This window comes from Rattus rattus, chromosome 6 (assembly GCF_011064425.1).
Source record: "Rattus rattus isolate New Zealand chromosome 6, Rrattus_CSIRO_v1, whole genome shotgun sequence".
Classification (NCBI taxonomy): Eukaryota; Metazoa; Chordata; class Mammalia; order Rodentia; family Muridae; genus Rattus; species Rattus rattus.
In genome coordinates, this window is record NC_046159.1 from 136,227,025 (window position 1) to 136,515,382 (window position 288,358).

The 288,358-nt window shown below is 41.8% G+C and overlaps 2 protein-coding genes, 1 long non-coding RNA gene and 3 pseudogenes across 3 annotated transcripts; 3 read left to right on the top strand and 3 right to left on the bottom strand.

Annotated features, from left to right (window-relative positions):
* Positions 1-8,403: 8,403 nt before the first annotated feature.
* Akap9 (A-kinase anchoring protein 9) lies at positions 8,404-142,984 on the top strand. Its single transcript, XM_032907010.1, has 49 exons — positions 8,404-8,586; positions 27,256-27,474; positions 29,266-29,310; positions 32,291-32,461; positions 33,311-33,466; positions 35,235-35,411; positions 37,568-39,913; positions 42,091-42,304; positions 44,282-44,355; positions 45,533-45,668; positions 46,235-46,320; positions 49,140-49,251; positions 49,690-49,861; positions 54,118-54,214; positions 56,971-57,063; positions 65,241-65,594; positions 66,516-66,737; positions 67,772-67,912; positions 68,400-68,503; positions 71,556-71,761; positions 77,905-78,134; positions 89,179-89,341; positions 90,463-90,675; positions 93,119-93,351; positions 94,570-94,689; positions 98,989-99,165; positions 99,725-99,829; positions 107,386-107,538; positions 108,318-108,497; positions 109,921-110,961; positions 112,204-112,338; positions 112,806-113,291; positions 113,694-113,757; positions 113,869-113,966; positions 115,068-115,259; positions 115,502-115,690; positions 119,541-119,685; positions 121,378-121,597; positions 122,246-122,396; positions 127,136-127,804; positions 128,264-128,466; positions 128,901-129,006; positions 130,381-130,563; positions 131,373-131,573; positions 132,725-132,957; positions 134,891-134,976; positions 139,919-140,048; positions 140,624-140,760; positions 142,444-142,984. Exons 1-49 carry the CDS (start codon positions 8,539-8,541, stop codon positions 142,479-142,481), a joined length of 11,454 nt encoding a protein of 3,817 aa, XP_032762901.1. The 5' UTR covers positions 8,404-8,538; the 3' UTR covers positions 142,482-142,984.
* A 1,216-nt stretch (positions 142,985-144,200) lies between these two features.
* On the bottom strand, positions 144,201-162,359 carry LOC116904123 (lanosterol 14-alpha demethylase). Its single transcript, XM_032907008.1, has 10 exons — positions 161,764-162,359; positions 160,108-160,206; positions 157,946-158,122; positions 156,881-157,007; positions 155,701-155,875; positions 153,604-153,723; positions 153,059-153,254; positions 149,284-149,379; positions 147,769-147,937; positions 144,201-145,813 (listed from the first exon to the last, which is right to left on the bottom strand). The coding sequence occupies exons 1-10, from the start codon at positions 161,935-161,937 to the stop codon at positions 145,635-145,637; spliced, it is 1,512 nt and encodes a 503-aa protein (XP_032762899.1). The 5' UTR covers positions 161,938-162,359; the 3' UTR covers positions 144,201-145,634.
* Positions 162,360-191,461: 29,102 nt separating this feature from the next.
* LOC116904469 lies at positions 191,462-198,396 on the bottom strand (annotated as a pseudogene).
* A 56,659-nt stretch (positions 198,397-255,055) lies between these two features.
* On the top strand, positions 255,056-256,122 carry LOC116904470 (annotated as a pseudogene).
* A 1,918-nt stretch (positions 256,123-258,040) lies between these two features.
* LOC116902988 lies at positions 258,041-261,579 on the bottom strand. The gene is made up of 3 exons (XR_004388246.1): positions 261,475-261,579; positions 259,416-259,510; positions 258,041-258,157 (listed from the first exon to the last, which is right to left on the bottom strand). It is a non-coding gene; the product is annotated as an uncharacterized LOC116902988 (long non-coding RNA).
* A 13,471-nt stretch (positions 261,580-275,050) lies between these two features.
* On the top strand, positions 275,051-276,248 carry LOC116904471 (annotated as a pseudogene).
* Positions 276,249-288,358: the final 12,110 nt, after the last annotated feature.

A 288,358-nucleotide genomic window follows, 5' to 3' on the forward strand; every position in this document is an offset into this window, starting at 1 on the left:
TTGCAATCTTGTGAATCATATCTGATCACAGGCCGCTCTGTGGAAAGGGATGCTGGAAGGTATTTGTCCGTCTGGCTTCTCCTGTAGTGGGAACAGGGAGCATTCTGTTGACAGTGGCTTCTGTTCAGCTAAGCTACAGTGGCCAAAACTCACTTCACACTTTTGAATTTTATAAAGAAATGTAGGTGTCATTCTTTCTATAAGGAAATGATTATCTTATTATATATACCGATTTGAAATAGACAAATGGATATTTCAAGGAAATAAACATTTAAATTTTAAATAAAGCAATGGAATAGTTAAAATGAGAATCATGAAGTTGTTGGAGTCAATCTTAGATTACAATAAAAAGTAAAGGAAATATAAATATGGCATTACAAAATATATAATTGGAATACAAACACTATTATTTTTTAAAACTGCAATTTGGTTGCCACTAGACATATTTTACTAAATTAAACATAATATTGTCAAGTCCTTATTTTCACTAGCTAAATCTGAAATAAACAATAGTCATGTGGTTTATAATGATCATATTAATGAGTATAAATATAGAATTTTTTTAATTTTTCAAGAGTTTTATAGACTAGCACTCCTCAAAAATAAGGAGGAAGAGAAAAAAAAGTAATTTTCCAACATTTAGATACAGTCCTCATTGATTCTTAATGGATGGTCTCACTAGTTTATTAAGTTATTAATTAAATTACTAATTAAATTATTTATTAAATGCACTGATGAGTATTAAAAGAAAAGGTAGAAAGGAGAAATAAATGTCACTTTCAATAAATATTTACTGAGCTTGTATCATGTGTCTAATTTCTATAATCCAGGGAGCAAAGTCGTTGTCTGCAGAGACATGCTCACAGAGATGGAAGAGGGGCATAAGCAGCAAGTGATGACAATAGTGGGAAAGCTTGTGGAAAGGGAAGCTGTGAAGATTGAGGGCCGCCCTATATATAGTATAGGTATGGTATAATTAAGACACGGCTGGAGTGAACAGAAGTGTTCATCTGTTAGACATTTGGTGTCCAGTGTGAGAAGAGTTGAAATATTGGGAGGCAGAATCTAGAATGAGGTAGGTAGGTGTTTGGGAGGTGTCGCCCTCGGAAGAAACTGAGGTAGTTCTTGTGGGATACTCAGTTTCCTCAAGAAGGGTTTGGTAGCCTGGGGGTATAGCTCAGTGATAGAGGACTTGTCTAGAATGTTCAAAGCTCAGTGTTTTATGCCTCATATTAGATGAAAAAAGATGTGGTTTTTATGGAAGAGAGAATTGGTCTCCTGGCATTGTTTGTTGTTGTGTTTTGATGATGTATTTACCAAGGCAAGTGGGGTATTGCAGTCATTCACTATTGTATCCACATATATTTGCCTATTCCTGTCAAGCAGTGTTTATTTTATGAAATTAAATGCAGACATCCATTGCACGCACAATTATTAGAGCTTCGTATTGAATTATTTGCACAGTTAATTACCACACAGTACATGTAGTCACACACACACACACACACACACACACACACACACACACACACACACACACACTGGGACTCAAACCAGGTCCTGTGGTCTTGTGAAAGCCAGGCAAGTTGTCCACCATTGAGCTACATCTGCAGCACATGCTGTGACCTTCTTTTATCTCTTCCGATTAACCTTGGCTTGAAATCTAGTTTTTCCAGACACAAGTAAGGTTACTGCCACTTTCTCTCAGGTTCCATTTGATTGAAACAACATTTTCTATTTTTTTTTACTTTTAGTGAATTTAGTGTGTTTGTCAGTGAACTGAGTTTCTTGTAGACAATATACAGTTGGGCTTTCTTTCTTCCTCCCTTTCTTTCTTTCTTTCTTTCTTTCTTTCTTTCTTTCTTTCTTTTTCTTTCTTTCTTTTTATCCAATTAGTTAATATTGCTCTTAAAAAGAAAAACAACACATTGTGTTTTGAGAGGACTACTCTCTAGCCCTCACTCTCAATATATCTTTACATTTTTTACTTAATTGTTATTCATTATTATCTGTATATGCATGATACAGGGATGGGTGCATGCCATAGTGTTTATGTAAAGATCAGAACATGGCTGTCTTAGTCAGGGCTCTTATTCCTGCACAAACATTATGACCAAGAAGCAAGTTGGGGAGGAAAGGGTCTCTTCAGGGTGCCAAACCTTAACTCCTTTGCATGACCCTTTCAGTCCTGTGCCATCAGTTGCAACTGGGGGTGCACCTTCACCAATGGCCTTCCATGGCTTCTCACAGTGCCCAGCCTCAGCTGTTCTTCATGACCCCTTCATGCCTTCAAAACCAGTACCACCTGGGTGACTCTTACACAGTATCAAGTCCAGCCACAGCACAAGGTACAACCTTGGTATCTCTGGAACACAGCTCTCAAAAAACACTTCCCAGAAGATTTCACCTCAATGATGCTGGTCTCTTTTTAATCACCACTAATTTCTTAGCTCCAGCTGACCAGCATCAATAGTCCCAGTGATGCAAAGGTTTCACTTTAGTAGTTCTTGTATCTTGTTAATCACAGCTGATTCTTCAACCCCAGCTATCCAAAACCACAGAATCTTCACAAACAAAACAACATGGCACTGATAAGTGTCTTTAATCTTCCCTCTGAAATTTCACAAGCTAGGCCTCCATCTTCTGCACTGTTCTCAACATTATCTTCCAAGCTCTTAACATCCCAATGGTTCTTCTAGCTCAAAGTTCCAAAGTCCTTCCACAGTTCTCCCCAAAACATGGTCAGGTTGTCACAGGAATACCCAACTATGCTGGTACCAATTTGTCTTAGTCAGGGTTCTTATTCCTGCACAAACATCATGACCAAGAAGCAAGTTGGGGAGGAAAGGATTTATTCAGCTTACACTTTTGCTGTTCATCACCAAAGGAAGTCAGGACTTGAACTCAAGCAGAGGGGTTGGGGATTTAGCTCAGTGGTAGAGCGCTTGCCTAGCATGCACAAGGCCCTGGGTTTGGTCCCCAGTTCCAGGGGAAAAAAAAAAAAAGAGTAGAACTCAAGCAGGTCAGGAAGCAGGAGCTGATGCAGAGCCCAGGGAGGGATGTTTCTTACTGGCTTGCTTCCCCTGGCTTGTTCAGCTTGTTCCCTTATAGAACCCAAGACTACCAACCCAGGGATGGCACCACCCAATGGGCTGGGTCCTCCCCCATTGATCACTAGTTGAGAAAATGCCTTACAGCTGGGTCTCATAGAGGCATTTCCTCAACTGAGGAGCCTTTCTCTGTGATAACTTCAGCTTGTGTCAAGTTAATACACAAAAACAGCCAGAACAATGACCTTGTAGAGTAAAACTCGGGTTAGCAACTTAGAGTGGCAAGTGTTTTTACCTTGAACCATGATACCCATTCCCTTAAAATAGCTCTTTTATTTTGTTTAAAATAAAACATTTTTAATCTAGGCAATTACTGACTATGAAGAGAAGGAGAACCAGCCCTCCAGAGAAATGAGTTCCCTAACTGGTTATTCAGTGACATGTCATCAGCCCTAAAGGATATATATAAAGAGTATATGTTTAAAGCGTTTAGACTTTATATTTAGGGCAACTGTTGAAAACCTCTTATAATCATTTTGTTATTGTTGTTTTCTGTTTTTGTTTGCTTGCTTGTTTGTTTAAATCCTTTGTTTTTTTAGTCTTTTCTCTTATTCATCCTTGTGGTTTAGTAATTTGATGAGTTAATAGTGTTTGATATTTTTTCTTTCTTGACTTTAATTTGCTTTTATTTTTTTCTAGTCAACTTTAGTTTTTTTCCACGATTTCCCGTGACTGCATGCTGTTTCTTGTGTGTACAAGGTCCCTTTAAGTATATTCTGTAAAGGTGTCTTAGTGTTCATCAACTCTCCAGTGGTTATGTTTGTCTTGCAAAGTCTTTGTTAGTCTTTTGATTTTGTTTTTAAAGGACAACATTGCTGGACATGGTCATATTAAGCTGCAATCATTTTCTTTCTTCATATTTTAAGTATGATATGATGTAGAGACTTCTTTTCTGGTCGTGTCTATATAGGATGCTAAGTGCCTTTTGCACATGGATATGTGTATCTTTATAATTTTCTGTTACTACTAGGTTTTCTATGTTTCTAGTATGTACTTTAGCTGTCTCCTCTATAGTAGTATTTGTAAGTATGATGATGATGATGATGATGATGATGATGCTTCTGAGTTCTTGGATGTGTGATTATAAATTTTTCCTTTAATGCTACCAGAATGCAATAATTATTACCCTGTCTTCAAGCCCAAATAATCTAGTTAAGCTATTTTTTTTTAAAAAAATTGAATTACTGGTCAACTAAATTTTGTGTTTTATGAATACGTAAACCTGTTTTTCTTACCATATAACAATGCAACATTAATTAGACATATTAGAAACAAGAACAAATTTTATGAAACTATTACTTATATATACCATGCATGTCCTTATAAGTAATGCCAACGGCAAAAATTGGTTTATAACATACCCAACTAATGGTTTTAAACTATTAGCTACCATGTTTTAATGTCTTTTATATATAAAGTTTAGAACTGATGATGTTTCATGTTGGTCTCCAACAGTCAAAATTAAATTCCTTCCAACAAAGACCACTTCTGTTTTATGAGATTAAAATTAATAATAATTCTTTAATATCTAACAATATATTACATGTTCAAAGAATTGGCATTGTTCCAAAACTGTATTTTTTTTTTGAGAATTTTATCATTCTCAGCTATAGCAGTCTGGTTTTATCCTTTTCCACTTCCCTCTTCCATCTAACCCCCCTTCCCGTGTTGCCCCTCTCAAATCCATGGCCTCTTTTTCTTTAATAATTTTTATTACATGTATACATGCATATAAATCTATGGATACAACCTGCTGTGTCAATGTAGTAACTTGTATGTATGTATATCCTTTAGGGCTGATGACATGTCACTGAATAACCAGTTAGGGAACTCATTTCTCTACAGGGCTGGTTCTCCTCTTCGTAGTCAGTAATTACCTAGATTAAAAATATGTTTTTTTTAAAATTGCTTGTTAGGAAACAATTTAAATTGTACCCACACACACACACACACACACACACACACACACACACACACACACACACACACACACGAATGAATGAAAGGACACTTAATCTTTTCCTCTAGAGAAAAGGGTCATGAATAATAACCATGTAGTATAGACAGTCTTAAAATCTGAATTTGCATTATTGTGATCTTATGGAATTCTTTTTTTCTTTTTTTAATTTATTGTTTTCATGTATGTTATGTTCATGATGTATGTATATATGACTTGTGTGTACACAATGTGTGTGTTTCTTTTTAAAAAGAGATTGTTTCCCACTTTTGATTTTTGGATTTTGAAAACAAAAATGTTTTATGGTTCTTCACAATGGAGTTACGTTTCTAGTTTCTTAGATGAAACTATATAGGGATAAATATTTCATATTTTAAAGTTTAAAAAATTAAATATCATACAGTATATGAAAATCCATTAGACTCCTTAAAAACAGAAAGAAAACGCATACCCCAGTCACCCTCGGCAATGGAAGATTTGTGCAAGTATGTGGTGTTATGTAAGCCATCCCAGGATGTTATCTTTTGAGCTATAGAGTTACTCCAGGTACTTCTAAGAAGGAAGAAAACACAGCAGGACAGGTCTCATGGAAAAGTCTAATGACCTGAATTCTCTTAACACATAAGACATGATGGTGGCAAGAAGAAGATAGGATTAGGCTTGCACAGTCCTCTTCCAATCAGAGCTGGTTTAGATGTGTGCTGGTCTAACTTGAGAGAGCGACATTTTCTTTATCTATCCAGTCTCAACAGTGACGTGAGCACTTGTAGCTCAGCAAGACTGAGTCACTCAACCACCAGGAGCCATATTACCTTCCAGCAGCTTTCCTAGCAAGAGTAATACAGAACTCATTCTATCTTGAATAAATGTATTTTATCCTGAATATAAAGACTACACAGGCCTCTCTCACACTATTGGGAGCTCACAGTTTACGTGTTGCAACTACTTGGTGATGTAAAAACCCTTGCAGATCTGAAGTTTGTGTTCATATATTCTATTAGTCAGTAATTAATTGCATTCTCTTGGATTATTGGCTTATAATTACATCCTTTGCAAGAGTAATATCTTAAATCTCTCTGATTTCATTTAGATTATAGACCACTTTAACTGATTATAGGTTTGTTTTATGTTATTATTTCAAAGGACTTTTCATTTCGAAACTTACTTTATTGAACACATTTTATACATATATACTTAGTCCTTTAAAACCCCACTGTTGGGGCTGCAGGGATGGCTCAGTAGGGAGAGGGATTGCCCCACACGTGTGAGGAACAGAGTTTGCATCCTGGGCACGCTAATGCTGAACAGGCACAGCAACGTGTGCCCGCAAGCTCAAGAGACAGAGATGGGTAGGACCTGTGAAGCAGGCTAGCTAGCTAGATTAGCTAATTTGTCAAGTCTTAGTTCCAGCAAGGGACCCCTACCTCAATATACGTATGAAAAGTGACCAAGGAAGACTTCACCCTCCACCCTCCAGAAGCACATGAATGCATGACTTCCACATGTGTTAACATACATGGACATTTGCAGTCAAACCACACACAAAAGAGCCCGTGTAAATCCTGATGCTAATTTTGTTGTTCGGAGACATAGCCCAGCTAAAGGAAAAAGACTCAAATTTGAGGGCTTGACATCAGCACCTTTCCTTACCCATCCATGGAAATTTGTCAAGTGCTTTAACCACTCAAGCCTTGTTTCTTACTCTATAAAAGGAGGTATACAAATCAATATACTTTTCCTTTTGTTTGAATTTGTGAATAAATGACATGGAGACACGATTGAACAGGTATCAAATGTCCACGTATGTTTACACATGTGGAAGTCATGCATTCATGTGCTTCTGGAGGGTGAAGGGTGGCATGAAGCCTTCCAAGACTTTTATGATTAAATTAATATCTTGAGTTCTTGTTTTGTATCTTGTACGCCATCTTTTTTTCTTCCATCTTTATTAAATTGGGTATTTCTTATTTACATTTCAAATGTTATTCCCTTTCCTGGGTTCCTGTCCATAAGCCCCCTAATTCCCTCCCCTTCCCCATAAGGGTGTCTCCCCCCATGCACCTCCCTTATCGCTCCCCCACAACCTTCCCCTGCACTGGGGGTCCAGCCTTGGCAGGACCAAGGGCTTCCCCTTCCACTGGTGCCCCAACAAGGCTATCATCGCTACCTATGAATTTGGAGCCCAGGGTCCGTCCGTGTACAGTTGGAGGAATTAGAGAAAGGACTGAATATCTTTAGTTCTTACCTGCTAATTTTTCAGTCCAATCTGTTAAAGAAGAAAGGATGAATCTGAGGAGACACTAGCATGGTTCACTCCAGGAATGGATTTGAGGGGTAGGAGAGGGGAAATAGGGGGTGGGGGAGAGGAAATAAAGGATTGCCAGAGCCGATGGGGGAGGGAAGATGGTAATAATCAAACTATAAGCACAGCCCAATTAAATGCAACAAAGTTTATTGAGCATAGTCTTTCACACTAGCCATTTCAAGTAAAGAAATAGAAAGGACAAAGGTTCGGGCGTTTTCACACACCAGAACAGTCATAAATACTAAACAGCTCGTCCAAAAACTCCAGGTCAAGTCAGAGAAGCATATCTATTTTAAGGTCATTAACGTTACAAAGTTAGCGTAGCCCCTTTTGCTTGAAAACCCTTTTTCTAGCTCTTTACTCTGAGGCAATGTCTACCTCAGAGGTGAAGGGGAGAGGGGTAAACCTGGAGGGGTCATGGTGAAGGGGGGCTGGGAGGAGAGGGGGGTTGAGGTCAGGATGTAAAGTGAATAATGAATGAATGGGAGGTGCGGGAGGGGGGTTTGAAAGTTGGGGTAGACTGGCTTTGTTCCCAACTTAGATTCCAAATTCGAGTTCCTTAGGAACACAATTGCCAAGGAGAAGCCCCTAGGAGTGTCTCAGCTTCACTCCAAAGAACAAAGAGTTGGGAGAAGGCTTTGGCAATAGACTGTTCTTCCAGCGCGCCGCGAAGGATGAAGACTATGGGTTGAGAGGGAACAAGAGGGGGAAGTGAGGGCGGGATTTGGGGTTAGGGAAAGAGCAGGGGGCCCTCCGGCTTCCCCGAGTTGGGGGTCCCGCCCTCGCCCCTTCCACTGCGGCTTCTCGTTATGAGGCCGCTGTTGCTTTTGCATCTGGAAATGCAGTATGGCGTGTTACGCGAACTGAATCCCGGGAGGAGTGGGTGTCAGGCCGCCGGACCCTGAGCCCTCCGACCCGGTCCAGCCGGGCGGGCACAAGCACCTGCCGGGCCACGCTCGCGGCTGCGCCGACCGCCCGCTCCGCCCCGCCGGCCGCCGTGTGTTTACGTGGAGACGAAGATGGCGGCGGTGACCGCGGGGCCCGTGCAGCCTGGCGCGAGTCGCCGGTGAGCGCCTAGCGTGTCCCGAGTGGCCGCCGAGCTCTGTCCGCCTTTTTCTAAACAGATCTTTCCTCTCCACTGCGTCCCAGCCTACCCTGCAGACGCCATGGAGGACGAGGAGAGGCAAAGGAAGCTGGCAGCTGGCAAGGCGAAGGTAGGAGCGCAGCGGACGCGGGCCGCGTCGGGAGGCGGTGACCCGGGGCGGGGGTTGGGGGAGAGGCCCGGCAGCGGGGCTGGGGCTGGGGCTGGGGCTGGGGCTGGGGCTGGGGCTGGGGCTGGGGCTGGGGCTGGGGCTGGGACTGGGGCTGGGGCTGAAGAGCCGCCCCCTCTTGCTGCTGGTGGAGACCTGATGACTGCACCGCCCGGCTCCCTTCTCCCGGGTGCCACACAAACCCCTCTCTTACCCCGGGTATAAACTGCTAAGGAATTGCTTTGCAGCATCCACCCTTTCACTTTCTAAAGGGAGTTTGGGGAGTCGGTCAGGCATTGTGCTTTCCGGAGCGAGTGTTTAGGGTTTTCTTTATTCCGGGAACACCCCTGCGCTGACCATCAGCCTGCCTCCTTGAGGTGTCACGCTGGCACTCTTGGGTGTGTGTGATTGGCCTGTGACAGCTGCCTCGGCAGTGTCTTGAGTGTGCCACAAGTGCCATCTGCGAACTTGGCTGTAGGGGCGTTTTTTAAGAAGCGGTTCTTTGTATATTCGTGTTGGAGGTCTTTGTCATGGCACGCGCTTTTGTAGTGCGTGGAATGGAACTTCGGAGCATCTAAGGTTCCATAAACTAAACAACACCTATAGAATTGGTGTTTTTAAATAATGCACTTGTTATTATGTATTTGGTAAGTTTGATTTTTGTGTGGGCATGCGTGTATGGCAAGTCATGTAAACAATCTAGGCTAATATGTAGGTGTCTTTCAGTGGGCTTACTAAATAATTTGACACCGTTATGAATGGAATAGAATGATTTCTTTCTAAAATTACCTGGTTGAGCTTACCTTTGACCTCCTTGCTCCCTAAAATGAAGTTACCTTTAAGATATTATATTGTATTTTTTAGAATTGTTATATATATATATATATATATATATATATATATATGGATAATTAAGTTATATTTTAAACTGTTTTTCCTATTGTACTTGCTGGTTCTCTGTCAACTTGACACAAGCTAGAGTCCTCAGAGAAGAGGGAACCTTAATTGAGAAAATGCCTTTTTAAGATCAGGCTGTAGACAAGCCCTTGGGGCATTTCCTTACTGATTGATAGGGGAGGGCCCAGCCCATTGTGGGTATTGCCAGTCTGGGCTGGCGGTCCTGAATTCTATAAGAAAGCAGGCTGAGCAAGTCAGTAAGCAGCACCTCTCCATGCATCAGCTTCTCCGTTCAGGTTCCTGTCCCGTTTGAGTTCTTTTCTTGACTTCCTTTAATGATGAACCTTGATATGGAAGCGCAATAAGCCAAATGAACCCCTTTCCTCTCCAGATTGCTTTGGTCATGATTTCTCACCATAGCAATAGGAACCCTAACCAAGACACCTACCTTCCTTTTTTCTTCTTTCACATCATTAACAAAGGAAGCAAGCCAGTAATGAATGAAGGGCCCTACTGGAGAGATACAGTGGAACATGCTTAACATTACTTTGTTAAAGGAGTATGCAAATCGCTAACCTTGTATTTCTAGAGTATAGTTAGTTGACTTTCCCATAAACACCCTCTGTGTGAGGTCAAGATTTAAGTGTGTCTGTGTAGCACTCTAAATGGAGGGAAAAAGCCCAGGTTTGCTTCCTGTTGTGCACCCTGAGGAACTGACTGGGCCCAGCGCATTGAAGGAATTGGAGGTGTGCATTCCTTTCCAAACATTGAGGCTCTGAGGAGAGAGCAGTCTCCCCTGCCCCCACCTTTTTTTTTTTTTTAGCAGAATCTTAGACTATAGTCCAGCTGAGCCTAGAGTTCAATGTGTAGTCCAGACTGGCTGACTTCAGACTCAGTGGCAATCCTGTGTTAGCCTCCAAAGTGCTAGAATTATGTGTGTGAGCTTCTGTGTCTAGGTAAGATATATGTCTTATTGACTACTTCATGATTTCTACTGCCTTTCCTAAAAACATTCTGTACTAAGTATGTGTGGGGCCCACCTTCACTAGACCTGTTTTTATGATTAAATTGCTGTCAATAAATACCTGATTGATCTTTAAAAGAGGATTTGAATTTGGCTCCTATGCATGTTTCTTTGTCTTCCAACGTTCTGTCTCTGTGGGGTGGGGGAGACGATTGATTCACTGTGTGAACTTCTTGCTGTACATGCATGAGTACCAGGGTTCAAATTTCCAGCACCCACATAGAGCCGGACGTGGTGGCATGCATCTGTAACCCAGTGCCTGGGAGACAGTGACAGACAGACCCCTGGGACTTCCTGTCCGGTCTTCTAGCCAAAATACCAAGCTTGAGTTCATTTGGACCCTGTCTCCAAAATATATGTATGGTAGAAAGTAATAAAGGACACCAGGCTCTGACTTCTACAAGCACAGGCATCTGCTCCCACACATGATACACCTCTAGGGACACAGTCTCTCTCTCAAAATTAATTTTATCTAAAATACTACTTTGTTCTAGAATCGAGCCTACTCTTCCCAGTGAGGGTTACATCCACGTGGCCTATAAGCAGTTGTAGCTGTATATCACACCGACATTGAGATAGCCTATGAAGACAACATGAAGAAAATGATTTTCCTAGTCACCCGAGGGAATAGTATACAGCCATTATGTTTGTTGAGCCTGAAAGGAACATGGGTACTAAAGTCCAGCTCGTGTCTTCCAAAGCATTGCATGAGTCTCTCAACTCTGCAAACCTGCTGCCTTTAATGAGGAATGAAGAAATCCTGTGGTAAATATGACCAGTGACTGGGGGCTGTAGCTCCGTGGTGCAGCGCAAAGCCCCGGATTCAGTCTGTACCATAAACTTGTAAAAACTCGTTATTTGGCAGACCTATATGGGAGTCCCACTTTATGGCCAGAACTGAGGACACAGGTGTGGTATTGCCCCTGCTCTCTCTGGGTGGAAAGGCAGGTACGGGGTGATAAATCGGGTGAGGGTGCTCTGCACTGGGGCCTGTGGTGAGTTCTCCTTCCTATTTTGGTAAAACGTTTCAAATGCTGTTCGTTTCCTGGAACATTATACAAAGACACTCTATTATTATGTTAGTGCAGCTTATAATTATCTATCGGATGATAATTATTCAATAAAATACTTGCTTGTTGAATGAGCAGAATGGGTGCTTCTTTGTAAGTACGGCTGTTACCTAGTAGTTCAGAATTCTTAGTCCGAGTTGTTCACTGTTGCCATAAGAAAAGAACATATAAAACCATTTTCCAAAACCTATTTAGAAGCTTGGTTCCCCACATTTCCTCCTTATTGGGCTTAATAAGTGTCTTTGACGATTTGTTTTCTTCAATCACAATCCTTAAATCTTCCTCTTGGTAGCTGATTGTAGTTCGTTTCATTGAAAATTTTCATTTATCTAGAACACCTAAATGCTCGCTTTGAAAATAGCTTGTCATGTATACATTATAGTATATCTTATGAAATGTTTTATACCGATCTAAGTCCAGTACAGGAGAGTAAATTATGGTGTATATATATATAGTGCAAATCATTCTACAAAGACTTCAAGCTGGGAAAATAACCACCAGCACTGCTCGGTTAAAGGCTGGCGGGTCGACCAACTCAGCCACCACCTAGTCCCAGATCCAGGGCTTTGAGCCGGCCCACCCCAGTATCTGTCTCATCTGTGAGCTGCTGGAATGAGTGAAATGGGTAGTCCTGCAGATCCATCGGTCAGGACCTCTAATGTCATAGGACAACAGGATATCCCAGAGGAGTCTAGGTCAGGCTAACGGTCCAGTATGGATGGTGTCATAGAAGTCAGAGGCCTTGAATCAGACTAGCGACTTGCAATGAACATTTGCCAGTAAAGATGTGTGGACAAAGGGGTGTACTGTGGGGCACACTGTGGCACACTATAGCTTCCAGGATTAGATGTTTTCTATGCTTTGCTTTGTTTATTTTTTCTTTCCTTGACCGGGGAGGTTGCAAGGTCAAAGGGTGGATGCAAAGGGGATTTGGGTGCCTGATGTGAAAATCACAAAGAATCAATAAAAAGTTAAAAAATGTTATTTCCCCAAAAGTTATGTGTACAAACTGATTCGTGGAGATTCAATGACTATGTTTGTGAGACACACCTTTTGTCTCTGTGTGAGGGTATTCTCTGAGAGCTTTAACCAGGTCGGAAAGGCCCATCCTGACCAAGAGCAGCAGCATCCCACAGACTGGGTTTTTACCTGGATAAAAGAGAGAGAGGGTAGAAGGCCAGGGAGTAATGACTTCCCCCCTTCCTCTGCTTCCTGTTTGAAGCCATGGGCCAGCCATTCTGGCTACTGTGCCCTCCTACCATGGAGGATGGAGCCCTCTGAACTGGGAGAGAGCGTAAACCCTTCCTTCCTCCCTTAAGTTGCCCCCTTTTCAGGTATTTGGTCTCAGTAACAAGAAAAGTAACTAACATGAAAGATGTCTGGCAGAAAGCACCAAAGGCTAGCGTAGCTCCTCTTTTTATGGTCCCGAGATGAGACATTTCCCCATCCCCAAAATATTTCTGTTATGATTAGGAAAAAAATTTCAAATACCATTTTTAAAAATAATAAAACCGTATGGATACGGTATGATAATGTGTGTGCTGTCTGACGTGACTGTCCCACAGAAGAGCGTGGCAGTGTAACTAGGGCCCTGACTGCAGCATGGTCCTCGACATGTACTGCGTCACTCCGTCACTCCGACATCGCTTGTATTATGTAGCTGGCGCTCTGTAGTAGTAGGTATTTGTGGATGTCCTTTTGTTTTGTTTTTTGTTTTTCTAAGGCAAAGTGTCGTGTAGCCCAGGCTGGCCTTGAACTCCTGCTCCTCCTGGCCGCTGCCTCCAGCACTGCAGATGGGTGTTCCAGGTCCCCCACTCCCTCGAGCTTCTCTCTTATCCTTTCGGCTTGCTCTCAGTTCTCACTGCCGTGGGCGGCTCATCTGACCTTACAACTTTCCTTACTCTGCTGCTCTGGATATGCAGCAACTGAAGAACCCAGAATCCCAGGTTCATAGACCAGTTTGTGAAAATTCCAAGAACAGAGCCACGCAGAGCAGACTTCTTTACCAGCTTAGTGTTTTTGCTTCTTGGTTGTCTTTGAGTTGTCTGTAGGATCCTCAGTATTAACGTTGTAAAACGCCATTCCCTGGAGGGAGAAGACATCACCAGATTATTAAGTATTTTCAGATCCAGGCAAACCCCGTTTCCTATGGAATGGTCAGGAATGGCACCACAAAGCATGCCCTGTGTTGAACCAAACATTTCAGCTCCAATTTAAATGACTTACTTTTTCCACGTAAAACTACTTGGAAATTTACTGTTGTATAAAGAGCATTATAGTGCAATTATGTCTTCAAATTATATTAGGAAAGTTTTAAAAGCCTGGTACGTACAAGCACAATTTTTAAAATGGAAGTTTCGTGCCAGCGAGTCAGTGCTTTATATAACAGACACTGTTTAGTGAAGTAATGAAGTTATTCATTCAGTAACCAGCGGTTATGCTTTTTACAGTGTGAGGAGTAGTACCAGGCATATGCAAGAAGAAAAAGGTTTTCTTGGAGTCGTTGGCTACCAGGGTTTTCACCTTCTGTACAGTCGTTCCTGTGTTCCCATGTCTTCCTGTTTTCTCTAGCAGTCTCTAGGTGTGACAACGTAGCATGCGTAGTCTAGCATCTCAGCAGTGCATGGGTTTGATGCCTTCAACTTTCACAGCATGCAGACCAGGAATCTAAGAGTCATTCGTTATCTGCAGGTTTCACTGAAACGAGAGACTCCCTGTGTGGAAGAGTGGGCAGGACAAGCTTCTTCAAAGGCAAGGTCTCTGGAGTAAACCCCCAGTGGCAAAACACAGAGGAGAAAAAGACCCTAGGGAAAGACGCGCCTGTTTGAGGGTTTTGTCCACCCCTTCGTCACAGTCCTCCTTCCGCTGCCCTGCTTCTTTTCTACTCAGCCATGGCAGTGCTGTCCGTCCAGCTGAAGGCGTCAGGTGACCCTCATTTCCGGGTTATCCTGTGACAAGAGTGGAACAGAGATCTTTTAAAACAGTGTCCTATTTCAAGACTCGTTTACTTGATTATATGTGTGCGAATGTTTCCCCTGAATGTATGCTTGTGCACTAGTGCCCTTGCAGCTCCATGTGGGTGCTGGGAACCAAACCAAGGTTTCTGTAAAGTGAGAGCTCCTAACTGCTGAGCTATTGCTCCAGCCCCAGATGTCTTATTGTATAAAAGAAAATAGTTATAGCAAGAGCAAAACTGCACCACACTCAGGAATTGTGCTTTAGTGAAACTGAAGTTAGCCTCGCAGCAATGTTCTTCTAAAATTAAAATTTGGAATTATTCTTCTTAATTGATCAGCATTCCCTTGAACACCCCCGACCCCCAAGTACAGCTATGGACTTTTACTCAGCAAGCATTTATTTAAATTCTTGCAAACTGTGCCTTGCTGTCTACAAGAAGAATCCCGTGACAGCACATGGATCACAGACCTATGCTTCGAAGGCATTAATAAAACACTGGATGTGAAGAAGCTCATGTTGGATTATTATTTTTTAAATTCAGGTGAGCCTCGCCTAAGCACAAACCATTCTGAGACGAGCTTTTCCGTGGTGTAACTTTACATCGTAGCAGTCTGTGGTGGTGCATGCTGCAGTGACAGGGTGTACAAATACTGGAGTAACTGCCCGTCTCTTCGCTGTGACCCCCAGGAGTGAGACTCTGGTCATGTGCGGATCGCGTTGATGGTTTTGCAGGCTTCTCAAGTCACTTTGGACAGTAGCTGTACTGTTGTCCGTTCCTGCCTACAGTGTCTAAGAACTCAGCTTCTCCTGCCGCACGAACACGGGTGTCTTCTGAGTTATCCACGCAACCTGAGTAGATGCAGAGTGGGGTTTAGTTGTGCGTTTCCCAGTTACTAGTGAGGAAGAACAGCTTTGCATGTGCTCTTTTGGCCACTAGTGAATCTTTAGAAAAATATTTAAAGTCTTTTGTCCACAAACGCTTTTACCACCTTATTCTAAATATTATATAATTCTGTACATACGTGTACACACACACACACACACACACACAGTGCATATATATTTATGTGCCAGGAATGGATAAACAGAAACACAGTCTCAGTGGGGTTACCTTCCTGGGCTTATACAATTTAAACTTTTGCTATGCACAAATAAGGCTTTTGGTGAGTAGGTTGGAGCATGATGTTAACCTTGATGTCTCTGTGGGCCAGTGACTGTTGGTTCCACTGTCAGCTGTCTCACAAGTGCACACAGTTTAGTGAAGTGGACACCTGTTGGCCTTTGGCTTAGTCATTGCTGCCCATATCTACAATGGGAACACATTTGGTCTTGAGTCACAAAAAGGTCTTTTAAAAATATATGAACACAAAAGACCTTTATGTAATCTTCTTCACCAATGAAAGATATTTGTGTTATAATATTGTATCCTCTTAAAAGATTCCCACAGTAGTTGTCCCTGAAATATAACTGAAAGCACCTGATGCCTGTCTAGGCACGATACATAGACTGTCTGGTTTATACATGAATTAATAGATTCAAAGGTGCTAAGTGTTCAGACTATCCAGAAATTAGCATTGTTCCAGGAGTGGTCTTGCGAGGTTATTTAATTCTGTAGTCTGTTTTGTGCCCGGTAGTATTTTTTTCTCCCTTTAGCTCAGGAGCAATGTAAAATTTGTTTCCAGTTCATGGCTGTGATTCCTTCTGTGCACTGCTATTTACTGGGACTTTTATGTTGTCCGATGTTATGTTGTTTTATGTTGTCTGTACGTCTAGGGTTGTTCTGTCCTCCTTTCAAGAAGAGGTTATCTTTTAAAGTCTTAAGTTTATTTGAACTACCCGGAACTACATTAAAATTGTCAAAACCTTAAATTCTTTAATGTCTAAATGAAACTGAATAGGTTTATAGTTTACACACATCTCAAAATGCAGCAGAGTAAAAGCTAGGACCACTTTCCTCATTTCTTGACACTAGCACAAAGTGGAAGTCTTTGTGGCTTGTCTGTTGAGGGCCCTGAGGTTAGGTCCTGTGTATTCCTCCGTAGCCACACTTTCTGTTCATTGCTTTATTAGCGGTTTCCCTGGGAAGGGTGTTGTGCTGCCGAGTAGTATGTGAAAGACAGGAGTTTGCCGTACACGGACTTCACCTGCTTTGTCAGTCACTTTCTCTTGCTGCTGCACAACACCACGACCAAACACAAGTAGCAGGACCAGGCTTTATTTTGCCTCAATATCCCAGAGGCAGTCCATAGTGGTGGGGGATACACAGCAGCGGCAGCTGGGGCAAAAAGCTGAGGTCCTCCACCACTGCAGTCCCAAAGCAAAGAGATCGTAAATAGGGAATGGTGCAATGCTGCAAACTCTCAAAGCTGACCCCTAGTGATGCGCTTTCTCCAGCAAGATGCCACCTCTCACAGGTTGTGTAACCTTGGAAACAGCATTGCCAGCTGGGGACCAGACGCTCACACCTGTGAGCTCGAGGGGGCCATTTCTCATTCACAGCTCTACACATAGTTACTAGGGGTCTATAAAGAAAAGACAGGGGACTATCTAATGCCACTTTGGCAGTTTGAGAAGGGTTTCTTGGATAAAACCAAGCCCGATGGACCTGAGTTTCATCCCCGTGGCCCACGTAGTTGAAGAAGAGCTAATTCCTATAAGTTGTCCTCTGGGCTCAACGTAGATGCCATTGCACTGCCGTCCCTTAAATAAACAGACAGAAGATAGCTGTAAATATCTTTCTTAAAAAATACAGACGAGGGGTTGGGATTTAGCTCAGTGGTAGAGCACTTGCCTAGCAAGCGCAAGGCCCTGGGTTCAGTCCCCAGCTCCGAAAAAAAAAAAATACAGACGAACAGCCCCAGTTGTTGACTTTAGGCAAGACTGTAAGATCAGTTTGTGATACATACACCAGAGGTTCTTTTTGAGACTTCTGAGTGGAATCTCATGAGAAATTTTGTTGTGAAATCAGGGTAATTATAGGTAGTAAGGTTGGACTAAACCAGGCAAATTGCGTTTGTGTTTTTTTACTTGTGAGTAGGAGACAACCTCTCCTTGCCTTCCTTTGCATCTGTAAAATCAGGAGCTCTTACAGAACCTGCCTTGGAATTAGCTAATACAATTAAAACTCTTAAAACACTGTCAGGTGGCAGGAGATACAGCCGTGGATCAGAAGGACAGGATAGTTGGGCTCCATGGGACCTGGAAGCCACTCCACTGCTGCTATTTTCTGTCACTTGTCTCACTTTCTTAGTATCCTTTATTTCTTCCTTTTCAGATCTGCTTTCTTTGACTATACATGACTATGCCTGAACAAAAACAAGGGGGCGAATTCCTAGATCTGTCCTATCCAATGGAGCCCCCCAAATAAGTTTTAAAACTAAAAGAGGGGGCAGATACCTGGTGGTACAATTCCTCTGGTCCTAGCAAAAGCAGAGGGATCAGGAGGTCAAGGCGAGCCGGTTCTATATGAGACCCTTTCTCAAAGAAAGGCAGTGCAGTGGGAATGGGAGGACACAAAGAAAAACTGCGTAACACAGGAGGCCTGTCTACTTAGACAGTAAGTGTATAGCCACGTCTTACTATGTCAGAAGCACGTGTTTAAAATTTTTGATGTCTAGGTCACGTGGCTTACCAAAATAAAAATTTAAGGTAGGAACCAAGCAAGCTTTGGTATTTTGGAAACCAGTGAGCAGCAAGGGTTGGGTACCACTTGCAAAACCTGCTTTCCTGACTCTGCTCCACTAAGTGATTGTGTATTTTTATTTATTTATTATACAGCATTTACACACACACACACACACACACACACACACACACACAACACACACACACACGTATCTGAGGAAGTAGGGATCATCTAATGCTAAAACATAAGCAACAGCGGCAGCAATAAACCCTGGCTCTGCTGGGTAAGGAGAAAAGTGTTCGTGCCTGCATATTGTTGAGTAGGATGCAGAGTGCACTTCAGAGGTTGTCTGAGCAGAACAGCTACGATTCCAGTGAGTAAAATGTCACACACTGCTCTTAGATTCCTTCACTGGGATGGTTCTCTTGTCTTTCTAGATAGTTTACTACCTCTGTTAGCTACTAATCTGCTACTGTGACAAGATGCTAGGACTACTGCAGCTTATGTAAGAGTTTCTTTTGGTGAATGGTACCAATGTTAATGCCGTAACAGTGAGGTTATCATGGCAGTGGGCTGTCGTTTTGGTGGCTGGAGCGCTAAGGTAGAGAGCTCACATCTTCAGCTGTAGACATGACTCACTCATTAGAGCGAGTGAACTAAATAGTGAGTCTTTGAACTCTCAGTGCTCCCCTCTAGGGACATACTGCCTCCAACAAGGCCACACCTCCTACATGTCCCCAAACAGCACTACTGACTAGAGACCGAGTGTTCAGATACACAAGCCTCTGGGGGAACATTCTCTTTCAAGCCTCCACAGCCTCTCAGCTCCCTAATTTCAAGAGAAGAATCTAATGGATTCGTGTTTTCTCATCACAGTGAGGTAGGTGGAGAGTCAGGGTTGCTGTGGATGGATAATAGAGGCTGTGCTTACTGCCACTTTCCTACAAAGTTAGTTCTGCATACTTTAGACAGACGTTTTCCTTTATAGTAGAATACAGTCAGTGTGCCCGTAATGTGAAGATGAACGATAGAAGAACACTTCTGTTCTTAGCATCAGTTAGGGCAATGCTGCTTTAGTAAAGTGCAGCTGCAGGTTCCTCTCCAAGGTTTCACTAGTCCTGGGCCGTTAGCTACCTTTCCAGTGTCAGTCATGACTTCTCTCTTGTTTGGTGAGCTTAAGTCCAATTAGAGAGCTGTTGATTACCACCAAGGTATGCCCTTGGGTTATCTGCCATGCAGGTCATTGTTGTGGTCCGTAGCTGGTAGTAGTGTTGGTAGCTTCCCTCCTTTGAAGCGTCCCTGGTACTTTCTGGTACCATAAAAACTAGTTCTCAGAGACAGGGCTACCTACAACATTTATATATTGAAAAATACACATTCACATTCTCATATTCTTTCCTTCCCTCCCTCCCTCCGCCCCCCCGTTCTTACTATGTAGCCTGGCTGGCCTAGAACTCACTATGTGTAGAAAAAGTTATTCTCAAACAGAAGAGAGATCTGCCTGTCTCTGCCTTGTGAGTGCTGGGATTAAAGGTCTGGCTGCTGACCTACTTTTGCCAACTAGGCTACACCTCCTAAAGGTTCCATACCCTCTCACAATAGCAGTGCCAGCTGAGACCAGTATCCCAAGCGCCAGTCTGTTGGAGGGCAATAGGGACCCAAGCTGCACCACCACTGACCTGCTCTTAGGCTGTCGATTGGCTCATCCTTGTACACTGACTTCCAGTATCCTTTCCTTGGTGTTAGCTGATCTCTCCCCATGTCCTCATTCAAATCAAACCCTGATGTTTCAGGCTTTCAAAACCTACATTTAAAAAAAAAAAAAATCTAAAACCATGTTTTATTGCTTAAATAAAATTTAATTTTCTGGTAATGATTATGATTCTGTATTTGTGTGTTTATTTTTCTAACTGCATTGCAGCTCACCAGACCAGGTTTTTATTTTTCACGTGTGTTCTGTGTCACGGTGTATTCTCTGGCTTAGCGTAAGAGTGGCTACATGATAGCCAACACATTTATTAAAAAATGAACTTTGCCCTGGGTTTAGTCCCCAGCTCCGAAAAAAAGAACCAAAAAAAAAAAAAAATGAACTTTGTATTAACTACCTGAGACATGCCAAGTTTTAGCCTTCATATGTTTAATACTCAGCAGCCTTATCTCTTGTGGAAAGCCTTTGAGAAAATCAGGGTCAGAGAAATCCCTATACTACTTCCTTCTGTATAGAACTCTTATGTTTAAGAAATCATGCGCAAACTTTTATCTCATTTAATTTTTACAGTTTGATGAAGTAACAGTCTGGCCTGGATTAAAAGGTCTCAATGTTAGGAAATATATTTTGACTAGTGTCTAGTAAAGCTTGGTAAAACTAATCAGATTTTAAGTAGTCTTTTTTTTTTTAAAATGACACTATAGAAGTTAGCATATTTTCATATGTCAGGATGTTCTGAAAATTTTTTTTCTAGTAATGATTATTTATGATATTATAATTCTTGAGTTTAGGAATGCATGACTGTTTAGTCTTTTCTTCTTGTTCTAGTTAGAGTAATATTTGCTTGGAATCTGAACCAGTTTCGAAAGACAAATGTATATGGACACAGTATCTTTCCAGAAAATCTTGCAACTATTTCTGTGACTACATATGTTAACATTTTTATAATTGGCTTCCAAATGGCAAACACAGATGGCTGGTGTCTGAGTTTCCAGCATGTTTTAGAATAAATGTTTTCTCAGTAAGTTAAAGTGTATCACTTCAGTCAGGTGGTTACCCAATTGAGTAGGTTTTTTTTTTTTTCTGTCAACTTACCATTTTCAGGTTTAAAATTAAAATACCTTAAATAGCCAAAAGACATTGAATATATAAGATGATCTTGTTTTTTTTAATTTTTGAAGTTTGATTAATTAAATTATTTACTTTTACTTATTCACTTTCAATCCTGCTCACTGCCCCTCTCCTAATCGACCGTTCCTACAATCCTTCCTCCATCTCCCATTCCCCTTCTCTGAATAGGTGGGTGGGAGCCTGGGTATCCCCTCACCCTGGCACATCAAGTCTCTGTCAGGCTAGGCACATCCTCCCCCTACTGAGGGGGATGAGGCAGCCCAGCTAGAAGAAGATATCCCACATACATGTAACAGCTTTTGGGATAGCCCCCATTCCAATTGTTTGTAACCCACATGAAAACCAAGCTGCACATCAGTTAGATATGTGCTGGCCTAAGGTCCAGCCTGTGTATGTTCTTTGGTTGGTGGTTCAGATTCTGAGAGCCCCAAGGGTCCACTTAATTGACTCTGTTTGTCTTCCTGTGGAGTTCCTTTCCTCTTCCTCCTATTCTTCCATAAGAGTCCCCAAGCTCCATCTACTGTTTGGCTGTGGGTGTCTGCATCTGTCCTGAGTCAGCTGCTGGATGGAGCCTTTCAGAGGACAGCCATGCTAGGCTTCTGTCTGCAAGCATAACAGAGTGTCATTAATAGTGTCAAGGATTGGTGCTTGCCCATGAGATGGGTCTCAAGTTGGATCTGTCATTGGTTGGCTATTTCCCCAATCTCTGCTCCGTTCCCTGTGCCAGCATTTTTTGTAGACAGGATAAATTTGAGGTCAAAAGTCTTTGGGTGGGTTGGTTCCCCTGTTGCTCCACTGGAGTTCCTGCCTTGCTACAGGAGGTGGCCTCATGGGTTCCATATCCTCAGTGCTATGAGCCACAGCTGAGGTTACCCCCATTGATTTTTTGGCACTTCCCTTATCCCAGGTCTCTGTCTCATCTTGGAGATGTCCCCCACCTCCCCACTTCCGTCTATTGCAGATTTCCATTCATTCTCATGGCCATATGGCCATCTCTCCTGTCCCTCCCCACAGCTGCCCCTGAATCCTCCATTCTTCTCTTCATCTCCTCTCCCTCCCAGTTCCCTCCCCCCATCTGCCCCCTATGATTATTTTATTCCACCTTCTAAGTGAGATTTAAGCATCCTTGCTGTGCCTTCCTTTTTGTTTAGCTTCTTTGGGTCTATGGAGTATAACACGGTACCTGTATCTTATGGCTGATATCTACTTATAAGTGAGTACATTACCATGCCTGTTCTTTTGGGACACTTTTACCTCACTCTGGATGATATTCTCAAGTTCCCTTCATTTGCTTGCAAAATTCATGATGTCTTTGTTTTTAATAGCTAAGTCATATTCCAGTGTATAGACGCACATTTTCTGTATCCATTCTTCAGTTGAGGGACATCTAGGTTGTTTCCAGTTTCTAGCTATTGTGAGTGAAACTGCTGTGCACACAGCTCAGCAAGTGACTTTGTGGGATGTGGGATCATCTTTTGGGTGTACGCCCAGGAGTGGTATAGCTGTGTCTTGAGTTAGAACCATTTCCAGTTTTCTGAGAAAACACCAAATTGATCTCCAAAGCGGTAGTACAAGTTTGCCCTCCTACCAGCAATGGAGGAGTATTCCCTTTGCTACAAATCCATGCCTACACGCTCTATTTCTTGAGTTTTTGATCTTAACCATTCTCATAGGTGTATGTGGAATCTCAGAGTTGTTTTGATTTACATTTCTCTGATGACTAAAAACTTTGAATATTTCTTTAATAGTTTTTCAGCCATTTGAGATTCCTCTGTTAAAAATTCTCTTTAGCTCTTCACCCCATTTTTAAATTGGGTTATTTGGGTTTCTGATGTCTAACTTCTTGAATTCTTTATAAATTTGGGATATTAGCTCTCTGTTAGATATGTCTTTTTGTTCTATTGACAGCATCCTTTGCCTTACAGAAAGTTTGAGTTTCATGAGGTATCCCATTTATCAACTGTTGATCTTAGAGTCTGGGCCATTGGTGTTCTGTTCAGGAAATTGTCTCCTGTACCAGTGCATTCAAAGCTGTTTCATACTGTCTCTCCTATGAGATTCAGTGTACCTGGTTTTATGTTGAGGTCTTTGATCCATTTGGACTTGAGTTTTATTCAGGGTGATGAATATACATTTATTTGTATTCTTCCACATGTAGACATCCAGTTAGACTAGCACCATTTTAGAAGATGCCTTCTTTTTCTGTTTTATGGTTTTGGCTTCTTTATCAAAATCAAGTGTCCATAGATAGGTGTGTGGGTTTAATTTTGGTACTTTGATCTATTCCACTGATCAACCTGTGTGCTTCTATATCCATACCTTGCACTTTTCAATCACTATTACTCTGTAGTACAACTTGAAGTCAAAGATGGTGATTCCTCCTGAAGTTCTTTTATTGTTCAGGATCATTTGGCTATCCTGGGTTTTTTGTTTTTTTATGTGAAGTTGAGAATTGCTCTTTCAAGGTCTATAATTTTTTAAATAATACAATTCTTGCCATGAGAAAGCTGTTGCATATATTGTTTTCTCAAATTTGATTTTTTTTCTTAAAAGTAGAAGATTATAGTTGAAGGGTAGTTTTATGTTTTTCATTAGCTTATTGAATAATTAGAATATTTAATTGCAATTCTGAAGCCCTGGGACTTGTAGAGTTGGACGTGCTTTGTGTTATGTAATTTAAGCTATCAAGAGGTTAGAATTAGTGCTTAGCAGTGTCTTCCCTAAGTGACGTCTTCCTTCTTTTATTCAACATATACTTAGTGCTCAGTGTTGTAGGTGTTGCACGTAAAGCACTGGAACTAAAGTCCTTGCCCTCAGGAGTCTTCTATGTAGGTAATCAAAGGGAATTATGACCTTATAGAATCAAGTAAAAACAGACCAAAAACAATGTCTCTGTAATTTTATGTCTTTCCATTCTCCTTGCGCATGTCCATGTGTGTCTCGTCCATTGGATTTAGTAGTGCATGCTGTTGCCTCTGCTTTTCAGTCAGCCTTTCTGTAATTCTGTGGTCAGTGTTTCAGTTCTCCGTGTACGTACACATCTGAGTAAATGCTAGATATAAGTGATTTGTATGCAGTAAATACTTGAAGCTTGAAACAAAATGGTATTATGGCAGCTTCTGAGGTGTACTTTTAAGATTGCCATTCCCAATATTTTTGGCATTGCATTCTCTCCGAGGGATCCTTTCATTCTAAAGGATGAATCTGAACTCTTGATTCTATATATGGACAGTGTCTGAATAATAATCCAGTCAGTTTATTTTTGAGAGCAAGTCTGCCCTACAGAGTACTTTATATGCATTTCAGCAGCTTAATAATGGACAAAGAGGCAGCTGAGTGGGCCCGCACCTGTTCTTCAGGCAGACGTGAATCAGAATAACTGAAGAGTCGCTAAATGACTCGGGAAAACCCTTACTGTGGTGTATCTTTATGTTATATAGCATTAGCAGCTGCTCTGTGTGATTGCTGGATTAATTTCTTCAAAAAATAGAGCATCCCTATATATATTATTTTACAGTTGATAAAGTTTTAAAATGCTTGATAGATATTGATATTAGCATCATGAGTAACAATGCCTTAGCATATTATATAGTAACTTTTAAGGTATCTTTTTAATTAATGTGGTTAATAGTTACAGTAATGGTATTAGTATAATTTTTTTTCAAAAGCTCTAGGCTTTACTTTTGGTTTTCCTTAGAATGATTAAACAGCTCAAATTTAAGAAGTGTTGGTTAGTATCTTTTTCATATGAAAGAAATTTTATTAAAAAAAATTTAGGCTGGGAGATGGCTCAGGATGTAAAGTACTTGCTTATGTAAGCAAAGTTTGGGTCCCCAGCATCTATGTAAAAAGCCAGCTATGGTGGTGAGAATGTATAATTTCAGCACAGTGGGGTATGGTGGGGAGACACAGGTAAAGACAGGAGGATGCTGGGAACTTGCTGGCCAGTCTACTGCAATCAGTAACTACGAGTGACTGCTTCAGTGCAGAGTGATAGGCATGGCACCTGAAGTGGACCTCTGATTCCTGTGTACATACTCATTCAGCACATACACGTGCACGTGCACATGCATGTGCACACAGACACAGACACACACACAGATACACAGACACACAGACACAGGCACCACACACACACACACACAGAGACACACACAGGCACCACACACACACACACACACACACACACACAGACACACACAAACACACACAGACAAGGCACCACACACACAGACACACACACACAGACACAGACACAGGCACCATACACACACAGAGACACAGACACACAAAGACACACACACACATGCACATACACAGACACAGGCACACACACACACACAGACACACACAAACACACACAGACACAGGCACCACACACACACAGACTCACATACACACACAGACACAGGCACACACACACACACAGGCACACACATACACAGAGGAACACACACACACAGACACACACATACAGACACACACACACAGAGATATACAGACACAGGCACACACACACACACACACACACACACACACACACACACAGACACACGCACACACGCACACACACACACACACACACAGACACACACACACACAGACACACACACACACACACACACACACACACACACACACACACACACACACACACACACACACACACACACACACACACACACACACACAGACACACACACACACACACAGACACACACACACACACACACACAGACACAGACACACACACACACAGACACACACACACACACAGACACACACACAGACACAGAACCCCCCCACAGACACACACACACACACACAGACACACACACACAGACACAGACACACACACACAGACACACCAACACAGACACACAGACCCCCCCCCACAGACACACACACAAACACACACACAGATACACACCCACCCACACACAGACACACAGACAGACACAGGCACTACATACACAAACAGACACACGCGCGCGCACACACACACACACACACACACACACTACTTACAAGTACACATAAAAAGAAATTAAATTTAGGAAAAAACATCTGTAGTTTAAGTTGTGGTTAAATTGATGTACATTTTTTGTTTTTCAAAATTTACCTATGGCTGTGAGTATCCTGTTAGTAAAATTCGAGCTGCATATGACTGTTCATGGTGGAAGCCTGAGCCCTGCTTCATCTCTAGTAAGAAGAGGTGTAGATGGCTTTCTTTTTTTTTTTTTTTTTTTTTTGGAGCTGGGATCGAACAGGGCCTTGCGCTTCTAGGCAAGCGCTCTACCACTGAGCTAAATCCCCAACCCCGATGGCTTTCTTTTTATAATGACTATATGGTGATACTGTTTTATACCCTCTACTGTGTGATAAGTATCACCATTAGCAATAACGGTTCGCAGTAATAATTTTAATAAGCATTAACCATAGTTTACCCAGCATCGTGTATGTATGGAATGATAATTCTGACTAGGTGATGATATCTCACGTATGTCTGACCAGGTGCTAAATGCATTGTATAATAATAAAGAAAACTTTTACCTTTCTTCCCATGATGGCTGAAAGTGTTTGTTGCTCTTGAATTACATGTTTTGATTCGTGTCCTTTTCTCTTGTAACTTTCATCAGTGTCTTAACATTTTAATGATAGATACATCTTTGTTTTAATTTTTGTTGACTACTTAAGAAGAAAAAAGAAATCACAGTGGCACCTTTAGTTTATAGCAAGATGTGCCCAGGATTAAACATGTCTTTTAAAAATAAATTTAGGTAAGAACGGTGCAGCGATGTGGTGTCTGTAGTCTAACCATGGCGGGCTAGGAGGCTTCCCTCTGGCCTGTACATTGTTCCCATTCCTCCTCTATACATGAGGCTAGAACCGCAGTGAGCTAGTCATCTTCAGAAAGTCCACGAAGGGTGCGTTTGAGCTCTGCGTGTGTTGTGCTTTCAGATGTTTGAAACCTGCAGATCACGCTCAGAGCAGGCAGCAGGGCGTCTCGCCCACCAGCTCCTGACTCTGAGCTGATGTTCTCTTGCAGACATCTTCCTCTCTTACACCAGGATCTTTGCAGTGTGGCAGGATAGGCTGCCTGCCCTCAGTTTGTCATTCGTTCTTAGTGATAGTTTGAGGTTTTAGTAAAGTGATTCAGCTTTAATAATGCTCAAAAACCCTTAGATGAGGATGACGCCACTTTGTTTTCCCCCTGTAGCTTGCTCGGTTTCGACAAAGAAAAGCCCAGTGTGATGGGGACATTCCAAAGAAGCAGAAGAAGAAAAGAACTCCGAGTTCTAGACAAGATCCAAGCTTACATACCCATCAGCAGAGTGGTGAGATCTGCTCAGAAAGCTCTCAAAGGGTCGAGTCAGCTGGGAGTCCTGATTCCTCCAGTGCAGAAAAAGCAAAGCACGGCCAGGTCTTCGCAGCTGATGTAAGCACTTCAGTTTCAGCATGACCTAGCGTGGAGCATCACGTGACACTGCTCATGAGCACATGAGCACGCTGCAGCTTAATGATGCTTTGTTCCTTCTCACAAGTCTCAGTCGTGTGGTAACACTAGACCTAGATTTGAGTGAGCCCTGTGAGCTTCATTCAGCAAACCTTTGTGGAGCACTCACAGTGCAGAGATGAGGGACAGGAGTTACTCTATGATTACAGCTCTGTCTGTTCCACCATTTCCACAAGGGCAGGTTCTGCCTGTCCCACCAGTGCAGGTTCCTCCTGTCCCACCATTATTGCAGGTTCCACCTGTCCCACCATTGCAGGTTCCTCCTGTCCCACCATTGCAGGTTCCGTCTGTCCCACCATTGCAGGTTCCTCCTGTCCCACCAGTGCAGGTTCCTCCTGTCCCACCAGTGCAGGTTCCGTCTGTCCCACCATTGCAGGTTCCTCCTGTCCCACCAGTGCAGGTTCTGCCTGTCCCACCAGTGCAGGTTCCGTCTGTTCCACCATTGCAGGTTCTGCCTGTTCCACCATTGTAGGTTCTGTCTGTCCCACCATTGCAGGTTCTGTCTAGTCCAGACTAGGCCAGCCTGGTTTGCAAAGTATTTCCAGGACAGGCTGAGCTATATAGTGAGACCCTGTCTTGAAAGAAGAAGAAGAAGAAGAAGAAACAAAACCAAAAGAATAAAAACAGGGAATAAATAAATAGAAAGTCACTTGCTTGTCAAACCTGATGACCTGAGTTCTATTCCCAGGACCCATGTGGTTAACTTTGTCATGTGACCTCCATGCTATGTAGTGCACATTAAGTAAATAAACGTAGTACAGTTTTCATGTTGAGAACAGCAGCACTGTGCTGTTTGGAGGGGAACACTCTGTTTCCTCCCAGTATTTTGCTTGGCTGGCATGTGTCGTATTGTATATTTTGGGCTTTTTGTAGATGTACTTTATCAGATAACGGAGGTTCCTTTCCACTCTGGAATCATTGAGTGGTTTTATGTGTTTAATCATGTATTTTGCAATGCTGCGGTTCAAATCCAGGGCCTTGTGAATGCTCAACCAACACTTTGCCGTGGAAGTATGTTCCTAGCACTCAGCTAATATTTTTGTCATGAGTCCTCTACGTGTGTGCACACATGTACATAGTCACACATGTGCACACATACATGCACACAGTTACACATGCATATACAATCACATATGCATGTACAGTAACACATCAGTTGGTCAAGCAAGCAATCAGAGCCTTTTGAATTAGGAACCACTGTTGCAGAATTGAAGAGTAGAGACAAATTATTTCTTTTTCTGAGTACTTATTTCTACTTAGGAAGGCCATTGCCGAATGCAATCTTAAATGTTAAATAGTTATTTGTTTTCAAGAAATTACTTTTAGCATCAAGATCTTATATATTTTTGAAGAAATGAGACTCCTAATGGTAGCATTTAGAACTGCTTTATTTATGAGTTATAAAGTTTAGAGAAATTAAACCTTGGTACTTTTGGCTTACAAAGAGTAGGTACTATGCATAAGAACATGTCCTCTTGATTTTTTTTTTTTATAGAGAAGTTACTATCCAGGCACTAATTCATAAGTGAAAATTTAAAGATCTGAATAATTTCTATTACGTTTTGCTAGCATCCTACATGGTTTTAGTAGCATTTTATGTAGTAGTTTTCATTATGTTACCAAAAGTAGTTGCTTAGTATAAGTAAAATATAGGAAAGATTGTTTTTTGCAAAATATGGTAAAAATTGCAAATTGTTTCTCCTTTTATTTTAGCCTGAAAGTGAAATTTCTACCACTGCCGATGAATGTAGCTCTGAGGTAAGATTAATGTCAATAGTTTTATCTTTCAATACATAGGGACTCTGGGTGGTTTTTGGGAAAGGGAAGACCACTGTGAAGTAGTCTTATTTAGCACAGCAAAATGTTCTAATGTTTTCTTTTGGGTAAAGCTTTTCACAAATGTGTAGATTTATGTTAACTATATGGACACGTTTATTGGCTCTATTGCTGTGGTAGTGACTTTAGGTAAGAAACTTTTAGGTGGATATGACCTTTCTATGACGTGTCTTCCTTATGTGCTGTGGTAAGTGTACATCACTTATGTGCTGTGGTAAGTGTGTGTCCTTTTGTCCTAGTCTTTTAGATTCTATCACCGTTTCTTTACTCCAGAGCTAGAGACAACCATTTTTTTTTTGCTGTAAATGTGTCAGCAAATTAGTATATTTCATAAGTTTCAATGTGTTGAGATTGCTAATAGTAAAGAGAACCATTAATGCTTAAGCTAACAAAGCAAATTTTATAATAGTAATATGGGTAGCACTTAACAAGTTTATTGTATTTTAGAGCTAAGAATATCATTACTTGTAGACTGACCAGGAAAATAACCAATAATGAGTAACTAAATGTGTATCTGAATCACACTGTGTGAGATTTCCTCTGTGGTAAGTATGGATTTAAAAGCACATATTCTAAAAATTACCATTCAAAAATACTGTACCAGAAAGTTATCTTTTAGAATAGGAGAAATGGAAGCTTTTTAAGATAAGTACAGAGTAAAGCTAGTCCTGTCAACCAAACTAGTGATGTAAAATGCCGCATGTAGACGGCGAAAGAGAACCTCACAGGATCTCAGGCGAGAAGCACAGGAAGAGCGGATGGACTGAGGAAAAGTAGGTAAAAGCCACTTACACGTCTCTCTCTGTAAATAAGCAAACCCTTAATGTGTGTGAGGGCAAAACCAAAAGAAAATGTGAAACAACCAGAAATCAGTGAGCACAGCTACAAGAAGCAGCAGGGTGTTCTCAATAATAGCACTAGGTGTCGATTTTCCAACTAAAAGACACAATGGGTAGCTGAGAAAACAAACAAGGTACAATTCTTTGTTGTCTGTGAGAATACATCTCAGTGGCAGAGACATTAGACTGAGTCCCTATGCCAGGCAAGAGGAAGCTTAAAAAAACAATACAGGCATATGCATAGCTTATAAAGTGCACTTTACACCAAAGTTGTCAGGAAGGATGTAGACGTTGCTGCACCTTAGTAAAGCAAGGCCAACCCTGCTTTCTAGTATTTACAGCCCTTTTGGGCTAGAGCAAGTGTTCCATAGAAGGAGATGGAGACCTTTATGTAATGCCAGTTTCTGTGTTTGAGCATCATTAGTGTCTGATCCCAACTGGGAACTTTCCTTCTCTAGTTGTTCTCCAGTGCTTCTGATGCCTTGGTCAGGATTTGCTATCAGACACTAGCAGGCTTTTCCTATTTGACTCTGGTGGAGACAGGCAGTGCCATGGCTAAGACTGACGTCCTAAACAGTTTGGGAACCACTGCTAAGTGGGGTGCTAAAGCCTTCATGGAAACTCTTTAGGCTGGTGCAAACATCTCTATGATTGAACACTTGGGTTTTGGCTTTCAGCATGCTTGTCTGGTGCAGACAAAGCAACTGTGGTCTTAAAACATGATAACAGTGGACCTGGGAGCCTTCTACTGGGGGCTGCTTCATTGCGCTTGTCCACTGTAGTAGCCTGTTGGCTGGGCTGTCAAAGCAGCCTTTGATCTTATAGAATGCTGGACAAAGAAGTAATGGAAACTCCTTCGTAGGGGCTGGGGAGATGATCAGTCTGCGGAACTCGCAGCACAAGTGTGAGTTCCAGAGTTTGGTGTGGTTGTTAGTGCGTGCAGTCACAGCACTGGGGAGACCACGACAGCAGGGTTCCCGGGCTTTGGGGCTAGCTAGTCTAGCTGACTCAGTGGATTTAAGGTCAGTGAGACTCCCTATCTTAAAAAGTAAGGTGGCGAGTGCCTGAGAAAGTCATCTGACGTTGAACTCTGACTACACCTACCTAACTCAAGAGCTATAGCCGTCCTTAGCCCACCGGTTATCTACCCTTCTTACGGAGAAGCAGCGTTGAGAGAGTCGGGTGATTGGGAGAGGAAGAAGGGGCATTGTGAGCACTCAGGTGTTTGAGCGATGAATCCATTTGAAGTTGTTATATGTCTTCTAGGTGCTTGAACTAAATTTAAGTTTTTCACTAAATATGGTTTTGCCAGTAAGGCAGTTTTTTTTTTTTTTTTTTTTAAGTCATAAAAAGACTGGAGTAGAGGGATGACTCAGTAGAGTGGTTGCCACACAAGCGTGAGCTTGGATTCCTACCACCCGCCTAAAACCTTTGAAAATGTGTATCTGTAGTCCCTGCACTGGGGAGGCAGGGACAGGAGGATCCAGGCTAGCAGGACAGTAAGTGTAGCCTAATTTGTGGTCCTCATGCTCAGTGAGAAACCTTGCCTCAAACAGCAACAGTACCCACTCCACCAGCTCATCCCACACACATCCCACAAAGCACAAAAATGCTGTTATCAGGTATGAATTACATTTAGTTTAAGATCATAATGTATCAAGAAATTGTTTTTATACAGATTAATGGCTGCAATTCTGTGACGAAACCAGGAAATCCTACAGATACCTTAAGGGTACAGTATTTAAACTGTTCATGATACTAATGTGTTACACTGTGTAAAGACTGGCAGCTTACTAACAGCGTTCTCTGCATGCACTTCTTCCTGTGTGCCACTTACATCTATAAAACCACTTATGCCCTTCTTCTTGTAACGTTATAACAAAGTGCAGAAATCCTGTTTATGTTGTTAGGTGTTTATCTCATCAATAACAGAGCAGCTTCTAATGAACTTGCAGGCGGTCGGAGTGTTTTAAAATGGACTTTGCTGTGGAATTTTAAATTTTGTCCGTGTCCTTCAAGAATGCCATTAGTGCTTAATTATTAAAAATCTTGGATTGATTCAGGAAGAAGATTTTTCCATTGACGATTCTTATTCTGAACAAGGAGCTCAGTCCAGTCAGACCTGTCTTCAGATGGGGGAAAACGAGTTGGCTGAGAAGCAGCATGACGTCGAAGAGTTGACTCAGGAGTTGGAAGAAATGAGGGCCAGCTTTGGGACGGAAGGGCTGAAGCAGGTGCGCTCTCCGTGGCTTTGTTCTGTTACAGACCCAACTAGGAGACAGGAATGGGGGTGTATGTGTACTCTTTAAATATGGGGCACTGGAATGGCGACTTAGGTCACTTTGTAACTTTTGTTCTTGTATATAGATAGCATAAATAGTGCTTATTTAAAATGAGGATTGCAGAAACACAGCTGAAATATGTGGACTTTTACAATTCAACCATGCGAAGCCACTAGAGTGAAATCATTCCCTTAAGACGTTTTTTTCTGTAATCTGTTTGAGAGAAAATAGGTATGGGCTGGAGAGATGGCTCAGCGGTTAAGAGCACCTGACTACTCTTCCAGAGGTCCTGAGTTCAATTCCCAGCAACCACATGGTGGCTCACAACCATCTGTAAAGAGATCCGATTCCCTCTTCTGGTGTATGTGAAGACAGCTACAGTGTACTTATATATAATAAATGAATAAATCTTTAAACATAAAAAAAAAAAAGTGTGACTTGAGCCCATTAAGAGTGTCAGCCAAGTCATTGTGAGCCAAATTTCTGGTGACAGTGACATCTGCTAGGCAGGGAAGTAAAGATGACGTCAAGGTGGAGAGAGACAATACACTTCCGTCCTCTTCAGAAACAAGCTGGGCTTAAACGTTTCTGTGGTGTTACCTAGAAATTCACTGGGCATTCCCAAGTGTAGAGAAGCTTCCTCTACAATAAAATATGAAAAAGCCGAACCAAATGTATTCTCTTCTTTAATTTTGAAATAAGTCTAATTTGGACAGGCAGTATAGCTTTTATGGAATAGTTTATTTTGAAAAAAAAAAAAAAGGATGAAAAGCTAATTCAGTCTTCACTGGTTTCTCTTAGTTACAAGAATTTGAAGCCGCCATTAAACAGAGAGATGGCATCATCACTCAGCTCACTGCTAACTTGCAGCAAGCCAGAAAAGAAAAGGATGACACAACGATAGAATTTTTAGAGTTGACAGAACAGAGTCAAAAGCTGCAGATTCAGTTCCAGCACGTAAGTATTGCTGGCCCAACAACGCCTGTTGGTATTTGTACTGAATTATGTCCCTTTCACCTTCCGGAACAAACCAAAGCTTACTCTGAAGCCGTTTGCTTCTTAAAAAAAAAAAGTGGTAAATTTGGTTGTTATATTAACCAAGAATTTTAATTCATATCTTGAGTGGTTTCCTGCTGTTCTACAAAGTCTTACCAAGACGGACTGAATGGATTTTGTAGGAATTACTCTGGAATTGCACTGCATCTGTGCAGTCCTGGCACGGTTTCAGTTAGGTCCTGACTGGACCTACACCTACCATTTACTTTATGTTTACCTTGGGATGCATCTTGGCTACTTTGATATCAACTTGACCCAATGTAGAGTTATCACAAAGGAGGGAATCAACTGAGAAAATGCCTTCATCAGATTGGCTGTAAGGACTTTTCTTAATTAGTGATTGATGGGGGGAGGTTCCAGCTTGTAGTGGGTGGTGCCATCCCTGTGGAGGTCATCCTGGTTCTGTAGGAAAGCAGACTGAGCAAGCTATGAGGAGCAAGCCAGCAGGCAGCACCCCTCATGGCCTCTGTCTCACCTCCTGTCTCCAGGTTTCTGCCCTGCTTGAGTTCCAATTCTGACATCCTTTGATGATGAACTATGATGTGGAAGTGTAAGGCAAAGAAACCCTTTCCTCATGGCCATTCAGAGCCTGCCCCACATGTGGCCCATATATATACAGCCACAAAAACTAGACAAGATTGATGAAGCTAAAACATTCATGCTGAAATGGACCGGATATAGATCTCTCCTGAGAGACACATCCAGAGCATGTCCAATACAGAGGTCAATGCTAGCAGCAAACCACTGACCTGAGAACAGGATCCCCTTGGGGGGAATTAGAGGAAGGATTGAAAGAGTTGAAGGAACTTGCAATCCCATAAAAACAATAATGCCAACCAATCAGAGCTTCCAGGGACTAAACCACTATCCAAAGGGTACACATGGACTGACCCAGGGCTCCAACTGCATATGTAGCAGAGAATAGCCTTGTTGGGGCACCAGTGGAAGGGGAAGCCCTTGGTCCTGCCAAGGTTGGACCCCCAGTGCATGGGAATGTCGGGGGAGGGTGGTAAGGAGGGCGGATAGGAGGAGCAATCGTAGGGGGGAGGGGGAGGGGGAGGGGGGAGGGGGATGGGGATGGGGGCTCATGAACAGGAAACCTGGAAAGGGAATAACATTTGAAGTGTAAGTAAAGAAATATATCTAATAAAAATTTTAAAAAAAGAAGACAAGAAACCCTCTCCTCCCCAACTTGTTTGGGCATTGTGTTTCATCATTTAGATCTAGTAACTCTGACTAAGACAGAATCTAATTGCATTGATTAGAGTTTGACAGCAAGTGATACAAAACAAGTTGAAATATCTTAAGCCAAAGAATTTAATGTAAGTTGATAGAAATCTGACAGAATTTAGTGGCAGAAATACAGTCAGGCCTCTGAACAGGATTGGAGGTAGATTCTAAAAAGTTACCGGACTCCAGAAGTATGTTTCTGTGCCACTTCCCCTGGCGTTTTACCCTCAGTCTTGTTTCTCTCACTTGATTTGCCTTCTCAGAATTATCGTAGGGAAGATAATTTGTTGGCTCAGTCAGTCCAGGCATAATAACGGCACGTTTGCTAAGATTTCAAACCTCTGTAGTGAACAGAGGTCAGCAGAGTAATACTCCAGACGTCTGTTCACAAACAGTTACTTCAGAATTTAATACGGTGATGCTTCTTTCTGTTTTCAAGTTACAGGCTAATGAAACCCTGCAAAACAGCACTCTTAGTCGAACTGCAACAGATTTACTGCAGGCTAAACGACAGATCTTTACTCTGCAGCAACAGCTGCAAGATTATCAGAAAAAGGAGGAGGACGTCCAAGCACAAATTTCTTTTTTACAAGAGAAAATTAGAATGTTGGAAATGGTAAGAAGTCAGCTAATGTGTAGCAACTTTCTAATTAGTCATTTTTCTGTCTCTCTTATGCATATGAATTATACAATTTTATAATTAAGGCCAACTCTTTGAATATATAAAATAATTGATTTCAGAAGCAGTTGAGAATCTCACACTGATAAAGTTGTTAAGAGAACAAGGCCCACTATTGTGCTTCTTAAAGTGAGCTGCATACGTTAACTGGAGGCTCAGGGGAGCCGAGTTTATAACTCAAATATCTTTCTTTTTCCATCTGACGCACTCCTGGTTTTGCTATGATAGTAAAACTCTGAAAATATCTTTGTAACAAGATAAAATTTTGTAATTTAGTTAGGAAAAATAAGTGCAACTGGTTATATACATTATGTTCTATTTTTTGGAATCATATTTAGGAAAGCAGTGCTCTTCGTGGCAAGAGATGGCAATATGAGTCACATAGTTTATAATCTTAAATTCTAAGAACAGCCCATTCTGAAAGGTTTGATTTTATTGACTTTTCAGATGAGAAATAAAAATTCAAAAGTGGTTTGGTCTCTGCTTAGACCAGCATTTGGATTCACACCGCCCATGTGGCCTGGCAGGGTAGAGCTCTTATACCACACTGCCTGTGTTTATATGTAACAAATAATGTTCCATAACATAGCAAGTCAAAAGCACAATCCGTTTTGATTTGTAGCTCAGAAAACCTATTTCTGGTATCATCTGAGTCCTAAGCTAGAGTAGATGTAAACTCAGATTGTTCCAAGTTCAAGAGGCTGCTTAAAAATTCAAATATAAGGTTATTAATTTACAATGATAAGTAATTATCATGGGGAGCTATATATTTCATGTCCATTGGATTTTATTTTCTTTCCATGAACAAATGAAGTTAAAAAGACAAGTAGTAGTTAGAGGGTTCATCACTGAGCAGACGGAAGGTGTTAGGCACTCATGATATGGCCTCAGACTGAGATGAACTGGTGTATGCATCTCATTGTAGTGAAGCTTGTATCTGTGGGCTGAATCTTATTCTGGGTACCACATGCTTACACACACACACACACACACACACACACACACACACACACACACACACACACACACAGAGGGCTCAGGTCCATAGTTCTCAAAGGTCTTGGTCTTCTTCTTGAGCTGTACTGAGAGGAACATTCCAGTATTTTGTCTGATGGCTTTCCTCTGCTGTGCTTTGTCATTTTTTGACTTTGGAAGTGTTATACATTCATTCAGAGTGCCTTTGAGTTATGTTTGCCAAGGACATTTGTAATGTAAGTCACCTGCTTATAATAGCCCTGACCAGTTCTGTAGATTTTATTTCATGCTCAGTGTCTGAGTGTGAAGCCCTTCCTCACAGAGATCAGTAAACCACAGATCCAGAACTCTGCCCGGGCTTCTCCTCACCTCGTTGCTTTGCTGTGACTGCAGTAATGACTGTGCTTGCTGTCGTTGTCTGGGCTTAGTTGTTGTCCAGAGTTACATAATTGACCCCAAATGGCAACTGGGGAGAAATTTCTGTTTTCAAGTTTCTGTTTGAATTGAAATTGTAATCTTGCACAGTATGTCGTAGCTATAGTTGATGTAGATGTCACGTAAATGCCCAGCATTGAAATTAAGGCAGACTCATAGGAGCAGACTTACAGGAGATTTCCTTCTCCTATTGCATGGAGCTCCCTGGTCACTGGAACTCCTTCGGATCACTACAGTTAGTGGGAGTCACCTGAACTCATTTGTAATTTTTTTCTTAGCATATTGAGAAAGTGTACAGCATTGCTATTAGCTATCAAAATATTAAACAATTGGGATATTATTCAGCTAACTTTAAAAAGTGAGGATATAATGGCTTAGCAAAGATTTAGTAGGTTTTTAAATCTATTAGGGTTATCACTTATTTGTCTGGAGGTTGACCCAGGTGACCAGAGCCTTCTTGTTAGCCTAACAGGAGGTTTTTCTTTTCATTCTGTTTTGGCAGTGCTGGGAAAACCCAGTACTCATGTCTGCTAAGTACATCAGCTTTCCTGAGAGGGTCATCAGTATCCACACGGGAACGCTGCGGGAGTGGGCACAGCAGTTCCTCTTTGTGGAATGATGCAGCCTGACTTCAGTTCCCAGAAGGTTTTATGCTGTCTCCCTTTCTTTTTCTCCCTCTGAAGGAAAAAGACAGAAAAGTGGAAAACTTAAATACAAAAGAAATAGAGGAAAAGCAGGCAATCATTGAGGAGTTGAATACAAGAGTAATAGAAGAAGAGAGAAAAACTGCTGAGCTAGAGAATAAAGTGACAACTGCTGATGAATTACTAGGGCAGCTCCAAGGACAGGTTACAGAAAAGGATCAGGAGATCAAAAGCCTGAAACTAGAACTGGTCAACTCTCAGCAGAACGAGCGGAAGTGTTCAGAGGAAATCAAAGAGCTAATGAGGACAGTTGAAGAACTCCAGAAGAGAAATCTCAAGGACAGCCGGCTGGGAACCAGCACCGTGCAAAGGATGGAACAAGAGACCCAACGGAAACTAACCCTTCTCCAGGCAGAGCTGGATGAGATGTATGGGAAGCAGATAGTGCAAATGAAACAAGAACTAATGAAGCAGCACATGTCTCAGATAGAGGAGCTCAAATCCCAGCACAAGAGGGACTTGGAGAACACCTTGAAGTCAGACGCAAGCTCTACAGTCAGTAAAGAGCAAGTAAACTTGATGAGTGCGGCCATAAGCGAACTCAATGTAAGACTGCAGGATACTCATGCTCAAAAGGAAAAACTCAAGGGAGAGCTCGGGGCAGCTCTGGGAGAAAAATCAGCTCTCCAGAGTCAGTTTGAAGACCTGTTAGAAGAGGTCAGGTTTTTACGAGAGCAAGTGCAGAAGGCTAGACAGACAATAGCAGAGCAGGAAAACAGACTGAGCGATGCGCGCAAGTCCCTGAGCACGGTGGAAGACTTAAAAGCAGAGATCATTGCTGCCTCCGAGTCCAGAAAGGAGCTCGAGGTCAAGCACGAGGCTGAGATTACAAACTACAAAATAAAACTCGAAATGCTAGAAAAAGAAAAAAATGCTGTGCTAGACAGAATGGCGGAATCCCAAGAAGCAGAGTTGGAGAGGCTGAGGACACAGCTCCTCTTCAGCCACGAGGAAGAACTGTCCAAACTGAAAGAAGACTTAGAGGTCGAGCATCGAATAAACGTTGAGAAGCTTAAAGATAATTTGGGCATCCACTACAAGCAGCAGATAGACGGCTTGCAAAATGAAATGAACAGGAAGATGGAGACTATGCAGTGCGAAACAGACGACCTGATAACTCGGCAGAATCAGCTAATTCTGGAAAACTCAAAGCTAAGAGATTTACAGGAACACCTCGTTAACTCAAAATCAGAAGAAATGAATCTTCAGATCAACGAGCTGCAAAAAGAGATTGAAATCCTCAGACGAGAAGAGAAGGAAAAAGGTAGCCTTGAACAGGAAGTCCAGGGGCTACAGCTTAAAACTGAACAACTGGAGAGACAACTGAAGGAGAAGGGAGATGACCTTCAGGAAAAATGTGCACAGCTGGACGCAGAGAACAGCGTTCTTAAAGACGAGAAGAAAGCCCTTGAAGACAGGTTGAAAATGTACACTCCTCTGGACCAAGAGGATCCCAGCACACGCAAGTCAGAAGACCCGAGGTGGCAGAAGGAAGTAGAGATGCTGAGGAAGGAGAACGAGGACCTTCAGCAGCAATGCCTTCATCTAAGCGAAGAGATCGAGAAGCAGACGAATACCTTTGCGTTTGCTGAGAAGAACTTTGAAGTTAACTATCAGGAGTTACAGAGGGAGTATACTTGTCTTCTCAAGATAAGAGACGACTTAGAAGACACACTAGCTAAGCAGGCCTTGCAGTTTGAAAGTAAGCTGAGCGCGCTGGAGGAAGAGCTCCATTCGCAAAGAGGAAGTCCGGCCGCGCCACCGAAGGGGGAGAGTTCTGGGTTTGCTGCCAACAGAACTTTCCCATCGGAGCCGCTGGAAGTCGGCGAAGTTGTAGAAAAAGATACAACAGAGCTTATGGAGAAGCTGGAAGTAACCAGGCGAGAGAAGTTGGAGCTCTCAGAGAAAGTCTCTGGTCTTTCTGAACAACTAAAGCAGACACATGGTACGATTGATTCTCTAAGTGAAGAGGTCAGAGCCTTAAAGCAGGAGAAGGAGCAGCTTTTATTGAGATGTGGAGAGCTAGAACTCCTCACTAATGCTAATGGGACAGAAAATACATCTGTCTGCCCTGTGCAGAGGAGTCCTTACCAAGCTGGGCCTGTGATGGGGACAGTCAGGGATTCTCAGGGACCTATTTCTAAAGTCAGCGAAGATTTGGCTGAAGAATCAAAACCAATGACAGAAGATAAAATTCCCTTTAAAGAAAGTGGGAGAGAACCGTTGCTTTTGCCAACAAGAACAAAAAAACCATCTCGCGTGACAGTTGAACCATGTGAAAGTGAAAAACTCCAGCAAGAGCTTTATGCCCTCAAAGCCGAGCAGGTATGTCCATGTGCTCTCAGAATCACAGGGAAACACAGATTCACACGCAAGCAGCCCACTTCCAGGAAGCAGATCCACGCCCTCACCGGGAGGGAAGGTGAACCCTGGCACGGGGCTCTCAGTTTCTGTCAGTCAGGTGTCAGTTTACCTAAACATTGTTGCCTCTCTTTCAATTAATCTCTTATATATGCTGATCAGAAAATAAGCTAGGGTAATCCTTTTTACATCCTTTTCTCCTTCTTAAAGAGAGAAGTTACTGTTGGGAGACTTGGTCTCATTTTATATCATAATCACTTTGTTTTGGTATCTATTATTTAGAGCATTTCATACTGATGTCCTCTAGTATGAAATTTCAAGTTTTCAGTTAGAATCCCACAATTGTAAAGCAAAGCAAAACAAAAATCCTAAGTTTTCTGCTGCTCTGAATTACACAGTGCTCATGGAATCGTATTTCTGGGCGCTGAGGCTTAAGGCCTAGAGTTTTTGAGTCTTGATACCTGAGTGAGGAAAAAAATACCGTTAACTCTTCAATATAAGTCAAGGTCTTAAAAATGCATATAATAAATATTCTAGATTCATTCTGCTGCTGTGGTAAAGCTGACCAGAAGCTGTTGTTGTAAAATTATATAAAAAATACTGCCTTTTACCCCGCACTAGGTCCGGCACTGTAGTGCCCCAAGATATCTGGTAGAAATCTTCATCTCAGTCAGCAAAGCCTCTCACCGGCTCTGCTCCATCCCATGTCAATGGCCTGTCTCTGAGCCTGGCCTCAATCCCTCTACACATTCAGTTCCTGAGGCGGGCTGCCACCATGCAGAAGTATACATCCCAATTCCGTGGTGGCTCGGTGTCCCAGCTGCCGCATACGCTCTTAAACTTAGTTCATCACAAGAAAGAACACACAATAGCCTTTGATCTAATCAATAAGATATAATTGCCCACTTAACATACAAAGCCCTGTACACATCCATCCCTCAAGAACATTCATAACGACCTGTAGAAGTGCAGAGTGGAGCCTTGGGAGAGGAAAGGGTTACGGTTGGCTCACACCTCCAGGTCACAGTCCGGAAGTGAGGTCCGAAGCTCAGTCATAAAACCACACAGGAACGACCCGCAAAATAGCTTTTTATCGCCATCCCATTGGCAAATAACTGACTTACTGATGCGGGTCTAAGGATGTGAGCATCCACACTTATCTTAGTTCAATTATATAAGATATTATTTGGCTACTAAAGCTGGGCCTGTGCGTCAGCTCTGACCAGCAGTTACATTCCGGAACTGACTGACTGTGGAAGGCTGCGACACTTGGAAACAGGCAGAACGAGTATTTCTTAAGCTTCCTGAACCAGGTCAGAGGGCAGACACCATGGACTCGTGTCAGCAGGAACTGCACATGAGTCTGATGCATCCTGGGCGCTCACTCGCCAAGCATTCACCCACTTGTCGTAGGTGCTTCTCTGTAATAATTAACCACCTTTGGGTTAAAGGACCCAAGCTTGCGAAAGTCTAGTTGGTCTCCACCAAGGGAAGTGCTCCAGCTGTTGATTGTTCATTTATGCTGCCCTACAGTCAAAATGAATGGGCCTGTCGCATTGATGTCAGAAGCATTTTTATTGATATTTTTATATTCGATACAAAAAATGCAAAGGAATTTACAAAATGAATGCCTTTGCGTCAGTACACAGAAATACACACTATAATGTGCTGTTTACATGTAGTGGGGAAATGATAGTAGACACATTTCAGATTTTTTTGGTAACAGTTCCTTGTGAGCAAGAAATAATCAAACATTATGAATTTAATTTTGTCTCTAATGTTTTCTTTCTTATTTTAAGGAGCTTTAGATAGAATAGGGATTTATTAATTTGAGTTTTGAGTACATTGGCGTTTATTTACATTATTTTCATTTTGTAGCTGTGAAACATTATTAAGAGATTCTTGCTAGCTATACCAACTATCCCTCTTACCGTCACACTGAGTTAATCAATAGGAACATGATACTGCCTTTCTTGAGCAAGACAAGTGGTTTGTGCATCTGGAAGAGGACTCTAAAGCAACTCTTCACAAGAGTTTGAAAACTATGACATGTTTTCTCTTTGAAGTTCAGTCCATGTAAGGAAATGGAATCCGAGCTGTTACTTCAGCTTTTCCTCACGCTTACGCCTGTTCACTTTAAGGATGATCTGAGGCTGCAGATGGAGGCCCAGCGCCTGTGCCTTTTTGTGGTTTATTCAACTCATGCGGATCAGGTTCGCGCGTATATGGAGAAGGAGAGAGAGGAAGCTCTTTGCAGCCTTAAAGACGAGCTCGTTTCCGCTCAACAGAAAAAGATCGACGAGCTTCATAAGATACACCAGTGCCAGCTGCAGCATGTTACAGTACAGGAGACAGGTAACCGCCTCTAACTAATGTCCATGAAACACACGAGCGTCCCTTAAGAGTGTCATTTGGTAATCCTGGCCTTGTCTCCGGCCCCGTGGGGTAAGGGGCTCTACGTCTGATTCCCGGATTTGTTTATTCATGTCACTGAGGTGCCCGGGAGAGCAAAGCTCACTGCTTCATTTTCTCATGCAAGTAAGGCCATTCAGTAAGTGCCCGGAAACGGATTGAGAACTGAGCCGTGCTAAACCGTACGTGCGGAAGCACCAGTGGAGAGAGATTGGCCGTCTGTCTAGGGCATGCGTTTATCATTGGCTGTACTATTTCCTGAAGTATCCCAGACTGACAAATAGCCCAGATCACTCCAGGGTGAATACACAGGATGGGAGGAAGAGGGAGGGGTGATGAGTGTTCTGGTGGAGCAGAGCAGCTGGGTTGGGAACTGAGGGGTGTTTCTGAAATGTCAAGTATAGACCTGCAGAGAGAGACCCATTTTGGAGAACTGAAAGTTCATGTTGTTTAAGAAAGCAGTGAGGGATAAGCTGAAGTGAGTGGCCAGTGCCTCATTAGAAGACCCATATACCTCGGAGGAGGAGGCTTAAACTTCCTGCTACGGATAAGACCGTCCTACTGCACGGCTTTTAAGTAGAGGAAGCAACAGTGATATTTTTATTTACGAGGACACCCATGTGCTTAATTGGGAAAAATTAAGTAATTGATGGGCAGATCAGTTAAACAACCTTAGCTATAACCAATAAATGTTGAGACCGGAAACAAAATGACAGTGAAACTTAACAGTTGGAGCTAAATGCTGTCACTGGCAATTTATAGCAGCAGCAAAGGTGGGAGGAGTTGAGAATAATTCTGACGTCTCTTGCCTATGTGGTTTCAGTCACAAAGAGGAGCAGACCATAGTCAGTTTAGAATACTCCGAGTATATATGTTAACTTGGAAAAGAAAGAGTCACTAATCACTAATCAGCTAAAAGGAGTGGTCCAAAACCCAGGGGAGACTTTTAGGCTAAAAAAAAAAAAAAAAAAAAAAAATACAGTTTTTGTGGAGCTGAAAGACCAAAGTCCCTAAGGCCAGAAGTAGAGTGAGATGCCCTGGAGATTGGAGGGTAAGCAGAAAGCCTTGGTGGCACCGTGGGAAGGACACTGAAGAGACCACAGTGGAAGGCAGAACCTGTTAGGGGGCAGCTGTTGTTGAGGATTTGTAATTTTCTACTCTGGCTTCCTGTCCTTTAGCCACCGTTGGCTCCCATATTTACCATTAGGAATGAGGTCCTTAAGTCTCCGGTGGAATTGCGCTGTTGAACAAAGTTAAGATTTCAAGAGTCACTTAAAGAAGGATGGCAGTTTTTCGTTTCCAGAGTTTTCTTTTTGTTTTTGTTTTTTAATGCAGTAAGATTTTGCACGCATTGTTTGTATGTTTGTATTGATACCTCTTCAGATAGCCTGTCTAGTGTTTTCTGTTGACAGTCGAGTGTTCTATTACTAGGTGATAAAGCACTTTAGTGAGTGGTGATTAGTGTTTCTGAAAAGAGAAGAGAGCAGAAAATATATATATTTAATAATTAATTAATGAATTTAATTTTGCAGTGCTAGGGCTGAGACCCAGGGCTTGCACATACTAGTCAGAGTACCCACTACCCTCCCACTGAACTCTGCTCCTGTACAAAAAGGTAGCAGCTCGTTTGTGAGAGCTGTGAGGTTTGCAAGGATGCATTTAACGGATAAGTATACAGATGTATTTCTTGGGTTGGAATGTAGAATCCTGAATGTATAAACCCTTTTATAGAATAGAAATTGCAAATCTTAGAAATTTATCTGAGACAGTTACATTGCACATTTGGAAGAAATTGAAATGTGTCTTATTTTAGGGAAGCTTCTAGTCTTATTCTAGGGACGCTTCGGTGATAGCATTAAAATATGACAGCATTACTCACATATGTGCAGCAAATGGCTCACGTGTGGTGTTTTCTGCTAGGTAACGAGCCTTTACAGGTGCTCATTGAACGGCTTCAAAAGGCAGTGTCTGAGAAATGCTTTCACATCTCAAAGGTAAGATGTTACTTTAAAAGAGGCTTTGGATGAGAGTTACCAAAATCAACATTGCTACTGATTTAATGAACAGAATAATCTACTCATGTTTGCCCAAATCTCTTGCGTCTAGAACTGTACTTACCAAGTATTCCTGAGTTTTGAGCTTAAAGGAGCATTTGACTTTTTTCTGATAGCCAGTTTGGAACAATAGGACATTAGAGCTACGGATGTGACTCGGACCCAGCGCTTGCCTGTTGTGTTTGAGGTCTTGAATTCGGTTTCTGGCACCACAAAAAAGAACAAAGAAATTGAGATGAGTTGTGTCTCCAATAGTGCAGACTCTATAATCATTGTTCTTGTCAGAGAGTTACTATTTAACCTTCCAAGCAAACAGTTTGTTCATTAAGGTCGCTGATGTGGTAAAACTTTACCTTTGTGGCTGTGCTGAAATAGCTGTATGCCAATTATTGACTGCGTGCTTAACTTAGAAACATGTAAGAAATGGCAGCAGCTTTAAAAGTTGGCTTTTAAGTCTTTTAAATCTTTGGTGGTTATTTCCAGTTGAGTAAGAAACAAAGGTAAAACTAAATCGGACAGCTTGTCAGGTCATAGAACATGAAATGTAACATGAAATGGCGTCTTACATGATGGAATTTTCAGTTTCTCTGGGGAACATGGTGCTGGATACTTTTAACTTTGTGTGTGTGTGTGCAGACCACAGAAAATACTCTGGCGTATTATTGAAAGGACATTAGTATAACCTCCTCCTTGATGGATTTTCATTTTGGTAGGTTTGACAGACCTCTCAAATCGTCATCTTTGAACTTTCTCTTCTTGCGATGTTCAAGATAGTTGACATAGTAATGAGGTATTTTTAAGGCAGAGCAATCACATCAGAGTGGGAACTATGTGAGGGAGTGATGGCTTACTCTTCATTGTATATTTCAACATTAAAAGAGAACAGAAAAATCCATAATATTTTGTATAATTAAGATTATCCATATTTTCCTGATAAAAGAATAATTTCATGCCAAAGAGAATGTTTCTCCTGTAGATTGATTTCATATATGGAGGGAGAGGGAATTCAGAATCCATTCATACAATTTCGAACTTCTTTTGCATTTAGGTTAATGTTTTCTAATACTTAGGAGAAGAAATTAAAATTTTAATTTAAAATATTCAATTTTGTTAACAGACCCTAAACAATGTTTTCGATGAATGTTATACTCCTTTAAAATGTGAAATGAATATAGAAGAGAAAGAGAATTCTGGTGTTTACACTTCTCAAAATCAAAGTCCAGAATTACGAGAGTATAGATACGAAGTCCAAGGTAAAAGCTTACTGTGCTGTAAACAGTATTTACTTTGCTTAAGTCAACTGCTTATAAACTTAACTTTAATCACAACTTAATTAAGACAACTTTTCTTAGCATCATATTTTTAGCTATGAAATTCATATTTAGTGTATTCTTTTCATCTTTATAGTACTATACAGATAAATACTTGTTTTTCTTGTTTCTTTATTCTCGAATTTTTTCATTCCAGTCTAATTCTTAGTGTTAACTGTTATGACTGTAGATCCTAATCTTTAAAAATTAGAGTTTACTAAGTTTCAATTAATGGTTTATAATTTTAAAAGTGGATACAAAATTGAGAATTGAGATACATTAAGAGATAACCCTTGCCTGGTATGGTGGTGCACAAAAACTTAAGATAAAGTTTTCAAGTTAATGTCATACCAATTACTTCATAGTAATGATTCTTAAACTTGTTTTACTAGATGTATGGTTTTATTACCTCCTGATATGTTTCTAAAGTTAGAAGTAGATATATCATGTTTTTAAAAAGAGGTAAACTTGTACTGTGAAATGAAATTATTTTAATTGCTTGTTCTCAGACTTTCAAGAAAACATGCAAATCCTTCTCGGTAAAGTAACGGAAGAGTGCAGCAAGCTCTTGGTACTGCAGACACGCTTAAACAAGGTCTGTGGGATAGAGAATGTGATATTTGCTTTTCTTCCTGCTGTTCTGTCAATCAAGAAGTTCTGAAATAAGTGAACATGGGGAAGGATGCTAGAAACACTAAGTCATTTGTATGTTTGTATTGGAGCATTTATATCCTGAGCTGAAGAAACTTCCAGAATTTGAATGATATGTAACTTCCTGAGACAGTTTTTAAGCCATAATGAAGTGTAAATGGATACCAAATGTTAACATATAGAACCATCGTATCTGCTTTCTGGAGTTTAAACAAAGGCACATAGTAGAACAGTAGAATATCACTAAACTACGTGTAGTATTCTTTAAGGCAATGGGTTTGTCTTTATGTGTTAAAGAAGATCAATAGTTGTTTTGTGCATAGCTGATATCACCTTTAACATTATTTAACACCGTCTTTGTGTCCTTTTGTCGGTGTCCCCTCTGGTGGGCCAGCTTTCTGTGTCCCACTGCTTTCTGTGCTGGTTCAGTTAGCACCTGGCTGCTGACTGCTGGCTCTGCCCCAGCCTTCAGACCAATACTGACTACAGCATTGTGTCTGCTTTTAGTAGAGTCACTTAACACACTGCCATTTTTCCTGTGTGAGTGTAAGATCATGCTTAGATTGTGTGCTAACAGCACTGACGTGAGCTTAGGAGTCCACAGGTTTCTGTCAAGTAGCAGATAGGCAACCTCCACAAGTGTTCACACAGACCATAGTGCTTTCTGTAGCAATGGTAACCCACAATTAGCATTCAGGCTGGTCCATAGTAGCACAGAGAACTGTTTATCAGTTAGGTTTTCTAATTACTGCCAAGAGAAAAAACTTGGAAGCAGCCTGTCTAAAGACCGATATCTCAAAACTGTTCTCTTGACTGTTCTGCGTACATTGGATAGTGAGTGGATTTGACACAGCAAGTTAGCCATAATTGCCCAAGCATCGCACAGTCCATCAGCATCAGGTCAAGACCACAGCGATCACTCCACAGCTTTAGTACTTGTTTCAGCCAAATGAACCCCAACTCTCGCTCCTGGGCTCTGTTGCATGCCCTTCCTTCTGCTAGGGTCCCCATCCTCTTCCGTACTTCTTTGCGTGTTCCTATTTCTTGTTACAATTAGTTTAAGTATTGCTTTGTTGTATGGTCTCTGGCTGCCGTCCTTGGCTTAGACATCTCTTTCTGTTTCTCGGAGCCTTCTCTTAAACCTAGATGCTTGGTTACCCATCTTTCTGTTTCAATGCTCTGTCTTAAGTGTTTTTTTATTTTTTTATCACATTACTTTTTATTTTAATTGTTTGCTCATCTGCCTCGTCCACAAGATTCCAAACTTTCAACTGAGAACCCTGCATTTATTCCCTCTAGTTAGCACAGCACAGGGACTGTACATAATAAAGGCTTAGTCGGTGTTCGTGAGTTGAGTAAATATTATACTGTAAAGTTATATTATCTGGGGCTTTTATTTTTTCCCAGGGAAGTAGTAGGTAAGATTCGTCTGTCTAGACGTACTCAGGGGGTTGGAGAATGGCTCAGCTAAGTCCTTCCTCTGCAAGAAGAGGACCTGAGTTTAATCCCTCCAAGCCCATGTACAGGAGGATGTTCTGTAATCCCTGTTTTGGGGAGGTAGAAGCAGAAGGATCCCTGGGTTTGCTGGCCAAAAAGTCTAGCCTAATTGGCAAGTTTCAAATGCATGGAGAAACTGTCTAAAAAAGCAAGATAGACACTGACAGAGGAAAGTACCTGATCCCGACTTCTGACTTCTATGTACATGCACACCCCATATACATGTACATGCACAAAACGCTCATATATACACGTAATCTCTCTCTCTTTCTCTCTCTCTCTCTCTCTCACACACACACACACACACACACACACACACACACACACACACAAAGCAAGGGGTTAGGGAACATCCAGGATCCAGGAGGTAGGAGTGTGGTAGAGGACTCCTTATGTGGACAGTAGAGAGCAACTGAAATAGCCTATAGGAACATAGTTTTTCCTGTAACTGGCTGCTTTTCATCATATGCTATATTTGTCTATTCTGGCAAGTCAAGACTCTTTCCCCCTTGCTATTAAAGCTCCTTGTAATTTAGATATTGTTTATTTAACTAGCTTTTTTTTTGCCCTTTTATCCAACTTAAGCCTCTGACAGCAAGGTCATTGACTTTGCTCGTTAAAGCGTAGGTCCTCTCACAGGGCTTTCCCAGAAAGCCATTGCTGTAAATGGTTAAGGCCAAGATCAAGTCTTGGTTCTTCCTCATTACTCAGATTCACTTGAGTCTTCTGAGTCCCTGTCATTACATTTAGACTTCACAATGTTGCTTTCTCCACTAGGCTTCACTCCCTCAGCAAGTTAATAAATTCTGTGAGGTCCAATAGACTCTGTGTGTGTCTGCGTATGCACACTCTTAAGCTGCTTTTGTAATCTTCCTCTGCCTTGTCTCAAAGTTGGACATGTAGATTCTTAAATGTTTGAAGAGTGCATTGTCATGAGCAGCATAAACCCAACATCCAGAGGTAAATAGAAATTTTGTTGTCAACTACTGATAATAAAAATTTGATGTGGTGAAAATTTTAAAGGACTTTCAGTTCAGATTTCTGTGAAACATTTGTTTTTTTGGAAGTGAATGTTCCTCTGGATATAAAAGAACATAGCTAATACAGTTTCATTCCCATGGGTATGACAGGAAACAAAATGTTTGATTCAGAGCAGCACAGGTTTAGGAGATAAAAGAACGAACCTGATGCAAACTTCTTTGATTGTTTTCAAGATTTCCAAGTACAGGATCGTATCCTCACGCCATTGTTCTTCTGTTTTTACAGATTAATGAACAACAAGTAGACGGTGTGACACTCGCGTTTGCTGAAGAAAATGTAGCAGAAGTGGAAGCAGGCCTGCTGTCAGGCCGTTCTCAGAGTGGCTTACAGGGTGCAGGTAAATCCCAAGCATACAGCACAGTGCTGTACTTTTACACCGAAGGGTTATACATTTGCTTTTTTTTTTTAAGTTGATAATTTGATGACTTGAGCATTTCATAGTCGTCTTCTTGTTCAGTTTTCTCATCTGAAGTGAAAAGCTAAGACTTCTCATCTCTGGGCTTTTCTCACGACTTATAGTCCGTGTTTCTAAGTTGTTTTAAACATAAAGATGTGTAAAACTGTTAGATTTAATAGTGCTACAGCCACGAGGATAGCGTGATCTTGACTCAGCTGGTTTTCTTGTTTTCCTCAATGAGAATGAGCGAAACCGTAATCACTAAAAGCATAACTTTAAAGAAATGTGAGTACTTTCTGTACACACAGTTAAGTAAGTTTGCTTTGTCACCAAGAAACTTGTACCAAAGTGTGCTTTGATTCTGCTCCTGTGACACAGATGTCAGTCATGAGAGCAAGGTGTCTGAGTATGAGAGGCAAGTCCAGGAGCTACAGAGCCTCGTGGCCGCCGGACAGCTGCAGCTGAAGGAAACCGAAGCAAACTACAGAGCAGAAATCCAGTGTTTGCAGGAAAGACTTCAGGCTGTCAGTGAGGCCACAGTTCAGCCGAGGTATGCGTGTGCTGTCTCATTCAGCATGTCCAGAGAAGCTATTTTAAGACCAAAATGTAACCTGACCAGAGAGATAAGAATTTCAGCGGATCCTTCAGTGCCTTTGAGACATGCGAAATAAATGTGGACATTTTACTATTGGAATTTTACTTACATTGTCATAAAGCTGTTATTTTGCAGGATTAAATCATAGAGTGGGCGTCTCTTTCTTGTGTATTCTGTACCTACTTTGACCTGGCCCGCCCCTCAGCAGTGTAAGGTAGAACCATTCCACTGAGCGTCCTTCACTTTGTTGCAGTATGCTGACACTCTCAGTGTCTAACTTCAGAGCACTCCTCTCTTAGTTTTCTCCTTCTGCCTGCACTCCTGCCCCCCACCCCCATATCTGTCTTCTAATCTATGACAAGTTCCTATTTTTCTCTGCCTTCAGAGTACAGGGACCTGTACCACGCACTAGGCCCTGCGCTTTTTCCTTCTAGTCTTTCTATAGAGTCAACTCAGCACCAGCACTTTGCTCCTTACCGTTTAAGACAGACCCTATTACTCGCTGCTCCTCTGGCCTGCACAGTAAGTGCCCTCACCTAGGTCCTGTGACCTCCCCAAGTCTTCTCATATACTTGGCTGTCACTGCTCCCAGACTTAGCTTCCTCCTTGAGGTCAGTAAATATATCAGGCTGTTTCTGCTTAAGGAGTTCTTGCTGGCACTGCCTTACCCCTGGCATGGCTTCTCCACTTGCTGACATGTCCAGCCCCTCACTGCCATCGGATCCTTAACGAAGAGCAGACTGTCATGAGTTCTTTGGTCACCTTAAGTGAATTAGGATTGCCTCTGTTACAGAGCTGTAAACCTTTGGGAGGAAAGGGGGATCCAGATCATTAAGTAACTGATTTTCTCTAAGGCCTTGCAGCTTCCTGCACACAGTAGGTGCTCAGCTGATACTTGATGAATGTTTTATAATTGGAAGTGTGCTTGAACCTGTAACTGGTGCTCTAACATTTCAGGTTTGTTCTGACCTGACTTACTCTGCTGTTGTTGAACTTTAGTCTTCATAGGCCTTTGTCAATAGGACAGCCGTACAGTTCTTTTTAATTAGTGGTGGAGACCAGACACCGATTCTTACATTTTTGAGAGCAGTCTTACTCTTTATCTAAGACCTCCATGTAGGCTTTGGCAGTCCTGTAACGCCCCAGGTTCTTTGAGACAATACTTGCCAAACATTCCCTTACATCAGAAACATTAGAGATTTTTAGAGTTTAATTTATTGTTTTTAGATATGTATAATAATAAATTACTTAATTGTACATTTGGAGTCAGGTCACAAGATAAATAATATATCCGGCCTATGGTTTAACATTTAGAAACCACTGCTGCAGTCTCAGTCTGTATTTCGAACAATCTGTTATTAGTGGTTAGTTAGAGACATCTTTATCAGTGATGCTTTCTCTAATGTGAAGAAAGGTGGTATGGTCTGGGGAGCATTCCTGAGAATGTAGGCTGCTTTGTTTTTTTCCATTTCAGCTCATACCAGATACTGCCCTTCTTACATTTTTAATTAATAATTTACTATTCTTAAAAATAAAAGTAAAAAGAATTTACTATTCCTTGTCATTAAGATTCAAAATAGTTAAGAAGAACAGAATCTTCACCTTCTAAGTGACCTCCCACCAGAACCTTCTTAGACAAATATTTGGGATTGAATATCTATGAATTTTAGAGCCATTTGTCCTCTGCAGTAATCTTTGCTGACTGTGTGATCAGGAACAGATTACACCACCTCTAAATAGTAACAGATAATAATAGTTTTCTTTAGTATCCTGAGGCGTAGATGAAACAAGTTGTGAAGAGCGTTGAGTAGATACTGTGCAAAGGGTCAGTTGTACAAAGAAGTTCAAAAGTTTCTGCACAGAAAAGAAATTATCAGCAGAGCAAATATCTAGCCAGCAGAGCGAGAGAAACCTTTACCATTGGGGTAATATCTAGAATCAACAAAGAACTGCAAAAATGTAACCAAAACTGCCAAGTAACAAATGGGTTAATGAAATGAGCAGATGATTCTCAGGAGGAGAAACACAAATGGCCAGTGAGTATTTCTGCAAGCACTCCACATCCTTATCTGTTAGGAAAATGCAAATTAATGACATTCTACCTTACCTTAGTCAAAATGGTTACTATCAAGAAGTTAAATGACGGGGTTGGGGATTTAGCTCAGTGGTAGAGTGCTCCTCAGCTGGGGTGGGGGGGTGGGGAGTGGGGGGGAGAAGTTGAATGACAATTCCACGATGGCCAGGATGTAAGGACAGAGGAGTCCTTCTGCATGATTGGTGGGAGAGCAAACCAGTACAGCCATTGTGGAACTTGGTGTGGCATTCTCTCAGGAAATTAAAAATGGAGCTGCTGTATGACGCAGCTGTAATCCTGGTCCTACACCAGAGGCTCCATATGCTATCCCAGAGATACCTCCACATCCATGTTTATTGCTACCCTAATCATAACAAATGGTAGAACCAGCCTAGATGTCCATCAGCAGGTGAATGGATAATCAGAATACTCAGCATATTTAACAATAGAATTTTATTCAGTTGTAGAAAAAAAGTGAAATTATAAAATTTGCAAGAAACTTAATGAATCTGTAAAGCATAATATTAAGTAAACTCAGAAAGAAAAATATTCTTCCTCATATGCTGCCAAACTTGTAATGACTGTCTGTCTGTCTGTCTGTCTGTCTGTCTGTCTCTCTCTCTCTCTGTGTGTGTGTGTGTGTGTGTGTGTGTGTGTGTGTGTGTGTGTGTGTGTGTAAGTAAGTAAATGTAAGGCTTAAAAAATTAGAAAGGAAAGCCCAGCAGTTTTGGCATACAACTTAATCCAAACACTTAAGATGTAGAGTCAAATGGATCTCTGTGAGTTTGAGGCCAGCCTGGTCTACAGAGTGGGTTCCAGGACAGCCAGGGATACACAGAGGAAACCCTATGTAGAAAACAAAACCAAACAAAAATATCAGGAGACCTAAAGAGTAAAAAGAGTTAGTTACATTTCTGTAGTATTGTCTAGTAGAATACCAGGAAAATAGACTAAGGGATGGTTACTGATATATGTGATAGACATGTTTACCAAGGCATACTGTGAGAAAAATACTACGGTCCTGTGTTGCTTGGCAGAGAATATGGAACATGATTGCATTTATATAAAGGGTGAAATCACAGAACAAGGGACTGGTGGACGCATCCCTTTTAGAGGGTAGCTGTGAATTCAATGTTAATTAAACTGGTCTTTTCCAAATTGGAATACATACCAATAAAGCTTACAGAATGAAGTGATTGTCAATGAAACGCCAGGATTTCAAGTATTACACTTAACAGCTATGACTTTTACTTTAGAAAAATATAGATGGACTCATCAAAGACATATTTATAATATCTGATACTGTAGCATTGTTTATACTACTAAGTATTTGACTGAGAAGTTAAGTTATGTGAGACAGACAGTGACATCATGTTTATATGGTCAGCTTTAGAGCAAAATGTGAGAGAGAAAAGGAGAAAGAAGAGTAGAACAAAATAGAAAAAGAAATTAGAAAACAAAATTAGAATGGAATGAAGAAGGCAGTATGGATCTACTTGAATGGGGATTGCATAATTGTATTTCCTAAGACTGAAAATTATAATTTTTCTCCCTTTGTCTTTTTCTGTGTTCCTAAATGTTCATGTTGCTTTACTTTTATTACTCAACCTAAACATTTTAGGAAAAAAAATCAATTAGTGAATGCCTTTAGGACAGCATAGAATAGAGACATAAAGGTGAAGAATACACAAATACATTACAAACAGCCAAGTCTAGTGTTACTTGTAAAGAAGCAGCTTCCTCTCCTGCCGCTGCACCGAGGCCCACTGCAGGCACAGGGGCTCGTTCGACTTCCGGTGTGTCCTCTTCCAGGCCTCAAGGCGGGGACAGGGAGATGCTTTATAAAACAGATTTTATTTTTGACTAAATTTATCTTCAATAACTTTATAAAATTAATGCCTATAGATGTATACTTTATAAAGTGATATAAAGTGTATTTGTTGATCTGTAAAAGTACTCTTCTTACATTATATTCCCTTCAAATATAAAAGTTAGACGGAACGGACTCAGGTTAATCGTGTCTGTAAGCCTGGGCTTGCTGGTTTTTGTTTCCCAGTCCGTGTGTGTATGCTATAAACTTTGGATTAATAATGACTGAAAACTCTTAATACCTCCACCCTCTTTTATTTATATTTAGCTTATCCATGGACTCAGTGGTGTTTAAAGGATCTGGTGCCCAGAAACCAGTGTACTGTGGGAGCTGTCTAAGAGAGCAGGTGGATGGCACAGCAGAGGTATTCCATTTCTTATCTTTATTTTTAAATCAGTAAATAACCTGATTTTTCTTACTGCCATTTTTATGAATGTGATTTGTTAAATAATTAAACACAAAAGATTTAAAATATTTGAAGAAACTTGCATTATTTTCTTAGCGCAGGCAAAACACAGAGAAAGAAAAAATAAATGTGAAGGTTTTTTTTTTTTTTGTTATCCAAATATATTATCAATTTAAATTTTACCCTGATTTTTTTCATTTTGACAAAAGCGTGGTTCCATCATTTCCCTTGTTCCTTTTCCATACTCAGGTCTCCACGATGTGCCCCTCTTACACACACACACACACACACACACACACACACACACACACACACACACACTATGTGTAGGAGTTCAGCTTCAGCCCTGATTTTCAGTGTTCTGAAATCCCCAAGATCCAAGGTGCTGGTGCTGCGGGGATGAATGTGTCCTTGTCTAGCAGAGGCCATGCCTTCTGTAACAGCTCTCTGAATAGCATATGCTACACAGGAAAACACCTTGCTCCACTCTTCAGAACTCTCAGCATCATTTGCATTTAGAGAAGATGAAAATCATTGCTCTTTCTCATCCTATGCATCAGGCCAATTTCTGTATCTCCTGTACTCATAAGGATCATTTGTGCGGATGAAATTCACATTTTGTTCTATGTGAAATGTACTTAGCCCCCAGGCCCAGCAGGGGTATCACATGCAAGAAAGACAAACATCCGGCCAGGAGGAAGAAATTGAGGAGGTGTTGGAAGGAAGAGACCTCTTTGCCGACTGCCAGTCCTTCTCAGGTGTCATCTCTGAAGAAGAGGACCGGGGAGCTCATACCTAGACATCAGAAGCACTGACAGTTCCAAGAAGTCCCAGGTTCTAAAGAAGGCCTCATAACAGACAAGCCTGAGCAAAGCTTTTATGGGACCCAGGACCCATTTCAGGCTGCCCCGCTGCCCCAGTGGAGATGGCCTGGACTTCAGTCATAGTGACAGATCTCAGAAGCTTCCACATATGAAGTCTAAGACTCAAAGCAAAGGTGAGGTTCCTGAAACTAAGGCAGAAAAGGCAAGTGTAAGTCTGTGCCTTCCGTTCTGAGGAGCCCAGGTTTGTGGAAGGAGAGGTGGGGCAGACATCGAGATGCTGTGGACTGACACTGGGGGCTGTGGACACTACAAGCCCTGCGAAGCACACTGGCTTGAGCATGTTGTGGCAGTTCGGACCCTCTCCACTGTAGGCTCTCACAACTGGGAGACACTTGGCATTAGAAGAACGTCTGCATTGGTAGCTGCCTGGAACTGAGTGGCAGAAAACCTCATGTGCAAGATCAGCATCATGGAAACACTGCTCACTGGGACCCCCAGCCACTGACTTTTCATCTGTGACAGACAATCAGGGCGTTGTGTCCACTGTGACCATGCAACACTTTGTAAATCCCTCCACTTCCTCCTGGCTGCAGCTTCAGAGACCGTTTTCTGACTTGTGTGAATGAGTCAGCAGGGAAGACGAAGGGACTGCTTAGTCATGATTCAGAGTCTTACAACGACGTCATCTGTCTCGGGCACACTAATCACATCGTCTCTCTGGAGATGGAGGAGCTCATGAGCCTAACCGACAGCCTGGAGAATAAGCTGTACAGACTTGTCTGGAGCAGCACCAGGACTGGGTGTAGAAGGCACTGAGGGACTGAACCTGCAGAGCTCATGTGTCTGAGCCCCCGAGCCATGGTAGATACAATCATTTTGGAGCAGCAGCAGAATGTGTGGATAGATGCACCCTGATGCTAATAGGGCTGTGTTCCAACTCAAGCCAAAACAGAAGGACTGAAACGTCACAACGAGCCTGGGGAAGAGGAAGAAGGAGTCTGGGACCAAGAGGACAAGGACTAATTCAGGTAGAGCCTGCAGCAGCAGCAGCAGCAGCAGCAGCAGCAGCAGCAGCAGCAGCAGCAGCAGCAGCAGCAGCAGCAGCGGCAAAGCCCACTGGACTATGACCATCCGCACGGGGTAGATTTGTACCTTAGCCAGAGATGCCTGAGATGACTCATAAGGAACAGGAGATGGCTTAGCAGCCAAGGTACTTCAAGGCTGAAGACCTGAACTTGTTGATCTCCAGAAAAAACATAGTTGAAGGACAAAACTCACTCCCCTGGGTTGAATTTTTTGACTTTTACATGCACACAGTGGCACATACATGTACACACAGACTCAGAAGATAAACACATTAAAAACAAAAATGACCCATTAAAAAAAGAAATTCACTTGTGTTAAATACTTTGATGCTAAAAATGTGTTTATGTTTTTAGAAAATGCTTATGTTTGTTATACTGGCAGAAATGTATTCATGTTTGTGGAAAATTGGACCATATAAGTAAATACCAAAAAGAGAAAAAAATTTGACGAAGAAATGCACTTACAGCTTGAACATTTAGCTTAGGAAATACACACACACACACACACACACACACACACACACACACACACACACACACACACACACACACAATCTTGTTTTAAGTTCTTTTAACCTGTTTTAGAATTGTTTAAGTATATAAATATCTTTCTCTCTTTTATAGCAGTAAGTATAATTTAGTAGAATTATTAGAATTAATGTTTTCAATTAAAATAATAGAAATTTACTCTCCAGAAATTTGCTAAGAAATGCTGTTTTAGAAACATTTTGAGATTAAGAGATTAAAGATAGGTGATAATACATTCTGTATACATAATCTGTCATTTTTTTGCTTTCTCATGTAGTTTTCTGATGCCTTTGAAGTGAGGCAAGAAACAAATATGGTTAAATTGATGGAAAAGCAGTATCAAGAGCGCTTGGAAGAAGAAATAGCTAAGGTGGGTGGATAGTAGATGTGCAGGGTGGTCTCTGCTCCCTTAGAGCTTTGAACATTGTTACATTTTATATCATAAGTTTCCTGTTATAATTTACTTTTAAAATGTCAGATAATAGTATCATCTATAAATATTTTGCTTTGTTTCCTTTTCTTTTTCTTTTCCTTTTCTAGACAAGGACTTGCTCTTTAACCCAGACTAGCCTCAAACTCATCATCTTTCTGCTTCTACTTCTCAAATTTGGCACCACCACACCTGGCATTATAATTGGCTATAAGTGGAATATTCTGTGGATATTTTTGGTTTTAACATTCTTTATGAATAAGTTTGGCCTTCCTTAAAATTGGTTGCCGTTAGGACAGAAAGGCAGTTGGCCTGGTCCTCTGAATGTCTGTCACCTGTGTGCAGTGGCAGCTTTCCACGGGAAGAGAGGAGAGCATGAGCTTAGCGCCTCGCTGTGTGACCGAGGCCGGTCAGTGTAGCTCTTGCTTGGCTCAGAGCCCGTCATTCAGACTCTTGCGGTCAACCATACCATAGTTTGCCGTTGTTGTTCCATTCATTTTGTCTTGGTATTTCCTTCCAGAGTATATGTATTCGTTTTCATTTTACGGTCGGAACCATTGAATTAGGAGTTATTTGCTCCTTTTTAAAAGTAAAGAACTGTGGAGGGTATATATTTTTAAAAGGAAGACAGAGAGAATGTAGAGAAAAATGCGTGAGTTGTTAATGTTAGATGAAGGCCCAGGAGATCTCTGGGCTGTGCGGACTTTCTCATTTAGTGTGCGAGCAGAATAAATAGATCTTGGTAATCGAGATGAAAATGAGTCACGGCTTGTGTGTGAATCATTGTCTGATTCTTCCAGAAGTTTAAGTCTTATACTTTATACTTGCAAAGATTCTCAGCTAGAATGTTATATCAGGGTCTCAAGGTTAACATGAGATTTGCTATTGGACATGTTATGCTTTAAATTTGCGAGGTTTGGGAATGTTCTTTAACTTACTAATGTCGGTTTTCTTGGTGTAAAAAGAGATACTAGTAATTCTCGTGAGGATCAAATGAGCCGATGCGTACAAAGCACAGGTAGACCAGTTGGTGCAGAACATTCTCAGCCGTCAGCGGAAGGACGGGAAGATGCAGAGAGCCCCGTGGGGATGTGGCCCCAAAGGGATCACAAGTCTGTGTCAGGAGTTGTGCCACACTGTAGATGCTGCGATTGCTTCATTGCATCAGCATTTATGTTTATCTTCATTGTCAGGTTGATTAGGTTTAGAGTCACCTAGGCGGTTGGTGAGGATGGAGGTGTTTGAGGGAATTTCCAGAGAGGGGTAACTGCAGCGACTCTGGATGTAATCTTACAGGCTGGAAGCCTAGACAGGTGGGAAAGGACAAAGCCAGTCCAGTGCACAGCAGTTTTTAAGCTAATGCACTTGTAAATTATTTTCTTTTCTGGGTTGTATTTTTAATGTGGATAGACAAAGATGGAGGCCAGATTCAACTTCGGGAATTCAAGCAAAAGGACTTGACCATTAGTTTAAAAAATGCTGGCAGTGTTTTGCTAAATTGTATAATTTAACGGATTCTTTTCTCTTTTCACATCTTGTTACAATGGTATACATTCCAGGTGACAGCCTAGAGCGTTACCATATCTATTCTTTCTGGGTTAGCATAGCCACCTAAGAGGTCTAATTCTGTAGGTAAGGTGTAGGCATGAGATTTTTGGGGCAGAAGCAAGTGTTTAAAGGGCTGGAGTTTTGGCTATAATTAAACATAATTTGGTTAAAATCTGATTTAATATTGATTAGATATGGCCTTTGATATGGTTTCTAATTGTTTTAGACTAAAACTACAGTTATTCTTGAAGTTAATAATAGAGTTCTAGTTCTAGCAGGTCCATTCAGTTATAGTTTGATGTAAGAAGAGGAATTGAAGAATGCAGACCTCAAACCCACCTTCTGTCATCTATTGGCTTTGTGTTTTAGGGTCACATCATGTACTCTGGTTTAGCATTTTGTTTCTTAGTTTCCTCTTTCCTTGTATTGGGCCATTAATACGATCCACCTTATAGCTTATAATGAATATTGAATGAAATAATACAAATTTTAAGAACTGATTGAATGTGTTTTATTGTTCTTGGTGTAGCTATTATCAGCATTATTTCTATTAAAGCAAACTAACATCTGGAGAACTAAGCATCTGGAAAGAAGTAGGCTAGTCACCACCATGTTCAAGACAGGTTAAATCAGAGCTCAGTTATTTTGCCTAGGTCACAATTTTTGAGAACAGAAAGCCAGGCAGAAAAGATTCTGGCCAGGCATGATTTCCTCCCGAGTTGATGACAGCCAGCTGTAATAAGTACAGATGTAGTTGTAGAACTTGATAGACTGCTATGGAAGCATTTGGTTCTCAGGCTCAAGCTCTTGCCAGAGTTCTGAGGTACCCATGCTAGGGGAAAGCTAACAGTGATCCAGGATCGCAATTGTAGTGGAAAGCCAGAAATATGTAATTCTCTTTATCAGTTGGCCAAACCTAGTGCCTGCTTTAGGAAACTTCTCGTGGGGTAAGAAAGGATGTGCATGATGATATAATTACAAAGACTCCATCATAGCACTGCTTAGAATAGAATAATGGAACCACGCCAGGTGCAGTGGTGTTCTTCTGTAATTCTAGCCACGGAAGACTGAGTCAGGAGGAATATGTGTTCATGGCCAGCTTGGGCTGCATAACTGAGGTCTGCCTGAACTTCATAGCATCATTCCAAGAACCAGACAACAACAAAGTGAAACCCAATTTTACATATTTACCAATAGAGAATTGAATAAAAGAACACACACACACACACACAGACACACACACACACACACACACACACACACACATATAATCTGTGTGACCAAATTCATTGGATATTTTAATGAAATATATTTCTTGACTCAGATATATTTACTATAGATAAGCTATGACCAAGCCATAATATGATCACATTTTTGTGGTATTTTACCTGTATCTGTTCAAATCTATATGCAAAGAGAAAGAAAAGAGCTTAGAAAGTATTTACTAAAAGCTTATAGCAAATTTTCTTCGAAGGAAATATTAAAACTTCATTATCTAGACTTTTACCGAACTCTTTTTGCTTTTAGAAAAATTTTTATTTTTTTAATTTAGGAAGACTGTATACCATAAATATGTGGACAGTCCACTGTAGAGAGTTTATCCATGACTTTACTGTGGAATATTTTTTTTTCCACTTAAAACCATGAGGCCAGGCTTTTTTCTTTTTTATTGCAAATAGATTTTGTTCCTTGCATAATATATCTTGATTATAGTTTGCCGTGTCTCTACTCCTCCCCGTTCCTCACACCTCCCTCCCCATCCAGATCCCTCTTTTTTTTTTTTTTTTCATTAGAAAACAAACAGGCCTCTAAAGGATAATAATAAGATAAGATATTCTAAAATATGATAAGGTAAAAACAAAAACTAATCGGTTGAAATTGGACAAAACAAACAAACAGGAGGAAAGGAGCCTAAGGGAAAGCACAGTTGTCAGCGAGACCAACTCGTTCCCATACTCACAAATCCCATATACACACCGAACTGGAGGCCATAATGCATATGCACAGGACCTGCTTCCGTCACTGTGAGTTCATGACTTAGAAGGGTTTTACTTTCCTGCTGTACTCCATCCCCTCGGGCTCTTACACTCCTATCTATTTATTTATTCATTCATTTATTTTTCACTTTACATCCCACTCACTGCCCCCCTCCCAGTTGCCCCCTCCCACAGTCCTCTCCCATCCCCCTCCCCTTCTCCTCTGGGCAGGTGGGTGCCTCCTTGGGTATCTTCCTCCTCCCCTGGCACTGCAAGGCTAGGTGCTTCCTCTCCCAGTGAGGCCGGACAAGGCAGCCCAGCTAGAGCATATCCCACAGACAGGCAACAGCTTTTGGGATGGCCCCCGCTCCAGTTGTTTGGGACCACATGAAGGTCAAGCTGCACATCTGCTACATATGAGTGGGGAGGCCTAGGTCCAGCTCATGCATGTTCTTTGGTTGGTGGTTCAGTCAATGAGAGACCCCAGGGTCCAGGCTAGTTGACCCTGTTGGTCTTCCTGTGTTGTTCCAATCCCCTTCAGGGCCAACAATCTTCCTTCCTATTCTTCCGTAAGAGTCCTCAAATTCTTTCCATTGTTTGACTGTGGGTGTCTGCATCTGTCTGAATCAGCTGCTGGGTGGAGCCTCTCAGAGGACAGCTTGCTCCTGTCTGTAAGCAAACAGAGCATCATCACTAGTGTTAGGGATTGGTGCTTACCTATGGGATGGCTCTCAAGTGAGGGTGGTTATTGGTTGGCCGTTCCTCTGTCTCAGCTCCATCCCTCATGCCTGCATTTCTTGTAGACAGAATAAATTTTGGGTTGAAAGCTTTGTGGGTCTGGTGATGTCTCTATTGCTCCATTGAGGTTTCTGCCTTGCTACAGGATATGGCCTCTTCAGGTTCTACATCCCCAGTGTAGTTGAGTCACAGCTGAGGATACCTCCATTGATTCTTGGGCACTTCCCTTATCCTAGGTCTCTGTTTCTTCCTGAAGTTGCCCCCGCCCCCAACCTCCTCACCCTGTCAGTTGCAGATTTCCATTCATTCTCATAGTCATCTCTTCCTGTCCCTCTCCCACCTGATCTCTTCACCCCCCTCCCTCTCAGTTCCCTCTCTCCATCTGCCTCATGACTATTTTATTACCCTTTCTAAGTGAGATTCAAACTTTTTTGCTTGTGCCTTCTTGTTTAGTTTCTTTGGGAGTGTAACACGGGTGTTCTGTATACTATGGCTAGTATGTACTTCTAAGTGAGTATATACCATGTTCTTATGGGACTGGGTTACCTCACTCAGGATGATGTTCTCAAGTTTCCTTCATTTGCCCGTAAAACTCATTATGTCTTTGTTTTTAATAGCTGAATAGTATTCCATTGTGTAGTTGCACCACATTTTCTTTACCCATTCTTCAGTGGAGGGATAGGTTGTTTCCAGTTTCTGGCTATTATGAATAAGTCTGCTATGAACATAGTTGAGCAAGTGTCTTTGCGAGTTGTTGGAACATCTTTTGAGTATACGCCCAGGATTGGTAGAGCTGGGTCTTCAATGAAAATGAAGGCTCAACAGACTCAAATTTATGGGACACAATGAAAGCAGTCCTAAGAGGAAAGTTCCTAGCACTAAGTGCCTCCTTAAAGAAATTAGAAGTTTCTTATATCAGCAATTTAAAAGTACACCTGATAGCTCTAGAAAAAAGAAGCCAGCACACCAGACAGGAGTACAAGACAGGAAATAATCAAAATCAGAGCTGAAACCAATCAGAAATAAAGAAAACATTAAAAGAGTCAATGAAACCAAGAGCTGGTTCTTTGAGCAAATCAACAAGATCCACAAACCCCAAACTAACCAAGAGACAGAGAGACGGTATCCAAATAAACAAAATCAGAAAAGGAAGACAACTAACACCGAGGAAGTTCAAAGGATCGTTAGGTCTTACTCCAAAAATCTCTACTCCACAAAATTGAAAAATCTTTAAAAAATGGATGATTTTCTAGACAGATACTGCTTACCAAAGTTAAATTAAGATTAGGTAAACTATTTAAATAGTTCCATAACCCCTAAAGAAAAAGAAGCACTCATTGTATGTTGCCCAATCAAAAAAACTCAGGGCCAGATGTTATTGGTACAGAATTCTCCCAGACTTTTAAAGAATAGCTAATTCCAATACTCCTTAAACTATTGCACAAAGCAGAAACAGAAGAACATTACCAAATTCATTCTATAAGACCACAATCATCCAGATACATAAACCACACAAAGAAGCAACAAAGAGAACTTCAGGCTAACTTTATTTATGAACATTGAAATAAAAATACTCTTACACCAAATATACTCAAACCAAACCTAGGAACATATCAAAGACAACATCCATCAAGATTAAGTAGGCTCATCTCAGGATTGCAAGGATGGTTCAATATACGAAAATCCGTCAAAGTAACCCACTGTACAAACTGAAAGAAAAAAAATCACATGATTATCTTATTAGATGCTGAAAAAGCCTTTGATAAAGTCCAATACCCCTTCATGTTAAAGGTATTAGAGACATCAGGGATACAGACCACATACCTAAACAAGATCAAAGCAATATACAGCAAGCCAATGGCCAACATCAAACTAAATGGAGAGAAGTTTAAAGCATTTCTACTAAAATCAGGGACAAGACAAGAATGCCCAGTCTCTCCGTATCTATTCAACACAGTACTTGAACTGCTAGCCAAAGCAATAAGACAACTAAAGGAGATCAAGTAGATACAAATTGGAAAGGAAGAAGTCAAAGTATCGCTATATGCAGATGATATGATAGTATATATAAGCGACCCTAAAGTTCTACCAGAGAACTTCTATAGCTGATAAACAGCAAAGTGGCTGGATACAAAATTAACTCAGATAAATCAGTAGCCCTTCTATATAAGAATGATAAACAGATGGTGAAAGAAATTAGGGAAATAACACCTTTTACAATAGCTACATAATATAACTCTTACCAAGCAAGTGAAAGATCTGTATGACAAGAACTTCAAGTCCCCAAAGAAAGAAATTGTAGAAGATATCAGAAGATGGAAAGATCTCTCATGCTCAAGGATCGGTGGATTAACATAGTAAAAATAGCCATCTTACCAAAAGCAATCTATAGATCCAATGCAATTCCAATCCAAATTCCAACACAACTTTTTATAGACCTTTACAGAGCAGTTCTCAACTTCATGTGAAAAAACAAAAAACCCAGGATAGCAAAACAATCCTGAGCAGTGAAAGAACTTGGGTTGAATCACTTTCCCTGACTCCAAGTGGTACTACAGAGCAGTAGTGATAAAAACTGCATGATATTGATACAGAAACAGACAGGCTGATAAACAGAATTGAGTTAAAGACCTAGAAATAAACACACACACACACACCTATGGACAAAAGATTTTTGATAATGGAGTCAAAACTATCCAGTGGAGAAATGAAAGCATCGTTAACAAATGGTGTTGCACTAACTGGATGTCTATATGTAGAAGAGTGAAAATAGATCCATATTTATTACCCTGCACAAAATTCATGTCCAAGTGGATTAAGAACCTCAACATGAAACTTACTGCTCTAAATCTCAAAGAAGAGAAAGTGGGAAATAACCTTGAATGCATTGGAATTGGAGACAAGTTCCTGAATAGAACACCAATGGCTCAGGACCTAAGACCAACAGTTGATCAGTGGGACCTCATGAAACTGCAAAGGTTTTGTAAGGCAAAGGAGCGTTTGATAGGCCACACATTTGGAAAGGCTCCTCACCAGCCCTACATCTGACGGAGTTAATATACAGAATTTCCAAAGAACTCAAAGTTAGACTCCCACAGCCCAAATAACCCAATTAAAAAGTGGCGTACAGATCTAGACAGTTCTCAGCAGAGGGGTCTCTTAGTGGTCAGGAGGCACTGAAATGTCCAAAGTCCTTAGTCATCAGGGAAATGCAAATCAGAATAATTCTGAGGTGCCTTCTTACACCTGTCAGAATGGCTAAGATCAAACACTCAAGAGGTAGCACATGTAGTCAAGGATGTGTAGCAGGGAAACACTCCTTTATTGCTGGTGGGAGTACAAACTTACACGACCACTTTGGAAATCAATTTGGCTGTTTCTCAGAAAGTGGAGTAGTTGTACCTCTTATACTCGCTCTGCCTTCTTGGGTAGAGTTCCTTGAGCTCTGAGGGGAGCTGATGGAGACATCCTGTCTAGGGCCGAGTGTTCCAAAGTTTGTTGTTCTTGATGTAAAGCCCACCTGGGGGCCTCTGTATTTGTTCCCATCTGCTGCAGGAGGAAGCTTCTCTGGTGATGGCTGAGTAAAGGCACTGATTATAAGCATAGCAGAGTGTCTGGGAGTCATTTATTGGTATCGTTTATGTGTAGGTTGTTGCTGTTGGGTTTTTGTTGTTTTTAGAACAGTAGTAGTTGGTTTTACCCAAATCTCTAGGCTATGCAGGTTCTTGGTCACCTGAGCAGTGTTGGGAATGAATTGACACCTGGCTTTTTAAAATGTATATATCCTTAAGTAACTATTTCCTTTTTCAATTCCAGCTGCTGGTTAAGAATTGTTTGTTTGTTTTATTCATTTAGGTCATCGTATCAATGAGTATAGCATTTGCTCAACAGACTGAACTCTCTAGATTATCTGAGGAGAAAGAAAATGTGATACAATCCGAACAAGCACATGCTCTATGTTCTCAAAATGAACACCATTTAAATGACATCACATCACAAAGTCAAGTTGGTCTTCAGACTGTTGAGGCAACTGGCAAGAATTTAAAAGAAGAATTTAAACCACTTAGCAAAGAGTTAGGAGAATTTAGAAAAGCAGTTCCTTTGTCTAATCATGATGATCTTGATGATGTACTAAAGTCAGAAGAACATGGACTGACTATTTCAGAAGAAATATTTTCCAAAGATGAAACATTTTTAGTGAGAAATTCTGTAAGTATGACTCCTTGGGTATTTTTAAAAAGCAAAAAATTATCAAAACAAAAAATGGCTTCTTCACTATGAATATATTATCAAAAGTGTCACTTAAGAAGAAGACAATATCAGGTCAACTCGTTTTTGTATGACTCACGAAGTTTATTAATGATATAGCACATAGTTAAATGACAGTAATGCCGATTAAATAAAACAAGTCTGTTTGCCCTTTAGACATTGTACATACGTGTTAGGTGGCTAGTGGGTTAGACTCCTGTCCCCAAGCCTGGTACCCAGAGTTCAATCTGAGACTAAAGAGATGAATGGAGGGAACTGACTTCTCTAGTTGTCCTCTGACATGTGTACACACACACACACACACACACACACACACACACACACACACACACACACGAGACATACACTTGTATACCCAGAGAGAGACGAGTGTCCCCACATACAGACATTAACTCATTAAATAACGATGTAATCAAAGCATTGTATTGAATGTTTAAGCAATAAAATCCTTTAAGTTACAACTGTCTGAACTTTGTTTCAATTAGATTATCCTATAATTTGGCAAAATCTATGATTGAAAGATTTGTTCAGTTAAATACGAGAACATACAGGAAATTACAACTTATTTAAAAGAATAATTTAAGGTATTATTCAATATCTTTATTTTTCTCCTTTACTGATGGATACTTACCTCCTAAATACTTAACTCCTAAAAAACAACACATTGTCTTTAATACTGTTTTGCAATTGTGCTTAAAAGAAATACCTCTGTTTTAAAAATTTAGGATTTATTTAATAATGATAAAAATTCAGGGGACCTATGGGTGTAATAGAATTGCTTTCATATTCAATGAAAATATCAGTAGTAGCAAGTTTTCACAATTCACATGTGGTTGAACTTTTTTTTTTTTACTCATAAAGAGTCCTGATGAGGTGCTGGTGTCAAATATGGATACTTCTAGACAGCTCATCCTAAATGAACAGCTGGAAGATATGCGGCAAGAGCTTGTACGACAATATGAAGAACATCAGCAGGCAACAGAACTGTTGCGGCAGGCCCACATGCAACAAATGGAGAGACAACGAGAAGACCAGGAGCAGCTACAAGAGGAGATCAAGAGGCTCAACCAGCAGTTAACCCAGGTTGGCATGGAGAAACTGTTCTCTCCCCAACTAAAGTAACAGTATTCTTTGTGTAACTTTGTAACCTTTTTTAAAACTTAAAATTTATTTCGCTGGATCTATAAATGGTTACAGATATTACCATTAGAGACACGCCATCTGCAGTTTTAGAACCTGAGGGCACACTGGACCCAGATTCATAGTGTTCATCGTCATGACGTCAAGTATGTAGCTTTCCTTCTGGATTGGAGAGTAAAATGGGAATCACTGCACTGACATATGCAGTAGCAGAGAATGCTCTGCAGAGGCACTCCTCAGCATAGAGCGCCCTGTGCTCCTGTGCTGCAGTGCCGGCACGTACAGTTCTCTCAGCCTTTAGGCAGGTTCACCTCTATTAGTCCATCAACTCGCAGCTCACAGGTTCACTCCCACTCTCTTTAATCACCTTGTGAATCACAGTTGGAAATCTGGGATGGCATGTTTCTTTTCATTGATTTGAAAAATGCAAATTTATATAACATTCTTAAACCTTTCTCAACTAAATTTATTTTTCCTTTGGTATTTGGGAGCTATAGTCTTACCGGTTGCTATATAATATATACCCACAAAATCATTGCAGAAAAGCTCACATGAAAACTCTAAATTTTGAAAACTAAAAGGAAAAATAGAGAATTCTTGACTTGGATTCCTTCAGATATAAAATAATGGCAAATTTGGGGTTGGAGCATAAAATAGGGATCATTGCAGAATTCAATTTTGCTTTTCTTCATTGTATTTTGTGAATTCAGACTTCTGAATTTTCAATGCAAATTTGACATAAAAGTACTAATTAAACTGTACAAATCGCTGAATTTTATACATTTAATTAACTTTTTCTAAAGTTTCAAATTTTGCATTGAATTTTATATATGCCTTTTAACCCCTTGTAATGGGATCTGAATCACAGTTTGAAAACCGGCTCATGGCCTCAAGGGGTTAAAAGAAATCTGCGGAATGTTTCTGATTTCTTCTCCTATCGCCAACAGTATTCTCTCATGACCTTTCTTCTTATTTAGAGATCCTCCATAGATACTGAGCACGTGGTCTCAGAGAGAGAAAGGGTTCTGTTAGAGGAGCTGGAAGCACTAAAGCGGCTGTCTCTAGCTGGAAGAAAGGAGCTGTGTTGTGAGCTGCAGCACAGCAGTACGCAAACACAGGTAGTGTGGACTTTGGCTCACCCAGGAGCAGTGGCTCAGCAATGCAGTAGATCTGTTTGTCTTTCTTGTCGGTGTGTGATAACGTTTTCATAGGCACTGCGCGGAATGTGTTTGGGATTGCTCCCATGGACGGTAGGCGGAGGAGAAATGCCATGTGTTCTGCTGGTAATTTGATTCTGGCGTTGCAGTAACAACAACTGTTGCTCCACCGTGCAACAGCCTAACAGACTTTACTGTCACCGTATTCAGCATGCATTCCTTTGAACCCATTCCACGTTTTTCAACCGTGCATCAGAATGTTTTATCTTTTCTTGATAATGCTAATCTCTCGATAACAGGGAGTTAAACATTATTTCAAGCAGTGTCTACACCATGCTCAGAGGTTTCTGTTTCATCCCTTACCACTATAGCCGTGTGACTTGCCGTTTCTAAGATGACGGGTTTTCTCTTTGTCTTGTCCTCCCTGCCTTTGCACCAACTTACACAGGATGGAAGTGACAATCAAGAAGTTGAGGAGCAGACATTAAAAGACAAGACACTGGAGAGAAAACCTGAAGACATACCTCTCGATATAAACCTGTCCAATGAAAGGTATAAAGTGTCTACCTGTTCAGCACAGGGTTAAAATGCTGCTTTCAATTCAGTGAATGTTGTCAGAGCCTTATCTTGTACATTTGTACTTTGTCTTAAAAGTTGTACTATGTATAAAATCTGTCCGTATAGGTCACAGTATAGGAAGGATTGACAATTTTTTTTATCATTAATTAGACTAATTTTTAAAAATCTTTAGCATGCATTTCAGTTATATTAGATATTGATCTTAACTCTTTAGTTGTTATTGAATATTGGACTTTTCTTAATTAACTTTACTTTTCATAATGCTATTTTTATATTCTAAAATCATTTCTATAGTGAGTTTTGTCTTTATGTCTTGTTTTGTCATTAACTTTAGGGCATTCATTTAGTATTAGATGTTTTGAGAAAACAATATGATACTATCGTTATTTTACATTTAGGTTTTCTTTTGCATTTGCTGTATAACACGTAAGAATTTTTAATCCATGTTCAAGTTTATAGAGGAGTAAATTAAACACCCAATGGCAACAGTACTATTCCTTACTTTGATATCACAATGATTAATATGAAAATGTTTAACATTATGAGAGTGATAGCCTACGTTAACTTAAAGGCCATTTAGAAAGGCACAGAGTTTTAAATTTTATTTTGTTCAAATGAAAATAATTTCTTTGATTTAAAATTAGAACTAGTATCTACTAAGGGTGACTGTGACTGTCACCCCTCTGTGTCCTCCTAATCTCCTTCCTCAGCTTGCAAGAAGGAATTTGGCCCCTAAGATTTTCACTTCTTTCGTGGATCATCAGTGTGAAACACAGTCAGTATGGAACTCCATCAAGAAAGTCAGTGTATGAACATTAGACCTATCATGGCAATAGAAAATAAACCAGTTCATTTTTTAAATTCATTTGTTTGTTTATATAAAATAAACATTATAAGCTAAAAATTTCACTATTTGGTATATTTTATAAATCATGTATTTAGTTTTTAGAATTTTTTTATGGTGAAGTTTTTATAGTTGATAAAATTTATCCTTGTTTTAAGCCATTATATGAGTTTAATCAGTTTTTTAAAGTAAAAATAATTTAATATTATTTTAATTACGGGATTTTACACTTGAACAAATCTTAAGAAAATAAAGCCCTTTACTTCTGTTATTTGGTCTTATTTTTAATATGTAAGTTGATAACTTGATCTGGATACAAAAATAGAAGCCTGTCTCTGCTTGGCAGCTACTAAAGGAAAACAACTCCATTTATTACCTCATCCTAAAATAGGTAGGTCACGTGCCTGGGAAGCAGACAGCTGTTATCTTGGGTTTTGGAAATATCCTTCTCCAGTGTAAGGTTGAGAGATAAAGCTCTCCTGAGCCAAGGAACCTCCAGCACAGAAGTCTGCCCTTTGTCTATGTTTATCAAGTATAAAGTTTGCTGACATACTTCATCTGGTGAATTAAGCAATTAAGATTAATGAAAGAATCTTAATCACCATTTATGAAAATATATTTTTGATGCAGTTTTAAAGGGTGCCTGTTACAGTAAAAATAAACATGAAAACACTTGATCTGGGACAATCCTCATTTTTTTCTTGTTTTAAAAATGTGTATATTTACAAGTAAGCTAGAAGGTCGAAGGAAATCTAGGCAATGACAGCTTTAATGACTGGGCCGGCAGAGATGACTCAGTGGTCAAGAGTACACAATACTGTTGCAAAGGACCTGGGTTCAGTTCCCAGAACCCGCCATTAGAAAACCATTGCAGCCTGTAACTGTGGTCCCACGGGGTCCACTGCCATCTTCCGGAGAGCTCCTGCACATATGTGGCACACACAAACTCACGGGCACATAGCTATGCACATAGATAAAAATAAACTTATAAATCTATCCTAATTCCAATGATAATGTCTGAATGCCAAGACATTTCAGAGGCGAGTTAACCGATCACCTCATTTAGAGTAAATCAATAAGCAAGTGAGGAAAAAGACTCTTATCTTTTAAAAAAGACTCTCATCTTTTTAAAAAGACATAATTTATTTCTGTTGAATTGAAAATTTTCTTTCTGTAATTGAGATGAGATGAGTGTAATATATGAAACTGGGTCTAGTTTTGTCTCTAAGGTAAATAAAAAAAATAGTAAAGGCCCGTGACACTGGCTTTGGTGTTTTGGACTGAAATGTCACCGTTGGTCTTTGAAGACAGAACTGTGCCTATGTCATCTGTTTAAATTTCAGTATTGCAGTAGTTGTTAGAAGTCGTAAAATAGTACCACATTTTTATTGTGCGCTTTTAGAATCATACTTTAAAGTAAGTTGTTTGACACATGAAAGGATAAAATACAGAGTATGTGTATGAGTAACTGTAAAAATATCACCAACTTAGTACTTACATATGCTTGGATCTTATCACACTAAAACATTGTTTTTAATATAATTTTTTTCTTTTTTTTTTTTTTTTTTTTTTTCTGAGCTTGGGACCGAACTCTGGGCCTTGTGCTTGTTAAGCAAGCGCTCTACCACTGAGCTAAATCCCCAACCCCATTAATATAAATTTTTAATTTAATCATTAACTAGAACCTTAGTGACTTGATTTCTTTTGGGTCAATAAAATGCATGCTTAAAAAATTGTAAGCTATATGTGTAGAGCTGTTAGAAGAGCACAAGTGCTTTATTATAATAGAGTTTAAAATTAGGAAAAACCTAGAGGCACTTCATTGTGGTATGATTATAGATTATTTTAATAGGATCAATTTTTTTCCCGTTATAAAGCATTCTTTTTCTTTTTTCTTCCTCCCCTTCCCCTTCTCCTTCCCTTTCTCCTCCTCCTCCTCCTCTTCTTCATTTTGGCTTTTTGAGACAGGTTTCTCTGTGTAGCCTTGGCTGTTCTGGAACTCGCTCTGAAGACCAAGCTGGCTTCCAACTTTGCCTGCCTCCCCCCCTGCCTGCCTCTGCCTCCTGAATGCTGGGATTAGAAGTGCACCACCTGGGTCCATAAAGCAGAATGACATAATGGCAGTGTGCTTTGTTTAGTTTTTAATTAGACATTTTAACAAATGATTCTTTCTCTGTACAGGTACGCTCTCAAGAAAGCTAATAATAGACTTCTGAAGGTCCTGTTAGATGTTGTCAAGACAACGTCAGCTGCTGAAGAAACAATTGGCCGTCATGTTCTTGGGATTCTGGACCGATCTAGTAAAAGTCAGCCAGCTACCAGCCTGCTTTGGAGATCAGAAACAGAGGCCTCCGCCACAGTTTGTGTACAAGAGGAGTGTGCAAGAGGTAACAGTTCTGTATGCTTTGAAATCATGCACATCTTCAACATAGGCTCAGCTCGAGGCACTCAGGATAACCCACATCTTCAACATAGGCTCAGCTCGAGGCACCCCCAAGATACAGAAATGTACACAAGGGAAAATACTGAATGTTTTTGGACTGCCATACACAGTGTCACACATATCAATGGACTGTCACATACAAAGATCTTAAACCTGCTTTTCTCAACCACCATTATTGTATAGCATTTGCAAATAGTTGTGCCTCAGGGCTGTCCTCATATCTGCCCAGGGTTACTGCCTGCCCTGCCTCTTTTCCTTGTCCTCTGATAAAGAATAATTCCAAGTCCCTACTCAGGACTCACATCCACGTGTAAACTAAAGAAAGGTTAAAATGAAGAGATTTTAGGGCTCTAGCACCACTCGGAAAGGTTAAAACGAGTCTCTGTAAAACTGGGTTGTTTTATCTTTGGGATACTCTTTGGTAGGTCCTTTTTGCTTTTTGAAAAGTGTGAACTCTAGCAGAATATGTCTTGTCTGCACTTTGGACTAAGTTTTGGCTTTCCTTCGCTTCTTCTTTGGGCTTCTTGCCATCACCTTGCTGCTGGGGTCTGAAATCGTGGACTAGAAGGTTACATCTAGTTTCCTTGCGTCCTCACTGACTAGTCATCCTAGTCACCCTCGCTCTGACTAGAGGCAGTTCTTCCAGTGTGCTGCTTCGTAACTTTGGAGAGCACTGAGTTTGCTAAGCTCCCTGTGGAGAAATGAGAAGAAAGCAGCCAATCACAGATGGTTTGCTTCATTGCAGGTTGGCTAGCAGTGTATTCTCACCTCAAAAGAAAACTTGGTTTAAAATTTTAAATAAAATTGACTTAAAAATACCTCAATTGAGTTTAAAGATAATTGCTTTTAGTAAAATAGAAGTGAAATAATAACGATTTTTAAGCTTTCTTTCAAATTTAGTCTTCACACTTGGTTGACTGACTCAGATCAGTTCTCTTCCTGCACAAGCTGTAGACAGAGGATATTTACTGAGTGCGGCTCCTAATGTGTAGAGAGGAACATCATATGTAAAGCCTGTGAAAATGTTTGATCAACAAAAATAAAAACAACGAACTGGATTTATTTAACCATGTAGGCAGGAGTTTTACTGCTCTTCTAGTAAAGCTGATAATGTGTTGACTTTGACAGTCAGAAGCACCCTGAAGAAACAGCTTGTAAACTACAAACTCTCCATGTCCATGTTGTCATAGATACTACAGTACTCAGTTGTCATAGAGACTCCAGTACACAGTTGTCATAGAGACTCCAGTACGCAGTTGTCATAGAGACTCCAGTACGCAGTTGTCATAGAGACTCCAGTACACAGTTGTCATAGAGACTCCAGTACGCAGTTGTCATAGAGACTCCAGTACACAGTTGTCATAGAGACTCCAGTACGCAGTTGTCATAGAGACTCCAGTACGCAGTTGTCATAGAGACTCCAGTACGCAGTTGTCATAGAGACTACAGTGCTCAGCGAGCAGCAGCAAGCTCACTTCCCAAGCAGTGTGTTGGAAGTTACAGAGAGAAAAATTGACAGTTTCACTCAGCACAGAAGACTGTGCTGGTGTTGATTGACTTTGAGGATGTGGACCTGAAAGGACATCTGATCCATAAGCTTCTTTCTTCTCTTTTAAATTACGTTTAAATTTGTTGGTGTAGGAGGAGTGTGTTTGTATCTGTTTTAAAAACACCCAGCAGTCATTTCTTTATTGCCAAGTGTCGTGGCTGAGTTGTGCAGCACATCTGGAGTGTCCAGAAACTTACTGAACTTTGCCTGTGCTGCTGCTCTGTGCTAATTCAGCTTACTGACAACAGGAAGCACAGCGTTCCCTTTAAGCAAGATCAAAACATAACCGACATTTTGCTTTAACAAATGTCTTAAATAAGTCCTTACAATATTATTTAACTGGTAGCCAGTTCTAAAAGAATAATCCTACAGTATGAGAGGGAAGTCAGGTCCACAGACCAGTATGGTGTTTCAGAGATCATTTTACTAGCATTAGCGTCACTGTGTGTGCTCTCAGTTAACATTTTATGTTTTTATGATTAGCAGTGTTGTTCCTCTTGCTGATATTTTCATATGACCATCAGTATTACTAAGGAACACTCACATCCAGTTGTCACTTTAAGTATATATTGAATTAAAACAATTTATGACTCCAAAATGTTGAATTTGTCATAAGCCCCAATAACATTCTTGCTTTACATTACTAGTATTAGAATTATCATTAGTATTATTAGAATTCAGCCTGGCATTTCTTCATATCTCTGGATGGAAGCATTGATGTCTCGTTTGATATGACAACCATTAAGTCTGATCACAGAGCGACTTTTACTCTTCAGTTTTATAGATGGCTTTTCTGTAGCCACACATGGGGCCTGTTTTTAGTCTTCAAGTCTGAACTTGTTTAGCTTTTAAACAGGCATGGACTTGCTAACACTTGAAGCAATAAGTAATTGGTTTATTAATATTTGCTTCCTTGTGAGAATAATCTGGTTATGAAGCCAAAAGCCAGGAGTAAGCTAGTATGGACTCATTTGAGTCTGAGGGAGTGGTCTATCACCTGACAAAATGGCTTCCAGGACTGTGTTATAAGCTTCCTTTGGCCCTGAGATGTCTTAGAGCAAGGCCCCCTCTCTGCGGGAAGCCAGGGATGACCGCCTGCCTGCCACAGCTTCCTTCCGGTACAGCACCGTGCTCTAGATCAGTCGTAGCTCACTGATACTGAGGAGGCACCGGCTCTTTCCAGATACTCCTTGGCGTTGAGGACATTCAATGACTCACACATCCATCTCCCTCCTTCCTTCTTTGTTTGTTTGGAGATGGTTTTGCTTTTTGTACCAGACCAGCCTTGAACTCAGTATGTGGCCCAGACACGAGAATTTAGGCAAGGTCTCCCTTATGCCTGGACTGTTACAGAGAGGAGACCCTGCCTAAAACTAAAACCAAACCAAGGAGCAGAAGCTCTCAGGCGTGTTGCAGATACTTTGGTACCTGCTGTTCTGACTTGCAGAAGCACTGGCATGCCGTGACTTTTGTACTGGGCTTTGTTCTACCTGTCCTCTCAACCCGTGCCTGGGCTTTGCTCCCATGTGTGTCCAGTGTCCTCAGTCATCTTCTCATCATTGCCCCTCTGGACACAGTCATGCTGCAGTCTTCATACTGATTAAGGTTTTGTTCTGGTTTTTTTTTTAAGTGTTGGTTGTTCGCAGCTTTGCTCTCCAGAGTAAAGGTCAGCACACTGGAAGAGAGTTGACTAATTCAGGTATTCTTACCAGCCTTGGTTCTGTTCCCACAGTAACGTTACTGTGCTCAGAGAACACTAAGCTGTTAATCCACGCTGTGTTCTCAGAGGTGGCCCATTCATCCAGGGAAAAACTGAAGTTTATCCTTTTAAAACACTTTGTTTATGCCTTTTTAAAATGAATTTTTTTGTTAGCATATGATATATATATATATGTATGAGAGACTCCCTTTCCTTTGCATTAAATGCTGTCTTTACAACAAATGTATACACTTCAAGTATTTCAACTCTCACATTAATAAATAAAAAGACTTAAAAGTTACAAACCCAAACTTAATAACATGGTCTACGGGTGTACACATCCTGTTTGTACTCGAGTAATTTCTGTGCCCACACTGTGTCCTGGTCTGGTGGCCTTTTTCCTTCATGAGTGCTCTCAGTAAGAATCACCTGACGCCCAGCCTGGTCGCACAGTTCTCTGCCTGCCTTGCCCTTTTACCTTTGCATTTAGTTGTGTCCAACTTGTGTCCTTTCCCCTCATCTTTCGTTTCTTCGTCCTTGCCACGTAACAGTTCATCACGCCTCACTGCGTAATTGTTCAGACTTCTAACCAGTCTGTTCGTTTTTATGTATTCTTAAAATTTGCCTCTGGTGCATAGATTTGCTATTATCTTTGTCTTTAAAATATGATTAACCTTTTCCAATCTTTAGCAAAACCCCCAAAGTTCCAACAAAATCTAGGACAGTTAACAATTTAGATCCAGTGTGCGTTCCGGTTACCTCTTTTTAAAGTCTCCCTGCTTCCCCTGTATTTCTCCGTACAGTTTTGCTAGTGTTTCCACCCTATCGGACTGATCTCTTTACCTCAGATTTATCATATTCTTCAAACCCACGAAAAACAAATTTGCCGCTAGAATGAGTTCAGTTCCTCAGATAAAGATACCACAGAGAGTGTTTTTGTTTCCTAAACAACAAGTAATAGCTCTTCCTCCCAAAGCTTCTGCAAAACTCTCATCTGTTTCCTAGACTGCATCATTTGATTTAGCAAATGCTCCAATACGTATTATGCTATACCATTTGGAATGCTTTATACAGTGGTTTGAATCCCAAGATCATCTTGAATTATAACACTTTTGAAGTACTAAGTGTCACACTGTCATGGCATTTGCTTTTAAATACATGGTATAATATAAAGAAAGACCGGTAGAGTAGTTATGCTTTTTTTCAAATGTGAAGAATAAAATGCAAATTAAAAATTGTATTAGGTGCTATGCCAATGACTGGAATTATATAAGGTTATGGAAACTAACAAATATTTGAGGCCTGGAGAGATCGTGTGGCGGTTAGAGCTCATGCTGTTCCTACAGAGGACCCAGCTTTGGTTCCTAGCATCTACACAATGCTCAACTTTATATAGGCACACACATGGTACATATACATAAAATGCAAGCAAACAGTCATATATATGCACAGTCATTTAAAGAAAACTGCAGATGTTTAAAGTAGTGCCCTAGAACACACTTTCATATTCTGCCAGCAATAATCTTGTTCAGTCGGGGTTATGAGTAGGGATGGTTAGAAAAGCTGCATCTGAATTTACGACTCTAGCATGCTGTCCTGGGCGAGTGTGGTATTAGGTGTCATGCTAAGTACTCTTGCCTTAGCTTTAGAGCAGCGGTTCTTAACCTGTGGGTTATAACGCCTTTGGGAGAACCTTTCACAGGGGTCACATACCAGATATTCTGCATATCAGATATGTACAGTATGAGTAGTAATAGTGGCAAAATTACAGCTATGGAGAAGCAATGAAAATAATCTTATGGTTGGGGGTCACCATAACATGGGAACTAATAACGGTCTGTAGTATTATGAAGGTCGAGAACCACTGCTTTATGGGGAGTGAGGTTGATCTGCCTGGGTAAGCGTACTGATCTTTACATAAAAGTAAGGAGAATATTATATATGTGAAGAATAGAATAGTCTACACTTTTCCCCCGGCATACCACTGCAAACTTAGCACATAACGAAATCATCTTAGTGCATGTCGATGTGCCACGAAATCCAGTGAAATCAGTCACTTCTGAATGGGCCCAAGAGCCTAAGTATAAACTCGAGCCCTCCTCTCCAGTGCACCCGGAGTACTCCACTGCAGGAACGCCGGGATGTGGGGCGATGGTGGGGGAAGATGTGTGCTCAGTAATGCATGTGCCTACGGAAGCCAGGAATCCAAATCAAGAGTCTTCCTCAGCCACTCTCCACCTTATTCCTGGAGACGAGGTCTCTCACTGGACCTGTAGCTTCACCATTCCGACTAGCCTGGCCGTCCAGCACGCCCCCAGGCCCTCCTGTCTCTAACCTCTCCCTACCACACATGAGTATGGTGACACTCATGTGTTCCTGAGGCAAGACTTGATCTCCTCAGTTCCCCTACACCCTTGTCATCGTTGTTTCCATGTTCGCCTTATTACACTGGGAACGTCCTCATCGTGTTCTGAACACTGCCTGACACTATTTGTGGTCTTGTGTTCCATTAGACCATGAGTGTGGCTCAGTACAGGGTATGCACAATAAAGCTCAGAGTTGATTTCCTGCCCCCCAAAATAACATTTCCATCAATGAAAAGATTCGGAGTAACCCAAGTGTTAGTTTCTGCACTCTTATTAGCAAGCACCACCCTTTAGTAGTCTGTCTGTCTTTCTGTTGAATACTCTTGCATTGCATATTCTCTCTGTTAAGAAGCTGTTATTTAAAGACCTTGAAATTGTAATGATTCAAGTTTTAGTTTGACTTGAAGTCTCCAGTTGCTCAATGTTGGGACTTTAAATGATTGATTTATGCCTTTCACCTGCTGCTGTTCTAGCTATGGATGAGTCCGTACCCTCTTACCCTGGAAGTGCCATAGCAACACATGACAGCGTTTGGTCGAAAGTCACCGAGGAAGGGGCAGAGCTGTCACAGCGGCTCGTGAGGAGTGGCTTTGCTGGGCCTGTAATAGATCCTGAAAATGAAGAACTTATGCTGAACATCAGCTCTCGACTACAAGCAGCCGTTGAAAAACTCCTTGAAGCCATAAGTGAGACCAGCAGTCAGGTAACCTCTCATCTTGTAGTAGTGTCTGCAGAGGTTAATGCAGACTTTCTGCTCCGTCATGGATGACTTAATGATTCTCTCTACTCCCACGGAAATTTGCCATGCTTCCTTCTAATAATTGACTGTGTTCAAGTTGGGCCTAGCAAAGCAGGCCAGCGGTTCCTTCTGAGTGGCAGGCCTGGGCAGCCTAATGAGACCCTACCTTTAAAAAGAGCTGTGAACAAAGGTCTAGGAAGCTATCTCAGAGGTCAAGCGCTTACATGCTTGTGAGAGTGCAGTCCTGAGACATAAGTGTACGAGCACACAAGTAAGTGCCGGTCATCTGTTAACCAGACACTCACCAGTGTGCTTTTCAGTTGATAAAGGGTGATGTGTTCTGTTAATGGAGTCTTTCAGTTCTAAAACTCATGGTCACTTTAGTAGTCAGTTATCTAGACTATTGTATGTTAGGTTTTTACATCCAAGACACTTTAACTCTACCACTATATGAAATGTTCTGTAAATTCTGTACATTCATACTCATCGGATTCTAGAAAGCCTTTGATTCTTATTTTCTCCTTGGCTTCCATGGCCATTCAGCAGAGAGTTGTTTAGTCTTCATGAGTTTGTAGGCTTTAGTCACTGAAGTCTAGCTTTAATCCATGTGCTCTGTTAGGATGCAGGGGGTTATTTCAATCTTGAATTTGTTGAGACTAGCTTTACGAATGAGTATGTGGTAATTTTGGAGAAAGTTCTGGAGGTGCTGTGAAGAAGATACGTTCTTTTCTGTTTGGGTGAAAGGTTCTGGAGATGTCTGTTCTGTACATTTGGGTCATAAAATCTGTTAGCTCTATTATTTCTGTTTATTTTTTTTCCTAAATGACTTGTCCATTGTTTATAGTGGGGTATTCAAGTCCCCCACTATTAATGTATGTGTTTCAATGTGTCATTTAAGCTTTAATAATGTTTCTTTTACAAATATGGGTGCCTTTGTATTTGGGTATAGATGTTTAGAGTGTACATGGCATCTTGCTGGTTTTTCCTTTGACGTGTATGAAGTGTCTTTCCTCGTCTCTTTTAATTAATTTAGGGTGAGTCTATTTTGTTAGATACTAGAGTGGCTACACCAGCTTGCTTCTTGCCTCCCTCTGTTTGGAAAACTTTTTTCCAACCCTTTACTCTGAGGAAATTTGTCTTTGATGTTGGAGTGTGTTTGTTGTATATAGCAGAATGATGGCTCCTATTTTCACCTCCATCCTGTTAGCCTGTCTTTTTACTGGGGAATTGAGGCTACTGATACTGTGAGATATCAATGACCGACGATTATTAATTCCTATCATATGGTTGTTATTATGTTGTTGTTGATGGTGGTGGTGTGTATCTTAAATAGTTCTATTCATTTCCTTTACTTGTTTGTTTTTTTCCCTGGCTTTCTTGGGGATTTATTCATTTCCTTCCATTGTTTATTTGTGTTTTTCTGGGGCTTCTTTAACAGATTTATTCATTTCCTCTGTAAGGACCTCTACCATCTTCCTAGCATTGGCTGTAATATCATTTTCTTGTGCTTCAGCTATGTTGGAACATCCAGGGGTCACTGTAGTAGGATAGCTAGGCTCTGGTGGTGCAATGGCCCCTAAATATTTATATGTTTCCAGTTGCAGGACAATGGTACAAATCACATTGGTGATCCCATGTTACATTGAAACCCAGAGTGATATTTTTTTATCACCATCCAAACAGCTAGAGGGAGATGGCACCAATAAAAGCCAGCTTTATTTGTATTACTCATTTAACAAGGCATTAAATTATACTTGGGATCAAAGAATTTGATCTTTAGTCAAAGTTCAGGAGACTTTTAACTTAAGAATTGACATCCTAAATGCTGTGTCATGTGAAATTCTGTAGTTAAGAAAATAAACTTTTTCTACACATACATTTTTAATGTTTTCACTCTTCAAGTGAGCTAAAGTCCTGTTTTGGGTTTCCCTTTAGAGGGCTCATGCGTGTGTCACTTCACGGCCTCCCCTGGGTCACCAGAACTAATCCATAAGTTAAAGTGGTTGCTTTTCAGCACTCTCAAAGCTTGGTGCATATGATGATAATCATCTTGTATTCAGTGGGCATCGTGCATGTGATTTTACCCTGAATTGCCATGTCGTCTTGCTGCTTCAGTTTGCTCATTGCTGCCATGTTAATGTTTAAATTTAATAGTGGTATTTTCATACTAATTTGGTTTTGGTTAAGCTTCCCCTTCTCTTCTCTTCCCTATCTTTGCTTAGACACAGCTCTGGTGTCCTGCTCACCTGTCATTCCAAGAGCATAACTCTTAATACATTTTTTACTTGACCATTCTTAAATATTTTGACTTGAATCTTTTGACTGACACTCCTATTGTAGATTTTGCATGAGATTAATGTAAAGTATAGTCTGTCTGGTTAGTGTAATATATATTTGTCTTTTGACAAGCACTGTAGAAAGCAGTAGACAATTCACAAGTGGTAAGTAGTACTCACAGGCTACTGACCTTAATAGACAGCTACAGCCAAGCTTCTCATAATTGTGTGCCGTCATCAGCCAAGTGTGTGACTCTACCTGAAGCATTCAACTCCCTAGGCCAAGTCCACAGCTCAGAGCAGTCATGTTTAATAGATGGGGTTGTGAGGTAAAGCAGAACCTAGGCACAGCACAGTCTGGATTATCCTCAGCTTGTTAAATGCTAGGGTGGAGCTACGTTGCTTCGCTGTGGCTGCACTGTCTTATCTTAAATACCCCTGCAGAGATCAGCCTTGTGAGTCCAGCCCTCACTCTGTGGCAGAGACACCAGGGCAGCAGCACTGTAGCCCTAGTGATCGGGCTGCACAAGCTCAGGTTGCTCCAGGCCTCCAAGCTCGAAGGCAGCCTGGGTGTTAGTGCCGTCTGGGTGATGTCGCCCACTGACCTAGACACTGTTGGTCTAGTGCCACCGTGTGCTGCTTCATTCCCAGGTACTCTACCAATGTCTGTCACATAACATTTTGAAGTAAGGCCTTCATTTAGAACTGAGGTCTTTCTTAGGTGAATTCTACTTTTAAAGCAGTGAGAAGACAGGCTTTCTGCAGCTTTCTTTTCAACTGAACTTAGTTCGACTGCACTAACTGTGGGTGATACTTGAAACCTCCAACTTGAGAATGTCATCAGTAGTAACGGAACTTACTTGGAACCTGGCAGATGTCTTCAACAGTCATTTGAAGTGGCACAAAGTGAGCTCTGCAGAGTATGTGGAGCTGCTGTCCCTTCTCTGTCCCATCGCCTTTCCTCTCCATTGTAGAGTAGGTCCCCTTGATCTTGTTGTCTTGCACTTGTTAAAACAAACTCTGAAATAGAACAGACCAACACTGGTGTGGTGTCTTTCTGCTTGCACTGAAAGGGAAATGCAGGCCACTGGTTCTGTTTATGACGTCTGAACCTGGCGGAGGGAGCAGCACCGACCCGGGTGGCTGGGTGCTCGGCGCCGCAGACGAGTCACTTCCGTACATTGAGCACCTACTTCATAAGTTACTCTTCTGAGTTTTGGATATGCAATACAAACAAAATGGAAAACTTCCCACTTTCACAGGCTTATTACTGGCTTTATTAACACCAGTAATAAATCAAAAGGCGTTATGTCAGATACTGCTGAGACGTCATATGAAGTAGAACATGAAGGAAGGACTTTGGTGCTGAGGAAGTAGGGCTGCAGGGTGGTCAGCAGCATGGGCTGCTCTTGCACAGTACTCTCTGCTGGGAACCTGCGACACTAGTGGTGCAGAAATGCATGGAGGCAAACGTGTGTATCAAGTAATAAAATGAGCGAGGGTATCAGACAAGTACATGGAAGGAATGTTCCACAGAGGAGCAGGTATGAGGGCCATGTGGTATGACCGACAAAGAGACCAATATATCTGGGGCAAAGTGGGAAGGAAGTGTGGGAAAGGGTTGGAGTGGTGCAGAAACTAGGTCATAGAGAATGCTGTTAATTGTTTACGAGGTGTGGAGTCACTAAGGCTGCAAAAGTACTGCTGTTGTTCTATACTACTTGCTCATGCACTCTGTGTACTACACACACACACACACACACACACACAGACATAGACACACAGACACACACACAGACACACACACACACACACACACACACACACGCTCGAATAAACAATTCAGTTAGTGCTGTTCATATGCACATGGGTGTGGGTCTATCTACTGGAACATGGTCATCTTACCAGAGGCCACACCCTTAAAGAAAACTGACTTTCCCTCCTAGCAGCCATAAACTGTGAGTAGGTCCTCAGCTAAGGGTGTCATCTCATATGCCCTCCCCCATCCCTGTTAGACTAATTTGTGAATGTATTTTTCATTTTGTATCTTCCTACGGTGATTACGTTCTTTAAGTGTGAGAAGATTAACTGTGTGGACAGCTCTTCCAGTCGAGAGTTGCATGTGCCCACACTGAAGTCTCAGAACGACTTGACCCCACTGTGCCCCGTTCTGTCCTTTGCAGTCAGCCGCCTCCCGCTCCCTGCCTTTTGCAAACACTGGTTTCTGCTCCTTACTTATGGTGCCATGTTTGTAAGCGAGTCATAAATGAAATCATATTTATGTACCATTTCAAGTCTACCTCCAGTTGCCTTGAACTGTGCCTGTGACTTGATTCCTCTGTGTTGTATGCAACGATAGGGTTTTTGTTGTTGATATTGTTCCTTTTTGTGAAAAATTGCATCATGTAGATATAACAGTTTGCATATTCATTGCTTAAGGACATAGAGACTGTTTTTATCTTTGGATATTGAGATTCTCAGTTTTTAAAACCAGCACTTTGGCCCTTTGCCAAAGGTAGATTGGAGTAATGGGGTGTGGTGGGTACCTAGCTTGCAGTCAGTGGTAGGGTTATACGCAAGCAGTTTACCCTGAGTGGCAATGTACCACATGCTTGCTGGTTCCCACAGAGTCTGGGAGAGGCTATCATGGCAACTGGGGTTACATATGGTTGTGAGCTTCCATTTTAGTGCTAGGAATCAAATTGGAGAGTCCTCTGGAAGAGCAACAGGTGCTCTTAACTATGGAGCCATCTCTCTGGCTTCTGTGTGTGGCTTCTTCCTTAATCAGTACCCTAGGTTATTAAAAAAATAGTTTGTACAGACTTTTTTTTTAATATAAGAAAGAAACAAGGTGTGCCTGCTTCTAAAAATGGACAAAAGCAATAGAGCATGTTTTAAACCGTTTTCACTGAGGGTCTTCTTACTGAAGCAGGACTGGTAGAGTAAATCATCATGTGCACACTATTGTCTTAGTCACTGTTCTGTTGCTATGAAGCGACACCATGATCATGGCAACCTGCAAAGAGAGCCTTTGATGGGGGGCTCACAGCTTCAGAGGCTTAGTCCTTTATGATCATGTTAGGGAGTGTGGCATCAGGAACTGTGGTGCTGGACGAGTAGCTGAGAGCTATATTCTGATCTACAAGCAAAGAGTGGGAGAGAGAGCCTGAGACTGACATAGACTTCTGAAACCTCAGAGTCCAATTCCAGTGACACACTTCCTGCAAAAAGGCTACACCTCTCAGTCTTTGTAATTCTCCCAAACAGTTCACTCCATGCTGACTTAACATTCAAGTATATGAGATGAGGGCCACCACAGTTATCAAGAATCTTTCCCCATGCTAAATCATTTTAAACTATTATATATTCTTCCTCTTCTCTCTTACCTGTGTGCTGATTTCTATCCTGACTATACTATGTATGAAGAATATTTTTTACCTTCATGGTTTTGTTCCTTCTTCAAATAAGAGAAACAGAATACTGGATTATCAGAATAAATAAACTAATATAGAGAGAAAATAAGGAAAGAATATTTTAAGGAAGAATTTTTACACTGGGCACATTTATATCTTATGAACCTTCATTAAAGATCCAGTAGAGAGGGGAATGGCTCAGTAAATGAGAGTGCTCTCGGGCCCAAGCAGGAAAGCCTGAGTTGGATCTCGTGATTATGTGAAAAGCCAGGCATGGCCTCAGTCTCCTGTACTCACAGTTCTTGGGGAGAGTGGGGGAGACAGAGATTTGGGGCTTACTGACTTCATTCCAGCCAGGTTCAGTGAGAGGCCCTCTCAGGAAATGCGGCAGAGAACAAAGCCCTCTCTGGTTTCAGACTTTTCAAATGCAAAGTAAATGCAGGGTCAGGGAGGTGGCTCAGTGGTTAAAGCACTCCCCATACAAGTATGAGGGTCACAGTTGAGATCCTGAGGACTCACAGAAGTGCAGGGTGGGTCTGGTGGCTCATCTGGAACTGCAGTCCCAGAACACAGAGATAGGGGACCTGTCCGAGCAAGCCGGCTACCCACACAAGCTACATTGACAAGCTCTGAGTTGGATGGCGAGACCCTGCCTCTAAATAGAGTGGAAGAGTAATTCAGGATGATTCCTGACTTGCGCCTCTGGTCTACACACGCACACACAAACCCGATAAAAGTGAAATTACATTAACTACAGCAGTAATGGGACTACTCCGCCATCTTGCATAGGTAATAAGACATCTTCTCTGACTAGCTTGATGGTATAAGCATTTATAATAACCAATAGCCAGCGTATAAAGACCTCTCATCACTATTCCCTAACCGCAGGCGTCACCATTAGGTTTCTGGGCTTCCTATGGAAAATGAATCTCTCTATCCCTCCTTGTCACTCTGTCTCTCTCTTTCCCTCCCTCTTCCCTTCTCCTGCCTTGCTTCCTGGTTTATTAGGAAGAATTTGAAAACCAGCACAGACTATGACTATAAAACAAAATTTTGATGGTATTACCTGCTTGCTTTAGTGTAAGTTTTCCTATTTGCCTCATTCAAAGCAACTTTCATAATTGAGAATCTAATTATCAAGAATATTTTTAAGTTAATTATCTTTTAAAATTCTGAGTGGCTGTTTTACTTACTGTTGCTTAAGTTTCAGGAGTTACCAGAGGCTGGGCTGTTATTTACAACTTAACGTCTTAGTCAGGGTTCACAGGCTGCTATAGTGTAACACTCAGTATTATATATAATACAAAGAAAAAAATTCCTTAACATACATTCTAGGAACTGTAGATATGGGTTATAACCAAACACTTATAGGCCAGTGACTTCTTAAATGTCTTATTTATAAGGTAATACCAACCAGGTTTTTTTTTTTTCCAGAAATAGTGATTTTTGATAGACTTGAATTAACAATGTGAGCATGAGCATACTTTCTGTTTTATATTCTTAAAGTAACTTTTTAATGGGTTGGAAAAACACTCGCTTATCTTCCGTAGCATTATAAACTTGTCTAAATACCCCTTTTCAAAGCTCTCATGTGGAACTTGGATCCTGTTAGGCAGGCTTTTGTGTGGGCGTACTCACAATCCACCTGTCAGCTTACCTATAGGCACAGACATTTAGCCACACCCTGTGCCTTTTCCTCAGGGACAGGGACTGAGACCTTGGGCTCAGCACGGAGGTTATTTGAATAGCTCAGTTGAGAGTTGCTTTTCCTTTTGAATAGTGAGGCTTGAAGAGCAAGGGAAAGTCTCAGCGGCGTTGCTCAAGAGTGCTGCCATGGAGATTTACAAGCTGACCTTGCCTGCCAAGATCTGCGTAGAAGGCTTATTTATTACCACAGATACATTGGATCCTGAGAGCAGTTGTATTGCTAGGCTAATTGGATCTTTATAATTTTGTTCTTTCATTCGACAAGGATTTAATTATTCTAACTGGGACTGTTTTTTGCTTGTTGCATTTATTATTTATTTATTTATTTGTTGCTTTTGTGTTTTTTGACTTGATGAACTTTTTGGAAATCTGAGGGTTTTGTTTTTAAGCTGAACTTTTGTATCTTTTGTTGTTCAGTTTATATGAGTTCATTTTACTCGCGAGTACTAAAAAGAAAACTTTGTGCCAGTGTAGGATCTCTGAATAAGTTAAAAGGAACTCTGTGATGTAGTTAAGAGAAGAGCTGATGGGACAGCCGGAGAACCCTGGCAGCTTTATCGAGAATGGATTCTTACAGGACCTACTTGGCCACTAGCCAGCTCAGTGGCCCGTGGCTGGAAGCCCAGAAGGAAGACGTCTGTGAAGTTGAATCTCGAGTGCCTCTGCCGTATCCCTATCCTCTCTCTGAACGTTTGGATGACAGTAACTCAGTGATCATCAACACTTCTGTTTTTCATTTCATTCACAAAAGAAACGGACATATAGTAAAGCTTATTTCTAAAGTCTCACTGCCTACCCCTCCTTACTCAGTAAGTATACAATTGGACCTCAGAACTGTAGTGAGCTGAGGTGAGAAGAGAGCGCGGGTGTCTGTACAGAGGTGATGGGACGGCCCTTGCTTTGCTATTGTGAAGTGCTACTGCTCATACCCTGAGGTGTGGTGGGGCTCAACGTGCTCCTAAAACTCCAGCTTAGCTGCTTTTGATGTCAACTGGTGGAATCAGCTTAGTACTCCATCCTTCTGTCTGTGAGGTCTTGTGTCTGTGTGTAAGACTGATCCAAAATTAAAAGTGAAGTGAATGGATTTGAGAGGGTAGGTATCGTGCTCTTCAGAACTGTCTGGTGAAGTGTGGAACCAGTTAGAACATGTTTGTAATCAGATGCCCTATTGGCTGGAGCGCTAGACAAGGGAAGGGGAGCTTGTATTCTAAAATAAGTGTTTTACAGCCGTGGGGACTTACATTCTGTTTTAATGAGCCCAATAATTCTACAGGGAGATAACCTTTTCAGCTCTTAAGGTGAAGTGTATTCTGTAAACACTGCTCAGGTTAAATGTTCCCTATTTCCGGTTCACAGGATCCTTAAATGAGTTATGAACATTCTCTACATCCTATTCAGCATTCTTTTTATGACTTGCATGGCTCCAACTATAAATCCTAGCTAATATTTAACATGCCAGGTGGCTTTCAGAATAGTTTTGCTGCCTCACCAACAATTTTTGAAGTGACAGAATCTTTACTAGTGGTTTACCCACACTTGAGCGCTGTTTGCTGAGAAGTGGAAGCTCTGAATTTGATTTGTTCATATAGTGTATGTTGTTGCACATAGGAATCAATCATGCCCTACCCGGATGGGAGAAATTTAAGTATAAATTATTTAGGCAAAGATTTGAAGAGGATCCCTTCTCACGGGGGGGGGGGGCTGGAAGCTTTATTGTTTGATTGGATGAACTTTTTGTTTTGCTGCTGTTTTTTTTTTGTGTGTGTGTCCCCTCCCCATCCTCCCCCATTGCCGCCCTCCCCCAACAATCACGTTCACTGGGGGTTCAGTCTTAGCAGGACCCAGGGCTTCCCCCTTCCACTGGTGCTCTTACTAGGATATTCATTGCTACCTATGAGGTCAGAGTCCAGGGTCAGTCCATGTATAGTCTTTAGGTAGTGGCTTAGTCCTGGAAGCTCTGGTTGCTTGGCATTGTTGTACATGTGGGGTCTCGAGCCCCTTCAAGCTCTTCCAGTTCTTTCTCTGATTCCTTCAACGGGGGTCCTGTTCTCAGTTCAGTGGTTTGCTGCTGGCATACGCCTCTGTATTTGCTGTATTCTTGCTGTTGTTGTTTTAATTGCAAATCTTTAAACACACTGTCAGACGAGCTAGCTCGAGTCTTGTGAAGTGAGAGATAAAAGCAGAGGTTTGGCAACTCACTCATGCAAAGCCGGGTTTTATTATCTTGTTTTAAATCCTCTGCTGAATTTCTGTAATGAAATGAAATGTGGAAAGTAATACAGTTCTTTTGGTTATGGTCACATTTTTAGTTTACTGGCGGGATTTGCATGCGCATATGCAGAAATGCTCAGTACTTTCGGGAATAGGGGTTGAACTAAATTAAAAAGGTATCTGTGTATTTACTTTATGATTCATAGCAGTGGATTACAGTTACAAAGTAGTCTCAAAAACAATTTTGTGGTTGGGGTCAGCACCACATGAGGAACTAAAGGGTTGCAGCATTGACACTTCAGTTGAGAGCCACTGATTCAGAGCGGCTGTAAGCTTGGGTGAATGGGAAGTCTCCATCCTACATAACTACTGCTCACATGAAGCACTGCAGTAATAGCAAGGATTGTTCTTTGACTGTTATATCGATATATTAATTATATGATTATACTTCTGATTATGTATTTATATTATATTTGTAACTATACATTTAGAATTATATCAATGTATATAATTACATGTTAAGGTATTTCATGATACTGATGTCTATGCTAGAAACCAGTATATTGCTTATATTTGAAGTTTAAAGCTTGGTAGTTGTATCTTTGAGATGCACACAGTACATGTAAACTTAACAGATTTCCAGGACTTGCTGTGCCCCTGTCGCTGACACGTGCAGCTACTTGTGTTTGAAGGCTGTAGACTCATGCTGACAGGACAGATACTGAGGAGGTGACAGAAGACTGACTGGTCGTGCCTCTGTGACTTCACACAGCTCACTCAGTAGCACTGCCCTGTCCACCCCCTGCTTGGAAGCTGTGGCCCAAGTCTGTTTTGCTGGCATTTCAAGGCTACTAGATTTTTAATGTTTCTGTAGTCCAAAGGTTTTCAGTAAGTGAAATACCTTCAGAAGCTTTAGAGTTTTTACAAATTCTTTCAGAAATTCAAAGCTTTGAGTTTAAGAAGCACATATGTTATAATTTTATTTATTGCATCTCTGTGATTTTGCTTTTGATGTCATATATTAGTGCACCACACAGTACTGTCAGTCAAAATGCTGAAGGTTTGTCCTAGTGACAGTTACCTGAGTCTGTAGCGAATACAGTAAGGGCTTTCCTTCAGCACCTCTGTACCCTACCTTTGTAGGATAGAATGTACGTCCACTGGTTTAAAGTAAGAAGCATGGTCTATAACTTATGAAACTAGCCTTTATCCTTTATCCTGTATCCAGCAAGTGAGCGTTATCTGCTGTGACTTATCCTACCTTAATACACTGCAAGTTCGTCTGAAACTTAAAAGATTCTTTACATGGGATCCTTTCTTGGTTTTTCGCTTGTTTATGAGAAATGGCACTGAATTCTCATCACTTATCTTCCTTTTTGTCCTCTTGTCCTCCTGGTTTAGCTTGAACATGCGAAAGTTACACAGACAGAGTTGATGCGTGAGTCATTTAGACAAAAACAAGAGGCAACAGAATCGCTTCATTGCCTGGAAGAACTGCGGGAGCGCCTTCAGGAGGAGTCCAGGGCCAGAGAGCAGCTGGCTGTCGAGCTAAATAAAGCGGAGAGTAAGCATCGTGCCTGTGGCGCTGAGACAGGAGATGTTTCAGTCTTAAAATAGAGATGTCGGTGCACAACCAGTCAGTAAAAACCAGTGTGGTTTAAAGTGACCATTGAAGAGTTATAGCTTGTCCTCAGAGCTTCCCTGGGTGACTTTTTAAAAACTTAAGAGTGCATGCATACGGCGTGCACGTGCATGTACACACACTCTCTACACACACTAAAAAGACTTTTATAAAGATTTTATTTATTTATAATATATGAGTACATTGTAGCTGTCTTCAGACACACCAGAAGAGGGCATCAGATCTCATTACAGATGGTTGTGAGCCACCATGTGGTTGCTGGGAATTGAACTCAGGACCTCTGGAAGAGCAGTCAGTGCTCTTAACCGCTGAGCCATCTCTCCAGCTCCTAAAAAGACTTTTATAGAATTAGAGATAACATTAAAAATTCTACATGATTCAAAAGTAGATGATGGTGAGCCTCAGAAAATTCCTTTAAAATGAGAAAACTGATACTTAAGCTGTAATCTGAATGGTTTAAGGTCATAATTAAATGGTTATTGTAGGCTTGAAGCCTCTGAAGCCCTCTTCTACTCTTGTGGTGTTAAGGGTGTTGGCCTTCTAGAATTGCTTAAATATTAGCCTTCTCTCATAGAGTTAAAATATGATTCAGTTCACACGCGTTTGAATCCCAGGAGCCTATCTATTTATATCTGCTTGAAAAACCAAGTTACACGTGTGATGTGGTACTTTAGTGTAGAGGGAAGTACTGGACAGTTTAAGGAAAATTTCATGTTTATGCACAAGGTAACTAAGAAACGACTACATTGTACAAATGACAGAAGGTTCAGCTTCAGGTTTTTAAAGTTCATTCAAAGCTTTTAAAGGATGACGTGATTTAAAGTTTTGCTTACAGGATGTTTTTCTTGTTATTATTAAAATCTAATTATAAGCTTGGCTTAGTTGTACATATCTCCTATCTGAACACTGAGAGGCTGAGGCAGGAGGATTGTAATATTCAAGGCTAACTTATGGTGTAATAGTAAGACCTTTCCTCAAAACCTAAAACCTGATAGTGAATTTAAATTAGAAATAACTCCATTTCCTTGCATTGTGTCTTCTAGGTGTCATTGATGGGTACTCAGATGAAAAAACTCTCTTTGAAAGGCAAATTCAAGAAAAAACCGATATAATAGAGCATCTTGAACAAGAGTTATTATGTACAAACAACAGACTCCAAGAGCTGGAGTCAGACCAGCGCCGGATGGAAGAGGAGCGAGAGTTGCTGTCCAGGCAGAGGGAGGCGATGAGGGCAGATGCTGGCCCCGTGGAGCAGCGTACGTACTGAAACTTTGTATCTTCCAGTTCCTGCTCTGTTTACAGCTGTCAGATGCTCCCTGACAGGTTATCCTCTTCAGTGCCATTATTTACATATTTTATATATGAATCTGAAAAATCTTAAGAATAAAGGCAAGTTGTTAGTAGCCATTTTTATAAAATCATATTTTCTATTTTGCCTTTTAAGGATATTAACTGTTAACAGGAAAAGAAGATTACTTATGCTGGAACATCTGTATCAAAAAAAAAAAAAGCTACAAGTAATGAGGCTATGTGTTTTTGGAAATGGGTAGGACAGAGTTCTTTGTGGGAGAGAGGTCATGCAAATGCCATAAACACTGATCTGATGCTGGTCATGAGCAGGGTTGGGCAGTGTGGCCGTGCCCGCTGAATAGACCCAGAGGACGTCTGACATCCTGGTCAGGAGGATTCAAAGAACATTTAACTTTATAATGACTAATTTTTACATCTTGAAGTTAAAGTTTGAACAGTAAAATTCTATTTTTGTGAGCATAAACTTTGAATGCCGCTTACCGCACCCTCTGATTTCAAGAGGACTATACTTGGACTCTATAAATTTGGTTGTTTTTCCAGTTTTACCCACTTAGAAATATGACCTATATTGTCTCCCCTGAGAGAGTACTCATATTCGATTGGCACAGACTGAGGGCTAGAATTTTTAAGATTAAGAGATCTCATGTTATACATACAAACTATGCAAGAGACATAGAACTGTGGGTATCAGTGATACCCAGTGACATCAGCTTTTTAGTGTATGCACATGCGTGTTACCGTATTTGAGGACATAGACGCCATAACTCTGTTCCTGTTTTCTCCTCCTGTCTTGTCTCTCCTCTCATAGGGCCGATAGCTGCTGCAGCTGGTGCAGCACCTGGAGCAGGTGTGTGCAGAGTTGCATGCCCTGTTGTTGTTGGGAGACTCACAACTAAAATGTGGTGATCCTTGATTATCGACTAACATCTCTAATTTTGCAGTTTCTCTGTTGTGTTTCTTTCATACTTACAATTTTTCTTCAACAGTAACACAGCTCAACTTACAATAGAAACGAGTTTTGATTTGCTATTAACAACTGAAGTTCGGAGTCACCATCATCTTATTTCATCTGTTTTAGCACAGCCCAAACCCACTTTGAAGTTTCAGAGAGAATACTAAGTGTTTCTAAGGAACACCTTTTGTTTTATGAATCCCTCAAGCTCTCTGGTCTCTAATTTTTTGGAGTGTTCTTTCAAAACAAAACAGCTCATGAGATGATGGTAGCGAAGGATCAGTGTCCTAAGAGTCTTTGTGGTGGGAGACGTTGATGTTAACATCTAATAATGGTATAGTTTAGAAGGAAAATTTTCTGTACATCCCAGATCTGAATACAGCGTCGGTATATGGCTAGTATAAGTAAATCTAGAAGGTTTGGGGTGGGGTTTTTGTTGTTGCTGTTGTTGTTGTTTTTGCTGTCTGTACTTTATCACTACAATAATTACAGCCCATCTTCACACAGTCCTTTCTGTATCTACCAGACACTGCTCTTTACTTGTCTTAATTCCCTTCATCTCCAATTGCACACAACAAAACTGAAGCCCATCTTCTCAGACGTCACAGTCAGCTCCTGCTGACCTGAGCACACTGCCCCCATGCATGTTCCTGTTCCCTGACTGCACAGCATGACACCGTGGAAAGGTAGCTCCTGGTGTGGCTAACATAATGAGGGCTAAGACTCACCAGGAGTCCTGGTTGTGCTCCCCCCCGCCCCTGCTCTCCTTCTTGGTTAACGATTTACAGTATTTGCTTATGATGCTGTGTCCATTGTATGCACATAAGGGCGACTTTATGGCTTGGGAATGGACTCAGTTTGCCTGTGGTTAAACCTGTGGTCAGCATTTTGTTTTAATTCAGTTGAACTTTGTCCTTTTCCTAATCATGAAAGTGCATTAATTATTTTTTTATTTACTATGTTGTTTTCACAAAAATACCTTTTGGTAGTAGGAATTCTCGTTTTTGTTAATTCATTGTAATTTCAATAGTCATTTGTTTTCTGGTATAGGAGTAAGATATGTTGATATTTCCAGAAGAAAATATTTACTTTTGTGTTTCAAGCACTGGTTAACTTTTAAAAATGTATTAACAAACCATAAGTTATTTTAATGTAAATGTCATTAGGAGATTATAGCTTTTATACTTCACTGAAGTCAATCTCCATTCTTTTCTAAGAGATTCAAGCATATCTCAGCGTTCAGGAGGCAGTGGCAAGTGGACCTCTGTGAGTTTGAGATTAGCCTGGTCTATAGAATATTTATGTTTTAATGTATTCCAAGTAATTCTCTGCCATTATTTCATGAAGATAAAGTTTAAAGAGAGTTGTCAGTGACTTCATTATCATGACATCATGAATCATAATTTAACGAAATGCACTGTCACATTTGTAAACAGAATTTCTACAGGAGACTGAAAAACTAATGAAGGAAAAGCTGGAAGTGCAGTGTCAAGCTGAGAAAGTCCGCGGCGACCTACAGAAGCAAGTGAAAGCTCTAGAAATAGATGTTGAAGAACAGGTCAGCAGGTTTATAGAACTGGAGCAAGAGAAAAACGCCGAGCTCATAGATCTAAGGCAGCAAAGCCAAGCACTGGAAAAGCAACTAGAAAAAATGAGGAAATTCTTAGACGTAAGTGCCTGCAGCTTTGGCAACGTTTGGAAACCCTGTCTTGCATGTTCAGATGGATAGATATGAATGAGTGGGTAGGTGGGTAGATGAATAGATCGGTGAATGGATGAGTGGACAGACACATAGGTAGGTAGATGGGTGGGTGGACAGATGGAAGGACCCGGGTAGGTAGCTGGTTAAATAGAAGGACGGGTAACCACTAGGCCCGAGGACTTAGCTCAGTGATGCAACCCAAGTGTGCTTAGTAGTCAGAGTCTCTGAGTTAATTCCTAGCTACAACAAACAAAACTTAAGGATATAATGCATGACTATATATTTAAGACAAATCAAAAGCACACCCAGTTTCTGAATAACCCTGAGCAGCTAGGTTTTCCAAATTCAAAGTTAAGCTTTTTCTAGTTTTTCATTAACTAGTAGCCAAAACAGATGAGGACTCCTCTCACACAAGAGCTCTCACACGTCTGTGCCCAGCCTTGTGCGCAGGAGCGCAGCTCCCAGGTGGCCCTTGGCCATGGGCTGGCACAGCGGCCCTGCTTCCTTCCATTGCTCTCACCTAAGACGGCGCTGGGTTTTACTTTTCCCACGGGACATCTCTCTTTAGGGTTTCAGAAGATGATGACCGTCTCTTGCCCAGGGAATCTATTGCTGACATTTTATGGTTTTAGATATAAGTCTATAATAGGATAAAACAAACCGAGTTATGTATTGCTCATTTGTTCTGTGCCTTGAATTAGCAGTAGAGTTGTCCTGTGCACAAATTCATCCTCTCTTATTCTGCATTTAACATAAACAAAAAGGATGGTACTGTAAATGATTTTTAAATATTCAGATTTCTGGTGAAGAGCCCAAATAGCAATTATAAACCCCAAAAATGTGTTTTCCTCTTAAGCCTTTATGGCTTGGGGTGTTTGTGTATTGGCCCATTATCTTTAAGCCTCTGGCTAAAGGGATATAAGAAATAATAGGGACAATAAATATTAAATAAATAATGCTGTTTCATAAGCCTAACAGTGTTTATTTTTGTCTGTTTTGAGACCGGGTGTCACTATGAAGCGCTGATCGGTGTAGAACCTGCTATGTAGACTACACTGATCTTGAACTCATAAAATCCACCTACCTTTGCCTCACAAGCACTAGCATCAGAGGCATGTGCCACCACGCCCTGCCATTATCATCCTCATCATTGCTGTTGACATTGTCATTATCTTTACATTTCAGGAGCAGGCAATCGACAGAGAGCATGAGAGAGATGTTTTTCAGCAGGAAATACAGAAGCTAGAGCATCAACTTAAGGCTGTACCTAGACTCCAGCCTGTGAGTGAGCACCAAACCAGAGAGGTAAGGACTCATTGATACGCTGTCTATAATAGGATTTGAGTGTAAAATAAGGTGTCTTCAAAAACTCAAACGTGGATTCTTTCTGTAGTATGTAAATCTTAAAATAAGTAAGGTGTTATCTGAATATAAGGCACTTGCTAACCATAAGATGTATTGGTTTGGGAATACAGTCAGTATGCTTACCTGGCAAGTTTGAAGCCCGTTGTACTGGGTGTGTGTGTGTGAAATTTGGAGTTACACCCCTCTGTATATTACACAACTAAATAAACTTCCTTGTTCACTTCTCTATTCTCACTTCAAATAGAAGTGATTTAAGGTATTTGCAGGCCAGCAGGATGACTCAGTGCAGTGTGCTGGCTAATTTTATGTCACCTTGATACAGGCTGGAGTTATCTGAAAGGAGGGCAACCTCAAACGCGAAAGTGCCTTCATGGGGTTGGGGATTGAGCTCAGTGGTAGAGCGCTTGCCTAGAAAGCGGAAGGCCCTGGGTTCGGTCCCACTCAAAAAAAAAACCAAAAAAAAAAAAAAAAAAAGTGCCTTCATGATCTAGCTGTAGGGAATTCTCTTAACTAGTGATTGATAGGGGAGGGTCAGGCCCATTGTGGGTGGGGGTCATCCCAGGGCTGGTGGTCCTGGGTTATATAAGAAAGTAGGCCTGGCAAGCAGGTCAGAAGCACCATCTGTGGCCTCTGCATCGGCTTAAGCAGGCCTCCAGGTTCCTGCCCTGTTTGGGTTCCTGTGCTGACTTTCTTCAGTGATGGCCTACACTGTGGAAGTGGATGTACAAGGAAAGTAAACCCTTTCCTTTGAACTTGCTTCTGGGCCTGGGATTTCACTGCAGCAGTAGTAATCCGAAGACACTGAGAGTCTCAGGTAGGGTTCTACTGCTGTGAGCAGACAGCATAACCGAGACAACTCTTATAAGGACAATATTTAATTGGGGTTGGCTTACAGGGTCAGAGGTTCAGTCAATTATCATCAAGGTGTGAGCATGGCAGCATCCAGGCAGGCATGGTGCAAGAGGAACAGAGAGAACAACATCATATTCTGAAGGCAAACAGAAAACTGGCATCTTCAGGCAGCTAGAAGGAAGCTCTCAAAGCCCACATCCAACAGGGCCTCACCACCTCCAGCAAGGCCACACCTCCTAATAGCACCACTCCCAGGGCCCAGCTTATTCAAACTACAACACTGAGTAAGGCACTTGCTGCCAGGGTAAACAGCCTGCTCCTGGGAAGTAGAAGTAGAGAACCTTCTCCAGCTGGTTCTCTGACATCCACATGTGCTCTGTGACACACTCATACACACAAGCACACACACTCTCACACACACACACACACACACACACACACACACACACACACACACACATACACACACACATACACACATACACACACACACACACACACACACACACACTCACACACACACACATACACACACATACACACACACACACACACACACACACACACACACACACACACACACACACACACACACACACACACACACATACACACACACACACACACATACACACATACACACACACACACACACATATACACACACACACACACACACATACATACACACACACACACACATACACACACACACACACACACACACACACACACACACACACACACACACACACACACACATACACACACACACACACACACACACACACACACACACACACACACACACACACACATACACACACACACACATACACACACACACACACACACACACACACACACACACACATACATACACACACACACACACACACACACACACACATACACACACACTCACACACAGATACACACACACACACACACACACACACACACACACACACACACACACACACACATACACACACACACACACACACACACACACACACACACACACACACACACACTCACACACACATATACACAAACACATACTCTCACACACACTCATACACACATATACACACATACACACATACACACACTCACACACACACACACATACACACATACACACACATACACACACACACACACACACACACATACACAAGCATACACACATACACACACACACATATACACACACACACACGAGTGAATACAATAAAAATTTTTAACGAAATGTTAGCAAATGCATTTATAGTCATTGATTTATTACATCTGCCTGCACCTTCCCTTTCTGTCTCTCAGTTCCCCTCTCTCATCTCCTCTACCTCAACCTCCTGTCCTCCTTTCTTCTCATAAAGAACATTGGCTTTCAGATTTCATTTGCTGTATTTGGCTTTGTAAAAAAACATTTAAATTTTCAACTATCACAAACAAATAATACATTTATGGGGTGTACTTTAATGTATACACAGGAGGTATTATGTCTAATACATCATTCATTTATCATTTGTGTTGGGAATATGGTGGTAGAAACATTAAATATTCTTTACTGTCAAACACTGTAAAAATTTTTTAAGATAATGAATTTGAATCTGTTTATCTCCAACACACTGTAAAACTGTTATGAAAAAAAAAAAAAGCCAAAACCCAAAATAGAAGCCACTGGGTTCATGCTTTACTACTTCATCTCTCATTCTCTTCTGCTCCAGGGAGATTTCCCACTCCTCCACTCCACTTTACCCTCTGCTCACATTTCTGGGAGGTAACGAGCACCTTTGGGCTCTTTAGGATTCATTCCTGCCTTCACCCACTCAGCTACTCGGAGGCAATCCAGAAAGCTGTATGGAACCACTGAGTTTATGGAACACTTACTCGCTCACTCACGCGCTCACTCATTCACTCACTCACTCAATTGTACTCATACACTCACTCACTTATACTCATTCACTCACTTGCTCACTCACTCAGTCCCTCAGTCATTCATTTATACTCACTTCCTCCCTCCCTCTCTCCTTCCTCCTCCCTCCCTCCCTCCCTCCTTCCCTCCTCCTCCTTCCCTCCCTCCCTCCCTCCTCCCTCCCTGCCTCCCTCCCTCTCTGTATTGGTGTTTTGCCTAGATGTATGTCTGTGTGAGTGCATCAGCTCTTCTGAAGGTAGAGTTAACAGACAGCTGTCAGCCTCCAAGTGGTTGCTGGGAATTGAACCCATGTCCTCTGGACACAGCCGACACTCTTAACGCTGAGCCGTCTCCAGCACCTCAGTAGCTTTATCACCGTCATCCAAGAGCCTGCAGTCAGATTACACTTGCAGTTTTTAATGTTCTGAGAGCAATATTTTTCATTTTGGTAATTTCTTCAAAGTGTCTCACTGAAATTTAGTATTCATATAATTTCTGAAAATTATATTTTTACGACTTTCTCCTTGATAAGTATGTCCATAAGCCATCTTATTAATCCTTCCTGTATTCTTCCATTACTGATACACAGTACTTGGGGGATGCGTATCAGTCCTAGAAGATAAATCTTGGAATACTTACAGTTTATTTTGTGCACTGTAGGAGCCAAGAATAGTGGCACTTAAAGGAATTCAGCTTGAGATTGGGGATTTAGCTCAGTGGTAGAGCACTTGCCTAGCAAGCTCAAGGCCCTGGGTTCGATCCCCAGCTCCGAAAAAAAGAAAAGAAAAAAAAAAAAAGGAATTCAGCTTTTTTCATTGTTCCTCTCCTCATCTTTCCTAGCCTGCAGAATATAGGCTAAGCCTTTGCCAAATAACTTACCAACTTACAACACATGGAGGACTTAAAGGCCTTGTTTTTCACCTGCGAGCAAGTCAGGAAGCTGCAAGTCTCTGTGCTTTATTATGTCACTAGGTCTTAGTGGGCTGTACTTCAGATACTTCATGCTATTAAAATGCATTTCCCTCTTTCTGCCAGGGTAAAGCCAGGGTGCTCTTTAAAACAAACAAACAAACTCTGGGTGGGGGGAAGGATTGTAGGACGGGTCAGTGAGCAGGATGTAAAGTGAATAAGAAAAAATAAAAGTAAAAATAATTTTTAAAAAACTTTAAAAATAAGCTCTGTGAAAGCAATAGTATTTCTCTTTTAACTAGTATGCCCAGTTTTATCAGTATGTACAGTGTCGCCTTTGCTAGAGATGACCATTGCTATCCTAATTTTAAAATAAAATTAGCATGTTTTTAAAATACATGATTTTCGTGGGGTACACTTAGGTTCAATCTGAGGACTTGGATGCAATTAAGAAAGCAACACTGTACCACTGAGGTACAAGCCCCAGGAAGCAGCTTTAAAATGTATGTTTCACAGCTACGAACACCGCATTCTGAAGCATGTTTTCATCCTACTTTCAGGTTGAGCAGCTAACTAATCACCTGAAAGAGAAAACAGACAAATGCAGTGAGCTGCTGCTGTCTAAGGAGCAACTGCAGCGAGACGTGCAGGAGAGGAATGAAGAGATCGAGAAGCTGGAGTGCCGAGTGCGAGAGCTGGAGCAAGCCCTGCTGGCTACTGCAGACCCCTTCCCAAAGGTTCGAGGGCGAAGGGAGGGCACTGCTCTGTCCTGCTCCAGTGGCAGCCGCTTGCTGACGCAGCGTTGTGGTCCCTTGCCGACATTAGGGCACAGTGCACCTTCATTGCTACTTTTGTTTGCTTTCCTTTCAGATGTTGTTTGCATCCCTTACTTCTGATACAGGAAGAGTAGCTGAGCCAGAAGAGTTAATCACAGTCGTAACTGTCAGTTATGGCCATGAGCTTTCAGACACTTTCCTGACTCCAGATTAGATGCAGTGAAGCCCGTTCCTATTCTCCAGAAAGCCAGAGTGGATAGAAGACAGCAGAGGGACAGAGCTTGGAGGCAGGCAGATGGGAAAGGAGTTCTGTTTATCTCAGGGATGAGTTTTAAATGTCAGCAGTGTGTGTGGTAATGAGAAGTGCATGCAAGAGAGAGTACCTGTGACTTGTTGAATATTCTAAATAGAGAGTTTCCCATTTTAAATTGGAGAAATAGACTTACTGCCAAATACAAAACCTCGATGAATTATCATGGTATAATGTCTGAGGCTTTAAAAAGTTCTTATGTGTTTTTAGGTAGAGGAACAGAAAAGGTCTGAAGCTGTAGAAGTGGACCCGGAATTATCTCTAGAAGTTCAACTGCAGGCTGAGAGGGATGCTACAGATAGAAAACAGAAAGAGGTAAGAAGTTTCTTTTTCAGTCACAGATGCAGTTTAAAATCAACTACCTAGAAAATATCATTTGAACAGAAAGACACTGTTGGACAGTGAAGTTAAGTGTTCTCAGTTCACTGCCTTGAAGGTCAGACACTGAACTAACAAGCTGGTGAAGGTCAGTGCAGGAAGGTGGTGTGGACTGGATGGAGAGGAGAGTAGGGAGAGTAGTGTGGGACCGTGGTAAGCTTGTTTCTCTCTCAGCACTGCCACTCCACCACATGTCTGCTGGCTGCTGCTGCTGCTGTTTTGCTTATTTAAAATATTCCCCGAGAGAGAACTGTGTAATTATTTCACGCGTGAGGCATGTTATTAAACAATGGATCGGAGTGCCCTGGGGCCGGGTTTGTAGCTCATTATTGAGCACTTGCCTCGCGCGGACTTGCACCTAGGATGCCCCGCACTGCCCATAACAACAGGACAACAGCATCAGTAGTGACAGCTCTCCCACTTTTCCGTACTCCTCCCCTGAAAAGTATTCCACCCACCTGGGAATAGGGGTTCACCCCAATTGCCCCTGAGGCTGAGGTTGGGGAAGGGATTGGGGCTAGTTCAGTCAGACTGAACAACATAGCAGGGCCCTATTTTAAAAGCGAAAATTCAGTATAATTACAAAAGTAAATTCAACTTTCTACTTTGTAATATATTTAAACCTTTTTTTCCCGTTAAATACACCTTGATGCTGTGGATATGACTTTTAAAGTATTTAGGGATACAAGCCCTCATGTACCTGTGTGTAGGTACAGGTCCGTCACTGAGATCACTCTTCAGACTTCTCTACCTCACTTTATATTTTCAAAGATTAATTGATAGCTATGTGGATATGTGCATATGAGTGCATTAGTGTCCACCCACCAGAGTCCAGAGACGGTGCCCCTGGAACTGGAGTGATGTCATTGGGTTACCTAACATGAGTACTGGGAACCAACAAGGGTCGTCTATAAGAGCTGTGTGTACTTCTAACCACAGAGCCATATCTCTAGAGCACCCACCCCTACTCCTACCTCTGTGCATTTGAAACAGAGCCTCTCTCTGGTCTAGCACTCACCAGTTAGGCTAGACTGGCTGGCCAGTGAGCCCCATTTCTGCCTACCCAGAGCTAGGATTCCCAGAATGTGCTGCTATGACTGTCTTCCTTACTGGACTCAAGTGGATCTCACCCTTGCACAAGTGCTTTATACAATGAGCCATTCTCTAGCCCTAAAATTGTTCACATTACACTTTTGTCTTCATACAATTTTTCAAGACATTAAATATATTTCAACAGATATTTGTTGGATTTAAATAATATAGAAGTGACAACACAAGATATGAATGATGTAGACTTAATTTAGACATCAGCTAAAACAATGTTCAGAGAACTCGGAGAAGCAAGCACCTATACAAATGACTGTAGTGGAAATGATACTAAGACAAGACATGTTTTCTTCCTGGCACCTAATACTGACAGATTATTTATCTGGGAAGTTCTTTTTTATTTTGTTTTTGATATTTTGTGAAAGCAAGGAGCTTGCCTTTTTATGTGTAACCACGCCTCCTTATTTCAAGAAGATATGGAAAGACTTATCTTACATTAACTAGGAAGGGAAGTGACGTAGCTCAGTGGGAGAAGATTGGTCTGCAGTGCACAAGACTCAGGTGTGGTTCCTGGCACCACAGAAAACTGAATGACGAATTCATTTCTCTAAAACAGGAACCTTTAAGCAGCTCTGCAAGGCCGCCCTTCTCCATCCCATCCCCTTTCGTCTCCTCAGACACACAGCTTAACTTGTATGATTTTTATTTCCTTACTTATTCTATATGTATAGTGACTTTTCCTTCATTTACGTCTCCTGCACCACATTGCCAGCTTCCCAGGGAGGCCGGGAGAGGGTGTTGGATTTCCCAGACCTGGAGTTACATATGGTTCAGAGCCTCCGTGTGGATGTTGGGAGTAGATCCTGAGTCCTCAGGAAGAACAGCCAGTGCTCTTAATGCTGAGCCACCTCTAGTTTTGTTTTGTTTTCTTTTTTCATAGTGCTGGAGGTCAAAGCCAGGGCACCTTAAAACTCTTCCATTGACATTGTATTTTCTTAGATTTTGTTTGTGCATGTATGTGTGATGTGTATGCATATACACCTCAGTGTGAGTGCACATGTCAGTATTGGAGTATCAGAGGTTGATATCAGAGGTCGTTTGTGATCACTCCCTGCTTTATTTACTGAGACAGGCCCTCTCAGTGAACTAACCAGATTGCCTTGAGAGCCTGTGTCTACCTCCTGAATGCTAACTGTCATGTCCACCTGGCTTTTGTTTGTGACTGAGTGGGTGTGAACTCCAGTTTTCATGCTTTTACAGCAAGCATTTACCCACCAAGCCATTTCCCCAACTTACCTTATGTGATGGTTTGTATATACTCAGCCATGGAGTGGCTTTATTAGAAGGTATGGCCTTGATGTAGATATGTCACTGTGAATGTGGGCTTTAAAGACCCTCATTCTAGCTTCCTGGATTCTGCTAGCATCCTTCACATGAAGATGTAGAAATCTCAGCTCCTTCTGCGCTATGCTTGACTGGGTGCTGACATGTTCCCTCCTTGATGATAATGGACTGAACCTCTGAACCTGTAAGCCAGCCCCAATTAAATGTTGTCTTTTATAAGACTTGCCTTGGTCATGGTGTCTATTCACAGTAGTAAAACCCTAAGAAAGATAAAAGTCAATACCAGGAGTGGGGTATTGCTGTGGTAGGTCTGAGCATGCTTTTCTGTGGAAGAATGTTGAATTTGGGACTTTGGATTTGGAAAGCAGTACTTAAAATGGGGCTTAATGGGCTATCTTAGTAGGAATATGGAAGACTTTGTTACTGAGAGTGATCTGAATTGTGCAGACCAAGCCCAAGAGGTTTCAGTCTAAAATTTCAATATGTGGCCTAGAGAATGTTTTTGTGGTATTTTGGTGAAGAATGTGGCTACCTTTTGCCCTCATCTGAAGTGTCTGCTGAGGCTAAGGTGAAGAGACTCAGATTAATTGCATTGACAAAGGAAGTCTCAGACATGCTCATCATAGACTTTGTTCTCTGGTTAAGTCTCATGAAGAGCATTTTAAACAAGCACAGCAAGCTCAGAAAGAAAAAAATGTAAACTGTATGGTTTGGTATTAAAGGGGTACCAGGAAGCAAAATGGAACTGAATCCTGTGTTCAAGGAAATAACAAATTAAGGGAGTGGGACTTTGGGGCAAAATCCTACCCAGCTAAGTTTAGATTAAGGCATGGTGGTACACACCTTTAATCCCCAGAGACAGGCATGTGGATCTCGGAGTTCAAGTCAGTCTACAGAGCAAAATACAAGACAGTCAAGCTTAGGCAGTGATGGAGTTGGAAAAGAGGAAGCTACTGATAATGTAATAGAACAAGGAGGCGTATTCCAGCTCCAGTAAGCAGCTGATCTTTGGCAGCTTTGGCCATGTGTTGCTGGCTGTATAGTCCAGAGGAGGAGACTACTGGGACAATTGATGCTGGTTAGCTGAAGCTAAGAAATGAGTGGTGATTAAGAAGAGACCAGCGTCACTGAGGTGAAATCTTCTGGGAAGTGTTTTCTGAGAGCACAGAGAAGCTGTGCTCCAGAGATAGCCAAGGTTGTACCTCATGCTGCAGCTGGACTTGGTAATGTGTAAGAGTCACCCAGGTGGTATTGATTTTGAAGGCATGAAGGGCTCATACAAAGGATTTGGGGCTTGGCACCATGAAGAGATGCTATGAGAGAGTATTGGGGAAGCCTAGTTGCAGTGGAAGAGCCCAGAGTATTGGAGATGCCAGTACCATGAGATGAGCACCAAAAGCAGCAACAATGGAGTGGATCATCCTGAGCTTAGAGTGCTACAGAGGGCAGAGCTGGAAAAATGACGCTAGCCCTTTGGAGGAGCCCAGAAGATCATGTGTGGATCCCAGACATTGAAACAATAAACTGTAACGTTGAAGTTGCCTTGGAGATACCAAGATGGTCGAGATGCTAGAGCCATGGGCTATCTGCTGAGGAAAGCTGATAACAGAGAGTGCAACCAGCCCAGGAGAAAGAAATTGGTCAACAAAGATGAAAACGGAGTTGAAGATGTGAAGACTGCCTTGAAATAAGACATGGAGATGCAGAGTTTGGAGTTTGCCCAGCTGCTTTCCTGTCTTGATTTGGGGATTACAGCTAAGTGAGTGGATGAAACTCAGAAAAGACTTTGAACTTTGGACTTTTAACATTGTTGAGAAGCGCACTATAGACTATGGTGACCTTTGAAGTTGCACTTAATTTATTTTGTATAATGTTACATTTAGGTATGGCCCCTATAGACTCATGTTTGAACAAGCCTATGGGGGCCAGGCAGTGGAATGTGATGGCGTGTATATACTTGAGCCACTGTTAGAAGCTGTGGTCCTGTTGGAGTAGGTGTGTCACGTGCGTGTGGGCTTTAATACCCTGGTCCTAGCTGCCTGGAATTGAGTATTTTGTTAGTAGCTTTCAGATGTAGATGTAGAACTCTCAGTTCCTCCTGTCCCATGCTTGCCTAGATGCTGCCATGTCCCCACCTTGATGATAATGGACTAAATCTCTGAACCTGAGGTTCAATTAAATGTTGTCCTTATAAGAGTTGCCTTGGTCATGTGTCTGTTCACACAGTAAAACTCTAACCAAGACACCTTGTCTTTACTTTTTAGATGATGACTCACTACGTTGCCTAGGCTGAGCCCAAACTCCACAGACTAGGGGACTGCAGGCATATACCACTATGACCACCTGTTTTTAGTACTACTAAGACCTTAGTTTCTTGAATTGAGTGTTTAATAGATGTCTACTTTTCTACCCAGAATTAGTTGTCATCTGGGACTGCTAGAAGAGACAGAGAGAGCGAGAGAGAGAGAGAGAGAGAGAGAGAGAGAGCTGATGTCAGCTAGCTTGTTTTTTTCCCGACAAAGGCATAGAGCAATGGACACTGACTGAGTTAACAAACTGAGTGTTACTAACACTGACAGGTGTCCTGCAGTGCTACTCATTGTTGTGAAAAAGGACAGCATCATAGCATGTATTATAAAAAAACAAAAGAACAAAAACAAAACAACAGCACAAACCTTTAATCATTTGCTCTGAAAACTAGGCAGATATTTTCAGGTAACTGATATAAATCTAAGGTATATTAAATATGTATCAGATTTAAAATGGATTCACTCTCAGTACTTGAGTTTGGACAGACACATCTTTAAAAGCCTGTTAGACTAAGGAAACAGAAAATTTCAAGAATTTTTTTAAAGTAAGGAAATTATTTGTATAGAAATGAGGTTTCTAGCTGGGCATAGATCGAGACCATCTTGATCTATATAGTGAGTTCCAGGGCAGCAAGGACTGGGAAGTGAGAGCCTGTCTCCAGAAATGGAGGAAGAGGAAGAGGAGGAAGTGGTGGAGGAGGAGGGGGAGGAGGAGGAGGAGGAGTAGTTTAAACACTCTTTCCTTGGGGTCTTCATCTCACCTGTGTGTAAGCTGAGCCTTAAGAGAAGTTAACACTTAGCAGAGCCAGAATTTTCACAGATTTCACCGATTTTAACACCGTTGTGATACAGTGCTGACAGCCTTGGGAATGGATTTGTGATGTTGTTGAGAAGCATAACAACCGTAGTGTGACATCGGTACAGTAGAGCATTGTTCTGGGTTCTCATGTGCAGGGACCTGGTGAAGGCCTTCTGTGCAGCACGAGCATCCACATCCATGTACTACATACATCCAGTGCACAGCCAAGTACTGCCAATTCTCTGCCTTCTCTGCTCCCAGCCCACACTGAGTTCCACAGATCACAGAGATAAGACTTTGCCTATAAAGTGACACATCAAAAGAATGGGCATGTCATGTAGGCTGCAATTTTACAGTGAAATAACTATGTGTGTATCTTTTATAATACCTTATTCTAAAAGTAGTTGTAGAAGATAGATGTAGTTGTGGAAGCTATGAATAAGTGTGCATAACCAGTGTATACCATTAATAAATGTGATCATCAGTGTTCTCAGCAATAAACTGGTAAGCATATGTGCAGAATCACTAAATATATTTAAGTACCTACAGAGTTAAATACCAATGTTACAGATGATAGGTAGGTAGACAGACAGACAGACAGAGTCTTTGACAATAGTTATAAGACTAATGTAAAACAGGATAAATGAGTCTGGAGAGATGACTCATTGGTTAAGAGCACTGGCTGCTGAGTTCAGTTCCCAGCAAGCACATGGTGGCTCACAACCATCTGTAATGGGATCTGATGCCCTCTTCTGGCCTGCAGGTGTGCATGCAGATAGAGTACTCAAATACATGAAATAAGTAAGTCTTAAAAGTCTTAAAAGAAAGAGGGAAAGAGAAGAAGCAGGGTAAACAGTGGTTTGGAATGGAAGACTGCAGTAGTCATCCCTGTAAATTCAGAGATGGCTTTACCCTGACTGTGTGAGCTGAGGACTCACTGCTTCTCTTTGTGACTTTTCGTTCTTCTATATAATGGGAATAATAATTATGGAACAGTCTAGTGTGTGTGTGTGTGTGTGTGTGTGTGTGTGTGTGTGTGTGTGTGTGTGTGTGTGTGCGACTGTACACATAGTGGGGCCTCGTATGTGAAGGCCAATGTCCACCTCAGGTGTCATTCCTCAGGAAGCATCAACCATCTATTCTGAGACCATTGGGACCTGTAGGGACAGGTAGAGGAGCCTGATCTCAGCAGGCCCCAGGGATAATCCTGTCTCCAACTCCTCAGTGCTACGATTCCAAGCTCACACCACCACACTTAGCTTTTTACACAGAGTGATGGGGATAAATCAGGCCCTCATATGTGGTCATCTGAGCTATCATCCCAGCTGCAAATTTGACTATTATTGCTAGTATTATACTATTTTTATTGGACTTGCTAGGCCGACCTCAAAGCCTTGCTTGTGAGTACTGGGATGCTAATTCTATGATGCCATGCGTAAACAACAGATTACCCTGTAGGTTGTAAGGCAGTAAACAACCCAGCTGCCACCAGTGCTGCTCCCGCATCTTAAATTGTTTGCATTGTAGTGGTTTTGATTATCAAACAGGCTTTTGCATATCCACTCATTAAACGCCTGTTAAGTAGTTGTGAAGTAGTTGGTTAAATGGTTATTACTATCCTCGGTCAACCCATATACATATAATCAGAATAATAAAAAGAAATCTTTTCTGTAGTTTGAAGCCAGGTATGGTGACATAGGTCTTTATTTCTAAAACTGAGGGAGGCAGAGGCAGGCTAGCCTCAAACATAGCAAGTTCCTGGACGGCTGGGGCTACATAGAGAAACCTTATCTCTCAAAAAGACCAGAAACCAGAGACATTCAGCTTGAGGATGTTTAGGCACGAAGCAGTAAACATGACTTGAATGTGTAAGCACATGTAAATGCCAGTGCATGCTTTGTAAAATAGAGCTCCTTTCTGTTTGACAGTGACATCTGTATGAACTGGTTTTGTTTTTTGTTTTTGTTCCCCCTCGGATAACTTTGGTTTTAAAGATCACCAACCTAGAAGAACAATTAGAGCAGTTTCGGGAAGAACTGGAAAATAAGAATGAAGAGGTTCAGGAGCTTCTCATGCAGCTAGAAATTCAGAAAAAGGAGTCCACTACCCGCCTGCAAGAGCTCCAGCAAGAAAACAGATTATTTAAGGTAATTGGTTTAGAACAATAATTCACATTTTGATACTTTGTATTTTTGTCAGTTATTTGTGTAATGGGTTATCCTGGCAGCCTGCAGTAGGCACAGAAGCCTGGTATCTCTTTTCCAGGCTTCAATCCTAGATTGCACAGGGTTTATGCTACTCTCACATCTCAGCCCGACGCCCCTTGTCGCTTGCTGTCTGAGTCTCAACAGGGCTGTTCTGCGTCATCAGTCTGTCCCCAGGTGCACTTGTCGTGTGCGAATGCTCCTGTTACCCTGTGTAACAGTGACCTCCTGCCCTTATTCACCCTCTTTCTACTCATGGTCTTTCTCGAGATCCCCTACTGCATTCTCAGGCCTACCTTCCTATCCTTTCTGCCAGTCATAAGCCCCAACCATTTATTGGCTAGTCAGGAATTAAACTGGGGATCAAGGGTTACACAACAAAGGCCAGTGTACATGAGAATTCACTCATCCAGACAGCAATCAGATCTTGGGGTGTCAGACTTCAGCATTTGTACACATAGCACCAGACCAACCCCCAACATATTTGCTACCAACAGTATTAGTAGGCAAATGAATTTGCATGGGAGTTATTTGCTGTCTAACCTAGATACTTGAATTCATCATAATGAAAATATTTGAGATCATTTATCAATATATTTTAAATATTGAAGTATCTTATTTTAATTTATTATGTGCATGCCATCTGTTTTATAAGACGTAATTCAAGGTATGTTTTGAAACATGTAATGTCATACAATTATGAGAATTATTTTCGTCCCTAGGAGGAAATAGAAAAACTCGGGTTCACCATGAAGGAATCTGATTCTGTGTCAACTCAGGATCAGCCCATGCTGTTTGGCAAATTTGCGCAGCTAATACAAGAAAAGGAGATTGAAATTGACCGATTAAATGAGCAGTTTATAAAACTCCAGCAGCAGCTTAAACTCACAACAGATAACAAGGTGTGTCTACTTTAAATTTATTTGTCAAAATTAATAGGAGTTATAGTTTTTCAATTTTTGTTACACTTACCTATTTTGGAGAAGGGAGTGAGTTTGCACTCACCCTGCAATGTTTGAGAGGTAGTGAACAGCTTGTGGGTGTAATTTCTCCTTAAACCAGGTGAGCCCCAGAAGTGAGACTCAGCTCGCCTGTTTGACAGGCAGCATCCTGACCTGTCAACGTCTAGTGCATTGGAGGCCCTGGGTACAGTCACACACAACCAGGACACGGGGTGCAGAGCAAAGGCAGAAGCAACTGCACGCAGTTGCAAGCTTTATTAATCCTTATATAGATATGAATATGTGTTACTATAATTTTTATTTTGGCAAGGTACCATAAAATCATTATTCCCACGATACCAGGAACAACTGAGGCAAGACTAAACAAAGAAATACGACTAAACAAAGGTTTCTTCTCAAAATATTCACATAACAAATCACCCCTCTTATTATCAAAGTATACTCACCATTACCAAGAGAGCGTGAGAACCGCTTCCACAGAAAGAGGACACAGCAGACATAGTTTAAGGCCAAGTGAGAAAAACATTTTCTTCTCAAGGGCGGCGTTCCAGCCCCCACTTGCTCTGTCACCAGTCCTTACTGACCCTGCCTGGGAGCTGCATGTCTATGTCCTAACACTGACCCACTACGTCAGAGGCTGGAACTAAAATGTAAAACACGAAACAGTGATAATTCTCACTTCCCTCTTGAATTTCCCTCGGGACAGGGTGTGTGCACCTGAGTGTGCAGACACGTGTGCCCGTGCCTGTGCACACAGTGGCCAGAGCAGGGCATCAGGCATGTTTTGTTGCTTCTCTCTGCCTCATTGCCGCGACACGGGCTCTCCATTTAGTCTGGTTGACCAGTGAGCTCTCGACATCTGCCTGTCTCCGGTTCTCAGAGCCAGCTTACAGGCCCACACAGTCCTGCCCAGCTTTTTATGTGTATGCTGGGGGTTTGAATTCACTTCTCATGCTTACGGAATAAGCACACCTAGTCACTGAGCCTTCTCACTCATTCGCCCTCTCCCATCCAATTTTAAAAACATACCATGGCTCAGCTGGGGAAGGCGCTTGCTAACTAAGTTCAAGTAAAGTCGTCGGTTGTGTGTCCTCTTTCATTGTGTTCAAGAGGACGCACTGATACTATTTTCCAAACGGGAAATGAACTGCTCAGGTTTGAGCTCAAGTTTAACAGAACTCCCAGAATGAAGTTCTAAATAGGAGGAGGTATCTTGCTGGTCTGTATTGGAAATAGCACTCTGTGTCAGAGACAGTATGTTGGTTTAGGAACTACTCATTTCTGCTAGGTCACTTCTTAAAATAGAATTTCCAGAATACAATATACATTTATTTTGTATGCATCCTTTTTCATTAAATAATAGGTCATTGAAGAACAAAAGGACCAGATTCGAGATTTAGAAACCCAGATTGAATGTTTGATGAGTGAACAAGAACTTATGAAGAAACAGAGAGCAGAGGAAGCAGAGCAACTCAATGGCGTGATTGAGAAATTGCAGCAGGAGTTGGTCCTCACTGAGCAGAAGAGAGAGGGTGCCAGGGCCCTCCCAGAAGACGAGGAGAGCTTTAAACACCAGTTGGACAGGGTGACTGTTGAAAAGCTGGGCTTAGAAAAGCAAGTAGAAACCACCAACCAGGAACTGACAGACTTGAAAAATGTACTTAAAGAAATCAACTTCAAAATGGATCACTTGACACAAGCACTGTGCAACTTGAATAAAGAACTTCCCAGTGTCCCCAAGGAAAGTGTCCACGTGACTGTGCATGAACTTGGCCGTGACAAACTGCAGCCAGAAGGTGCCTCTGCCCAGGATGCTTCCCAGCCCCTAGAAAGTCAGACCTCCCTTATGTGTCTTCAAGAGAGCACTAAAGCTTCTCCAATACTAGAAATAAAGTCACTACCACTGCAGGGGTCTGGTAGCACCGAGGACTTCGAGCTTGCCCAGTGTCATAAACAAATAGACACCATACAAGAGCAAGACCAGTCTGAAATAGGAATGCTTCAGAAGAAGATCACAAACCTGCAGAAGATCCTGGAGAAGTTCTCGGCTGCATTGGTCAGTCGGGTCCAAATGGAGGCAGCTCAGGACCGTGTGCAGCTCTACCAGGAAAAGCAAACGCAGACGGTCTCGTCAGCACCTGAAAGGACAGATACACAGAATGTAAATTGTCTGACAGAAAACAATTTGGAGTCACATGTCCCCACACTGGCCGTTGTGAGACCAGCAGAGTTGGAGAGCCGTGTAGCTGAAGTGCTTAGTGGTATAAAGTCGGAAAAACACATGGAAACTGTGGGGAAGAATGCCTCAGAGACAGAAAAGGAAGTCGTGGCGCTACAGAAGCTATTAGAAGAGGCCAAGAAAAGGCTGAAAGAAGAAAGAGAACAAAGCCCTCGGGATAGAGAGGTTAGTTTTCAGTGTGATGGTTTATTTTCACTCAAATGCTCTAGGTAATTCTTTTCCTTTGTTCAGTGATAGTTTACTGATAAATCTGGAGTTTGGTTTACATCAAACGACTTATATATAATGAGATTTCATGAAAATATACTGTTCTTAAAGAAGAGGCATTACTTTATTTGAATAGTGGTTGGTGAATCGTTTAGCACTGACTCAGAGACTTCCTATCTGTATATAGGGTTATATACAGACAGAACTCCCAAGTGAAGTACAGTGCTACCTTGAGTGATTATGGCTAAGGCTTTGGGGATGATCTTTGGTTGATGGTCTATAGTTTCCTGAAGCACAGCTGCTCAGAGTTGGCCTGGAGACTTTGCTGTTAGGCTTAGCTATGGTAGGTTTTTAATTTGCTTACATACTGTATTCAATGCAGTTTCCTTAAACTAGGGCAAAAAGCTGTAGACACTGTTAAAGTTAACACTAATTTTTATCACCAGAGTAACAAGTGCAAACTATATTCTGTAGTCTTCCAATATGACATCTGTTCCATTAAAGTCATTTATTGAAATAAGAAATATAAAATTATTTATTTTTAGCTCTGTTCTCCCAGACTAATGTGGATTTTCTCCCTTAATTTCTTCCTAAACATGTGCTCTGACATCATGCCTTTTAAGAAGTGAAAATTTTCACATTATTAATATACTGATTTAATGTGGAAAAAGTCATTAGCTCTCACAAATTCTATACCTGTTGAGATTTTGTTGTTCATGGGGGAAAAACTTGTATTAGAGATCTGTAAGTCTTCTTAGGCAACGATCTGAAACTGTGTTTATTTATTATTGTACAGAAGACAATACAAGGACTGTTAGTTTATATTGCAAAGGGTAATAATTTCAGTAACAAGACTGGGAACTACTTTACTGTGAGTAATAAATAAGATGGGTAAGACCTGCTGCCTGTGACATGTAAGGAGTGTCTTGGTCATGTCTGGAACAAATTAGAAAGTTTTGGATGGCAACCAAGTGTTTTAATACATATACTAATGACATTATTCACCTTCATTCTCAGAAAATTGCTCTGATTATCTTCATGTAGAGTGATGGCTCTGAACAAATGTCCGTGCTGATTTTACCAAGCTCCAGCCATTTTGTCCTCTGATTGTAGGCAGCCATTCTTAGTAAAGCAGTGTAGGTGTGCTTTGGACATCACTGTGGTTCCTCAGTGCTAATATTCTCCTCAACTCTCACTCAGAGAACTGCTCAGCTAACTCATGCTGGTGGAGACGGTGGATTTTTGGGTGGCCTTGAAACTTTTGAAGCTGAGTCAGCCACTTTAGAACTCGACAGTTACAAAGAAAGGACAGAAAAACTTGAAGAAGATCTTTTGGTAAGATGAGCAACATGGCTCCCAATTCATTCATTTTTACCTCATTTCCTCTCAGTGCATTCCCTAGGTCTAGATTTTCAACTTCAGTGCTAGGGAAAGCCTTTTCTAGATTTAAAGAAAATTCCATGGTTACATTTCTTTACCAGCAACTTCTCGTTTTGTTTTTCTGGAAGTAATGGTTGGGAAGATGCTTCTTACCTGTACTAGGTGATGGAGGAGTAAGGCTTTTGTTAAACAATACTAAAAGTCGCCATGAGAACAGAGGCTGATGACGTAATTTACTTCTCTGTAACCTGGCCGCAGTGTGTACAAAGGGTGCAGTAACTATGAGGCATCGAGTGTGATTTTCCTTTCCCGCTGCAAATCAGCACTGACGATGAACTGTGCTCTCTGTGTCCACCCTGAGGCCTGCTCTAACCACGCAAGACTTAACCGATTTCTCTGCTCTTCTGTTCACCATGTTTTAGGTAAAAGAGAGCTACATAACATCACTTCAGAAAGACCTAGGCCAAGTTAAAGATCAACTCACAGAGGCCAAGGAGAAATTATCCCACTACTTAGAAAAAGAGAATGGGACTGGGGAACAGGAAAGCAGAAGGGTCCCCATACCAGAGTCACCTTCTGTTGAGGGAGGTGGTGGCTCTGGGACCATGGAGAGGACGGGCAAGGTCAGCAGCAGCAATCAGACCCCGCAGATCCTTGTTAGACATGCTGGGGTTCAGATCGACTTAGAGAGCGAGCGCTCCCAAGAAGAACTCAGAGACACCATCAACCAGTTTACTGAAAAGATGGAGCGCATACAAGAGCTCCATGCTGCTGAGATTTTGGATATGGAATCCAGGCACATCTTAGAAACCGAGTCTTTGAAGAAAGAACATTCTGTTGCGATCCAGTTACTGACTAAGGAGTGCGAGACCCTGAAGGAGATGACCCAGTGCCTGAGATGCAAAGAGGTGTGTGGGCTTTATAGAATATACTCTTTATGTCCTGCCATTTGCCTTCCAACAGCATAAGCTTTTAAGAGAAACGTTTCAAAAGGATCCAAGGAATAATACCTCTTTTCATAATATAATCACAATGTTGCCACATCTTTCTGTATAGTTAGATAAGGAATTTCCGTATGGTTTGGAGCCTATTGTGATTTTGTAACTCATGAGTGTTCCTTCCTATGGCAACATCTGTGAGGAGGAAATTAGACTTGTTATTTGTGCATCATTTCAGTATGACAGATTAAATTGATGTCTTTATTTCTCCCTTAACCATATCAGAAACTAGATGAATTATTCATTAGGTCCAATATTTTAGTAAATAAATTTTAAAGTCTTGTATGTTCTGATTTTGTCTTCTTTAATTAGGGATCCTCCATTTCTGATTTGGCAGATTCTGTTGCTTATCAAAGTAGAGAAGTATACTCCAGTGGTAAGTCGAATAAAATTCTGGAATGTTTAAACAAATGAAACAGTGTTTATTTAAAAAGCGTTATTTTGTATGTAAACATGTAATTACAGGTGGTCATTTTCTTAATTTTAGATTCAGAATCTGACTGGGGTCAAAGCCAGGGATTTGATACAGCAACAGAAGGCCGAGAAGAAGGCGAAACTTCAGATTTATTTCCAAAGAAAATAAAGGTATGGGAGACAAAGCCCCTTCGTTAACTCAGGCAGTGTTGTCTCTGTCCCAACAGGGCAGTTGATTTGAAGTCCCTGTAGAAAGAACCCCACAGTTAGAAGAATTCTTGGGCATCTGTTTCTAAGCCTCATAGATATTACGGTGCAATATGGTAGAGATTGTAACTTGCCTTCCATCAGATTTTTGTCTAACCAAATCAGCTGGATGCTTTGAGATCATTTAAAACTATGCACCGTGTACTCAGCTTTTTAAAATTGAACTCACCTTTAAGAAAAGCAATGTAATCACCACTCCTATACCTTAGTTTCCTCCATGTAATCAAATTTTACAAGCGAAGCTGAATGTGTGAACTGTGTTCCCTACTTCTCCCTCGTAACCCCACTATGACCCTGACTCAAACTGTGTTATATGTAATGTGTGGTGATAAAGTCTCCAGTCTCTGCTGGAGGCGACAATGTCGAAAGCAATGAATGACCCACAAAAGTAACGTGAGCTTAGGTCAGTGTGTCTGTCTGTGCCTTTGCTTGTCGTGGAGGTCAGTGTGTCTGTCTGTGCCTTTGCTTGTCGTTTGGGGCCCATGAAGTTAGAAAACCAGTTTCTTCCCTTGTAAAAGGTTTACGACAAAGTTCCTTGTTTATATACCACACATGATGTTCATTAATAGAATAGAATGACATCAAGAGTCATTCTCTTTCATGCAGCGGTGTCCCACAATTTATATGTTTAAAATTGTATGTATGGAGACTTTTCATACCCATGTTATTGACCTTTTTTTTGTTTGACAAAGTTATGAAAACAGTCTTAAGGTGCAAGGTATATTTCACAGGTTTTCTTTTGGTCAAGTCAGTGACTGATCACTAACTCTAGAACTATGTTAGCTAAATGGAGGAAGGGACTTAGACATGCCATTGACACTTAGACATTGACAGCAGTAGGACTCACCACTCCACAGGAAGCAGACATCTGGAAATGTTGGAATCCAGTTGTCTACAGTGGCTTTTTAAAATCGGTTGGGGTTGATGAAGCTGCTTGTTTAACTTTGTATGTCTTAATCTTCGGTCTTTGAAGTCATAATTTTGCCTTCGATGCTTTATTTCCAGGGGTTAGTGAAAGCTGTCCACAGTGAGGGCATGCAGGTGCTTTCTCTCTCGAATCCCCTCTGTGACGATGGAGAGGACCGTTCCGTTCAGCAGCTTTCAGAATCTTGGCTGAAAGAGAGACAGACTTACCTCAATACCATCTCGTCCCTTAAAGATTTAATTTCTAAAATGCAAGTGCAAAGAGAAGCTGAGGTATTCAAAGAATATTTATCTTGTAGATAGCTGTACATTTGTTTAATGCCAGTAATACATTTTAAAGGGTAAATTATCTTTTTACATATGCTTCATGTGAATTATTTTTATCTTTTCTCACCTGAAAAAAATACATTCTCTTGAACTTTTGAAAATATATCTTTGTTAGTAGACTAGTATTTTTGGGATGTATGTAAAGCGTCCTTTTTGGAAGACTGACTTTTGCTGCTTGCATTTCACAGGTCTATGACAGCTGTCAGTCTCATGACAGCTTCTCAGACTGGCGAGGTGAACTTCTGCTTGCCTGTCAGCGTGTTTTCATAAAGGAACGTAGTGTTTTACTAGCTACATTCCAAACTGAGCTGACGTCTCTCAGCACTAGAGATGCAGACGGATTATTAAACTCTCTGGAACAAAGAATACAAGAGCAGGTATCAAAACAAAATTGTTTTAAAGAACCTCTTTTGAACAGTAAGAAGTAGTGAATTATTGATTTTCTTTGGCGTCTTGATTTAAATATGAAGGTTAGCATTTAACAAAAACCACTAAGAAAATATAGAAGAAAACTATTACTTCAGATGTTTTACCTTACATTACCGAGCAAGAAACACTGAAAATTAGTGAATGTAGGAAGTTAAAAAAAAAAAGGACAAAGCCAAAGAAACTAGAAAGATAAAGTTGCCGTGCTCTGTTGGCCCCAGGGACAATCCTTGACCACATTATCATTGGCTGGTTAGGTGTGATCTTGTTTTCTGTGTGACTGCATTCATCAGACTTTCCATTGCTGAATAGAGCATATGATGTGAACAGCTTACATACAGAAGTGTTACATACACAACGGTTTACACACACCCTGGTTCAGAGGTTTTGGTTTGTAGTCTTTGTCCTCATGAACTCTGGGTTATGTCATGGTACTAGAAGCAAGTGGCAGAGGCAGAGAAAGAATAAGGGGTAAGGGACCAAGTAAAACCTACAGAGACACATCCAAGGGGCCTGCTTCCTCCAGTGAAGCCCCGCATTCCTAAGATTTCCAGAACCTTCCCAGGTAGGATCTGCTCCATTAGGAAACAACGTGCTTAACATGTGAGCTCATGAGGATTATTTCACGTTCAGACCACAGCAGCAGGTTTATTTGAAGTTGCCTGATTATCTATATGTTACTGTTTCATCACTGTTGAACATGGCCTACAACAGTGTAAATTAAGCATGGATGTGAGCCCATGTGCATACACATACCACACACCCATAAAAATTGAAAAATATAATACTTTAAGTGTCTGTCATTCCATTTTAAAAACAGAGTTAATGATTTTTCTTTTTAAAAAGGGTATCAAATTCATTCAAAACTGGTTCACACCTTTAATTCTAGCATGTGGGAGGCAGAGGCAGGCAGATCTGAGTCTGAGGCCAGCATGGCCTCCAGGGCAAGTTCCAGGACACAGAGAACCCTGCCTTGAAAAGCCAAAAGGGAAAAAGGACCTTATTTAAGACCAGCTGCCATCATGGCTCACAGCTGTGACTCCTGCCTCTCGGGCTGTTGACTGGGGGGTCACAAGTTTGTAGTAGAGTTGCATCTCTTAACCTAAGGGGTCTTAAGGCTGGGGTGTGGCTAAACGGTAGACCTCTTGCCTAGCATGTGTAAAGTCTGCTTCAGTTCCCCAGTGTTTGGGAGAAAACCAGGGAGAAACAGAGTTTGAGACGACCTCTACAGTGAAGCAGTAATTTAAAATGTCATAGCGTTAGCGTGCCCCGGTCTCGGCTTTTGACAAGTTCTCCCTTTAAAGGAGCTGTGGGTCCTTGGAGACTCAGGGTTCTGGGACTGGAGCATGGCAGGTATGAGGTAAAGCATAGACTCTCCTGGACTCTCTTTCTTCACTGAATAGCAAAAAATTGATCACAGAATAAAGAGAATGTGTCAAAAACTCAAAGAAGCCAACCTGAAGCTTTTACACTGGCCAAAATTTTAGAAAATGTAAATATCAAACTTGCTGAATGAGATGGCATATGCCCTTAATTCCAACACTCAGGAGGCTGGCAGGTCTCTGAATTCAAGGCCAGGTGTTGTGTGAAAAAACTTTTCCAGGAAGACACGATATACATACATTCCTCCCCGTCCTCCCCTAATACCTAAACTAAATGATAGTAAAAGATTATGAAGCAGAGTGAAAAAGAATTCATGAGGTCATATTCATGAACAAAATAAAACAATAGAGTGTCTCCTAGTGAATGTTCTCCCAGGGCAATTTCATTAAGGAATCATCTTTTATTAAACATGATTTATTTTATCAAGTAATAATCAGTGGTAGATGCTAAAGTTCATATGGAAAGATGTTAACTTTGTAATGTAATTGTGAACTAATGCCCCTGAAGATACTTTCATTGATAGTAACTCTCAGTGGCGAATCCTTGCAGACAGCTCAAGTAGTCGGTCAGCGTAGCAGTGATGTCAGCTAAATGCTGACCTTAAAGGACACATCACTTTTTCGTGCTACCATTAGATGCATGACAGGAAGAGGTGGATCAGACCATCATGCATCACTAGAAGAGGAGACAGAAAAGCAGAGACAGTGACAATTCAGGTAGAGATTCAGAGCAACTGCATTGTGACCCACAGTGTCACACTGCAGGACGAGTGCCACAGGAAAGCAATTCTGGCGCAAGTTAGACAGGAATGAAAACCTTAATCGTGTTGAGAACCTAGGGCTAGAGAGACAGCTCAGCAGTTATGGGCCCTTGTTGCTCTTGCAGAGGACACTGATTCCCAGCACCTCTATGGTGGTTCACCACCTATCCGTAATTCCAGTTCAAGGGGATCCGTGTCCTCTTCCACCAACTTTGGTGGGCACCAAACACACACATGCACTTACATACATGCAGACAAAACAATGCATAAAAGCAAATAAGATCTGTATAATAAGATCTGTATATGAATATCTGTGTGTTTTATTTATAATTGCTCCCAAACTAGAAACAACCCATTTGTTCTCCAATGGGAAATGAACCAACTGTGGTATCACCGTACAGTGAATTACAACTCAGTGGAGGCTAGAAAGACAGTTCAGGAGCTAAGAGTTCAGAGTCCTGGCTGTTCTTCCAGAGGACCTGGTTTCAATTTCCAACATGGCATTTCACATGTTTGTAACTCCAGTTTTGGGGACCCAGTGCTCTCTCTGGCTTTCCAAGATTGTGGACACATAAGCTCAATCACACATATACACATAAAAGTATATATATATATAGATAGAGAGAGAGAGAGAGAGAGAGAGAGAGAGAGAGAGAGAGAGAGGAGGGAGAGAGAGAGATAGTAAAACAGCTCAGTAGCTAAAATGGAACAAGCTGTTGATGTCCTCTATTCTGTCTGCTATAGAAACTCTTAAAATGGTAAAGTTATCCTGATCAACACCAAGTGAGTTCTTTCCAGGAATTGAGGCTGGGAAGAAGCTGTGACTTCAAAAGAATCTGCTGAAGTGGTTCTGTATCCTGACTATGGCACATGAAATGAACCCCAGTATAGGTGGTGGAATGTCATACTGCTAGATACCAAGAAAGCAACGTGCATATACAAATGAATGACTTTTAAAATTTAAATAAGCCTATAGTTCAGATAACACTATCAGCTTCCTTTTACCAGTGTGCTGTTTCCACTTGTGTAGGACATTATTGTGGGAGGAAGCTAGCTGAGAGGATACAAGAGCTTTGGCTCAAATTAATACAAAGTAAGGATTGGGAGTGTGTGTTTTGTTTTAATTGACTGTAGGACAAATTTGCCTGTGCTCTGCAGAAGTTTCAAGGTCCCAAAAGACTTATTAGTACTACCTTCAATTTCCTATAGGGGACAGTGGGCGAAATTTAAATTCACGTTAGATAATGTTAACTGCTGTTAATGATAATCCTGTGCCTGTGTAGTCTGTCCTGCGCCAGAGACGGCCCAGCAGGCGATGCACCTCAGCTCCATCACGTGGACCTCCATCGTGGGAGCAGAGAACCGTCTCACAGATGGTCCTTTGCCACACGCCCACTGTGGAGCACATGCACGCACACAGACACACATAGCAAGTAAAGAAACAATAAAACAAGAACCTTCCTATTTCTAGCAAATGCACAGCAATATTTAGAAATAAAAGTCCATCTGTCTGCAACAAACCTTCACAGACTTTTTTGGACAAGAAAAATTGTGAAAAAATTTTAATGAAAAATGTAGCATGTGTGCTCCATTCTTTGTCATTCAGACTTCCTGGTCATTAATTCCATTATTTAATTTTTCATTGACCGTTATGACAGGGCATTGAATATCAAACAGCAATGGACTGTCTCCAAAAAGCAGATAGGAGGAGCTTACTGACTGAAATAGAAGATCTGCGTGCTCAAATTAATGGCAGGAAAATAACTCTGGAAAGAGAACAAGAAATTGAGAAACCCAGCCAAGGTGTGTGCATTCCAGGCTCTCTTGATCCCGTAGCTGGAAGTGTTGGCTGTGTTGCATTTCCGCTCAGGCCCCTTCCCGTCTCATTCTCACCACACGAAAGAGATTGTTACTATTAGGGTTAGTGGTTGTCAAGTTGGTTTTAAATAGCTATATTTAATTTAAGGCAGGTATTCCATCGATATGGTTCAGTTCATTGGGTTTATTTTCTTCATTGAGAAAAGTCCTTGGCCCTCCTAAGATGTCTGTCTAAAATAAAAGGGAATCCACAATAAAAGGAGCTGTTTATTTTTAATCTTTTGTTTACAAAATTGTAATGTGTAGCATCCATACAGTGACTTACAAACTTCAGATACACACTATACCAAATTATAAAATGAGTATCAATCTGTGTGTATCTTGTGCCTTGTTTCCTCACCTCATATGATATTCTTGCAAGTTTCTGCAGATATCTCCATGTTAGCTTTTGTTGCTGTGGAGATTTCTCTCAGCTGTGAGCTGTTGGAGTTGGAGCAGCTAAGACACTTCCTCTAGAGAATCTGATACACATGGACATCAGTGTTTCCAGCTTCCAAGGAAGGGAATCCCTGGGTCATGGGATGTGTAACTTCAAGTTTATTGGAGAGAGCCAAACAGACTTATTTTTGAGAGGGTGTCATATATCCCAGCTGGACTCGAGCTTTATGTAGCCAAGGATGATCGTCAGCTCCTGGTCCTCCTGTCCACCTTTCCAAGAGCGAGGGTGGCCGGTGTGCACTGCCATGCCGGGCCCAAACTATTTGGGAAAGTGATCATACCAGTGTGGTATTCACTAATGGGGTTCAGTGTTCTGTTGCTTACGTTTTGCCAACAGCTGCTCTTGTCAGACATGCTGCCCTTCTGTGTGTACTGTGCATGTGGGAGTGTTTTAATTAAACGTAGATGGGATGATTTATCCCCCTTTCTCATCACCAGCTGCATTTTACATCTGTGTGTCTTTAGGGGTACTTTTCCTACATTCCAGTAGGGTGTGTTTTAATTGAGCTACTCACAGAGGAGTGTTCATCATGTGTGCTGAGGACACGTGTTCATCATGTGTGCTGAGGACACTTGCTACGTCTTTGGTAATTGAGTTTCAGCACTAGTTTGAAGTCACCACATAGGTTCTGATTTGTAATCGAAAAAGCTGAATCAGAGCTGGGTGTGCTGACTCGCATCTGTGGTCCCGGGATTTAGGACACCAAAGCAGGAGGGTTGCTGAGAATTTCAGACTAGTCTGTCAGGGTTACAGGGAAAAACCCCGTCTGAAAGAAAACAGTAATAATTGGATCTTATAGTCATTGTCCCATGGGTGACTCCTTTAAGTCTTGAGTGTGGCTATCAGAAATTATTGGGAATTTTCAGTGTGAATGGTTGTCATTCCACATATACAAATATGCAAGCTCCTGTCTACAATATCTTATGCACATCTAAAGTTGCTGCATCTATTAATACATTGTTACATTTTTGTCCCTCCCTTGTGTTTTTAGTTCTGAAGCATTTGCCCCTAGCACACTGAGACAAGCAGCACTATACAGAGTATCCGTCTGGGGACCTGGGAGCATGGGATGATGTCTTTGTAGTAATCACCTGAATTATAAATGAGTTCTTAGGATAAAATGCTAATTACAAGCGAGCTGCCAAGCTATCTTTAACTCCAGTCTGGCTTCCTTGCAGAGCTCCTGGACTGTAATCTGCAGCAGAAGCAGTCCCACGTGCTGGAAATGCAACTGGAACTCGGCAGCCTGAGAGACAGAGCAGCCGAGCTGCAGGAACAGCTGAGTTCGGAAAAGATGGTGGTTGCGGAACTAAAAAACGAACTTGCACAGGCAAAACTGGAATTGGGAACAACACTCAAGGCCCAGCATAAGCGCTTAAAGGAGTTGGAAGCATTCAGGTGTGCGGAGCTGCTTTAGGTTAGGGTCAGCGGGGGACGTGTTCTGCTTTGTCATAACCGCCATGCAGATAGCACAGGAAGTTAAATAGCAGAAGGATGGCTGCAGCGGAAACCTGATGTTCCCACATTTAAAATGTGATCGTTTCAGCTGACCCTCTGCTTTGATAACCCTGTGCTATGACTTCTATTCCAGTCTACACTTATTAGATATAATTTTGGCCTCTATCTTACCACCGACTAGTTTAACTGATGCTTAATCTCGGGCTTTAGTGGACTAGTGTCTGCCAAGTATGGGAATCAAGAATGCGTAAGAATAAGGATAGATTTCTGATGTGAATACTGAGGTACTCTGCCTCCCAGAGGCATGCTGCAAGTACACACATTTTTATTGTGGGCATTGGTTTCACACACACAAATTCACCTGATTTCTCTGTACAATAAAAGACAAAAAAATAGTTAATTAGTATTCTCTTTCTGGGATAGAATTATACTGTTAGAGACAGTAGTTCGTCTGAAGTAGACCAGTCTAGAAGCCTTGGCGACATACAATAGCTAGTTTATCAGATACCTCTGCGTTGGAAAACAAGTTCCTTTTTATGACAACCTCGTTCATCAAGATAATGTCACATTCATGTCTCTCCCACTTAGGTCAGAAATTAAAGAGAAGACCGATGAAATTCATTTCCTTAGTGATACATTAGCAAGGGAACAGAAGAAGTCACTAGAGCTGCAGTGGGCTTTGGAAAAAGAAAAGGCCAAGTCAGGACACCACGAGGAATGGGAAAAAGAAGAACTTGAGGTACTGTCCCTATGTGTTCTGAGAATCCTGTTGTAAGGCTTTCTCTACCTTGTTGTCAGCCCACTCTCCTCTAAAATGTGTGCACTGTTGGCTCTGTGTTGAATACTGTCTGAAAATTATCTAGGCCATAGTAGATGGAAGAGTTCACGCTGAAATACTGTGTTCCTTCCCTAAAATTATTCCCTCCGTGGCACCAGGATTGCAAGGCCCCCTCCTCAGCAGCTGCGTGCTTTGCAATACACAGATCTTCTCTCTGCCTTTACCTTCTCCTTGTGAGCCTGTGAGGTTTCCACAGGCTTGCCGTTGTCTGCGTGCAGTCCCCTGGGACATGCTCCTCTTTACCTGCTGTTCTGATTGATACCTTGTGTGAGGGTACTTTTAAAATCTGAGGGTCACTGTGTCTGGATTTGACCTGTTCTCTGTAGTTTGTTGTCTTCTTTTCCCTTTCCACCTCCTCAGATCCCCCCGCCCCCATTCTGCCTACAGCCACAGGTATTTATGGAGACACTGACCAGTGCTGGGTTTCTCCAAGCAGTCTGGACCGTCTGGACCTTGTCTTGTTTCCACGGTGTCCGTGTTAAACTCAGGACGTCTCATAGGCTAGGCAGGCACTGTACCACCTGAGTATAGCTCCAGGCTACCTTTTCCCACAGTCTCACCGGAAACAGGTTCCTGATTCTCCCGCCTCAACCTCCGTAGCGGTCGAGATTACACACATACGCCACCAAGCCAACACTTTTTTGTTTTGTTTTTTTATTTTTTAAGTTTCATTTATTTTTATTTTAGTATTTCACCTGCTGTGTATCTGTACACCTCATGTGTGCATGAATCAAAAGAGGAGGCAGGGCGTGGCACTGGATGCCCTGGAACGGGACTTACAGCCATTGGTGAATGCTGCACTCGAACCCAGGCTGCCTGGGAGAGCAGCCGGTATTCCTAACCAGTGAGACATCTCTCCAGCCAGCCTAGCAATGGTTTTAATAATTGTATGCATAGAGCAAAGTTTGCTCCTTGTGCACATCTGGCCATCTTGTATCAGGGTCCTTCTTTTGAAAAAACTGAGACAGGACGTATCACCTCCAACCAGGAGTCTGTCACATCACACTGCAGAAGCAAGGATTGTCATAAATTTGCAGCCAAATCTTGCTATTGTTTGTACACTTCTTCAACCCTTATTTTTTAAATAAGAGATTTCATTATGATATCTCATACATGTATCATTCTTTTTCTTCTTTTTATGTTAATTTATTTACTTTCCATCTTGATCACAGCTTCCTCTCCCTCCTCTCCCATTCCTTCCCTCTCACCTCAGAAGAAGGGAGGCCTCTCATGGATATCAGCCAGCCTTGCCATATCAAGTTGCAGTGAGACTAGGTGCATCTCCTCCCATTGAGGTTAGGCAAGGCAGCCCAGTTAGGGATCCAAAGGTAGGGAACATAGTTGGAGACAGCCCCTCTTCCTATTAGGAGTCCCACAAGAGGATCAGGCTGCACATGGGTCCCAGATCCTTCCATGCATGCTCTCTGGTTGGTAGTTTATTCTCTGTGAGCCCCTCCAGGCCCAGGTTAGTTGATTCCTTAGGTTTTCTTATGATGTCCTTGACCCCTCTGGCTCCTTCCTCCTCCTCTTCCGCAGGATTCCCCAAGCTCCACTTAATGTTTGGCTGTGGGTCTCTGTATCTGTTTCAGGCTGCTGGGCAAAGCCTCTCAGATGAGTTATGCTAGGCTCCTGTCTGCTAGATTACAGCTGAAGACCATTACTGTGTCAGGGGTGCCCTCCCACTCATGGCCTGGGTCTCAAGCTGGGACACTCATTGGTTGACCCTTCCCTAAATTTCTGTCCCATCGTTACCCCTGCATATCTTGTAGGCAGGGTAAACTGTGGGTGGAATATTTTGTGGTTGGGTTGGTGTCACAGTCCCTCATTGGATGTCTTGCCTGGTTCCAGGAGATGGCTGTTTCAAGTTCCATATCTCCCATTTCTAGAAGTCTTAGCTAGGGTCACCCTCACAGATCCCTGGGAGTTTCCATTGCCCTAGGTTTCTCGCTTTTCCTACTGATGCCCCTCTGACTCTCACTGACTACAGTTCTCTCCCTGTACTCTCCCCCTCTGTCCTCCTACTTGATCCCTCCTGCTCCACTCCTTACCCCCTCCCCACCCAGTTCTCTTCCTTCAAACACTGATAATGTCTATTCTATTTCACCCTTCTTAGTGAGATTCAAACATCCCTCCTTATTACTTAGCTTTCTTGAGTCTATGGATTATAGCATGGTTATTCTGTACTTGTGGCTAATGTCCGCTTACATACCATGCATGTCCTTTGGGGTTTGGGTTAACTCACCTGGGATCATATTTTCTAGTTCCATCCATTGCCTACAAATTTCGTGATGCCATTGTTTTTGAGAGCTAAGTAATATTCCATTGTGTAAATGAATGACATTTTCTTTACTCTTCAGTTTGAAGGACATCTAGGTTGTTCCCAATATCTCACTCTTATGAGTAAAGCTGTTATAAACATAATTTAGCAAGGCTCCTTGTAGTATGGGGGAGCATCTTTTGGGTGTATGCCCAGGAGTGAGTATAGCTGAGTCTTGGGGTAGAACTATTCTCAATTTTCTGAGGAACCTCCAGACTGATTTCCAGAGTAGTTGTACCAGCTTGCACTCCCCCTAGCAATGGGGGAGTGTTCCTCTTTCTCCACATCTGCTCTCACTTTCCTTTTTGTTCTTAGCTATTCTAACGAGTGTGAGGTGGAACCTCAGAGTCTTTTGATTTGCATTTCCCTGATGACTAAGGATGTTGAGCATTTCTTTAGCTGCTTCTCTTACATTAGAGATTCCTCTGTTGAGAATTCTCTGTTTAGATTTGTACCCATTTTTTTCAACTGGATTATTTGGTCTGTTGATGTCTAGTTTCTTGTTTTCTTTATATATTTTGGATATTAACCTTCTGTCAGATGTAGGGTTAGTGAAGATCTTTTTCCCAATCTGTAAGCTGCTGTTTTGTCCCTTTGATGGTGTCTTTTCCTTTACAGAAGCTTTTCAGTTTTATAAGATCCTATTTATCAATTGTTGATCTGAGCCATTGGTATACTGTTAAGAAGATTGTCTCCTGTGCCAATGTGTTTGAAGCTATTCCCTCTTGAGATTTAGATTTATCTCTTCTATGAGATTTAGTGTCCAATTTTATGTTGAGGTCTTAGATTCACTTGGACTTGAGCTTTGTGCAGATGATAGATATGGATCTATTTGCATTCTTAAAGTCTTGGAGCAATCAGGTACATGAGACATATACCTAAACACAATAAAGGCAGGATACAGAAAGCTGATGGCCAACTTCAAATTAAATGGAGAGAAACTTAAAGCAACAAGACAAGCCTGTTCACTCTCTCCATATCTGTTCAATACAGTACTTGATGTTTTAGCTAGAGCCATAAGACAACTAAAGGAGATCACGGTGATACAAATTGGAAAGGAAAAAGTCAAAGTATCCCTATATTATATGTGTAAATGACCCCAAAAATTCTACTAGGGAACTCCTACAGCTGATAAATACCTTCAGTGATGTCGCTGGATAACAAATGAACTGAAAAAGAAAATCAGTAGCTGTCCTATATACAAATGATAAACAGGCTGAAAAAAAATAGGGAAATGACACCCTTCACAATAGCCACAAATAATATAAAATATCTTGGTATAACTCTAACCAAGCAAGTGAAAGCCCCGTGTGACAAGAACTTCACGTCTCTGAAGAAAGAGATCGAGGGAGTTTCAGAAGATGGAAAGATCTCCCATGCTCAATGATCAGTAGGATTACCATAATAAAAATGGCCATCTTACAAAAAGTAGTCTACAGATTCAGTGCAATTCCCATCAAAATTCCAGCGCAATTCTTTACAGACCTTGAAAGAGCAATTCTCAATTTAATATAGAAAAACCCAGGATAGCTAAAACAATCCTGTACGATAAAAGAACTTCTGGAGGTATCACCAGGCCTGATTTAAAGCTCTACTACAGAGCTATAGTAATAAAACCCGCATGGAATTGGTATAAAACAGACAGCTTGATCAGTGGAATTGCAGACCCAGAGGTAAACCCATACACCTATGGACACCTGAGCTCTGGCAAAGAAGTCAAAACTGTGCAGTGGACAAAGGGAAGCATCTCCAGCAGGTGTCGGTGTAAGGCGTGTGTAAGGCGTGTGTAAGGCGTGTCCTTCTCTGCTCTGCTTCATTCCCCATCCTCATTGGCTGCTCATGCTCCCAGGCCATCCTGCAGCCATTCCTTTCCTCCCCACGAGTGCCCTTGTGCTTTAAGTTCATGGTCACTCCATGACCTCTTCCCTCTCTAAAGATGGCTTCCTCCCCTAGGCCGTGATTCTTCTTTGCTTATCGTGACACTGTGGAACATTACTTTCTTGTGTCTTTGTATATAAGTTCTTACATTTTTTAAATATATTCCATTAACATATTGAAAAGGTAGCATAAGAACACTTATATTTTGAAGATTGTCATTTGGAGAAACGTTCTCTGCTTTATATTTAGCCAGAGAAGATTGTGTCTATATCCTTGATGCAAGCAAGCCATCTGGCTATCTAAATAATTGCCACTTTCTACTGAGTAACAATTCCATCTTCAGTTACCAATGCTTCCATGCTGCTGTTACCACAGTTGTGCTCCTACTCTTTAATGGTATTTTTAATATTAATGTGTTCATCTTAAATTACATTTTCACTTTAAGGATCTGAAATTTTCACTCGAAGATCAAAAACAGAAAAATACACAGTTAAACCTCCTTTTGGAACAACAGAAGCAGCTACTAAATGAATCTCAACAGAAAATGGAGTCACAGAAAATGTTGCACGATGCCCAGTTATCAGAAGAGCAAGGCCGCAACTTAGGGCTTCAGGCTCTACTGGAGTCAGAGCAAGTCAGGATCCAGGAGATGAAGAGCACCCTGGACAAGGAGCGGGAGCTGTATGCCCAGCTGCAGAACCGTGATGATGGCGGGCAGCCCCCGCCAGCCCTGCCTTCTGAGGACCTACTTAAAGAGCTACAGAAACAACTGGAGGAAAAACACAGCCGCATAGTAGAACTCTTAAGTGAAACAGAAAAATACAAACTAGATTCCTTGCAAACAAGGCAACAGATGGAAAAGGACAGACAGGTTCACCAGAAGACACTGCAGACAGAACAGGAGGCAAACACCCAGGGCCAAAAGAAAATGCAGGAGCTGCAGTCCAAAGTGGAGGAGCTGCAGCGCCAGCTGCAGGAGAAAAGACAGCAGGTATATAAGCTAGACCTGGAGGGGAAGCGACTGCAGGGGATCATGCAGGAATTCCAAAAGCAGGAGCTGGAACCCGAGGAAAAACGGGGAAGCAGAGGACTTGTGTATCAGAATCTTAATGAGGTAATTTCTTGTTTCCTTTACAATGTTTATGAGGTGGTATTAAATTTTGTTTCCTTTACAGTATTTCTGAGGCAGCGGGTTAGATCTGCAGGCCTGGTTTAGTCTTAAACCCATGTCGAGGAGAGAACCAATTCCACAAAGCTGTCCTCTGCCACCCAGGTGCACCCTGTGGCACAGCTGCACCGCTCGCTGCACTCACATATTTATGCACACAGACAATAAGTTTTTTTTTTTTAAGTTATGAGTAGTTTTAATATTTTTAAACACCCTTAATATTTTAAAATATTTTTAAACTTCAAATACTGTTATTGAGTTACTTAAATAATTATGTTCAAATCATCCCAAAATGGTGTCTGTAGAACTTTATCTGGAGTGTGGGTGGTCGTTTTGTTCCCTAGAGAAAGAAAACGAAATGCTGCTCACTCGGGAGTGTTTTCTTTCTCTGTTTGAAATTATCAGCCCGCCAGCTGGACCTTCACTGACGACCGGACTAGAAATTGGGTTCTTCAACAGAAGATGGGAGAGACCAAGGACACGAACTTCACGAAGTTGATTGAAATAAATGGAGAACTTGACCATAGTCATGACCTGGAAGTGATCAGACAGACACTTCAGCATGTGGCTTCAAAGCTGCAGCATGTGGCACAGAAAGCCTGCAACAGGTTAGACCTCCTCCTGTGCGGTACAGTGACACACATGACAGTGACCAAGAGCGACAGAACGTTGATTTTGGTTTTGTTTTGTTGAGTCGAGGTCTTACTGTGTAGTCCTGAGTGGCCTAGAGTTCACTCTGTAGACCAGGATGGCCTCAGACATGCAGAGAAATCTGCCTGACTCTGCTTCCCAGGAGTAAAAACCGCACATGCGTACTGAAGAAGAGATGTTTTAAAGATACTGTGCGCCCACATTAGATGGTATTCTGTAGCAGAAATTACCTATGTGAAAACAGCTAAACTAACATCGGAACCAGGAAAGTCAGGTGAAGGGGACCTCTAGCTGCTAGTGTGTGTTAGTCAGCAAGATCAGTCCCAAGCCTAAGCGTGCGTTAGGAAGTGTCGTTGAGAGGTCTGTTTTCAATTTTGTCTTTTCCTTAAAGGCTACAGTTTGAAACAGCAAGTGATGATGCATTTATCTGGATTCAGGAGAATATCGATGGAATTATTTTGCAACTACAGAAACTGACTGGCCAGCCAGGCGATGAGGTAAGACTTTTAAACATTCCTTGTAGAGAGAACAAAGATCAAATACATTACGAACTGTTTGAAGATTAGCAGACTGTTTTGTAAGAGTTTTGATTGCTTTTGTTTGTTTTTTATTTGAAATACAGTGCTTCGCTACCCCAAGCAGGTGTTGAGAGTTGAGGGGAGGCACATTCATTATTGTTGCTGTATACTTAGCCTCTTAGTCACAGTCACGGCTCCCTGAGAGCGTAACCTGGCTTCCCTGTCCGACCTCCCATGAGCTTACAGTCCTGCCCTTGTCTTCCCTCACAGGTGACTGCTCTGTGGAGCTTTTCACTCCCTCTTCGTGACTTTGCACATTTGACACTTTTTTTTTTTTTTTTGGCTTTTTTATCTTTTTGACTACTTGAGACAGGGTCTCTCTGTGTGGCCCTGGATGTCCTAGAACTGGCTGTGTAGACCAGGTTGCCTTCAGCCTGGCTGTGTGGCCTCTGCCTCCTGAGAGTTGGGAGTAAAAGCGTGCTTCACTTTCTTAAGTCCTGTTTTCCTTGCCTTCTGTGTTTCTGCTCTCACACAACCTGCTGTCAGTCAGGCCTGCCCATCCTTCCTCTTGCTTCTGTAGTCTTGCTTCTCTCCTAACTCCAACTGTGAAACCTGTTTCTTGGCCTTGGTGAGCACCTGCTGTGTCCCAGGTGCTGCCTGAGGTCCTGGGGATTCCGTGAACAAAGCCACCAGAGTCTTGCCCTTGTGTAGTTGCTGTCCACTGTAGCCCCATGACCAGCATCCTTGGAGGAAACTCTCCCACATACATCGAGTCTGAACATTGTCTTTTCTTCCCTCTTCCTCCCTCTCTCATTCCCTTTTTGGTTGCGATGTCACCTGAGCTTGGGAAGCTGGCCGTCACCACAGACCGTGTTCCTTTCCCCTTCCTGTGTATGAGCAGCCACACACTGTGTGGATGTCCATTCGTGTGCCATTTACTCTGTCCCAGCCTCAGTATTCCCTGTGTAAACCGTTACAACTTTCTGACCGACCTGCTAGGTGCAGTGGTCAAGTCTCTGTCCTTAAGCTGCTCTCCCTCACGCACTGCTGCCAGAGGAATGTTTGTAAACATGTCACTTTTGTTTGTGGTGGCACCTCCTAAAGTCCCCTTGGCTCTCCGTTGCTGTGCTTAGGTCTGACATTATGACACGCAGCAACGTTTAGCCTGACGAAGTGCTGCTACTTCTTCAGCACTCTCCTGCCTGAGCCTCTGTCTGCTTCCTGTGCCCTCCCCAGCCGCTCTCTGTTACCAAGCACCAGTTCTTGAATCTGTGTCAGCACCTGCTAGCTTTTACGGGAGCTACTCATGTCCATGTGTGTCTGTCTATATAACTTGTGTCATTGTTTTTCCAGCACAGCTTAGCACCCCCCAGTTCTTCTTGCGGCTCCTTAACGGAAAGCCTAATGAGACAAAATACTGAGCTAACAAGACTTATCAACCAACTGACGGAAGAAAAGAACACCTTAAGGAGCATAGTGGTGAAGCTGGAGGAGCTCAACAGGTGTCACTGGCACACGGGAGCCGGCAGAGACTGTGTACGTCTGCGTGTAGAAGTAATTCAGAGTCAGGGGCGTCTCTCCAGTTTTACTTTTAACCATAGTCTAAAGATATCATATATGAATCTTATTGGGATGCGTAGGAAATATATATGATGACAATAATAGTAAAAATACCAGTGATTGGGGGAGGTCTCTCTACCACACTCAATCAAGTCTAAAATATAAACGTGTGTGTTGCCTGAATGCAGATACATTGAAGAAATGGTCAAAAGATAGTGATTATTGTTCTCTTTAGATTCTAGTTACTAAGTTTATGACCAAGTGAAAGATGATGTCAGTCTGAGCATGGCGATACATACCTTTAATCCCAGCACTAGGTGCAAAGGTAGACGATCTCTGAATTCAAAGCTAATCTGGTCTGCGTTACCAAGTCTCTAACTAGCAAGGGTATAGTGTTCCTTCACCTGTGAGAGCCTGCCTTTTTTTTTTTTTTTTTTTTTTTTAAAAAAGGACTTATATATTTCAAACTAATAAGGTAGTCTCTGAATTTAAATTTGTTTTTAAAGCTACAAAGAAAAGAGCTATTCTCTGTATTTACCCTTATATTTTAAGGTAGAAAAGATTGGCAAAACAACTTCATAGTTAAGTAAGTAGCTTATTCATGTGGCCACCCTGAGAGCCACCCCCTCTCGTCCATCCAGTCTCAGTGGTGTGTAAGATTGAGCACTTAGACCCAGACGGCGTGATTGTAGCTGTGAGCTTGCTTCCCTGTGGGGTTGGGTAATCCATCGTGCTTTAATTCAGTCATCTTCTTGAAAATGATCTGAGATGCCATGTCTCCGCAGTGTTCTAGGTTTTCATTTATTGATCCCGCTGACATCGAAGCCATAATTGCTTCAGAAAAGGAAGTCTGGAACAGAGAAAAGCTATCTCTTCAGAAAGCGTTGAAAAGGGCAGAGGCGAAGGTGTATAAACTGAAAGCTGAATTGCGCAATGACGCTTTGCTGCGCAGCCTGAGCCCTGACTCTGAGCATGCCGCCCTGCAGGTAGGCAGCGTCTTCATGCTCACGAGTCCTTCCTGCTGACCAAAGGGGACAGACCACGGATCGTAGGTCCTCGCTTAGGCTGTCCCTGGGCACCTTTTTCAGTCTGCCATAATTACAGTGTCGCTGCCTGTAGAGAGCCATTCCCAGAACTGGAGCACGCTCAGCCCTGCTTTTCTGGCTGTCAGCAGTGTGGCCCTACCTCCTGGACTCTCATCCTCAATAGACAACCCAAAGTCTTCTCTTTTAACTCCTAAGCAAAGCACCCTGACCGTCCATGGAAGGGCTTCGTGCCCTGTGCGAGGCCTGTAATGCTGAGAATGAATGCCATAGTAAAGCTGCCTCGACCAGTTAACCTAAGCCACAGTGGAGAGGAAGACAAGGCCCTGGAGTAGTCAGTCCAACTACAGGGTGGACACAGAGACAGAAAACAACTATGGGGTGGACACAGAGGGACAGACAGACAACTATGGGGTGGACACAGGGACAGACAGACAACTGTGGGGTGAACACAGAGGGACAGACAGACAACTATGGGGTGGACACAGAGGGACAGACAGACAACTATGGGGTGGACACAGAGGGACAGACAGACAACTATGGGGTGGACACAGAGGGACAGACAGACAGCTATGGGATGGCACAGAGGGACAGACAACTGTGGGGTAGATACAGAGGGACAGACAAACACTATGTAGTGGACACAGAGGGACAGACAAACACTATGTAGTGGATACAGAGGGACAGACAAACACTATGGGGTAGACACAGCAGGACAGACAACCATGGGGTGGACACGGAGGGACAGACAACAACTATGGAGTGGACACAGAGGGACAGAGAAAATTTTATTTAACAAGTTAAATGGATGAGTGACTAATGAAAAAAAATAAAGTTGATATTTTAAAAACATATATGACAAAAGTATTTGCCACAAATGTGATTAAAAGGGCTAACTCCCACATCAGTACAAACACAGCTCTGATTCACAAGTGTGCTTCAAGGCTGCTTCTCTCTCTGTCAGCGTGTCTGTCACAGAAGACCCCAGCCTGGCACGCGGACTGACACTTTCTTTTTACCTCTAGGTAGTCTTCCTCTGTAGAGCAACTCGAATAATTTCTCACTGATGTCTTTGTTCTTCTCTTTAAATACAGAAAATTTATAACAAATACCTGAGAGCTTCAAGTTTCCGGAAGGCTCTCATATATCAGAAAAAATACCTCCTGCTGCTCCTGGGGGGCTTCCAGGAGTGTGAGGACGCCACCCTGGGGGTTCTGGCCCGAATGGGGGGACACCCAGCCTTGAAAGATCCCAAGACAATCAGCAGCCACCCGAAGGGGTTCACCCGGTTCCGCTCTGCCGTCAGAGTGTCTATTGCCATCTCAAGGTAAAGTCTTGAAGAAAACCATTTTGATCATAAGCCCGCAAGGAAGATAAGTGTGATGCAGACACTTTAGAACTGTACACTGGTGGTTTCTCTCCAGGTATTCACCCTGTCGGCACAATCTCTGCTCTGTGTAAACCCAGTCCCAGTCCACATTGTCCTTCCAAAAAAAAAAAAAAAAAAAAATCCAAATAAACTTAGCTTTGAACGCATAGGCTATGCAGGAGAAAGGGTCAGGGATGGGACGCTCCAGTGTTCCCATCTCCTCCCTAGCAGTTCAGCCGGGCACTTAGCATTGGTCCTGCTGCTGACTGCAGAGTGAGGACCCAGCGGTGCCCCTCCTGCCTGCTTGGGCTGTGTTTCTCCATCCCCTTTGTCTCCACACAACCTGAGTGTAAAAGAAAGTTTGATTTTTAAGAAGTCGTGCCAGTCGGCTAACATTTGGTCCCTCTTCAGAGTTTGGCTGTTTCTCCTCCTCTTTCCCTTCTTTTTTAAACTTTTACTTTGCATGGACTGTGCTGTGCCCGGGTGTATGTCTGTGTACATGGGTGCCTGGAGCCTGTGGAGGCCAGGAGAGGGTGTCAGGTCTCCCAGGTCCACAGCTGCAGGTTGTCATGAGCTACCAAGTAGGTTCTGAGACTCAAACGAGGCTCACCCGGGAGAGCAGCCACTGCTTTCACCTCTGCACCCTCTCCAGCCCCTACTTGGTAATAGGTGCACAGCTTCTGGTCAAATACCTGTGCCGTACTTACCAAAGAAAACTAAACGGAAAGCTACTGTCAAGAAATTCAGTTCCCAGATGAGGCAGGTGGAGGTGACAAGCTGAGGCAGCTAGGCAGGAGATCATCCTCCCTTCATCCGTCCGTCCATCTGTCTGTCTGTCCGTCCATCATGGCAGCTCTACATTGGAGCCAGGGTTTATTTCACTGCTGGCCTCTGACCTGCCTCCCTCCTCCGGCCCTCACGTTAGCCTCACCGGCTCCACTGCTCCCTCCCCGCCTCGTGTGGGGTGAGGTAGGGCCGTCCCAGTGGGTGCATTAATAAACAGCGCCTGCCTTGGGCCATCTCCCTCTCCATGAGGAGAGAGCAGAGTGCACAGACCTCAGAGACACTGAGTGTCCTCAGAGGGACAGGGGTCAGCCTGGACAGCTGAGAGGTTCGGAAGGCTCCCTGCAGGAGAAAAGCTACTATCAAGCCCTCACCCCCTTCCCTCTAGGGATGGTTTGAGATGGACTCTCGTTCTGCCACTCTGGCTGTCCTGGAACTATGTAGACCAGGCTGGCCTTAAACTCACAGAGATCCGCCTGCCTCTGTCTCCTGAGTACTGGAAGTGAAAGGGGTCCCCACCATGCCTGGCTCGTCCCTCTCATGTGTGCGCTGCTATAGGCTCATGGTATTTTAACCCTCCTTAAATTGGACTCTGAAATTGCAACTGGTACTCCAAAAAGTTCCATAGCCCAGGGCAGAATGGGCAGTCAGCAAGGAGTTCAGCGCTGGTGACACACCTTCAATCTTTTTGGAACCATCACTGTTTTTGTCCCTGATCACAGGGTCTACCACTCCCCCAGTTTCCCTGGCCTCCTGTCACTGCCTGTTGAAATTTGTTCTCATATCCTCTGCCTGACCTCCTTTCTTTCCTCCTCTTTCCATTACCTTCATCCTCTCTTTGACCACTGTTTTTCTGTCCATTTTTCCCTTCATCCCATTCTGTGCCACTAATTGGAGGCATTAGCATTGGCCTCTTGGGGAGAGAAGGGAGGCCATGGCCTTGCTGTACCTGGAGAATGAACCATGAACCAGTGGAGTATGTCGTTTAGCTGAGGTGGTCCCGTGGCTGTGCTGACACGTTTGTGGTCATAATTAAATGGCATGGTTCTGTGGGGTGTACATGTTTGTATTTATGACTTTGCTTTGAGATTTCGTTTGGCTCTTTTAGAATGAAATTTTTGGTGCGGCGGTGGCAGCAAGTGACAAGTACTAGCTCCATCAATATTAACAGGGATGGCTTTGGCCTGAGTCCAGGTAAGGTTAAAAAAGGCATAATCTCTGTATATGACTCTGAGACTCATGAGCAATTGCTGTCAGATAACTAGTTAATGCTGTTGTTGTCCGAAGACAGTGAGTACAAAAACTGTAACTGTTTTGCTCTTACTCTTTGGATTTATAATCTCGTATAGCTGCTTGCGAGTTCCTCTGTCTCCTCACAGTATCTTCTCAGGCTCAGTCTGCCAGCCCAACTCACTTTCAACTGTCTCAGTTTTACCCCGCTCAATCTATTCTCTTTTCCCCTCCCCTCCCTTCCTTCACCTCCCCTCCCCTCCCCTTCCCCTCCCCTCCCTCTCCTTTCCTCTTCCTCTCCTGTCCCTCCCTCTCCTTCCCTCCACCATCCACCTCCCCTCTTCTCCCCTCCTTGTCTCTTCGGTCTCCTGGACCCTACTTCTGCCTCCTCCTCCTCCTCTCTCCAACTCCCTTCTCACTCTCTTTCTCAGTCTCTGCTAGCTTTTATATCCACCCCTGTTCTCAGAAGCCAACTGCCGCTGAAGAGCATAGGGTCACTCAAGGGCCAGGCACATAAAATATTTCATACTACATTCGCCCCCATTTATTTTAGTTGCTAATTATACAGTTTTGAAGCTGCTTCTCGGTTCTTCCCAGTTTCTTTTCCAGGGTTCTCAGGTGTATGGTGTGATCCGTCTGTAGCTCTCTCAGGAGCACATCCACAAATGAGTTAACCTAATGGGGTGCTTCTCTCTCCTGTAATTGAGCACTGCTTCGTTTACTCCTAGACTGTTCCATCTTCTACCCTCTTGTATTTTGGAGTTCCTCACTGAAGTCTTAAGCTCCGTCCCCGGCTCTGTGAACCTTTGCTTGTAGTCCTGATTGAGCTTGCAGGATGTGGTATTGAGCATGGTCTGTCTTAAAGTCCTGCTCATGGGCCTGTGCTTGCTCTGCACTGAGGACGGCCCTGTATAGCAGGAGATCAAAGTCTTGCTCGTGGGCCTGTCAGTTGCTAGGTGCTGAACGTTTCTTGTCCAGGCTTTTCTGGCTTGCCGGGGAAGGTCTGGCCCTCTTCTTTGCTCTGTCTGGTCAATGTCCACAGTTTTCAGAAGACCTCCCCTGCCCCACTCTGAGCCTTATGGGTTTGGCGGTATCCACTGCTTTTCACTTCCTAAAGTGTTTTCTATAATCCAGTGTCAGCCACTATCCTTCCTTTCACACTAATGTTCAGAAAATTTAAAGTTATCACACAGATGTTTAGTCTATTCCTGTGGGTCTTTATTCATTTTTGTTTTATAAGCATTTATTTTAATGTGCGATTAGATCTTTAAGCAATTGCTTGTCCTGCAGGATTGTGTAGTATACCTCTAATGTGCTTTATATTACAGTATACAAAGAATTGCATCCCACTGGAGACATATGCAAGGGTACTGTCAGTCTTAGTTTGTACAGGCGTCCCCATAATAGCCACTGCTTCCAGAATCAGCCTTTTCAGAAATCAGAGCAGCTGCCCCTTGAACCCTGAATATGTATCAATAGTATGGTGTACACAGTTGCCCATTGAACCCTGAATGTGTATCGATAGTATGGTGTACACAGTTGCCCACTGAACCCTGGATGTGTATCAATAGTATGGTGTACACAGTTGCCCATTGAACCCTGAATGTGTATCGATAGTATGGTGTACACAGTTGCCCACTGAACCCTGGATGTGTATCAATAGTATGGTGTACACAGTTGCCCACTGAACCCTGAATGTGTATCGATAGTATGGTGTACACAGTTGCCCATTGAACCCTGAATGTGTATCAATAGTATGGTGTACACAGTTGCCCATTGAACCCTGAATGTGTATCAATAGTATGGTGTACACAGTTGCCCATTGAACCCTGAATGTGTATCAATAGTATGGTGTACACAGTTGCCCATTGAACCCTGAATGTGTATCAATAGTATGGTGTACACAGTTGCCCATTGAACCCTGAATGTGTATCGATAGTGTGGTGTACACAGTTGCCCATTGAACCCTGAATGTGTATCGATAGTATGGTGTACAAAATTTAGTTTTCCAAATTCTGCAAAGAGAAACACATCCATCTGCCAGACTTCATTTCCTTTGGTGCCCTAGGGTGTGTGCAGTGGGTAGTGGGGTTGGTTACGCATGTCAAGTAGGACATCTCCTTATCATTTCCTTGGCTTGTCGCCGGGTGATAGGAACTTTTCTTCTTTAAACCTTTACTGCTCACTTTTTTTTTTCATGTAATTTTGACACTTCTAACACATTTCCTATTAATAATTGGTCAATTTCTTCATTTCCTTGGGCTAATGGACCTAGCAAGACTGTATGAGACTTAATATGGATGATATATAATGGATAGTTTATATGTCTGATTGCCTGTTGCAGTTGTATAAATAATAATGTTAATTCTTAATGATCAGGAATAAATTTAGCAGTTTCAATATGCAAAACAACTCTGCATATTGAGAGTCAGTAATTATATTAAGTTGTTCAGGAAAATCTAGTAGAGCCATACATAGAGTTGCACAGGACTCTGATTTTTGAACTGAAGTATATGGGCTTTGAATTACTTTGCTTATTTTTTTTTCTGACTAAAAACAAGCCATTCCTAATTTATTTGCATCAGTATAAAATGTAGGTGCTCCAGGAATGGGCATTCCTTTTATAATACATGGGAGAATCTAATTAGTTCTTTTTTATAAACCGAAGCCGCTTGCTTTTAGGATATTTGCTATTAATTTCTCTCAAATAGTTGTTATAAGCTCTTTACCATCAATTACCCATAGTGACATAATCTAAGCATTAGTATAAGGCACTATGGCTTCTGCTGGGTCTATTTCTGACAATTGACACAGTCTTATTCTTCCATTTATAATTAAATCAGAAACCTTTTCTACATAAGTCTTTACATATTTACTTTGTGTGCTAAGAAGATCCATTTTAAAATACTATCTTTCCGTTGCATTAGGAGCCCAGTAGGAGAATGACTTGAAGCAGAATAACAAAAGTGCAGTCCTATTTGGGATCTGTGTGATCCATGAACGCATCCTGCAGTCTTTTATACTGAAATTAACTCTTTTTTGTATCCTTTGTTAGCTGTATTGGACTGTCTAAGTCTGAGTCTCCTTGTAATGTTTGAAACAAAGTTCTTAACTCAGGAGTAGTTAATCCAATGGTGGGTCATATCCAGTTAATATTATCCATTAATTTTTGAAAATCATTAAGGGTTTGCAACTGGTCTCTTCTTATCTGTACCTGTTGTGGTTGAATTTTTTGTTCACTTATTTTATAATCTAAGATAGTGGATAAAGTTTCCTATCTGTATTTTATCAGATGCAGTCTGTAAACTCCAACAGTGCAAAATTATTTTTGTTTTCTAGCAGTTGTTGCACAAAATATTGATATAAAGTTGGACTATTTAACATTCCTTGTAGAACTTTCCACTGATACCTTTTTACAGGTTGAGCATTTTTATATGTAGGCACTGTGAAGGCAAATTTTCCTTTATCCTGCTCTCATATCATAGGTCATGCCTTAGGTAGTAAAGGCAAAGGAATCCAGGCTGTAATGGACCCTTTGGTTGGATTACTCGATTCACAACTCTCAAACAGGTTAAGATTGTCCATTTCCCCTGATTTCTTTTTTCTAACAACTACGTGGGAATTCCATGGGCAGGTAGACTCTTGTTGAGCAGTCAGCGACTCTAATACCAACTGCTCAAGTGCCTGTAATTTTTCTTTAATTAAGGGCCATTGCTTTACCACATTGACTTGTCCCTGTTGTGTCCTGTTGCTAGACAACCTGCATAGTCTGGGGTTGTTCGGGATGCCATTTTTAATTATTTTTTTGGTGAAGCATTTTTCATTTCACTCCTTCTTTTAGGGATTGTCTCTGTCTGATAATAAGGGAATATTTTTCTGAATTCCCCACCACTATAATAAATCTTTTCCCTATCCATTTATGGCTGTCAGCCACGTAAGGCCTTAACTTTCTTTTTTGATCTTCTGTTCCCATACATTTAAGCTGTTGCACACCATTTTATAACTTTGCAATTCTTAGAAATAGGGTCCAATCCTTTTGAAGTAGCTATTCTGAATTCCAGGATTTTTGTGAAACGATACTTACATCGGCTCCTGTTTAACATTATAGTGTTTCTGGGATAACGTGGCTATTATAATAATGGTAACTTGCAATTCCTTCTCTCTATAGCTAGAAATCAGTAGGAAAAACATTAGGGCTGAAACAATTTGAGGTATACGGGGAGGTCCAGAGTTAGAGGGCACAGAATTAAAGGACACACACCATGGTGTGAGTACTGAGCCATGTTCAGGGGTCCTGATAGCAGGCAGCAAAGAAAGCCTGTGTAGACCCCTGAAAATGTTAGGGTAGCCTGTTAGACTGAGATGAGATTTTCACCATAATGAGTTGTGTTAGCACAAAAAGTTAGCAAGTCTTGATTTCACAATTTTTTTGGTTTTGTTTCCAGTAAAGGTAGACTAGAGTAGATAAGATTTGGTTACTAAGTGCAGTATTTTTATCTATATCACTTTTCCTCCAAAGCACACACACTTAGAAGCACTTACACCTTTGATCCGGTAGCAACTAGGTATTTACAAGGGGAATATTCCAATGAGTTTATTTTCTTAGAAGCATAGTTCTTCATACCAGAAATAGTTATGTTCAGAGGTAGACAGAAAACCACTGAAAGGCTCTTTGGTTTGTATCGTTCTCTTTTGGCCAGAATTGGAAGTAGCTGTAAGTAGTACGAAGTAGACGGTTAGAGCTTATGACTTTTGTGCATTATGAGAGCAAAACATTTTTAGTTGTGTGTAGTTTCTATAAAGTTTAGAGCCTGAGCTACCGTATACCATTCTTTTAAACCCTTACTGGTTTATAGGCCTCTTCTGAGACTTTTTTCATTATGGTGATATATTTGGATTTATTTAGGCATTGAAAAGACTGACCCATTCTATCATTCGTCTGGTGGGCTGGAGCTGTATGGAGAACCAAGACACACAACATACCGCTCAAGATTTGATCTGGACTACCCTAGGTCTCCCTTGCCATTGCAGAATAGGTAAGAATTTATCAGGTCTGGGTGGAGTAAACAGTAACATGTCAGCAAGAAGTAGACTGTTAGAGCTTATAACTTCTTTGCATTGTGAGAGCTAAGAATCTTTAGTTATATGCAGTTTCTGTGGAGTTTAGAGCCAGAGCGACTTTTTATTTGTAAATGGTTTCTAAAGGCATAGAAAACAATTTATAAATGGTTTATAGATGTATACTGCAGTTGGACATTGGAAAAGTATTGATCACCATCCATTACAAAAAAAGAAAATAATACTGTAGATCTGTGAAAAGTTGCTTAACACAAATCCTGCATATTCTGATCACCTCTGAAGGGCTTGTGCTGGGCCTTCTCATAATGGCATCTTTAAATTTATTGGCGATTTACTTCTTTGTTATCCTATATTTAGAAGTCTGCTCAGGCAGTGTATAGAGTGGGAGGGGGTGGGGGTGGGGTGGGGGGAGGGGCATGAGGTGGAAGTGGGGATGGGGGGAGAGGGGTGGGGTGGGGGTGGAGAGGCAGGCTGTCAGTTTTTCTACATTGTTTCTAGCAAACTGGATTCCTGAATATAATTTAATCCATAGGTACCCGGGTGCTCCAGACTTAAATTCTACTTCAATGGCTTCTTCTCAACTTCACCAGTACAATCCTGATAAATCTCTGACAGACTATGTCACTCGGCTAGAGGCACTGAAAAGGCGACTTGGAGCTATACAGTCAGGTGCTGGATCTTAACCACTTCTCTGTAGCGGCAGTACACTTGTGCCTTTCTCTACCTCCTCAACTTGCTTCTGCAGGTTAATCAAACCTTTTAGCTCAGTGAAGAAATTCCACAGTGTCCCAGCTTAAACTCTGACTAGCAGAGAACTATCTCTCCTGTGTTCCAACAGCACCCCTGACAGTGATTTTGTAGTCTTCACTTGGATTAGACAAAATGCATGATGGGTACCGTCTGAGGCCCAGCCCAGAACCTGTTCCTAAGTAGAGTATGGTAGAAAGCAGCAAGGTGTAGAAGGTAGAGCAAGCCCTGCCCTAAGCAGGTAATGTAGCGATTGTCTTCACTCATTGTCCTTCCACATGGTATCCCAACAAGCTTTGCCTTGCAAAACACTAAGTATCATCATACCTCCCTCCCCATATGAAGTGTGTAACGTAAAGATGGAATAATGACTCAGCAGTTAAAGGCCCTGCCTCCAAGCCTGAGTATCTGAGTTCAATCCCCACAACCCACAAGGTAGGAGAAGACCAACTCCTACAGGTTGCTCTCTGCCCTGCACTGTGGGATATCACCTACACACATAGATAAAAATGTAATTTTTAAGATTTTGTAAGAATAATTCTACTCAGAACTATACACAAATTGTCATACTTTATGTAGAGGAAGATTTCATTCATCATAGGAATGCTTCCCTGATTTCATTCACTCACTACTGGTCTAAAGACTGGGTCGATTTAGTTTAAGCTATTGTGCTAGCCCTGCTCTGATGGATTCGTTTTTGTTTGCTTGTTTGTTTTTAGTTATTCTGTATGTATGAGTGTTTTGTCTCCATGTGGTCTGTGTACCACATACATGCCTGATGCCTGCAAGGGCCACAAGAGGACGTCAGACCTCCTCGGACTGGAGTTATAGATGACTGTGAGCTACTGTGTGGTTGCTGGGACTCAGACTCAGGTCCTCTAGGAGTGCTTCTAACAGCTAAACCGTCTATTCTTCAGCCCCTGGTCATTTTTTAAGGGCTCTTTTTCTATTGATACCACATACTGTGGACCACAGTTACTTAAAGGTAGTTCAGTTCTTCATTCAAGAAGTCGGGTATTTAACCCAAGTAACCTTCCTGTGCTCATGAAACTCATCAGCACTCACTCTCTCTTCTACTGCTATAGGGTAGTCAAGGTGACCTCTAATTATAGTCAGCCTCTTGGAGCTCAATTTAAGCTGAGGGCAGATGGCTTTGTGTGAAGAACACTGTTGTTTAGAGACGGACTTGTCGTTCCCAGCACCAGTAACTGCCAGTAACTGCAGCTCCAGGGAACCCAGTGACTTAGGGCACTCTGTGCTGCATTCACACACACACACACACACACACACACACACACACACACACACACACACACACACACACACACGGCATACATTGTTAAAAAAACGTTTTAAGTTCAGGTCTGAAAACATTGAGTTTGTGGTTGTGTATGTGTACACACGTCTGGCTGCATATTGGTTCTCTTCGCACTATGTGGCTCCAGGACTCAAGCTCAGATTGTTAGATTTGCCAGCACCACAACCCCTGGAACACCTCACCGGCCCCTGGCGTTTTGAGATGGTTTTAAACAGACCCATCTGTCCATGTTGTCTGGCTGCCCTCAAACAGGTACGAGTCTAATTGTTTTGTATTTTATTTTACAGGGTCGACTACTCAATTTCATTTTGGCATGAGGAGATAATCCTTTGAAATACTTATTGAATATTAAATGGATTCCCTTTTGTAAATCAATGGCTCTTTTGTGCTTTTGTATTGTGAATATTCAACGGGACCAATACATACACAGCTTATGATTGTATACAAATCCTCAGCAGCACATGAAGACAAACTGGAGTTTGTGTATATAAGCATTGTGTGTGTTCATGCACAGTAATCATTAAATTACATGTATATTGTGGAATGCTAATTTAAACGATTAAATTATAAACTTTGTGTATTTATCGGATGGGTGAAAAGATTAAACTTTTTCAAATGGCAATGCTGCCGGATGCGTAGCGTGCGGTGTCCTGCGCTTTTCTTACAAAGCTACTGAAGTTACAAGTTTCTGCTTCATAGATTTGCTACTGGTGATGAAGACAACATGTCACTTGTAGAGACCTATTTTTGTATAACGGTCTAAGTTTTGAACTTTATGGGTATTTTGTCAAGTACTGAAATAAAAATGACCTCACCATTTTCACCGTACTGTAGTGGAACCTTCTTGATTTTTCACCAAGCCACAACTTGTGGTCCCTGTCATCTTGTTACTTGTCTCAGCTCAGGTTCCAAAAAGTGGTTTCTCTCTCCCTCCATTAAAGGACATTTTTAATGCCACACTAATGTGGCATTAGTGTTTATGATTAGTCCATGTTTTATTCTATTTAGTGTTCTTGAGTCCAAAGACACAAATCTAGACACAGAAATCAGCTCTCAAAGAGCATCAAATTGTATCCGTGAGAGTGTAGCAAAATTCAGGAATCCTCCTGCTACGCCAGCCAAATCCTAAATGGAAAAGTCTCAGAGAGAACACAGTTCTCTAGAGGCCTCCCTACAACACTGACTAAAATGGCAGTGGTATTGCTCACATCTGGAAAAGTGTTTCCCTACTAATGGTCTGAGCTCTATGAAGACGATCACAAAGCTCTACATTAGTGGGAATCTTCTTTTCCATATTTCAACTAAGCTTCCTAGAAATAGCAAAGCTATTCTAAAGCAACTATTGAACAGGAAATGGTGTATAAAAACCTCTTAAAAATTAATATGGTTGCCCAGTCAAGATGGTTCTGTAGGGACAAAGCAGATAGACAAACGCTTGTCAGCTGAGTTCACCCCACTGCTGGATGGACTGTCAACCATCCTATGGCCGTAGGCCTCTGCGGTGTTGTTCACAATGACTCATAAGTGGTCTGCGGTCAATATCTCAGCCTGTGGAATTCTAGTGCTTGAGCCCTTTTACTTCTCAGCACTGAACATATGTTCAAGTCTAAAACTGGTCAGTAAACAGCCTTACTCAAGCCACGACTCTGCCAGGAATCTACCAGTCATCCGATCAAAGTCTAGAACCCTTCTCAGAATAATAAAGACAAAATACCTGCTCTGGCAAAGGAATCTGTTACATAGAAACAATCTTCAAACTGTAATCAAGGCTATAATCTAACACATCAAATGTAACATCTATGGCCTAAAAGTCTAGTAACCACACAGTAAAAGGAGAGACAAACATACTTTGAGAGGTGAGCAACATTTGTAATTTGTTGTGAAATGGGGCATTGATCACGAGAGTGACTTACCTAAATAACTAAAGGTAATACTGAAGGGAGCCGATTTCAGGCAAATAGGATCTAAGTTTCTGAATTCCCAGACCTCTTGAGCTGTACTTACTGAAGCACAGCTTCAAATCCATGAATACAGACCAGCAAAACTTTTCTCATAGAGAATTTTAATCCGAAACCTTTAGCAGCAGAGATTTGGGCCTTCATTTGAAGAGTCTTCAAAAGCCTCTTACAGCTGTAACAGTTAGGGTTTCTATTGCTACAAAACACCATGACCAAAAAGCACGTTGGGAGGGTGGGGGTGGGTTATTGGGCTTACACTTCCGTACTACTGTTCATTATCAAAGAAAGTCAGGACGGGAACTCGAGCGGGTCAGGAACCTAAGGCAGGAGCTGATGCAGAGGCCATGAAGGACGCTGCTTACTGTCTTGCTCCTGGTGTCTTAGCCTGCTTTCTTAGGACCCAAGATGACCAGCCTAGGGGTGGAACCACCCACAGTGGGCTGGGCCCTCTCTCACTGATCACTAAGCATCCTTACAGCATTTCCTCAACTGAGGTTCCCTTTTCTCTGATGACCCTAGCGTGTGTCAAGTTGTCACCTAAGACCAGCCAGTACACATACTTTAGAGAAAAAAGGTTTTATTTTGGGGAGGGTGTAAGTCTTGCTATGTAGCCTAGGTTGGCCTCAAAATCTGAATCCTCCTGCCTCAGCCCGAGCACTAGTATTACAGGTGTGCAGCACCACACCCAGCAACAGAGTTCTCTTGATTCCTAATACAAATTATGGGCAGGTCAGAATTAGGCCCATGGTTACAATCTGTTAGGTTGGCTCCTGAGCACAGCCTCCACAGAACACGGGCAAGGATACCATGTCCCATTCCTCAATCTCAAGGCCAGAATTCACTAAGCTCAAAATCATACACTTTTAAAAGCATGGTACTTGTTTTTTTTAAAAAATTAAAATTAAAAATTCCACAAGGATTTGATTTTAGATTTTTCTGGAACCAGCAACATAAGTACTCTTTAGTATTTATTATTTTTAGGAAATAAGGTTATCAAGGTAAGGTCCAAGATCGCTGCCATCTTGCTGGAGTGGTGCTCTCAGTTAACACTGCAAAGGGCACGTCACACCATCTAAAGCTTCGCAGAGAACTTATCCTTCACCCTCTCACATCCTTACGCACAGAAGTGGCCCAACCACACAAATGACCCATTGCCTCTGTAGCATCTGACTTAAAACTTCCCAGTCTAGTTCCAAGCCGGAATCTCCCTATGGCAATGTGTGCTTCTGAAGTTAGTTACCTGGATGCTATATTCTGTATTATCTCTGAATACCGAGGATCCCCTAAACAATTTCTAACATAAACTTGGCTTCCCTGAAATCCTATCAGAACTATTATAACTGTTTCAAATGCCATTAGGTCTGACAAAAATCACCGAGTTAATAAAACATTAAAATCAAACTGGCTCTCAGAACCACACACTTAAAAAACAGCACAGTCTGAAAGCTGTGTCAAAGCTTCATTCTCTGCCAAGCTGCAGCTTGCAGTCCCGTCTCCACACTGGCTCCTTCTTCCTTTCTTCATTTTGATCTTCGTTTGTAACGGATTACTGGGTTTTCTGGGGTATGAATCATTGTTGTATAATTCACACTGGGAAAATATCCATTGATGAGGTCAAATTCATATAAACGAAGCATAGTGGACCAAATTGTCTTAATTTGAACATAGGCAAAATTTTCTCCAATACAACGATGGCGCCCTGTTTAAAAAGAAAAATTTTCATCAGAGTAAGTTTTAAAATCGTCACTACTTTTCAGCCTGGAGTGGTTCTCGTCTTAGATGGAGGAAATGTGTAACAGTATAAAAGGAGACACTCTGCACATACAGTGAGAATGAAAATCATTCTGAAGTCCAGGTATTTCCAGTGTCAGAGGATAACATGGGTGACTAGAATGCTCTCTTTAGAAGGTTCAAATCGTAAGATATTATTCTAGCTTGGGAATGTGTGAGATATAGGTCCCAAGAGCACTCTCATCATCATGAACCCATCAGTCAAAATTCTAGAAGCCCATTAGCGATAGTGGAATGGGATTCAATAAACCCCAAATAACACTTACACTAAAATCAAAATCTACAAACGCAGAAGCTGACAAAATCTAAGATGCACAGGGAAGCAAGGCCAGAGCAACCTTAAGCATGAATTATACTGAAGGATTTAAATTGGATTCAAACTTGATTAACTTGATTACATGACTAAAGAACCAGGAACCAACAAATAGATCAAAGAGATAGAACACAGAGCCCAGAAGCTATCTGATAGCTATCTGGGTAATAAAACAAAAACGCAACAGTCCAATGACTATCTGGTTCTCAGCAAAGGTACCTAGAGGAGGAAGGTGCTGGGATAACGACATTCAAATGTAGGAGAATCTGAAAACCACAAAGTTCATCTCTCTCATAATCAAGAATTCAAAAGAAGCCCAGCTTGCTAGTGTTAAAGTCACTAATATTTAGTAAAGAACAGGAAGCCATATGACACGAGGGTAGGCAAAGGAGCATCGGCTGAACCCAGTGTGGTGGGTGGTGCATGCCTTCAATGTCCGCTCTCCGGAAGCAGAGGCAGGCTGATCCCCATAAATCAGAAGCCAGCATGGGTTGCTTACTGAGCTCCAAGCCATCTAATATTACACAGTGAGACCCTGTCTCAAAACAAAAAAGCGAATGAAGGAGAGAGGAAAAAGAAAAGACTGGGGCATTTTGTTGCATTTCTTGATTAAAAAACAAAACTGAACATGGCCTATCACTATGCTTGAATAGCCAGCCCATTGAGCATTTATTTGTGGGAGACACATTTACAGGAGCCATTTACATTGGTCCATATTCAAGAGAAGTCTGGCCTAAAGAAAAAAACGTTAGAGTTAACAGTTACAAACTAGTACCTGACTGAATCAAAAGAACTAATAAATTCTGATGACTTACAACATGTAAAGTAAGAATTATTTATACATAGATAAGTAACAAGGGGAGACAGAGCAGTGGCTGAAGTGAGAAGCAGCCATAAGTCAAGGACTGCCAGGAACTTCAACAACTAGGGAAAGGCAAGAAGTCTGGACCTTGAGAAAGAGCATGGCCCTCCCTATACCTTGGTTTCGGACAAGCAAGGTAAGGCTTGTCTTAGGCACCCAGCTTATGGTGGCTACGGGACCTCGAAAGTACTCCCTTGGGGATGGAGATGAAGAAAAGGCAACATTGATCAGGACCATTTCTGATTGATACTCAAAGCTGTCCAGAAACGGAAAGAGCTGCTGTGTAAGACACAGGCAGCAGTTACCGGTTCAGCTGTGACTACTCCTCTGGTTGTCACAGAATCTTGCCTGCTGAGCTAGGCCCTTCTATATCCACCTACAATCCTTTGTGTGTTCTAAGCGTATTAAACCGTGATAGAAAGTTCAAGGCCTTCCTGTGTTTACAGCTAATAAAATGGTGTGGGTGTTGAGCGATGGAGCATTATACAAAAATTTACCCTGATTCTTAGGAAATATTCTTTTCCATTGCACAAAGATTGAATTCCCAAAAAATGTGCAAGCACGTTCCTTAGAGAAGGACAAAGATTCTCTCTTCTCTTACGTTCTCTCCTGTATAACTGAACTCCAGGGCGGTTTACTGAAGGACAGAGGCAAACACTTCAACGTAAAATGTAACCAGCCATCTCACCGGCTCCAAACGGCACATAGGCAAACTTCTCTCCCGACGCTGGGTTGTCCTGTAGGTAGCGGTCAGGATTGAAGTCCAAGCGTTCTACCCAGGAGTCTTTCAGTCTTTGATTGACAGTTGGAGAAACACACACCTGATGTCCTGGAGGAATGGTGTACCCAGCCACAGTCTGCAAATAAGAGAGGAGACATTTCATTACAGAATCCGTCACGGTGTTACCAAAGAAGAAGCCACCAGTGTCGGTGTGAACTATACATAGGTTTCAAAACTGTCTTGATGGGGGGTTGGGGATTTAGCTCAGTGGTAGAGTGCTTGCCTAGCAAGCACAAGGCCCTGGGTTCGGGCCCCAGCTCCGGAAAAAAAAAACTGTCTTGATGGTAAACCAAATAAAATTGTCTTTACAAGGGATTTACAAGAGGGCCAACTGTGCACTAGAAGGCTATACATAAACCCTGCTCAGGGCAAACTAAAATTAAACCTTTCATAATCTGACTTATAATACATATATATAAGTATATATAATTCATGTACTTTTTATTGACTACCACATTGTGTTTAAAGCCAGGAAATAAACCTCTAATTTTTTTTTTAACAAAGAAGCGAAGATTTTGAAGCCACTTTGTACAAACCCGCGCAGGCCAGGTTGTACATGCTCCTCTCTCACACACACTATGGGGGAGACTTCAAGAAGACAAGTGGGCAGGCACTTTGCGTGGAAGCAATGCTTGGGGGTGATGCCATTAATGTAGGAGATGAGGGGCTTTGTGTATCTTTTTCTTACTCACTTTACATCCCACTCACTGCACCCTTCCTGGTCCCCTTCCACAATCTTTCCCCAATTTCTCTCCTTCTCCTCTGAGTGGGTGGGCCCCCCTGGATATATATCCCTCCACCCTAGCACTTCAAATCTCTTACAGGCTAGGTGCAGCCTTTCCCTGAGGCTCAGCTCGAAGAACAAATGCCACGTAGAGGCAACAGCTATTGGGAGAGCCCCTGTCCCAGGCTTTCAGGGCCCACATAAAGACCAAGCTGACATCTGCTGCCATGTGCGGGGAGGCCTAGGTCCAGCCCATGTATGTATGCTCTTTGGTTGGTGGTTCAGTCTCTGAGAGCCCCAAGGGTCCAGGTTAGTTGACTCCATTGGTCTTCCTATTAACGACTCTGTTATGCTTGTGGAGAAGCCAACCATGGCTGTCCTCTGAGAGGCTCCACCCAGCAGCGGACTCAGACAGATGCAGACACCCACAGCCAAACAGTGGGTGGAGCTTGGGACTCTTATGGAAGAATAGGAGGAAGGATTGCAGGCCCTGAAGGGGGTAGGAACCTCTAACTTTTAAACACTACAGTTGTTAAATGAAAATGGAAGACATAATTAGCATTAGATTTTCATGTCTAATATCTATAATTCTATAATAATTGTATATATTTACAATGACGATGGTTTTTACTTTTATAACTTAAAACATTCTCTCTAAAACTGGGCCCCAGAAGGGGAAATCTTGCCTAGAGACTCACCTGAGGGGTCTTGGCCATTCTCATCATGGTCATTATAGGGGGCCTCAGTCTTAGTGTTTCTTTTATGCATCTATCAAGTAAATTCAGATCCTTCAACTAAAACCAAAAAAAGAAAAAGAAAAAAAAATAAAGATTATTTCTGGTTTTGACCCCCAACAAATACTCATCAGACCTCAACAGTAGGAGGCAGCCTAGGCTGCACTGAGACATTGTGTCAGAACAACAACAATAACAAAAAGAAAAATATTCGCCAGAAGAGTGTTTAACATACACTTAGGAGATCATACAGAATACTTAAAGAGCAAGCACCTGGGAAATAAAAATGAGATGTCTACAGGAGACTCTGAAGGGTCCTAACAAAGCCTCAGGCATGTGCAGGAAAGCTACAACATGCAACGCAAGATATAACAAGACCCAATCTCTCCCTGTGACTGACCAACACACAGGAGAAAAAGGCTATGGCAGGGTGGTAGCCGCCTGAAGGACTGCTGGTAACATGCCCTGAACATGCAGAGCTCCTCAGCGAAGGCTAAGAGTTGAAGGAAGTTTAAGAAACCTCTATTGATATGCATGGCCGCATCTCTAACCCAAGAGGTAGGCAGATCTCCATGAGTTCAAAGCCCTACTGGTCTATACGGTGAGTTCTAGGTCAGCCAGAGCAGCATACTGAGACGGTGTCTTAAAACCAGACAAACGACTTAAGATGTCTCGAGTTCAGTGATTACAGGAGAATGTGGACTCCATACAATCCTGCTTATGAAAGCCTCTGAACATAAAGTGGCACACACATGCGCGAACACCTGAACATACAAAGTAGCACACACATGCGCAAGCACCTGCAGCCGCAACAAAGCCCAGGGGCGACAGATCTCGTTTCCAGTTGCCACTGCTTTCCAACGAAGCAAGTTCAACAAAAATACTAGAAAATTTACAGAAAGGAAAATAAATACAGCTCGAACATGGAGCAAAGGAGGCTTAATGGAACTTTCCCTGAATTGGACCTTTTTTTTTTTTAAGCTAAAGCAACTGGTTCCTCACAGGGCATTTACATTTAGTAATAAAAGGAGAGAACCGAAGTCGACAGTGGCACAGCGGTCAGAGGCCCTTGACCGTGCAGGACATGACCATTTTCCTTGCAGGCCACCTTCCCGTCAACCTTCTTCCTCTCCTACAATCTCAGCAGCTATCCAGTGACCTCAGGGGCCAGACACGCAGCTCTAGGGTTTGTAAAGCGGACATAATGGAACCTACAGAAGGGAACGGATGGCCATGATCTCGCCCTCCCCTGAGGACAGATGCTGAACTTTGAACTTACTAGGTCAACTTAAACAGTGTAAAGGCCTTCAAAGAACAAAAAGAAAACGAGGCCTAAAGAATTAAAGGATGAAACAATACACAGTGCCTAACCAGACAGAGAATAGATTACTAAAAATACAGAAATCCTGGCACCGGAAGATATGAATATAGCTTTCGCTGGAGAAAATCAATAGCAGACTTGAATTGATGTGAGAATCAATGAGAAAAGAATACGTAAGGGCTGGCAGGATGGCTCAGCAGGAAATGGCACTTGCTGCCAAGCTTGGTGACCTGCGTTCAATCCCCAGGACCCACATGGTGGAGAGAACCACCTTCTCCATGCTGTCTAATTATTACCTGTGTACCATGGCATATGCATGCACATGCTGCACACAACATATAAAAAACAAAGCATAAGAAATCCTTAACAAAAAAGTATTAAGTAAAGCAATCTATTAATCAATCAATCAATCAATCAATCAATCAAAGTGTTGGAAGAAATTCAAAGGGCAAAGGGAGAGAAAGGCGACACCCTGATGCCCTGGTCAGGGTGTATGGCTGAAGAATGTCAATACTCCAAACCCATCTGCACACAGCGCCATCAGTCACATTTCAGCAGCAGAAAGGGACAAGCTGGCCCCAAAATGTTTATGAAAATTGAAGAAATACTTAAAACAGCCTTAAAAAGAGCCACAATCTGACATTCAAAACTTATTGTGGGCTGGAGAGATAGCTCAGTGGTTAAGAGCACCGACTGCTCTTCCAGAGGTCCTGAGTTCAATTCCCAGCAACCACATGGTGGCTCACAACCATCTGTAATGGGATCTGGTGCCCTCTTCTGGTGTGCATGAAGACAGCTACAGTGTACTTATATATAATAAATGAATAAATCTTTAAAAACAACTTATTGGACCAATGGCCAATGGATGTCTGAGAAGACCATTCAGTGAGAAAACTATTCTTAATGGTCTTTTCAACAGTACTGGGGTAAATGGATCTCTACATGCAAGACAGGTACAGTGGTCCCTCACCTCGAATTACATTCAAAATTAATTCAAAGCAGATCAAACACCCAAAAGGAAACTAAGAAGAGAGGGGTAAGTCTTCCCTGCTTTTGAGCACACACACGAGTAAAAGGCATTCTGCACTATGAAGGGGCAGGACTAGAAGACACTCCTCTAAGAGGACATCCTGAGACGCTCAGCCACCAGGGAGCTGCCACGCCTGCTCAAAGGACCCCTTCACATGCACTACAGCCAGAGGAGATAACAAGCAGGCAGACCTCAGAGCGCAGCCTATCCTGTGGGTGAGGGGAAGAGGGAGCGAACGTTTAGCAGTTTGATACTCCAGCCATGAAAGCTGCCGGATGAAGCGGCAATCCCACTCCCAGGTACGTAATCCACAACACTGAAAACAATGCCACAAAATCGGGACAAATATCTAGAGTGGGATCTTTATAAGATCCAAAACATGGAGTTAATTCAAATGCAAGGACAAATGGGAAGAATGAATGGGCAATATGTAGTATGTCCACGCTGTAGAATGTTATCGGTGACAGATGGAAACGCCCTGACCCATGCTCCAACATGGATGAACCTTAACCTGCTGTTCTGATATGGGTATCATCAAATATATTCCCCAGCCACTAGCACTCAGGGACGCCAAAACAGGGAGCACATGACTTTGAGACCGGCCTGGTCTATCTACTAAGTTCTGTGCCAGCTCAGAGCTACACAGTAAAACTGTCTAAAAAAAAGCTGTCTCCCAAAGTTTCATATGGTGATGGTAAGAAGTAGTGGGACACTTTTCAGAGACTGACAATGGGGGGTCACTAATGGCATGGCCCTCTGAAGGGGCTAAGGTGGGGAGGGAGGTCTGACTTAATTCTTGAGACAATTGGCATATTACCACTCAAAGATGCCACAATGACAGCATAGATACATGTCCTTTATTGCATGTTTATATATGTATGTATGATTAGCAAACAACACTGAGACACACACACACACACACACACACACACACACACAGTTATCCCAGGGATATAAGGATATCTGAATGTAACGTACCATTTTAATAAAATACCAAAACAAAGTATAATGGGAAAAGGCTAAGACCAGGTTATGCTTTAGAAGTAGTAGCCTGGCTATACAGCAGGAGTCCTCTCTCACTCTCTGCCCAGCAAGCTGTGTGGAGCGTACAGGAATCTACCACTCGAGGACACAGGACTCAGAGTGACATGTTACAGAGGCTCCGGCACCTCACATAACACAGCACTCAGGAGATACTCTGCGTGTACTTACAGGCAAGCCCCAAAACAACAAGGGCCATGGGCTGTAAGGCCTCAGTCCAAACCACCTGACCAAGCAGAGAAGCCGAAGCCTTTGGCTGTTCCTTTAACCTAAGCTTGTAGAAAATTCCCACAAACCCAGTGGAAGCTAGAGTAACACAAGCCTCACATTGTGCCCGAGCAACAAACCTGCTCATAAGTTAAGGGAGGCAGATCTTCGCCGCACACCGTTTTCTGTTCTAAGTAGCATTTGTCCTGAAGTGGTTTATCTCTGGCCAGGAAGAAGCCCATCCAGGCACTGGTGGTGGAGGATGTGTGCTGTCCGGCCAGCAGCAGTCCGATGAGCATCCCTGCGATCTCGTCGTCCGTCAGAGGATGCCCATCCCTGGGGATGAACCACACGCTTAATATCTGGGTAGACATAGTTAATATGGATACAGTTTCCAGACGTAATTGTCGCTTCTCTTAAACAATACCAATCAGTGCCCGGCTCTCCTCCCAAGAGACACACCAGCCAGGGGAAATCCTAACTGATTACAACAGACTCCCTTTCAGTTTATTTGCGAACAATTCCCTATGCCAGCCGCTGACGTCACAGCAGAGCATCAGGACCCAGTGCTTTAGGCTGCAACAATTTACGAGTACCAATTTATTGTACTTCATGTTTTAACTGGAAACGTCAGCGATCTTTTAATGTGCGATGTCAGCTTAGCATGCGATCTGACGGTTCTTACTTGTATGTAGAATCCAGTAAAGTTTGAAGAATGTCCTCGGCTGGTTCTTTTGACAGCCTACGTTTCTGGATGGCCTTGTAGAAAATATTCTTGATCTCTCGATGGGCTCTGTCCCTGCGCCTAGAATTCCAAACCAGAGAAGTCTCAATAGGGTAGCATTTTATAGGCTCATGTTCAAAACCAACACCAACAGAAAACAGCAGTAACCTCAATGAGGTGACGAAAACTCACAACCAGGAGAGAAGTCATGACCTCAGACAATCCTTAGGGCGGGGGTAGCGTCCTGTCACACACAGCTCACACTGTTAACACAACAACTATCTACTAAGCATGACACTCCCCTACAAGCATGTTCTATCTAGTTCAACAGAATACGCGTCTAAGTTAGCCTAAGATTCCAGCTGCTTCCTCACAGCTCATGAGTTGCTCTGGCTCTGTCTCTGGACCGTTCTCCTTCTCTCTCACTTCCTGCAACTGCACAGGCTTGGCAGAGAGAAAATTCCTGGAGGGTCAAAACACAGGCTCCAGCTCCCACAACTTTTACTTTGATCAGGGTACTCACTACTTATAAGAACTTTGAGCGGCCCTTTACCTTCCATTCATAAGCAGCTTCGCACGATCCGCACAGAGAGCGAGCAACCTTGAGGCTGAGAAGATGGCTCGGTAGTTCAGAACTCACACTGCTCTTACAGGGAGTGAGAGCTGGATTTCCAGAGCCCACATCTGGCAGCTCAAACAGCCCCAGGAGTGATGCCTCTGCAAACACTTACACATGAGTACTTACACACACACATACACACACACACACACACACACACACACACACACACACACACATACACGTAGATAGACAAGAGACTTAAAAATCAAATTAAGCTTTATTTAAAAAAAAGAATATTCACTTCTAAAAGCCTATTCTATAATCACACTACTAAAAACTGACCTACTTCATTTACAACTACCACCGAAAACACGAGAGACAATATACACAGAAAGGGGGGCTGTTCCAAGAGTCACAGTGTAAGCAGAAGATAGGGAGGAGAAGGCAAGGCCTGCTGAAGCGAGTGGATAGTCGGGGTACAGCTCAGTGGTAGAACACGTGTTTTGTGTGCCCAATGCCCTGGCAACAGAAAATAAAAAGTACACGGGATAACTTCAGCAAATCAGTTGGTCTGAGTAAAACAGGCAAAGACTGACGTACAGCAGCAAGCTCCAGAATTCTGAGGTAAACCAGGGAGCAGAGAAGGCAGAAGATGGACGGATGTACGTGAATGGAAACCTAACCGCGAGGAGCAGTGCGGGGGAAGCCCGCACAATCCACATGGCAGCATTTGTTTTTTAGACTTCCTCTGTGGGCTTGCCCCGTCCCTGTCATAGCTTTTATTTGGCAGCTCAACAGAAGGGACACCTAAAGGACAAAGATCAATAGTTTAATCCCCACCTCTCACCTAAACAGACATTCCAGCAAGGGTAGAGACAGCCTGCAGTTACCAGGGCCTGACCTGCACACCAAGGCCTAACGGCTGCAGTTCTTTGCATGAGAGACAGTCCTTGTCCTTATGGGAACTACGGTGCAGTCGGTAAGGAGACAAACTCAAATAAAAGTGAAGATGAAGATGTGTAAGAGAACGGTCACAGCACAGGTACTAAAAAAGCCACAGGGACAAACACGTGCTTTGAAAACCTAAGCACAGATTAGAGCCTTCTCGGGATACCAAGACTGTATGAGGCAGGCAAAATATTACAACACCACTGGAGCCTGACTTATATCTCCTCTGAAAAGTCCCCAGAGTTCCAAGCGTCACACATTTGCTGAAACTACCTGCGGCTGTCAAAACCACGCCCCTTCTAGAGCACCGGGCAAACCAGCTGCTGCGAAATGGCCTCACCTCCCACACCTGGGATTAAAACGAAAACGTTCCAGTATTTCCTTCTCACTCAGAGCACAAACTACCTTATCGATATAATTAACCTTATTTTAAAAGAGCTCACTAAGGCCTGAATACTTGTAAAACGGAAGCTCCTGGTGTGTCCAAATTAGGAAGCACGCAAACGGTACAGTGACGACTGTGCAGTGTGGTCCTTATGTAGACATACCTGAAACTCGGCAGAGGCAGCCAGCCTGGCAACAGCCAGGCGGCGTGGCTAAAGCCTCCATCCAGGTCTGCGTACAGCTGAGCCACCTTCTCGTTGAGCTGACTTCTAATTTCCTTTCCGTGTAAGCAATGGCTAGCTGTTAAAATTATGAGCTCAGACAGCGCTTCAAACACATCTAAGGGGAAGAGAAGATCAGTCTCAATATGATCTCCAAAAAGCCTTTAAATTTTTTTTTCTTGACCCTATAAGAAAATTGTGATGAGAAATTGGGAATATAGCAGGGCTCCAAAACCAGAGGCATAAACACAGCGGTCTTGTCTGTGTGGGTTACAAGCACCATTATCAACCCAGCACTGGAGACAAGCACTGGGTGGGCCCACTGGACGGTACTTAAAGTGGCAAGGAGCATGTGATGCTGATCTTCAGCTCTACTGTCCCCTCTGGCTTCCCACTTGGAAAGCTCTTGGTGCTCTTAACACGCCTCACGCTTGACTTTCAGAGTTCTGTCTCAAGACTTTTGGTTTGACATGGGTTGTGCCACGTAGCACAGGCCGTGCTCCAACTTGTCATCCTTCTGCCTCCGTTTCCCAAGGGTTAGAATTCCATGTGCCACAATGGTTTGCCATTCTGGGTGAAATCGCACCTGTAACCCCAGAGTTCGGGGTGCAGGCGCAGGAAGACCCCTGACTATACAGTAAGGCCCTTTACACGTAAGTTAATCAACAGGCATTCTCCTGTATATATCAGCTTCTTCTGTGACCAGAAAACATCACATCAGCTTCAGGTATTCTAAAAATAAAGTGTCTACCCCTTTTACGGGAGCTGATGGTCAGTCTCGGAAGGTCCTACTGGCCTAGAAGCAGATATTGCTTCTGACATGGGTGTGCCAATTGGCTCTCTGCAGACAGCGCTTAGAAGTGCTCTCTAGGGTTGGGGATTTAGCTCAGGGGTAGAGCACTTGCCTAGCAAAAGCAAGGACCTGGGTTCGGTCCCCAGCTCCGAAAAAAAAAAAAAAAAAAGAAAAAAAAAAAAAAAGTGCTCTCTAAAGGCTGGGTTTGCCTTAACAACTGCACAGGACCCAGCAGCTCCTTCCCGGTGGATGCCGCAGTTCAGCGCATACTGTACTTCGTTCTGTACCCAGAGAAGAACGAGCCGGACGAACGTAATGCATTTTGCTTACTTCTTTCTCCGCTTTCTCCCCAACTTTTAAAGTACTCCTTCGCTTCTTTCTCAATGATAGAAACATACTGCTTGAAGTGGGCTATGTTAAGGCCGCTTTTTAGTATTTTCTTCTGTTCCAGGAAAACCTCAAAAGAAAAAGAAATTAAGAGTATACAACATTAAAAGGCACATTTACTTTATTCTGAGATCCATCGTGTTTTCCTAACTACCTAACAGAGGAAACGACGTTCTTAAATTTGAAAATAAAAACAGTAACAGGATTTTTAGGAACCAACCATAATATAAGGCATCTGTGCCATGTATTTGAAAGAACACATTTTAAGAAGGGTCCTCCGCTTGGGTTCTAAAGAGTAAGTCAGGAATTCCACCTCTCACCTTCTAGTACCCCACCACTCTTTACCCAGAGACCCGCCTTCCTCTCCTGTTACCCTCCAACCCTCCGACCCAAACAGTCAACACACGCTTCCCAAAGCCCACTATCCTCCACTATCATTTTATCCTCCTCCGTCTACGTTCTCATTCTGTCTCTAAATACCATTCCTTGCTGGCACTACGTCTAGAACAGCCTGGTTAAAAACTTGTCTGTTAAAGTAACTAGCAGCCCTTTGAGACGTTGACATTTTAGGTCTACTAAAACATGTTTAAGTAATGGAGATGAACCTGAGCAAAAATTTTTGATAACTATTGCTTTTGAATGGAAAGGGAGACATATTCATCTCCCCGACTAACCAGAAACATTACTACTGACCCTTAACAGCCATACTCGCGTGGGCTGTGCCTATTACGGCCCTCACCGGAGCTCAGCAGGCACCCAAGTCTGTTATCTAATCTATGTTCTATTCATAACCCTTGAATAAGACATGAATAAGCCTGGCCAACCAGCATAAAACAAACACCCGTCCTTTAAACAGCTACCCATGGTTTCTTTGTAAGTGTCACTAATTGTCCAATTTCTTAAGCTAGGGAATAAATTAGTTCTTCATTATCCATGAGTAGCATCACACTACTAGCTCTAACTACTGCAGTTCAGATGTCTTTTATCCAGGACAGAAGCGCCACCTACTGCATTTGGCACATCGTATGCAACTCCCTTCCCAAACACGGGCGTTGTCAGCCGACCATAGACCTCTTCCGCATTCAGGTCTTCGTTCTTACTGTTGAAGAGCAGGGCGGCTGCGTCGCTCCCCAAAAGGTAAGTGAAGGTCTTGCCCACCATGGTAAAGCTAAACACAGGTCCGTACTAAAGAGAAAAGACCGTGTTACAGAGACATCTCTCACATCACGGAATAACACTTTGCTGAAAAGTTGCAGGTATGCATCAGCTTTGAAGCAACCGTTTTCGTCTGGCCATACTCCCCCTCCTGTCTTCACCACAAAAGCAGTACACATACGACGACTTCTCCTTTTTCCAACTGCTTATCCTGAAAATATTTTCTACCATGCAAATCACAGTAGCGCTCTTGATGGATCCTGTCATTAAATGTCACTGTTAGCTTCAGTCCACTGCTCTCAGTAGTAGATATATGTTTTTAGGTATTGTTTTGTTCTATACTGGCTGTATAGAATTCTTTAATCAACCTTTATAAGAATATGCTTTTTTTCCCCGTTCGTTAAAAACTAATTTAAGGCTGGAGAGATGGCTCAGAGGTTAAGAGTCTGCTTGTCCAGAGGTCCAGAGTTCAATTCCCAGCAACCACATGGTTGGTGGCTCACAACCATCTGTAGTGGGAAGTGGTACTCTCTTCTGGACTGCAGGCATGCATGCAGGTAGAACGCTAAATAAATCTAACAAAACAAAACAAAACAAAAAACTAATTTAATGGGGCTAGTGGATGGCCTGGTAGGTAAAATCACTTGCCATCAAGGGTCGTGATCTGAAGTATTTGCACATGAATCAGGAAAGGTGAGGCATAACAACTAGTGTATGCGACTGGGGAGCTGGCTCCCTGTACCGTTCTCACAGAGGATCTGAGTTCGGTTCCCAGAGCCCACACTGGTCAGCTCACACCTGGCTGCAGCTTTATCTCTAGGGGACCCAATGCCCTCTCTGGCCTTGACAAGCAACTGCATATGGGTGCACATACTATCAGAGACACAAAGGCTTACAGATTTAAAACTACATATTAAAAAAAAAAGGGTCAAGAGCAGACTTAGGAGGCAGGAGGTGCACACAGGACCCAACAACCTCTAGATGAGGAGCTGAAGACAGACCATGGCTGATAAAGGATGGGCAGTCAGTTTCTTTAAGGATGTGGTCCCAGGTGGGTTGACCATGCGTACATAGACACCATCTAATGGCCATGCATATAGACACCATCTAATGACGGTGCATATATAGACAGCATCTAATGACCATGCATATATAAACACCATCTAATGGCCATGCATATATAGACACCATCTAATGGCCATGCATATACAGACACCATCTAATCACTGTGCATATATAGACACCATCTAAAGATCATGCATATATAGACACCATCTAATGGCCATGCATATATAAATACCATCTAATGGCCATGCATATATAGACACCATCTAATGGATAGCCCCACACCCATGCATATAAAGGCGACACTGATTGGACTCAGTGTGCTGTTGGTAGAAAATGGTACAAAGTTGAGAGGGAGACACTGGGGAAGGACCAAGGAGAAACTGGAAGAGGGAAGTGGGTGGTGACTGCGACTGAAATATACCGTGTACATTACAAAATTCTCCAGGAACATTTTAAACGATATTAATACAAAAAATGGAGTTCAGCTAAATAGTATTGAGAAGCAAAAAATTTCTTCCAAAGCCAGCCCTTGGAAGAAATGGCTGACCTGATGCCAGAGAGCTGTTTTTACAGGGAAGAAACAAAGGCTCGAGCACCCACACCATCCGAGTAGGGACTGAAATCCCACCGGATGGGCAGAACCAGAGACGCAAGACACAACATTCCAAAGATACATGATTAAGAAAAGTGGATGTCAACTTTTGACTATAACGAGTGAGAATAAAATGTAAGACTGTTTTTAAAAAAGTAATTGTTCTAACTGCAGGTTTCCCAGGTCAGAGACATCCCAGGACAGACACTCTGGGAAGCTGAGTCAACAAGGTCTTTTCATTTTGTTTTCAATACTGCCAGCAAGCAGGGAGGATACAATCTTTATAAATGGCCTATTTAAAGAAAAGCACTCCTCTACGCTAGATTCTCTGCCTCTGGTTATTTAGAAGACTTACCTTCTCATATGCATTTTCCAGGAACTCAATTGGACTTTTCCCAAATGCTATCGCATGGCCAAGGAACGGAATTGGAGAGTAAATATATGGCGGACTTTTCTGCAAAAGAAAAACGAAAATGTTAGTTTTCGTTCTATTAAAAGGCAAGCTTCATTTGGTAGCCGCCTTGAGAGCGATGCTTTTTAAAAAAGAATCACAGAGCACATTTAGAGAAGTTATAGCCCAAAAGAACAAACTCAGAATAGAAATGACTAGACATGAAGAAAAGTACTGCAATTTTCAACACTGGGAAACCACTGACAATCCAACAGTGTTGGAGGCTTCAGGCAACTTTTCTAGTCATTAGAGGAGCAAACAAAAAGGAGAGTTGATGACTAGTTCTGTGGCTTCTGCAGTCTACTCCGGTTCCCTTCAATCCCAGAGTCTTGCCTATTATTTTCTGGAACAGAAAAACAGTAACTCACAAAAAAAAAAAAAATGTTTCTTGAATTTACACGGGAAAGCCAGTATGTCATGCTCCTCTGATGCTATACCAGTATTAATGGGAATGAACCCCCTCCCCCCACCCTTCGGCAGGAATTCTGTAGCAGTCTTAAAGGGACTTTGGAAGCCACAAAATGAGACCTGCACGTTGCAAGACTGTGAAGATAAACCTTCAACGATGAAAATGGATGAGGCTCCTCTAATCTTTAGTAATCTTGAAACACCAAAACCACACGGCACTTATCTTCCTAGTTTCAAACACTACCTCCTCAAAGATCCAAGGAAGTTGGGTATGAAATGCACACCCAAGGGGTGAAGGCTGGAAGAAGAGCCAAGGTGAGCCTTGGCAACATAAGCTTTTAAAATATTGTCTCTAATAAAAGAAACAGTAACTGCCTAGCGATGGCTTGGGTTCAAAGATTACTTTTAAAGCAACTTGGTTGGGACCTAAAGCTGGAGACAGTGCAGTTAAGTTTTTACATGCCACTGTCAGTTTCCAAGGGATGTTTTTCAAAGCGACTGAGCGTTGATTACAAGGGTATTCATCAAATATATTTGGGAGGCTTGAAACGACTGGTTTGGTGTAGCGTTAAACTAGAGAAACTGGTATGTTAACAGTACCCCAGAAAGCGCTTACCACACTCTTAAGTCACTTACCTGTCTGCAATCTCCCTGACACTGATATTAATCATCATTATGCCCAATAGCCCACGGTACACTAAACACACAAAGTAGTATCGAGAGTGATGGCCACCGGGGATGCAGCTGTCCCTTAACTTGCCACCAAGGTACTCACAAGGAGCCCAAACACCTCTGACAACCTACAGCAAAAATCAGTACAGTGCTCTGCACTTATAGCTATGAGCAAGGCAATCTAAGTAGGCAAATCCACCCACCGCCAGTCTGCACTTCCATCACTGAAAAGCACAAACGCTGCAAAGCACGATCCTAACCAGAAGTTAAAAGCCGCTGCCACAGCAGAAACTGCAACGGCCAGCACAGCCTCCGAGTTCGGGTTCCAGCGACCGGACCAGAAAGACCATCGCGACAGCCGAAATCAGGACTGGCATCTGCAGCCGCCACCCCAGCTCACCGCGCGCCCGCCACGGCGAGCGCTCCCGAGCCCGTCCGCTTAGCCCGGGTACGGACCGAGGGCCCCTGGGGTGCACTTACCGCTCCAGCGGGCAGCTGGACCATGTGGCCCACTGCGAGGCGGAACAGGTAGACAAGGCTGAGCGTGAAGGCGCAGGCGATGAGCAGCGTGGAAAGCAGGTTGCCTCCTGTCACCTGCTCCATCGCCTGCCCGAGCACCGAGCCGCCTGACTGCAGCAAGCCCAGCAGTACCATCCCGACCGCTGCTTCGATCCGCCCGGTAAGCTGGAGGCCGAGGTCGCTGCCGCTTCTCGGGAAAGATGGAGCTGGAGAAGCTAGTAGGTGGGCGTCGGGAGGCGGCCCCGGCCTCGGGGTGTCGACTGGCCCGGGCCCTTCCCACACCCACAGCCGGCCCGCGCGCCACCAGGACGTCACAGACGGGGCGGGGCTTTCTGTGGTCACGCCTCCAGCTAGGTACTTGGGGGGGGGGGTCCTTGAGCAACAAAGGGACCTGAGGAAGCGGGCTCTACCGTGGCCCTGGGACACGGGGAAGAAAGTGAGGGCTCCAGAAATGACCACGCCTTGAGAGCCGCAGACTAGAAAGGACCGCGTGCCTGACGAGCACGGCCCCAGGGGGCGGGCACAAACGAGCCTGGCGGAGGGATCTCTGGACCAGCGCGGTGGCCGACAGCGGCAGAGGCGAGGGCGCTCTGTGATTGCACCGCGCGCTGCTGAGGTGATCTCGGCCTATGTGGCGTCAGCAGAGCTGGCGGTCCGGGCACCGCCCCCTCTGTGGGGCGCCGGCCTCTGCAGCTATTCAGTGGGGGTGTCGCCTCCCAGCAATCCGTGAGACCTTCCCTCCGTGAGCCGTGTGACGAGAATCAAATCGTGGAGAAAATACAATCCGGCCGATGCAAACTGGAGGGTGAGACCGTTGGTTCAGCGGTACTGCCCAGTTACAATCTGTTTGACATGTTGTTCGTGTAGGGCCATATTGTTACCAAGTGATAGTTGTTTAATGAGATGTTGTACCAAAACAAGTCTTCCAAAATATATACAGGCCATAAAACTGAGGCAGAGGTCTCCAAACCCCTGTTCTGATAGCCTGTTTGCTGGATCTGAAGCAGGGGTTACCCTGATCTCATGTGACTTCAAATAAAGCATTTCTGGTGATAATGCTTCCAAATTAACTCTCCTTCCAGATCTATAACCTGAGGTCCTGACGAGCTACATTTATTTATTCAACCAGTGATAAGAGCTAGGTTTTTGGCTAAGCTTGGAGATGATAGTGCAGTGACTGGTAAAACTGCAAGGACCTCCAGGAACTGTAAGACCGTTCAGCTGCCTTCTAGATAATTCTACCTGGAGAACTCACATTTTATCGTAGCCTGTCAGTAAAGCCCACTACTAAACTCATTGCCTTTTCTCGCGGATGGCTCTGCCACCCACCTGTTGAGGAAGTGCCTAGTAGGAAGTCTACGTAGTGCCTATGTAGGACGGACACCACTCTATACCAGTATTCTGCCTCTTATCAGTCACTAAATCTTGTAACACTCCATTTTTATTGCTACTGCTGTAGGTAAGAGCCTCATTACTTCTGGTAGGAGTAATAACAACATGAACTTGGGTCATTCATTTTTAAGCCTGTTTTCTGTGCTACTTCTTGATTTACTGGAGTGACTTCAGGCTGTTGTTAAACCTGAAAATCACTAGGAGAGAGACCAGTTCCACAATTATCCAATTTAAGAAAGCTTTATTCAATACTGGCCAGGAAGATGGACACTCCAAGTCCATATCTGTAATTCCCAGAGAATGGCCTCAAGCTACTTTGGACTGGTGTCTGTAAAGACCAAACCCACAAAGCTATGGTATTTCCCGCCTGAATCCAGTGGGGACGCGAATACATCCTGACTACTTCCAGCCTTGTACCTCTTTCATGTGTATCATCAAGTACATTCTGTGAAGCTGATATATATATATATACACACACACATACACACACACACACACACACACACACACACACACACACACACATACCTGGAACTCTCTGTACGCCAGTCTGACCTCATATTCAGAGTTCCACCAGCCTCTGCAGCTGGAGTGATGGGTGGGATTAAAGTTGTATGCCATCACACCCAGAATTCTAAAACTTACCTGTTAAGGAAGATTTACTTGAATATTGTGTAAAAGTGTGGCAGTATTTCACATACCATCTTATGCAATCAGATAGTAGTTACATTTTTGCAATCTCAGTTGTTCAGGTATACTGGTGACAACTGCACTAAGGAATGGTCAGTCAAAAAGTGAACTACAGTGTATAATCCCAAACACTGGGAGGCAAAGGCAGGTGGATATTAGTGAGTTTGAGGCTACCCTGGTCTACATGGTGAGTTCAAGAACAGCCGAGTCTACATAGTAATACTCTATGTCAAATACCCTGTCAAAAATGAATTTATATGAATGTATATCACTGTGATTGGTAATTATCTGTAGCTAGCTTTATAACCACAACCTGAACTACCATGACAACCCAAGTTAACGAGACTTAACAAAACTGCTATGAATTACCAATTACCACTTGGTCCGAAGAGCCAAGATCTCAATATTTTTGTATGTACTGACAAAGTTTCAATACACATAACAATACTCACACACAAAGGCCAACTCAGAGTTGGAAAACAAAAAAAATATGTAAAGCAAGCCCATCTAAAAGTCTTTATACGATTTACATCACTAGCACTGGCTATAATGTAAAGAAATCACAGCGAGTTGTCAAAAATAATGGTAATCATCAAAAAAAAAAAAAAAAAAAAACCAACCAACCAAGCAAACAAACAAAAATAAACCCTGCTGGCTGCAGCATTTCATAACTAAGGATACTGCAACAGGAAGGTTACCAGGAGGTTGCGGCCAGTCTGGTTTATGAAGAGAGTCTAGACCAGCCTGTTTGAGAAAGTAAGATTGTATCTCACACAAAGAGATAATCTGAAAAATCAGACTGTATCAGAAGGATTAGAAGGAGAGACAATTTCAAACAAACATTTACAATTTCTTAACTTGAAATTTTTTCTGAGGATTTTTTTTCCATTATGCCCAACTGCCAAAATTTCATCAGTTGCCACTTTTTGAGAGAGAAACAAGGTTTTCTTAGAAGAAACGCATGTTGAGTGCAGGAATCTCATGATAGCCAGATCTATGAAGGAGTGGGTGGACTAAGGGTATGACCCTCCTATGAAGACAAAACCAAAACCCACATATCATCAGCCATAATGCAAGCTACTCACACAGAAATTACATTTTCAGAATTGTAGTTCTTGACATTTGTTGTCTCTAAATATCCCCCCCTCGCACCCTTCGGAGTCGCATGAACTGGACCCGGGCAGCTTAGTAGAAAGGTCAGAAGACATCTTCATGCTTGCTTGTGTCTGAATTACTCAAAGAGCTCACAAAAAAGCATGTGATGCACATTTACATGTTTCTTTCAAAGTGCTGGAAACAAAGAGGCCTGTTGAATGGATGAACTTCAAAGACCTGGGAAGCACTCATGAAAACAGGGCTGCAGTAACATGAGTCAGAGCGGAAGTGAAGTGGGGTCAAATGTTGTCTTTCAAACATGGCAGTACTGTTTCACTCTTGACCTCACACTTGTTGAGATTACTGGTGCAAGACCTGTGCAAGATTGAGTCTGCCAAGATCCTGACAGGTGGGAAAGAAGGGACTCTCTACTGACCCTTTACTCTAGACAGATAATAGTAGTTGGAGATAGAAAGGGTCAAAAGTGTCCCTTTCCTGGAGGTTCCTCAGAAAATTGGACATTGAACTGCCTGAGGATCCAGCTATACCTCTCCTGGGCATATACCCAAAAGATGCCCCAACATATAAAAAAGACACGTGCTCCACTATGTTCATCGCAGCCTTATTTATAATAGCCAGAAGCTGGAAAGAACCCAGATGCCCTTCAACAGAGGAATGGATACAGAAAATGTGGTACATCTACACAATGGAATATTACTCAGCTATCAAAAACAACGACTATGAAATTAAGTAGGCAAATGGTTGGAACTGGAAAATATCATCCTGAGTGAGCTAACCTAATCACAGAAAGACATACATGGTATGTACTCATTGATAAGTGGCTATTAGCCCAAATGCTTGAATTACCCTAGATGCCTAGAACAAATGAAACTCAAGACGGATGATCAAAATGTGAATGCAGATCGCTCCTGAGACACAGCCAGAATACAGCAAATACAGAGGCGTATGCCAGCAGGAAACCACTGAACTGAGAACAGGACCCCCGTTGAAGGAATCAGAGAAAAAGAACTGGAAGAGCTTGAAGGAGCTCGAGACCCCATATGTACAACAATGCCAACCAACCAGAGCTTCCAGGGACTAAGCCACTACCCAAAGACTATACATGGACTGACCCTGGACTCTGACCTCATAGGTAGCAATGAATATCCTAGTAAGAGCACCAGTGGAAGGGAAGCCCTGGGTCCTGCTAAGACTGAACCCCAGTGAACTAGACTGTTGGGGAGAGGGCAGCAATGGGGAGGGTTGGGAGGGGAACACCCATAAGGAAGGGGAGGGGGGGGGGGATGTTTGCCCAGAAACCGGGAAAGGGAATAACACTCGAAATGTATATAAGAAATACTCAAGTTAATAATAATAATAATAATAATAAAAGTGTCCCTTTCCTGAGGGCCTGAGGGTCTATAGGCACTTAATGGTCATCATTAATTCCAGAGAGAGAGAGAGAGAGAGTGAGAGAGAGAGAGAGAGAGAGAGAGAGAGAAAGTGAGTCTCTTCAGTGGTATAGACACTACAAAGGGGGCTCATGCTCCTGAAATAACCCCTCATCCTGGACTCTGTAAGCAATCATGATGAAACCTGCCAGGTAATCAAAAAAATCAATCAAGACATGAAAATAAAAGAGTGACTGGGTTGACTAGGTAGGAAGATGACATGGAACAGCGAGGGGGGAACAGAGTCGGGTGACAGAAGGTGAGTATGATAAAAATGCATGTATGTATGAAGAAGCCCAAGTGGAATCCATTGTTATGTATAATATAATAAAAATATAACATAATATAATATAATAAAAAAGCTCAAAAGGTCAAAAAGAATATGATGCATAACAGACATTGAAACTCAAAACCAGGAAAATGTTTGGATTTCAAATCTATACATTTTCTTGACTTACTGCTTACGGTTTATCTTAGCCATTAACTTCCATTCAATTCGAATTGGTTTGTGGAAATTTCAGCTATGAGACTTGAAGGATACCCCTCCCCCTCACATGGGGGGGCACGTCCTTTTCAGACCCAGGATTAGGTGCAAACCTCACCCAAACACCTGATTTTCACAGGGAGATCATTCCTCATTATCAAACTGGTCGGTGAGGAGGAGTGACTGCTTTCTGACTCAGCCAGAAAACCAGCAGCAGCAACTTTTTTTTTTGTCTTTTTTTTTTTTTTTTTTTCCGGAGCTGGGGGCCGAACCCAGGGCCTTTTGCTTGCTTGGCAAGCGCTCTACCACTGAGCTAAATCCCCAACCCCTTTAAAAATGTGTAGCCCAGGCTGGCCTCGTGATCCTACCTCTGCCTCCTTCAGAAAATCCTACCGGCGTGTGCCACCACCGGCGCAATTGCAACTCTTAAGAAGGGAAAAAGGGAAAGTCTGCGTTAGAATGGGCTAGGATACTTTGGAATATTTTGATTGGGCATGTTAGTTAGGTGAACCAAAAGGGACTTTTGATTGTTGGACTTCAGCACTTTGATAGCTGGACGGTGGTAGCCAGCCTCTGGAGGAGCAAGTGGCCAAATACGGGAACAGACATTGCTGCCTAGCTTTAGGAATGTAGGCTAGTGGTTCTTAGCAAGGAAGAGACCAGACCCATGCTCTCTGCTCTCACACTGGCCAGAATCTCTTCAATCCTTACTCAAGGTTGCTGGATCTCTTCTTCCCAATAGTCTCCATGGTAACTTCCCTAGTGCCCTGTGTTCTCTGAAGGCTCTAAAGTGTTTGTAACAATCAACAGGATGCCAGAAGGTCTGTGACTAGAGAGACAAAAAAACAAGATAAACAACAAACAAAGGGTCCTCAGTGAGCCTGAATTTTGACTCAGTTTTACCCGGAGGCAAGCACAGTCTTCCCAACATGGCACAGGGGGTGGCACTAATGCCAAGTTTTTGCTCCTTTGAGATACTGATCAAAAGGTTTGACTGGGAAGCATTAGGCTGTAATGCTCCCTGACCTTTCAATTCCTCTGTGAGCAAACTGAAGCCCTCGATATTAATAGTAAAACAAAAATAGAGAATTTATCAATGAGAAAACAGCAAATACCTTGAATGGGCACTACGCTGTGTGTGTTTATTTTTATTATGTATCTATCATATATGTCCCCTGTTACTGTATTGACCAGAATAAATCCTGAGAGCTCCCAGATTTGAGTCATTCTTTGTTCAAATAAACTCTAAAATTTAATAGGATCTAACTTCTATGACCTGCCCCCCCACCTCTGCAACCCCACCCTGTGCCTTTTTCTCATTTTCTTCCTTCCTTTCTTTCTTTCTTTTTCTTCCTTCCTTCCTTCCTTTCTTTCTTTCTTCCTTCCTTCCTTCCTTTCTTTCTTTCTTTCTTTCTTTCTTTCTTTCTTTCTTTCTTTTTCACAGTTTGGAATAGAGTTTATTTCAGGCATGAGGGGAGTTGAGGGAGTAGAGACAGAAAGGCAGAGAGAGGGAGGGGGGATGGGGCAAGAAGACATGGAGGGAAAGAGTAAGAGGGTAAGCAAATAAGAGCTGTCTCATTTTCTTGAGACATAGTTTCATGTAGTCCAGTCTGGCCTTGAACTTGAGGGATGACTTAGAACTCCTGATCCTCTAGTCTCACCATTATTTTGACAACTTGCCCTGATTTCTTTACATTATATTTAATATTAGTGATATAAATCATGTGGATTTTCAGATATGCATAGCTTATTGTAGAGAATACACACACAAACACAAGTTGGATATGGTGCTGGGGTTACAAGCATGGATTTGTTGTTGCTTCTCTGTCTCTCTGTCTCTTTCTCTTTCTGTCTCTGTCTCTCTGTCTCTGTTTCCCTCCCACCCTCCCTCTCCCCCCTGGTGTGTGTGTGTGTGTGTGTGTGTGTGTGTGTGTGTGTGTGTGTGTGTGTGTGTGAAAAGCAGAAAAGATTTACTCAATGAAGCAACTATAAATAGAAAGACAAAGAGATACAGTGATTCCCTGAGTCCATCTTGCAGATTCTGGCATGGGTTTCATTTTAAACCTATGGCAAGAAAAGCCATAAATGAGCATTCTTTCCCTTCGTTATCTCAGCTGCAGTGTCTGGGCCTGGTCTGTCTGACAAGTGGTAAATCTTCACCAGCAGACCACCTTCTCATCCACTGCCTCTGCCACCCGTGCCTCAGCTTTTCCTTCTCTCAGCATGAGATCCCTGGGGGAAATTTACTGGGATCCATTGATTCAGAAATCTAAAAGAAGAGACACAAGTATATTTAGAATCTACTAATTCTGGCCATGCATGCTGGTTATATTTCTCCCCTCTTGTTTCAACATCTCAGTCTTGAAAGAAAAATGCCTGTACCTAAAGCAAATATCATAAAAAGAAGGTGAATAGAAATGTTAATTCTGTAGATGGAAGAAGAAAGACCACAGACCCAAACTATGGCCAAATCAGTTAAAGCAAACGTGTGTGTGTGTGTGTGTGTGTGTGTGTGTGTGTGTGTGTGTGTTTACAATCTGTCTTCCACTATGGCAGGGTTCAAGAGATCAGCACTGGATAAGGGGAAGGTAAGTTTTTCATAGCTCAGAAGTAGGGGTTTTCCAAATGGGAGATGTGATGTGGCAGCCAGATAAGCAAGTGTCACAGAAGAACATAAGCATAGCAAGTTGTTCATAGCAACCTCCTCAAACAAAGGCATGGCAGCCAAGTGCTCGGAATAGCATCTTGAAACAAAGGCTTGACTGCTGCTTCCTGGATTAGGCAGTGTTAGGAAAGATAATTCGGGCAGTTAGTAGGAGGTCCATGCCAAAGTGCACTCTTGAGAAATTATGCTATGTAATAGACCTGGTGTAAAATGGGTTTATTGGGGGAGGGGAGAGGAAGGAGGACCTGGGGAATGGATAGAGGAAGGCAAGTAGACATGTAGACAGACAGATGGGGCAGAGGGGAGAAAGAAGGGGACATGTGTATAAAACAGAGTGGGAGCGCCAAGAACACAGAGAGCATTTTAGCACCAGCACACCTAGCAAACCTGCCTGTGGCAGCAGGTGAAAGAGGCAGGAAGTGGTAGTAGGTGATGACATAAGCAGTTCTAGGATGGGGGCGAGCAGATTTATCAAGAACCAAAGCGTCTCTGGGGAAATCTGGATCTCCTTCCGAGGGACAGGTGTCTTAGTTTCGTTAGTAAAAGAATTCAGTGGCAATTTTGTTAGAGGTTCGAAGAAAAATACAGGGGCAGGCAACCTGTAAATCTTGGTTGCTGCCCAGCAGAGGAGGAGCAGGGAAAGAAAGGGGGAAAAACAACAACAATCACAAAAACAACCCACACCATTTGAGTTAAACCAGGCGTGGAGGTCAGCCATGCAAGCCTATAAGCAGTCTTGTGGCAGGGAGTTGACCTTAGGAAAACAGTGAGAAAATACCAAGCATTAGGGGAAACATGTTTAGAACAGAGAGACGTTCCTCAGAAGAGCAGGCCGACTGAAGCTGCACGGCTTCCGGGGTCCGAATAAGCGAGTAAGCTGCTGCCCTGGGGGGTGGGACTTCTGGGAAGGAAAAGTACTTTAGCTCATTAAGGTGGCATTATTCCTCTTCGTGTTTTAACACAGAACTACTTGTCTTGTGAGGGCTGGTCCCTCAGCTGGATGATAAGATCTGCCCTACTGGCTGAGCACTTGAGACACAAGTCTCCACCTAGAGGCAGATCCCATTCTTCACTGAAACATTCCTCCTCCTGAAAAGGGAACCCTAAAGTCATTTAGGAGATGGGCTCAAATTGACAGCTGGCTAGAACCCACTTTGAAATGGAAATGTAGAGATGCAGTTTCAGTGTTCTCCACCAGAAGGGATTACTGTCTGCACAGGTGTTTGGGTTCCCACTGGGACATACAGCTTCCAGGCAGGGGTGAGGGTGGGGGTGTGGAGGTGGGTGGGTGCTCGCTTAGGAGGAGAAATCAGAGCTCCTTTCTGGCAGAGAACTGAGGACACTGTGTGGAACTGATGCTGTTTTCAGGGGTCCCTTTCTCTGCTGCCTATCAAATTTGCAACCCCCCTCCAGCCTCTGAGGTGGTGGGATTACAGGGAGTTCTTACCATGGTCAATATGACTACATTTCCATTCTGGTCATTTCTTCTCTTGTCTCTGAAAACATTTTCTGACGACGCTGTTGATTAACATTAACTTCTGTTTTTAAAGAAGACATTCTTTGTACATTTTGCCAAAGATAAGGACTTTCCCACCATTTCTTTTCAATATTTAATGGAATAGTTCCTTGTGGCATTGCTACACAAAACCACATTGGCATTGTCAGCGTTTTGTCCATGCTCCGCCCCACAGTTACCTGGCAACAGCCAGGTATGCCTGACTCACTATAAAAGGTGCTGCTTGCTTCCTCCACTCTCTTGCTCTTCCCCTCTTGCTCCAGCTCTGTTCCTTGGCCCTTCCCCCTTCTCTCCCCATTGCTCATGGCCAGCCTCTACTGCTCTACTATCTCTCTCTCTCTCTCTCTCTCTCTCTCTCTCTCTCTCTCTCTCTCTGCCTTTCTCTGCCTCTATTACCCTCTCAACTCCCCATGCACTGAATAAACTCTATTCTATACTATACCTTCTTGTGGCTGGTCCCTCACGGGAAGGGATGTCTCAGCGTGGGCCTGTGGAGGCACTTCCTTCCCCCATACCTGGTGACCTCTCTACCCAAACCCCCTCTCTTTATCTTTTTATAAACACGCAGTCATAACTATTTTGTACTTATTCTGAATGCTCTGTGTGGTTTCAGCATCCAGCCCACTCTGATAGGGAGTGGCCATGAGACTAGTATCTTCCTTGTCTTTCTTCTAAACCCCTGCTTTGGCAAGGTTGTTGTTTTTAAGCCAATCCCAAAGCATTCCTACTGGTTCTCAGTTATGTGTCCCAAAGGTTTCAGGACATGCAAAGCAATAAAGTCATGTTCAGACCATTGCAAAATTAGTTAACCTCTACCCTTTCCCTTCTTGGCAACATCTGTTACTTCCTGGATCTTGGCATCTTTGTATCTGATGACACCTGACATAGTGATCAGAATTGTGACCCCAGAGGTGTATCTGATGACACCTGACATAGTGATCAGAATTGTGACCCCAGAGGCTGCCGACTCCACCAGGATTCTCAGAAATGTTCACAAATCAACAGACGGAAGACTCACAACCTAATCTGAGCATTGACTGTGTTGACCAGATTGAGACCTACCTCTGCTCGGTTTTGTTTGACAGACTTGAGTTATGTAATCTTTATTTATATGCCCTTTCTCTTGACATCTAATTTTAATCAAATGCACACCCAATTACTCATAGGCATAAGACACGGAATACATTTCCCCTTCTACGTGTTCACTCAGAAGTGTAGCAAGCTGAGCTATAAGCAGCCCTGTGTATAAAGCTGGGGGGTACAATGTCATTCGTCATGAATCAAATCTGAAGCTACAATACGAAGTCATGATTATGTGTACAGTTGTGGTGTTTAGAGTGAGAAATGGCCCCCACAGTGCTTGCCAACCAGTGGCACTGTTAGGGGAGGTTTAGGTGATGTTGGAGAAAGTAACTGGCTAGGGAAATGGCTGTAACTACTTCCAGTTTGCTCTCTCCACTTCATTCAGAGAAGTGATCTCAGGTTTCTGGGGCTGCAGTCAGCCCATGATGGACTCATTTATCTGCAGCTGTAAGCCAAAGTAAAGTCTTTCTTCCGTACGTCACATGGTATTTTATCATGACGGAAAGGTTAACTAGTGCAACAGTCATTAGAAAGGAAAGTATAACCAATAGCAGGGCGATCAGCACAGAGATGAAAATTCCCAGTGCTGGTGAGACACAAAGTCTCACTGTGGGAAACAAGTTGATGGATCTTTAAAAAGTTAAACAGAGTTGCCACATGACTCAAGTATTCAAGTTTATGATGCATTTCAAAGACATTTTGTAAGGTGTTTAAGCAGAAATGTATACACCAATGTTCGTAGCCAATGAAAGATAGAAGCAACTCAAGCTTTCAGCTGACACATGAGTGAATGATGTAAGTTATAGCCACGTAACAGCCTCCGAAAGGATGGAAATACCTGACCCAAAAATGAATAAACCTCGTAAAAAAATATGTATCAATTACTGTTGTGTCTCTGATTAAAATCTAATGGAACCAACTTGAGGATTTGTTTCAGCTCACAGTTTCTAAGGATCATGACTGCCTGGTCCATGTGCTTGGACATAACATGAACACCACATTAGCAGGAGTGTGTAGCAAAGGACCTTCTTCATCTCGTGGTGGGCAGAAGCAGAGAGTGTATAGAATACAGCAAAGAACCAGGGCAAGATTTTTCCCCAAGGACCTATTCCCAGTGACCTACTTCCACCTCCTGCCTTCCATCAGCTCTCAGTAATGCTATCATTTTAGGAGTCTGTTCAGAGATTAATCCATCAGGTTAGAACACCGAAGGGCTAGTCTCTGAAAATTTAATCACTACTCCAGAAGTGTGCTTAAGCTCTCGGCCAGTAGCCAGATAACAAGAACAACCACCTCACGTGTATTAAGAAAATGAAGCCATGTCGAAATTGAAATTGGCTCAGAGATTGGCTCTTCCAAGGACCCTGATTTGGTTCCCAGCACCCACGTGATAACCCACACCTGGCTATAACTCCAACTTCAGGGAGGCTCCTCCTGCCCCCCACCCCACAGCATGGGGCATGCAGGTACTACACAGACATGCATGCAGATGAAATGGCCCCATGCACAAAATAAAATTAGATACAAATTTTAAAAGAAGCCATTGGAAAGGCTACATACTCAGTGACTCCATTTATACCGACTGTTCAGAACAAGCAAGTAGGGAAACAGAAGGCAGACGGGGGTTGTCGGGTAGCCAATCTGAGGGAAGTGTGTTTGGGAAGTACTGAAATGAGCAAACATAGTTTTAGATGCTAGTGATGCTTTGCCAGCATTTGGATATGCTAAAATTCACAAAGCTACATTCTTGTGAGGATTCGTTTTGTAAAAATCCAAATTACATATAATATAAATGGATTATGTACTCATATTGAAATAAACTTATCTGCTTTTAAAAGAATTTTTAAAATTCTTACTGAATTTAAAAAAAAAATTTATTATGTATACATCATACAGCTTTCTGCCTGCATGTATGCCTGCAAGGCAGAAGAGGGCACTAGATCCCATTACAGATGATTGTGAGCCACCATGTGGTTGCTGAGAATTGAACTTAGGACCTTTGGAAGAGCAAACAGTGCTCTTAACCTCTGAGTCATCTTTCCAGCCCTACTGAAATGTTACTATACACGGGGCCTGCTTGGGGAGGCAGAATTTGGGAGTTTGACTGTGCTTACCCCACTCCCGCCACAGGGGTGGGTGCTGGGCTGTGGGGAAGCAGAGACAATCACTCTAGGTGTAGGAATGCACAGTCTGAGACTTAGTAAAACTGGTTCAGGGGTCCCTGGGCCTGCGATGAGGCCAGGCCATGGGGTTCTCAGACTCTTGGGCATCCAGGTGCTGCTGGGAGACGAAGAAGATGGAGAATGGGCCCAGCAGGCTGGGGTAGCATCTAGCCCTGTGGGTTGAGGGGGAAGGGAAGCTCCAGCTTGTCCCACCAGGGACCTTAGTTTGACCAATGCAGGCTTGGTGGCAGTTGTGGCTGGGAGTTCAGAGGCCTTGTAAGCAAAGATCATCAATAGAATAGAATTTATGTTGATGTAAATGTCTGAAGATGATGTAGCGTCAAGACCATACCGATGCGGTGATGAAAATACATTGGTTCCAAACGCCATTCCTACTTACATCCTGACAGGAGGCTGTTTCCTGAGCTTGCCATGTTTACTTTGTGTTGCAAAAATTCAAAATTTGTTTCAGTGATATTGTTGGCAACTATGCTAAATATTTTCTCTAAGATTTTTCTCTACATTGGAACATAGAAGAAACACTGCTTCTTTTTAAAAATATAATTCGGGTTTATATTAAGTTGTCTTCTGTGTTTTTATCAGACATGTCATATAAAATTGAAAATGATAATATAGACTTGAACTGTCTTCATCTATGCTCCAGGTTCTGTTACTTCTACAGTCTAAGGAGCCCTACCACCTAAAATGGATGCTTAGAAAGAATATTACAAGCAACTTTAAAATAGTTAAAAATTTTAGTTTAGTTTTTCTGAATTTGAAATGAATTCAATATCTGCCTACAATTCTGGCTTTTTTATATTTAATGTGTTGAGAAATTAACATCTATTATAAATATGGTACATAGGTGCTTATTCATATTAAAATAATTTATTATTTATTTAGATATTGATGCTTTTTTAGTTATGTAAAGCCAAGCATAGTAACATATACCTTTAATTCCAGCACTCAGGCAATCTCTGTGAGTTCAAGGCTAGCATAGTCTACATAATGAGTTCCAGGACAACCAGGATTCCATGGAGAGACCTGCCTCAAAAAATTATGAGAATGTGGGGGAGTGGGAATCTATGAATGAGTGTAGATACTCACAGAGACCAAAGATGTCAGATCCCCTGGAGTATCGGGCAGTTGTGAGCTACCCAACATGGGTGCTGGGAACTGAACTCAAGCTCTGTACAAGAGCAGCATGTCCTTTTATCCACTGAGCCGTATTTCCAGGCCCATTAGTGCTTTTCTAAAAGAAGAAACTTTCAGATATTGTGATCTAGAGTCATCCTTGTTGACCAGAGTACCAGGAGACTCTTCAAGAATTTGGGAACCCCCATGCTACAGATTTTGACCAATACGTTACAATCTTTTCAATTTGAGTAATTGTATATAACTGTTAATCCCTCAGACTTGATTTCATAGTAATGATAAGAAAATATAATTGCTTTGTAAATGCTTAGAAAGGGGCTCTATACTCCTTGTAAATAAGGAGTCCCATGCTCTTTTTCCCAGGTTCCCCGAGGATCAAAACTGCAGGATAGAGACAACTCAAGCACACAGAAAGGTGGTGAATGTGCAGACCTCTCCCATTCCATAGCCTTTGAGGTACTGCTGTTACCTCCCTACTTTTCACGTAAAAAGCAGATCAACAAGAATCCTGTTTCTTTGAGAAAGTAGGGAAACAAGTTTAGCATGGGGGTTAAGTCACCTAACTTGACCACCTTTCTCTATACAGAATAGAAATACTACTTGGACACTTGGAACTCTATTCCCTTTGAAGTCACAAAGTCAGCCAATGTGACCTAAAGGAGGCAGCCACTGTGACTTAATTTTCTTTCAAGCTTCTCTCAGGGCGGTTCAAGTTTCAGAAAATGCCCAGGCCCGCAGGACAGTCAGTGGAGGTTGGGGACCACCTAGGAAAGAATGGGGGATAATAGACTCAAAGAAGAATGCCAAGAGTCTGATCAAGATGAAAAATTTTATTTTTTTCCCCAAGGCTGAATTTATACCATAGCAGGGGTAACAGAGGGAGGGGAAAAGTGGGAAACATCTACACAAGCCAAGGATATAGTGCTCTTGTGGTCAGCTAATGTCAACAGGATGTTGGTTTCTCAGAAAGATCACAGGTTTGTCATATCATTAGGCATCCTGACCACCAGATTTGTATTAGCCTTCTGCAGCTGGCTGGGGATTTTCCATGAACCCAGTCACACTTAACTCTTACTATAATATTAACATCAATAATGGAGGGTTTTAAGGGCATTGCTCCCAACAAGAAAAGCCATGTGAATGGATGTATAATGTGGCTTACAAAGGACAGTACTTGTTGACACAATTTTGTCACTCGCTTAGACTGGTAAATGCTCTTGTTTGTATAGATATGGCACATGACAGGATGATTGGGGAATTTTTTTAGATATTACATCTGCTCGTGAGTAAATAATCAGATTTATTAACATAAACAGATAACCTTCAGATAAAGTAAGATAACTATTTTAATGTTACTGCCAGCTTGAAGTCTTGAACTAAAGCAAGCTCTTTTACTGTACAGATGCCAGTTTCTTGTGTAGATAATCCCTCACTCATCACCCACCATCTCTGTCATCTGCTCTTTGGAGATAGCAAGCGATCAAATGCATCTGTTTTCCTTTACAGATTTCCATTGGAGGTCTCAGCAAAGGATTGTCATCAAAATTTATCTCTTTCAGAAACAAAATACTAATCATAGCACTGGAAAAGCTGTCAGAATGTTTCCTAGTAAGGAAAAATAGCAATGAATACACTTTCCTGCAGAATTAAACTGTAGAAGCAACCGCTACACATGCAGAGTCTACTGTCTTGATAAAGTGCCCTAGGACACTCACAATGCTGACAGTTTCAGGGTTATTAGTAATGTCAATGCTAGGAGGGAAAAGAAGTGTCTAAGCACTGCTGTGGTTCTCCTGTCTCCTAGGGGTGGCAAAAATGAGGCCGGAAGCTATCATCCTTTTACAACACAGCTGATGACTTTGCAGAATAGGCATTATCATTTTTAAAATAAACTTTTAAAGGAGGTAGTTTTATACAAGTTTCTGTTATGTTGAGCATATTCCCCCATGGCTCTGACTCTCCTTTTCTTACCCCCACACCCCTTTCTTCTCTGTGTTCTCTACAGTGTTACTTTTTTCATACGTGCATTTTGGATTTATGTAAAACATAGGAAGCACAAATGAGAGGAAACACTATTTGTCTATGTGAGACTGACTTAATCCATTTAAATGATCACCCACTGTGTTCATTCTCCTGTAAATGACATGACTTCATTCTTTGTGACGAAAGGACTATTCGGAGTGTTCATCAGTTTCCTTTATCAATCCTGTGTGTTGGATACCAATGTAGGTTCCATTACACTTGCTCACACGGGAACACTGCTCAGTGCACAGCGATGTACGTGTCTCTGTGATGCGTTCACTTGGAGTCTTGGTGTGAACACAAGTGTGGTATTAAGGTCACATGGGAGATCCAGATTTAGTTTTCTGAGCAATCTTCAGACTGACTTCCACGGTGCCTGGGCTCATTGATATCTCCACGTGGTGGCTTCCTCTCTCTTGACATCCTTGTCAGAATTAGTCGCTACTTGTTTTCTTACTGACTGCCAATCCTGAATGGAATAATTTAGATTGACAGGAGCTTGGCGGTGCTTCAGTGTTGGCTCACGTCATCTCACATTAGCGTGCTTCCCTTCACCGTTTATGAATTTTAATTAGTTACAGTGCAGATGAAGGCCTTTCCTCATACTGGAGCATGGCATTCAGAATCAAGGTCTGGTGCAGCTCATGCACCATTAGCAGGGCTGCAGATTGACAGCATATTCTCTTTCAGTTTGGATATATTATGCTTTGGTAAAAAATTTTTTCAAACAGTGAATGGATGTGAGGAAAACCTTTATACACTACTGGTGAGACTATAGAGTGAACAGCCATTCTGGAAATCAGTGCTGTTTGGACTTTTATAATGCTAAAACAAACCAAACAAAACAACTAGTGATGCTGTACCTGAGGTAACATGAGGCCCTCAGCTAACACACCACCATCTGTCCATGTTTACAGGTGAACTACTCCCAATAGTTAAGAGGTGGAACCCCCTGAGATCAATCCACAGGAAGTGGATAAGGCAGGTGTACAAAATAGAATTGTATCCAACTATAACAAGATAAATGAAATATCTGTAGAAAAATTAGTAGTGAAGCTCACTATGTTAATCAAATTAAGCCTGACTCAGAATGATAAACACTATTTTTCTCATAGGCAGGCCCTAGATTTAAATGCCTAAAAATACTTATTATTTTATGTGTAAGTTTGTGTATGTACCATGTGTAGGTCTGGTTGCCATGGAGATCAGAAGAGGGTATTGGATCCCCTGGTAGTGAGTTACAGACAGCTGTGAGCTGCCAAGTGAGTCATAGGAATAGATCTTCGATTCTCTACAAGAGCAACCATTGCTCTTCAATGCTGAGGCAACTCTCTACCCCATAACTATAGATTTTAAATGTGTGAATGTGTACGCATGTGTATGCATGATCATATGCATGTGTGAATACATATGCACACGTGTTTATGTGCATGTGTGTACATGTTCAGGGATATGTATGTCTATGTGTGATGAAAGTAGCAAGAGAACCATGAGGAAGAGGAGGAGGAAAAGATCTTAAAGAAGGGAAGAGGAAAGACTAAAGTAGAGTAATGGAATACATGCCACATGAAAGTGAAAGCGGGACCGGCAAGAGGAGTGCAGTAGCATGGGGAAGTCAGGGAGTGAGGAGGGCAATAGGAGTAAAGGCATCTATGTGTGGAATGCCAAGGAAAGCCTGGTCTGTCCACAACTTTAAAAAGTAGAGACAGAAACTTAGCTTGAGGACCTTTCAGAGCTCTGTGTAGACACTGTGGACAGTGACGCTATCAAAACATTTAATAACTGATCTGGCAGAGGGTCTGGGATCTGAACCGATGCTGCTGTAGACTACAGATGTAATGTTATCAGACAACTAGCCAACAGGCTATCTGGGAGGGTGGAAACTGAATCCAGCACCAAGGCTTTAAAGTAAACCGCAAAGGAACCTGGGTAGGGTCCATGAGAGACCTGCTCTTTCCAGGTTCATTGTAACCATGTTCTTTTCTTTCATTTGCGATTCCATCTTCCTGGGGAAAGAGAGGCTAGCCTTTGTTAGAACCATGACCTCAGGCTCTGTGCTAAAAGCTTGACCATTTCATCATGATGGTCTGAAGCAGAGGTTCTCACCCTGTGGGTTGCAACCCCTTCACAGGCTTAACCTAAGACCATTGGAAAGCACAAGTTATTTACATTACGAATCACAACAATAGCAAAATTAGAGTTAAGAAGCAGCAAAGGAAATAGTTTTGGTTGGGAGGGGTCATCACAACATGAGAAACTGTATTAAAGGGCTGCAGCATTAGGAGGGTGAAGAACCACTGCTCTAAAGTGTAGAAATGTGACCATTCCTTTATTTGCTCAGTCACTGCTTCCAGACGTTGTTACTTCTGGGGTAACCTGGACTCTCCTTGGCTTTCCTAGAAATGGACTGCCTTCAGACCAGAAGTTGGGAGGGGTGTTGAAGCATGAACTTTTCAATGACCTGTGAAATCCACCCTAGCTTTTTTTGTGAGCTTGATTGACAGAATGGGTTTTAATATTTCTAATACTGAAGAAACGACAGAGAACGGTCCCAGACTATAAGCAGGGTACAATGCCCATGGCCAATCTTTCCTGATGTCCTAACTCAAGCATCTCCAGGCAATGTCAGGAGTTCCAGTCTCCAATAGAGCAGATGGATCTATGAATTTCTGTTTGTATGTATTTTGTTTTCTTGATTTTTTATTGTATCCAAGAACTCTTCTTCTTCATCATCATTATTATTATGTGTATATGTACATGAGTATGTTATATATGTTTCTATGACTTACTGAGACTATTTAGCTTGGTTCACATTTTTGTGTGCCCAGGGATGACCATTAGGGACTGGACAAATGATGTGGATCTTGTTCACAGAGAAAGCTGAAGTCACTTGTAGCCTGTAGCTCTTCAGCTGTTGGTGAGGCCATGTGGAATTTCCCTTGTCTACAGTGACATGTCATTTAAGATTGTCCTCATGCTGGGCTTGTTCAAGCAACCATGTTGTTGAGAGTTCATATGTACAGTTTCCCCATCGTGCCTGAAAGATCCGCAAAGAGAGACCCTTACTCAAGTCTCGGGAAATCGCAGACCCCAGACACAGAGAGACCATTTTGGATGTAATACGCAAAGGCGAGGTTTATTACAGAGATCTATTATGGAGATCTCCGGGCCGACATGTATCCCACGCAGGAGACAGAGGTGTCGACCCCGAGTGGCTGGGAGAAGGGCTTTTTAAAGGAAGAAGTCACAAGCTCCAGGAGATGGGATGTCAGAAGGAAATACCAAAAATGTCACAAGGGGAAACTCTCAAAGTCACAGGATTGTCCTCATGATAGTGTTTTATGGTCAGCTAGTTCCTGGAGCAGGGCTATTACTAAAACCGGAGGAAGGTCAGGTCGTCCTCATTGTTCCCAAAGCATGCCTCTTCTTTATCCTTTTGGGGTAAATGTTTGTTAGAGTTGATGAAGCTCCTGCACCTGATAAACATCTGGATAGGCTTTGCTCAGGCTCTCCAGAACTCTATCTGCAGGACATAATGACTAGAGCAGTATACAATAAGGACTTGGACAAACATCACAGGGGTAGGGCTTGTTACTCGTTTACTCACTTCCGGAGTCATTTGGAGGGCCGGAGAATGAGTCAGTACCAGATGCCCTGGAATTTTTAATTTTCTTATCTGCCTTAAGACGCCTTCTCTCAGTGCCTAGGGGACACTATGTAACAGCAGGCATCCTAAGCCCCTGACTCGTACAGTCTTTCTGCCCCCTCTTCCACAGTTTTCCCTAAACCCTAGTTTTAAGGGTTGCACTGCAGATACATCAATCCTGACAGGTTTTATATCATTGTAATAGTCTCATTCATTGCCAAAACAAGCTTCTTTGATGAGAGTGAGAGATACATTCATCTGTGGCGTAAGAATAATCATTTAGTAAACAGTAAGTAATTATATTGGTTTAGGAAGCTGCCAACTGAAGGTTCTCTTCTCCAGTCTGTGATATTTCCAGTCATGGATACTTTCATAGATCAATATCCTCCTTTTGAGTGGGCCTTAAGTCCAATTACACAACTGTCAGTTATCCCAAAGGCAAAAGCGTCACTATTGACCTTTGTGGATATCTTCCCAGTCCAGTCATGCTTGTGTTTCACAAGCTTGAAGCTGTGTAGGACTACTGGGTACTCCTTTCCCTTGAGAGCTTGCCTAACCCTTTCTCACAGTATGAGACATAGTTCTTAGGGAGAAGGCTTCTAGGTTTGTTCCGGCTTCGTATTTTCAAGTCCAATGTCCACAGTGTGCCATGCCTTGAGCAATAGTTCTTACCTTCTAATTCTGGAAGGAAGTCAATGTCAATATTGATTTCTTTGAAGTCTCTTGTATTCTTCTGACCAACATCTAGAGAAGAGATTTCTCATGCCTAGTCTTGGAGGTTTCCTTAGATGATCCCTGGCTCTTAGGGGAGCATTATCGCCACAAATATATAACTTCATTTAAACTATCTGGATATCTATATATTTATATTATGTATAATTTAGGTAAACATCATGTATGGCTCCTTATGTCTTCTCAAGTATCTGTAGTTATTGATGCCCCTCCCCCCCAATACTGCCCTCATCCCTGCTTCCCACATGAAGCTCCTCCTCCTCTTTCCCATTCCACCACCAGAGCACCTTTTCCTGCTGTTTCCACTTGGACTTACCCTTTGTACAGGGCAATAAAAAAATGGTTGGTTTGCATTTTTCTCCATGCAGTTGAACCAGCACCATTTGTTGAAAGTGCTATCTTTTTCCCACTGCATGGTTTTAGCTCCTTTGTCAAAGATCAAGTGACCATAGGTGTGTGCGTTTATTTCTGGGTCTTCAATTCTATTCCACTGATCTACCTGTCTGTCTCTGTACCAGTACCATACAGTTTTTATCACTATTGCTCTGTGATACTGCTTGAGGTCAAGGATGGTGATTCCCCCAGAAGTTCTTTTATTGTTAAGGATAGTTTTCGATATCCTGGGTTGTTTGTTATTCCAAATGATCTTGCAGATTGCTCTTTCTAACTCTGTGAAGAATTGATTTGGAATTATGATGGGGATTGCATTGAATCTGTAGATTGCTTTTGGCAAAATGACCATTTTTTTTTTACTATGTTAATCCTGCCAATCCATGAGCATGGGAGGTCTTTGTATCTTCTGAGATCTTCGATTTCTTTCTTCAGAGACTTGAAGTTCTTGTCATACGAATCTTTCACTTGCTTGGTTAGAGTCACACTGAGGTATACTATGTTATTTGTGACTATTATGAAGGGTGTCCTTCCCCTAATTTCTTTCTCAGCCTGTTTATCCGTTGAGTAGAGGAAGGCTACTGATTTGTTTGAGTTAATTTTATACCCAGATACTTTGTTGAAGTTGTTTATCAGACTTAGTAGTTCTCTGGTGGAACTTTTGGGGTCACTTAAATATACTATCTTATCCTCTGCAAATAGTGATATTTTGACTTCTTTCTTTCCAATTTGTATCCCTTTGATCTCCTTTGGTTGTCTGATTGCTGTGACTAGAACTTTGAGTACTACATAAAATAAGTAAGGACAGAGTCTGCAGCCTTGTCTAGTCCACAATTTTAGTGGGATTGCTTCAAATATCCACTTATTTTGATATTGGCTAAAGGTAAATTGCCTTTATTATGCCTTGAATTCCTGATCTTTCCAAGACTTGTATCATGAAGGGGTGTTGAATTATGTCAAATGCTTCCTTAGCATCTAATGAGATGATCATGGATTTTTTTCTTTGAATTTGTTTATGTAGTGGGTTACATTGATCAATTTCCATATATTGAACCATCCCTGAATGCCTGGGATGAAGCCTACTTGATCACGGTGGATGATCGTTTTGATGTGTTCTTGGATTCAGTTTGCAAGAATTTTATTGAGTATTTTTGCGTCAATATTCATAAGGAAAATTGCTCTGAGTTCTCTTTCTTTGTTGGTCTTTGTGTGGTTTAGGTATAAGCATAATTGTGGCCATGTTTAGCACCAATGGAAAGAGAAGCCCTTGGTTCTGCCAAGGCTCAGAGAGAGAGGAAGGTGTGGTTTTTGGGGAGGGGGAAACACCCTTATAAAAGAAGGGGAGGGTGTGGGATAGTGAGCTTATGGATGAGAAACCAGAAAAGGGTCAACAGAAAAGGGGTGCAACTTAAGGTGTAGGACAAGGCTATAGTCACAACTCAGTGGACAGAGTAAGGGCCTAGCATCTTGTATTCAGGTTCATGGGTCACCCCACAAACTACAAAAGTATCTATCTCAGTCAAACAAGTATATTTAATTGAATGAACACATTAATAATGATTGATCAGATCCATAACTCAGATTTAGGGGGCAGAGCCATAGCCACAAATATTTTCTTTCTCAACTTATGACAAAAAACAGACAGACAGACAGAAAGAAAGAAAAAGAAAAATACAAAAAGCACAAGTAGCTCATATCAAGTTTGCAGGAAGTGTTGTGAAGTCGTCAGATTAGGCCATTTTAGACATAACAGTGCATAGTGACTGTTAATTTGATGGGTCCTATGTTCAGCTTTGTGGAACATTGTAATTTTAACAATTTTTACAATACAGAGCATACACAACAAAACAGGATGTGATGTCCATGACCTTGCTCAGTATCAGGTTAGTTTTTTGTGTCAGTGATTGTCAGGCATATTACAGCCACTATCTGAAGGAGCTGGAAGATGTGGAACAAAATGGCTATAGCTATAGTTGTGGGTTACACACCTCAATCCTCATTGGCTAATGCTGTCCTCGCAGTCCTTGGAGTCCCCTCTTGAAAGCTGAGCTATTAGAAGGGTGAAGAAGATTATCTGAGCTCAAGTTGAACCTGGCAAGCCAGGTAGAGGGCAACATGGGATACTTGAGACCCAGTCTAAAAACCACACTGAAACCCACCTTACATCCAAGGCATCATCTATCATTTTTTCACTTTTTATCATTCTCTCCCTACCAGTCTTTAATGTTGGAGTGACAGGAAACAACCTGAAATGTTCTTTCTAGTCTAAGGACCTTGATCTGTCTTTCCTTAAGTCTGCATTAAGAACAAATGAAAATGTGTAACAGCATCTGACCGACTGAGTATTATCTACTCTAGCATAACACTGTGCCTATGACAATCTCAAGCTTCCCTGAGTGTTGCCACCCCAGCAAGAAGTATCAAGTACTGAGGAGAAACCCCAGGGATCCTTTCAATGGGCTAGACAGAAGCCATGAGAGATACTTTACTTCTTTCTCCTTAGGTTAAATGAAGCTGACACAATGTGAACCTGGTTGTCCATTTAGCCATACATCTTTCTTGCACTCCCATGTTTCTGAGTTTAGTAAAGGGCAGAATTCATGCTCCACCATTCGAGATGTATCTTGAATATATTTTCCCAAGGGTCAGCGTTTTTGTATAGAATTGGGAGTAGTCAATCCAGTGCTGCCCTCAGTACAAAGTGACATGTATCAACAATAATTAAGCACAGTGTATTTGTGTACACAAGTACTTTAGTGGAAAACGCAGCATAACTGAGGAGTGGAAAACCAGCACTGTGTCCTGGCCTTTCTCTGCCTAGAACTGGCTCACAGGCAGGTGGGGGCATACCTTGAGTTCGTCTGCAGGGACAGAGTGACACTGAATAGTCACTGAGCAGGCTGAGCAACACTGCTGAGACACCTCATTTCAGGAACACATTATCTGTTTCCCATCTTAAGAGCTCCTGTTGAGGCCATGAGACTTTTCTAAGCATGGTAAGGTCATTCACACGACTTTCCTAATGCTACACAGTTCCTCAAAGTCTTGCCCCTAACCCAGCTCAAGTGCAGCAAATTTGTTACATGCCTGCCAGCTATTTCATAGTGTTGCTGTACTATGCTTGCTTCTATTTCATGGATGCCAAAAACAAACACACAAACAAACACAACAAAACAAAAACAAAACAAAAAACCTGACAATGGGCACAGCGATGCTGGTCACATACCCTGTTACATTCTGCACCTGATGAGGTTTGTTAATCTGGATTTCCACAACTATATGCTTCACATTGGAACCATCAAATTCAAGGTAAATATCAACTATTTTGTCTAAAGTGGCTTGAATCAGGGCCCACAAAGGGCAGCATTTCCAGCACTTGTGCATGAGTTCATGTGGTTTTTGCAATGAGCTGTCCCTAAGAAATGTAAAATACACAGTTTTGAGTTGTCGCTTTTGTTGATCTGTCTTGGGGGTGTGCTTTTATTTAACCATCCATATTTAACTGAATTCAGTGTTCATGTGGTTTGTGAATTGACCCCTTGACACCAAAACTTCCCTTCAGCTGCATTTAGGACAATGAGCCAAGGTCAGGAATGGTGACATCTTGCCATAAATTTTGTGACAAGAAGGATGAGGAAATCATCCCTTCTGATAAGGATCAAGTCGGCTTGATGGTTTTTAGGTTTCTGTTGGCCCTGTACAACAGCTTCAAGAGCCCAGTTCTGATGTTCCTTGGAATTCCCATGATGACACACTCTGATATGACAGGAAAAACCAGAACAATTGTCAGAGAGCTTGATTTATAAAATACAGGGAACATTGCAAACTTATGGTGCAGGACATTTGATCACATTGTAAATCCTAAGATCACGTTATTTACTGAAAAAAAAAAAAAAACCTCCAGTGCTGTAGGTCAGCAGTAGCATAGATCTTTAACCCAAGAGCTTCCTGTTTATTGTAAAGAAGTACTTTCTTATTCTGTGGCTCAGCCCTAACACACATGCATATTGCATAGTCTTCGAGAGACCTCAAAAATATACTCAGACAAAACCAGAGGAATTTATACAAGAGCCTAAAACACCATCTCATAATGACATTGATAGTGGGTGGTCCAAGGTTGTTAGAAAACCAACCTTCATTCATTCATCCACTGATGACATACGACCCTGGTGGCCTATGAAAAGTACTTCCTTAGACACCGCCTGGATATGAAGGGACCCAGTCAAACAGCTCCCTGTACCCAAATCCTGTGGGAGGGAGACCTTCAGAGGGGCAGACACGCCTGGGAAGTCAAAGGAGACTACTCTCTGCCCACATTTCTGACACTAGAGGGAAATGCCTAGCGCCATCTGGGCCTCCTGTGCACTGGGTCCTGAGCGAAGGCGGGGCAGGCCCTTCTTACAGCGAGCTGAAAAGCAGATCTGAGAAGCGACTCCAGGCCCGAGACCAGAGGCAAGACCAACTTTTCTGCTCCAAGTAACCTTCCTGGTGGACTCGGTACACATACCCACAGGAACACCTGAAGACCAATAGACAGGAATGACTACACGCCTGAAAGCAGAACACTCTGTTCCCATAACTGGCTGAAAGAGAACAGGAAAACAGGTCTACAGCACTCCTGACACACAGGCTTATAGGACGGTCTAACCACTGTCAGAAGTAGCAGAACGAGGTAACACCAGAGACAACCTGATGGCGAGAGACAAGCTCAGGAACCCAAGCAACAGAAACAAAGACTACGTGGAATCATCGGAGCCCAATTCTCCCACCAAGGCAAACACTGAATATCCAAACACACCAGAAAAGCAAGATCTAGATTTAAAATCATATTTGATCATGATGATGAATGACTTCAAGAAAGACATAAAGAACTCCCTTAGAGAAACGCAGGAAAACACAAATAACAAGTAGAAGCCTAGAGAGAGGAAATGCAAAAATCCCTGAAAGAATTACAGGAAAACACAAACAGGTGAAGGAGTTAAAAATGGAAATAGAAGCAATAAAGAAAGCACAAAGGGAGACAACCCTGGATATAGAAAACCAAAGGAAGAGACAAGGAGCCGTAGATACAAGCATCATCAACAGAATGCAAGAGATAGAAGAGAGAATCTCAGGAGCAGGAGATTCCATAAAAATCATCGACACAACTGTCAAAGATAATGTAAAACGGAAAAAGCTACTGGTCCAAAACATACAGGAAATCCAGGACACAATGAGAAGATCAAACCTAAGGATAACAGGCATAGAAGAGAGTGAAGATTCTCAACTCAAAGGACCAGTAAATATCTTCAACAAAATCATAGAAGAAAACTTCCCTAACTTAAAGAAAGAGATGCCCATAAACATACAAGAAGCCTACAGAACTCCAAATAGATTGGACAAAGACAGACACTACCTTAGAGTAAAAAGGCTCAGAGAAAATCCTCCCATCACATAATAGTCAAAATACCAAATGCACAAAATAAAGAAAGAATATTAAAAGCAGTAAGGGTAAAAGATCAAGTAACATATAAAGGCAGACCTATCAGAATTACACCAGACTTTTCAACCAAAAGTCATCAAAAAAGGAAGGACACTTCATATTCATTAAAGAAAAATCCAAGAAGATGAACTCTCAATCCTAAATATCTATGCTTCAAATACAAGGGCACCTACATACATAAAAGAAACCTTACTAAAGCTCAAAGCACACATTGCACCTCACAAAATAATAGTAGGAGATTTGGAAACATGCCAGGATGAAGTATATGTGGGCTGGCACTTGGACACCCATGTGGTTAGTGCTATGAAGAAGGGACCATGGATCCATTCCACTTCTGAAGTTCCTAAGAACTCCTGTTTGCAAGACTGATGGACGGAACGCTCAGGTCTTGCTAGATTTTGTCAGTGATTTGAGCTCATATCTAATATTGTTAAAATGTAATGTGTCATGTGACTTGATGTGCCTTGTAGTAAGCACCCATTGTCTCTAGTATCAAACATTGTGTGAATGCTGTCACTTGCCATAGATATTATTCCACTGCAAGAATAGTTTAATGTCATAAAACTTCCATCAAGGATTAATATAATTAAGATTATTTTCTGTTTTATTATCAGCAAATATTTAGAAACAACATAACCTGCAAAAGCACTTCGTTACCTGGACAGCACAGTGATTTGCTGTCTTGGTTTCTGGGGAATGTGGTACATCCTTACTGAGCCGAAGAGCAAATGGAGAATTTGTACCTGCTGTGCTTTTACTGAGAGACAAGACACAGAACCAGAGAGCGCAGGGAGCATCAGAGCGGCGTTGTCAATGGCAGTTTTGATAAAATGTTGCTATTTCATATTTTAAGACATTGTCACCAAAGCACAGCATTAACTAACCCACACACTGCCCGTGACAACCTGAAATTTATCTCACAAAGTCTTCGTTAGCCAAATGGAAACATCTTGGAAAAAGTGTCTGTATGTCTAAAACTAAAGGAATCTTGTCAATTCTTATTTCCAGTGAAAATATAAACCGGCATCTTAGAAAGGGGCAGGTAAAGAAGGCCAGAGCAGGGTCACATGATGCAGCTCTGACCAAAGCTGCCTGCCTGAAACCCATAAAACACAGCCAATAATAATGAAGCAGAACCATCCCAGTCTGCATTTATTTTGAAACCACAAAATGTAAAATGTGCTTTGTATGAAACAGGAGTGCGAGAGGACAAGAGATTTCATTTGATTAAACGGTGTGACGAGCTGGAGAGCCAGCACAGCAGGTGACGTATTTGTGTAGCTCTTGCAGAGAACAGGGGTTGGTGATGTTTCCAGCACACACTGGGTGTCCCACAAGGACCTGCAACTCCATCTTCCTGATTCAGATATCTCTGGCCTCCACAGACATCTGCACTCGTGAGCCCTTGTCCCTATCACCCACATACACAGAATGGAAAATAATAAGAAAAATATTACAGTGTGTGGGACAGCGTTACCCATGCTCACGTGTGCATTGGATGCTGACAGCGTTACCCATGCTCATGTGTGCATTGGATGCTGGTTTGGCTTCCGGAAGCTAAAACTCAGAATTACTTCAGCAATTTCAATGAGCACCATAAAGAAACATCTCCTGTTTATTTGAAAAGGAGTATAGGTTTATTTTAAATGAATTAGAACATAATACATGGGAAATAGACACAATTCACATTTTGTAAGTGATAGTATCTTTTATTAAATCTTATTTTACTATCTAGATTTTATCCCTTTCCTGGTCCATGCTCTGACTGTTGCATATCCCACACCTCCTTCCCCCATCTCCACAAAGATGTCCCCAACCCCCCACCCCTGAACCCTAACCCAACCAGACCTCTGTACTCCCTGGGGCCTCCAGTGTCTTGAGGGTTAGGTGCATCCTCTCTGACTGAGTCCAGACCCAGCAGTCCTCTGCTGTATATGTGCTGGGGGCCTCATATCAATTGGTGTAGGCTGCCTGGTTGGTGGCCTAGTGTCTGAGAGATCTTGGGGATCCAGCTTAGTTGAGACTGCTGGTCCTCCTACAGGGTTGCCTTCCTCCTCAGATTCTTACAATTTTCCCCTAATTCAACCACCGGGTTCAGCAGCATCTGTTCATTGTGTGGGTGCACATATCTGCATCTGACTCTTTCAACTGCTTCTTGAGTCTTTTGGAGGGCAGTCATGATAGGCCCATTTTTTGTGAGCACAGTATAGCCTAAGTAATATTGTGAGGCCTGGGGCCTCCCTTGAGCTGGATCCCACTCTGGGCTGTCACTGAACCTCCTTTTCCTCAGGTTTTTCTCTATTTTTGTCCCTGCAGTTCTTTTACACAGGCAAAATTCTGGGTCAGGGTTTTTTTGTTTGTTTGTTTTGTTTTGTTTTGTTTTTAAATTGGGTATTTTTCATTTACATTTCAAATGTCATTTCCTTTCTCGGTTTCCCATCCATAATTACCCTATCACATCCCTCTTCCTGCTTCTTCTTTGAAGGTGTTTCCCCTCCCCAACCATCCCTCCTTCCTGCCTCTCTGCCCTGACATTCCTCTACACTGGTGGGGGAGGGGGATGTTCCAGCTTTGGCAGGACCAAGGGCTTCTCATCCCATTGTTTCCCAACAAGGCCATCCTCTGCTACATACGCAGCTGGAGTCATGAGTACTCTTTGGGTAGTGGTTTAGTCCCTAGGATCTGTGGTTGGTTGGTATGCATGTTCTTATGGGGTTGCAAGTCCCTTCAGCCCTTCGGCTCCTTTAATCCTTTCTCTAACTCCTCCAGTGGGGACCTGCTCTCAGTTCAATGGTTTCCTGCTAACATTTGCCTCTGTATTTGTCATGCTCTGGCTGACATCTGTATCAGGCTCCTGTTAGCATGTCCTCCTTGGCTTCATCAATATTGACTAGTTTTGGTGGCTGTATATATATGGGCTGGATCACCAGGTAGGGCAGGCTCTGAGTGCCCATTCCTTCAGTCTCTGCTCTAAACTTTGTCTCCATAACCCTTCTTATGAATACTTTTGTTCTGCATTTTAAAAAGGACTGAAGCATGCACTACTTGATTCTTTGTTCTTGAGTTCCATGTGGTCTTTGGATTGTATCTTGGGTAATTTGAGATTTTGGGCTAATATCCACTTATCAATGAGTGCATACCATATGTCTTTTTTGTGATTAAGTTACCTTACTCAGGATGACATTTTCTAGTTCCATCCATTTGCCTATGAATTTCATGAAGTCATTGTTTTGATAGTTGAGTGTGCATATATACTACATTTTCTGTATCCATTCTTTGTTGAAGGGTTCTTTCCAGCTTCTGGCTATTATAAATAAGGCTGCTATGAACATAGTGGAGCATGTGTCTTTGTTGTATGTTGGGGCATCTTTTGGGTATATGCCCAGGTGTGGTATAGCTGGATCCTCAGATAGTACTATGTCCAATTTCTGAGGAATCCCCAGACTGATTTCCAGAGTGGTTTTATCAGCTTGCAATCCCACCAACATTGGAGGAGTGTCCCTCTTTCTTCACATCCTCGCCAGCATCTGTTGTCAACTGAGTATTGATCTTAGCCATTCTGACTGGTGTGAGGTGGAATCTCAGGGTTGTTGTGATCTGCGTTTCCCTGATGACTATGGATGTTGAGTATTGGTTTAGGTGCTGCTCAGCCATTCGATACTCTAGTATCTTATAAATCTTACAAAACTGCTATATTTAAGATAATTATAACTGACATGGTGATGTTTGAGACATAAAAGAGGATTTAGATTATAGGACATTGATTAATTATTAAAGGATAAACCAATATATCAAATTGTCCCTATATTTGACAACCCTAAGGTTATGGTCTCTAAACACTGATGAAATTAACTAAGAGGAAGAATATTCATCCAAAAAATGCTGTGGCTGTTGGTCAGCAGGGCACTCCTGAGAAAGCAACTCATTCTTCAAGACGCTGTCTTCCTGGAATGTGTCCAATTCCAGCTCTCTTGCAGCTTCTGAGACCTGGGAGAGGAAGGCAGTTATTTAGACACTGATTTGGTGGGGACATGCATGCCAGCTGTCAGATTGCTGACTCCTACAACCTCAGGTGTATTGGACAGTCAACACTGACCTTTAGCTCAAATCATGGCTGCTAACATGGTAGGGGAAGATATCCACCAACCCTCACAGAAACATGGGCTGACAAGCTGCTACTCAGACTTCTTCCAGTGCTAATGAAAGAACAGGGCAAGGGAAAAATACCTCATTGGGTTGCAGGAAGAAAGAAGAAGGCCACATGCCACCCAGGCCAAAGACACAAACAAGCACACAGTTGACATTTGCTCTTGGTCCTTTTCCCTGGATGGTGCTTCCAACTTAGGAGGACATATGGTATCCTCATTACCTTTGTCCCAGGCCCTAGAACTTGTTCAAAGCTCTGCATTGCATCCAGTCTATCTAAAGGGCATGCAGTAATGGAACGTGTTATTCATCCTTCACCATTACTGGACTGCAGTTCAAAAAGAGTAGCAAGGGATACTTGCCAATTAGTCAGTATCTCAAGGGGCTAATATCCCAGAACATATGTGCATAGACAGAGCAACTACATCACATGAGGTGGTTGGCTGGTTGGGAGTGTAAATTAGAAAGGTGGTAAGGGAAAGCAAATATGTATCACACTGGCCAATGGTATCACACAATGTTAATATGACTCAGCTGCTTGTCCCTACTGGAATTTGTTGGGTCTGGAGGTCGCTGGTCTTCTCCTGTTTGTGGTTATTTTCAAGGTTCAAGTCCAGCAGGTATTTCTGTAGAACTGCACAATCAAGCTGTACCACGTTGCTCTCCTGCTTCAATGTGACCAACTTCTTCCTCATGAGACTCTTCTCCATCTGGATCTGGCTGTGCAGGTTGCTGGAAACACACTCTGCACAGTAAGATCCTGTAGTTTCCTCCACCCATTCCTACTACCAAGTCTCACTAATGCCACCAGGACCCAGATACCCATAAAGACTATATAGAATCCATATAGATACATATACGGCTGCTGCACAAAGAGCAAATAGCCAATTCGGGGAAGAATATGTTGTTCCTGCGGCTCAAACTCCAATAAGTGCATATGTCTCTTCAAAAGGACAAGGATCTACATCTATTCATGACATCCCAATGCATGGGGCAACGTCTATTAGTAGCGGGCAGATACCCTCACAGTAGGTCAGTAGAACCAAGTGGAGGTCATAATAACCATGTGTTCCATCACAATCTGGTCTGTAAAACCATGCCTGAGCCCAGAGGTCCATGTCAACCTAATAACCCCCTCGTGACCTGTATCACCACTGTTTTATGTAAAGCTTTCTGAAGTTGCCTAGACAATGCTGGGATGAGGAAGAATCTATTATGCAACTGTCAACTGAGGCCAAAAGTCCCAAAGCACAGTGATGATTAAACAGCAGAAAGATGCAACAGAGCTGCAGACTCTCCCATCCAGAACAAAAAAGACAGACATGGCCATTCCATAATTGATGTCCTCCTTTCTGACCAGTACTTACCAATAGAAGTTAATCTCCTGCTTGAGCTCCTGGAAACTTGGAGGGATCTCAGTGTTCTCCAACTGTACGTTGTGTAGTAATGACATGACCTCCTTCTCCTTTATCTTCAAATTTTCATAAAATGGGTTTGGCCTAAAGTAGGGCCTGGACACAGGAAGATAAATCTCAATGAACACGGGCTCTTAGGAATCTATGAACTCAGGACTGGGTCCTGTACTACCGCTTAGCACTGGAAGGACACTTTTTGAATTCTACATAATGGAATCTTTTTCAGCTTTGGAAACTTGTTATTCTGGGCCCAGGACACCAGAAGCTGGGAATCCAGATGGTGGTTGCCCTGGATCCCTTTGTTCACTCAGGAGGGCTGGATGGGCAGTCAAACACGGTATGCTCTCAAGAGCATAAGCCACAGCTCTTTGTCCACCAGAAACCTGGGCTTTCATGTTTCCTATTTTTAAAACAGGAATTCTACATCCTGAATAATTAACACTGTAGAGACAGACACTATACATAATTCTGGAAATGGACCAGATATCACCACAGCTTTATCATCTGCCAGAGCTTTACCAGTGTACAGTCAAATGTGACCATAAAGGAAAAGAACTGTGCTGTTTAAAGAAGAGTTCCCAGGAGTATTGGAACTAGGCACTCAGCACTTAAACTTACAGCCAGCTGTCAATGACTGTTTTAAGCCAGATGTTGTAAAAAGCCATCACTGTGTCAAGAGCTCCATGGGGTCCATGGTAGGAGGAGTATGCTTCACTGTTTCCAATTAATGATCTTTCCAAGGCTGAACGCAAGAGCCAGATGACAGAAAGAAAGCCTGCTTTCAGTGCATGATACAGCCAATGCCTCAGGAACTCACACTGCTGTGGTTGTGGGCACAAGACTAGGGCTGTCAATAACCAGTCATGGATACGGAAAGGCCTCAAGTGGTTATACCCCTTCCTAAGGAATTGTAGGCTGTTCCTGGCTGTTAGGGGAGGAACGCGCACACACTGGTGAGCCCGCCAGCCTTCAGTGCATAGCTAAACATTCATAGTCATCCAGAGAGCCCTGGTTAAACTCAATGCTTCACAAATAAAAACAAAAAATTTGGAAGCAGGAAAGGGATTTGTAGAGAGATTTGGGGAGGTGTCAGCATGTCTGGGGAAAATAAGGAAAGGTAAAGAAAATCAGGGATCATTATATGCATTGTGAAATTGTTAAAGGATACATTTTATTATTTAAAAAAGTAACCACTACATTTGTATATCCCAAAACAAGAAGAAAACCTAAAGTAAGCAGAGTACAAAAATATAGTATACATAATAAAAAAATCAAAATATTTATATCAATATGGAAAACGTAAGTACTTTACTGGAAACAGTTGGGAAATGGCAGTATAATTCCCTCATGAAATATTTGACCAATAGTCACAAGGTTGATGATAATTACCTAATGAAGTTTTTTCAAAGAAATGAAATTAACTTGTAATACATTGTCACCAGTAAGATTAGCAAAGATTATGAATCCTTGATAAAGATTCATGACCTATAAACTCTGGTCAAAAACTGAAATCAAAATGTCCTTTTCTAAGGATCTTTGAGCAATGTGCATGAGATTACTTATAAAAAGTTTTTTTGTAAACAAGGAAATCCACCTCTAGCATTTCTGAGGAATATTCAAAACCTTCGAGGACCTCACTGCAGGATTAAGTCACCAATTGAAAGTCTATTTCTATTTAGGGAAAACAGAAAATTTGATCTTAGTGTGATTGCATTTAGTCTGACAGCCCATTTAGGTACGCTGGATAGCTAGCTTTTGACACTGAAGAGAAAGGGGCTGACTGCGTAGGCTAGCTGTGACCTAACGGAGTGGAGAGGTTATAAAATACTATTCTGTAGGACAAACACTCCTAAAATAAGATAGCACACACCCAAGAATCCTAATAAGACATTTTAAAGTATATTAAATCCTATTTGCATGGAAATTCTTATCTTTCCTTCCCCTAAGAGTATTCTAAGAGTTGTGACAAAAGTCACACAGAGAGAAGGGGGACATGAACCCACAGCCCAGCCACCGGAAGAGCCGAGGGTAAAAATAACCACGGAGAGAGGCTCCGATGCGTTGTGTTGCTGACTGCTTCTTTGCTGTTCTGTGGGGATTCACCAAGCAGAAGGCTTTATCAATGTGAGATGATGCTGGAGGTGTGAGGAGATGTCTGGGCAGTAGAGCCAGCCCCCTAGATTCAGGTGGAAACCCGTGAGGATTCAGCATGCTCTCACACAGGAGCGAGGGGGTTAAGAAGCTGTTAGAAGCGTGAGTTGAGATGCAGAAAGTCTATGATGAAGGCCAGCAGCATAAGATGGGAGTAGACCTGTACCGTGTCTGCTGCGGGATGAATGACCTAGTCCCAGTGTAGCATTTAGTTGTTTAAGAAAAAAAAACAAAACAAACAAACAAACAAAAAATGCGCTAAATCCAGATATGCTCCGGCATCTGTGATCTCTGTCTGTTCCTAGCCAGGTGCAATGGACCAAGACCATCACAGCAGTCCACATGTTTCTCCTAGCCAACGCCCCACACTGGCTCTCTCTCCAGAGCTCCCAAATCTCTTCTTGCCAGCCCACCATCTCATGTTCTCGCCATCCCACACTCCACTGTGGTTAACTCTCCCCTGGAAGTCAGTTCTTTTCCCAATCTTCCTGTTCCAAAGCCTGGCCAAATTCCACCCTGGCTATGTTCTTCCATCCTGCCCACCTGAGTCACAACGAATGGAAAACACCAGACAATTTTAGTTTAAAATCAACAGATGGTACAACCGCTGGGTGTGGAAGCGCTTGTCCTAAACTCATCAACTATTCTATGTAGGAAATTCTTCCGGTGGTGTGAGCTACCAGTGAGTCACAAAATTCGCCAGCCTACGTCCTGCACCGCTGTGGCTCTCCCCCTTCCCGGCAAAGAAGGACTGTACCTTCCTCCCATGTCCGCTCTTCCTCTCTTGTATCCAGAAAGCCTGCCTCCTCCACTTTGCCTAGCGATGGCCTTCTTGTCGTCTTTATTAGCCAATCAAATGATTAGGGGGAATTCCCTTATAGCCCAGGAACTAGGTAGAAAGTATAATAAACCCTAGTCCTGGCCTTCACAGGAAATCCAGAGCTTCTTTCCATTCGATGCTCAAGAAAAGCTTCAACCAAAGGTCAGCGAGGGCAGTGTAACACAGACCTGCCACTCAGAGGTCAGTGAGGGCGGTGTAACACAGACATGCCACTCAGAGGTCAGTGAGGGCTGTGTAACACAGACATGCCACTCAGAGGTCAGCGAGGGCGGTGTAACACAGACCTGCCACTCAAACTGGGAACTAAGAAGAAAGGCACATTCAGGTGCTTGTAGAGCCCCAGAGCTCATGGGGAGTGAAGGGAGATTTTCTGCGACCGAGAACAGAACATGTGTAGTTCTGTGACTGTTCTGCATATTTATCCAGCATCTGCTAGCATGGAGTGTCTTGCTTCAGAAAAGCGAAGGTAGACTAACGGCCTAATAGGGAGACTTGTGCAGCCACCATCTGCCATGTAAGTGTTTCTGCTCTGATGTAAAGGTATCCTGGGACTTGGAAGCCCAGGAACCACACAGCTCTGAGAGGAAGCCTCCTCAGCAGAGGCATTGCAGCTCCCTCCCTAGCTGAGCTGAGGAGCTCAGGATCCTCATCCCTGCTCCAATTGTCGTCTTCTCTTCATTGCTTCTTGACTTCTTCCAATGAGAGAGTCACAGCAGGCAGCGAATCACATTAAAAAGATGGATTGGAGGGTCCAGGGTGTGGAGGGTTGAATCTAGGGATGACTGCTTCTGCTCCGGAAGTGGGCGGCAGGGAATTGGACAAGGGACAATTGGACAAAGGGCAAAGATTTCTTAGGGGGCAGAGCTCCTCAGGGCAGAGATTTCAAGATTAAGGGTTGATGGGAATTCGAGTCCTTAGCTTGGGGGAGCAGAGGAGACTCAGGAATTGGCAGGTTTTCCTGCTCAGGGAGTAGCGGGTTTTATGGGAAGCTCAAGGATGGTGGGTTTTGTGGGAAGGTCAGATTGGTGGACTTTCCTGACCAGGGATTGGTGGATTTTTTTACCCATCTTCCCTGCATTGGGCCAATTGTGATATGCATACGGGCGACACATAAGTGTGACAGCATCTATGTGGAGGTCTGAGAACAACTCTGGGGAGACAGTTATTTCCTTCCACAATGGATCTTGAATTATACTCAGAATGTTAGTTGTGTACAGCAAGCATTTCTTTCTCCCTGCCCAGCCTTCCCCTTAGCTCAAAGAGACATTGTATTAATGTTTTGTTCAGTTACATATAAACAAATTTTATTATTGTTAAGTTTTTAATTTAATTATTTCAACATATCATTAGCATACAAATAATGTTCTCATACTATAGCTTTAAAATATATTCTGTGGTTTATATTTACAGTAGATCTCAATGGAAGCGATACTTTTTTATGGTAAAAGTAAAATGTTCTATTAAACCTGTAAATTTCTTTGGGGCAGAAAAAATATAACATACTGCACCATTTTCACTTAAAATGATTGAAAGCTTGAAATCATTACAATTTCAATTCCTCAGTCGCATAGCCACATCTCAAGTACTCAGAAGACACCAGTGGCACATGTCTCCCCTCTTAGATGGCACGCGTCCTGTCTGACCTGTACCGCAGGCACAGTTCATGCTCGCTGGAGTGTGATTGCACAGCCTGCCTGAGCTCCACATGTGATGCCGCCGCGTTCACAACTTTGCTCTGAATTATTAGTACACAATTCAGTGGGCAGGAGAGTCGAGGAAAGATTGGGGCCAAAGGACTTGAGACCAAGCCATAAGAAAAAGTGAGATGCTCTTCTCAAAACCAAGGACTCTGAGAAGGCAGACTTACCAAGGCCACGGCAGCTCTGGAAGTTTTCTCCTGTGATGATCGGCATCACCTGCAGAATTGCCCGTCACTACTTTTCCCACACAACTGCTGTCATAAACCTGTCCCATCTCTTCTGAAGTTCGACAAGCACCAGCGTCCTGTGCTGTGGACGTTCCTGCCTGAGTCTTGACTCTCAGCTTGTTGGGAGGCACCCCCATCTGTGTTGTCATGGCTACTCTGAAGCCTGAACTTCAGCTTGAACCCACGCTGCCCGTACTTCACCCTCCCACCTTTGCCCATGAGCCTCTGCCTCTGAGCTTCCAGTGTTTGTCTCTGAACTTTTGGTGCCCAGGCCAGGGTGCCCCTTAACCACAAACCCTGCCTGTGTTGCCGCTCGCCTGAATGTCTCAGCACATGGAGCATGCACTTCTAATTTGGTTTCTAACGACCTCCATCTCCTGGTACCTACCTGTTCCTGCCTTAGTTCAAAGCAACTTCTAAAGAAAGGGGTTATTCTATAACTATCAGTTCATACTCCATCACTGATGTCAGGACAGGAACTCAAGGCAGGAACCTGAAGCCAAGAACTGAAGCAAAAATCATGGAGGAACACTTGTACAGTCTTTCTTACACGACTCAGGACCCCTTGTCCAGGAGTGGCACCACCCACAGTGGGCTGGGCCCTCACACATCAATCATTAACAAAGAAAAGGCTCTTTACACATACCTAGAGGCCAATCTTATAGAAGCATTTTCTCAATTGAGAGAATCTCTTCTCAAATGATTCCAGCACGTGTCTGCAGGAGGACCATCTGCCGCACAGAGGTGCCCGCTTGGAGAATGGAGGCACAGAATGTGTGAGGGTCTGAATCCTGCCAGTGATCCTGTGCATGACTCCAGAACATGCTCTCTAACAACAATTCAGATGAGACCTCAGCTCCTGTCCATGGCATACAGCCCTGTAAACCCACTGCTTTAAAGCAGAGGCCTCTAGGTGAGCTGTATACAAATTTATATCTTAAGGAGACAATTTTTTGGATACTAAATTCTGTAGTTAATTTGCTGAGAAGAAATAAATAACTAATGCAATATGGGATCCTATGTTTGTGTATAGAAAACTCGCATAAAGTGTCTTATCAGAAATGTATTAGACCTGAACATTTTAAATGATTATAAGCTATTCCAAACAAAATGTTCACAAGGCAGTTGGTAACAACAGACTTGGAGCCTCTGTGAGAAAGAATGGTGAGTCTCCAGAATCAACGTGTAAAGCAGTGTAGACACGGCTGTGTCTAAGGCTTTGTCAGGGGGATAAGGGGATGACTCACCTCTTCCCTTGCCAGGCTCAGTGGAGAGTGGAGAGGGTGTCAGAAGCCCTTGGAAAGGTTATAAACTACTCTTTATTCTGTTTATACTGTTACTCCAAACTGTGAGGTACTATAATCGTTTCCCTTTGAGTTTCTGTTAGGCAGGCTTCCTTCATTACCTCCCTCCCTCCCTCCCTCCCTCCCTCCCTCCTTCCTTCCTTCCTTCCTTCCTTCCTCTCTTACTTCTTTTCTTTTTCCTTCTTTATGCTTCTTTTGCTTTGATCTCTTCAATTTGTTATGGACGCTAGGCCAGTTTACATCTCTCAGTTCACCTCTTGACTTCCACCTTTATATTTGGCCTCTTCCTATCTGCAAGTTTCCCCTGTTAGGCCAAGCTATTCCTCCTCCTTTCTCATAGCCAGGCTTTGGCAATAGATTAAAGGAGAGCATCTTTGCATAACATTGTGAACAGATCCTTCTCTTCCTGGAATTTATAGGGCTTGGATGTCAAAACCATTAGACCACTTGGAACTTATTTTGACTCTACCAGGAACTAGATCTAATGATTTATTTCCCCGGAGTGTTCCAATCATAGACACTGTTGTTTAAATCTCTCTTTCACTGTAAATGTTCTGTTGTGTACATTGAACACATTAAATACCCACACAAAAGGGTTTTAGGCTTGCTATTCTAATCAGAGTTTACCCTCTTCATCTGAAAACAATGTCACGGTCTTGCTGTAGACATTTACTGGTAACTTTTAATGTAATTCCTTTATTATTATAATCATTTTATTTCCTCTATACTTTCTAGATGTTATTTTACATTGGTCATTTTCAAGAAAAGCAATTTGGTCTGATTTTTAAGATAAAAATAAGGTACAGTTACTTTGAAATTAGATTAAATTTAACTTTGGGGACCAAATGCACAATTGTTTATGTTTCTATTCGAGAGCAAAAAAAATGTTAGAAATTGGGTCGACTGCACAAAAATCAATTCAAAATACATCAAAGACCTTTGTGTGAGACCTGACACTTTGAAACTGCTAAAGAAAAGCACAGGTAAAACACCTCCAGTCATAGGCAAAGCCAGGGGCTTTCAGAGCTGGACTGCAGTAGCACAAGCAAATAATCCTCAAACTTGATAAACGCGGTTACATGAAATTATGAAGCTTCTACCCAGAAAAGGAAAATCATGAGAGTAAGGGACAGTCTGCAAAATGGGGAACAAAAATGTGTCTCTGTCAGCTGCACAAAGGTCAGAGGTTTAGCCCAGAAGATGCAGTAAAGGAACTGCAAGAATGAAACATCAGAAATCCAAATCATCCAAATGAGTAAGTGGGCTAGAGACCTGAATAGACAGGTCACAAAGGAACAAATACAGAAGGTCAACAAATATGGCAAAATATATTCATCATCCTTAGCCACAATTAAAACTGTGCTGAAATTTCACATCTCCCCTGACCCATAGGGAATGGCTATCATAAAGAAAAACTGGCAACAGATGCTTGCAAAGATGTGGAGGAAACAGTACATTTACTTTCTGCTGATGGGACTATAAGTATATGTAGTCACTTGGGAAATCACTATGGAGTTTGCTCAAATGCTGAAATCCTATCATGTGCCTTAGCTATATGACTCTTAATTGTGAAGAACACTAAGTCAGACCACAGAGACACTATGTCCATATTTGTTACTATTCTAGTCTCAATAACTAAGGACTGGAATCAGTCTAGATGTCCATCAACCAAGGAATGAATAAAGAAAAGCCACAGGCAACATAATGTAATTTCATTCTGCTGTAAAGAAAAATGAAATTATGACATGTACAGAAAATGGACATAGCTAGAAATCATTGTATTAAACACAATATGCCAGACTCAGAAAGAATATTGTTGCATGCTTTCTCACCTGTGCAGAACTTAAAATTGTGTGGATGTGATGTGATGTGATGTGATGTGATGTGATGTGTATGTGTGTCTGTGTGCATGTGTGTGTCTACAAATGTGTTTGTAGATCATGAAACTATCAAGGGATCAGAGATGGGAAGAAGAGATCTTAAAGAAGGGTGGAATTGGGATAGTAATACATTTCATGTAAGAGATGCAGAAGGAAGGACTAACTATGGGGAGAAAAACAGTGTAGTGGAGGGAAAGGGGTACCATGGGAGGGAGTGGGGGAACAGTCGAGAACAAAGTGTAGTATCACACAGTTATGAAAATAACAACCGAATTCTCTGTTTGTCAACCTAAAAGAGAACTGAGGAGGATGAAAGGAAAAAAAGCGAAGAGGGCAGGGAGAGAGAGGAAAAGAAATTGGGATGAGACATTGGTGGACAAGAAATTAATCCTTGAGACTGGCATGGTGGCTAAACGGGAAGAGGCACTTGCTGCGAAACCTGACAACCCCAGTGAGATCCCACATAGAATCTGACAAAAGACTCACACATGAAAAGAAAAAATTCCTGGAAATTTTTCTCTGAGCTCCACACATATGCCATGGAGCACGCACGCACGCACGCACGCACGCACGCACAGGCTCATATGCCCTTAATTTTAAATGAATAATTGGTTAAGTGGGAGAAAGCACACTTGTGTTTTGCAGAGTCAACATCTTTTCTTCATCTTGTAAGGAAGATGAAGTAAGGGAAGTGACATTTTAGGATTAGCTAATGGTTTGGCCGTATTTAGGCCTCTACTGAGCTGGTTCAGATGCACCAGGGATTCTGTTACCCTACATTGCTGTGTGGCCCCAGCATCGAAGAATAAGTTACCTAAGCTTCTTGTCAGTCCCCACCGTCTGACTCCGCCACCCTCCCCGACCTCATCAGATCATAATAAACCTCAAAATTTGCAGAGCCTGCAGTTTCAATGGAACTAAAGGCCACTCTCTTTGGCACTAGAGGACAGGACCCAGAGAGAAACTCAGAAGGAAGTATATTTGCCATACCAGTTAGAATAATGTAATGCAAATCGAGTTACAGTGTGCAAGGGCCCAAGGAAAGAATGAGACAGCAGCCAGCCCCCCTTCCCCAGTAAAAAGAGAAGTTCCTTTCAATCAGGTCAAACGTGCACAAAAATGTAGTACATCCTTGACCACAAAATGTGATCAGGTGATCCCACCATTAACTTTGAAGTGCAGATGTGACAGATCCAGTGTGGACTTTCAGTGGAATTTCACACACATTCAGAAGTGCACACCTGACAGCTGCACTCAGGTTGTTCATGAACAGGCTACCAGTTTACTCCTGTGGAAATTAATGCTTTTGTTGCTGCCAGAAACCAAACATTCTCAAATGAATGCTTTCTAAATAGGTCATTAGTAAGTAAAAATAATTTTTGCCTTTCAGCATTTGTGTGTGTGTGTGTGTGTGTGTGTGTGTGTGTGTGTGTGTGTGCATACATGTGTGTGCTGGTATTCAGTTCTCTTCTTCTACCATGAGTCTCCCAGGGATCAAACTTAGGCCATCAGGCTTGGAAGCAAGCAACTCTATCCACTGAGCCATCTACCCCAACCCATGTGTGTTTATTTTTATATTATTGCATATTATATTCTTTTATATTATATTGCATTTAATTTTTTAAAAATCTGAGATCTTATAAAATAGTCATATTCACTAAAAATATAATGGTCCATAACTTAATCCCTGTCTGCTTTTTAAATTTATTTTAAAACATATTGTTCATTAAAATGAGTATTATGCATTAATGTTTGAAATAACAGTAAGAAACAGTCCTGAGTCCCTGTAGGGGGTGGGAACAGCAAGAAATATTTTCTCATAAGCAATGGCTCAAGGCAAATAGAGGACTAATTATATCACCCATGAGGGGGCGTGCTTATTCTCTATTTCTTTCACAGAATAGTGCGATTTTTCAAAGGTTTGTATGCTGAGTTCTTCTTTGGTACTGCTGAATCCTTCTAAATTCCCATTGTCTCATACTTAAGTTCATGCACATACACACACACATAATGCACAGACATGTACACAAACATGTACACATACTCACAGATGTACATACATACACACATGACTCCTATATGTCCTTTGTCTCACACTTGAATACATGCACATAAACATGCATACACACATCTACATGCATATGTATACTTGAATCCTTCTATATACCCATTGCATCATACTTAAGAACATACACATGAACAGGCATACACATATGTACACACATGTGCACACCACAAATGCCCCCTTCCAGAGACTACACCCAAAGGAGCATCTGCAGACACTGGAAGCATTTTGCTTTATTCCAACTCTTTGCTTTGTATGAGAAAAGGCTGAGTCTTGTGGAGATTTAGTGTTCCCTGGGGTTCATTTCCCTCTTCTCCCCTTGTCAACAGCATCTTCATATTGAAAGGGAACAGAACCCTGTGGGAAAGCAAGTGTTTAGCTGGATAATGGAGCCTGACTGGATACTTCATTCCAGTCCTCAGGAAGATGAGGGGACTGAGATAAGCAGTGATGACCTGTCCCTTTCAATGATCCTTCTAGAAAAGACAACTGAATGGCTTTAATGGATTCAAGAGGAAGTTAAGCCAATGGTAAGGAATTTCTGAAAGGATGGCTTCCACATCAACACGAAGCAGTAGAAGAGTCTCACCCAGAGCTGGAAGGGGAGTATAGTCTGCAGAGATGCCAGTAGTGTTGGATTGAACCAGATTCAAGGGCTGATGTCCAAAATTACTAACTATAAAACCAGACAGTTCATCTAATTCAATCCAGCTGTTGGAAGAAAGGTGGAGGTCTGATCCCCAAGAGACATCTGTTGGCAAGGGGAGAAGAGGTAAATGAATCCCAAGGAGCCTTAATTATCTCCTTCAGAAATGTATGGTGGAAACAGATTTGTGGGAATCTAAGACTAAAAGCTTACAAGACAATGTTACCTAAGTTCTAATTTGTATTTCCAGTAATGACTGGAAAATGGTAAGCTAATAATTATGTATAAAATAAAACATGGTCGTTAGGCTTCCAGAGGTCTTTTTGATGCTGAGATTCCTTCTCAGGGAGATTTTTATCAAGGCTATCTAGCCAGTGTCATTTGCCAATGGGTCAGTATTTACAAGTTGCTACTAAGATCAGAAATTATTTTTATAAGATTTTCTTGTCCAGAGAGCTGGGCCACCAACTCTTAGGGTTTTTTTCTCTGTAGTCTTCCTCTAAACAGATTCTATCCCCAGGCATGTTAGGTTCCTTAAAATAATTAAAATTGTCACAGAGCAAATGCTGACCAAGTGAAAGGAATGGGATTTTATCTCAGATGAGAATGTTAAGTGCCTATTTTCCTAGAATTTGGTTAGAAGGACCAAAAACAGTCCTCTGCTATTATTTATTCATTCTGCTTGCTATAACACAACCAAGTAGGCTGAACCCTACAAACATCCGACATCCAAACCAGATACAAAGGATTTTATGCAACGTCCCACTTCTTCACACCTCTCTTTCTTCAAGCAAAACTAAAATAATTTTTGAAACTAATGATGTTTAAGATTTCAGAATTAATAATTCTCTAAAAGTGGAACAGTTTTCTGAATATTCCTTTGGAAAAATTAAATTAGTATTAGTTAAAAGAGATGAAATTGAAACAAATTTCTAAAATCTGAACTTATATTACCTGAAATTATATAGCAATTTTGTTTGAAGTAAGACATTCAATCTGCCTAGTAATGAAATTTATCTCACATGCAAAAAATCCCCAACAAATCAATTTTTCATTTGAATATCCAGAAAATTAGATTTATTATAGTATAATTACCATTTTGTTTCATGAACCAGATCTCTCTCTGTGTCTCTGTCTCTTTGTCTGTCTATCTGTCTGTTTCTGTCTTTCTGTCTCTGTCTCTCTCTGTCTCTGTGTGAGTGTGTGTGTGTGTGTGTGTGTGTGTGTGTGTGTGTGTGTATCACATGCCCCAATCTGTATTCCATTGGACCCTGCATTTTTAGTCCCCCTCACCATGTTTATCTTCAGGGAAATGGAAACTAGTCTCCCTTCATTATAAAAAAAAAAGAAGCTGGGCCTGGTATATCTATAATTTTGTAATCACAAATATTAAAATCTGTTTTGTGCTTTAAAGTATTTACATTTTTATTATTTGAATTAATAAAATAACAAACATCAAAAACAATAGGAGGCTGAGAATATAGCTCAGTGGTGGATCACCTGCCTAGCATGTACAAGGCCTAGAGGTATATCCTTAGCACAGCAAAGGAAGACAAAGAAGAGAAGAAGAAGGAAGCGAGGGAGGGAGGGAGGGAGGGAAACAAAAAGTTGGGAAAGTGGAAAGGAAAAGAGGGGCAGGGTGGAGGAATGGAATGAGAAGAGAAAAATAGAATGACTCTCAAAAGATAATAAAGTACACAGAATGTATAGTTCACAAATTATCCAGAATTGACCTAAAATGATTGTACGAAAGGATGCTCCTCAGAGTGTTCATTCTAAGAAAGGGAAATGAGAGCCAGGAAGATCAGGAGGATAACTAGTTTGAGGTCAGACTAAACTGATTTCTGAAATGCTGTTTCCCTCTCATAAAGATGAAGATGTTTTTATTGAGGACCTATCTGGAAAAGCCAGAGCAATATCCATTCAGGATAATCCCTCCAACTCAAGTTCCTTAAGTGAATCCTATCTATAAAGTCTTTATTTTTGTCATATACTATAAAATACAATACAGTACAATACAGTATTCATATTTTCTAGAGATGAAGACGTGAAAAACTTTTGGAGATGCTACAAACTAAATCCATGTGTTCCTCAAAGTTCACATTCATGGATGAAAAAAAGCATATCCACATATATACAGTAAAGTATTATTCAGCCTTAAATAGAAGGAAGATTCTGACACATGCTCAACATGGACAAACCATGAAGACATTGTGTTAAGTGAAATAAGACAATAACAAAGTCAAAGGTTAACCCATTTATATTTCTTGAGTTGTTAAGGAATAAAAATGTGGTGAATGGCTACCACGGGCTCTCTGACACCCTACAGGTGTCAATACCCATCCTCCACCAACAGGTTAACTAGAGTCTGGTAAAAAGGGGGCTGGGAAGAAAATATAATATTTGTGCCTTGATTTTCAATAAATTTGTCTTTTATTCACAAAGAACATAAGGAAAGACAGATATTTCCTCCAATGTGGTTGCCAGGATGTTCCTGATGTCTATATAAATTATTGCATTAGAATCAATAAATGCCTGTCTTTGTGCAGTTCAGAAATATTTATCGAGCATCTGTGATGGTATTGAGCACAGTCCCAGAATTCTGAGATGGGGTTGTTTTTCAAACATAGAGTAATCCCTACTCTCTCCAGAGATGTTAGGATTGAGCAAAGGCAAGTGTGATAAGATAAAGGTCAACAAGGATTGGACCAACTTTCGCCACCACCTATCACCTTCCACATCAGGATGTATGGTCTATGTGATGGTTTAGTAGCAAGGTTCTGTACAATAGGCGTGCATCTACTGATAAATCAGTTACCTTATCTGACCAATTTAGTAATCGCCATTCCTCCCTCTGCTCCTCAGCCGCAACAGCTCAGTTTGGGCCTTTTTTCAGAAACTACCCTCACATGCTCCAATCTGCATCCCATTGGATGCACCCCCTTCTTTTTAGCCCTCCTCACCCTGTTCATCTCCAGAGAAATGGAAAATAGTCCGTTTTCATTTTTAAAAAAGCTGGGCCCGGTCTTGTTTCAAAAAATCAGAGTTTTCTGGAATAATTCAAGCTCCCAAGGAAACAGAACACAGGAGGACCGTTAAATGTGTTTGAACCATTAAGAAGGGTGGGCAGATGTTCTTCTCCTTTATCTATATGAAAACTTTCCCTTCCTGACATCGAGTCTTGTTGACTTTTCCCAAGAGGGAATAAAGTGTTCTCACAAGCCTTTCTTCCCCGTGCTCTGGCCCCGTGCCAGCATAACAGAACCGCCAAATAAAGGGCTCAGGTAAGCTACTCAGGTGCCAGGGGAGTGTTATCAGAGGAAATCATCTTCCTCCCTCTGACAAGGCATGTGGATACCCAGCACACTCACAAAAAAATGGGGCCCCCAAGTAGTATATTCATCAAATACTCAGTGGGGAATTTTGTACAGAACAGCAATGGATGCCAGTGGGAACAGAGTTTTGTTAAGTCTAAAAATTGTACCAATTGGGTTCTTAGGAATAGCACTCAGAAATAGATGTCTGGGGACAAAGGACTTTCAGTGACAAGAACAGTATAATGTGCAAGAGAAAATGTGTTTCTTTGCCTATGATTCGATATTAAACATGGGACTGGTTCAGTTTACAAAATACAATGTTTATATTAACCACAGGAGGAAACAATGGATAACTGGAGGACAAATACAATACAGGTACAGCTTGGATGTGCAAAAATGATTATAATCTCTTAAGACTTCATCATTAGTTAAACAAGTCATTATTCCCTAATGAGCATCAGAAGGGGGAAAAAACTTCTCAATCTGACTGAGGTGACACTTAGTTCTCTAGAAAAGGAAGCAAAGTCTCAAAGTTCCCAAGTTCCTCCAACGATGGTCAAGTTCCCAGGAAGACAGATCTCCATATAGAAGGCAGAGATCCTTTGGTACTTTTGAGACCTTTGATCTCTGGAGTGACATTGTTTTTCCTTCTGTGTATATGTGAGGCTAAATCTATAGAAACTACAGCTACTGTGTCTCCAGCTTTATCTCCCAATCCTCCTTCCTTCCCTCCACCTCTCTCTCTCTTCCTCCCTTCCTGGTTTGCTTGTTTGTTTTGATGGTTATTGAATTTTTCTGCTCCAATTGGTAACTGATTCTTTAAGTGGAAGCTAAACCATGATCATAGAAAGAAATGCAAAACACTTCAACTGGAAGGGGCAAGGCCTCTTACTCAGCTTCTTATAGAAAGTGGATTTGAATCTGGACGACTTACTCCTAACCAGGGCATACAAGTTTAAAGCTTCTTGTTTTGTATAAAAGTCCTTGTGTTATTTATCTAAATTGTTACTCATGTGACCCAATCTAAAGTTGAGTCTGTGTTGCTATTTAAAATGTTAATGTACGCATATTTCTTTTTCATTTTTTTAGCCAAATTGGCCATTAGCAAGTGGCTCCCATTTATATGAACTTATTAGACGTCTTTAACTTTATATGAATAGCTATTTAAAGCCTGACAGCTTTGAATTGATGCAAGGAACAGATGGTGTGCTCCACTATTGTGCCTTTGGAATGCTTATGTCAAAGAAAGGTTTTTAATGCCATCAAGTAAACTGCTTTGAAGAAATTTTTTTACTTTTAAAAGCTAGAAGAAGAAAACATCCAAAGAAAGTATTTCGATCAATTGGTCATTGATTGTTTCCACATCACAAGTACACTTTACAGCTCTATAGAAAGACGAGACCTGACTACCTGACTCCAACATTAAATCCTCCAGGGAAGCTCCCCTACAGAGCCTGTCCTCCCGGCCATGTCTGCATATTTGCCTCTGTGCATAGTACATTTTACCATTCACAATAGAGTGCATTGTTCTGTAAAGCTAGTGAAATTAATTATTTGAGCACCCCAGGATGTGCAACATGAAAGACCAGCTTTATAGATATTCAGGGCACTATATAATATGCCATGGTCAATTATTGACTCTAATGAGAACATCTCTAAAGGACTGAACTCTCAAGGGTGCTGGCTAAAGGGTTAGGAGGAGGGGCTCACACATTAAATCAATGGTTAAATGAGACAGAAGGAAGAGAGACAGATTGGGAAAGAGATTTCTGAAAATTGAACACTTGTCATCTGCATATCTGTCTTGCTGATGATTCATTAAGTGAAGGTTAACTTCAGTAACTTATTGACCAACATGCCAATAAATTCCGGATTCTATCAGCTGTGATTCCTGGAGTAGACAGACATAGATATGTGTAAGAGTATTGACCAGCAAAGGGGACTGGGTCACTTGAGCCCTATTGTTTAGGTCTGAACTCATTCTTTAGTTAGGAGGAGACTTGCAGGATGTCAAGAGCATTCTGCTTCTCCATAGAAACCTTTGGGGGACCCAAGACTAACCAGCTTGGAACCAGGCCCTACCAATCGCATCCCAATCATATATGCTCACCAACCCAGTTGGGTCTGACTGGGACATGGCCTGCACAATGGGTTCTGCCTGAGGCCCAGTCAGAAGTTTCAGGTACCCTGACTTCCATTGTCTGGCTCATGGCTCCCCCTCACATTCTTGAAAAGTCCTGATGCAATCACAGTCATCCAGACAACAACATGGAAATCCAGATGCCTGAAGGACAGTGTGAGAACACAACCAAGAAGACCCAGGACAATATGGCAGCATCAGAGCCCAGCTATCCTGCTACAACAAACCTTGGATAACCCAATGACACAGAAGCACAAAAAGAGGATCTTAAATCCAATCAATAAAGATGGTGGTGGCCTTTAAAGAGGTCATGAATAAATCCCTTAATTCCTTAAGGAAATACATAAAGATACATTCAAACAGGTAGAGGTACTAAAAGAGGAAGCAAATAAATATAAAGAAATACAGGAAAATACAATCAAACAGGTGAAGGATATGAATAAAACTGTCCAAGACCTGAAAAGGAAAATAGAAATAATAAAGAAAACACAAACCAAGACAATTATGCAGATGGAAAACCTAGGAAAGCGAACAGGACCTACAGACATAAGCATCAGCAACAGAATACAGGAGATGGAAGAGAGAATCTCAGATGCAGAAGATATGCTAGTAGAAATCAATATATTAATCAAAGGAAATGCAGAATCTAAAAAGTCCATGACACAAAACATCCAGAAAATCTTGAATCAAACCTAAGAATAATAGGTATAGAAGGAGGAGAATACTCCAGCTCAGAGGCCCAAAAGCCATTGTCAACAAAATTATAGAAGAAAATTTCCCTAACCTTAGGGAAGAGATGCTTATAAAAGTACGAGAAGCTTACAAAACCTTCAAACAGACTGGACCAGAAAAGAAAATTCTCCTAGCACATAACAATCAAAACACAAAATATATAGAACAGAAAAAAAACTTTAAAGGCAGCAAGGGAAGAGGGCCAAGTAACACAAAAGGCAGACCTATCGGAATTTTACCCAATTTCTCATCTGAAATTCTAAATGTAGAAGGGCATCACTAGAGGTATTGCAAACCCCAAGAGACCACAGATGCCAACACAGGCTACCATATCCATCAAAAATTTCAATCACCATAGATGGTGAAACAAAGATAGTTCATGACAAAACCAAATATAAACAATACTTTTCTCCTAACTCAGACCTACAAAGGACTCTAGAAGGAAAACTTCAACCTAATGAGGCTAACTACATACAAGAAAACACAAGAAATAAATAATTTTCACCATTAAAATCAAAAGAAGAATCACATACTCTATCTATCTATCTATCTATCTATCTATCTATCTATCTATCTATCTATCTCTCAACAACTATCAACATCAAAATAACAGGAAATAGCAATTATTGATAATTAATATCTCTTAACATCAATGGACTCAATTCCACAATAAAAAACACAAACTAACAGAATGAATGCATAAACAGAATCCATCATTCTGCTGCAAACAAGAAACACATCTCAGAAAGTGAGTCATTATTTCATTGTAAAGGGCTGGGAAAAGGTTTTCCAAGCAAATGGATCCAAGAAACAAGCTGGAGTAGCCATTCTAATATCTAATAAAATAGACTTTCAGCCAAAAGCAAAAGAGACTGAGAAGGACACTGCATATTCATCAAAGGAAAAATCCACCAAGAGGACATCTCAATTCAGAGTATCGACGCCCCAAATGCAAGAGAACCCACATTCATAAGAAAAACATTACTAAAGCTTAAATCACATACTGAACTCCACACTTTAATAGTGGGATACTTCAATATCTCATTCTCACCAATGGACAGGTCAATGAGACAGAAACTAAACAGAGAAATAACAAAACTAACAGATGTTATGATTCAAATGGACATAACAGATATCTGGAGAACATTTCACCCGAATACAAAAGAATATAAACCTTCCTATCAGCACCTCACAGAACCTTCTCCAAAACTGACCATATAGTCTGTCATAAAGAAAGCCTCAACAGATACAAGAAGATTGAAATAATACCTGTCATGTTATCAGGTTGCCAAGAATTAAAGCTGGACTTCAACAATAACAGAAACAACAGAAAGCCTACGTAACCATGGAAATAGAACAACTCTCTACTGAATGACTAGTGGGCCAGGGAAGAAATAAAGAAATTAAAAGACTGTCTAGAATTCAATGAAAGTGCGTGCAAAACATACCCAAATGTATGGGACACAAATGAATGCAGCGCTGAGAAGAAAGATAACAGCACTAAGTGTCCAAATAAAGAATGTGGAGAGTTTTCCTACTAACAAACTAAAAGTACATCTGAAGGGTCCAGCAAATAAAAGAGGAGTAGACATCAGGGAATGAACTCAGGGCTGAAATCAATCAACTAGAAATAAAGGGAACACTACAACAAATCAACCAAACCAAGCGCTGGTTCTTAGAGACAACAAGATAGACAAAACTCTAGCCAATCTAACTAAAGGGCACAAGGGCAGTATCCAAATTAACAGAGTCAGAAATGGAAGGGGAGACATAACAACAGACACTGAGAAAATTCAAAGAATCATTGGGTCTCACTTCAAGCCTGTACTCTATCTTCATACTGATTCCCACAGTAGCTGGACTAGTTCATTTCTCTCCAGCATTGTATGGGGGGCCCTTTTGTTCGCATGTTCATCAACATTTATTCATTTTCTTAATGACAGACTTTATGACTAGGATAAAATGGAATCTCTATGTGGGTATATTTGGGAGGGAGGTGTGTGCACACATTATATGTGCATGCTGTTTGTGTGTGTGTGTGTGTGTGTGTGTGTGTGCATGTAGGGACCATAGAATAACCCTTTTTTTTGTTTGTTTGTTTTTTTTGGTTTTTTTTTTTTTTTTTTTTTTTTTTTTTTTTTTTGTGTTTCCGTAATTATTGTGCTTGCTAGGCAAGCACTCTACCACTGAACTAGATCCCCAAGCCCTAGAATAACCCTTTCTGTAGATGTCTTCTTTTAGGCAACATGTCTTTTTTTTTTTTAATTTATTCATTTATTATATATAAGTACACACTGTAGCTGTCTTCAGATACACCAGAAGAGGGCATCAGATCTCTTTACAGATGGTTGTGAGCCACCATGTGGTTGCTGGGAATTGAACTCATGACCTCTGGAAGAGCAGTCGGGTGCTCTTAACTGCTGAGCCATCTCTCCAGCCCTAGGCATCATGTCTTAATGGGCAGGAACTCATCAAGTAGGCACGGCTGGCCGGTCAGAGAGCTGCAGAGATCTACCTGTGTCTGTCTTCTCAGCACTGGGATTACAAGTAAGTCCAACACATCCAAACCTTTTTCCTGGGTCCTGAATTCAGTTCCTCTTACTTGCAAGGCAAGTAATGACCTGTCAGCCCTCAATGTAGTTTGAGTTTGCATTCTTCTGATGGCTGATGACGCTGCACATTTATTACACTTATTAGTCATGTACATTTCACCTTTAATAACAGTATACAGATTTCATTGACACATGTATTGATTGGGCTGTTTCACTTCCTATTTAGTTTCTTTAGTTCTTTGTATTCTCTAGATATAAATCCTCTATCAGATGTATAAGTAGAAAAGATTTAAGTTTATTTTTTAAATGCATTTATTCACTTGTGAGGGTGGGAAACACATGCCATTGTGCACACTGGGGAGGCCAGTAGACAACTTTGTGGGGTTGGTTTGCTCTTACCTTCTTTCTATGGGTTCCAGGAATAGAACTTGTGTGTCCACTACCATCTCACTGGCCCTAGAATTTAAAGAAGTTTAATCTATAGACACCAAACATGTTTTTTTCAAACATGTTTTTAATGCAAAGCAATTTCCCTATACTATTGTTATTATTTTCAACATGAAATTTATCTTGTATTCTGTCCCTGTCTTATGCTCATACCCTACAAGAATAAATATTTTCTTTTCTCCTTTTCAAGTGTTCATATTCATTGGGGGTTGGTTTTCTTGTACCTTCTTTCTATGGGTTCCAGGAATGGAACATCTGTGTCCACAACCATCTCAGTGGCCCAAGAATTTAAAGGAGTTTAGAGTTTATCTACAGACATCAGTTTTTTTAAACAAACAAACAAACAAACATGTTTTAATGCAAAGCAACTCCCCTATATTACTAAAAAAACATGATTATTTTCAACATGAAATTTTACCTTTTATTCAGTCCTGTCTCATGCTCACGCCCTACAAGAATAAATATTTTCCCCCTTTCAAGGGTTCATATTCTCATGTGTGTGGGTGTATGTAGATGTGGCGTATGGAGACCAGGGTTGGCACAGGGACTTTTCTTCAATCTCTCTTCCATCTTGTGCTTTGATATAGGGTCACCCAATCAAACCCAGAGCTCGCAGATATGGCTAGTCCCAGTAGCCAGCTTGCTCTGGGAATCCACAGTGTTGAAATTTCAAAGACTGTAATTACAGACAGGCTACACGTTCAGCATGTATGTGGGTTCTCAGGATCCAAACTTCAGTCCTCTTACTCAAATAGCAAGGGCTTTTACTACTGAACTGTCTCATTGCTCCCAAAGCAAGCTTCCTTAAAAGGTAGTTTTAGCTCTACCCATATATCTGGCAAAAGAAAAAAATTCAAAAGAGGTAGTTATGTTTCATGAAACATGACTAACAGAAGGAAATGTATAAATATAGCCTGCAGCAAAATTTCAGAATTATTTCTACAATCACCTCTGTATATGGTAGTGCAAATTTCCCCAACTTTTTTTTTAAGATACAAAATCTCAATATGCAGCCCATGCTGGTCTGAAGCTGGCCATCCTCCTGCCTCCATCCTGAGGTGCTAAGATGCCACACATAGGTACCATCCCTAGCTCTTAAACTTTTTTCTGGGTGAATACCTGAAATGTAGAAGGGGGATGTTCTATGCCATCTCTCACAGAGTTCTAATCCACGACAGGCCTGACCATGGGTGAGATCTCAGCATTCAGTGCCCAAGACCAGTAGAGAAATCAACACATACTTCACTTTACAAAATTATCTGGTATTCTTCCATTTGTCTGGAAGTGCCACGAAGATTGGAGATTAGTGTGCAGACACTCAGGAATTGCCAAATCTGGGTGCTAAGTATTTCCTTATACCAACCACATGGAGTGGACTCTGACCAGACCGAGTTTGATTTTTTTTTTTTTATTAACTTGAGTATTTCTTATGTACATTTGGCAAACATCCCTTCCCTCCCCCCTTCCTTATGGGTGTTCCCTCCCCACCCTCCCCATTGCCGCCCCTCCCGACAGTCTAGTTCACTGGGGAAACAAATATAATAATATTATCTTTATTTTTTTTTATTTTTTTTTTTTTTTTCCTTTTCTTTTTTTTGGAGCTGGGGACCGAACCCAGGGCCTTGCACTTCCTAGGCAAGCGCTCTACCACTGAGCTAAATCCCCAACCCCGAGTTTGATTTTTAATTGTGGTAAGTATGTATGTATGTATGTATGTATGTATGTATGTATGTATGTATTGTATATGGGTACATTGTAGCTGTTTTCAGACAAACAGAAGAAGAGGGCATTGGATCCTATTACAAATGGTTGTGAGCCACCAATTGAACTCAGGACCTCTGGAAGAACAGTCAGTGTTCTTAACCATCGAGCCATCTCTCCAGCCCCCAGACTCAATTTTCTATCTCCACAGCTTCTAGAACCTGAGTTCTGTTTCCTTTGAAACGGGATTCTCTTGACTGCAACCCCTAACACCGGCTCAGGATTCTTGTCTCCCACCCAGCCCTCCCTTCCTACCTGTTCTGGGCAACTACACAAACACTTCACACCGTTTGCTGGTTTGGATGTTTTATGAAAGGATAATGGTAACTATGGCAACCCTTGTTGTTTCCCTGGGGGGATCTTGGACAGATTGATATTTTATAGTGTTTTTTCATCCTAGAAAACACTGGCCTCTAAAGGCAAGTCACTGGTGAAAGAACTCTTTTCCTCGACCCTCAAACACAGTCTCCTTTCGTGACAGTCAGCAAAATCTCTTGGGTCTCTCTGGAGCCCTTGTCCCCCCTCTGTGCAGCATTCGTAGCCTTCCAGTATCTTGCATTCACACTGTTTCTCTATGGCCCAGCCTCTGTCCTCAGCCTACATATTAGTTCAGTTAACTGCAGTTCACTTGGCACTGCTGTTTGCACACAGCAGGACCTGTCGGGTGGAATGAGCTCATCTTCTCAAAGATGAGCCTGACGCTCGCATCTAGTCATGTCCTTTTCTACACCTATGACCTCCTTGCTCTCATTAGCACAGGTAGCTTTAATGAAGTCCTATTTTTTAGTGTTAATGCCGCAGGTGTGCAGATGCTGATAAATCTCCTTATCTCACTGTCAAATCAGCATGTTCATCTGCAAGCTGCAGAATGTATATAATTATGAGATACGAAAAGGTTCTTCAGATTGGGTCTGTAGGCCCAGGAGCTAATGACTCCTCTGTGAAGCACTGTGTCTTCCCAAAGGCTACAGTGACTGGTACAGCATCTTCAGAACTCAGTCATGGGAGATTCTGAACTGTAAGATATGAAAGATGTTCCTTAAAAGAGTTTTTAAAATATCTTCTTAAGAATGAGAAACCTTTAGCAAATACAGAGTTAACACGAGTGTGTGTGTGTGTGTGTGTGAGAGAGAGAGAGAGAGAGAGAGAGAGAGAGAGAGAGAGAGAGAGAGCATCATAAATCGTCACCTTTCAAAAATGATCCTGTAAGGAGTTCACTCAAAAAAGCATGTATCAGGAAAGTTATTAATCATGTTGTTTTTGTTTTTTATACACAATCTCCAAGAGAGTGAGATTTTTAACGTGGAAATCGCTAGGGAGATCTGTGAGGAAGAAATAGGTGCTCATAAGGGGGATTTTGAAGTATAGAATTTTCCCCAGGCAGATGGGACTCAGCAGGGCTCTTTCAAAAGAGAGCACCAGGTATTAGAGAACAATGAGTGGCTAAAGGAAGGGGAAAAACAAATTAAAGAAGGAAGAGAGGGCCTTATGCAGAGGGCAGATGCTTGCTGTAGAGAAAGGAGGGCAGACAGGAGAGAAGTCAATCTCAAAGACAAACAGGTGGGTGAAAGGTGCATTCAATTACAAATTGACCTGGGCAGCCACCACTGCCCAAGGTGTTGAGAATAAGACACTGTGGAATGCTCAGCCCTAAGTAGGGGCATCTATATCACACCTGCTCCTTCCAAAGCCCAGGGGTCATTGTGGTAGATGGGGCAAAAAGAGTGTGCAAGCCAGAGGTGGTGGGCAACTCCGGGGAAACAGTGTCATCTGCGCCTATGAACTGACAGTGCCTGGAACAGCATCCACATGACCTGTGCAAGCTTGGGTCAGACTAAATCCCACCAGAGTCTGATGCTGGACATGAGAGCCCACAATTAGATGTGCGTCCATTAGTAACTGATAGCTGCTGGGAGAGGAAGAGTCAGTTTTCTTGAGAGTGTTGGGTCTGATATGGAAATGTTACAATAACTGAAAATACTCCACAAAAATTTAAACATTGAATAAACTTTAAGCTTAATTTTTAAATTTTGGAACAAATAAAAGAAAAGAAGCTTAACAGATGCTTTGACCTTTGAGCAAGCTTTCTTCTGAAACACGCCAAACTGCCCCTCTCACCTCACGGCCATTGGTACAAGATGATACTTACGGATTATTTTCTAGAAAGTGTCATAAATCCCAAGGCAAAAGCAAAAGCAGGTACATATAAAATTACTTGCAATAACCAGTCTGGTAGATACTGAATGCTGGCCACTTATGCCTTCAATGTGACAAAGAAGAGTCTCTTCACTCAACTTTCTGATTTCACAGAAACCACTGCTGAAGAAATTAAGTTATCACAGCACAGAACGCAAAATACTAACTGCATAAAATGCTGCAGGTGAGGGGGAAGAAGAGGGTCTCTTTCTGCCCTGGGGAAACTGAAAGATGCTCTTGAGAGCAGAGCTGGTGGAACTTGATGGGGAAGAGATGGAGGGAAAGACAGAGAATCGGAGGTCGGTCTTCATGCTGCTCAGCACTGCTTGGCCTAGAATAAGAAGCACAGGGTCATGAATCAGAAAAGTACATTCTAGATTCAATCCATGCACACAAGCTGTCCTCTGATGATAATGCAGCTCCTGTTTACTGGCACATGCTGGCTGTAAGTCTACAGAGACAGCACATGCCAGTCAAGACCTACAGTATCCAGTTCTCTCTGTGATTGTGCTTTTAAATATATGTTAATAAATCAGCACTCTGGCTGAGGTATTTTTTTAATTCAGGATTTAAACTATCCCTTGGAAGGCAGATGCAAAGAATATGAGGTGAAAAGTCACCAGGAAATCAGCCTTCTGGCTGCGGAGGGGGACAATGACAGCAGAGCTGTGCAAACACCACAGGTGTCTCCTGGCAATGGGCTCCTGACAAAGCCATGTTACACAGCACATTTGCTCCCGTGTGAAGTGCTCTCTCTCACATTTTCCTCCTTGTTATAATCCTCTCAGATAGCCCAGCCAAAGTCTGCTCCAAATATTTTCACCTTCTAGAATCAAGTCTGGAGGGAAGGATGTGTAGGGCTGTGTCCTCACAAAATTACCTATTGAAGGTTAATTGAGGTCATTAGGGACCTAATCCACTATGACTGGTATTAGAGAGATTAATTAAGACATAGACAGGTAAAGAAAAGCATACATGAGGTCTCAGTGAAAGAAAGTCCATTAACATGGCCAAGAGAGGGACCCCCAAGGAATCAAGCCCTGCTGATCCTTTGATCTCCGGCCTCTGTCCTCCACACTATGAGGGAGTGTGCTTCTTTTGCTTAAGCTCTCATGTAGTGACACTTCATTCTGGAAACCCCAACAATCTAATATACTTCCTGTAAGGTCTTTTCTCCACAATCTTAAAGTGACCTTAACAACCCAGAGAGCATTGCACGACCACACACTTGACACGTCCCCCAGCCCTGTGCTCATGTTCAGCACAGCCCCTCCAATGGTTGAGGTCAGAGCTTCCTATGCTAAGCATTGGCTGATCTTGCTATAGAAACTATTTTTGAGGCAAGAATACCTGAAGTCAGTGCTTGTTCAGACTGCACAACCCTGTGATACTGAAGTGAAGACTACACAACATAGGTCCAAGGAGCTACAATTATCTTGATTTTTGTACTGGCTTTATACAAATCAATATTTTGCCAGATCAGTGAGGACCAGAAAGTCACCCTGAAGTTTAGACTTGCAGAAAGGTACCATAACACAAGCACAGCTCGTGGAGAACTGAATCTCCCTTATTTCATGGTTCCTGCTAAGTAGGTGATCTTAGTGAGGCCATTTCAGATTCTTACCCAGGCCTCAGTTCTGTTGTAGGTAAATTTCTTGTGGCATTGAAATTCTTTTCAGTTTGTAACAAGAAGAAGGTTCAAATATGTTTTATATTCTGCAAGGTTCATTCCTGTTTAGTACATCTTTAACCACTTCTGTAAGATACAAAAGTGTTTTTTTTTTCTTTTTAATATCACCACTTGACACATTTCTCTGTTCACTTTAGCTGCACAATCTTCCCCGCACAATAACACTAACCCTAATCTAGTCATGAGAAAGGCAGGAGATAAATCCTGCTCCTCCAATTGAAGAGCATTTGACCCAGTCCTCGACCAGTTCTTTGAAAGTTGTCAAGCTCATCAAAAACAAGGAATGTTTGGAAAACTCTCCCAGCCCAGGAGACATGATACTTTTTAAATCTCAACCAACTCAGTTTTTGAGATTGCATAAACAGAACAGCCATCCTATTGCACCCCACCCCTTATCAACAGCCAGTCAGGCTACAACAGCAGGGTCAAGGTACACAGAGATAACCTAAGACATCCTGAAGAAAATAGATAACCTGGCCATCCTGCTTGTCAGGTGATTTTGCCCCATGTTTGTTTCCTACAGATTACACAGTTTTAAAAATACAGTTTTTAAAATATTAACTTGCTGACACATATGAAAATTCCCCCAAGCTTGCTGTAACCACAATAAATACCTTGAACCCCTAGACTAGAGCTCTCACTTCTGACCCTCCTCCACAAAGATGATGGTGAAAGTCCTTGCTCCCAAACTTGTAATAAAGTTGCTTATGTGTTTGCTTCAGAATTGGCTCCTGGTGGTCTTTGGGTTCTGTTGAGTTAATCAAAATAGACTAAGTGTCACACTGATGGTTACCTGGACCAGAAAAGTACACTAAGGAAACTAAGGAAATCTGAATAACATTTGGGGTTTTAGTTTCTATTAAGGTATTAGCTACTTTTCTTTGACTGTAACAAAAACGATGACCAAAACCAACTTAAGGAAGAGAGTTTATTTTGACTTACCATTGTAGAGAGTAAGAATCCAACATGACAAGAAGACATGGGACAGAGAGGCATGGCCACAGGAGGAGAGAGCTAAGAGATCACAGTCTTTACCACCCCTGCAAAATATGGAGAACAAATTGGAAGATTAGAATATCTCGAAGCCTGCCCTAGCGAGGTATTTTCTCCAGCAAGATCACAACTCTTAAACCTCCCTCCGACAGTGCCAGCAACTGGGAATTAAGTGTTCAGATACCTTAGCCTATGGGGGACATTTTCCATTCCAGCCACCACAAATGCTGTGTCAACATAGCATATTAAGAGGAAGAAATGTAGCATACTCATACACAATGTTACAAGGGGAGAAACCATGTACAGGGCACATGGGAATTCTCTCTTCCATTGTCACGATTTTCCTGTAAATATAAAACTGCTCTAAGATAAAACTGTATTTAAAAACACATTTCCACTACCTCTTCCTAAGGGCCCTGATGTCTGTACCCAGTTCTAATACATAGCCAGACAGATTTCTCCAGAGTTATAATGTGTGGCCCCTCCTCTTCCTGCTTCCTCTCCCAGTATGACTTCTGTACGTATTTCACGTAAGCGGTTGATCTTTCAGCTCCTATTGACTCTCCACAGCCACGGGAACGCTGCGGAACCTTGTCTCTTTAAAACAAATACCTTGGTTCAGGTTCTGCATCGTGGCCTCACCCCTTGGTGGCTCCCGTGACTTATTTTCTCCACTGGGACGTCTGCAACTTCAGTTCCTGGGGCAAGCTTCTCACAGCCTAAGCCCTACGTTTCATTAAATAAAGCCCTTTGGGGCCAGAGCTGAGCTGCTAGCAGCAGTAGAGAAATGCCAAGAGGCCGACACTGAATCAGTGTGGAGGAAATCGATACCAGAGAGGGTGTACGTGTGCTAAGCCCTTAGCATCAAAGTTCTGCAGCACTAATCCAGATGCAAACCAGTGGGGACCCAAGTCTCCAAACAGACTGTTCTTTAAGACTAAGCCGTTTGGGGTTTGGGTTAGTTTTCTCTTGCTTTTGTTTAGTTGGTTCTCCACTAATCGAAAAGCAGACCATGCTTACAGGAAAAGATTGTTGTCCTTGACATTTAACTCGCACTCAAGTTAGCTTGTATTCAGAGCCAAACAGACCTTGATCTTCATTTATTATTCAATAAGACGAATACAAGTAGCCTGGAGTTGGTTTTCAGACACAAACACAGGAAAAGCAAGGATAATCTGAGCAAGGATAATTCTATTCTCCCTACAAGGGATGCGATGATGGAGCAAGTAGCAGGCAGAAAATCAATACAGCGTCATCCTCTCGTCACCAGGCTTAGAGCCGGCCTTCGCTCGGCTCAGAATGCAGAGGAAAATGGATCCACCTCACAAATATTTTCTGAAAGAAGGCCTTTTTACTTTGCACATTATTGATTTTAAAAGCATGTGGGAGCTAAGAGGAAGAAAGCCCACAAAATTCTCATATTGTATGCTCAGCACAACAGCTCATCCTGGAAAGAAGTGAACTTCCGGCCCCGAACTGAAGCCCCCAGAGGACCAAGCACAAGTCCTGAAAACCCAGTAAGAGGAGAGAGTGCCGAAGAAAGAATTTGTTTTACACTGAAATTAAGTTAGTTTTAAGTAAAAGGTAGAAAATATACATAATGAAAACCCGTTTTAAAATATGGAATGTGTGTGTGTCTACATGTGTGCCTGTGTATCTGTATCTGCCTATCTATGTCTGTGATTCTGTGCATATGTGTGTCTGTGATTCTGTGTGTCTGTATTTCAAGCCTCCACAGGACCAAGGGCCTCCCCTTATGTTGAGTCCAGATAAGGCCATCCTCTGCTACATATGTAGCTGGAGCCATGGATCCCTCCATGTGTACTCTTTGGTTGGTGGTTTAGTCCCTGGGAGCTCTAAGTGGTCAGGCTGGTTGCTATTGTTCTCTCTGTAAGGTTGCAATCCTCTTTAGCTCCCTAACTCCTTCCTCTAGCTCTTCCTTTGGGGTCCCCAGGATCAGTTTGATGGTTGGCTGTGAGTATCTGCATCTTTATTAGTCAGTTGCTGGCAGAACCTTTCAGGGAACATCCATACCAGGAGCCATCCATATCAGGGCTCCTGTCAGCAAGCACTTCTTGGCATCAGCAATAGTGTTGGGATTTCGTCTCTGCAGATTGGATAGATCCCTAGGTGGGGCTGTCTCTGGTGACCTTTCCTTCAGTCTCTTCTCCAATTTTGTCTGTGCCTTTCCTTTAGACAGAAACAATTCTGGGTTAAAAATTTGAGATGGGTGGGAGGTCCCATCCCTCAACTGGGGGGCTGTGCCTATGTACTAGAGGTGGTCTCCACAGGCTCTCTCTTCCCTTTTTTGGGTATTTTGACTAATGTCATCCCTGTTGGGTCCTAGGAACCTCTTATTTTCCTGGCATGTGGGACTTTCTTGTGGATATCCTTAGTTCCCTTTCCCCCACTACTACATATTTCTATTCAATTTCCTGACCCTCTGTACCTTTCTCCTGTCCCTTCCCAAAACATGGAACACTTTAGATTCTCTAGAAGAGAGGCAATGTCTGCAGCTGAGTAAGTAGTACTTGCCTTTCATGCACAAGGGCCTAGGTTCAAGTCCCAGCACTACAAAAAGACAGAACAAGAATCCACAGGAGAGCTTAGAACCACAGGCTTCTAGATTCTACACCTAGAGACCCTACTTTCACTGCGGGCAAGATCTATTCCCAATGGGTTCTTGTGTCATGTTGCTGCTGATGCTGATCTAGGCCCAGAACTGAAGATGGCACTTTGTTAGATCCTATGAATATCATCTGCATGATTTAGGTTTAGACAGACAAAGCATGCTAAACTCTCAATAAATTCCTCAAATGCAAAGATTCTGGTTTCCAGAGTCAAGTCTGGCTTCAGGGGCATGTGACCATTGCACTTGAACAGGACCCCATACTCAGAAAGGTACTGTATTAACAGCTCAAAGCTATAGTTACCATTTTAAAATTCTTATACTGATCCTGATGTGTAAATTAGTGAGTCAATGTGAAGATGAATCATGGGAGGTGTGAAGATTTAGCAAAGTCCTGTCTCCTACCATCTCCCTCCCTTCCTGAGACAAATTCTCAGTCTCTACGGTCTGTCCTTTGGCACCTCAGCAAACCTGAGTTCACTCTCCTACACCCCATTCCAAAACTTCTATGAGAAGCACCTAGTTCTGTTGAGGGGAAAGGTTAGACCCACATTACTTTGCCCTCCATAATAGCCAAAACACTAACACAGGAAGGGTCAAAGTTGGGCATGAGTTTCAGGACATCTCTCAGAGGGCAAGGTGGTAGTCATCCCAAGTCTGGATGAAAGCACCACACTGCAATCTGTAAGTGGCCAAGATCACAGTACTCTGCCATCTAGAGGTGGAGATGCCAGTGTGAAAGACTCCTGGCTTTCTTCCAAATTCTAACTGTTCCAATGTTTTGGTTTACACCACTCCCTAAAGGAAAAGAACTGGAGTTGAATAGTTCTTCTGAAAGGAAATACTGTACAAATTTTGTAAATAAGCCAAGAATGGGAACATTTCAAGGACTTTTCATTAATTGAAGTGATGCAAATAAGATAAATATTTGAAAGATTTGAATAATATCTTTAGTAAGGACTTTTTTTTATATTGATTCTATACACCTTCCCACTATAACCTTTCATTTCTATTGTGTTTGAATTGTGTACACACAAGTATACTGTGTTCATGTGCTTTCATTGTTTGAAGAATTAATGAACTAGTATTTTTATTTATTTATTTATTTTTTTGGTTCTTTTTTTCGGAGCTGGGGACCAAACCCAGGGCCTTGTGCTTCCTAGGCAAGCGCCCTACCACTGAGCTAAATCCCCAGCCCCAGTATTTTTCAAACAATTATTGTGTAAATTAAATCACCTGGACATTTTGTTATAATGTAGATTCTGGTAAAATAGTCCTACAGTAAAATTGAAGACTGCCTTTCTAAAATGCTTCCAAGTTATGGTGATGTTATCAGTCCAGTAGATTTTTGTATTCGAACTCTGGTCAAGGATGTGTATAATATGTGCACAGAGTGGCACAAATGTATTGTGAGTAACCAAAACAACATGGTCCAGCACTATTAATTGGCCTAAGAACCCATGGCCATATACATAAGCCATAGGCCCAAGGAGAGAACTTCTCACCATTATTCAGCTAAACGAAAGCAATATTAAACTACATCATAAATACTTAACTTTAGAGCTCCAGACTATAGAAATGGGAGAACATGTTTACTTCAGATGTAGCCACTGATATACTGCCCATGTTCCAGGGGATTGCCCTGGATACTGGCCACATTATGGGGATTTGATGAGTTATGAAAATGTGAGAACCCTGTCAGAAATAGCAGGCCAGCTCCCCCCAGGCGCGCAGCCAGACTGAAACCTTCCATTCTGCCCAGGACTGCCTGGGTGAAGGACAGATTAGGAAATGGCCTAAACAGGGAACCACCCTGCCTAGGGTGAGGACAGAGAGGGAAGGGACTCAGAGAAAAGACAATGCCAAGAAATACCACAAATTCCACAAGATGGGCAGGACAGGGCCAAATGAAGGAGACAACCTTCCCATTCAAGTTGACCAATAATTTTAAGTGTTGCTCAGGGTAACCAATTGCAGCCATCCAACTCAGGCAACTGCTGAATTCCCCGCCAAAATGTTTATAAAAAGTGTGTGCTTTGTGAGCTCGGGGTCTCCTCTTGCCTGTGTGCTGGGGGACCCCAACGTACGTTTGAACAATAAACCTCTTGTGAATTGCAGCGATTCCAGTCTCTGTGGCCTTATTGTGTGGGGGTATTTCAGCGAATTCTTACAAAAACAGTATATGAAATTGGGAGAGGAGAGTAGTAGGGAGGATGGGGAAAGATAGAAGAGAACGAGTAGGGGACATATTTGATCAAAACAAATTATACCATGTATACCATTACAATAATTTTTTTAAAAATTCAAAACAATAATGAAATATGGTCTTTGGCTCAGCAACTCCTCAAAGTCAGAAAAACAGACTTTCCAGCCCCACCCTAGACTTGTAGGTGGGAACTGTGGTGATATGTAGAGTAAAGCTTCTATGTCTGGATTTAACTGAAAACCTTTGTGTCTGACTTTGAGTGAAATGTTTTGCAAAGCCTTTATTATGTTTGGGTCGATCAGATGATGGTGAGAAGTGTTTTTAGAGTGTCTGAATATTGAAGAATTCCCTCTCTGGAAAATCTGCACTTGGTGCTATATGAGAATTTGCAGCTGCACCAATTTTGGTGCTAAAAAACTCCTGGTAAACCTGGAGTTCTTATTTGTTAGTTATGGCTAGCCATGGTCAAATGGGACTGAGATTTGTATGGGTTGTCTGCTCTCGTTGGCAGCAAGGACAAGATAACACTGGAAGTTGGAACCTTTCCCAGCCCCAATTAACTTTGTATAATGTTTGAAAAAAGCTAGCTAGGTGTCAGTCTTTTCCAAGAAGGCTAAACGCCAGTGATCTTCCAGGAAATGAAGGCTTAGCACCTTGGTGAGCTTCTCCTCTCAATTGCAGCATAAAAAATCAACATCAATCAACAGAGAATCTAGATTTCAACAAGATCACTTAGATATTCATAAATACATGAAAATCTGAGACTTATTCCATACCTCTGACTCCTTCTCTTTTTATTCGTTCTGCTTTTTCAAGCCACAAATTGAAGACTTGTCATTTAGAATAACTGTTGATGGTCCCGAGCATATCGTGCATAATCCAGGGTAGCAGAACTTGGCACTACATGCAAGACTCACCAGTACCTTCAACTTGAACAAACTATGGATAGTACCATGAATAATACAGCAGTAGCTAAGTGTGAGGCAAGTTTGCAGAGGGCAATGGAGTACACTTGAGTCAACTAGTCTAGTCTAATCTAATCTAATCTAGTCCATTGGGATTCCTCTGTGGGTAGCTGCAAACTACTCATAGACTTTGATAATAGGAAAATGAAATGGGAGGGTGCTACAACATCTTCGACTCAATATTAAGTGGGAGCATTCACTCTGCTTGCTTCAGGAAGCAAAGTAGCACAGCAGAGTGAGTACACAAAGACTCAAAAGATAGACCAACCAAGCCAGCTCAGTCAGTCAATGGATTCTCCAGGAAGGGAGCAAGGATTAAAAAGAAAAAGGCAAATAAACAAAACTATAACATGACTCCAGTCAGTTCTGAAACTGAAGTGGGTTTGTTTTTCCCCAGTGTGCTTTTATCCTATTTTAATTGCATGCAAATAATAAGGTCAGTTCTAGGTTAAGCAACAAGGAATGCAATAAACACAAATAGTCAAGGAACAAACAAGACAATAAACAAAGTCCCCTGATCACTGTTTCCAGGGGTTTATCAGGATGACCAAGATACCTGAACCTACTTCCCTGTCCTTGCCCAAAGTTAAATTCTTCTCTGAAGCCTACTTCTTTATTTTAGTCCAATATCAAATTCCTGCCTGAAGCCTACCGCTTTGGCCTCGCCCAATGTCAAATTCCTGTCAAATTTCTAGAAGCAGCCCCCAAAGCTCTCCACATCTCTCCCTTTTATATTTCATAAATAAGACTGTCTTAGGTTGTTCTGACAAGAATGCCTTCATTACCTGTTGTAGAATATACATTATCAGCATATCTGCAGCATCAAATCTCAATGGAGCAGCATTCTTTAAATTCATAATCTCAGTATGTAAAGTTAAAACATCTAAAGAGGTCTTAGAATTATGCCAAACACTCGGCAAGCATCTCTGAACTTTTCTCCAATTACAGTGACTATCACTGTAAACTTTAGAAGTAACACAAACCCATTGGTATTTAGCATGACACTCAAGATGGCTTCTTACACTTAAACCCTGAACCCCCTCTCTAATAATCTGAATAGTATCATAAAGACCATCAACCCATTGTTCTAAATGCCTATCTAAATCCTCTTGAACATTCAGAACATTAGTAACATTTTTTTTTTGCTAAATGATTAACAAAAGTAGCTGTCTTAACTTCTTGTGTCAAAGCAATTGCAAAAGCAGCTATTAATGCTAGCTATTAATGTAACTAAAGCTGCTGTACCAGCAATAATCAAGCTCACAACATTCTTTCTTCTGCTTAAAGCCTGACTCATTTCTTCCAGTATTTGCAAGATTTTTTTCAGACTACCAAGGTCGTGTAATACTCACAGGCAATGAAATACAAGCTAGTTAATAGACCTCCATAACAGACCTGCCAGACTGCACTACACTAACACAATTAGAAAGTGTGCAATCAGCACAACTTACATCAAATACCATAAAAGAAACAAAAGTAATTTTAATGTGGCCAATTAAGAAAAGATTAGGAGCCTTAACGAATTCACTAACACTTGTTCAAAATCCAGATCCTGTTCCAATTTTATCTATTGCTAACATATCTTTATAAAGGACTCCAGCTAACTTCCAAATATGTCTCTAGAAATGTCCAGAACCAGCCTTCCAAATGAAGACTGTTATTTCCACTATTGGATTGATTTCTAGACCAGTCTATGATTGAGTCAGAAAAACTGGTGACATTAAAGGAAATAGAAAGGTCAATATAACTTCTCTATTTGATTAATTTTTCAAAGGCAGTTTCCATAGTCTCCATGGTCTCTGTTCCACGAGGTCTAAAAGCTTGAAGCAAGGGAGCTTGTCCAATGGTCAGCACCATTCTTTGTCTCAGCATCAGCATGTCTCACCAGTCACTCTGGCAGCTAGCATGCTCCTTCAGCATCCTGCAGAAAAAGCACAAGCATGCCCTCTTCCCCATATTAATACCAGATAGGGATCATGCCATGTGCCAATAAGTGGACCCTTTCATTTCACCTTGGCATAGGTATGCCTAATTGTAAGATGCCAAAGATCCTCAGAAAAGAGTTCCTTGGCATCCAAATTTTTAAATTTTTGAATAAAAAGAACATTATTTAAACAAATTTATGGGGTATAGGAATATAACTCCCCCTTTTTATTTTATGAAGATACTGTTTTAAAATTCCACAGTACCTTGTTCTTGAGGAGTTTAAGGAATTCCAGTAGTATGGATAATACTAAATTATTGACAGAAAGTCTCAAATGTTTGACTGCGATAAAAGTTCCATTATCTGTCTTTTTTGAATAAATAAACAGAAACCCACCCCACAAGACCTCTACACTTCCTGGGACCTCCTGTCTCTTGGTGATTAGGCACATCTTCTCTGACTGAACCCAGACCCGGGAGTCCTCTGCTGCATATGTAGGATGCTGATTTGTCTTATTGACTATGTCCTTTGCCTTACAGAAGTTTTCCAGTTTCATGAGGTCCCATTTATCAATTCTTGATCTTAGAGCATGAGCCATTGGAGTTCTGTTTAGGAAATTTCCCCTTCTGCCAATGAGTTCAAGGCTTTTTCCCACTTTCTTTTCTGTTAGATTCAGTGTATCTGGTTTTATGTTGAGGTCCTTGATCCACTTGGACTTGAGCTTTGTGCATGGTGACAAATATGGGTCTATTTTCATTTTTCTACATACAGACAACCAGTTAGACCAGCACCATTTATTGAAGATGCTTTCTGCTTTCCATTGTATATTTTTGGCTTCTTTGTCAAATATCAAGTGTACATAAGTATGTGGTTTTATTTCTGGGTCTTCAGTTCTATTTCATTGATCAACCTGTCTGTCTCTGTACCAAAATCACTATTTTAATCACTATTTCTCTGTAATAGAGCTTGAGGTTAGGGATGGTGATAACCCCAGCCGTTCTTTTATTGTTAAGAATTGTTTTTGCTATTCTGGTTTATTTGCCTTTCCGGATGAATTTGAGAATTGCTCTTTCCATATCTTTGAAGAATTGTTTTGGGACTTTGATAGGGATTGCATTAAATCTGTGGCCATCTAATAAAGGCAATCTACAGATTCAATGCAATCCCCATTATCTGTCTGTTGGATTTAGAATATCCAACATAGAGAAACAGTGTAGCCAATGACTAATTTTATTTTTAGTTGCTTCCCCTATTAAAGTAGTCTTTAACAACAAGAAAGTCTAAGAAGCTATCAATAGTCACATGTACATATTTAAATATTCCAAAATTGGAAATATGATTAACATCAATTTGCCATAATTGATTAGGTATGAATCCTTGGGGATTAGCACAATTACGTAGTACAGAAAGAAACAGAGGACACTGAGGACAAGTCTTTACAATTTGATGTGCACATTCTATAGAAATACCAAATTGGTGTCTCAAACTATTACTATTTTGATGACGTAAAGAATGAAATTGTTTGGCCCACTGTTCCTATGTAAGGCCTATAATCTGCTGGTATACAAATCTGCTGTGGCATTGCCCTCACTAAGTGGTGAGGACATGTGAGCTCTTAAATGTCCTATACAGTAAGGGACAGTATGTTCTCTTAAACTGGGGTGTATTTACATAAAAAAATTGAAAATTTTGAGAATTTAGCAGTATCTAAAATAGGAACAGTTTCAAGCAACTATAAAGCATGAACTATATATTGGCTATCAGTATACAAATTTGAAGCTTGATTTTTTCAGCATTTAAAAGACAGCAGCTACAGCACGTATTTCAACTCGTTGTGCTGAAGCAGGGGAAACTCAAGAGAATGAACATGTGATCCAATTACATATGCTGCCTTCCCATTAGATGAGCCATCTATAAATGCAGTAAGCACATTTCCTATAGGCTGCATGCATAAATTAACAAGAAATACAAAAAGCATGCATAGAGGTAAATTGTAATAACTTGTGTTTTAGATAATGATTATCAATTTTGTCTGAAAAATTTGCACATGCAATAGGTCAAATACCAGTATCCTGTAATGATCAATTTCATTGCTGTTTGGGATAAGGAATAAATATTTCATCAGATTATTTCCCAAAATACTTTTGTGACTCTATCCTATGATTCTATATTAACACAGCAACAGCTTCATAATAGGGTATTAAAAGTTTATTGGAGGGGTTGGGGATTTAGCTCAGTGGTAGAGCGGTTGCCTAGCAAGCGCAAGGCCCAGCTCTGAAAAAAAGAAAAGAAAAAAAAACTTTATTGGAGATGAAAAAAGATGAATCCACATTACCCTAAAGTCAGACTCCTTCCCTGTCCTGGCCCAGTGTCAAATTCCTGCCCAGTTTCTAGAAGCAGCCCCCCAAACCTCTCCACAGTAGACTGCCTGGGTTCAAATTGTCCCTATGCCTCCCAAGAGCTGTGTGGCCTTGGGCAAATTACTTAGCTTCTCCATGCGTCTGCTGGCTGCCTTCAATCAGGTGTAATGAGAGGGCCTTCTCCATCGGGACTTTCGAGTATTAAAGTCATGAAGCTCTCACAGTCACGCCTCGCACACAGTCAAGCTCTGCAGCGATGTCTCAGGACAAACCTGAAGACGTGACTGACTTAAGTTTGGCTTTCCGGACCCTTAGGACTTGCATCACTTGCTTTAGTGCATGAGTTGCAGTAGGACTAGAACATATTCTGCCGTTTGGGAGAGAGAAAAGATCCTATCTCACGGGTCAGGATGCTCTCTGCAGTTAACCAGAGCAATTAACAATCACAAGCATATGTGTACAAGACACTTGCAAATGAGACCGGTAGCCTTGGCCCCCGAACCCTAAGGAAGAGTCCCTGGGTATAGATTCCCATGTTACTGTTATCCACCTGCAAAAGGACGAAAATACTAACTTAAACCCTAGACTCCCACATATGCAAAGTCTCACTAGTTGAAAAGCTGATTTGTTTTGCCTCAATATAGAGAGTGTCATCTGTCAAAGGCTGCTGAGGCATCGTGCAAAATGCACCCTCAGACAGATGTTTAGCAGCGGAGTCTCTGGAACTGTCTGATCAGTGCGAGAAGCAGGCAGCGCATCCACTGCCTCTGTGCTTCAGTGGACCCCGAGAGCCCATCTAACAGAGAATCTCAGGTTCAGCCGCCCCCGTTCACCCCGTACATGAAGATACGATCAAACACATCGCAAGACAAAGTCGGCTGCACCGGCTTTTCACATGTCTGCTTGCCACAGCTGCCAGCGTCCCCTGTGCCCCATCAATTATTACTTGGTTTTGCCTGGATGGCGCTTGCAAGCTCCTCAAGGTGAGCTCCTGGGCAGCTGTGTGCATTTGAGATTTCCCTTTCTGATCCTTCCTTGGCTGTCTGTGGACCCAAACTGATTTGCAGGCGAGGGAAAACTGATGAAAATTTCATGACATTTAGATTTTTAAAAGCACATGGTGGCAGCTCACTAGGTTTGCTTACCTTGGATTAAAACCTATTAACGTTCATGCGCTTGCCTCTCTGGTGAGATTCATTTCTGACTTGCGTGTGGTGACTTGCAGAGAGCTTCATTACAGCTCAGGGGCATAACTGATGCCACACAAGCCATTAAAAATGAGTTTTCGGGGTTGGGGATTTAGCTCAGTGGTAGAGCGCTTGCCTAGAAAGCGCAAGGCCCTGGGTTGGTCCCAGCTCGAAAAAAAAAAAAAAAAAGAACCAAAAAAAAAAATGAGTTTTCAAGAATACAAAAAAGAAACCTTTGTAGGCGAGGGCCAATTTGTTTCTTAGGCGACACTCTGGGAGAGCCTTCACAAAGCGTTGAGCATTATCTCAGATTTAAGCCATGCGCTTTCTCTCCTATTTTTAAATACCAAGTAGAGATGGGAAGAATTATTTCTTTGTGACAGTGGCTTTGGTTCCTGCCCTTATTTTCTGCCATTATAGCTCCAGTTAAGCTGTGTGAATAGATCTGTGTGGTTTTTTTCAAGGTGCAGGGAAGCAGCTGTTGTTTTCAGGGGGTAAAAATCCACAAGTCTTTGTTTGGATGGTGTCTCTAAGAGAGTCTTCATATTTTCTATGCATTATTTCTTTGTTATTCAAAACTATCAAATTCACAGAGCTACTGGGAGGGCTGGGAAACCTATTAAATATATTGATGTAAGTGAAAATTAGTACAGTTATTTTTGGTGTTAAAGCATGTTCATTTGCTATGCATCATCTTCTGAATTTTGGTGTTCTTCCTAATTGATTTAAAATTATTTTCTTTTTTTATAGAATAGAATTTTTCAAGGGAGGGGACTTAAGAGGTAGTGGGGGCAGAGAAACGCAGAGAGATAAAGAGAAGGGAAGTAGAGGAGTAGAATGTAGCCATGGGCACATATTGAGAGAGGGGGAGGGGAAAGGGAGGAGAGTAGGGACAGGAAGGCAAGAGCAAGGGAGGAGCCAAAGAACAAGAGAGAGCAAGAGCTGCAATTACTTTCATTTTAATTAATCTTACTATTTCTTATTTGTCCTAGATGCAATCTAAGACAAATGCCCCTGAGAGTTTCTCAGTTTCAGCGATGCTGACATCTCGGGCTGGATGATATCTTTAGGGTGGGAACTGTTTGCATAGACACTGAGTTATACTGTTTGAAGCCAGCATCCCCTCCCCTGACCTAGTTTCAATGACCAGAAACATCTGCAGACAAAGTCACTGCTCTGGGGTATATGCAGCTGCTACTATCTCTGGTTGCATTTATTTTACTGCAATTGGAGAACAGCAAGAACAATTCAGCTAGTGAAGCCGAAGGAACCAGTAGGCAGGCCAAGAGAGTATCAAAGATGTTGACCGGATTCGGAGCTAATAATGAATATCAAAAGTCAAGTCTGAGATTGTATCAGTTACTTTTGATGTCTCTGTGATAAATATCTGACTGAAACAGAGACTACATAAAAGGAATGCAGTCCATCATAGCTGGGAGGGATGGGGTTGTTCATGGAGGCACAGCACATGGGAGAAATGCCTTGATCGTGGTCAACCAAGCAGTAAAGAGTGATCTTGGAACCTGGGCTGGTGTCACCTTCTAAGGACACCTTTAGTGATTTACTTCTTCCACTCAGGTCCATTTTGATATCCCCATGACCTTTAAAACAGTACAACTTTGGAATATGAGCTTACATTTAAGGTTCAAGTCATAATGAGGACTGAGGCCATCACCAGAAATGCTAGTGTGATGTTAGTTAAAGTAGAAAACAGCTGAGAATGAGTCCCTGATCCTGGGCATGTACATCCACCTGGCAGCAAAGAATGTGTTCCTAGTCAGAAAGGCACCAGAGCTGAAGTAAGGTACCTTAGACAAAGCTGACCAAACAAAAGGTGACAACCAGTAGTAGAAATAATTCCTGTAGTAGGCAATAGTGGCCTAAAGACCAAAGACAGCCGGCAAAACAATAAGTGGAAAAAACAAGGAAGGATAAATATTAGAGAAGGAATGGATGATGGGAAAAATTAAAATTGACCGTGAACACAGAGGGAGAAACTGAGGCAGAGATAATGAGAAGGTCAGCCCAGATCCTGCACCTGTCTGGACCGAGCGCCTGCCTAACCTAGATTGCTGCTCTGAAAACCCCTCTATCGCCATCTTGTGGCTTCCTTCCTCCCGGTGGTATGACTTTGAGGAGGTGCATAGACTCTCTCACGTGTGGTTGTGCCCACAGACCTGGCAGCTGACTAATCAACAGAGACATTCAGAGAATGCAGAAGAGAAGACGGAAGTGAACACGGGCGGCACCATCCACTGGCTTAGGGATATAGATAGAAGCAGAAGCAGCCATCATTTCACCAGCACAGGCTTGTCTTCCCTCTCTGCTTCCTGATGACCATTCTGTAAACACCCTGTTCTGCCCTGCATTCACTGTCATGAGCTTCTGCTTCATCCTCACCACAGACCCACAAACAATGGGACCTAGTGACTGGACGGAAACAACGAAAATACATGTTTCCTGGCTGGGTTGTTTACCTCACATATTTCCCCATGTGACAAACAGCTAAAATATCATTTAATACGCAGTTAAGCTTATAACATAGGGACTAGCATTAGCAGTGTCTTTGCAGATTGAAACATAAAATCCACTTAAAATCCATAGGTTCCACTTAAAATCCACATATTCTGACTCTAGAACTTGCGTTCTGAAAACTATCTTACAACCTTCTGTATTTCTGAGATGAAAAAGGCTGGAAGAGTGGACTACTGGACTGATTCGTTTGGGCTGGTGGGGAATTGAGGGGGGGGTTTAACTCTTAAGTTTACAGAAACATAGAAGACATTCAAGTAGACAAAGCACAAAGTCTTAGAGATGGGAACCTGTGATGTACACGATGAATGAATGAAACAAAACACATTTTCCTGATCTTCATTCAGAGACTAAATCATATTTCAGAGGGAGCCTCTCACAATACTGTCATGGATCCAAGCCTGATGACCTGATTTCATCCTCAGAACCCACATGGTAAAGGAAGAGAAGAGAGTCCCTAAAGGTGACCTCAGCACTCCATACACCCAGACACATATGGGCACACAGAAACAAAAACATAAGTGTCATTTTTGACAACTCTAAAGTTCTATTTGGTCTAAGAGCTCTCACATCTAAAGGATAAAATCAAATGTGTTCTTTAGACATGAGAGTCAGCCTGTGACGTAGTCACTGTCTATTTATTGTTCTGTTCTGTAACATCCCACATGACCCAGGGACCCATATCCAGCCAGAGTGAACCACTTGTTCTTTGATGGAAACAGGGCTTCTATCTACTTCCCAACCCTCAGCCTCTGACTTCACTCTGAAAAGTCCTGCTCAGGAGGCCCAGCCTGCACTCTCCTCTGGAAGGACTCAGTGACCACACAGTGCAGGTCAATAGTGCAGGTGAGCACTTTTCCTCAGCTCTCACAGGGAAGATGGGAGTCTCTGTCTTTGCACGCCTGCAGCATGTCACATTGTTTCCGAATGTCTGTAACTCACTAGATTGCAAACTCTTTGGTGCAGGAGCCTTTGAGATGCCTTTTTGCCTCTATTTCCTAGAGCAAACTCATAACTGGTAAGTGACTGAGTGATTCCTCAGAACTCTAAAGTTCTGAGACCACGGAGAAGCATTCATCCCCAGCCTTATCCACCTGCCTCTTTAACGGAAGACTCACACCTCTCTCCACTTCCCATGGTCTTACACCAACTATGACAGGAAGGAAGTGCCCACTACTGTCACTACTTCTCATAAGTTTATGTGATCATATTTTTATAGCCATAAGACATAAGAAGAGAGCCAACCCCACAGAGTTGTCCTCGCCCTGCATGACCGAACCACGGTTCATGAACTAACACAACCTATACACCATCACCCTCCTCTTGGATCAGTAAACACAGATTTCCACCAATTACAACACCAGCTAAAAATGTGTCAGTCATCAAGTATAAATTCCGCTTAGGGATAATTAATGCATTATTTACTTTGGTCGGTACCGTTGATTAGTATAACATCAGATAATATATATTTAATAAGTAAACTGGGTAAATTTTGGCAGAATAATCAGTGTCCAGTTTTCTGAAACTGGAATGATAATCCTCACCATTTGCTTATGAGCTGTAGGCGAGAGAGAGAAGGAGAGGAGAGAAGGAAGCAGCACGTTTCACTGATGTCCATTGGCCTGAAACACCTGCAGACACGGCCTGCCCTCTACTTTCATGCAAGCGCCTCAGACACGATCCGTGGACCAGAGATTGTCCAGACTTGCTGTTTTCTCAACCTACCAATCAAGATAGCCTGGACAACATGCAAATTGTGATTTGCTTCCCTCTCTATTCTGTGGCTTCTATACTTTCTGATTACTGCAATTATATATGCCCTCTTTTTTTAGTTCTTTAATTAAATATTGTGTCTGGGACACCACTGGATGCATTTTTGAGTGCCTGCCACTCACTGTGCCACGTTCTGTTCTTGGCATTGAGGATAACTGTTGGGGAGAAAATAAATCCATCTCGAATTTTCTAGAATTTCTTATCATAGGAAGACAAATAACAAGTAAAGAAAAATTTGTACATAGAAGCTTCAGGCAATGATAAACATCAGGAAGACAAACTCTGGACAGTGGAGTAAACACTCATCAGAGCAATGGGCCACAAACACTTCAGAAAGTGAGGAGACAGAGAAGACGTCTTGGAGGAGGCCTCATCCTGAAAACCATCATTCCTCCCCACACAACCAGAGCTGCTCAAAGGCCCTGGTCAGTCAGAGTTGTCTCCAGTTATAAACTCCTGTGGGGAAGCTCTGTGACACATCTTAGGGACTTATATCCAGAAGTTCTGTAAATAGCCATTAGCTAATTAAATTGCCTCACACACTCACTGTGAAGTACCCTCACCAGAAAGTGGTTGGGTTCCTCTAATCATTCTCTAAGGATGGGAAAGATTGTATTGCTCATCAAAGATTTACCCAAAGGACCAGCGACCACCTGAAGACATAGTCTTTCACCTGAAATGCTCTCCACCCACAGAGACATTGTCTGTTGACATCCAACAGCTGTTGCTCGTTTTTGATCCCTGTGGTGTGTCCTTTGGGTGATCAAGCTCACGCTGAAGCTCTCTATAAAATATTCAAGACGATTTGGACTCTCCTATTTTTCCATTGACATTTCTACCCCACCTCTGATCTCGACTTGATTTTCCTTTCCTTTGCTTCCCCTCCACTATTTTACTTTTTATTACAACTAGACCTTTCCCATTCTTCTCTGTACACCACGTAGCAACAGCCACATGTCCTCAGAGTCATAAAACTCACAGAATTCAAGCAGGTGATTGTTTTAAGAAGAAGGTCTATGTACTGGCATTATTTTATTGGAAAATAAAAATTTTACAGGTCAAAGCTATTTTTGACAGAAAGACATCAAAATTACACTCTTTGGTGTCAGATCGAAAACTGAATTAATGCCTTTTGAAGAATGGAATTTAAACGAAAGATATTCAAAATAGGCACATATATTTATATTTGTCAACACCATTCATTCCAAATCATAAAAATAACCCTTGGAATAAATGACAAATTTAGATCACCTTTTCCTCACAGATAAACTTATGGGGAATAAGTAGCAAGGCTAGGTAAGCTTCCCAAAGAAAGTGAAACCCACCATGGAATTAACATGGCGATGCCTCCCCCAACCATCACTATTCCAGTGTGCTCTCAAGTACCCACTTCTGATAAGAAAATCCTCGTTCCTCATGTTTTTCTGCCTAATCAGTGTGTTACCATGTGAAAGCTGCAGCCATCTTGTTTCTTAGGAAAGTGAACTGTACTCAGATTCCTGTCTTTCTACATGTTAGAGAAGTCTTCTCTACATGACAAGCCCAGGGACTGGGATATAGCAGTGGCTTTGAAAATTTTGAAATGTCAAAAGTATTTGCAATAATTGAATTCTTTCCCTGAATCTTTCCTGATCTTCGTACTTCTAGGTTTTCTGAACTGCTGACATTTTCAGAACAGTTCCTATAAAGAGTTTAAAAAACAACACCTTCTTCACTGCTAGCAGATTTTTTAATTTCACATGGCACATTCAAAAGTACTGTTTTTCTAAATTCAATATCTCTAATCCTATGACTGATGGATTCATCAGAAGCCACATGCCACCAGATGGGTGTCACAGTCCTGTCCTGAGTGATTTTTTTTGCCTTATCTAGATGCTCTAATACAAATGGTCACATGGGGGCGGGGAAGCAAGACCAAGGCCTGGTCATATCCCACAGAAGAGGGGCAGGAGGACCTGAGAAGCCAGAGCCTGGTCACACCCCAGTTACTTTCACTTCAATCCTAGTCACTTTGATCTAGCAGAATTTTGTCCTGTGGTCTCTGCTTCTGGAAGAAATGGAATAAAACGATTTTTGATGCCAACTCTAATTTCCTTTCTTCTAACTCTAATTTCCCTTCCCACTCAAAAATTTTATTTTATTTGTTTCGACAGTTGTCACTGGAAAACAGCAGACAAAGAAATAGAGAACAAATAAGCTCAGGCCTCTGCCCTACAACTCAGGACAGCCATGTTCTTTCAGCGGTCATCGGGAAAGCATTTATAGTACTGTCTGAGTCTATTTCATAATACAAGACAGAATATCATATAGTGGGTATTCTATATCCACAAAAAGAGAACACATTTTTGTCTCAAGGTTCTGCACGCTAGAAAATTTAGCATCCATGTCCTGGTATCTGGAAAGGACTTTCCTACCATGTCATCCTATGATAGAAGACAAGAAGGATGGAAGGAGAAAAGAAAAAGGAGAGAGAGAGAGAGAGAGAGAGAGAGAGAGAGAGAGAGAGAGAGTTCCACTCCATCCATATGACAAAGCCATTTAAAAACTGGTACAAAGACAGGTGGGTGGATCAATAGAATAGAATTGAAGACTCAGAAATGAACCCACACGCCTATGATCACTTGATCTTTGACAAAGGAGCTAAAATCATCCAGTGGAAAAAAGATAGTATTTTCAACAAATGGTGCTGGTTCAACGGGATGGAGGTCAGCAGGTAGAAGAATGCAAATCGACCCATTCTTATTGTTCCATACAAAGCTTAAGTCCAAGTGGATCAAGGACTTCCACATAAAGTCAGATACACTCAAACTAATAGAAGAAAAATTGAGGGAAGAGCCTTGAGCACATGGACACTGGGGAAAATTTCCTGAACAAAAGATCAATGGCTTATGCTCTAATTCCCAATACATGGAATTTGGAGAACAGGCTCATACCGTAGCAATCACAAAGGAGAGGATACTAAGGTATGCAGTGCACAGCACCACTAATTCCAGGAAGTGGTGTGGATGACTGAAAGATAAGCAAACCAAAATCTCCCTAATGTAGATATTCAGCTCCTTTACTCACAGGAAAGTACTTCCACTCAGGGAAAGTTAACTTGCAATCAAGCCACAGTTCTGTAGTCTCCATGATAGGTCATAGAGGTTAACCCGAGCAAGGGATCTTCACTGGGATTCACAGTGAAGCCTGTGCAGAAATACTTCTGAGCAGTCTGCCCTGTCCTTAATACAGAAAACCGTGTTTCTGATTATTTCCCCAAAGCTGGCATGAACTAGCAGGGCTATTTCTCTTGTATCCTTATTTTTCTTTTCACCACACAGTTGGTGCAAAAGCATTGAATAGCCAACTCATGGCTAAATGAAACACGAATAAACTGAGTTTCTGAGTTAATACATTACTCAAAACCAGTAAAAAACTAGAAAGCTGCAGATATGCATGAAAATAGAACAAAATGTTAATTATGTATATTAGATTTGAATATTTTGAAACCCAAATAAGAAGAATACACCTCGGAAGTTAGTGGGAGAGCAAAACACAAACAATACAGCTTGCAGGTTAAGGGTTTGGTTTGCAGTTAGGACAGTCAAAAATATGTTCCTGGCTGGCCTGTGTTAATTCCTCGCAATTAGTGTTTCCATTTGTAATTAAGAATAAATTCCTTTTTCATAAGTCTGATGCAAACTACAAAGGTTTTTCAACTTACACTAAGCCCATTCCCATGATGTAATCCTTACCCTTGTCCCTTCCTTTTCATTGTGTCCTTCGAATAACGTGTAACAGCCTGCTCTCTCCCCCATGTGACACCTATCTCTGTATAAAAGAGACTTCAAGAGGATGATGGGCTGCTCTCTCTAATCCCTACTTAGGATGAGACAGCCAGCTGGTCTGTCCTTGTGCACCTCAAAATATAGCTTGCTTTAACTGGACAACCGTGGATTTGTTCTTTTCTCTTCAAAATTCTCATGTTACTGAACTCTAAAAAAAAAAAACAAAAAAAAACAAAACAAAACAAAACGTGGCTCCATTTTACTCCAGTTAACATTTTGATGCACTCAGTAGGGAAGGCATTGTATTAAGTGCTGTAGGGATTAGTAGAGTTTGGGTCTGCGTTGAGACTCCGGTTTCAGATAGTATGGGTGTAGTTTCTGCTTGCATTTTAGCTGCATGATGTATGACTAATTATTTAAGCTCTTTGTGTATACGCTCTCTGAAAACCGGGATTGTAAAGTGTCTTATTGGGAAAATGGGTTTGCCATAGTGAAGCATTCCCCACTATTCCAACAATGGAGGGGCCGAGATGAAAAATTATTCTGTTGATAGGCATGGCAGTGTTAGAGATGACAGTGTGGAGAGAGGGCAGAACACAGTTGAACTGGGACAAAAACAGAGGATCCTAAAGTTCTGGGGACGATTCAGAAAAAAGAAAATGGAGTCGGTCAATTCAATAGTGTGAGTCAGGGCCTTGCTGATATGTATATGTAAAGGCTGTAACTGCCTTCATTTTTCTTTGATGCTTTTAGATGTAAATTACTCGAGTGGAAGGCGACCACTCTGGGTCCCTGTGCACCAGGGGCATGTGTAGTTAGCAGAGGCAGAGGAAGAGAGGACAGTTGGTGATTGGATTCTACAAGGATGAGTGAGGTACCGGGTCTACAAGGAGCTGCTGTTGAACAGTAAGGAGTTAGACGTACGTGAACTAAAGCCATTTAAATACAGATGGGATGGATTTAGAATTACAAAGATTGAACAAACGCTCAAAATGTAGAAATGGGGATCACTATTCCTATACAGAAATGTGAAACAATTTGGTTTGGAAATCTGATGCCCTTTCTTGCACCCCTCCCCTGTCCCTAGGGCATTTGCATGCAGATAAGTGTAAAGGTACACAGATGAGTACACACACACACACACACACACACACACACACACACACACACACACACGAAGGGGGTAGACAATAGTAAAACATGAAGGGGGTTAAAACATGAAACAGGAATAGAGCAAATCATATACAAATGAGCCAGCATTCATTAGATAATAACTGTCTGGCTCTTTGTAAAAAAATTTCCCATCAATAGCTTAATTAATATTTCCTCTTTCAAATCATCTCAAGCTGAAACTACCACACTATAATAATGAGGAATGCATCTTTACCGATGGACTTTTAAAACATACCGTAAACAGTTTTGGACAAGGAAGATGCCATCCTTCTGAGCATTTGCTTTCCAACTCTGCTGAGATAAATTCTCTGTCATGATTGAAATGACTCCATGGTAATTGATTAAAAGTGCTGTTCTGTAAGATCAAAACATCCCACAGGCATTTAAACTCATATGGCTGTCTAGGATCTCTAGGATTATTCTGTTTGTCTTGGCCACTTCTGTCCTGTTTTGTTGTCAGCCTAACTCCCATGGGAATACAGGATTCCTTCAGGTCTGCAGGCAGCAAATTTCCTAAGCCATTCCCCTGTTCTTTGCCACAAGTTTTTGTTGTAATAGGAATCGGACTCAAGGAGTCTCTCTAGATTTAGTTAGGCACTTTTCAGAGAAAGTAAGTTGACTGGAGTAAGATCTTTAGGACTGTGAAGTCATTATAAGGGAAGGAAATTAAGTTTGATTTTTTGTTAGTTTGCAGGTTCTTAACTGCTGGAAACTCACTGGACAACTTTACAGTTTTAATCAACCAGAACTCTATGTAGAATTCTCATATGCAAACAAAACATCCATAGTCAACTTCCCTGGTAGAGACCTATGTCCCCTTGGTGACTGTACCAATTAGTTCTATGTCTACTCAACACAACATAGTTATCAGTGTTGGGGTCCAGAAATCACCTTACCAACCACACGAACACCAATTTCACCCAGACTAGGATTGCTTTTGAGCATACACTCCAGTACTGATCAATCAGAGCCACAGTCCAGATTTGGGAATTGTAATGTGACACTGAGTTAACATCCTACATTGTTTTTAATCCTAAAATCCACATACATCTGTGCCAAGTTATTCCACCAATCAGGATTTAGGGATAGGGACTTTCCTTAGGAACATGTCATTGTACATTTATCCTATTCTCTTTGGTTGGGATATTCAATTGTGGCAGGGGGCTTGCCTTGTCTAATATTCATGTCTGAATTTGCCCATCAGGATGTCAGTTACCCACGTACTTGTTTTCTACCAAGTAGGATGTCAATTCTCAGGTAGGTCTTGGAAACTTAAACTTGATCATTACTCAAAATGAAAGTTGTATTCCAAATGATTCCTTATATGCAGGTGTCTCTCTTAGGTTGGGGTCTATTCCAGGGGCAGTGTATACCATAAAAGCTTATACACAGGTGTAGGAAATGCTGTTGGGTGGTCAGTTCAGGTCCAGGCTTATTGTAGGTAATGATACACAACAGTTCCAAGGGCCATGATTGGTTTCCAAGGGCACAGAATATAACAGAATATATAATCATTCTTGGAATTGGAAAGGTTCCTAGTAACAGAAGAAACATATGAGAAAGTTTCCTTACAATGGCAGGCTAGCCAGGTAACTGTTACCAGGCCTTAACATTTTACCTATGCCTTAATATTCCATCTAGGCCTTAATATTTTATCTAGGCCCTAACAGTCAGAGAGGATGGAGCCTTGATTGAGAAAATGCCTCTATAAGATCTGGCTGTAGACAAGTCCAGCATTTTCACAATAAGTGGTTGATGGGGAGGGGCCAGCCCATTATGGATGGTGCCATCCCTGGGCTGGAGTTCCTAGTTCCTACAAGAAAGCAGGTTGAGCAATCTATGAAGAGCAGGCCAGTGTGCAGCACTTCTCCATGACCTCTGCATCAGCTCCTGGTTCCCGTTTTGTCTGACTTCCTGTCAGAACTTCCTTTGGTGATGAACAGTGATGTGGAAGAATAATCCAATAAATCCCTTTCCTCCTCAAGTTATTTTGGTTAAGGGTGTTTCATCACAATAGTAACCCTCAGAGCCTTGTCCTGCAAACTTTTGTCTGTACAATTTATCTGTGCCTAGAATATTTTCAGCCTCTGAGACTTACTGCTGAATAAGCTCACCCTTTCTACTTCTTTCTGAACTCTGGCTGGCTGATTCAAAGCTGCTGCTCTGGCTCAAACCCCCTCTAAGCTGACTGATTCAATCTGGCTTTCTCACTTCTGCCTGAATTGCTTTGCTTGGCTTCAAAGTAATTCTAGCAATCCATTTTGATCTTCTGGTTCCTTCTCATCCTCTAGCTTAATCTGTCTTTACCTGTGTCTAGCTTTTTCCCACTTCAACCTGTCTCTGTAAAACTCTCCTAGTAAAATTCCTCCTCTCTTAAGTCATCTCTCTTTCCTTTGTTCCCATGAGAGTTAGGCATATCCTATTCTGTCAAATTTTTCTCTGATTCCTCACTTTGTCTGCCACTTAATTTGGCACCACTTTCAAACATGGCTGCTTCCTTCTAAGAACTAACTTTACCTTCATTGTTTGGGAGTAATGGTGCATAATAAGGGCATATTTGTATTCCAGCCAGAGGAATTTAAGATACGTGTTAAAGGCATGCCTGTATTCTAGCTAGAGTAGCCATGTTGCTGGATTAAAATCCCTCCACAGACCCTGAGTATAACTACGGGAAGATGTAAGATTTGTGTAATTGAGGAGGAAGTAGAAAGGACATTTGTTTATTGACTCCTGGGGTCTATGGATGGTGGTATGTTACCTGTGGATTCTGTTAGAGGAATGGAGGGCTAATTAATTCCTTTCTGACTCTAATTGGGTTTGTTGAGACTCCAATATGAGTGGCAAAGTCTGTGAACTTCCAATGAAAAGCTAGTGAGGCAGGCATATACAGCACAATCGTCAATATTACTAATTATTTCATTATTATTAATCTTTGGCTATAAGATGACAGGGACAATTCTGAAGATAGCATAGATATGGCATTTGAACTACACATTGAATCAAATTCCCAAGTGTTTTAAGTCTAATTTGAGTGAGGGATTTGTCTCATTGAAAACTTCTAACTCACCTCCTCTCAAGTGAGGTCATTTATTTTTATTTCTTTATTAGATTTTTATTTACATTTCATTTCATTATTTACATTTACATTTCCCAGTTTCCTGTCCATAATCCTCCTACCCCTTCCCCATCCCCCTTCTTCTATGAAGGTGTTCCCCTACCCATCTGCCCACCCCTTCCTGCCTGCCCACCTTGACATTCTGCTACACTCTGGGTTTGGGCCTTGGCAGGACCAAGGGCTTCTCCTCCCATTGGTGCCCAACAAGGCCATCCTCTGCTCCCTATGCAGCTGGAGCCATGGGTCTGTCCATGTGTACTCTTTGGATGGTGGTTTAGTCCATGGGAGCTCTGGTTGATTGGTGTTGTTCTTGTGGGGTTGTAAGCCCCTTCAGCTCCTTCAACACTTTCTCTAACTCCTACAATGGGGACCCTGTTCTCAGTTCAATTGTTGGCTGCAAGCAATTGTCTCTGTAATTGTCTTGCTCTGGCAGAGCCTCTCAGGAGTCAGCTATATCAGGCGCCTGACAGCAAGCACTTCTTGGCATCAGTAATATTGTCTGGGTTTGGTAGCTGTATGTATATGGGCTTGATCCCCAGGTGGGCAGGCTCTGGATGTCCTTTCCTTGAGTTTCTGCTCCAAACTTTGTCTCTGTATTTCCTCCTATGAGTATTTTTGTTCTCTGCTTCTAACAAGGACTCAAGCATCTGCACTTTCATCGCCCTTCTTCTTGAGCTTCATGTGGTCTGTGGATTGGGTAATTCATGCTTTTGGGCTAATATCCACTTATCACTGAGTGCATGCCATGTGTTGATTGTGTGTGTGTGTGTGTGTGTGTGTGTGTGTGTGTGTGTGAGAGAGAGAGAGAGAGAGAGAGAGAGAGAGAGAGATTGGGTTACCTCACTCAGGATGATATTTTCTAGTTCCACCCATTTGCCTATGAATTTCATGAAGTCATTTTTTTATATAGCTGGTAGTATACCATTGTGTACATGTACCACATTTCTGTATCCATTCCTCTGTTGAGGGACATCTGGGTTCTTTCCAACTTCTGGCTATAATAAATAAGGCTGCTATGAACATAGTGGAGCATGCGTCCTTGTTATATGTTGGAGCATCATTTGGGTATATGGCCAGGAGTGGTATAGCTGGGTTCTCAGGTAGTACTATGTCCAATTTTCTGAGGAACCTCCAGACTGATTTCCAGAATGGTTGTACCAGTCTGCAATCCCACCAACAACGGAGGAGTGTTCCTCTTTCTCCACATCCTCGCCAGCATCTGCTGTCACCTGAGTTTTTGTTCTTAGCCATTCTGACTGGTGTGAGGTGGAATCTCCGGGTTGTTTTGATTTGCATTTCCCTGATGACTAAGGATGTTGAACATTTCCTTAGGTGCTTCTCAGCCATTCAATATTCCTCAGTTGAGAATTCTTTGTTTCTGTACGCCATTTTTAATAGGGTTATTTGATTCTCTGAGGTCTAAATTCTCGAGTTCTTTGTATATATTAGCCCAAGAGTGGTCATTTAAAGTCACAAGCATCATCACATGTCACACCATCCTTTTAATATGGAAATGGTAAAAGATATTTGCATAGCAGCACAACTTTGATACAAAGTTGGCTTAATCATCATTTTAATAAACTAAAGGAGGATGAGAACCCAGAACTGCATCTTGGGAAAGTCTACCATACTGCTCCCAGTTCTCCTTTCTTCTTCTTTGCTCCTCATCTTTCACTACCTACCCTTCATCTTCCTCTCTCCCAAACTCCCCAAAATCTCAGCGATACCTATTCCTCATTGACATCACGTTCATGGAGACTTAAGCCACCTCCTGGTGTTCATAAAAGAAAATCCGTGGGGCATGCTGAGGAGAGAATACTCAGACAGAAGTGAGACTACAGGAGTTATGGTCCAGAAAGGAGAGATTGTCAGTCTTGCTTTTCTGATACTGGTGAACTTGTAAGTGGCCTGGAACCTACAGGGTCAATAAATAGCTACTGGATAAATACACATAGGCTAGGAATAAACTGTGACCAGCAGTTTCACTTTCTGGGTAAACTGATTATTAATAACTTAAATTCTCAAATCGAAATCTTTATTCTTACAAATACTAAGCCAAACAGAAATATGCAAAAGTACTTGGGGGAAAAATGGTCTAGAAAACAACCAGAGAAAAACTGAGATCAAAACCGAACCTGTTCCCTGATACAGACAAGAGTGTCAGCCCCAGCCTGCAGAAAGCGTTGGCTCCGCGCTGTGGTCCCGAATGAGCTCCACAGAGGAGTCTCCGCATCCTCAGCAGTGTCTCGCCGCCCCCTGCTGGGCTCCTGCGGTCAGACTAGCTAGGATTTAAGCTCGCCGCGCAGAGTCAATGACGTTACCCCTGCGCCCGGCCGGAGGCCGGAAGTCAGTCATTACTTCCGCCTTTCTATCCCTCCTGAGCGCTAGAGGCGGAAGTAAACGGCGTGGACCGCGAGCTTTGCACGGGAAGCAAATACAAGGTTGGGTTCAGGCTGGGGTTGGGGAGCCGCTGTAGTGTTTGTAAGCGGGTTGCATGTGTCTGCCAGACAGTGCTACTGCTAAAGGCCAGTGCAGATTTTCCCTGGAGGGGAGAGGCTTCGATGTGGAATTACGGTGGTTTTGAGTTTAGACTCAAGCTCTCTACTCTTCATACCGCAAAGGAACTCGGCATTGTGTCAGAATTTGTAACTTTAGGGATAGCGCCCCCAACTTAGGTTGTTGTACATATACAGCATTATGAGGAAATAATGTATGTGAAACGTTTGTGATTCCCTACCCCACCCCCCGCTCCCAGTCGGTGGAGAATGGTCTTTTGTTGCCCTTATGTTTTCATTCTGACTAACAGATCTTTAGTTTGCTAGAGGTTGTGCATCTGGCAAAAATGATGTGGAGGTGTCTAGCCTGGATCTCTTTGTTCTCTACTACACTGGCGATATTTTTGCCTTTTTCTTTTCCAGATTAGAAGTATGGTGGTTGAATCGTCTGGTCCCTGCCTTTTCAGGGAGATATCCAAAGTCTCTCTTCTTAACGACATATCCGATGCAGAAATGTAGTTCTTAAAAACAAACAAACACACGAACGAACCTCTCCCCTTGAATGTTGCATCAAAAATTAGCTGATTGTGGCCCCCCCAATGCAATGATTGTGTTTTCTTTAAAAGCCTGTTGTTCACTTACCAACTGCGGGACAGAGAGGGACAGAAGTCTTTCTCCTTCAACCTTACTAATAACAATCACCAAGATGCTGATGGCATTCGCTAAATTTAACGTTCCTTAAGAAAACGGTTTATTTTAGAGGAAGATTGAAGGCAATTGTTTGAGATTTACTTTTTTAAAAAATTGTCTTGGGCTAGTTAACTTGCCAGAGTTTACAAATTCAGCTCAACAAACTGTTTTTAAAAGGGCATTGTATTTATACAATTACTTGCAAATACAGCTTGGATTCAAGAAAATGACCTTTTCTGAAAGAAGAGATGATTTGACTGAGAAACGTGCTTGTGGGTAGTGCACCTGTGAGTGCGCTCATGCATGAGTTTTGAGTTTGAGTTTGATAGGAAAGTAGTAAGTACTGTGGGGAGGAAGGGTCTACTGAGAAGGGAAGTATGAGAATTATGAGGAAAAACAGTAGGATATGTTTCTAATGAAATATATATGTATATATACATGCATGCGTGTGACATGGACTTTGGGAAGTATAGATAGGTAGATAGATATTCTATTATTTGTTATGTCAATTAAAAGTAATAAAAAGCCAGCAAGGACAATGAGACCAGAATTGGTGAGGATGGTCAGCACAAGATTGCTGTGTTACTGTTTTGAGTGAAGTTGAGTTTGTGAGGAAGAGAAAAAATCCTCATGGGTGCTTATCACTAATGATATCAATCAGAGGAGGGCTATTTGGGGGACTGCATAGATGCTCAGTTCACTTTTGTATGTGTTGATTCATTTAGAAAATATTTATTTGGAGGATAAGTTATATAAAGAAAAACAAAATTTACTTGTGATAGATCTAGCAGAAATTGTAATAGTTACACACACACACACACACACACACACACACCCGTCCTGGAGCAAATCTTTTGCTCATTTTGGTTCATTGGTATTGGAAATTCTCTTGAATATTCTGTGGCATGGTTATCATTTACCATGGTGCTAATCATCTGAAGAGAATGCACTGTCTTGGGTAGTAATCTTCAAGCTGATAGGCTTAATATATGTGCCATTAGTGACTGATTTTAGATTTATTATTCAATGATGTATACGTTATAAAATAGAAATCCTCACAGAATAAGACTAGTACAGTTGAGAGTTTATACTGTGTTCTCTCCTTACACCGTATTGGATAATTTTGCATGCTTATTTATAAAGCTTGTTATGAAACTTGGCTGATTATAATGTGGTAGTGTTCTGGCCTGTTAACCAGCAGAGGTCACTCATGAGCATCTGGAAGGGAAAAGGTTGAATTGTGCAAGCTAGAGCTTGCCTTTCTTTCTTTCTTCTTTCTTTCTTTCTTTCTTTCTTTCTTTCTTTCTTTCTTTCTCTCTTTCTTTCTCTCTCTCTCTCTCTCTTTCTTTCTTTCTTTCTCTCTTTCTCTCTTTCTCAGTACGTATATTTTTATTAATTACTTGAGAATTTAATACAGTGTATTTTGATCAAATTCATAACCACTCCCTCAACTTCTCCTAGATGCACATCCCATTCCATAACTATTCAACTTTGTGTTCTCTCTCAGTTGTGGTTAGCCCTGAAGTTACTGTATTTTGATGCTAATTCCACTCCCCCAAGGACAGCTGCCTAGTCAAGGACTCAGAACTCAGGTGACTTCACCAGAACCACCTCTCCATTGAATTTGTAAAGTACAGGTGAGGGGCAGGTACAGGATAGAAGGAGGCCTGTTATTGGAGGAGAAGGAAGGATGGGCAGGAGAGAAATTTGAAGGAGGAGGAGGAGACTAGGGAGAGAGGAAGAGACAGGAGGGAGAGAGGAGAGAAGTCGTGGCAGGACAAGATGGCAGGTGATGTTAAGATTCTGTTCTGTGTATTTACAGGTTTTTATTAATGTTCTCAAGGGATGGATGGTACCAGGCTTTGTATGTGCAAGTGGGCAATTATATCTTACCAATTGGGTCAAAGGTTGTTGTGTTGTGTGTTCTTTTATGTGAGGGTTTGAGTGTAAGAAAGTGTGCAGCTAGGACGTGTTTCCGCCAAGATAGCTAGCAGATATCTTGGGCACCGAGGTGTAGACACAGCAGGGTAAAAGACTAACATTACTGTTTTATTTTATATATTTTTACAACAACAGATGGCGAGCCAAGGTCATGAGCAAGAATCCACTAGTAATCCTGAGAGTTGAGAGAAAGTTTTTATTTTCTAAGTAAGACGAGGCTGGCGCCATGTTAAGTCATGAGATATCTTAAGCGCGGGAATTCAAACAAAGAAATGGGGAAGCCACCTGCGCTGGCAGTCTGTAGGTCCTCTGCTGTGTGAGAAGTAATGGCAGATCAGAGAGTTATAGATTAAAAGCTGCTTTTTAAAGAAAGTTGTTTAGAAAGTCTTTCAGGATACTCATATTCTTTTTAACGTGCACTCCACGGGAATTTTGGGTTGAAATCCTAGTTAGACAAGCTACTTCTTAATTACAGGTATTATTAAAAGGTGATTGAGTTTGCTTTTAGAAAGAAGAGAGTAAAGAGATTACCTGAAACAGGTTGGGATTTTCATCCATGGTTCAGAATTTAGATAGGGAAAAATTGGTCACTACCTCCAAGTAGAGAGTTGTGATGAATGTCTGTAACACCAGGGAGAGTGAATGCAGGCATACATTGTAGAAGTTATTAAGGTTAAAGAAAAATCTGTGGCTCCGGGTAGAGAGCTTAACAGGGGCATATATTTTGGGTTAAATTCCCGAGTTTTAAGTTGTTTGTTGGTATTAGAATTGATAGAAGGTGTTTAAGTTTGTTTTAAGGAGAGTAAAGAGATTACCTGAATCACGTGGAGATTTTCGTCTACGGTTCGGAACTTAGATAGGGAAAAATTAGTCACTAACTCCAAGTAGAGAGTTGTGATAAATGTCTGTAACACCAGGGAGAGTGAATGCAGACATATATTTTAGAAGTTATTAAGGTTAAAGAAAAATCTGTGGCTCCGGATAGAGAGCTTAACAGATTGAGATATTTTGGGCTAAAGTTCTGGTTTGATGTGTTGCTTATTGATACTGGAATTGAGAAAAGATATTTGGTTTGTTTTATGAATTACACCGCTAAAGGCTGTATGGCTCATTGATGCCGGCTAGCGAGGGTTTGTGGTTACTTTTGATATTTACCACAGCAGGAAGCTTGGATTCTCTTAACGTAGGCTCCACGGGAATTTTGGGTTAATTTCCTGATATCACAGAGTACAAAAGCCTCTCAGGCTCATTGTTTAGCTTACTTCCTTTTTAAAAAAAATTGTTCAGTCTTCATGATGAGTTTTATGATTATATTGTTATTCTGGGAGAGGGTGCAGGATACAAGCTTTTCTGCTTACAGACTAAGGAACATGGTGTTTTGGGAGAAAGATTTTGTCTTTGTGCTTTTAAAAAATGTGATTAGGCTCTAGAACCATCACAGAGTCATACTGATCAGATTTGATAGAGGTAGACCGCCTGAAAAATTTATTCAGGAGAATCAAACAAAAAGATATCTCGATTCTATACTTTTGTCTTGAGAGTTGTGTTTTACAGAGTGTGCCTACTTGGATTCCTGGTCTCAAGGACTTTCAGCTGGGTCCAGTCAGGACACATCCTGCTACAGCATTTGCTTCTGAAAGAGCGTACCCCAAAATGGGGGGACGTGTCTCTCGCTCCAATCGTGGGATGGGGTGCCCCCAAGAACCACGAGTAGCCATTCTTGATGTAACAGCAAGAGGTAGCTTTTATTAACGAGATCCCTATTAGCGGGATCCCGGGTCGATACGTATCCCACACAGGAGACAGAGGAATCGAACCCGAGCCTCCAAACTCGGGGGTTTATATAGGGGAGGTTAGGGTGTTTGGCGCGGTTACACACAATTGGCTAATTTCTGGCGCGGCTATAGGTGATTGGCTCATTTAAACATGTTAGTGAGATTACAGCACAGCTGGAGAGTACATATTGACTGGAGCGTACAGGATTTTAGGAGCTATGGGCTTATCAGGGTTTGAAGGACATCTGGTTAAGGTGTGACTCTGAGTAAGCTGGGGGAGGTGCCCGGTTCCTGCATTCCTTTTCTTTATCTTTATGGTCTGTTAGTCCTAACGGCAGGGCGGGGCTGCCTGGACTTGCTTTTCACAGTGTTTAGTCCTGAGTCTGAATTTTCTTTTAACTTCATATTTTTAAACCTTAAATCTGTATAATTTTCCTTTCACTTCATTCTTCCTACCCCCTACCCCTAAGGATATCTCAACACCCTTGTATAGCTTGAAGAAGTTATGGAGGAGTCATCGCCCCAATTCCCTGGACTTTGGGGGACTGGAAGTGGTTATTCTAAAGTTGTTTTTATGAGAAATTTAGAAATGATTGTAATTTAACAGGGAGGAATTAGGTAGATTGAGTTATAGAGTCGTAATCTTATTTGTTAACTAAGCTAAAATCATATCTTTGTTTTGATATAGAATTTATTTGTTAAAAGAGATTAAAAGTACAAGGTTTAGAGCCAGTCCTTCTATTGATGTCATTACAAACTTAGGAGTTGATTACACATGTGAGTTAAGGGCCAAATGGCAAACATATTACTGACTTTGTGAGAGAACTTTCAAGATAAAATTTAGGATATGGGGACAACAGTCCAGATTGTCTTACATAGATAGGTGGTATTCAAAAACGTCAGAAATCCACAAAATTTGAGATTTAAAGTTATTTATCTTTTGTTGAGACATGTCTGCTCCTAACAATTACCCTTTGGTGGACTTAATGAAGATTGTGAACATCTCTACCTCCAGGTGAGGCAATACTTTGTGGCTAGGCAGCCACTAGACAAAACTGCCTGTTTCATTTGCAGACTAATACTGTTCAGAAAAGGACAAATTATGCAGAATAGTTGACTGCTGAACTCTGCTAAGACAGAGTGATCAGCCCTTCAAAATCTGCATTTCAAGAGTCTGTCAGTTGATTTTGGGCCAGAAGGCTGAAGACTTGTGGTCACATGTTGCTAACAGGGGACTGTGCTAGTGGAGATTTGTCTCTACAACCTCTCAGTTCTGGAAACCGTGTTAGGCTTCCTTTGTGAATAGATAGTGGTCATTCCCAGATTTCTGACGGGGTTGAAGACGTTAAATAGCCTATCAGGCTGTTTAACTCTAAATTTACATATTTTATTGGATAGTTATCAGGTAGTATACAAGCTAGCCAAGATATAGATTTTAAGCCTTTCTTAAGCTGGAATGGAATGGAATGTTCTGTTTAACTGATATAGTGATGGACTGGGTTTGAGTATATCATATGCTTTATAAATTGTAGAATGGTAATTGTACTCAATATATTAAGTAAAGGCTTTTTAACTGGACAAAAAGGGTGAAATGTTGTGGTTAGCCCTGAAGTTACTGTATTTTGATACTAATTCCATTCCCCCAAGGACAGCTGCCTAGTCAAGGACTCAGAACTCAGGTGACTTCACCAGAACGACCTCCCCATGGAATTTGTAAAGTACAGGTGAGGGGCAGGTACAGGATAGAAGGAGGCCTGTTATTGGAGGAGAAAGAAGGATGGGCAGGAGAGAAATTTGAAGGAGGAGGAGGAGACTAGGGAGAGAGGAAGAGACAGGAGGGAGAGAGGAGAGAAGTCGTGGCAGGACAAGATGGCAGGTGATGTTAAGATTCTGTTCTGTGTATTTACAGGTTGTTATTAATGTTCTCAAGGGATGGATGGTACCAGGCTTTGTATGTTCAAGTGGGCAATTATATCTTACCTTTGGGTCAAAGATTGTTGTGTTGTGTGTTCTTTTATGTGAGGGTTTGAGTGTAAGAAAGTGTGCAGCTAGGACGTGTTTCCGCCAAGATAGCTAGCAGATATCTTGGGCACCGAGGTGTAGACCCAGCGGGGTAAAAGACCAACATTACCGTTTTATTTTATATATTTTTACAACAACATCTCTCTCTCTCAGCCATTAAATTTAGTTAGTGTTTCCTGTATTCATTTGATTATATTTTTGTCATAGGAATGCTTGTTCTACTGGGGGCCACACCATTGACTTAAAAAAAAAAAAAAAAAACAAACCACTTAAAAGGACCACATGGCCATTCCTGAGTTTGGTGGAGGAGAAGGGTTACTGTAGACATGAGGGAACAACCAGAAGCATCTAGAAGAATCTAGAGTGGAGATGAGTGGCAGACTGAGTTGGGCCATGTGAGGAAAGACGAGGGGACAGGAAGAGAGAGGACCCTTGAGCAGCAGCCAAGAGGCCAAAGGGCAAAAAGGACCAAAAGGACTGCGGTTGCCATTATGGCTAGATTATATATAGCTGGGGGAAGGGCAGCCCAGTCTGTGGGCTAGAGAGTTCAGGGTAGGGGTGGGATATGCTAGCCAGGAGGACCCTGTAACAGGTAAGGGACTGAGGGATGATGGGAGAACCTGACAGCCAGGTCAGCTCTGATATGTTTAATGAACAGCTGGCGTTCTTGGCAGACTCTTGTCCCAGGTTTAAGATCTAACAACTTTGAATTAGAAAGTTAATTCTTCTTCCTCCTTTCTGGCATTGAGGATCGAATTTAAGTCCTTATGCATGCTAAGGATATATGCTGAACCACTGATCTACCTCTGAATTACACTCCATCCCCTCAACTGTATCATTTCGAAGATGGAAATGAGTTTACAATTATTGCATGGCAACCAAGGAAACAGTTTGGTAAACTAAGGTAGAGATTGATGTTGTAAGCTGTTTTTCAGAGATTTGTGTAATATATAAATAATTATATATGCATATATACACACATCACATATAATCAATGTGATCCATTTAAAGGGTATTATAAATATACAAAAGACATTAACGCTGTAAATTAAACTATCTGAAGTGAGATTTTCCAGAGCTACAGTTAGAGTTTGAGATTAAGGTAGGCAGAAGCAATCTAGTGTTTGTGGGCAGGGTCAGTTCAGACATCTGGCAAGTTGAAAGGCAAATGGTACTGAAAGTGCCATTTATTAGGAAGAAACCAAATATGTCAGAAACCAAAGAAACCAGAAATGAGAGAGATGGAGGGGAGAACTAACTCTGGGGAGTCAAAGCAGGCACAGTGCAATAAAAAGAAGAATACAGGGGCAGTACAGGTAGGGACAGCATGGTGCTGTTCTGCTTCTCTGTAGTGACAGAGGAGGAGCCTTAAGTCCATAGGGATCCACAGAAACAGTGAGGCCGGGGATGCCTGCAGCACCAGGAGAGCTGGAGGGGCGGATGCTTTCTCCAGGATCATAGCATTGTCACTGGTTATTTAACATATGCATTCACATAATATTATATGTTAACATTATAATTATCTTACTCAGGAGTTGAAAAGCTTTGGACTATCCCATGATTATGGCACCAAGAACCATCTAGAGTGTGAGAAAGGACCGCCCAGACCTGAAGGGACCCGGTCAACAGTTCTCTGCACCCAAATCCCGTGGGAGGGAGAGCTAAACCTTCAGAGAGGCAGACACACCTGGGAAGCCAGAAGAGACTACACTCTGCCCACATTTCTGACTCCAGAGGAAAACACCTAAGGCCATCTGGGACCCTGGTGCCCGGGGGCTCCCGGAAAAGGCGGTGCAGGTCCTCCTGGTTGCCGCCCTCACGGAGAGCTCAAAAGCAGACTCCCACGAGCAACTTGAGCCGAGGGACCACAGGTCAGACCAACTTTTCTGCTCCAAGCGGCCTGCCTGGTGGACTCAGGACACAGGCCCACAGGAACAGCTGAAGACCAGTAGACAGGAAAGACTACAGTCCCGAAAGCAGAACACTCTGTTCCCATAACTGGCTGAAAGAAAACAGGACAACAGGTCTACAGCACTCCTGACACACAGGCCTATAGGACGGTCTACCCACTGTCAGAAATAGCAGAACAAGGTAACACCAGGGAAAACCTGATGGCGAGAGGCAAGCGCAGGAACCCAAGCAAGAGAAACCAAGACTACATGGCACCATCGGAGGTCAATTCTTCCACCAAAGCAAACACTGAATCTCCAAACACACCAGAAAACCAAGATCTAATTTCAAAATCATATTTGATCATGATGCTGGAGGACTTCAAGAAAGACATGAAGAACTCCCTTAGAGAACAAGTAGAAGCCTACAGAGAGGAATTGCAAAAATCCCTGAAAGAATTCCAGGAAAACATAAATAAAGAAGTAGGAGCCTATAGAGAGGAATCACAAAAATTCCTGAAAGAATTCCAGGAAATCACAATCAAACAGGTGAAGGAATTAAAAATGGAAATAGAAGCAATAAAGAAAGCACAAAGGGAAACAACCCTGGATATAGAGTGTGAGAAAGACCTTTCTCTTTGATTTAAGAGGTGGGTGCCCCAATATTCAGCAGAAGTTTTCCTCAAGTCGATTTCATTCAGGCCCTTTAGTGTGGAATGTGACAGTAAAGACAGGGAGTCTTTGGAAAATGGGGACTTACTCATCAATGCCAGTTGATCTCGACATGGCAGAGGACAGCCTGGAGTTTTACGAATGAGCAGTAGCTGAAGATGTTCCTTCTATTCAAAGAGCAAGTGACAAAGTGATTGGTAGCATCATATCAAGATATCCACGAGCCATAACACGCACTCCTGAAAGTCTTTCAAAACGGTGGGATCTGTGGAGAAAGATTATGGCATCAGACCTTGAAATTGTAAATATTTTGTAGTGTTCTCCTGAATCCTTCTTTCCGTCTAATAACAACCTAAACTTAGAGAATAACATAAAGTTCCTCTGCTCTGTTGGGTTGACTCATAAATGCCTCTGCTGACTGTTGACCAGTGCTCCCAGGACCTTGTCCAACAGTCTGAATTTGAATAAACAAATGGTTGAATATTTGCAGGAAACCAGCATATCCTTATGTCACAACATTCCCACAAATTTTTGTCTGGAAGGTAATTAGTAAAAATCCTTCCATCTTAATTCAGAGCACCAAACGTGTGAAAATTACTATTGAATTTTACAGTCAACTTTCAACTTAGACAAAGAGGACCTGCTGCTTCTGGTATGTGGTCCAGGAGCTAGAATCTTAGACCTTTCCAACGACTGTACCAAAAGAAACTACACAAACATCAAAGAGAGGCTGCTCTCTCTCGGATGCACTGAGGAGGAGGTACAGAAGTTTGTCCTAAGCTATCTGAATATGATCTTCTTGTCAGAGAAAAAGTTTAATGATAAAATAGACTGCCTCCTAGAAGAGAAAATCAGTACTTCACAAATAATTGAAACTTCAAGGGTATTAGACTTGAGCATAAATGCTTTAAAAACTCGCATCAGAGAGTTGGCACATGCTGGATATGACGTGAGCACCTCAAGCATTGCTCTGCTGTCCTGGAGTCAGAGACGATATGAAGCTAAACTGAAGAGATTAAGTGGATAGGCCAGTGTAGGCAGAGTCCCAAGGAATCTTACAAGTAGAGTGCTGGTTCCAGTTTGGAGTTTTCAAACAGGAGAGATTAATTTTTTAAATAAATATTTAAAAATATATAAGACTACATTTGTGTGTGTATGTGTTTGTGTGTGTTGTGTGTGTGTGTGTGTGTGTGTGTGCTGTGTGTGCTCACGCATGCCTGTCAGAGGCACCTGTGGACGTTCAGGAGATCTTTTACGAGTTGGATCTCTTTCTGCTGAGTAGGTTCCTGGGACAAAGTTAGTCATCAGGCTTTGAAGCAAAGTGTCTTCATCCACTAAGCCTTTTTCTGGCCCAAGATATTTGCTTTTTCACCACAGATTCATTTATAATGATTTTGTGGATTCTTTGTTTTATAACTCAAAGAGCTTACAGTTAGTATGCTCAAATATAGTCTTAACTATTCCTTCTTAGTTTAAGTCAACATAACAGTCCATAATCTGTTATATTGTGTAGGCTTTAGCTGTTCAGTAGTAGCAGTAGTAGTAGTAGTAGTAGTAGTAGTAGTAGTGGCAGTAGTAGTACCAGTAGCAGTAGCAATTGTTCCTGAATTCTACAGCAGAAGAGCTTATAGAAAGAGTTCACAAAATGTGCTTTTGTAGTTTCTGTTTATATTTAACAGTCAACAGATTTGGATTGGAGATACAGCATTCTCAGCATGTGGACTCTGGGTCAGATGTCCAACACAGAAAAGTTGATGGTTTTATATGTGTTAGTTCTGTCTTTTCACATTTTCAATCCCAAGATCTTTTTTTATCTCAATATAGCTAGCTAATTATAGTTCAATTTCAGAGTGTAATGGCAGTAAAAATAGTAAAATGTGAGTTTCCATTGTTTTACGCCTTACATTTGAATAAATAGTGTCATCTGCTGACAGAATTACCTATGGGTTTGTCTATTCTGATTTCTTTTATACAGGGGTAACAGTATTGGCAGTACAAAGATGTTAACATGTTAGTTTCCAAAAGCATGGAAATGTGGTACATTGGCACACTGGTATTAAATTTAAACGTGGTTAAGAATCTCAGCACCTGGAAGGCTGAGGCAGTATTGCGAGCAGCCAGGTTTACAGTCTTGAGAATCTGTCTCAAAAATGGTTTATTTTAAATGTCTTAAGAAGGGGAGATTATCCTGAATTGTTTTGTGGGCCACCCACAATCATACAGTCATGAAAAATGGAAGCAGGAAGTGTAAGAGGTGAGAGGGATGCGGTGTAAGAGAGACTTGTCTGCTATTTCTGCCTTCTATAAGGAAGAGCCACAGGTAAGGGATGTAGGTGACCTCTACAAAGTGGCAAGGACACAGCAGCATTCTCCCATTAGCACAGGGAGACCAGTATCCAACCTCTGCCCTGTAGCACCACAAGAAAACATTCGTGTTCTCTGGAGATTGTGCCTGGCCTAGCAGAGATGGTATAGCAACAGTAGTTTTAAGGGCCTAAGATTATATAGGATGGACAGAGTATATTATGCAACCATTGGGGTTTTAAAGACATGGTTGGGGGATGAACGGATACTGAGTGTCAGGCGAGTTTAACATTTAAATAATAGGGTTTGAGTGAAATCAAAACAAATATTGACAGATGCATATTCATATCCCAGAGTTTACTTTTATTTTAAATGGAGCACTCAAGAGTGCTGCTTAAACCTGTGCCCTCACCTGACTCTTAACAACCTGTACTCAAGTCACTGTGACATAGTTAGACCAGGGCTTCAGAATGTGTCTCTACTTAAACCCTTCTTCACTTGAGAAACTTTTACATAACCCTATATATGTATATAAAATAAGCATATAAATGAAACATTTGCTGATAGTCACAAAACTTTGTTTCGAAAGAATTCTTTCTGATGCATACAAATTTCCCAATTATTAATGATTGGAAGCAAGTTTGCATACTGTGAATATACCTGATTACTTTTACACAATTAGATCTTGGCTGTTTGGAGCTGAAGAACCCAGAGCATATTCAGTGCTGTTTAGGCTCGATTGACGAGTTGATTTTCTAATTGTCAATGCTGTAAATAAAACAACAAAAGTATGTGTAAAGCCATTGTAGAGGTTGCTAGAAATTCTGCCCCATTCCTAAGCTAAAATTAATTTAAGGACTTTTAAAGCCTGAAACCCAAGTCAGGAACTCAGCGTTTTTAAAAATCAAGCATTCTAAGAAAAGAGTCCCAAAGGTCCACTAATGTGATGCTTGCTGAAGAAGAACAACAACTGGAAAATACTAAAAGCTGTAACTGTTATATTTTCATAAGAGCAGAAAGCCTTATGGACATCGGAGCACTGCAATTCATAACATACAATAGTGTTCAGCTGAGGTATCATCGGCCAATGGTGATCACTGTACGATGACATATTGTATGATGGAACGCGACTTGCATAGTGAACACTGTGTGCCCTCAGGACCAAGTCCCTGAAGCGCAGTTGTTACTCAGGTGAGCACTGCCAGAATTCGTTATATATTTGATTTTGTATTACTTTTTGTTGTTTCCAAAATTTACACAGTATTCATGTGCGACCCCCATGTGGGGTTGTGACCCCCGGTGGAAGAAGCTGGGGAGAAGACAGCAGGGACAGCACACCTAGGGTTTCATTTTCATAGCGAAGAGCTTTCTGCACTCACTAGGATCAGTGGCTGGAATTTACCAAGCGAGCAATACAGGTCTGCTTTGCCCTCCCTAGGCCAGGAGGTGTACAGTTAGACTTTGCCCTTTCTGCCCATAGAAAACACGGGCTTTCATGAGGACCTCGACCTTGTGCTGGACCAGTGTTTCTTGAGTTAGTAAATGAAATGAGACCACATTCTTGGTTCTTTTTCTATGAACCCCTGGTTGGGGACATTCCCCTCTTTGCTTCCCTGCTGTGTCACTTTGCCATATGAATATTAACTCGAGTGCCTCCAACTGAATCATGCATGTAGGGCTAGCTCATCCCACTTGGAACTGTATGTGTGTAGCTCCCCTCTTCCAAGGGCCTGCTCTTTTGATGGAAGCCCTATGCCTACACTTCACATGCACACAGCATACACGGTTTGAGCTTATCAGCTGAGTGTCACGTGATACACTTCACTGAATTTGAAGTTCGCTTTAATGTGTGAGCCATGGGTAACAAAGTTAATTATAGAAATTATGGATCACTGATAAAGTATAGACTGATAAAAAATGAAAATTATGTCCTAATCATCTCGTGATTACTTGTGTATAGAACTTGAAGAGCTGTAGGGGGACCTGTAGACAACAGTTTGGTCATACATTTTCCAAAGGCAGATACCTGCAAGTCTGGCTGATGATTCAAACTGAAGGAACTTTCCATAGTCCATAGATACGAAGACGGTTGTTTTACCTATAGGTTCTGTCACCCTCAGGCTGGAGGAAAGGAAATTAATTCTTTTCTTTAGTTTAATAGCTGTTTGTTGCTTTTTAACAAATACTGTTTCTTAATTAATTAAATTTATGTATATGAGTACATGTACACTTGCTTGCCACAAGAGGGCATCAGATCACATTATAGATAGTTCTGAGTCACCATGTGTTTGCTGGGAATTGAACTCTGAACCTCTGGAAGAGCAGCCAGTACTCATAATGGCTAAGCCATCTCTCCCACACCCAAATACCATTTCTTCACTGTACAGTTCTGAAATGATATAATTTAGGATTTTGTTTTACAGTTTTTCACCTTGACTTTAAAATACCTGCTATGCCTTCTTAAGGTCTCAAAATACACACCATTGTCTTCCAGATATGACAAGGAAGCTATGCCCACGGAATCTCAATAAAATAGCTGCCCTAAACAAGTCCCAAGCAATGACAAGGCTTGTTGACATGCCAACATGGATGGGGGGGTGGCCACGGGACCTCACCCCTGAAGCAAGAGCTATGGGTAGTCACTGACTGCTGAGAGAGAATTAGTCTTCCCCAGGGATGAGCCCCTAATTATTGGTTATTCAATGCCAAGAGGTCAGCTCTGAAAACATACATGCAAGTAACACTAAATAGACTCGGTATGCTGTAGTAAAGGATCACTCACATACATATGTAACAATAATAATTAAAGAAAAGGAGGCCATAAATTTGAGGACTGGGCATGGGAGGAGCTACAGAGGACTGGGAGAGGAGATAATGTCAGTATATTTTGATTAAATTAGAAATTTGAAAGATACACAGCACTGTCTTTGTGCTTATTTAGGTACAAATTCCACAATGTCCATCCTTATTTAACTTGGACATTTAAAACTAAATATGCCACATGAATATGGCATTTATTGTGTGCCTATATACAAAACTCGACATGGACTGATGTGTTTCTTGAATTATTGCAGGTAATCTGATCCATTTTTTTGTTTTTAAGATTTATTTATTTAATGTATATGAGTACACTGTCACTTTCTTCAGACACACCAGAAGAGGGCATCAGATCCCTTTACAGATGGTTGTGAGCCACCATGTGTTTGCTGGGAATTGAACTCAGGACCTCTGGAAGAGCAGCCAGTGCTCTTAACCACTGAGCCATCTCTAGCCCCAGGTAATCTGATCCTTAATTAATCTTTTACTCCTCGAAGAGGTTCTATCTAAAAAAATAAATAAATAAAGATTCCAGTTGTTACATATGAAGTGAGGGAATCAAATCTTGTTGTGAAAATAAATGTTATTTATAAAGTAGGCCAATTCTAAAACAAATTTGATCTCTCGATTATTCTGAAGACATAAAAAGTAACAATCCGTGTGCTCTTGCGTTTTTCCATGCCATTTCTAAGAGTGGCTTTGACGACTGCCATATTTAACTCTGGGTGGTTACTAAACAACCCTCCACAGGAGGATTGGCACGTGAGAGAAAATGGCCGAGTTGGAACTAAGAGTGAAGCATCTGCCTTGCAAAGAAAGCACCCATGCTCAACACACGGCCTACAGAGAGCCAGAGGCTGTGATGAGTTGTGCCGTGACTTCCGGGCCTGCTGCATACTCTCAGTGGGTTGACCATTGGTTTACACCCTCCCCCACAAGTGAAGGTTTGTCAGTGGACTGGACTAGAACAGTCATCGGCCTAGAAGGTTCTATCCGCTCACACTCCTGTGCTCTTTAAGCTGGAATTAGCAGCTTCTTAGGTCAATGGTGCCATGTGCTCCCCGGCTCCTTTATTTTCTTCCTAGAGTCATCCAGCAAGGAATGACTCAGTGATGGCTTCATCAACTGGGACATTTAAACTCCCTTGACACACACCCCTTTCCTTTCCCAGTGTGATGCAGATGCGCTCTGATGCCCTCTGACTTACACTTGAGTTATTCCCCCAAAATGATATATAGTAAGTTATAAATGCAAATAATTCACCTGACCTAGTGGACCCATGGCTTCACCGGATGTGAAGCCGAGTGATCACGTGGCCGACTGCGGTCTGGGGCTGCTGCTGCTGCTGCTGGGCATTGCATGACACACATTGTTAGCCTGGGAAAAGATCACGATCCAGAATTCAGGACCTGGTTCCTGCTGAATATGTCTCAATTTTGTATCATCATACGCTTGGAAACTTAAGTCAAAGCATTGTCCTTTGCAGCTCGTTTGTATTTAGGGGATCACCACACTCTGACACAGAACCGTAGTTGAGGGCGTTAGGAGCCTGCAAGAGTTCAAGGTAGCTTTGATAGTTTTTATTTGCAAAAATAACATTTTTTCCTGAATTCAAAATAACCACATGAATACAGAAATTGGAAAAATACAGAAAAATAGACACATGAAAATCTTCATAATCTCAGTCCTGGAGAAAACACTTGTTAACATGGAGGCATATAATTCTCTGTTCCTTTCCTGAAATAATGTTACATGGAGAAAATACATATAATCAATTTTCTTGCCAAATTTAACTTAAAAGGTGTTGAACATGTATGTTAAGTATCAATTCCGTACCACGGTATGCAACAGTGTTCTTAGGAATTGCATTATAAAAGTTGTTTAATTGCGATGAACTCACGAATAAAGACATCACGAAGCTAAGTAATGAAGCCCTGGAAGCAAACGCTCGCTCATTCCAAACCCTGCATCTCAGTGAACTCCTCTAGTGTTCAATTCTGAGACCTCAGCCTCACTTAGGGCTTTATACACTGCATCTCAGTGAGCTTCTCCAGTGTTAAATTCTGAGACTGCAGCCTCACTTAGGGCTTTATACACTGCATCTCAGTGAGCTCCTCTAGTGTTCAATTCTGAGAGCCTCTGCAGCCTCACTTAGGGTTCAATTGAGACCTCAGCCTCACACACCACATCTCAGTGAGCTTCTCTAGTGTTCAATTCTGAAACTGCAGACTCACTTAGGGCTTTATACACTGCATCTCAGTGAGCTTCTCCAGTGTTAAATTCTGAGACTGCAGCCTCACTTAGGGCTTTAACTTTTTCGTTTTCAGGCGCATTTTAGTGCTTATCTGCCAAAAAAAAAAAAAATCCTGGTAGTTAAAACTAGAAAAGCAGTTAACTTCAAATCCTCTTTTATGAATTTATCTCCCTTCCATTCTTCCCCATCCTCTGACGTCACTCTTCCCTGTTTTCCTTTGTAAATGTTTCAATATACATGTACACATACTTGTTTACATATAGATCTATATACATCTATTTTCCTACAAACTTTGTGATTTCAATTTCTTCCACATTGAAGAAATTTTGTCTTTATATATGTTCACTATCCACTCATCCATTGATGAACAACTAGAATATTATGTATCCGTTCTCTTTAAAGCAACAGGATCCCTTACTCACTACAGATGGGAATGAAAACTAAGAAAGCGATTATGGAAATCAGGTTGGAGATTCCTCAAGAAATTAAAATGGGACTCATAGGCTCCAGTCAGTTCTGTCCTGCACACCCAGAGGACTTCATGCCCTACCAGAGAGACACATACAGTCCAATGCCTATTGCTGCTTTAGTCATTACAGCAAGGAAATGGAACCAAATTAATAAATGTTTTAAATGTAGTTTTAGAAACATGTGACGATTGTTTATCTCCACCATACACTATCATGGGCTGTTTTTAGGTAAATTTGAAACCTGAGAACATTGACCCACAGTGGTTGTGGATTAGACCTGGCCTCCCAGGAGGCCTAGCTGGGTTCAGGAAGTCACCACACATTCTCTATTATTCTCTAGGCTTGTCTAGGGAATTCTCTACCTTGTTTCTACTCATCCTGGTGGAAGGAGGGAGACTGGGAGCAAGGATGAGAACAGTGAGAGTGGGGAAGGAGACAGGTGAGGTGATGAATATGGTCATGATGCATCGTATACCTGCACAAGGCGGACAGACATGGAAAATACATAAAGGAAAGAAAATCAATACATTGTCAGTGTAATGGTGCTGGACATCGGTAATCCTCACGCTTATCTAACAAACACTTTACCCACTGAGCCGTTTTCCCAGTCTGTATGTAAGATTTTTTTTTTCTTTTGTTTCTTTTTTAATTGGATATTTGTTTTTATTTACATTTCAAAGGTTATTCCCTTTCCCTGTTTCCCATCCAAAAGCTCCCTATCCCATCCCCTGACCACCTTCTTCTATGAGGGTGTTTTCCCTCCCCAACTACCATACTTCCTGCCCTGACATTCCCCTACACTGGGGAGGGGGTATCCAGCCTTGGCAGGACCAAAGGCTTCTCCTCCAATTGGTGTCCAATAAGGCCATCCTCTGCTACACACGCATAGGAGCTGGAGCCATAGGTCTGTCCATGTGTACACTGTAGGTAGTAGTTTACTCCCTGGGAGCTCTGGTTGGTTGATATTGTTGTTCTTATGGGGTTGTGAGCCTCTTCAGCTCAGGAGCCCCTAACTCCTCCAATAGGGGCCCTGTTCTCAGTTCAATTGTTGGCTGCCAGTATTATTCATACTCTGACTGAGCATCTCAAGAGCATCTCCTATATCAGGCTCCTATCAGCATGCACTCCTTGGCTTCATCAATATTGTCCAGGTTTGGTGGCTGTATTCATATGCTCTGGATCCCCAGGTGGGGCAGGATCTGAATGGTCATTCCCTCAGTCTTTGCTCCAAACTTTGTTTCCGTATTTCCTCCTATGAATATTTTTATTCCCTCTTTTATGAAGGACTGAAGCGACAGGAGCAGCAGGTCCCCTGCGTCTGAGACATCGCCGGAACCTGAAAGTACCGACCTGATAAACAGTTCTCTGCACCCAAATCCCGTGGGAGGGAGAGCTAAACCTTCAGAGAGGCAGACATGCCTGGGAAACCAGAAGAGGCTGCACTCTGCACACATCTCTGACTCCAGAGGAAAACACCAAACACCATCTGGGACCCTGGTGCACAGGGGCTCCCGGAAAGGGCGGCGCAGGTCCTTCTGGTTGCTGCCCCCATGGAGAGATAAGCAACACCCCATGAGCAAACTTGAGCTTTGGGACCACAGGTAAGTCCAACTTTTCTGCTGCAAGAGACTTGAGTGGTGGCCTCAGGACACACAGAGGCAAAATTCCTCTAGAACCAGACACTTCCGGTGTTTAGGGGGATTCCCAATGTCGCGGATCCCTGCCCCCAGCTCACTGCTCCCAAACCCCATGGGAGAGAGAGCTCACCACCCGGACAGGTGGACACTCCTGAGACTGCAGAGCGGAAGAGACCACCAACACTGCCCACCCCTGCCCACGTCCTTGGCCCAAGAGGAAACTGTATACGGCCTCTGGGTTCCTATAGATAAGGCACAGGAGCAGCAGGTCCCCTGCATCTGAGACACCGCCAGAACCTGAAGGAACCGACCGGATAAACAGCTCTCTGCATCCAAATCCCGTGGGAGGGAGAGCTAAACCTTCAGAGAGGCAGACATGCCTGGGAATCCAGAAGAGACTACACTCTGCCCACATCTCTGACTCCAGAGGAAAACACCAAATGCCATCTGGGACCCTGGTGCACACGGGCTCCCGGAAAGGGCGGCGCAGGTCCTCCTGGTTGCTGCCCTCGTGGAGAGCTCATAAGCAACACCCCATGAGCAAACTTGAGCCTCGGGACCACAGGTAAGTCCAACTTTTCTGCTCCAAGCGACCTGCCTGGTGAACTCAGGACACAGGCCCACAGGAACAGCTGAAGACCTATAGATAGGAAAAACTACACGCCCGAAAGCAGAACACTCTGTTCCCATCACTGGCTGAAAGACAACAGGAAAACAGGTCTACAGCACTCGTGACACACAGGCTTATAGGACAGTCTAGCCACTGTCAGAAATAGCAGAACAAAGTAACACTAGAGATAATCTGATGGCGAGAGGCAAGCCCAGGAACCCAAGCAACAGAAACCAAGACTACATGGCATCATCGGAGCCCAATTCTTCCACCAAAGCAAACACTGAATAGCCAAACACACCAGAAAAGCAATATCTAGATTCAAAATCATATTTGATCATGATGCTGGAGGACTTCAAGAAAGACGTGAACAACTCCCTTAGCGAAACACAGGAAAACATAAATAAACAAGTAGAAGCCTACAGAGAGGAATCACAAAAATCCCTGAAAGAATTCCAGGAAAACACAATCAAACAGTTGAAGGAATTAAAAATGGAAATAGAAGCAATCAAGAAAGAACACATGGAAACAACCCTGGATATAGAAAACCAAAGAGGAGACAAGGAGCCGTAGATACAACCATCACCAACAGAATACAAGAGATAGAAGAGAGAATCTCAGGAGCAGAAGATTCCATAGAAATCATCGCCTCAACTGTCAAAGATAATGTAAAGCGCAAAAAGCTACTGGTCCAAAACATATAGGAAATCCAGGACTCAATGAGAAGATCAAACCTAAGGATAATAAGTATAGAAGAGAGTGAAGACTTCCAGCTCAAAGGACCAGTAAATATCTTCAACAAAATCATAGAAGAAAACTTCCCTAACCCAAAGAAAGAGATACTCATAAGCATACAAGAAGCCTACAGAACTCCAAAAAGATTGGACCAGAAAAGAAAATCCTCCCGTCACATAATAGTCAAAACACCAAATGCACAAAATAAAGAACGAATATTAAAAGCAGTAAGGGAAAAAGGTCAAGTAACATATAAAGGCAGACCTATCAGAATCACACCAGACTTTTCACCAGAGACTATGAAAGCCAGAAGATCCTGGACAGATGTCATACAGACCCTAAGAGAACACAAATGCCAGCCCAGGTTACTGTATCTTGCAAAACTCTCAATTAACATAGATGGAGAAACCAAGATATTCCATGACAAAACCAAATTTACACAATATCTTTCTACAAATCCAGCGCTACAAAGGATAATAAATGGTAAAGCCCAACATAAGGAGGCAAGCTATACCCAAGAAGAGGCAAGAAACTAATCGTCTTGGCAACAAAACAAAGAGAAGAAAAGCACACAAACATAACACATCCAAGTATGAATATAACAGGAAGCAATAATCACTATTCCTTAATATCTCTCAACATCAATGGCCTCAACTCCCCAATAAAAAGACATAGATTAACAAACTGGATATGCAATGAGGACCCTGCATTGTGCTGCCTACAGGAAACACACCTCAGAGACAAAGACAGACACTACCTCAGAGTGAAAGGCTGGAAAACAACTTTCCAAGGAAATGGTTGGAAGAAACAAGCTGGAGTAGCCATTCTAATATCAAATAAAATCAATTTTCAACTAAACGCATGCCATGTGTTGATTGTGTGTGTGTGTGTGTGTGTGTGTGTGTGTGCGTGTGAGTATGAGAGAGAGAGAGAGAGAGAGAGAGAGAGAGAGAGAGAGAGAGAGAGATTCTCACTCAGGATGATATTTTCTAGTTCCACCCATTTGCCTACGAATTTCATGAAGTCATTCTTTTAAATAGCTGAGTAGTATACCATTGTGTAGATGTACCACATTTCTGTATCCATTCCTCTGTTGAGGGACATCTGGGTACTTTCCAGCTTCTGGCTATAATAAATAAGGCTGCTATGAACATAGTGGAGCATTCGTCCTTGTTATATGTTGGAGCATCATTTGGGTATATGGCCAGGAGTGGTATAGCTGGGTTCTCAGGTAGTACTATGTCCAATTTTCTGAGTAACGTGCAGGCTGATTTCCACAATGGTTGTACCAGTCTGCAATCCCACCAACAATGGAGGAGTGTTCCTCTTTCTCCACATCCTCGCCAGCATCTGCTGTCACCTGAGTTTCTGTTCTTAGCCATTCTGACTGGTGTGAGGTGGAATCTCTGGGTTGTTTTGATTTGCATTTCCCTGATGACTAAGGATGTTGAACATTTCCTTAGGTGCTTCTCAGCCATTCGATATTCCTCACTTGAGAATTCTTTGTTTAGCTGTGTACCCCATTTTTAATAGGGTTATTTGATTCTCTGCGGTCTAACTTCTCGAGTTCTTTGTATATATTAGCCCAAGAGTGGTCATTTAAAGTCACAAGCATCATCGCATGCCACACCATCCTTTTAATATGGAAATGGTAAAAGATATTTGCATAGCAGCACAACTTTGATACAAAGTTGGCTTAATCATCATTTTAATAAACTAAAGGAGGATGAGAACCCAGAACAGCATCTTGGGAAAGTCTACCATACTGCTCCCAGTTCTCTTTTCCTCTTCTTTGCTCCTCATCTTTAACTACCTACTCTTCATCTTCTTGTCTCCCAAACTCTCCAAAATCCCAGCGATACCTTTTCCTCATTCACGTTCATGGAGACTTAAGCCACCTCCTGGTGTTCATAAAAGAAAATCCGTGGGGCATGCTGAGGAGAGAATACTCAGACAGAAGTGAGACTACAGGAGTTATGGTCCAGAAAGCAGAGATTGTCAGTCTTGCTTTTCTGATACTGGTGAACTTGTAAGTGGCCTGGAACCTACAGGGTCAATAAATAGCTACTGGATAAATACACATAGGCTAGGAATAAACTGTGACCAGCAGTTTCACTTTCTGGGTAAACTGATTATTAATAACTTAAATTCTCAAATCGAAATCTTTATTCTTACAAATACTAAACCAAACAGAAAAATGCAAAAGTACTTGGGGGAAAAATGGTCTAGAAAACAACCAGAGAAAGACTGAGATCAAAACCGAACCTGTTCCCTGATACAGACAAGAGTGTCAGCCCCAGCCTGCAGAAAGCGTTGGCTCCGCCCTGTGGTCCCGAATGAGCTCCACAGAGGAGTCTCCGCATCCTCAGCAGTGTCTCGCCGCCCCCTGCTGGGCTCCTGCGGTCAGACTAGCTAGGATTTAAGCTCGCCGCGCAGAGTCAATGACGTTAACCCTGCGCCCGGCCGGAGGCCGGAAGTCAGTCATTACTTCCGCCTTTCTATCCCTCCTGAGCCCTAGAGGCGGAAGTAAACGGCGTGGACCGCGAGCTTTGCACGGGAAGCAAATACAAGGTTGGGTTCAGGCTGGGGTTGGGGAGCCGCTGTAGTGTTTGTAAGCGGGTTGCATGTGTCTGCCAGACAGTGCTACTGCTAAAGGCCATTGCAGATTTTCACTGGAGGGGAGAGGCTTCGATGTGGAATTACGGTGGTTTTGAGTTTAGACTCAAGCTCTCTACTCTTCATACCGCAAAGGAACTCGGCATTGTGTCAGAATTTGTAACTTTAGGGATAGCGCCCCCAACTTAGGTTGTTGTACATATACAGCATTATGAGGAAATAATGTATGTGAAACGTTTGTGATTCCCTACCCCACCCCCCGCTCCCAGTCGGTGGAGAATGGTCTTTTGTTGCCCTTATGTTTTCATTCTGACTAACAGATCTTTAGTTTGCTAGAGGTTGTGCATCTGGCAAAAATGATGTGGAGGTGTCTAGCCTGGATCTCTTTGTTCTCTACTACACTGGCGATATTTTTGCCTTTTTCTTTTCCAGATTAGAAGTATGGTGGTTGAATCGTCTGGTCCCTGCCTTTTCAGGGAGATATCCAAAGTCTCTCTTCTTAACGACATATCCGATGCAGAAATGTAGTTCTTAAAAACAAACAAACACACGAACGAACCTCTCCCCTTGAATGTTGCATCAAAAAGTAGCTGATTGTGGCCCCCCAATGCAATGATTATGTGTTTTCTTTAAAAGCCTGTTGTTCACTTACCAACTGCGGGACAGAGAGGGACAGAAGTCTTTCTCCTTCAACCTTACTAATAACAATCACCAGATGTTGATGGCATTCGCTAAATTTAACGTTCCTTAAGAAAACGGTTTATTTTAGAGGAAGATTGAAGGCAATTGTTTGAGATTTACTTTTTTAAAAAATTGTCTTGGGCTAGTTAACTTGCCAGAGTTTACAAATTCAGCTCAACAAACTGTTTTTAAAAGGGCATTGTATTTATACAATTACTTGCAAATACAGCTTGGATTCAAGAAAATGACCTTTTCTGAAAGAAGAGATGATTTGACTGAGAAACGTGCATGTTGTAGCGCACCTGTGAGTGCGCTCATGCGTGAGTTTTGAGTTTGAGTTTGATATGAAAGTAGTAAGTTCTGTGGGGAGGAAGGGTCTACTGAGAAGGGAAGTATGAGAATTATGAGGAAAAACAGTAGGATATGTTTCTAATGAAATGTATATGTATATATGTATGCATGCGTCTGACATGGACTTTGGGAAGTATAGATAGGTAGATAGATGTTCTATTATTTGTTATGTCAATTAAAAGTAATAAAAATCCAGCAAGGACAATGAGACCAGAATTGGTGAGGATGGTCAGCACAAGATTGCTGTGTTACTGTTTTGAGTGAAGTTGAGTTTGTGAGGAAGAGAAAAAATCCTCATGGGTGCTTATCACTAATGATATTAATCAGAGGAGGGCTATTTGGGGGACTGCATAGATGCTCAGTTCACTTTTGTATGTGTTGATTCATTTAGAAAATATTTATTTGGAGGATAAGTTATATAAAGAAAAACAAAATTTACTTGTGATAGATCTAGCAGAAACTGTAATAGTTACACACACACACACACACACACACACACACACACCGGTCCTGGAGCAAACGTTTTGGTCATTTTGGTTCATTGGTATTGGAATTTCTCTTGAATATTCTGTGGCATGGTTATCATTTACCATGGTGCTAATCATCTGAAGAGAATGCACTGTCTTGGGTAGTAATCTTCAAGCTGACAGGCTTAATATATGTGCCATTAGTGAGTGATTTTAGATTTATTATTCAATAATGTATACGTTATAAAATAGAAATACTCACAGAATAAGACTAGTACAGTTGAGAGTTTATACTGTGTTCTCTCCTTACACCGTATTGGATAATTTTGCATGCTTATTTATAAAGCTTGTTATGAAACTTGGCTGATTATAATGTGGTAGTGTTCTGGCCTGTTATGCAGCAGAGGTCACTCATGAGCATCTGGAAGGGAAAAGGTTGAATTGTGCAAGCTAGAGCTTGCCTTTCTTTCTTTCCTTCTTTCTTTCTTTCTTTCTTTCCTTCTTTCTTCTCTCTCTCTCTCTCTCTCTCTCTCTTTCTTTCTTTCTTTCTCTCTTTCTCTCTTTCTCAGTACATATATTTTTATTAATTACTTGAGAATTTAATACAGTATATTTTGATCAAATTCATAACCACTCCCTCAACTTCTCCTAGATGCACATCCCATTCCATAACTATTCAACTTTGTGTTCTCTCTCAGTCTCTCTCTGTTGTGGTTAGCCCTGAAGTTACTGTATTTTGATGGCAATTCCACTCCCCCAAGGACAGCTGCCTAGTCAAGGACTCAGGAATCAGGTGACTTCACCAGAACCACCTCCCCATGGAATTTGTAAAGTACAGGTGAGGGGCAGGTACAGGATAGAAGGAGGCCTGTTATTGGAGGAGAAAGAAGGATGGGCAGGAGAGAAATTTGAAGGAAGAGACTAGGGAGAGAGGAAGAGACAGGAGGGAGAGAGGAGAGAAGTCGTGGCAGGACAAGATGGCAGGTGATGTTAAGATTCTGTTCTGTGTATTTACAGGTTGTTATTAATGTTCTCAAGGGATGGATGGTACCAGGCTTTGTATGTTCAAGTGGGCAATTATATCTTACCAATTGGGTCAAAGGTTGTTGTGTTGTGTGTTCTTTTATGTGAGGGTTTGAGTGTAAGAAAGTGTGCAGCTAGGATGTGTTTCCGCCAAGATAGCTAGCAGATATCTTGGGCACCGAGGTGTAGACACAGCAGGGTAAAAGACTAACATTACCGTTTTATTTTATATATTTTTACAACAACAGATGGTGAGCCAAGGTGATGAGCAAGAATCCACTAGTAATCCTGAGAGTTGAGAGAAAGTTTTATTTTCTAAGTAAGACGAGGCCGGCGCCATGTTAAGTCATGTGATATCTTAAGCGCGGGAATTCAAACAAAGAAATGGGGAAGCCATGTGCGCTGGCAGTCTGTAGGTCCTCTGCTGTGTGAGAAGTAATGGCAGATCAGAGAGTTAGAGATTAAAAGCTGCTTTTTAAAGAAAGTTGTTTAGAAAGTCTTTCAGGATACTCATATTCTTTTTAACGTGCACTCCACGGGAATTTTGGGTTGAAAGCCTAGTTAGACAAGCTACTTCTTAATTACAGGTATTATTAAAAGGTGATTGAGTTTGCTTTTAGAAAGAAGAGAGTAAAGAGATTACCTGAATCAGGTTGGGATTTTCATCCACGGTTCAGAACTTAGATAGGGAAAATTGGTCACTACCTCCAAGTAGAGAGTTGTGATGAAATGTCTGTAACACCAGGGAGAGTGAATGCAGGCATACATTGTAGAAGTTATTAAGGTTAAAGAAAAATCTGTGGCTCCGGGTAGAGAGCTTAACAGGGGGATATATTTTGGGTTAAATTCCCGAGTTTTAAGTTGTTTGTTGGTATTAGAATTGATAGAAGGTGTTTAAGTTTGTTTTAAGGAGAGTAAAGAGATTACCCGAATCACGTGGAGATTTTCATCTACGGTTGGGAGCTTAGATAGGGAAAAATTAGTCACTAACTCCAAGTAGAGAGTTGTGATGAAATGTCTGCAACACCAAGGAGAGTGAATGCAGGCATATATTTTAGAAGTTATTAAGGTTAAAGAAAAATCTGTGGCTCCGGGTAGAGAGTTTGACAGATTGAGATATTTTGGGCTAAAGTTCTGGTTTGATGTGTTGCTTATTGATACTGGAATTGATAAAAGGTATTTGGTTTGTTTTATGAATTACACCGCTAAAGGCTGTATGGCTCATTGATGCCGGCTAGCGAGGGTTTGTGGTTACTTTTGATATTTACCACAGCAGGAAGCTTGGATTCTCTTAACGTAGGCTCCACGGGAATTTTGGGTTAATTTACTGATATTATAGCATACAAAAGCCCATCAGGCTCATTGTTTAGCTTACTTCCTTTTTAAAAAAAATTGTTCAGTCTTCATGATGAGTTTTATGATTATATTGTTATTCTGGGAGAGGGTGCAGGATACAAGCTTTTCTGCTTACAGACTAAGGAACATGGTATTTTGGGAGAAAGATTTTGTCTTTGTGCTTTTAAAAAATGTGATTAGGCTCTGGAACCATCACAGAGTCATACTGATCAGATTTGATAGAGGTAGACCGCCTGAAAAATTTATTCAGGAGAATCAAACAAAAAGATATCTCGATTCTATACTTTTGTCTTGAGAGTTGTGTTTTACAGAGTGTGCCTACTTGGATTCCTGGTCTCAAGGACTTTCAGCTGGGTCCAGTCAGGACACATCCTGCTACAGCATTTTTGCCCCAAAATTCTTCCTACCCCCCCCCTAAGGATATCTCAAGAACCCTTGTATATTCTTGAAGTAACAGCATGGAGGTAGCTTTTCGCCCAATCCCTGGACTTTGGGGACTGGAAGTGGTTATTCTAAAGTTGACATGAGAAATTTAGAAATGATTGTCCATTTAACAGGGGGTTTAGGTAGGGAGGTTAGGGTGTAATCTTATTTGTTAACTAAGTTAAAATCATATCTTTGTTTTGATATAGAATTTATTTGTTAAAAGAGATTAAAAGTACAAGGTTTAGAGCCAGTCCTTCTATTGATGTCATTACAAACTTGCCATTATGGCTAGATTATATATAGCTGGGGGAAGGGCAGCCCAGTCTGTGGGCTAGAGAGTTCAGGGTAGGGGTGGGATATGCTAGCCAGGAGGACCCTGTAACAGGTAAGGGACTGAGGGATGATGGGAGAACCTGACAGCCAGGTCAGCTTTTCTTTATCTTTATGTTTAATGAACAGCAGGGGCTGCCTTGGCAGACTTCTTTTCCCAGGTTTAGATCTAACAACTTTGAATTTTTTAATTCTTCTTTTAAACCTTTCTGGCATTGAGGATCTGTATAATTTTCCTTTGCATGCTAAGGATATTCTGAACCACTGATCCCCCTCTAAGGATTCTCCATCCTTGTAAACTGTATCATTGAAGAAGATGGAAATGAGTTTACAATTATTGCATGGCAACCAAGGAAACAGTTTGGTAAACTAAGGGAGATTGATGGGGGCTGTTTTCAGAGATTTGTGTAATATATAAATAATTATATTTTATACACACATCACATATAATTAGATCCATTGATTATAAATATTAACATTAACGGTAAATTAAACTATTGAAGTAGATTTTCCAGGGCTAGAGTTAGAGTTTGAGATTTGTTAAGGCAGCTAAAAGCAATCTTTGTTTGTGGGCAATTTATTTCAGACATCTAAAAGAGATTAAAAGGCAAATGGTACTGAAAGTGCCTTTTATTAGGAACAAAGCAAATATGTCAGAAACCGAAGAAACCAGAAATGAGAGAGATGGAGGGGAGAACTGACTCTGGGGAGTCAAAGCAGGCACAGTGTAATAAAAAGAAGAATACAGGGGCAGTACAGTTAGGGACAGCATGGTGCTGTTCTGCTTCTCTGTAGTGACAGAGGAGGAGCCTTAAGTCCATAGGGATCCACAGAAACAGTGAGGCCGGGGATGCCTGCAGCACCAGGAGAGCTGGAGGGGCGGATGCTTTCTCCAGGATCATAGCATTGTCACTGGTTATTTAACATATGCATTCACATAATAGTATATGTTAACATTATATTTATCTTACTCAGGATTTGAAAAGCTTTGGACTATCCCGTGATTATGGCACCAAGAACCATCTAGAGTGTGAGAAAGGACCGCCCAGACCTGAAGGGACCCGGTCAACAGTTCTCTGCACCCAAATCCCGTGGGAGGGAGAGCTAAACCTTCAGAGAGGCAGACACACCTGGGAAGCCAGAAGAGACTACACTCTGCCCACATTTCTGACTCCAGAGGAAAACACCTAACGCCATCTGGGACCCTGGTGCCCGGGGGCTCCCGGAAAAGGCTGTGCAGGTCCTCCTGGTTGCCGCCTTCACAGAGAGCTCAAAAGCAGCCTCCCACTAGCAACTTGAGCCGGGGGACCACAGGTAAGACCAACTTTTCTGCTCCAAGCGGCCTGCCTGGTGGACTCAGGACACAGGCCCACAGGAACAGCTGAAGACCTGTAGAGAGGAAAAACTACAGGCCTGAAAGCAGAACACTCTGTTCCCATAACTGGCTGAAAGAAAACAGGACAACAGGTCTACAGCACTCCTGGGACGGTCTACCCACTGTCAGAAATAGCAGAACAAGGTAACACCAGAGAAAACCTGATGGCGCGAGGCAAGCGCAGGAACCCAAGCAAGAGAAACCAAGACTACATGGCACCATCGGAGCCCAATTCTTCCACCAAAGCAAACACTGAATCTCCAAACACACCAGAAAACCAAGATCTAATTTCAAAATCATATTTGATCATGATGCTTGAGGACTTCAAGAAAGACATAAAGAACTCCCTTAGAGAAACGGAGGAAAATATAAATAAACAATTAGAAGCCTACAGAGAGGAATCACAAAAATCCCTGAAAGAATTCCAGGAAAACACAATCAAACAGGTGAAGGAATTAAAAATGGAAATAGAAGCAATAAAGAAAGCACAAAGGGAAACAACCCTGGACATAGAGTGTGAGAAAGACCTTTCTCTTTGATTTAAGAAGTGGGTGCCCCAATAATGAGCAGAAGTTTTCCTCAAGTCGATTTCATTCAGGTCCTTTAGTGTGGAATGTGACAGTAAAGACAGGGAGTCTTTGGAAAATGGGGACTTACTCATCAATGCCAGTTGATCTCGACATGGCAGAGGACAGCCTGGAGTTTTACAAATGAGCAGGAGCTGAAGATGTTCCTTCTATTCAAAGAGCAAGTGACAAAGTGATTGGTAGCATCATATCAAGATATCCACGAGCCATAACACGCACTCCTGAAAGTCTTTCAAAACGGTGGGATCTGTGGAGAAAGATTATGGCATCAGACCTTGAAATTGTAAATATTTTGTAGTGTTCTCCTGAATCCTTCTTTCCGTCTAATAACAACCTAAACTTAGAGAATAACATAAAGTTCCTCTGCTCTGTTGGGTTGACTCATAAGTGCCTCTGCCGACTGTTGACCAGTGCTCCCAGGACGTTCTCCAACAGTCTGAATTTGAATAAACAAATGGTTGAATATTTGCAGGAAACCAGCATATCCTTACGTCACAACATTCCCACAATTTTTGTCTGGAAGGTAATTTGTAAAAATGCTTCCGTCTTAATTCAGAGTACCAAACGTGTGAAAATTAACATTGAATTTTTACAGAGAACGTTCAACATACACAAAGTGGACCTGCTGCTTCTGGTATGTGGTCCAGGAGCTAGAATCTTAGACCTTTCCAAGGACTGTACCAAAAGAAACTACACAAACATCAAAGAGAGGCTGCTCTCTCTCGGATGCACTGAGGAGGAGGTACAGAAGTTTGTCCTAAGCTATCTGAATATGATCTTCTTGTCAGAGAAAAAGTTTAATGATAAAATAGACTGCCTCCTAGAAGAGAAAATCAGTACTTCACAAATAATTGAAACTTCAAGGGTATTAGACTCGAACATAAATGCTTTAAAAACTTGCATCAGAGAGTTGGCACATGCTGGATATGACGTGAGCACCTCAAGCATTGCTCTGCTGTCCTGGAGTCAGAGATGATATGAAGCTAAACTGAAGAGATTAAGTGGATAGGCCAGTGCAGGCGGAGTCCCAAGGAATCTTACAAGTAGAGTGCTGGTTCCAGTTTGGACTTTTCAAACAGGAGAGATTAATTTTTTAAATAAGTATTTAAAAATATATAAGACTACCTTTATTGTATATGTGTTTTGTGAGCATTTATAGCCCCCCCCCCGTGTGTGTGTGTTTGTGTGTGTGTGTGCTCACACGCATGTACAATGCAGAGGCACCTGTGGACGTTCAGGAGATCTTTATGAGTTGGATCTCTTTCTGCTGAGTAGGTTCCAGGGACAAACTTAGTCATCAGGCTTGGAAGCAAAGTGTCTTCATCCGCTGAGCCTTTTGCTGGCCCAAGATATTTGCTTTTTCACCACAGATTCATTTATAATGATTCTGTGGATTCTTTGTTTTATAACTCAAAGAGCTTACAGTTAGTATGCTCAAATATAGTCCTAACTATCACTTCTTAGTTTAAGTCAACATAACAGTCCATAATCTTATATTGTGTAGGCTTTAGCTGTTCAGTAGTAGTAGTAGTAGTAGTAGTAGTAGTAGTAGTAGTAGTAGTAGCAGTAGTAGTAGCAGTAGCAGTAGCAGTAGTTCCTGAATTCTACAGCAGAAGAGCTTATAGAAAGGGTTCACAAAATGTGCTTTTGTAGTTTCTGTTTATATTTAACAGTCAACAGATTTGGATTGGAGATACAGCATTCTCAGCATGTGGACTCTGGGTCAGATGTCCAACACAGAAAAGTTGATGGTTTTATATGTGTTAATTCTGTCTTTTCACATTTTCAATCCCAAATCTTTTTTTATCTCAATACAGCTAGCTAATTATAGTTCAGTTTCAGAGTGTAATGGCAGTAAAAATAGTAAAATGTGAGTTTCCATTGTTTTACGTCTTACATTTGAATAAATAGTGTCATCTGCTGACAGAATTACCTATGGGTTTGTCTATTCTGATTTCTTTTATACAGGGGTAACAGTATTGGCAGTACAAAGATGTTAACATGTTAGTTTCCAAAAGCATGAAAATGTGGTACATTGGCACACTGGTATTAAATTTAAACGTGGTTAAGAATCTCAGCACCTGGAAGGCTGAGGCAGTAGTATTGGGAGCAGCCAGGTTTACAGTCTTGAGAATCTGTCTCAAAAATGTTTATTTTAAATGTCTTAAGAAGGGGAGATTATCCTGAATTATTTGGGTGGGCCACCCACAATCATGCAGTCATTAAAAATGGAAGCAGGAAGAATAAGAGGTGAGAGGGATGCGGTGTAAGAGAGACTTGTCTGCTATTTCTGCCTTCTATGAGGAAGAGCCACAGGTAAGGGATGTGGGTGACCTCTACAAAGTGGAAAGGACACAGCAGCATTCTCCCATTAGCCCAGGGAGACCAGTATCCAACCTCTGCCCTGTAGCACCACAAGAAAACATTCGTGTTCTCTGGAGATTGTGCCTGGGCTAGCAGAGATGGTATAGCAACAGTAGTTTTAAGGGCCTAAGATTATATAGGATGGACAGAGTATATTATGCAACCATTGGGGTTTTAAAGACATGGGGGATGAACGGATACTGAGTGTCAGGCGAGTTTAACATTTAAATAATAGGGTTTGAGTGAAATCAAAACAAATATTGGCAGATGCATATTCATATCCCAGAGTTTACTTTTATTTTAAATGGAGCACTCAAGAGTAGTGCTTAAACCTGTGCCCTCACCTGACTCTTAACAACCTGTACTCAAGTCACTGTGACATAGTTAGACCAGGGCTTCAGAATGTGTCTCTACTTAAACCCTTCTTCTTTCTTTTTTTTTTTTTTTTTTTTTTTTTTTTTTTTCTGGAGCTGGGGACCGAACCCAGGGGCCTTTAGGCAAGCGCTCTACATTGAGCTAAATCCCCAACCCCAAACCCTTCTTCACTTGACAAATTTTTACATAACCCTATATATGTATATAAAATAAGCATATAAATGAAACATTTGCTGATAGTCACAAAACTTTGTTTCGAAAGAATTCTTTCTGATGCATACAAATTTCCCAATTATTAATGATTGGAAGCAAGTTTGCATACTGTGAAAATACCTGATTACTTTTACACAATTAGATCTTGGCTCTTTGGAGCTGAAGAACCCAGAGCATATTCAGTGCTGTTTAGGCTCGATTGACGAGTTGATTTTCTAATTGTCAATGCTGTAAATAAAACAACAAAAGTATGTGTAAAGCCATTGTAGACGTTGCTAGAAATTCTGCCCCATTCGTAAGCTAAAATTAATTTAAGGACTTTTAAAGCCTGAAACCCAAGTCAGGAACTCAGCGTTTTTAAAAATCAAGCATTCTAAGAAAAGAGAGTCCCAAAGGTCCACTAATGTGATGCTTGCTGAAGAAGAAGAACTGGAAAATACTAAAAGCTGTAACAGTTATATTTTCATAAGAGCAGAAAGCCTTATGGACATCGAAGCACTGCAGTTCATAACATACAGTAGTGTTCAGCTGAGGCATCATCGGCCAATGGTGATCACTGTAGGATGACGTATTGTACGATGGATCGGGACATTCATAGTGAACACTGCGTGCCCTCAGGACCAAGTCCCTGAAGCGCAGTTGTTACTCAGGTGAGCACTGCCAGAATTCATTACATATTTGATTTTGTATTACTTTTTTGTTGTTTCCAAAATTTACACAGTATTCATGTGCGACCCCCATGTGGGGTTGTGACCCCCGGTGGAAGAAGCTGGGGAGAAGACAGCAGGGACAGCACACCTAGGGTTTCATTTTCATAGCGAAGAGCTTTCTGCACTCACTAGGATCAGTGGCTGGAATTTACCAAGCGAGCAATACAGGCCTGCTTTGCCCTCCCTAGGCCAGGAGGTGTACAGTTAGACTTTGCCCTTTCTGCCCGTAGAAAACACGGGCTTTCATGAGGACCTTGACCTTGTGCTGGACCAGTGTTTCTTGAGTTAGTAAATGAAATGAGACCACATTCTTGGTTCTTTTTCTATGAACCCCTGGTTGGGGACATTCCCCTCTTTGCTTCCCTGCTGTGTCACGTTGCCATGTGAATCTTAACTCAAGTGCCTCCAACTGAATCATGCACGTAGGGCTAGGTCATCCCACTTGGAACTGTATGTGTGTAGCTCGCCTCTTCCAAGGGCCTGCACTTTTGATGGAAGCCCTGTGCCTACACTTCACATGCACACAGCATACACGTTTTGAGCTTATCAGCTGAGTGTCATGTGATACACTTCACTGAATTTGAAGTTCGCTTTAGTGTGTGAGCCACGGGTAACAAAGTTAATTATAGAAATTATGGATCACTGATAAAGTATAGACTGATAAAAAATGAAAATTATGTCCTAATCATCCTGTGATTACTTGTGTATAGAACTTGAAGAGCTGTAGGGGGACCTGTAGACAACAGTTTGGTCATACATTTTCCAAAGGCAGATACCTGCAAGTCTGGCTGATGATTCAAACTGAAGGAACTTTCCATAGTCCATAGATACGAAACGGTTGTTTTACCTATAGGTTCTGTCACCCTCAGGCTGGAGGAAAGGAAATTAATTATTTTCTTTAGTTTAATAGCTGCTTGTTGCTTTTTAACAAATACTGTTTCTTAATTAATTAAATTTATGTATATGAGTACATGTACCCTTGCTTGCCACAAGAGGGCATCAGATCACATTATAGATGGTCCTGAGTCACCATGTGTTTGCTGGGAATTGAACTCTGAACCTCTGGAAGAGCAGCCAGTACTCATAATGGCTAAGCCACCTCTCTCACACCCAAATACCATTTCTTCACTGTACAGTTCTGAAATTATATAATTTAGGATTTTTTTTTTACATTTTTTCACCTTGACTTTAAAATACCTGCTATGCCTTCTTAAGGTCTCAAAATACACACCATTGTCTTCCAGATATGACAAGGAAGCTATGCCCACGGAATCTCAATAAAATAACTGCCCTAAACAAGTCCCAAGCAATGACAAGGCTTGTTGACATGCCAACATGGATGGGGGGAGTGGCCACGGGACCTCACCCCTGAAGCAAGAGCTATGGGTAGTCACTGACTGCTGAGAGAGAATTAATCTTCCCCAAGGATGAGCCCCTAATTATTGGTTATTCAATGCCAAGAGGTCAGCTCTGAAAACATACATGCAAGTAACACTAAATAGACTCGGTATGCTGTAGTAAAGGATCATTCACATACATATGTATCAATAATAATTAAAGAAAAGGAGGCCATAAATTTGAGGACTGGGCATGGGAGGAGCTACAGAGGACTGGGAGAGGAGATAATGTCAGTATATTTTGATTAAATTAGAAATTTTAAAGACACACAGCACTGTCTTTGTGCTTATTTAGGTACAAATTCCACAATGTCCATCCTTATTTAACCTGGATATTTAAAACTAAATATGCCATATGATTATGGCATTTATTGTGTGCCTATATACAAAACTCGACATGGACTGATGTGTTTCTTGAATTATGGCAGGTAATCTGATCCTTTTTTTTTGTTTTTAAGATTTATTTATTTAATGTATATGTATTTATGTAATGCATATGTATTTATTTAATGTATCTGCCTCTGTCTTCAGACACACCAGAAGAGGGCATCAGATCCCTTTACAGATGGTTGTGAGGCACCATGTGTTTGCTGGGAATTGTACTCAGGACCTCTGGAAGAGCAGCCAGTGCTCTTAACCACTGAGCCATCTCTAGCCCCAGGTAATCTGATCCTTAATTAATCTTTTACTCCTCGAAGAGGTTCTATCTAAAAAAATAAATAAATAAAGATTCCAGTTGTTTCATATGAAGTGAGGGAATCAAATCTTGTTGTGAAAATAAATGTTATTTATAAAGTAGGCCAATTCTAAAACAAATTTGATCTCTCGATTATTCTGAAGACATAAAAAGTAACAATCCGTGTGCTCTTGCGTTTTTCCATGCCATTTCTAAGAGTGGCTTTGACGACTGTCATATTTAACTCTGGGTGGTTACTAAACAACCCTCCACAGGAGGATTGGCACGTGAGAGAAAATGGCCGAGTTGGAACTAAGAGTGAAGCATCTGCCTTGCAAAGAAAGCACCCATGCTCAACACACGGCCTACAGAGAGCCAGAGGCTGTGATGAATATGGTCATGATGCATTATATACCTGCACAAGGCTGACAGACATGGAAAATACATAAAAGAAAGAAAATCAATACATTGTCAGTGTAATGGTGCTGAACATTGGTAATCCTCATGCTTATCCAACAAACACTGTACCCACTGAGTCATTTTTCCAGTCCATATGTAAGATTTTCTTTTCTTTTTGTTTCTTTTCTTTCTTTTTTAAAAATTGAATATTTGTTTTTATTTACATTTCAAATGTTATTCCCTTTCCCTGTTTACCATCCAAAAGCTCCCTATCCCATCCCCTGACCACCTTCTTCTATGAGGGTGTTTTCCCTCCCCAACTACCCTACTTCCTGCCCTGACATTCCCCTACACTGGGGAAGGGGTGTCCAGCCTTGGCAGGACCAAGGGCTTCTCCTCCAATTGGTGTCCAACAAGGCCATCTTCTGCTACACACGCAGCTGGAGTCATAGGTCTGTCCATGTGTACACTGTAGGTAGTAGTTTACTCCCTGGGAGCTCTGGTTGATTGATATTGTTGTTCTTATGGGGTTGTGACCCCCTTCAGCTCCTTCAATCCTTTCCCTAACTCCTCCAATAGGGGCCCTGTTCTCAGTTCAATTGTTGGCTGCGAGCATTCGCCTCTGTATTATTCACACTCTGACTGAGCATTTCAAGAGACAGCTATATCAGGCTCCTGTCAGCATACACTTCTTGGCTTTATCAATATTGTCTTGTGGTGGCTGTATTTATATGCTCTGGATCCCCAGGTGGGGCAGCATCTGAATGGTCATTCCCTCAGTCTTTGCTCCAAACTTTGTTTCCGTATTTCCTCCTATGAATATTTTTATTCCCTCTTTTAAGAAGGACTGAAGCATCTGAACTTTGGTAGTCCTGCTTCTTGTGCTTCATGTGGTCTGTGGATTGTATCTTGGGTAATTTGAGCTTTTGGGCTAATATTCACTTATCTGTGAGTACATACCATGTGTGTTTATTTGTGATTGGGTTATCTCACTCAGGATGATATTTTGTAGTTCCATCCATTTGCCTATGGATTTCATGAAGTCATTGTTTTTGACAGCTGAGTAGTATTCCATTGTGTAAATGTACCACATTTTCTGTATCCATGCCTTTGTATGGATCTGAAGAGCATCTGGGTTCTTTCCAGCTTCTGGCTATTATAAATAAGGCTGCTATGAACATAGTGGAGCATGTGCCCTTCTTATGTGTTGGAGCATCATTTGAATATAAGCCCAGGAGAGGTATAACTGGGTCCTCCGATAGTACTATGTCCAATTTTTTGAGGAATCTCAAGACTGATTTCCAGAGTGGTTTTACCAGTCTGTAATTCCACCAACAATAGAGGAGTGTTCCTCTTTTTCCACATCCTCTCTAGCATCTGTTGTCACCTGAGTTTTTGATCTTAGCCATTCTGAGTGGTGTGAGGTGGTATCTCAGGGTTGTTTTGATTTGCATTTCCCTGATGACTAAGGATGCTGAACCATTCTTTAGGTACTTCTCAGGCATTCAATATTCCTCAGCTGAGAATTCTTTGTTTAACTCTGCACCTCATTTTTAATAGGGTTATTTGACTCTCTGCGGTCTAATTTCTTGAGTTCTTTGTATATTTTGGATATTAACCCTCTATCTGTTGTAGGATTGGTAAAGATCTTTTCCCAATCTGTTGGTTGCACTTTTGTCCTAACAACAGTGTCCTTTGCCTTACAGAAGCTTTGCAGTTTTATGAGGTCCCATTTGTCGATTCTTGATCTTAGAGCATAAGCCATTGGTGTTCTGTTCAGGAAAATTTCCCCAGTGCCCATGTGTTTGAAGATCTTCCCAACATTTCTTCTATTAATTTGAGTGTATCTGGTTTTATATGGAGGTCCTTGATCTACACAGACTTAAGCTTTGTACAGGGTGATAAGAATGGATCTGTTTGCATTCTACATGCTGACCTCCAGTTGAACCAGCACCATTTGTTGAAAATGCTATTTTTTTTCCATTGGATGGTTGTAGCTCCTTTGTCAAAGATCAAGTGACCAAAGTTGTGGTTTCAATTCTGTTCAATTGATCTACCTCCTTGTCTCTGTACCAATACCATACAGTTTTTTACCACTATTGCTCTGTAATACAGCTTGTGGTCAGGGATGGTAATTCTCCTAGAAGTGCTTTTATTGTTGAGGATAGTTCTCACTACCTTCGGTTTTTTTGTTATTCCAGATGAATTTGCAAATTGTTCTTTCTTTTTTTTTTAAATTGCTCTTTCTAACTCTGTGAAGAATTGAGTTGTAATTTTGATGGGGATTGCATTGAATATGCAGATTGCTTTTGGCAAAATGGCCATTTTTACTGTATTAATCCTGCCAATCCATGGGAGATCTTTCCATCTTCTGAGATCTTCTTCAATTTCTTTCTTCAGAGACTTGAAGTTCTTGTCATACAGATCTTTCACTTGCTTGATTAGTCACTCCAAGGTATTTTATGTTATTTGGGACTATTGTGAAGGGTGTCATTTCCTTAATTTCTTTCTCAGCCTGTTTATCCTTTGAGTAGAGGAAGGTTACTGGTTTGTTTGAGTTAATTTTATACCCAGCCACTTTGCTGATGTTATTTATCAGGCTTTGGAGGTCTCTGGTGGAACTTTTGGGGTCACTTAAGTATACTATCATATCATCTGCAAATAGTGATATTTCGACTTCTTCCTTTCCAATTTGTATCTCTTTGACCTCCTTTTGTTGTTTAATTTCTCTGGCTAGGATATCTAGCACTATGTTGAATAAATAAACAGCAGACAGCCTTGTCTAGTCCCTGATTTTAGTGGGATTACTTCAAGTTTCTGATATTGACTACTGGTTTGCTGAATATTGTTTTTACTATGCTTAGGTATGAACCTCGAATTCCTGATCTTTCCACGACTTTTAAAATGAAAGGGTTTTGAAATGATCATGTGGTTTTTTTCTTTGAGTTTGTTTATATAGTGGATTTTGTTGATAGGTTTCTATATATTGAACCATCCGTGCATCTGTGGGATGAAGCCTACTTGATCATGGTGGAAAATCATTTTGACATGTTCTTGGATTCAGGTTGGGAAAATTTTATTGAGTATTTTTGCATTGATATTCATAAGGGAAATTGGTCCAAAATTCTCTTTGTGTGGTTTAGGTATAAGTATAATTGTGGCTTCATAGAAGGAATTGGGTAGTGTTTCTTCTGTTCCTATTTTGTGGAATAGTTTGGACAGTATTGGTATTAGGTCTTTTATGAAGGTCTGATAGAATTCTGCACTAAACCCATTTGGTATTGGGCTTTTCTTTTCTTTTTTCTTCTTTTTTTTGCTTAGGAGACTTTTAATAACTGCTTCTATTTCTTTAGGAGTTACAGGACTTTTTAGATGGTTTATCTGCTCCTGATTTAACTTTGGTACCTGGTATCTGTCTAGAAAATTGTCCATTTCCTCCAGATTTTCCAGTTTTGTTGAATATGGACTTTGGTAGTTGGATCTTATGATTTTTTTGAATTTCCTCAGATTCTATTATGTCTCCCATTTAATTTCTGATTTTGTTAATTTGGATACATACTCTGTGTCCTCTGGTTAATCTGGCTAAGGGTTTATCTATCTTTTTTATTTTCTCAAAGAACCAGCTCCTGGTTTTGTTGATTCTTTGTACAGTTCTTTTTGTTTCTACTTGGTTGATTTCAGACCTGCGTTTGATTATTTCCTGCCTTCTACTCCTCTTGTTTAATTTTGTTCTAGAGGTTTTAGATGTGCTATCAAGCTGCTAGTGTATGCTCTCTCCATTTTGCTTTTGGAGGCACTCAGAGCTGTGAGTTTTTCTCTTAGCTCTGCTTTCACTGTGTCCCATAAGTTTGGCTATGTTATGCCTTCATTTTCAATAAATTCTTAAAAAGTCTTTAATTTCTTTCTTTATTTCTTCCTTGACCAAATTATCATTTAGTGACGCGTTGTGCAACTTCCATGTCTATGTGAGCTTTCTGTCGTTTCTGTTGTTATTGAAGACCAGCCTTAGTCGGTGGTGATCTGATAGGATTCATGCAATTATTTCAATCTTCTTGTATCTGTGAAAGCCTGTTTAGTAACTGATTATATGGTCAATTTTGGATACGGTACCACTAGGTGCTGAGAAGAAGGTATATTCTTTTGTTTTAGGATGAAATGTTCTATAAATATCTGTTAAATCCATTTGGTTCATAACTTCTGTTGTTAGTTTCACTGTGTCTCTGTTTAGTTTCTGTTTCCATGATCTGTCCATTGATGGGAGTGTGATTTTGAAATCTCCCACTATTATTGTGTGAAGTGCAATAAGTGCTTTGAGCTATAGTAAGGTTTGTTTTATGAAGGTAGGTGTCCTTGCATTTGGAGCACAGATATTCAAATTGGGTTCATCTTGGTGGATTTTTTTCCTTTGATGAATATGAAATGTCCATTCTTATCTTTTTTGATAACTTTTGGTTGAAAGTTGATTTTATTCAGTATTAGAATGGTGACCCAGCTTGTTTCTTGGGACCATATGCTTGGATAATTGTTTTCCAGCCTTTTACGCTGAGGTAGTGTCTGTCTTTGTCACTGAGTTGTGTTTCCTGTATGCAGCAAAATGCTGGGTCCTTTTTATGTATCCAGTCTGTTAGTCTATGTCATTATATTGTGGAATTGAGCTCATTGATGTTAAGAGATATTACGATATAGTGATTATTGTTTCCTGTTATTTTTGTTATTAGAGGCGGAATTATGTTTGTCGTCTCTCTTTATATGTTACTTGACCTTTTTCCCTTACTTCTTTTAATATTCTTTCTTTGTTTTATGCATTTGGTGTTTTGACTATTATGTGATGGGAGGAATTTCTTTTCTGGTCCAATCTATTTGGAGTTCTGTATGCTTCTTGTATGATTAAGGGCATCTCTTTCTTTAGGTTAAGGAAGTTTTAGTCTATAATTTTGAAGGTATTTACTGGCCCTTTAAGTTGGGAGTCTTTGCTCTCTTCTATACCTATTATCCTTAGGTGTGATCTTCTCATTGTGTCCTGGATTTCCTGGATGTTTTGGGTTAGGAGATTTTTGCATTTTATATTATCTTTGATGGTTGTGTCAATGTTTTCTATGGTATCTTCTGCCCCTGAGATTCTCTCTTCTCTCTCTTGTATTCTGTTGGTGATACTTGCATCTAGGACTCCCGATCTCTTCCCTAGGTTTTCTGTCTCCAGGTTTGTCTCCCTTTGTGATTTCTTTATTGTTTCTATTTCCATTTTTAGATCCTGGATGGTTTTGTTCAATTACTTCACTTGTTTAATTGTGTTTTCCTGTAATTCTTTAAGGGAATTTTGTTTCCTCTTTAAGGGCTTCTACTTGTTTACCTGTGTTGTCCTGTATTTCTTTAAGGGAGTTATTTATGTCCTTTTTAAGCTCCTCTATCATCATCATGAGATGTGATTTTAAATCCAAATCTTGCTTTTCCGGTGTGTTTGGATATGCAGTATTTGCTTTGGTGGGAGAATTCTGATGATGCCAAATTGTCTTGGTTCCTTTTGCTTTGTTTCTTGAGCTTGCCTCTTACTATCAGGTAGGCTCTGGTGTTAGCTTATATTGCTGTCTCTGACAGAGACTTGGCCCTCTTGTAAGCCTGTGTGTCGGCACTCCTGTAGGCCTGTTTTCTTTCAGCCAGATTTGGGTACAGAGATCTGTGGTACTGATTCAGCTCTGGATAAATGCAGAAACCGGAAATGTCTTGTACCAGACTGCTCACGGGTTTGTGTGTCCTGAGGCCTCCAGGTGGGTGGCTTGGAGCAGAAGAGTTGGTCTTACCTCTGCTCTCAGGTGTGTCAGAGCTCCTGGCGACTGGCTTTCAGCTCTGTTCGCAGGTAGAAACTGGAAGGGTCCTGCCCCTGACTACTCCTAGCTTCCTGTGCCCAGAGGTGGGTTCATTGTGGGCCAGGAGTGTATGAGCAGAATTGGAGGTCTTCCCTGAGCTTTCAGGAATGTGTGCACTTCTGAGAGTTCAGCTCTCTCACCAATGGGGTTTGGGTTAAGAGATCTGTGTGACCAGTTCAGCTCCAGGCACAGACAGAAACAGGAAAAGTCCTGTCCCAGACTGCTCCTGGTTTGTATGTCCTGAGGCCTCCTCAGTGTCCTGGGTCACTAGGAGCAGAAGTGGTGATCTCACCTCTGCTCTGAGGTGCATCAGCACTCCTGGTGACTGGCTTTCAGCTTTGGGTACTATAAGATTTTCAAAATGCAATTTCTAGGTGTTTGTCAAGTACGGTGAATGGGCTGAGATTTCTAGCATATTTGCAAGATAATAAAGTAGCCCACCACTGATGTCAGGAAATATGAGGACCCTGGGTCAGAGGCTGAGAACTGAATACACAATCATAACTATAGGAGAATTAGGATTTGTACTACTTCCCTGAATCCTATGTCTTCCAGGGCAATGTGAAGAGGCCAGGTAACATTGCACACATAGTACATAGAGAACCGTAAGCTTAGGAAACCTTTTGTAATGGCCAGTAAGCTTGCTTCTACTTTGACATCCAGAGGGAAATACTACATCTTCTTAGGCTGTTCACTGAACCCTGGAAAAATAAAAGAACAAATGATAATAATTTTTAATCTTGTAAGGTGTGAACAGACTTGAGATATCCATATACAATAATTTTGACATTGGTGTTTCCACTGACTTGGCATGCGTCTGGTGATGACTTTAATACAAACAGGTCTTAAATCCATTCAATCCATCTCATGCAAATTCATACATCTCAACAGAAACCAATGGAGCAGTCTAGTTTGGGTCTCATCCATGTTGTTAACGCACCAGACAGGTCCCGTATACCGTTATTCGATCTGCCTTCAACACCAAGTAGCTTTGTTGTTCAATTTCTGTATCGAAGTTCCCATCATCACACATCAGGAGTCATTAACTCACAGTAAGATTAGCAGTTTATTTCTGTTTAGCCTATTTTTCATTGTTTGTATTCATTGTTCATGGTGCTGTGCTACATGAGGACATTTTTATCCACGTGTATACTGTATTTGCAGATTCTCCCTCCCCCCCCATAGTCCCCTTTACTCTCTTAGATGGTTTTGCTTCTATTTTCATGTCATATATAC

Excerpts from the sequence above, each read along its gene's own strand:
- Akap9 (XM_032907010.1), top strand. The coding sequence starts at position 8,539 with ATGGAGGACGAGGAGAGGCAAAGGAAGCTGGCAGCTGGCAAGGCGAAG. Across the intron at positions 42,305-44,281 it reads TGTTACAGTACAGGAGACAG|GTAACGAGCCTTTACAGGTG; the intron begins GTAACCGCCTCT and ends GTTTTCTGCTAG. Across the intron at positions 93,352-94,569 it reads AAATGAGGAAATTCTTAGAC|GAGCAGGCAATCGACAGAGA; the intron begins GTAAGTGCCTGC and ends TTTACATTTCAG.
- LOC116904123 (XM_032907008.1), bottom strand. The coding sequence starts at position 161,937 with ATGGTACTGCTGGGCTTGCTGCAGTCAGGCGGCTCGGTGCTCGGGCAG. Across the intron at positions 155,876-156,880 it reads GGGAGAAAGCGGAGAAAGAA|ATGTGTTTGAAGCGCTGTCT; the intron begins GTAAGCAAAATG and ends TCTTCCCCTTAG. Across the intron at positions 149,380-153,058 it reads CTCCCTTAACTTATGAGCAG|TTGAAGGATCTGAATTTACT; the intron begins GTTTGTTGCTCG and ends TTTTGGTTTTAG.